General features: G+C 40.4%; 2 protein-coding genes and 3 pseudogenes across 6 annotated transcripts; 2 read left to right on the top strand and 3 right to left on the bottom strand.

Annotated features, from left to right (window-relative positions):
- Nucleotides 1-35035: 35035 nt before the first annotated feature.
- LOC120360764 (protein XNDC1N-like) lies at nt 35036-35574 on the bottom strand (annotated as a pseudogene).
- Nucleotides 35575-52885: 17311 nt separating this feature from the next.
- On the top strand, nt 52886-84715 carry BCL2L14 (BCL2 like 14). Of its 2 annotated transcripts, none has more exons than XM_074403274.1 (6): nt 52886-53022; nt 62435-62874; nt 68318-68479; nt 71782-71852; nt 76399-76665; nt 80635-84715. In XM_074403274.1, the coding sequence occupies exons 2-6, from the start codon at nt 62442-62444 to the stop codon at nt 80671-80673; spliced, it is 972 nt and encodes a 323-aa protein (XP_074259375.1). In that variant the 5' UTR covers nt 52886-53022; nt 62435-62441; the 3' UTR covers nt 80674-84715. The 2 variants fall into 2 exon arrangements, with proteins under 2 accessions (XP_074259375.1, XP_074259376.1); XM_074403275.1 differs by having other exon boundaries at nt 52886-53087.
- Nucleotides 84716-96082: 11367 nt separating this feature from the next.
- LRP6 (LDL receptor related protein 6) lies at nt 96083-253511 on the bottom strand. 4 transcript variants are annotated; one of them, XR_012518596.1, is made up of 24 exons: nt 253144-253511; nt 227776-228169; nt 184659-184856; nt 168241-168437; nt 165177-165308; nt 162257-162653; nt 161045-161216; nt 146899-147115; nt 146126-146415; nt 143679-143905; nt 141180-141364; nt 140227-140553; nt 131882-132084; nt 129943-130154; nt 128136-128326; nt 118857-119066; nt 115717-115842; nt 111537-111773; nt 110809-110919; nt 105963-106193; nt 104252-104388; nt 103502-103599; nt 97349-100219; nt 96083-96193 (listed from the first exon to the last, which is right to left on the bottom strand). XR_012518596.1 is itself a non-coding variant. In XM_003934520.4 (23 exons), the coding sequence occupies exons 1-23, from the start codon at nt 253196-253198 to the stop codon at nt 99925-99927; spliced, it is 4842 nt and encodes a 1613-aa protein (XP_003934569.1). In that variant the 5' UTR covers nt 253199-253511; the 3' UTR covers nt 96083-99924. The 4 variants fall into 4 exon arrangements, 3 of the variants coding, with proteins under 3 accessions (XP_003934569.1, XP_074259374.1, XP_010343401.1); XM_003934520.4 differs by having other exon boundaries at nt 96083-100219; XM_074403273.1 differs by lacking the exon at nt 227776-228169 and having other exon boundaries at nt 96083-100219.
- LOC101028210 (mortality factor 4-like protein 1) lies at nt 177645-184647 on the bottom strand (annotated as a pseudogene).
- Nucleotides 233764-234079, top strand: LOC120360761 (ubiquitin-conjugating enzyme E2 variant 1 pseudogene; annotated as a pseudogene).
- Nucleotides 253512-254740: the final 1229 nt, after the last annotated feature.

Raw genomic sequence — 254740 nt, 5'->3', positions numbered from 1 at the left:
TAAATTAATTAAGAGCTCAGAAAAGGAAAGGCTTGGCTTGGCCCCAAGGAGAGGTAACTGGACACACTGCAGCTGGCCCACAGCTGTGTTCCAAGCCAGCTACTCTGCCCTGCACTTCTGCCCTAAGGTCACCTCCACGCACAGAGCTGCCCCAAGCCCCTCCCTGCAGCCTCCCAGGGACCTGCTAAGTCTGAGCACAGAAGGCTCAGGAGATCTACTTTGTTCCAGCAATCCCATTTCCTTCTCGGTACCGCCTACGATGTTCTGTGCACACCACCACGTGCTCCTAGCTCCCCACCTACCTCTGGAGTCACCGACAGCCCTGCTTTACCTAGGACTGAAGAGATTCATGGGGCGGCAGGGGTGGGGGAGGAAGGACTTTTGTTACTAAAACTGGGAAAGTCCCCGGCAAACTGAAATGAACTGGTCACCCCCGAAACAGATACAATGGTTTACATAGGCATTTGCACGTTCTGTGTCAGAACTGCGGCCAAAAAAAATTTGGTTTTAAAATAAACAAGAAAATAATTTAAATTTAAAAACTTTTAATAAACATAAGATAATTTCAAATAAATAAATAAACCTGGCCAAATGAGAACAGGCCCAGCCAGGGTACTGCGAACCGCAGGCGGCCCTGCGCGGTATGAGTTCCCTGAGGAGACAGGACCGCACACATCACAGATCTCCTCTGCACCTGACACATACCTAGAAGTCATCCTCTCTCAGTTCAGTCATTGTCAGAGGAGAGCCGAAATCAGTCAGAATCAGAAGGGAAAAAAGCATGGGAAAAAGTACATTCCACTCAATCCCTTGCAGGCCCCTGACGCTGAAATTTCTTTTTCCTTCCTCACACCCTTGACTACCAACACCATCAGCTCCCCTGGTGCCCAGGACACAAAGATTCCAGAGATGCACAGCTCTTTACTCTGCCTCGGTCCCACTTTGTTTGATTATAACAAGCCCTGATTTCCTGCCACCTAGGATCTCTCCTCTCGGCTTCCACTTCCGTGACCATCCGTCCGCTGTCTCAGCTCTCAAAGACTGGCCTCTATCCTCTCCAACCTCAATTTCATCTGCTCCCTGGCATGGTAGATGCTCCCCACTCCTTCAAACTATATTTGAGAAGTGTTTATTGAATACCTAGATCAGAAGGATGCCAGAGAGGTCGCACCCAGATTTCATATGGCATCGGACATTTCTCACGGTTGCCTTTCTGAATGACACCATCTGTGATGTCCTCCTCTCTGAGAAAACCTCCCGGACACTGCCAGCAAAGCTGACCACGTCCTCCCTCACTTCCTGGTGCACATCCCCCGTTAGCCCTCATCACACTGCTATGACGACTACTTTCTGTTTGTCTTGTCCACACCAGCTGCGAACCCTAGTGTCTTATTTGCCTTGTTTCCCCAGGTCAATCCTAGACCTTGTCAGGTAGTGGCCATTAAATACGTGTAGAAAACAAGATGGTTGGAGATTAATGGGGGAAATATTGGCTGGATGCTATTGTACTCCACTGGGTCTGTAGCCATTTGAACATATAAATTTCAAAAGCTACTGACTATGGTTGGACCAACCTGGAAGATGACCTCCATTAGAGAACCAAAGGCCTCTGCCCTGGACCCTATCCTAATGTTTTTACAAACTTCCTGGATGAAGATTAAAAAGGTACCCAACACGGATTTGCAGATAAAACCAAAGCTGGGGCTGGGCGCAGTGGCTCACGCCTGTAATCCCAGCACTCTGGGAGGCCAAGGCGGGTGGATCACAAGGTCAAGAAATCGAGACCATCCTGGTCAACATGGTGAAACCCCATCTCTACTAAAAATACAAAAAATTAGCTGGGCTTGGTGGCACGTGCCTGTTAATCCCAGCTACTCAGGAGGCTGAGGCAGGAGAATTGCCTGAACCTAGGAGGCGGAGGTTGCGGTGAACCGAGATCACGCCATTGCACTCCAGCCTGGGTAACAAGAGCAAAATTCCGTCTCAAAAAAAAAAAAAAAAAAAAAAAAAAAAAAAAAGCTGGGAAGTATCACTAATATGTAGAATGCTAGAATTCATGTTCCAAAATGATCTCGACTTATGAGATGGATAGACCAAAACTAAGAAGGTAAAACTACACACTCAATTAGTGTAAACGCTGTGCTTGTAGTAGCACCATCACTAGCACGATGAGGAAGGCCTGGTTCCGTGGGAGTTTGTATGAAAAAATCCTAGCAATTGTTAGTCTTTGAGCTAAAAGAGAAGGTAGAGGACTTTCCAATACAGAGAATCTCCAGCAATTTTCAAACAATAACATTCATCAATTAGAATTTCATGCAGAGGCCCTGTAGGTAAATGAATTTGTGTGTGTGTGTGTGTGTGTGTGTGTGTGTGTGTGTGTGTATGTGTGTGTCTGAGATGGAGTCTTCCTCTGTCACCCACCCAGGCTGGAGTGCAGTGGTGCAATCTCGGCTCACTGTGACCTCCACCTCCCGGGCTCAAGCAATTCTCCTGCCTCAGCCTCCTGAGTAGCTGGGACTACAGGCACACACCCCCAGGCCCAGCTAATTTTTGTACTTTTAGTAGAGACAGGCTTTCTCCGTGTTGGCCAGGCTGGTCTCAAACTGGCTCATCTTGAACTCCTGACCTTGTGATCCATCTGCCTCAGCCTACCAAAATGCTGGGATTACAGGCAGGAGCCACTGCGGCCAGCAAGTTAAAGACATTTTTTTTCAAGTGCTGCTCTGGTTAAAAGTAAGGGAAAAGGACCTAACAACTCAGCCCCCAACCAACCCGCCTCTCCCCGCTGTCTAATGAAGACCGCTGAGGCACCTTCCCAAACTCCTGGGGCTCTTCGGAGTGAACACTGTTTGAAAACACAGACCTGAGTCAATCCCCTTGCTCTACACGGCTACACAGCCAGTTCCAGAATTCCCCGGAACCCTCCCCGGAACCAGTTCCAGAATTCCCTCAGCCGGCTTTACTTTGTGTTGCATTTTATTTTTCTTTATCATTTTTGGCCCTCCCTGGCACTGTGTGCTACATTTCACTCTCTATACACTGCCCGGCTCTCTCACTGGAGCGCTGCTGTCTTTTTTCCACTGGTGTATCCCTGCCGCATGGAATACAGTGGGAGGAAGAGTTAATGGGAAAGAAATGAGTGAACTGGAAAGGAACCCAGCTGTCTTGATACCAGCCCAACTTGCCCTCCCAGTGGTGTGTCTGTCCCCAGCAATAACCAAAGCCAAGATCACATTCGGCTGTGTTAGGAGATCAAATGGGCCCCCACACTCATCCCGGTTCAAGCCTTGTCTGGAATAGTGTGTTAGATGCTAGAGCTACATTAAAGGAAACAAATGTGGCAGAAGTGGCGTACAAATATTATTGAGGGATTACTTTGTGCCAGACATCAGGTATATTGATCTCATCTAGTCATGACAATTACGCTATGAAGTAATTATCCTCCTCCTTTTAAATCTGGGGAAACAGAGGTTCAGCACATTTCAGAAATTTCTCCAAAAGCATACAGTTAAAGACCTAGGAGTCAAACCCCTGGCAAAGCTTGTGCTCTGTCCACCACAAAAAGGTGTCTCTTCAAGGGGCCCCAAAAGAGCAAGAAGAGTATGGAGGGTCTAGAAATCATGACAGACAAGGCCAGATATGGTGACTCATGCCTGTAATCCCAGCATTCTGGGAGGCCAAGGCGGGAGGATCCCTTTGAGCCCAGGAGTTAGAGACCAGCCTAAACAACATAGGAAGACTCTGTCTCTGCAAAAAAAAAAAAAAAAAAATTAATTAACCAGGTATGGTGGCATGTGCCTGTAGTCCCAGCTAGTCAGGAGGCTGAAGTAGGAGGATCACTTGAGCTCAACAGCTGGAGGCTACAGTGAGCCATGATCATGCCACTGTACTCCAGTCTGGGTGACAGAGTAAGATCGTGTCTCAAAAAAAAAAAAAAAAAAAAGAGCGAGAGAGAGAAAGAAATTATGACAAATGAGATGTTCAGCATGGAGAGAATCAGAGGAGGGGAAACGCTGAGACTAGAGGCCACTTGTCAGGTGAGGGGTAGAGGAGATTCCCCGATGGGTGGAAAGCAGCCCATAAAACTCTGAGCTGTGTTTTGGACTTGCTGCTCCTTTGTGTGTGGAGACAATTCCCTGTGCCCACCACATACCCCCACCATCCTCTATCACATCTTTCATGCCGCAGGCTCTCCCGAACTGTTGGCCAGTTTATTTTCCTGTGACGATAGGGACCAAGCGGCGGTGGTGGCAGCGTCGTAATCACCGCCCACACGTTGTACTTGGACTAATTTTCGGAATGGCTTGGTTTCTTTGGTTAAAGAAACAGCCATGGGTGGAGTGTAGTAAACAGGCCCCAGCCACAGAACAGAGCAAGTGGGCACAGGACACAGGAGTCAAAGGCGGCGCTTCATCCAAGGCCCTTCCCGGGCTGTGTAACTGCCCAGATTCGTGTCTCCTGACCCGCTGTAACGCACAAAGGTAGAGCGCGGAACGGGAAGCTCAGAAGAAAAATGGTGCTTTGCCTCCTGAAAGTCTGCTCTGATAAAGACCCTTCCCAAAGGTTGGTGCTTGTCTCAAGCCCACTAGAAATTCTGCCCTGAGTGTGAGCTTTTAGAGACACTCAAGAAACTAGAGTTCAAGCCAGCAGCCATCTCACTCTTAGTTGATCAAAACAGAATCATGATGACTAAGAAATAGTTCTCTTTCCTGTCCAGAATCAATTTCTTCCCATTTTTCTGCGCCAAGAACCCAATCAGGACAAGGGGTCAGAGCAGCACTGAAAAACCATGAGAGAATTCGCAAGGACAGTTGAGGTTGACAGGGACGGGAAAGACCCCTGAAAGTACCCTGTCTAGAATGCAGGAGCCACAAGGGCCTTGCAGAGTCCTCTAGTCTGACTGTAAATACATTCAACTGCTGGCCACCTGCGGTCTCTGCCACAGCCACTCAACAAAGGTAGCGCCGGTGCGTCCTGGACGGGGACCTTGCTCTTTGACTCCTGGGTCCTGGGTCCACTTGCTCTGTTCTGCAGCTGGGGCCTGTTTACTACACCGTATACAATACATAATACAATGGCCATGGCTGTGTTCTAATAAAACTTGTTTTATAGATATCAAAATGTGAGTTTCATAGAATTTTCATACATCATGAAAATGTTACTCTCCTTCTCAATCATTTAAAAAGGTAAAAGGCATTCTCAGTCCTCTGGTCAGACAGAAACAGGCAGCGGGCTTGATTTAGCACATGGGCCATAGCTTGTCAGTCTCGGATCCAGTCCAAGCCCTTCCTGAGACAGAGGAGAAATCTGACTCCTCGGAAAGGCAGCGACTGATGGTTCAGTGTAGGATTCGCATTCACACACAGTATCCAATTTTTGCACTGGGCTCTTTCCCATGCAAAGCGGTATTTCAGCTGCCCCCATTTCCCTTAGGCATGAAGTGCCTCTACTGTGAGGGCAACAGCCTGGTCTAAGCCCTGCTAACTGTAACATCTGGAATGGAACTTTGGAACTTGACAGGCTCTGTCTCTGTCCCATTTCTGCACTCACTCCCAGGATGACCTTGGGCAGAATCTTCATCCCATCAGAAACTGCAGACATGGGAACCAGGCTGGGTCATCTCCGAGAGTGGGTCTTCAGTCACTGTCCTGCCGTCCCCTCTCCTGGGACATTTCAGTACCAGCAGGCCCCTGGCATCTTCTCCAGCAGCCATTTCTCGGAGCAGCCAGTTCCAAGGCCACCAAAGGATAGTGACTTCTGGGCAGGAAAACTAGGGATGGAAGCAAATGAGTTGTCTGTTTTCATGCAGATGAAGTCGTGGGAGGACATATGATTCATGTGTTGAGTGCTTTTTGAATAGCATGTTTCTATCATTTCTGGAAGGCAGCAAGTTAGTTTCCCCCAAGGTGGTGGGAGAGGATGTTGTTTGTGGTTTCCCCTTTTAGAGGGGAGTTTGATTTGTTTTTGTTGTTGCTTTGTTGGTTTTTACATTTTTGTTGTGTTGTGATTTGTGTTCATGAGGAGTTGGAGATGGCGGGTTGGGAGAGAAAGTTCTGGAGGGGTAGGAGGAAGCAGAGTCCATGTACGATGCCTGCCGGGGCTGATCACACAAACAAGGTCAAGGTGGTTCCAAGTCATAGAGTCAGATGCCTGGGGGCCTGCCAAACACCACATGCCTTGGTTAGGAAATTAGCGACAGTTTGACATCTGGGGCTTATGTGATTGGCATCCAAAGATAAGGAAGGGAAAGAGGAGTCCTGGCATGCCCTTCCAAGCAGGCTCAGCGCCCTGGGCCTGTCTTGCCATCACATTAAAGAATGTGGCTGCTCTGCCCTGGAGCAGTTCCCTAGTCACGCCAGGCGATGGGAGCCAGAAACATGGGACACAAGAAGCCTGGGCACTGTCCAGCCTGGAGTATAGCTCAGTGCTGGCTCCCCTGCCAGTCTCTTTATTTATTTATTTATTTATTTATTTATTTATTTATTTTTAAGACAGGGTTTCACCATGTTGGTCAGGCTGGTCTTGAACTCCCAACCTCAGGTGATCCGCCCGCCTTGGCCTCCAAAGTGCTTGGATTACAGGCATGAGCCACCACGCCCGGCCTTCCCCTGCCAGTCTCTACCGGGGTGTTCAACACCCAAACAGGTTGGTGCCTGGAATTAGGGTATTAGGCCACGGGACCTTCTTGGGGAGCTCTAGGGGCCTCTGGGAAGTTGAATAAAAGCTGCTCCAAAGTTCTCTGAATCCTGCACCTCTCCCTTAGCTAGCAGTGTGCTGGTAAAAGGTTAACAACCAAGTATCCGGGGAAAAGGGCCCTGAATTGTAGCATTTGCTAACTCCCATGGTGTAAATACTCTCCTACCTTAGCCAATCAAGTGGCCAGTGTGATGTTAACTGGTTTCAGTTTTCCCAAGTCAGAATGAGCCGGCTCTCTTACACCACAGCCCTGAGCCCTTTGGAACCCAAGGAGAACCCAGAAATCAGGAATCATTTGGTGCCAGGCTTTCCAGGTGCCAGAATGAACCATCAACTCCAGATGAAGCCACAAGCTGTGTGAGTCAGCAGCACCTCACAGTGGAGGGACCCTGGTGGGGGTAGGAGGGAGGAATGGAAATTGGCTAATTAGAGACCCTAAAAAGCCCCCAGAGAATGCAGGTAAGAGAGAAAAAGGGAGTGGGGGTAAGTGCTAGGCGCTCAAGCGTTCAAACCTCTGTGTGGTCCACAAACAAACTGAAAAACTGTTCTATATTTAACCACCTCCCCTTCTTATTTCCTGCATGTGTTCCTGTCTCAGTCCATCTTTTTCCAGGGAAAATCTTACTAAAGGATGTTAGGAAGCAGCTGTCCGTCCCACATCCCTGAGAAGAGGTGCCCTGCCTCTGCAACATACTAAAGACAAGGTGGTGGCTGACAGGGAGGAATCCGTCCCCGTCACACACAGGACCGCTCTGCTGGCCAGGCCCAGGTCACGCCCAGGATGCACTACCCCTCATACTGCTCCCTGGTCCCCTCCCTGCTAAGTCCCATTTAACACACTCCTGCTTGTCTAAAGGAGGAAAACCTCGCCTCCTCCAGCTCTTCTGATGTCCCTATAGTCCACCCAAACTCACTTAGAAGAGTAAGGATTCTTGGATCAACGCAGGCCCCTTCCCTTGGGCAGTTTCAGCTTAGCAGGCATTCTGGGAAGACAGCCAAGCAGTAACTCACTTATGAAAGACTTCATTCTGTGCCTGCTGTCCTCACCCAACAGCTGACACACGCGGAGCCCCCTCGCTGCTGGTGTAGTGGCCCCGGCTGGTCAGAACCTACTCACCTGGCCTGAGATGCTCACAGCGTCCTGCCTCCACTCCCTTCCCTAGAGCCCTGAATTCCATTCTTACCTCTGCCACTAATTGCCTGGAACCCTCATTTAATCTCTTTGTGCTATGGTTTTCTTATCTGGAAGCCTGAAATGGTTGGACTTTAATAATGTTCCATACCAGTTTTACAGAAAAATAAGATTCGTCTAGAACTTTAAAATCATCAAGTATTTTCATTTAAGTATGTGATATAAGTAGTAATCTCAGATAATATTAGGAACTGAGGTTCAGAGAGGCTGGGAAACGCATCCAAGATTACCTGGGTAAGAGGTAGCCCACCCAAACTCGATCTCATTCCTCTGACCACCAACGCTGCACGCAGACGCCTGAGCAAGGTGCTACACCTGGAATCCCACCGCAAAGTCCCACAGCTGCTTCTCAGTTAGCATTCACGTCCCTTTGCTTCACCAGTTTAACCCAGTACATTCCATTCATTCCTAGGCTGAGACTAATGGGAATATGTTCAACATCAAGGAGAAAATGAGAGTTTGTCCTGGGCAAAGTTGATGAGTGAGTGCCCTTTATCTTCCCAGAGCCCACTGACCTTCTGTGCACAATTCTGTGTCCTATACCTTTGCCTTTGCAATCTAACATTCTTCCCCTTTTTCTTTTAGAGGCCGGGTCTCTTGCTCTGTCACCCAAGCTGGAATGCAGTGGCACAATCATGGCTTACAGCAGCCTCAAACTCCTGGGCTCAAGCAATCCTCCTACCTCAGCCTCCCGAGTTGAGGACCACATGAACCACTGCATCTGGCACCTTTCTTGTCTTAATACTGTTCAAATCCCTCCAAAACAGCAACAATAATAGCAACACTTCAATTAAAGAAACATACAGGACTGCCTCCTCACCTCCAGTGATAAAACAAATGCTGACACCTACCCTTCTACAAAAGAAGACAAAGAGACCATTTTCCCGGACATGTGGGTTTCTTTCACTTTTTTTTTTTTTTTTTTTGATGAGGTGACAGGGTCTCATGCTGTCACTCAGGCTGGAATGCAGTGGTACAATCACAGCTCACTGCAGCCTCAACCTTCTAGGCTCAAGCAATCCTCCCTGAGCCTCAGTCCCCTGACTAGCTGGGACTTCAGGGGCACACCACACCATTCATTAGTGGCCTCACCTGGCTAGGTTTTTATTTTTTATAGAGACGCAGTCTCACTATATTGCCCAAGCTGATCTCAAACTCCTGGGTTCAATCCACCCACCTCAGCCTCCCAAAGTGCTGCGATTATAGGCGTGAGTCATGGTACCCAGACTATTTCACATAGTTCTCACCCTTAGTCCTATGCTGCCCTCTCTACCTTGGGGCAGAATTTTTCCATCTGCTCTGAGTGCTGTGTGCTTGTAACCATCCTATCTCTTTATTTATTGTATGTCCTGGATGCCAGCGAGGCCCCCCTCTACACACACAGTCAAGAAGATTAAGGCAAAATGAACAAACAAAAAGAGGAAGAATTTACTGTCCTTTACATAGTACTTTGTCATAAAAATACCCTTCCAAAGCCCTCACTGAATGGCGAGAACAATCCAATGAAGTAGGTTTTGTTATGCCGTTTTTACAGATATTAACACTGAGGCCCAAAGACTCTGTAGATCAAGCACCTAGTAAGTAGAAGAGCCAGAATGGAAATCCATGTTCATCTGACTCCAAAGGCAATGGAATGGCCAGACCCCTCCCTAGGAAATTATCTAATAGGACTCTTCAGGGATATTTGCCTTTTAATAGCAGTGTCTCAAAGACAGGGTCTCACAAACCAGGCAACAGAGCTCTAAGGCATCATACACAACACCTGCTGATGCAATCGTAAGGACCCAGTGGGTTGAAATGTGGTGATCACCAATTAAATAGTCATCTGTACCAATTAAATCGTCATCAAGGCTGGGTGTGGTGGCTCATGTCTGCAATCCCAGCACTTTGGAAGGCGGAGGTGGACAGATCACTTGAGGTCAGGGGTTCAAAACCAGCCTGACCACCATGGTGAAACCCCGTCTCTACTAAAAAAATACAAAAATTAGCTGGGCATAGTGGGGCATGCCTGTAATCCCAGCTACTTGGGAGACTGAGGCAGGAGAATCGATTGAACCCAGGAGGCAGAGGTTGCAGTGAGTCGATCGAGATCACACCATTGCACTCCAGCCTGGGTGACAAGAATGAAACTCCCTGTCTCAAAACAAAAAACAAAAAAACAGTCATCAGTTCTACTGACTATAAAACCAACCATAAATGTAAACAAAGAATTCCTGATCCCATGTGTCTGGACACTAAAAAACATGAGGTCCCCAAACTTAGTGAAGTTCTAGAAGAGAACATGTCAAAGTTTTGATTTTGCTCCAGATGCTATAGGAAACTATAGAGCCAAGAGTTCTGCAAGATTGCCCAGACAATGGGCATATCAACCATGCAGTGCCTTCTATAGTCCCTTGTGGTCTGAGATCTGTGTTGGAGACCCTGGTTTTCATTCATTATGCATGAACCCAAAGTACAGACTTGCAGAGCTTCCTAGAAATGAGTAGTAAGTTCAGACCATCAGAATATTCAAAAATCTGATGTATTTTACAGACTTTAGCAGTAAAAAGGGGTCAGAATACTAGAGCAGCTGTCTGGTAAAATCTGAAACCCTTGTTCATAAAGACATTATGATTCAGTTAATCAGACTTGGCAAGGTATTAACCATCTTAGCAGACCAATAATGGATGGCCACTATGGAGTTTAGACTGGGAAATAGGAAACTGAACTGTTATCAGAGAAGTTTGAGATACTTTCTTATACTTTTTGTATAAGATGAAGGCCTGCAAAAGATGAGGCTCAAAAGATATGGAGACAACCTAATGTCCATCAATGAATGAATGGATAAAGAAAATATAACATATATATATATACAATGGAACATTATTCAGCCCTAAAGGACTGGAGGTGGGATCCTGTCATTTGCAACGTGGATGAACCTGGAGGACATTATGCTAAATGAAAGAGGCCTGACTCAGACAAATCGTGATCTGACAGGAGAAAAATCTAAAATCCTCAAACTCACAGAAGCAGAGTAGAACAGTGGTTTCCAGGGGATAATTGGGAGGGAAAGTGGAGAGATGTTGATCAAAAGGTAAGAAGTTTTAGTTATGGAAGACGAATAAGTTCTAGAGATCTATTGTATAGCATAGTGTCTATAGTTAATGATACTGTATTGTATACTTGAAACTTGCTAAGAGGGAAGATCTTAAATGCTCCCATCACAAAATAAGAGAAAATGGCTACTGTGTGAGGTGACAGAGATGTTAATAGCTTGACCGTGTGATCATTTAATAATGTATACATATGTCAAAACATCAAGTTGTACACCTTAACTATATACAGTTTCTGTCAATTATACCCCCATAGAGTTGGGGGAAATAGAAAAAGATGAGGTTCCATAAATCATCTGAGCGTATCAGGAAGGGAAACATGCAAGTGTTGAGAATAAAAACATAATTACTTGCTGGGCAAGCTGGCTCAAGCCTGTAATCCTAGCACTTTAGGAGGTTGAGGCAGGCAGATCACCTGAGGTCAGGAGTTTGAGACTAGCCTGGCCAACATGGTGAAACCCCGTCTCTACTAAAAATACAAAAATTAGTGGGCGTGGTGGTGGACGCCTGTAATCAGCTACTTGCAAGGCTGAGACAGGGGAATCACTTCAACCCAAGAGGTGGATGTTGCAGTGAGCCGAGATTACACCACTTCACTCCAGCCTGGGCAACAGAGTGAGACAGAGAGAAAAATAATAATGATGAAATAAAATAAATAAAGCCATAATTACCGGGGCCGGGCACAGTGGCTCATGCCTATAATCCTAACACTTTGGAAGACCATGGTGGGCGGATCACGAGGTCAGGAGATTAAGACCATCCTGGCCAACACAGTGAAACCCTGTCGCTACTAAAATATAAAAAAAACAGCTGGGTGTGGTGATGTGGGCCTGCAGTCCCAGCTACTTGGGAGGCTGAGCAGGGGAATTGCTTGAACCCAGGAGGCAGAGATTGCAGTAAGCCAAGATCACACCACTGCACTCCAGCCTGGCAACAGAGCGAGACTCCGTTGCAAAAAAAAAACAAAACAAAACATAATTACCTAGTGCCTGGCCTTTGCTGGAGAAAGGCTCCTTGCACTACCCAAGAGCAGGCCTCAATGTGTCAGGGAATCACAGAGGAGAAGACTGATTTCAGCTGCTGGTAGATAAAAAAGAAACGAGAAAACAGAAGCCACTTTGTGTTGGTCAGTGCTGCAGGGAGGACTTTAGGAGAGATAGCTTCTAATGAGAAGAGGAGCCGGGGCCAGCAAGCCCGGCTCCAGGAGGAAAGTTCTGTGAAGTTCACGAAAAAGGAAGTAGGGGCGGAATCGCTGTTGAAATTGACGGAGTTTCGGAAAGGCTTGGTCACTCGTTGTGAATGGAGGGATCCCAAGCCCTGGAGGAATGGGCAGAAAAAAGAAAGCAAAGAAAAAGAAATGTAAAAAGTTTTCAAAGCCTAATTAAATTCATATAAAGAGGATAAAGAGTAATTCAAAGAAGCAATGTGAAATTGACACTAAAAAGAAGGCAAGAAGTACCACTTAAAGGACCCTAAGGGAAAGAAAAACTGGGGATCCATTTTTGTAAGAAATCTAGGCACTACCGGTTGGAAGCAGTTTATTCACCAGGAACTAGGAAAGGAACTGGCTCTGTGGATTTCCTTACCAGACAATGTTCAGAGTCAGATTTTTGTTTACAGTTTGTTATAGGAACTTTCCAAAGATTTATGGGATCTGGATCTGATGATACATAACCTAAAGAAGCAAACGATTCACTTCCTGGAGATGGGTGTTCCCCAAAAGAAATTCATATAGCCCCCTAAAGAAATTTTCAAAAGGAAAGTCGTGTATAAAAACATGATTCACTTCCTAAACGCCACAGAAAGGTACAGGTGGAGGGAGTAGAGGAAGATTTCCACTGAGTCTTGAGGGGAAAAAAAAAATGAAATGAGAAATCTAAGAAGAGTGCCCAAGAAACCAAATGATGCAGGTTTCGAGAGCACGGAACTGAACCGGGTTTATTCAAACCCACATGCCAGCTGCTGCTACATGGCTACCAAAAAGAAACTGGGCTAGGAGGGTGACCGGGTTTCTATGTACAAGAACGAACAGAGGTTGTAACATGTAACAGGAATGTGGTCTCCATTTTTATTTTATGGAGGTAACAGCCCAAATTCACCTCTGAAAACCTAAACGTTTGGCAGTGGTATAAAGAAGGGAGGAAATTCCTGAAGGAACAAAAAGGGATTAAAAATAAAGGCGAGATCAGGGAGAGGGCGGGCCTCTGATCTTCCCAGGCTGGCAGTGGTGGGCAGGTAAGAAAATGATGTGAGCAGATGCTCAAGGAAAGCGGCCCTGAAATCAAAGGCTTTAAAGAGATAAGCAGAGTCCCTCAAACAAAGCAATCAACAGAAACCAAGATGAAGACATTGGAACTGAAGTGATGAAATTAAAGTACCATACAGAGGTTTCTAGACAGGTATCCAGAGATGGAAATGGGGAAAAGAGAAAGATACAGCAGAAATAAAGTGCATACAAGATTCTAGTGTGTGCTAGAAATGTAGGGGGAAAGAGTGATGGTAAAATTTTTTAAAAAGTGGATTTTAGCAGCATGATTAAAATGGATAATGAAGGGGATATTTATGAAACTGTTGCCAGAAGAAGGAAAGATATAGAAAGGGAAGAAAAGGCAGTAGGTTAATTCCAGTATGACAAGCATAATAAAGAAATGCATGAGTTCTCAGCCAACAGCCCGATCAAGAGACAAGCATTTCTAGCTGTGTGAAGAGCATGCCACGCCTGGGGCTCTCCCTGCCAACACCTGCAGACTTTTGCTCCTCACCTGGAATTCATGGTGCACCTGTTTTCAATGACATATGGGGGAAACGGTCAAAAGATGAATAAGGCCAGGCACAGAGGCTCACGCCTGTAATCCCAACACTTTGGGAGGATAAGGCGGGTGGATCACTTGTGGCCAGAAGTTCGAGACCAGCCTGGCCAAAATAGCAAAACCCTGTCTGCCTCTACTAAAGACACAAAAAATTAGCCAGGTGTGTGGTGCATACCTGTATAATCCCAGCTACTGCAGAGGCTGAGGCATGAGAATCACCTGAACCTGGGAGGCAGACATTGCAGTGAGCCAAAATTATACTACTGCACTCCAGCCTGGGTGATAGAAGTGAGACTGTTTCCAAAAAAAAAAAAAAAGGATAAAATGATACTCATTTATCCCTTGGTTCCATCAATAAACATTTATCAAGAGATGTCTATATGCCAAGCACAGTGCTTGATACCGAGAAAATACAAGAATTAAAAAGCAACATAGATATTTGGACAAAAGTGGAAGCAAAAAGGGGAGGAAGTCTGAAATATAGAATTTTCCAGATAAGGCAGAGCAAAGTTCAAAGCCACGAAAATAAGAGAGAATTGGAGATACCAAGATGGACACAGATGACCGTATATTCTCCTTGAAGGGGAACAGGATAAGAAAGTGGGAAACAGAAAGCAGAAGTAACCCTTACTCGGTTGGATCCAAGGTGATCTTGAGCAAAGTACTTATGTGCTCTGAGCCTCAGTTCCCTCAACTATAAACTAATAACGTCTGTTTAACTTGTGGTTGTCACCACGACAGAGTCACAGGTATTGGTTGTGCCCTCCTGCCATAAACAATGATAAAACTGGGCAAAATATATCAAACAACTGTTTTCAGGTGCAACGCTACAGATGGTGCCGGGATGTGACCCTTGAGAGAAGAAACACAAGAGGTGAAACCCACATTTACTCTGGCCTCCTGCCTGGGGCTTTCCAACCACAGCATGCGGAAGTGGAGCCCAAACTGAGGAAGGAGGAAATAGACGAAGGTTAGGGCCGCTGCAGGGACTGAGTGTGTGGGACAGGGTATGAGAGGGGCAGGAGCTACACAGAGCAGAAATCCAAATATCTGCAGAGTGGACCACCTGAGTCTAGTTGAAAACAAAAGTGCACATGTACAGGGTAATGTTTTCACAAAGCCTAGTAGAGAACAGGGAGCAGGGGCAAGGCAGAGTAGCTCATGCCTGTAATCCCAGCACCTTGGGAGAGGCTGAGGCAGGAGGATTGCTTGGGCTCAGGAGTTCGAGACCAGCCTGGGCAATATAACAAGACCTCATCTCTACAAAAAATTTTAAAAATTAGCTGGGTGTTCTAGCATGTACCTTAGTCCAAGCTACTTGGGAGGCTGTGGCAGGAGCATCACTTGAGCCCAGGAGCTGGAGGCTGAAGTGAGCTAAGATTATGCCGCTGCACTCCTGCCTGGGTAACAGAGAACCTGTTTCTTTAAAAAAAAAAAAAAAAAAAAAAAAAGCTGGGGGTGGGGGTGGTGGGGTATGGGGACCAGGAGCAGTGGTTCACACCTGTAATCCCAGCACTTTGAGAGGCCGAGGCCGGTAGATCACGAGGTCAGGAGATCAAGACCAGCCTGGCCAAGATGGCGAAAACCCGTCTCTACTAAAAATACAAAAATAAGCCAGGCGAGGTGGTGGGGACCTATAATCCCAGCTACTTGAGAGGCTGAGGCAGGAGAATTGCTTAAACCCGGGAGGCAGAGGTTGCAATGAGCTGAGATCATGCCACTGCACTCTAGCCTGGGCAAGAGCAAGACTCTGTCCCCTGCCCTCCCCCCCCAAAAAAAGAGAGAGAGAGGCTAAGTAGTGGGAGCTGTGCACTGAACAAAGATTCCAGAGGTCGCATGGTGCGAACAGACCCTGTTTTCTCAGTGTCCATGGTGGAAAGAGCTTGATGAACACCCTGTGCTTTCAGCAGAAGCCTGGGAAAGGCCACACCTGTGGAGCTGAGCCACCCCAGCACTAGAGAGGGGCTGCACTGACCCCATGAAAACAAAGCTGAATTCCAACATTCAGTAATGGATCCAAGCGGACCCACCAATAAATTAACCACCTGCCAAAAACAAATGAAGTAATGAAACCATAATGTTTGACATGTAATAAAAATTACTCAATGTGTAACAAGGAGGAAACAAAGCAGCCGACAGAATCCCAGAGGTGATACAGGTGGATTAGCAAAAAAAACTTTAAAATGGCTAAATATGTTCAAGAATTTAAAGAAAAAAATGGACACAAGGAATGAAACCAGTTACTCATTGGAAAATAGACATTATGAAAAGAAACAAGATGAAAAACATGGAACTCAAAAGTCTACAATAATTGGCTGGGCGCACTGGCTCATGCCTGTAATGCCAACACTTTGGGATCCCCAGCTGGGCAAATCATTGAGGTTGGGAGTTTGAGACCAGCCTGGCCAACATAGTGAAACTGTCTCTACTAAAAATTAAAAAAAAAAAAAGAACTGGGCATGGTAGTAGAAGCCTGTAATCCCAGCTACTGGGGGAAGCAGACACAGGACAATCATTTGAACCTGGGAGGCAGTGAGCCAAGATTGTGCCACTGCACTCCAGCCTGGGCAGCAGTGTGAGATTCTGTCTAAAAAAAAATATGTGTGTGTGTGTGTGTGTTTTATATATATCCTACTACCTATCCGCTGTTATTTTATATATATATAAATATACATACATATATAAAATAACTGAAATAAGTCACAAGATGGGCTTAACAGAAGATTAGATACTGCAAAAGAAAAGATTAGTAGACTTGAAGACAGAACAATAGAAATTATCCAAATTGATGGACATAGAGTAAAAAAATGACTAGAATAAAAGAATAGAGCTTGAGTTACATATGGAACATTATTAACCAGTGTAACATATACACAGCTATAGTCTCAGCAGGAAAGCAAAGAGGAATTGGGGTAGAAGAAATATTTCAAAGAATAATGGCCTCCTAATGTGACAAATACCAATTCACTGATCCAAGAATCTCAATGTACCTTAAATAAGATAAACACAAAGAAAACCACACTTAAGCACATCATAGCTAAACTGCTGTAAAACAATGATGAAGAAAAGATCTTAAAGGAATTCAGCGGACAAAAAAAAAAATCCCACTGACTACGGTGGGGCAGTAATGAGAATTATCACTGACATCTCATCAGAAATGTTGCAATCCTGAAGATAACAGAATAACATCTTTGAAGTTCTAAAAGAGAAAAACTGCTAACTTACAATTCTACATACAATGGAAATATCCTTCAAAAATGAAGGCAAAATGTACACACATTCAAATAAATAAAAGCCGAGATAACTTATCACCAGCACAACTGCACAATTAAAAATATTAAAGTTCCTCAAGCCAAAGGGAAATGATACCAAATAGAAACAGATCTATAATACACAAAGGAAGTTGCCAGAAATGGTAAATCTATGGGGTTACTATAGAATACTTTTATTTTTTAATTGCTTTAAACAACATTGTCTGCTTAATGCAAAAATAAAGTCTCACTAATTCAAGTCAGACTCTGATCAGCTAAGGAAGTGAAAGAAAGAAAACAGTTGTAGATGAAAAATCAATAGAGGAAATAGAATACTCGCACTTCATTAATTGAGAAAGAGACAAGAGAGTCGGGGAGAGGGAACAAAGAATAGATGGGAAAATCTAGAACAAATAGCAAGATGGTAGAATGAGACCCAACCTAACTCACAGCGCTGTGGTGAATGAAACAAAACCGTGGCAGCGGAGCTGTGGAATAGCTGTCCCCATCGCACATGTGAGGCTCGGGCTGTGTGTTTCTGGATGAAGGGGAGGAAGGTGACAAGGAAGTAGAAAAGCAAACTTGGGGGACATAGAAATTCTAATAGGATAGATTCTAGGTGCTCAAGCCGCCTCTCGCCCTGATTTTTTCAGGGCACAGCTGTGTATTTCTCTCACCCTCAGGGCGTGCAGCCAGGGTTACAGGTACCATGTTCCTGGATTTATGGAGCAGCCACATGAACTGGGCTTGGGCACTAGAGGAGAAGCCGAGCTGGTTTCCATGCTGCTGTTTGAAATGTTAGCAAGGCCAGAGACATGTTTCCAAATCCAACTACTACTGACTGTGAATATCTGGTGGAAAAGGACACCCTTCGCACCAGGGCAGATGATGTCAAGCGGACCCACCAATAAACTAACCACCTGTCAAAACAAATGCAGTGCTCTTTAAACAAAGACAATAAAACCCATAATGTTTGGCATGTAATAAAAAAGTACTCAGCCAGGCGCAGTGGCTCATGCCTGTAATCCCAACACTTTGGGAGGCTAAGGCAGGTGGATCACCTGAGGTCAGGAGTTCAAGACCAGCCTGGCCAACATGGTGAAACCCCATCTCTACTAAAAATAGAAAAAATCGGCTAGGTATGGTGGCATGCACCTGTAATCCCAGCTACTCAGGAGGCTGAGGCAGGAGAATCACTTGAAAACCAGAGGCAAAGGTTGCAGGGAGCTGAGATCGCGCCATTGCACTCTAGCCTGGGCAACAAAAGCGAAGCTCCATCTCAAAAAATTACTCAACATGTAACAAGAAGGAAACAAAAGCAGCCAATAGAAAGAGTCCAAGAGATGATACAGATAGAATTCTACCAGGAAAACTAGAAAAAGGCCGTGTCCACAGAAGGGACAGTGTAAACAGAATGGCAGAAGAGAACAAAACCAGAGGATCTAGAAAGAAGTGCAATCCAACCCTGACATAGGGAGCAGGGACTGTAAGATTACAATCTGACGAGGTTTTTCATAGGCAATGATCAGTTAAAACAGGGTTGGCATGATATGTCTGGACAGACCTGGTTATTTGACCCATGAAGGCTCCACCACACCAGGTCTAAATGTGTCATCCCTAACATTTGTAACTAAATGGCAGAGAGAAATGACCAAGAATGATTCTGTTCAGTTCAGCACTCATTTACCGGGGACTTTCTGACACTAGGCTCTGTGTCAGGTACTGGGGATATAAAAATTACTAAGACCAAGTCTGTGCCTTTAGGGGAAACCCAGTTCTACCGGGGGAAACAGGCATGGCAACACATCAGAAAGTAGTGTGTCTCCAAGCATCTGTCTGTCACTTATCAGATAAGCGAGTTAGGATATGTGCCCTGCCCAAATCTCATGTTGGATTGTAATTGCCCGTGTTGAAGGTGACTGACTCATGGGAGTGAGTTTCTCATAAATGATTTAGCCCCAAAACCTGGATGCTGTCCTCACAAGAGTGAGTTCATCCTCATGAGATCTGGTCATTTCCAAGTGTCTAGCACCTCCCCCTCCCTCGCTCGTGTTTTGCCATGTGATAGGCCTGCTTCCACTTTGCACTCCACCACGACTGGAAGCTTCCTTAGGCCTCCCCAGAAGCAGATGCTGCTATGCTTCCTATAGAACCTGCAGAACTGTGAGCCAATAATACCTCCTTTCTTACAGATTAGTCAGCGTCCGGTATTGCTTTATAGCAGTGCTAGAAAAACCTAGCACAACAGCTATGTGGCTTTGCACAAATCATTTAACATCAGTTTCATCATCCATAAAATGAGGATAATAATAACCACCTAGTAAGACTGCTGTGAACATTCTAGAGATAATTTTTAAAGTGCCTAGCACACCGCCTGCCCTAATTCAGCAGCTTGAGAACAAGACACACATTAGAATCTAGGTGGCAAGAGGAGAGTATTTCTAACTGTTAGTCCCAGCCTACCTCCCACTCATATCCTGATTCCCCTGGAAAGATGTCCCTACCTATTCTAAACCCACTACCCTGGATGAAGAAACGCTATGTGTCATGCATGATATAAAGTGTGGGAGTGAGTTTTGCGTGTGAATGGTGCATAGGTAGAATAAAGTTTGAGAATCACTATATAAGCATTCATCTCAGTTCAACACTCATAAAGCACCTACTGTGTGTCAGGCTCACAAAAAAAAACTAGTTTGGATTATTTCCACATAATGATAGAGGTATATAAAAAATGTTTAGAGAATATAACACAGGAGAAGGCACTCAGTGTGGGGGTCAGGAAGGCCCTCAAGCCATGGCAGTTAGCCAGCCTAGCAAAGGTGAGAAGGTCATCTCGGAGGAACAGAAATGTGTACGTTGGCAATGGCATGTTGTGTGCAGGGAACTAGGATCCAAGCATTAAACGGGGTCAAGGAATTGAATATCTGGGAGAGGTAGACAAGGGCACGTTCATGAAAGACATGCAAAGAAACCCGCTTAATCCTGTGGGTGGTGAGAGCCGCAGATGAACATGATGAAAAGGAGACCCAGGTCTCTCCGTGCTTCAGGTTGATATCTCTGAAAGCAGTTCCCAAGCTAAACTTCATGATGAAAGCACAAGGAGCCGCAGAGAGCTCAGCCTCCAGAGGGATTCATTCCTCGGGGCAGTATGCACGGCTCACTCGACTTCACTTCTCAAGCACCTACCCAAGTCTGACCCCACTGGAGGTTGATTGCACAGGGCTGATAGTAATTAACTTCCTTATCCAGAACTTGTGCAATGGCCGAGCATAGTGGCTTGTGCCTATAATTACAACACTTTGGGAGTCCAAGGCAGGCAGATTGCTTGAGCTCAGGAGTTCAAGACCAGCCTGGGCAACATGGTGAAGGCCCATCTCTACAAAAAACACAAAAATTAGCCAGGCGTGGTGGTGCACACCTGTGGTCCCAGCTACTAAGGAGGCTTGAGTCTAGGAGGTCAGGGCTGTAGTGAGCCATGATTGCACCACTGCACCCCAGCCTGGGCTACAAAGCGAGACCCCGTCTCCAAAAAACAAAAAAAAAACAGAACCTGTGCGTTTTTAACATTATCTCCAACTATGAGATTCATTCAGTCCTGAAGTTTTACTAACCATCAAGTAGGGAGGGAAGACAGGCACACCAACTCAGTGAGGGCTTTACGACAGGGATACATTCTGAGAAATGCATCATTAGGCAGTTTTGCTGTGTGGACATCATGGAGTGCACTCACAGAAATCTAGATAGTATAGCCTACACCCTCCAACACAACAGGCTACAGTGGAAAGCCTATTGCTCCTGGGCTACAAACCTGTACAGCAAGTAACTGTACTGAATATCACAGGCACTTGTAACACGACGGTGAGTAGCTGTGAATCTAAATAAATCTAAACATGAAACAGGTACAGTACAAATACAGTATAAAAGATTAAAAATGGTTCATCCGAATAGGGCACTTACCAAAATGGCTGCTGCAGGACTGGAAGGTGCTCTCGGTGAGTCCATGAGTGAGTGGTGAGTGAATGTCAAGGCCGAGGATACGACTGTCAACTTCATAACCACAGTATACTTAGGCTACACTAAGTTTGTGTTTTTGTTTTTTGTTTTTTTCTGAGACGGAGTTTCGCTCTTGTTGCCCAGGCTGGAGTGCAACGACGCGATCTCGGCTCACTGCAGCCTCCGCCTCCCAGGTTCAAGCAATTCTTCTGCCTCAGCCTCTTAAGTAGCTGGGATTACAGACACGTGCCACCACGCCCGCCCGGCTAATTTTTGTATTTTTAGTAGAGACGGGGTTTCGCCGTGTTGGCCAGGCTGGGTCTTGAACTCCCGACCTCAGGTGATCCGCCCACCTCGGCCTCCCAAAGTGCTGGGATTACGTGAGCCACTGCCCGCAGCCCACTAAGTTTATTTTTAAAATAAAGTAATTGAAGCCGGGCGCGGTGGCTCAAGCCTGTAATCCCAGCACTTTGGGAAGCCGAGGCGGGTGGATCACGAGGTCGAGAGATCGAGACCATCCTGGTCAACATGGTGAAACCCCGTCTCTACTAAAAGCGCAAAAAATTAGCTGGGCATGGTGGCACGTGCCTGTAATCCCAGCTACTCAGGAGGCTGAGGCAGGAGAATTGCCTGAGCCCAGGAGGCGGAGGTTGCGGTGAGCCGAGATCGCGCCATTGCACTCCAGCCTGGGTAACAAGGGCGAAACTCCGTGTCAAAAAAAATAAATAAATAAATAAAGTAATTGAGCTACAACATTACAATGACTGAAGCGTCACTAGATGATAGGAATTTTTCAGCCCCATTATAATCTTACGGGACCACCTTCATACATAGTCGGTTTTCGACTGAAACATCCTTATTCAGCACGTGACAGTAATTACAATGAAGTGAAAGATGAAGGTTATAATTCTAGTGTATCTAAAGTGCTTTAGGAGATAAACTGTTAGGAAAGCCAGAAATGTCTTCACCATGGAAGAAATATTTGACCTGGTTCTTGAAGGATAAATAGGAGTTCAGTCCTCAGAGACAGGTGCAAGTGTTTTTCAGCCTAAGGCAGGGAGGCATGAGAGACAGGTGGAAGGGTTTGAGAATGGGTGGTGAGCGCTTACACTCACTGGGGACTAGCTATAAGAATGCGGTAAGAGGTGGACCTAGTACCATGATTTTTCAACCTGGGCTACTCATCAGAAACACCTAGGGAGCTTTTAAAGCTTCCAGGGCCCAAACCACATTCTGAACCAATTAAATCAGGACGTCTGGGGCTAGGAGCCAGTCATCAGTCATTATTTTTTTTAAGCTCCCAAAGTGATTACAATGTGCTGCCAGGCTTCAGAACTACTAGTCTCTAAAGGAGGGATAAGGATTCCCAGCAGCCCCGGAGGACCGGCCCTGCTGATGACCCTGCAATCCTGGCACGCACACCTGGCACGCCACAGCCTTCAGCTGTTTCCTGCTGCTCCTTCCCCCCACACCGCCCCCAGCATTTTGCTCTGAAAATAGTAGTTCTCAAAGTGTGGTCCCCAGACTGTAGCATCAGCCTCAGGGGGAAATTGTTAAAAATGCAAATTTCCCAGGACCCACTCGCCCAGAAACTCTGGGAGTGGAGCCCAGCAACTGAGGCATGCTAAGGTTTGGAAGCCCCTGCTCTAGAGCACTGATTCTTCCCAAACTGCAGCAAAGCAAGTGCCTGGGTGTGGCTCTGGCTGTGCAGGTGCTACTAGTATCTGCTGGAGTCACTGCTTCATCAACAGAGATCCCATGGGAGCTGGCCTGGTGCCTCCACGTTGGCCAGCATGTTGATGACCACCAGACAGTGGCCTTTAGGCTGGAATCGAAGGTACCAGAGGGCTGATAGCTCAGTTCTTTTTTATGGTACCAAGAAAAGACTTCCAAATTGGAGATTTTATGGTACCAAGAAAAGACTTCCAGATTCCAGACATGGAATCATGTGCATTTTTCCTTTGGAGGACAGGGGTAGGTTTGGGTGCTGGAGGGTGTTACCTGGGGGCAGAGTGAGAAGGAAGAAAGGGCACTGCTGGTTCCCACCTCATCCATTCCCTCCTCCCAGGTCCCAACCTGGCCGGAATTAACGGTCCCTGGGAAGAAAATAAAAAGGAAAGCAACAAAGGAAATGAGTTCCCCATATAGAAAGGGAAATTGCCTTTCCCCTTAAGGTCAGACTAGTCCGAAGTAAAGGACCGGTGCCGCCCTAGTGATCGCCTCTGCTGGAGCCCTAACGCTGGAGCTCCTTTGCCCTCGCAGAATAACCGGGACTTCCCTGCAGCCGGAACCAGCCACGTCGTGATTCCACACTCCGGTGAGAAGCCAGCCAGCTCCACGCTTCCTCAAAGAATCCAAAGAGCACCAAGTGGATTCTCTGCCACACGATTTGCAGAGGGCAAGCTGGCGGGGGGCGGGGGGCGGGGGGCGGGGGGTGGTTCCACCTCCTTCCAACTCAACTATTCTGAGCTGAAGTACTAGACCCGTTTTGTTTTTCTGGTTTTTTTCCTGCTTCAGTAAATCTGGAAAAATCCTGCAGGGCTGAAAAATTGCTGGACTTGACAGCGTGTATGTAGCGCCACCTGGTGACCACAGCCTATCAAAACAGCTTCCTTCCCTCTCATGCCCCGCCCACTTTCCCGTGGGAATGTCAGCCGCTCTGATTTGCCTTGGCTGAAAACCTCCTGTCTTTGCATGGAGAAAAACACAAATCGTATGAACAAGCAACAGAGTTTTCTTTTTCTCTTAAGAAACCAAGCATTTAAAATCTTCTAAAGCACACATTTCCCTAATTGAGAAAGAAAGCTAAAGAAAAATGTCTGGCTGAACTTACAGATCATAACAAATGGTCGGAAATACCTTCTCCCTTACCAAGATTCCTGGGGTCCTAATGTAGAGGAGACTTCCACTGCCCTCGACACTACAACATCCTGGCTAAAAGCCAGTTTCCAAGGTGATATTTAATCTCACCTTGGACATGAAGGACCAAGGGGGAAAGGTGGTCTAGACGCACGGCAACTAATGGAACACGCAGGCTCTGAGGTGTCCGGAGAAATCAGTCCTGGTCCTGGCACTGCTACCCACCTGCTGTGTGACCTTGGAAAGTTACTTAAACTTTGTGGATCTCAGTGCCCCAGACTCGTGAACTTCTTTGCTACTTTTTCCCATAAATTCCACGTTTTTGAAAGATGTTGCCTACCAAAATGGATCTCTAAAATAGGATCTAATAAGCTTTCTGTCTTCAGAAATCAGATGTATAAATGTCAGGCAGACCTTCTGATGATCATAATGCAACCAGAGTTACCACAATGAGTCCACATCACAGAGAAAAATGAAGACACTTGATCCCTTCTTAACCTGGTCTCCCACCTATGAATGATTTTTGTTAGGATTTCAGCATATTGAAACTAACCCACAGACCCTGGTTACAATTTTTGCAGACCCTGAGAGCTGGGGAATCCCAGTTTGGGAACCAACAAACTAGAAAATCTTGAGGGTAACTCTAGCTCTCATGAACTAGCGTTGTCATGGACAACATGTTTTGGAATATGTATACATTGTGAAATGGTTAAATAAAACTAATTACAGGCTGGGTGCAGTGGCTCACCCCTGTGATCCCAGCACTTTGGGAGGTCAAGGCGGGTGGATCACCTGAGGTCAGGAGTTCGAGACCAGCCTGACCAACATGGGGAAACCCCATCTCTACAATAATACAAAATTAGCCAGGCATTGTGGCACATGCCTGTAATCCCAGCTACTCAGGATGCTAAGGCAAGAGAATCACTTGAACCCGGGAAGAGGAGGTTGCAGTGAGCTGAGATCGTGCCATTGCACTCCAGCCTGGGCAACAAAAGCAAAACTCTGTCTCAAAAAAATAAAATAAAATAAAGCTAATTACATATCCACGTGCTCACAAAGTTATCATTTTTGGGGTAACTTAAAATCTACTCTCCACAATTTTTAAAAATATGTTATTAACTATAGTTATAATGTTGTATAATAGATCTCTTGAACATATATTCCTCTTGTCTAAATGAAATTTTATATTCTTGGACCATCTCCCCAACTGCCCCCCAACAAGCCCAAAAGCCCTGGTAACCCCTATTGTGCTCTCTACTTCTATGAGTTCAACTTTTTAAGATTCCACATGTAAGTGAGATCATGCAGTATTTGTCTTTCTGTGCCTGACTTATTTCACGGAGCATGATATCCTTCAGGTTCATCTGTGTCACAAGCAACAGAATGCCCTCCTTTTAAAAAGACTGAATAGTATTCCATGTTGTATTTTTTTAATCCACGTTTTCTTTATCCAACCCCATTTTCTTTATCCATCCATCCACTGATGAACACTTAGTTGGTTTCAAATCTTGGCTATTGTGAATAGTGCTGCAATGAACATGGCAGTACAGATAGCTTTCAACATACCGATTTTATTTCCTTTGGATATATATACCCAGGAGTGGGCTTGCTAGATCATATGGTAGTACTATATTTAATTTTTTGAGGAACCTCCATACTGTTTTCCGCAATGGCTGTGCTAATTTACATCCCCACCAGCAGTGCACCAGGCTTCCCTGTTCTCCACATCCTTGCTAGCATTTGTTATCTTTCATCTTTTCAATAACAGCATTCCAAGAGGTACGAGGTGATATCTCATTGTGGTTTTAATATGCATTTCTCTGATGATCAGTGCAGAAGTTTTAAATACAGAATCACAGTTAGTCCTGACAACCTCTAAAATAGCCATGCAGATGAGGAAATAGGTGCAGAGAAGTTAAAGGAATTGTCTGCACCTTACAGCTGAGACCAGGAGCCGATCTGTGTAATTTCAGAGCACATAATCTTTCAAAGTAATATAACAAAATCACAGCGATTTTTAGGTTCACAGAGAACAGGCAAAAAACAAACAAAAAGAAATTATAGCAATTTCCAGGTATGAACCAGTAATCCAAACTAAACATATTTTGTTGAATGAATATCCTGGATCGACTCTGTTTCTCCAGGTTCCCATCTTCTTAAACATAGCATTTGGGGTTTAGCAGTTATTGATAAACCTTTTGAATATCTAGGCAGTGTTAATTCTTTTTACCATACATTATTTTATTGTTGTAAAGCCAGTTTTCTGACATTTATCTGAAAGCAAACTGTGAAGTACTTCCATTCTACTTCCTGGTGATTTTTAGTGACCTGGTGCCATGATTTGAATGTATGTGCCTTCCAAAATTCATATGCTGAAACTTAAACCCCAAAGGAATGGTATTAGAAGGTGGGGCATTTGGGAGGTGATTAGGTCATGAGGCCGCCACCCTCATGTGAATGGGAATAGTGCCTTCATAAAAGGGCTGGAAGGAACTGGCTAGGCCCATTGCCCTTTCATCTCTTCTGCCACATGAGGGCACAGTGTTTATCCTTTCTGCTCTTCCACCTTTTCTGCCACGTGAGAACACCAGAGAAGATACCATCTCAGGCCGGGCTCGGTGGCTCACGCCTGTGATCCCAGCACTTTGGGATCATGAGGTCAGGAGATCGAGACCATCCTGGTCAACATAGTGAAACCCCATCTCTAATAAAATGCAAAAATTAGCTGGGCGTGGTGGCGTGGCCTGTAGTCCCAGCTACTCTGGAGGCTGAGGCAGGAAAATCACTTGAATGCAGAAGGCAGAGGTTGCAGTGGGCCAAGATGGCACCCCTGCACTCCAGCCTGGCAACAGAGCAAGACTCTGTCTCAAAAAAAAAAAAAAAAAAAAAAAAAAAAAAAAAAAAAAAAAAGAAAAGAAAATACCATCTTTGGGACAGACCTTCACTAGACACCAAATCTGCTGACACTATGACCTGGGACTTCCCAGCCTCCAGTTGATGAAAAGTAAATTTCAATTGCTTATGAATTATCCAGTGTCGGGTGTTTTGCTATAGCAGCAGGAACGATGAAGATACTCAGGGTACTGTGTCATTTCAAGACATGAAAGCTCAGTTCTGTAATATTTTCTTCTCTAATTCCTTTGATGGTTTTCTTCTGCCCATCATCTGTTTTCTCTTTCTGAAACTTCTAATAGTTAAATACTAAACAACTCTGGCTTTTTAACCTTTATTGTCTATAATATGATTCAACTACGATCAAAAGAATATCTGATTAAACAGTAGATCAAACAAATTAGGCATTTTTTTTTTCTCACACAAGTCAAGAAGTCATTGGACCAGTGTTATTTCAGAGGCTCAAGAATGTCAGGGCAAAGATCTCTAGAACTCTCTTGATCTCTTACCCATGACTACAAGATAACTGCTGTAGCTCCATCCATCTCATCCACATTCAAGGTAGAACTACAGAAGAAGCAGAAGGAAGCAGAAAGGGTTGTATTTGTGTCAGGAGAAATATTCTACAAACTTAAACTTATGACTCCTGGACCAGAAATGTATCAAAAGGCAAATCTAATTACAGGAAAATCTAAGAAAGGAAGTTTTGGTATCCCACCATGAACAGTACAAGGAGACAAGAGGAAGGAGGGTTTAAAGAAGGAATGAGACAATCCAGTGTCATATTTTACTTTGCTTTTTTTTTTCTCACACTGTCGCGCAGGCTGGAGTACAATAGTGCAGTCTCAGCTCACTGCAACGTCCGATTCCTGGGTTCAAGCAATTCTCCTGCCTCAGCTTCCCAAGTGACTGGGATTACAGGCACCCACCACCACACCCAGCTAATTTTTTTATATTTTTAGTAAAGACAGATTTCACCATGTTGGTCAGGCTGGTCTTGAACTCCTGACCTCAGGTGATTCACCTGCGTTGGCCTCCCAAAGTGCTGGGATTACAGGTGTGAGCCACTGTACTTGGCCAGTGTTCTACTTTCAAGGTTTTATTTTTCTTCTTTATGTAAGAATTCCTCAATTTTATCTTCTAAACTTTCTGTTGATTTTTTTTTTGTTTCTGCTCTAATTGTTTTAATTTCTAAGAGTGCTTTCTTCTGATACTTTCTTTTTGTTGTGTTGTGTTAATACCTTCCCATCTTATTTCATAACTGTAAGATCTTCTTATCTCTCTAAAGATAGTTGTGACTTTTCTTTAAGTCCATTTTGTTTTTTGCCTCTTCCTCATAATATTTTCTTTTTGTTCAAAATTGGTAGGTCTCCCCACACATAGACATTCTGGCCTCTGTCTTCTATTTGGGTAGCATCCCTCAAAAGTCTGATTATCTGGGCTGTTGATTTATACATAAATATCAGACACCAAGAAGTTTTTCAGAGGATCTGTGTGATTTAATTAGAATTGTCCCCTGGCAGTGTGCAGAGTGATCAGGTGCTGAGCCAGCTCTTTCATGGGGCAGACTCCCACAACCAATGTCATTATATGTGAGTATTTTCTCTAGACTTACTGAGTTTTTCCGCTGATTTTCCACTCTAGTCTTGAAGTTGAAGACCAGGATCCAAGCAGTAATACCAGTGCCGTAGTGGGAGCAGGGAGGATGGTGGGAATCCCCTGAGCCAAAGACTGGTCAGCTTCTCCAGAGAAGGAACTCCGTGTTCTACAGGGATTAGAGAAAGGTCGTACTCTAGTGGTGTGGATTAGAGGTCTAAAGGATCCTTTGACAAACTGTCACGCTCTCTGTCTTCATCTCTATGATCTGGTCCTCCTTTGCTCCTTCCACTGTACTGCTGTCTTCAATGTCAGAAGGTTTCAGGTGTTCTGTTAACAAATCTTTTGTTTCTCATTAATCTTTCCTTACTTAGACGCTTGGGTTTCAGCCTCCTCTGCTAAGTGAGTTACCATTCTTCAAACCACTTTTCATCTTCTCTACTCTTCTCTCCCTCCAATTCTCTCTGTCCTTATGAGTTTATGCCTTTTTAGTCCTTCATTGTAATTTTGGACAGGGAGGAGAGAGTGGGAATGAAGCTCAGATATATGGGTATATTGAATCTGCCAGACTAAACTGGAAGTCTATTTTTATTTAAATATTTTAAAACACATATTTTAAAAATATTTCCAGTGTTACAACATATTTCCTAAAAAAAAAAAAAAAAAAAAAAAAAAAAAAAGCTCATGGAGCTTTTTATTATGAATGTGTCACTGGCCTTCAGTCATAGTCTATCTTAGCAAGGTTATAGGCACATACATACCAGACTGAAAAGATTTCCCAAACACTATTCTGAGAAACCCACATTTGGTCAATAATCCCTATGGAGTCTCCAAAGGAAATAATTTGTTAAAAAGGAAGAAGATGAAACAAATCCAGGTTGCATTTGAGCTCTGTAAGTTAAAGATATAGTTTTTAAAAGTAAACTCAAGTAATCCAATATATCAAGACCTAGAGGTCAGGAAAAAGTGAGTTAGGCTTGTACATCAAAGAAGTAGCTAGGGCCCTACCAAAAATATTTCCAGGTGAAACCAAATTGCAAAATTGTACAAACAATCTTGAGATAATTAAACAAAAGAAAATACATTTTCAGATGCTAAGGACTTCAGAGGGGAAAAGAGCAACCCCAACTATATAGAGAAAATTAAGATACTGGGGCTTATCTCCTAAGAGTGGCTTGTGAAGCACACCTTTTTTGTTGTTGCTGCTGTTGTTTTTGAGACAGAGTCTCTCTCTGTTACCCAGGCTGGAGTGCAGTGGCATGATCTTGGCGCTAACTGCAACCTCCGCCTCTTAGGTTCAAGTAATTCTCATGCCTCAGCCTCCTGAGTAGCTGGAATTACAGGCATATGCAAACCCACCCAGCTAATTTTTGTATTTTTAGTGGAGATGGGATTTCACCATGTTGGCCAGGCTGGTCTCACACTCCTGACCTCAAATGATCCACCCACCTCAGTCTCCCAAAGTCCTGGGATTATAGGCGTGAGCCACTGTGTCTGGCCTGCAGCAAACATTCAATCTAACAAGTCTTCTAGGTATTTGTTCTACAGAAACAGTTGCCCAAGTGCTTAATTGTATACGTTCAATCATATTTATTTTGAAGTATTTTAAATCATAACACAAAATAGGAATATTCTATAAATCTTTCAATAAGGCCTGCCAGACCCAGATATCCAGTAGCCATGGGAATGATAGCTAAGCTGTCAGTGAAAACCAAAGGATTAAAGACATGGGCATCTAAGAGAAGGCCAGGGTTTAACACCAGCAGGGTCGTTGACACAGCAGTGAGCAAAGATTCATTGGTTTGTGCAAGGATCATTTTCAATAGCTGTACTCCAGGGTTGCTGGTGCTCACCATCTCTTCAATTCTCTGCCTGGTATTAAGAAATGAGGCTGACATCCTTAGAATGAATAATTCATTGGTACAGGCCATGAAAGGAGCCTGGACTTCTTCCTCCCCACAGCAATAAACAGGAGCCTCTCCCCTCCCCTCTGGAATGGTATCAGAGGAAGCCTAGAAGAGACTCAAGATTTTCACCATTATCCAAGGATTACGAGGCCACCCCCACCATGATATCAGTGGAGACTACCTGGAGAGACTCAAGAATGCATGCGTCTATGACAAAAGATCTAATATTTATGTCATCAGACTTCCAAAACAAGAAAAGCAAACAGACATAACTGAAAAAGCATTCTAACAGAAATATAGTTGGAAAGTTCCCAAATTTGCCCAAGAGATATAAATGTAGTTTCAAGAGATTGAGCAAACCCCCAAACATAACAAACCCAAAGAAATCCACACAAAGACACATCACAATCAAGTTTCTGAAAACTAAATACAAAGAAAAAACTCTTAAAATCAGTCAAGAAAAACATAGCAGAAACAATTAAAATTGAAATAGATTAGACATTAGAAACCATGTATTCCAAAAGAAAGTGACAAAAATATTTTTCAAGTGCTGAAAGACAATAACTGTCAACTCAGAGTCCTATACTCAGCAAAAATATCCTGTGAGAATTAAGGGAAAATCACATTATTCTCAGATGAAGAAAAACTAAGATAATTTGACATCAGGATAACTGCCCTAAAAGAACACTTAAAGGAAATTATCTAAACAGAAAGGAAATGATACAAGGAGCATGGAACACCATGAAGCAAGGAAGAGAGTACATGGTAAGCAAAAATATTCATAAATACAGTAGGCTTGATTTCTCCTCAAGAGTTTTCCAAATTGCATTTGATGGTGGAAGCAAAACTTATAACACTGTCTGATGTGGTTCCCAATGTATGTAGAAGAAATATTTAAGACAATTATACTATAAACAGGGGAAGATAAAGGGGTGTTAAGGGGGGAAAGGGTTCTATACTTCACTCAAAGGTTTAAAAAAGGATATAAGTTGACTACAATAGGTTATGTATACACAATGGAATACTCAGAGCAACCACTAAAAATGCTTGACAAGAAATACATTCAAAACACTATAGATAGGCCAGGTGGGGTGGCTCACGCCTGTAATTCCAGCATTTTGGGAGGCCGAGGCATGTGGCTCTCTTAAGGTCAGGAGTTTGAGACCAGCCTAGCCAACACTGTGAAACCCTGTCTCTACTAAAAATACAAAAATTAGCCAGGCATGGTGGTAGACGCCCATAATCCCAGCTACTCAGGAGGTTGAGGCACAAGAATCATCTGAAACCAGGAGGCGGAGGTTGTGATGAGTGGAGATGGCACGACTGCACGCCAGCCTGAGCAACAGAGTAAGACTCCATCTCAAAACAAAACACTATAGATAAATCAAAATGAAAGCATGTTCAATTAACCCAGAAAACAGACAAAGTAAACAGAGTAACAGAAAGCAGAACAAACAAAACAAGAAATAAAATGTCAGGCTTAAGTTGTGGCATATCAATAATTACACTAAATGCTAGTAGCCAAAATACATCAATTAAAAGACAGATTGGCAGATTGGATTTAAAAATATGACCCACCTGGCCGGGCGCGGTGGCTCAAGCCTGTAATCCCAGCACTTTGGGAGGCCGAGGCGGGTGGATCACGAGGTCGAGAGATGGAGACCATCCTGGTCAACATGGTGAAACCCCGTCTCTACTAAAAATACAAAAAATTAGCTGGGCATGGTGGCACGTGCCTGTAATCCCAGCTACTCAGGAGGCTGAGGCAGGGGAATTGCCTGAGCCCAGGAGGCGGAGGTTGCGGTGAGCCGAGATCGTGCCATTGCACTCCAGCCTGGGTAACAAGAGCGAAACTCCGTCTCAAAAAAAAAAAAAAAAAAAAAAAAAAATATGACCCACCGGAGTGAGACCTGTTGGCTTGTACGTATAATCCCAGCTACTTGGTAGTCTGGATGGGAGGATTGCTTGAGGCTAGGAGCTCAAGACTAGCCTGGGCAACATAACAAGACCCTCATCTCTAAAAAAACAAATAGCTAGAAATGGTGTCATGCACCTGTAGTCCTAGCTACTTGAGAGGCTGAGGTGGGAGGATCACTTGAGCCCAGGCGTTTGAGGCTGAGGCCACAATGAGCCATGATCACACCACTACACTCTAGCCTGAGTAACAAAGCAAGACCTTGTCTCTAATACACATATATGTATGCAGATTGAAAAAAAAGGATAGAAAAGGATATAGCATGTAAGCATTAATAAAAGGAAAGCAGGCCGGGCGCGGTGGCTCAAGCCTGTAATCCCAGCACTTTGGGAGGCTGAGGCGGGTGGATCACAAGGTCAAGAGATAGAGACCATCCTGGTCAATATGGTGAAACCCCGTCTCTACTAAAAATACAAAAAAAGTAGCTGGGCATGGTGGCGTGTGCCTGTAATCCCAGCTACTCAGGAGGCTGAGGCAGGAGAATTGCCTGAACCCAGGAGGTGGAGGTTGCGGTGAGCTGAGATCGCGCCATTGCACTCCAGCCTGGGTAACAAGAGCGAAACTCCGTCTCAAAAAATAAAAATAAAAAAAAATAAAATAAATAAATAAATAAAATAAAAGGAAAGCAGAGGTTGAGCATGATGGCTCACATCTGTAATCTCAGCACTTTGGAAGGCTGAGGAAGGTGGATCACTTGAGGTCAAGAGTTCGAGACCAGCCTGGCCAACATGGTGAAACCCCTGTCTCTATGAAAAACATAAAAATCAGCTGGATGTGGTTGTCAGTGCCTGTAATCCCAGGTACTCAAGAGGCTGAGGCAGGAGAATTGCTGAAACCCTGGAGGCAGAGGTTGCAGTGAGCAGAGATCGCACCATTTATACTTCAGCCTGGGCAACAGAGCGAGACTCTGTCTTAAAAAAAAAAAAAAAAAAAAAAGCAAAAATGGTTATATTAATATCAAGCTAAAGTGGACTTTAGAGCAAAGAAAATTGCTATAGACAGAGAGGGAGATTCCATAATGATCAAAGGGTCAGTCCAGCAGGAAGTATTAACAATACTGTGTATGTGCCAGACAACAGATTTGCAAAATATGTGATGCAAAAACTGACAGAACTGATAGTAGAAATGGACAAATTCGCAGTTACAGTTGGAGATGCCAACACTCATCACTAAACAATTGATAGAACAAGTAGACCAAAATCAGCAAGACTGTAGAGAAACTCAACAACACCATCAACCAACAGGACCTAACTGACATTTGTAGAACAGCTGACACAATAGCAGAATATACATTCTAATACACAGCAGAATGCACACTGAACATATACCAAGACAGACCATATACATTCTAATGCACATCAGAATACACACTGAACGTATACCAAGACAGACCATATACATTCTAATACACATCAATCAGAATGCACACTGAACACACACCAAGACACACCATATACATTCTAATACACATCAGAATGCACACTGAACACACACCAAGACAGACCATATACATTCTAATGCACATCAGAATGCACACTGAACGTATACCAAGACAGACCATATACATTCTAATACACATCAATCAGAATGCACACTGGACACACACCAAGACAGACCATATACATTCTAATACGCATCAGAAAGTACACTGAATACACACCAAGATAGACCATATACATTCTAATGCACATCAGAATGCACACTGAACGTATAACAAGATAGATCATATGCTGGGCCATAAAACAAACCTCAGAAAGTTCAAAAGAATTTAAATTATACAGTCTGTTCTCTGAACACAATGAAATCAAACTAGAAATCAAAAGCAGAAAGGTAACAGGAAATTATCTGAACACTTGGAAACTAAACACCACACCACTAAGTGATTCATTGGTCAAAGGAAGTGTCAACTGACATAACGAATTACTTTGAAATGAATGAAAATATAACATGAAAACTTGAGTGGCACAGCTAAAGCAGTCCTGAGAGGAAATTTTATAGAACTAAATGCATACACTAGAAAAGAACAAAATGTAATCAATTAGTTTAGCTTCCACGTCCGGAACTTAGAAAAAGAAAAACAAAATGAACCCCAAGCCGAAGGAGGAAGGAAATGATAAAGAGCAGAAACCAGTGAAATTTTAAAGTTTTAAAAAATAGATATAAACAAAATTATTGTAAAACTTAAATGAAAAGCAATAGAGCACTATTCACAAGAGCAGACTTGGAACCAACCCAAATGCCCATCAATGATAGACTGGATAAAGAAAATGTGGCACATATACACCATGGAGTACTATTCAGCCATTAAAAATGATGTGTTCACATCCTTTGCAGGGACACGGATGATGCTGGAAACCATCGTTCTCAGCAAACTAACACAGGAACAGAAAACCAAACACCACATGTTCTCACTCAAGTGGGAGTTGAACAATGAGAACATAGGGACACAGGGAGGGGAACATCACACAATGGGGCCTGTCAGAGGGTGGAGGGCTGGGGAGGGAGGGCATTAGGAGAAATACCTAATGTATATGATGAGTTCATGGGTGCAGCAAACTACCATGGCACACATATACCTATGTAACAAACCTGCATGTTCTGCACATGCGTCCTAGAACTTTAAAGTATTAAAAAAAAAAAAAAAAAAAAAAGCAATAGAGAAAAATCAAGAGAGCTGGTTCTTTTTTTTTTTTTTAAGTTTGGATCCAAGCATAATTTATTTAGGCTAAAGAGCAAATGGTCCAGAAGCTTTGTGTATGCTATATCCAAGGCTCACTCACTTGCATATTCCACCTGGTTCAGCACAGAGCTCACAAGGGCTGAGGGACCCTCCACAGGGTCATCTAAGAGAAGAATTCACCAGTAGAAAGGCCAGGCCAAAGGACTGATGACGTGTGAAGGGTTGGGAGCAGGTCAGGCGAAGTCCATGCCATGACTCTCCGGAGGCTGGAGCCAGGAAGTCAACATCTTTAAACATGCGGACCCCGGAGCGGTTCCTCCCCTGCTTTGAATCAGTTAAAGGCATTAGCATGGTTGCAGGGAGCCGGGTGACAAAAGGTCTGTCCAGGGGCCAGGAAGAATGGCCCACATCAATTTGCAGGAATGCACAGCCAGTTACCCACATCAATGTAGCCAACGAGCACTGCCCTCTCCAGCTGTAGTTCCATTTTCAGTTGCCCACTCTTGGCCTGAGGGCAGCTGAGCCAAGGTCTCCTTGGACTGTCTGGGTTTACCAAGTTCTCTACAGGATATTTGGGATCCTGAGAAGAAAATGATACCACGTGGCTGATCTTCACAGGAGCCATGGTGGGCCCAGCACGGTGTCAAGTACAAGCGAAAATGCTTTCTCCCAAGATTTCTTCTGTCACCACTTTGGCACTGACTATGTGTTAGCTTCCAGAAAAGCAAGAATCCTCACATTACTCCCGGGACCGTGGACCTCAAGGAGCCACCATTGCCTCCGATTGTGGACCACCAATGTATTCTCCCGCCTGAGAGCTGGTTCTTTGAAAAGATTAATCCAATTGCTTGCTAGACAAATCTCTAGCAAGACTAAAAAAAAAGGGAAGGCATAAATTACTAATGCAGGAATGAAATAGGGCATATCACTGCAGATCCTTCAGACATCAAAAAGATAATAAGGAAATACTACAAACGACTCTACACACATATTTTTTTTTTAGTCGGAGTTTCATTCTTGTCGTCCAGGCTGGAGTGCAATGGCACAATATCAGCTCACTGCAATCTCCGCCTCTCGGATTCAAGTGATTCTCCTGCCTCAGCCTCCCGAGTAGCTGGGATTACAGGCACCTGCCACCATGCCCAGCTAGTTTTTGTATTTTTAGTAGAGGCGGGGTTTCTCCATGTTGGTCAGGCTGATCTCAAACTCCTAACCTCAGGTGATCCACCTGCCTCAGCCTCCCAAAGTGCTGGGATTACAGGCATAAGCCACTGTGCCCAGACCATAAATTTGACAAATTCGATGAAATAGAACTCTTTCTCAAACACAAACTACCACAACTTATCCAATATGAAATAGATAAACTGGGGTTTTTGTTTGTTTTTATTTCTTTTTCTTTTTCTTTTTTTTTTTTTTTTTTTTTTTGAGCTAGAGTCTTGCTCTGTTGCCCAGGCTGGAGTGCAGTGGCACAATCTTGACTCACCGCAACCTCCACCTCCCGTGTTCAAGTAATTCTCCTCCTGCCTCAGCCTCCCGAGTAGCTGGGACTGCTAGTGTAGACCACCATGCCCGGCTAATTTTTGTTCTTTCAATAGAGATGGGATTTCACCATGTTGTCCACACTGGTCTTGAACTCCTGGCCTCAAGTGATCTACCTGCCTCAGCCTCCCAAAGTGTTGGGATTACAAGTGTGAGCCACTGTGCCCAGTCCAATATGAAACAGATAATTTGAATAGCCCTGTAACTATTAAGAAAATTTAATTCATAACTTTGAAATTCCCTCCCAAAAAAATCTCCAGACCTAAATCCTTTAACTAGACAAGTCTACCAAATATTTAAAGAATTAACCCCCCACCAGTTCTACATAATCTCTTCCAGAATATAGATGAGGAGGGAATTCTTAGTTCATTTATGCTGCTGTAACAAAATATCTGAGACCACATGATTTATAAACAATATACATTTTTTCTCATGGGCTGCTGTCTCTGCTTCAAGATGGCACCTGGTTGTTGCATCCTCCTGAGAGAATAAATGCTGTGTCCTCACCTGGCAGACGGACAGAAGGGTAAAAAGGGCCAAGCTCATTTCCTCCAGACCTTTCATAACGCACTAATCCATTCATGAGGGCTCTCCCTCATGACTCAGTAACTTCCTAAAAGGTCTTGTCTGTTAACACCACCATAATGGGGATTAAGTTTCAACATGAATTTTAGAAAGAACACAAACATTCAACCCATGGTATCTTCATAATTGATTTTATTTCTACCAAGACCAGATGAAGGCAGAAAACTACAAAATAAAATCAGAAAACTACAGATCAATACTCTCTTGAATGTAGATATGAAAATCCTGAAAAAAATTAGTAAATAAAATTCAGCAATATGTAAAAACCATTCTACATGTTTACCAAGTAGAGTTTATTATAGGGAGGCAAAGCTGATCCAATATTGGAAAATCAATAAATATAATCAACCATATTAACAAGCTACAGAAGAAAAATCACATGATCATATCAACTGACGTGAGAAAAGTATTTGACAAAATTCAACACTCATTCATGATTTCTTTTAAACTCTCAGAAAAACATCAATAGAAGAGAAATTCTTCCTCTTAGTAAAAAGCACCTACAGAAAACCTACAGCAACATTATACTTAATGGTGAAAGTCTAAATATTTTTCCCTTATAATCAAGAATAAGACAAGGGCATTCACACTTACATTCTTATTCAATATAGTACTGGAAATTTTAGCCAGTGGAGTGATACAAAAAGGTGGGGTGGGGAAAATAAAAAGGAAGATATGATTGTCTACAAATAGAAAATGCTGAGAAGCATACAAGAAAAACAAACTGTTAGTACTGAGTTCAGTAGAGTTGCAGGATATAAAATAAGCATACAAAAATTAATCATATTTCTGTATATTGGCAATGGCCATGTGGACATCAAAATTTTAAATATAATATCATTAACAATCACTTAAAAAGAATGCAATACTTAGGTGTCAGTCTAATAAAACATGTCCAGGGATTTTATGCTGATGACTATGCTATGTTATGCTGATGAAAGACATACAAATAAATTTAAATAAAGGGAGAGATATACTGTGTTTGTGACTAGAAGATTCAACATAATAAAGGCGTAAATTCTTCCAAATTGATATGAAGTTTTAAAATAATTCCCATCAAAATCCCAGAAAGTTTTTTAAATAGATATAAACAAGCTTATCCTAAAATTTAAATAAAAACACAAAGGAACTGGAATTCAAAACAATTTTGAAAAAGAAGAAAAAAAGTAGGAGATGACTCAGTCTATCTGATTTCAAGACATATTATGTAGGTCAATAATCAAGACTATATGTTACTGGTTGAGAGACAGACACATAGATCAATGGAACAGAATAAAGCATCCAGAAACAGATCCACATGAATAAGCCCAAATGATTTTTTGACAAGGTGGGAAAGCAACTCAAAAAAGGAGAAATACCTTTTTAACATAAGATGTTGGAGTAATTGCATATCTATTGCCAGAAATAATGAACCTCTACTTAAGCCTCATACCTTAAACAAAAATTAACTCAAAATGTATCATGAGGCTGGGCGTGGTGGCTCATGCCTGTAATCCAAGCACTTTGGAGGCCAAGGCGGGCGGATCACCTGAGGTCGGGAGTTCAAGACCAGCCTGACCAACATGGTGAAACCCCGTCTTTAAAAAAAAAAAAAAAAAGTTTAAAAAAAAATGTATCATGATCGTAAATGTAAAATGTAAAACCATAAAACACTTATGAAAAAAACGTAGGAGAAGATAGTCAAGATCTAGAGTGAGATCAAGTGTTGCGTTTTGGAGAATGCAATATGAAAGAGTTTTTAGACTTGACACCAAAAGCAGTTCATAAAAGGAAAGATGTATAAACTGGACTTCATCAAGATTTTAAATTTTTGTTCTGTAAAAAAACATGTTAAGAGAATGAAAAGACAAGCTACAGAGTGGGAAGAAAATATTTGCAAACCATATATCTGAGAAAGAACTAGTGTCTGGAATATATAAAGAACTCTCAAAACTCAACAAAAAGAAAGCAAACGATCCAATTAGAAAATGGAAAAAAACATGTGAAGAGACATTTTAACACAGAAAATACACAGATGACAAATAAGCACATGAAAATATGTTCAACAGCGTAAGCCACTGGTGAAATGCAAGTTAAACCACTATGCAGGGCAGGGAGTAGTGGCCCACGCCTGTAATCCCAGTACTTTGGGAGGTCGAGGCAGGCAGATTGCCTGAGCTCAGGAGTCCAAGACCAGCCTGGACAACACGGTGAAAGTCTGTCTCTACTAAAATACAAAAAATTAGCCAGGCATAGTGCCGTGCAGCTGTAGTCGCAGCTACTCGGGAGGCTGAGGCAGGAGAATTGAACTCGAGAGGTAGAGATTGCAGTGAGCCCAGAATCGCACCACTGCACTCCAGCCCAAGCAACAGAGCAAAAAAACCACTATGCAGTATTACTACGTATCTATCAGAATGGCTAAGATGAGAAATAGTGACACCAAACTGCAGAGAAACTAGATCACTCATACGATGTTGGTGAGAATGTAATATGGTGGAGTTTGGAAGTTTCTTAGAAAACTAAACATGCAATTGCCATATAACCCAGCAATTTAGTTCCTGGATATTGATCTCAGATAAATGATGACATATTCACTCAAAAGTTTGTGCACACATGTTTATAGCAGCTATTTTCATAAGAGCTCAAAACTGGGAACAATCTAGATGTCCTTCAATAGGTGACTACTTAGACAAAAAGTGGTACATTCCATGCGATATTATCCAACAGGAAAAAGGAACAAACTATTGATAAACACAGCAACCTAGATGAATCTCCAGAGGATTAGGCTGAGTGGGGAAAAGGCCAGTCTCAAAAGGTTGCCTATGTATGATTTCATTTACATAACATTTTTGAAATGACAAACTTCTAGAAATGAAGAATTGATTAGTGGTTGTCAGGAGTTATGCTGCGGATGGGAGCAGGAAGGCAGGGGTTGTGGCCGTAAAATGCCAAGATAAGGAAACTTCATAGTAACGAAAATGTTCTGTATCTTGACAGTATCAATGTCAATATCCTGATTATGACATTGTGCTCTTACATGCTGTTATCATTGGGAAAAAGAAATGGGTGAAGGGTACACAGGATCTCCATTATTTCTTACAACTGCATGTGAACCTACAATTATCTCAAAATTAAAAGTTAATTGTTTAAAGTAAATTCAAGGACTACACATACAAAACCAAATTTCTCTTGCATAAGTTGGCAGGGTTCTGCTGATACAGAACAGATGGCTCTGCTGAACTTAGCTGGCCTCACTCATGTGTGTGCTACTGATCTAGGCTGGGTTCCTCTAGGTCAACTGGAGGATTTAATTCTGTTTCATGTATCTGTCATCTTCAGCAGGCTTCCCTGGGCACGTTCTTATGGCCATAGCTGAGATGCTCAAGAAAACAACCTCTAGCCTGGGTGCAGTGGCTCACGCCTGTAATCTCCACACCTTGGGAGGCCAAGGTAGGTGGATCATTTGAAGTCAGGAGTTTGAGACCAGCCTGGCCAACTTGGCAAAAACCCATCTAGACTAAAAATACAAAAAATTAGCCAGGTGTGGTGGAGCACACCTGTAATCTCAGCACTTTGGGAGGCCGAGGCTCGTGGAACACCTGAACTTCAGGAGTTCAAGACCAGCCTGACCAATACGGTGGAACCCTGTCTCTACTTAAAATACAAAAATTAGTCAGACATGGTGGCATGTGCCTGTAATCCCAGCTAGTTGGGAGGCTGAGACATGAGAATTGCTTGAACCCGGGAGGCAGAGGCTGCAGTGAGCCAAGATTGTGCCACAGCACTCCAACCTGGACAACAAAGCGAGACTCCATCTCAAAAAAAAAAAAAAATCACACCACTACACTCCAGCCTGGGTAACAAAGTGAGACAAGACAAGACAGGACAGGACAGGATGGGGAAAGGAAAAGGGAAGAAGAAAACAAGGTCTAGTGGACAAACCTCTCTCCAGCCTGAATTGGAGTCATGGCTTTTACACACTAATGGCAAAAGCAAGTCACATGACTGATCCCAGAACCAAGGGACAGGGCAGGCCATTCATGCATGGTGGGAGTTTTGTGGCAACGGGCATGGATATGGGGCAGAGGAGGTGAAAAGCAGGGGTCGGTGAGGGACTCCACTGCTATCCCTGACCACCTCCAGTACTAGAAATACCTATTGTGACTTTCCCTTCTTACTGCAGTAACTCACCCACTCCCCCATTCTACCTGCCTCATCCAAGTGAGGGGAAATGAAAGTTAGGAAGAAGAGGAAACAGCATTGAAAATCTGTGCCTCTGTCTGTGTGTGTGTGTGTGTGTGTGTGTGTGTGTGTGTGTGTATGTCTCTGTGGGTGTGTGTCTATGTGTGTGTGTCTGTGTGTGTGTATGTCTCCGTGGGTGTGTCTGTGTGTGTGTGTCTGTATGTCTGTTGTGTGTCTGTGTGTCTGTGTGTGTCTCTCTGTGTGTCTGTGTATGTATCTGTGTGTGTCTCTGTGTGTATCTGTATGTATATCTCTCTGTGTGTCTGTGTATGTGTGTGTCTGTCTCTGTATGTGTGTCTGTATGTGTGTCTGCATGTGTCTCTGTGTGTGTGTATGTGCCTGTGTTTCTGTGTGTGCCTGTTTTTGTGTATCTGTGTGTGTCTGTGTGTGTCTGTGTCTGTGTGTTTGTGTGTCTGTGTATCTGTGTGTGTCTACATGTATGCCTCTGTGTGTATCTCTGTGTGTGTCTGTGTATGTGACTCTGTGTGTGTGTGTCTGTGTGTTGTAGAGACCATTGGAAATCTCCTCTGTGGGAAATGAATCCCCAGCACTGCCATGTAAATATTTTTCCCTCTCATGGGCCACTGTGGCCATTGTTCATTGTTTCAAAGACCCTATAACAGGATCTGAGTTTCCCTTTGCCAAAAGACAGGTCACAGGGAAGGGAACACAGCTGACCCTTGAACAATGTGGTGTTAAGTTTGCCGACCCCCACATACATTGTCAAAATCCACGTATAACTTTTGATTCCCAAAAAAGGAGTCAGGCTGATGTCTGCCCAATATCCTACTGAACTTAACTACCAAGAGCCTACTGTTGACTGGGAAGCCTTGCTGATAACATAGTCAGTTAGCTCATATTTCATGTATGTATTATATACTGTATTCTTAGGATAAAGTAAGCCAAAGAAAAGAAAATCCTGAGGAAGAAAAATATTTACTCTTCGTTAAGTGCAAGTGAAGCATCATGAAGGTTTTCGGCCTTACTGTCTTTGCATGCAGTAGGCTGAAGAGGAAGAGGAGGAGTTGTTCCTGCTGTCTCTGGAAGGCAGGAGAGGCGGGTACACTCAGTGTAGCTTTTATTGGAAAAAATCTGTGTATAAGTGAACCTGTGGGACTCAAACCCATCTTGTTCAAGGGTCAGCTGTCTATAATGTCTACAAATGTCCTACCCTGAGCCAGGCTGCCTCTGCCCCAATCTTTACTCCATCTTCTGCCCCATCTCTGACTCTCTGCTCACCTTTTCAATTTTCTAGACTCCTTGTTCCTTTCCTAGCATCACCCAGACTTTATGCTATGAGAATCCCTGCCCAAAGCCACTGGGAGGAGTCTCTCAGCCTCCATATCTTTATCAGTAAAATATGGATATCCAGAGTACCCACCTCACAGCATCGATGTGAGGATGAAGCGACATGACTGGTCATGAGTTTACACTGCCTGGATGCAGTGAGTCCTCAATAAAATGCAGGGTAGGTTTTTTTCTTTTCTTTTAATATGGGGGTAGAGGGCTGCCCAGTCTCACTACAGACAGTTAAAGGAATCGCAGCATGAGGCACAGTGGCTCATGCCTGTCATCCCAGCACTTTGGGAGGCCAAGGTGGGTGGATCACGAGGTCAAGAGCTCGAGACCAGCCTGGCCAACATGGTAAAACCTTGCCTCTACTAAAAATACAAAAATTAGCCAGGTGTGGTGGTGCACACCTGTAGTCCCAGCTACTGGGGAGGCTGAGGCAAGAGAGTTGCTTGAACCAGGAGGTGGAGGTTGCAGTGAGCTGAGCTCACACCACTGCACTCCAGCCTGGGCGATGAAGTGACACTCCATCTCAAAAAAAAAAAAAAAAAAAGGAGTTCCAGCAATCCAAGGCGGAACTCTGAACATAGTTTCCCATAGAAACACTGTTCTCCACTGCAATCGCATCCCGTCCCGCTATTATTACTCCAAAAGATTCTAAGGTTCCAGTGCTTCCACTTCACCCTACAGGCTAAATGGGCTCCCCTGGACTCGCCTGGCAGAACTAACCACCAAGAAGAGTGTTATTGCAAGAGGAAAATGTGAGTGCTACATAAGTTTCTTATAAACGTGCTTTTGAGATAGAATCCACTCTTAAGTTTGGTATTTCCTAAAATTTAACGTGTGAGGGAAGATGCTTCAGAGACAATCCATTTATCAGGCTGACATATGGCAGATATTCTACTGACCTCCCTGAGCAAGAACCTTAGGAGTGAGGCCAGGTGGCAGAAATGCTCAGGGCCAAGGGTGGGGAGCAAAACTGTGGGGAGCAAAACCAATGCCCTAGCATGCAAAGGATGGACAGGAGTCTTGAAAGAGCCTCAGAAATACAGAAAACCAGGCCAGGCACAGTGGCTCACGCTTGTAATCCCAGCACTTTGAGAGGCTGAGCGGGCAAATCACATGAGGTCAGGAGTTCAAAACCAGCCTGGCCAACATGGTAAAATCCCATTTCTACAAAAATACAAAAATTAGCCAGGTGTGGTGGCATGCACCTGTAATTCCAGCTACTCAGGAGGCTGAGGCAGGAGAATTGCTTGAATGTGGGAGGCGGAGGTTGCAGTGAGCCGAGATCACGCCCCTGCATTCCAACCTGGCGACAGAGTGAGACTCTGTAAAAACAAACAAACAAACAAACAAACAAACAAACAAACAAAACATGGAAAACCGGATCCTAAGAGCAAAATGCCAAAGGGGTCCTATTCATTAGTGAGGAGTCTGCAAAAACAAAAAGGTTTTAGCTGGAAGTTTATAGGAGTAAATCTGAAACCCAAATTGACAAGAATAATGAGACCCATAATTTGAGAAAGAAATACGATAGCCAGAAGAACTATAAAAACTATAGCTTCAGATCTAACAACCTATTTACAGGGGTGTCCAATCTTTTGGCTTCCTTGGGCCACACTGAAAGAAGAATTGTCTTGGGCCACACATAAAACACACAAACACTAATAATAGCTGATGAGCTATTATAATTTTTTTTTATTGCATTTTAGGTTTTGCGGTACATGTGAAGAACATGCAAGATTGTTGCATAGGTACACACATGGCAGTGTGATTTGCTGCCTTCCTTCCCCTCAGCTGTATCTGTCATTTCTCCCCATGCTATCTCTCCCCACCTCCCCACCCCCATCCCTCCCCCATTTCCCCCCAACGGACCCCAGTGTGTAGTGCTCCCCTCCCTGTGTCCATGTGTTCTCATTGTTCAACACCCGCCTATGAGTGAGTGTTTGATTTTCTGTTCTTGTGTCAGTTTGCTGAGAATGATGGTTTCCAGGTTCATCCATGTCCCTACAAAGGACACGAACTCATCGTTTTTGATGGCTGTGTAATATTCCATGGTGTGTATGTACCACATTTTCCCTGTCCAGTCTATCATCGATGGGCATTTGGGTTGGTTCCAGGTCTTTGCTATTGTAAACAGTGCTGCAGTGAACATTCGTGTGCATGTGTCCTTATAGTAGAATGATTTATAATCCTTTGGATATATACCCAGTAATGGGATTGCTGGGTCAAATGGGATTTCTATTTTTAGGTCATTGAGGAATCGCCACACTGTCTTCCACAGTGGTTGAACTAATTTACACTCCCACCAACAGTGTAAAAGTGTTCCTATTTCTCCACATCCTCTCCAGCATCTGTTGTCTCCAGATTTTTTGGTGATTGCCATTCTAACTGGTGTGAGATGGTATCTCAATGTAGTTTTGATTTGCATTTCTCTAATGACCAGTGATGATGAGCATTTTTTCATATGTTTGCTGGCCTCCTGTATGTCTTCTTTTGTAAAGTGTCTGTTCATATCCTTTGCCCACTTTTGAATGGGCTTGTTTGTTTTTTCTTGTAGATCTGTTTTAGTTCTTTGTAAATTCTAGATATCAGCCCCTTGTCAGATGGGTAGACTGCAAAAATTTTTTCCCATTCTGTTAACTCCAGATGGATTAAAGATTTAAACATCAGACCTAACACCATAAAAACCCTAGAAGAAAATCTAGGCAAAACCACTCAGGACATAGGCGTAGGCAAGGACTTCATGACCAAAACGCCAAAAGCATTGGCAACAAAAGCCAAAATAGACAAATGGGACCTAATCAAACTCCACAGCTTCTGCACGGCAAAAGAAACAGTCAGTAGAGTGAATCTGCAACCAACAGAATGATGAGCTATTATTAAAAAGAGGGTGGGTGAGTGGCTCACGCCTATAATCCCAGCACTTTGGAAGGCCAAGGTGGGCGGATCACAAGGTCAGGAGTTCAAGACCAGCCTGGCCAACATAGGAAAACCTCGTCTTTAAATAAATAAATAAATAAATAAGAAAAAAAAAAAGGGCCATGCATAAATCTCATAATGTTCTAAGAAAGTTTACAAATTTGTGTTGGGCCGCATTCAAAGCCATCCTGGGCCTCATGCAGCCTGTGGAAGCTTGCATAAGAGATGGATTTAGTACCTTTGGCGGGGGAAGTGCTTGATAAGGATTAAATGGCACCAGAAAGGGGAGCTAAACTGAAAGGTTTTAGGATTTAACATGAGACACCTCAAATGCTTTTAAATGAAACTCAGGACTTTTCACTGTAGTAAAGTTCAGCGTGAAATTGATCTTATAGGGGCACCAGACAGCAGTGAGCAGGGTGTATAAGAGTGAGGGTGGGGTTATTTTAAGAAATAGAGAAGGTGGGGAAAGCTGCTGGCTTTTTGTGAGTACAGCCTCTTGCAGACTGGACTAGCAAGAGCCGAGAATGAACCTAAGCCAGACTCAGGTCTACTGGGCAGTGCTGGGCCTGTCTCAACCCTGTTGCGCACCAGGCACCCCATGCATCTGCTGTGGTCTGTTGCTACATGTGAACCTGAAACATCACCAAGGTCTCTACTGAGGTTGAAACTCAGTTAATAAACAGGGAATCTGGAGCGTGCATCCTGAATTCTCCCCCGCCCCATTCCTGACAGTGGCCATCCTGCCTCTGCTTGAATACCTTTAACTCACCTCTCATGAGGCGCCCATCTCATTAAATGATTGCCACTGTGAAGAATCCTCCCCACACAGCTGGATCAAATCTGCCCCCTGGTGACTTTCAGCTCCCGGTCCCCATTGCTCTCTGACACTAGGTACTGAATTGAACCCTTCCATGAGAGTCAATTCCATTCCTCCTAAATCTTCTCTCTTCTAAGATAAATAGTCCACATTACACAATCTTAATACCCAATCCAATGAGCATTTCGTGATGGCCTAATATATGCAAAGCACTATGCTTGTGCCAAGTGGGACCCTAAAGCAATTATTATCTCCTTGCTCTTTAGGCAAACAGAGTGAAGACGGAGGCATAGATGATGGACACTAAAACAAAGACCGTAAGTACCGTAATAGCTACGCACAATTTATGATGGTATAGGCATGGGGAAAGAGTAGCCCAGCTCACCTTGGAGGATCTGGAAAGGCACTAAGAGGTGGAGTTGAGTTGGAGTTGGAAAGACTTCAACAGTCACATGTGGGACGGAGGTGGGTGGTGGGTGGAAAGAAAACAGGACAGGGCTGAGGACTTTGTTTTTTTGTTTTTTTTCTTGAGACAGAGTTTCACTCTGTTGCCAGGCACCAGCCTGGAGTGCAGTGGCACAATCTCGGCTCACTGCAACCTCCACCTCCTGGATTCAAGCAATTCTCCTGCCTCAGCCTCCCAAGTAGCTGGGACTACAGGCACATGCCACTATGCCCAGCTAATTTTTGTATTTTAGTAGAGATGGAGTTTCACCATGTTGGCCAGGACGGTCTCGATCTCTTGACCTCATGATCTGCCCGCCTCAGCCTCCCAAAATGATAGGATTACAGGCATGAGCCACCACACCTGGCTCTCTCTTTTTCTTTTTTTGAGTTTTTTTTTTTTTTTTTTTTTTTTCATTAGCAAGTAGCAATAATATATGTTTATGGAGTACAGTTTGATGCTTTGATACAGGTTTACAATGTGGAATGATAAATCAGGCTAATTAGCAAATTCATCATGTCACAAACTTACCATTTGTTTGCACTAAAAACAGTTGAAATCTATTCTTTTAGCAAGTTTGAAATGTACAATGCATTATTACTTATTATAGTTACCATGCTGTGCAACTGATCAGTAAAATTAGTCCTCTTGTCTAATGGAAACTGTGTAGCCTTTGACCAACCTCTCCCCACCCCCAGCCCCTGGTTACCACCACTGTACTCTCTACTTCTGTGAGATCAACTTTCTCAGTGTCCATATAAGAGTGAGATCATGTAGTGTTTGTCTTCCTGTGTCTGCTTTATTTCACTTAACATAATGTCCTCCAGGTTCATCCATGTTGCCCCAAATAACAGGATTTTCCCCCTCTTTAAGGTTGAATAGTATTCTATTGTGTATATATACCAAATTGTCTGTTTTCATTCATCTGTGATGTACACCTAGATTGATTCCATATCTTGGCTATTGTAAATCATGCTGCAATGGGAACACTGGAGAAAGAATATTCATCTTATGGTAAAACTGGAGATTGTTGAGAGAGAATTCTGAGCCTAGTGGGCAAAATTTTTAGAGTAAAGATAGGCATGCTTTCATGGCCATGCTCCAAAGATGCCTAAAAATAACAGTTTCATTTCACTGAGTCCATACCAATTATTAACTCAGCTGTGTAGCAGACACTACAGTTATGCCTATTTTACAGTTGAAGAAACTCAGGTACAAAAGAGTTAAGTAGGCCAGATATGGTGGCTCACCAGGTTATAATCTCATTGCTCTTGGGAAGCAGATTGCATGAGGCCAGGAGTTTTGAGACTAGCCTGGGTAACATAGTGAGGCCCCATCTCTACAAAAAAAAAAAAAAAACAAAAAACAAAAAAAAAAAAAAAGCCAGGCATGGTACTGCATGACTGTAGTCCCAGCTACTCTGGAAGCTGAGGTGGGAGGATCACTTGTACCCAGATATCAAGTAAGCCAGCAAGGGCCGCAGCTATTAAAGGTTGTAGTGGGGTTTGATAGGGTAATTGTGTGGAAGAAGAGGTTTATTTAACTCATTTAACTGGAGCCAGCAAAATATTACAACCGTTTAAAGGAGAGAACTCCAACTACCACACATTTATAGTCAGATAAGAAATATCTAAATACATTTACAAGCAGGCAAAACTGGAAAAACTGGTTAATATCTAGCGGACAATAAACAATGGCATTCCACGGGAGACCATTTCCATTTTAATGTGCAAGGAATTATTTGCACTACTGTCAGTTTTCTCTATGCTAACTTGTTTCTATTATTTTTGTCTTCACTCAGACCACAAGTTAGAGGGTCTTCTTACAGGTACAGAGGAGAAGAAAATTTCTTTTTCCTCTACCCTCCTAGGTTCTTTGGCTTGGGCCCTGCAAATTAAACTGACAAGAGACACATTAACAAAACAAAAGCAAACAGGCTATTATTAACACATGCATACGCACTAGATCGCTCAGTGATGAGTAACTCAAAGGAGTGGTTAGAACTTGGGCTTATAGAGCAGCTTTTTAAAAAACCTGAATTTGTAAAGAAGTGACAAGACAAGCCTGGTGCCGTGGTTATGAACCACTACACCCAGCCATCATAACTTCTAATAAACTTATTTTGTAAACAAAATTTATTAATGGCTACATTGTTCCAGTTAGAAACCTGTTCCCAACAAGTTTCATCATTGAGATCAAAACAAGGATAAACAGCATAGCCCCAAAGTAATCTGGTGTCCACTCTAAAATCTGCTCATCTGGCCTTTCGAGTCTTACTTGGTTACTCATAATGATGGGTAAAACCCCCAAAGTTTTCCTGAGGATGGGCTTTTACCTATATTATTCAAACTCTTTGGGATTTTTCTCTAAGATATTATTTCCAGTGATGATATAAATCAATTACAGAGTCATAGATTAAAGTGAATTGAAAGCATATATAACAATTTAAAAATATCCATACCCAATAATTCCACTCTGAGGAATCATTTTTCAGGAAACAACAGAACATGTGAGCAAAGATGAAAAACTGTATCCTGCGGCATTATTTGTAACAGTAAGCACTTGAAGACAAACAAAACATTTAAAAATAGTTGCCTGGCTGAATTATTTCATTTTTTATTTTTATTTTTCAGAAACAGATTCTCGCTCTGTCACCCAGGCTGGAGTGCAGTGGCACGATCTCAGCACACTGCAACCTCCACCTCCCGGATTCAAGCAATTCTCCTCTGGCTGAATAATTTTAATGCTATCATTCACTGGAACAATGTAGCCATTAATAAATTTTATTTACAAAATAAGTTTATTAGAAGTTATGATGGCTGGGTGTAGTGGTTCATACCTGTAATCCCAGCACTTTGGCGAGGCCAAGACAGATGAATATCTTGAGCTCAGGAGCTAGAGACCAGCCTGGTCAACATAGTGAAACCTGTCTCTATTAAAAATGCAAAAATGAGCCGGGCATGGTGGCATATGCCTGTAATTTCAGCTACTCAGGAGGCTGAGGCAGGAGAATAGCTTGAACCCTAGAGGCAGAGGTTGCGGTGAGCCGAGATCCTGCCACTGCACTCCAGCCTGGGTGACAGAGCAAGACTCGGAAGAAAAAAAAAATCATCTGCTTTTCCTCATACAGAGGGAGAGGGCAGAGAGTTTGTCCTGTGTCTGCTTTTTCTCAAGGAAAAGAGGAACATCCACCAGATTTTTAGCAGCATTTCCCACTGAATGACTGCATTATGGCCATCCTTATTATGTATCTGGTTTTACAAGTTTTTGACAACAGCATGTTTATGTTTAAAATCAGGAGAAAAGTGGTTTTTGTTTTTGCTGTTTAATATCTAACATGTATTGTGACCTCTCTCCCTGGTCAGCTTGTTAGATACGAAGATAACACAGCTGACCTAGAAACAGACAGTTGCTGTCCTTAGCTTCCTTGTGGGGATTGCCCCTTCCCTGTGTTCATAGTTGCCTTGACACAACCTTTCAGGATTTCTTTTTCTTTCTCTTTTTTTTTTGAGAAAGGGTCTGGCTCTGTCACCCAGGCTGAGTGCAGTGATGCGATCACAGCTCATTGCAGCCTCCACCATCTCCCACTCCCCGACCACCAGGCTCAAGCTATCCTCTTACCTCAGTCTCCTGATTAGGTGACACTACAGATGTGCTCCACCATGCCCAGTTAATTTTTTATTTTTATTTTGGTAGTGACGGGGTCTCACTATGTTGCCCACACTGGTCTCAAACTCGAGAACACAATCTGTCCTCCTGCCTTGGTCTCCCAAATTGCTGGGATTGCAGGTATGAGCCACTGTGCCTGACCAAGACCCTTCAGGATTCTAAATGGTTTCTGCCACCAACATTGTTCAGTTATGTAACTCAGAACTCCAGCAGTACATACTATGTGATGCGATTTTATTATTGCTTATATGCATTTGTGAGTTTATGGTTTGCTTTGGCTTTTTGTTTTGAGACAGGGTCTTACTCTGTCGCCCAGGCTAGAGTACGATAGCATGATCCTAGCTTTCTGCAGCCTTGAACTCCTGGGCTGAAGCAATCTTCCTGCCTCAGACTACCAAGTAGCTAGAACTACAGGCATGTGCGACCATGCTATGCTGTCTGGCTGCTCTTGAATACCTGGCCTCCAGTGGTCCTCCCACTTCATCCCCCTGAGTAGCTACGACTACATGTATGAGCCATGCCTGGCTAGTTTAAAAAAAAAAAAAAAAATTTTAAGAGATGAGGTCTCACTATCACAGGGTGAATCCCAAAATTAGGGTTCAGCCTGGGAGCCCAAGTGGGTTCTTGGCTTCCCGTAGGAAGGAATTCAAGAGCGAGCCAACCAAGTAAAATGAAAGCAACTTTATTAAGCGAGGTAAGGAATAAAAGGGTGGCTACTCCATAGGCAGAGCAGTGGCATGGCTGCTTGATTGAATATTTGGGTATTTCTTGAACATCGCTAAACAAAAAGTGCATTATTCATGAGTTTTCCAGGAAAAAGGTGGGGAGTTCCCAAAACTGAGGGTCTTTCCATTTCAGACAATGTAGGGTAACTCCCAGACATTGCCTTAGCATTTGTAAACTGACGTGGGGCTGGTAGGAATGTTTTTTAGCACGCCAGCAATTATCATCAGTGTATCATGAGCAGTCAGGATGACCAGAGGTGGTTTTCATTCCATCTTGGTTTTGAGGGGTTTGGGCTGCTTCTTTACTGCATGTCATTGTATCAGTGGTGTCTTTGTGACCTGTGCCTTGCAAACCAGTCCTGAAGAACTCACGTCTCATTACTATGTTGCCCAGACTGGTCTCAAACTCCTGGCATCAAGTGATCCTCGCTCCTCAGCCTCCCAAAAACTGGGGTTACAGGTTTGAGACACTAAGCCAGGCCTTGTTTATTCTCGAATTGTTTCCAGTGAATACCTCATCATTCTCCCCAAAGAAGATGGCAAGTTTTTATAAAAAGAGAAAAATCATTCTTAGTATTACCCTCTACGTTGACCACACTAGTGCAAAAAAATATTAGTTTGCCAGTGAAAATTCACCTTGAGTTACTAAATATCTAACTTCCCATAATTACTGTCTGTTTGTCTCTTGTGAATCTGTGTGCCTAATATTTAAATGACCCATTCTTCCCCACTTTTACGTAAACAGCTTTAATTCCCCTTTCACTATTCACACTTCCTTCATCGTCACAGTTTGAGCAGCCTCCAGAGTTTATGATCTCAAGCACGGGCATACACATGTATTTTACTTAAGACTCTAAATAGAGCATAAAATCAGATGTAACTGTTTCCTATTTCATACAATAGGGAATCCCATCTCTAAAATTATGACATTTGGCCTCTCAGTGGGTTTTTGTGTTTTTTACTATGGCTGTGGTTAGATTCCTTTTTTAATGCTTTTCCAGTGGTTCTACTTGAATACAATCTTTGAGTCTCATAGAATAGGTGACATGATGTAATATAAAGCAAGAAAGACGACGATTTGGAATTCAGCTCAACTGACAGGAATCCCTAGCAAGGTACTTCACCCCTCTGAGCCTCAGTTTTCTCATCTGTGCAATGGGAATCATAACACCTGCTTCTCAATGTGTTAAGATTAAATATGTGGGCTGGGCATGGTGGCTCACGCCTGTAATCCCAGCACTTGGTTGGTGGGTCAACCAAGGCCAGGAGTTCAAGACCAGCCTGGCCAACATGGCGAAACCCTGTCTCTACTAAAAATACAAAAATTAGCCGGGCATGGTGGTATGTGCCTGTAATCTCAGAAACTCAGAAGGCTGAGGCTGAGACAGGAGAGTCACTTGAACCCAGGAGGCGGAGGTTGCAGTGAGCTAAGATCGTACCACTGTACTTCAGCCTGGGCAACAGAGTGTCAAAAAAAAAAAAAAAAGATTAAATATGTGTATAGTACCTGTACCATGTTAGGTGGTAAGTAAACATTGTTCAACTGACAACAACTGATACAGAGAATAAAGAAGTGAACACCCACCTAGATATCCCAAAGGGCAGGAAGAGTGCCAGGTAATGGATGCAAAATTTCTTTTAGAGTCAAATTACATGGCCAAAGGTCAGCCCCTCCTTCAATTAAAAAGCCAGGGGCAGAGCTTAATAAGGAAGTGATTCTTCTTTAAGCCTCTTTTCAGCCTAAGTCCTAAACCTGAAGAAGCCACAGCCTGGAGCTCTAAACTACACGAGCCTTTCCAAAGGACAAGCCAAGAAGACCTGTTGAAAGTTGCCTCTTGAGCTTGGTGGACAGAGACTCAGGTATAGAAATATCCTTACTGCCACCTGACTTGAAGCAGGAGAAATCACTGACAGCTTCCAGTCAGGTAACACCAGGAGGCACCAGTCTTCATTCTCAGCCTTTGCAGGAGGACACAGCCTGGTCTTGAGCTGTTTGCCAAATGTGGCAGTCTAATTCAGGGAGCTCTTTACTGGGTTTATTACAAAGTTCTTATCATGTAAGTCTCAGGTAACAAACTGACATTGAGAATCTAGTTTATCGGAGTTCCAGGAAAGAGAAAGAAAAGTTATTTAGGTTTCTCTTTCATTTCTCTTTTGCTACAGAGGGTTTGGGACGTTCAGTTAAAAACACATCGCTAGTTGAGGCATGTAACGTTACGCAGTCCTCTCTGCTTGGGTATCTGGCGAGGTATGCAATGACACGAGAGGCTTTCTGTGGCCAGGGACACCACTGCCCAAGCTGGACACCGCAGGGATACAGGGACTGGAGCCAGCATGGGAATTCCTGGTTTGAGATCAGAGTCCTGAGCACCTCATGGGAACTTGGGTACTCATCCGCAGGAGGTCTAGGCCCCCAGAGACCTCCTTGAGTCTAAGGCACAGGTAAATGAAAGACCCTTTTCTCTCCCCTCTAGAAAGTTCCCTCCTCCCTGAGCTCCCTGCCCGCTTCTTTCCACCATCACAGTCTTTGTCCTTCTGTTTGATGAATATGACCTGAGGCTTTGTCTAGCATTCAGCTTCTATTGTGGGAAGTTAAGGCACTTTCTCTCCTTCCTCATTTCATGTTTAGTATTAAAGAACAATCCAGGCAGAAGGCACAAAGACCCTGAGAGGTCTGAAATGATGGGGAGAGGAGAAGGGCAGAAGGGGAGGGTCCAGACAACAGAACCAAGCTGAGCTTAGGATGTGCCGTGGGAGGCTTCATGGGGATGAGTGTCAGCACCCACGAGATCCACTCAGGGCTCAACTGTGTGTCCTGAGCACATGAAGTCAGCTCTTCTGCTGGACGGAGCCGCCAAGGGATTCTCCATACCCCTCACTGCTGGGACAGGCAGAGGCACAGCGAACCAGCCGTCCGGCACAACTAGGGCGCTGGGTGGTGTCCGCCTCTGTGTGTGGAAACACCAGGTGCTTGCTGCGGTTTCCTCTGTGTGCTTATCCGTTAGCTGCCACCACCAGGCAGTGAAATCTAACCTCGACAAGGGAGAACCCTGCAACATTGCGTCTGGTGATACCTGGAATGTAGGTGCTCCTTGGAGTGTAGCCTTCCCAGCCAGCCTCTCAGCACACACGGCCAGGTAGCCAGTGTTCCCAGAGGACACTCTGGGGCCAGACGTGGAGGACCCCGGCCACCTTGGGAAGGAAAAGAGGCCAAGGAAAGAGCCTCAGCAGCCTTGCTTCTGAGAGTGCAGGTTTGTTATAGACAAGGAGCAGGAAGGTAAACGTAGGTGGGTGAGGCAGGGTTGTGTCCTCTGAGGCCCTGAATTAGAATAAACCTCACAGGTCTCACTTGGGAACGGAAATCTCCCCTCCATGTTCTGAACCAGCACTCAGGGGCCCCACCCAGGGCTTCTATCAGCATAAGCATAAAACTTATGGTTTATATTTCCATGAACCCCAAAGTTGGGCTTCTTGGATGAACTAAAATTTCTGTAGGAACAGCTGAGAGCAGAAGGGATCTAACCTGTGATAATATTCAATCGCTGCTGCTTGAAAGAAGACTTAGCTATAAACTGAGCAATCAAGTAATTTATAATGAGGATTAGTAGAAAGAAAAACTCCGCATTTGTGTGGATGGGTTTTTTTCTTTATGTTTTTTTTTAGTTGTTGTTTGTTTGTTTTTGAGTGGAGTTTTGCTCTTTTTTGCCAAGGCTGGAGTGCAATGGCACGATCTAGGCTCACTGCAACCTCCGCCTCCCAGGTTCAAGTAATTCTTCTGCCTTAGCCTCCCAGTAGCTGGGATTACAGGCGTGCGCCACCACGCCCAGCTATTTTTGTATTTTTAGTAGAGACGGGATTTCTCTATGTTGGGCAGGCTGGTCTCGAACTCCCAGCCTCAGGTGATCCACCCTCCTCAGCCTCCCAAAGTGCTGGGATTACAGGCGTGAGCCACCGCACCCAGCTTTTATTTTGTTTTTTTTAAGAGAGTGTCTCCCTCTGCCACCCAGGCTGGAGTGCACTGGTGCGATCATAGCTCACTGCAGCCTCCAACTCCCAGGCTCAAGCGATTCTCATACCTCAGCCTCCCAAGTCACTGGGACTGCAGGTACATGCCACCATGCCTGGCTAATTTTTTCATCTTTTTGTAGAGACGGAGCCAAGGCTGGCCTGGAACTCCTGGGCTCGAGCAATCCTGCCTCCTGGGCCTCCCGAAGTGCTGGAATTATCAGCATGAGCCACTGGCCCGGCATGTGCATTTGTTATATACATTTAAACCCTTTTAACCCTTTTGTCTCTATTTGTTCTCTTTTGCTCTGTGCAATCCAGGCTTTTGCGGCGGCAGCCCCTCATCCCTCCCCTGTAGGGTAAGCCTCCTTCTGCGCTGGCTCCTGAGCACTGTTCTCTCTGCCTCTCTCTCATCCCCTCTCATTCTTAGCTTTGCCTGTTGTCTGGGCCAAGTCACAGCCTTTTTAGCCTGTAAGACAACAAAAATCTTGTATTTTATGAAACGAAAGGACTAAGTGGTCTATCTTGACCTCGGTGGTTTTCCCTGATTTCTGATGCTGCTGAAACAGCATTAGCAAACTTGTTTCTAAAAGAAGTCCTCTCTCCAGCAAAAACACACCCCACACATAAACGCGTGTGAGCGCGCACGCGCACACACAATTTTAAAGCCCTTGCGTTACATTAAAAGAATCTGGCCTTCCTTCCTTCCTTCCCTCCCTCCCTCCTTCCCTCCTTTCTCTCTCTCTCTCTCTCTCTCTCTCTTTCTTTCTGAGTTTCACTCCTATTGCCCAGGCTGGAGTGCAATGGCACCATCTCGGCTTACTGCAACCTCTGCCTCCCAGGTTCACGCGATTCTCCTGCCTCAGCCTCCCAAGTAATTGGGATTACAGGCACGTGCCACCACGCCCGGCTAATTTTGTATTTTATTAGAGATGGGGTTTCTCCATGTTGGTCAGGCTGGTCTCAAACTCCCGACCTCAAGTAATCTGCCCACCTCAGCCTCCCACAGTGCTGGGATTATAGGCGTGAGCCACTGTGCCCAGCCGGGTCTGTCTTGTTTTTAACGTAAATGGGAATTTCTTCAGCAGCACGGTGTTACTGGCTTGAGGAGGGGGCTCAGCCTCCTACCCAAGGACACAGCACCTACAGGACCAGGGTGCCCATCCAACCTACAGCGTCCTGAGCCGCTCAGTGCAAAAGGAAGCTTTGAATCCTCTCCTGAGAACTTCCATGTCTGGCTCTTGCTAGACTCAGCCTTTTCCCCACCCAGTCTGCTGCACCTAATTCTGACCACAGACCCCGCCGGAGCCGCACCCTGCTTGGTGGCCCGCTTTGCCTGCTTGCATGAACCTCAGGTCTCAGTGTGTCTCAGCAACAGCTTCCACTCCTAGCGGTGCCAGAGTTAGCAGGCAAAAATGCAAGACAGCCAGTTACATTTGAATTTCAGATAAAAAAACAAGTACAAGGGGATTTTTTTTTAGCATATAATATTTTCTTTGGTACATATACTAATATTTATTATAAATTAGTCTTGTGATATTTGGGACATATACTATTATTTGCTCGTTAGCTGAACTTCAAATGTGACCGAATGTGTTCTGTGTTCTGAACATGTCCAGCAGCCCTGTAATACATTCGATCAGCCATCAGATATTTGAGCACCCACCATTAGTGAGCCGGGGTAGCTCAGTCGGCAGAGCATCAAGCACTACTCTAGGTGCTGGGGAAGGCAGCCAAAGTCCCCCGCATATCTTACAGTATATCTACTTTGTTTTATAAACATATACACTCGGCCGGGCGCGGTGGCTCAAGCCTGTAATCCCAGCACTTTGGGAGGCCGAGGCGGGTGGATCACAAGGTCAAGAGATCGAGACCATCCTGGTCAACATGGTGAAACCCCATCTCTACTAAAAATACAAAAAAAATCAACTGGGCATGGTGGTGCGTGCCTGTAATCCCAGCTACTCAGGAGGCTGAGGCAGGAGAACTGCCTGAACCCAGGAGGTGGAGGTTGCGGTGAGCCGAGATCGCGCCATTGCACTCCAGCCTGGGTAACAAGAGCGAAACTCCGTCTCAAAAAAAAAAAAAAAAAAAAAAAAAACATATACACTATACATACTTACAGATATGTACTTTTTTTTTTTAACGGAGTTTGGCTCTGTTGCCCAGTCTGGAGTGCAGTGGCATCATCTCGGCTCACTGCAACCTCTGCCTCCTGGGTTCAAATGATTCTCCTGCCTCAGCCTCCTGAATAGCTATGATTACAGGCACATGCCACCACAGCCAGTTAGTGTTTATATTTTTAGTAGAGACAAAGTTTCACCATGTTAGCCAGACTGGTCTCGAACTCCTGACCTCAAGTGATCGGTCCATCTTGGCCCTCCAAAGTGCTGGCATTACAAGTTTGAGCCACTGCACTGAGCCCATGAGATTATCTTTTCTTAATATTTATTTATTTACTTATTTAGAGACAGCGTTTCACGCTTGTTGCCCAGGCTGGAGTGGAATGGTGCGATCTCAGCTCACTGCAACCTCCACCTCCCAGGTTCAAGCGATTCTCTTGCCTCAGCCTCCCAAGTAGCTGGGATTACAGGCACCCACCACCATGTCCGGCTAATTTTTGTATTTCTAGTAGAGATGAGATTTCACCATGTTGGCCAGGCTGGTCTTAAACTCCTGACCTCAGGTGATCTACCCACCTCGGCCTGCCAAAGTACTGGGATTATAGGTGTGAGCTACCACGCCCGGCCTTAAATTTTTATAATGTATTTTTAAATTTTAAAAAATAGGGATGGGATCCTACTTGGTTGCACAGGCTGGTCTTCAAATCCAGGCCTCAAGTGATCCTCTCACCTTGGCCTCCTAAGGTGGTGGGATTACAGGTGTGAGCCATGGTGCCAGCCAAGATGATCAATACTTCCTTACTACCATCTAAAATACACACCATGTTTAGTTCTCTATCATCTCAAATATATCTACATGTTTATACAGTAAAAAGATTGTCCAAGCCCTGGAATAAGACAGGAATGTGAAGAAACAGCAGAGGAGGAGGAAGGATGGCAGTCATGACCCCCACATGCCATATTCCTCAAGCATTTGCCTACATTCAGTTTTGTGAGCAAGGTTTGTGCGGCTTGGAAGTTGTGTAACTTTGTCTGTGTAGTAGGTCTGGTGGGTCTTGCCACTTGCACTTCGCTGCACTGGGAGAGCCATTTCTGTCCCCTCCATCATCACCTGATGTTGTGGCATAGCCCCTGCATCCCTGTCAGGCTCACCTCCATCAGAATGCACCTAGCCAGGGACCCTTGCTTTCTTGGGGCCTGGCCAAGGAGCAATTCCTCAAATAAACAGCTTTGCTGTTAGCCGGTGTGAGCCTCTTCTAAATAAAGGAGAGGAGGCCAGGCACAGTGGCTCATGCCTGTGATGCCAGCACTTTGGGAGGCCGAGGCGGGTGGATCTCCTGAGGTCAGGAGTTCAGGACCAGCCTGGCCAATGTGGTGAGACCCTGTCTCTACTAGAAATACAAAAATTATCCAGGCGTGGTGGCAGGCACCTGTAATCCCAGCTATTTGGAAGGCTGAAGCAGGACAATCGCTTGAACCCGGGAGGTGGAGTTTGCAGTGAGTCAAGATTGCGCCATTGCACTCCAGCCTCGGTGACACAGCAAGACTCAGTCTTAAAAAAAAACAAAGGAGGGGGCTGGGCGCGGTGGCTCAAGCCTGTAATCCCAGCACTTTGGGAGGCCGAGGTGGGTGGATCACGAGGTCAAGAGATCAAGACCATCCTGGTCAACATGGTGAAACCCCGTCTCTACTAAAAATACAAAAAAAAATTAGCTGGGCATGGTTGTGCGTGCCTGTAATCCCAGCTACTCAGGAGGCTGAGACAGGAGAATTGCCTGAACCCAGGAGGCGGAGGTTGCGGTGAGCCGAGATCGCGCCATTGCACTCCAGCCTGGGTAACGAGAGTGAAACTCTGCCTCAAAAAAAAAAAAAAAAAAAAAACAAAGGAGAGGAAACAATGATGGGAACAGGTAGCGTCTGGCAGGCCCGCAGGGTAGATATTTCAGCTCCTACACCTCCTTCCAATAGCAGAACCAGAGGGAACAATTAGAGAATGTCGTCAGTCCGTCTAACAATGTGGACACCGAGGAACAAAAAGATAGAGTGATTTGCCCAAGGATGTTGCAAGCTAGAGGCTGAGCCAGCCTGGCCACCCATCCTTCAGACGCCCAGGCCAGTCTGTCTGTACCGCCTCACACTGCCTCAAACCCTGTCTGCAGTTACTGTCCCATTTCTTTATAACTTGGTCCTGGTATGAGAGGGTACAGTGGAAAGAAAAAGAGGAACATGCCAGCCAATCCCCTTAATATCACTATAGCTTATTTATCTTTTGGCTTATATGCCGAGAGATGGTCTTAAATTAGACCAGGAAGGGAAGGGAGCATGATTAAGAGCTGTATTAAGACAGAGCCTGGGCTGGGTGCAGTGGCTCACACCTGTAATCTCAGCACTTTGGGAGGCCCAGGTGGACAGATCACCTGAGGTCAGGAGTTTCAGACCAGCCTGGCCTACATGGTGAAACCCCATCTCTATAAAAATACAAAAATTAGCCAGGCGTGGTAGCGCGCGCCTGTAATCCCAGCTACTCGGAAGCTGAGGCAGGAGAATTGCTTGAACGAGCGAGGCAGAGGTTGTGGTGAGCTGAGATCGTGCCACTGCACTCCAGCCTGGGTGACAGAGTGAGACTCTATCTCAAAAAAAAAAAAAAAGAAAAAGACAGCCTGAGGCCAGGCATGGTAGTGGCTCCTGGCTATAATCACTTTGGGAGGCCAAGGTGGGTAGATCACTTGAGCCCAGGAGTTTGACACCAGCCTAGGCAACATAGTGAGACCTCACCTCCAAAAAACAAAACAAAAAAATTACCCAGGTGTGGTGGTGTGCTGCTGTGGTCCCAGTTACTCCGGAGGCTGAGGTGGGAGAATCCCTTGTGCCAGGGAGCTGGATACTGTGATGAGCTATGATCTGCACTCTAGCCTGGGCAACAGAGCAAAATTGAGTCTGAAAAAAACAACAAAAAAAGAGCCTGAGGGCCTAGGACAGTAGTTGAACTAAGAAAAAATAAAAATAAAAAATAGCTACCACTTTTGAGCCAGGTTCTGTGTAGGGATTTCTCTTGTGTATCCTACACCCTCACAAAATCTGTGCAATTTGCCTCTAGGAAGCTCATATTTGGAGAGATGGAGTAACCTGCCACAGGTCACAAAACTAGTCATTGGTACGGCCACAGTCTGAATTTAGGACTGTTAGAATGAAAAGCCCAAGCTCATTTTTGATACACGCACTGCCTGTGACATTTAACATGGTAAATCTGGGCTTTCTTGCATCTGAGACAAAAAGGAAAATGTAGTCCTTAACAGATAGCAGAAGAAAACAGATTATTAGCAAAAAGAACTGCTTTCCTAGCAGGAAACCGGAAAAAGGAGTTATTTCATGTAAGCTTAAGCAAAGGAAATGGAACAAAATCAGTTCTTTATCTATCCTGTCATTCGTATAGAAATAAAGACAAAATACTTGCATCCTGTTGTTTTAAAACTCGCCTGTGATCAAATTACTCTCTCCTCAAAACTTTGAACAGCTCTCTATTGTCTCCATCAGCGTGTTTCAAATTCATAAAAAGTAAAATAACAGGATGCTTTTTTCAGATGAAATCTTACATGGCACACCAAATATAGTAAGAAAAAGGAAAGAGAGACAGAGAGGAGAGAGAAGCCTGGACAAGCTAAAGCAGAGGGTAGAGGGAGAAGGAACAGAGGAAGGGAAGGGTCAGGGCTCAGGCATTTGTCTTCCCTAAGTTGGCCTCCCTCTTCCACCACCTCCCCAGCAAGACCTTTAACTCCACAGTCCACAGCTCCTTTTGAAATGTATTGATCAAAGTGAGAAAATGCAAAGCTTCAGCCTGATAGTCAAAGACCACCGTAATCTGGACCCAAGTGCTATTTCACCTGTTTTCCCCACATTATTTTCGAGCCCTGGCTGTTTGCAAACTGCATAGTTATGCTGTCCCAGTTCTGCCACCACTCTTCAAACACATTCTGAATTCACCTATAATCTCCCCTCTGCCCACCCTGTTCTTAGCCCCAATATCACCTGTCTGTTCTTCTAGCTTTCAAAGGCCTTCGCTTGCCTCTCTTTGAAGCCCACCTATCCCTGCTTTCTAATATGGCTATCTGCATCTCTGTTAGACCTCTTACTTAGTGCATTCTCTTTGGGTGGAGCTAGCTATGGCTGTGTCTCTCTTCCCACCCCAGTAAGACTGTGGCTTTTCCTTCTTTACCCTTCAGCACAAACACAGTAGATGTTCGATAAATGTTTGCTAGGCTGGCCACAGTGGCTCACACCTATAACCCTAACACTTTGGGAGGACAAGGCGGGCAGATCACCTGAGGTCAGGAGCTCGAGACCAGCCTGACCAATATGGGAAAACCCCGTCTCTACTAAAAATGCAAAATTAGCCGGGCATGGTGGCACATGCCTGTAATTGTAACCAGGTTTTTTTCTTGGGTGCTGGTGAGGTACGGCTCCCCTGAGAGAATGCTGTGGGTTCTTGGTCTCCAACTTCTTAAAGAATAGGCAATGGGACCACTGCAGGTGCGCTGTACGCTGATAAAAGTAAATATTGGACCGAAGAAGTGTGTTGCAGGAAGGTGATTTTATTTAGGTAAAGAAAAGAGAAAATCAGAAAGTCTTCCACGAAGAGTATGGAAGGGGATTCCAGAGGGGATCCAGGTGTGTGGACACAGACTTTGATCCTGGGAGGAACTCCCGCCTTTTCTCCAAGACCCTGGGCCAATGAAAGGAGTTCCTTAGAACTTCTGCTGGAGTGACTGACTTTTAGTTTTTTCCCATGCCCGAGAAATTCAAACATAAACCATTAAATCTCTCAGATGGAGAGAGATGGAAGGGAGGCCTGGCGCTGGGAAATTCTTGCCCTTAAAATTACACCCCCTTGTGGACCCCGAAAGAGAACACATTCCCTCATAATCCCAGCTACTTTGGAGGCTTAGGCAGGAGAATAGCTTGAACCCGGGAGGTAGAGGTTGCAGTGAGCTGAGATCATGCCATTGCACTCTAGCCTGGGTAACAAAAGCGAAACTCGATCTAAAAAAAAAAAAAAAGTTGATTGAGTTCTTACTCCTGTCTCTTCTACCTTGTAAAGAGTAAATGGCCCTGCACAGATGGGCACAGTGTGGACTTTGTTGTTACAGGCCCAACATGTGTAGCACCAGTGGGTGTGACCTGGAAGAAATCCCCCTAGAAGATGATGACCTAAACACCATAGAATTCAAAATCCTCGCCTACTACGCCAGACACCATGTCTTCAAGAGCACCCCTGCTCTCTCCTCTCCAAAGCTGCTGCGAACAAGAAGTGTGTCCCAGAGGACCCTGGGGAGTCGGTCAGCAAATGAGTCAGGGGCACAGGTGTCATGGCCTTGCAGAAATTCCCAGTCCAGTGAGAAGCCCGTAAACCTTGCCAAGAAGAAGTCTTCTTGGAAAGCACTCTTCGGAGTAGTGGAGAAGGACGATTTGCAGATCCCAACTGCCAAAGTCTCTGCTCAAGGTCTAACGACATTGGAAAACCAGGGTTCGCACAGCCAGCGATGGTCCAGGTCTACTTATCATGAGAGGCTGTGCTCGGAGCATGAAGGTAGGCATCTGGGATTTCGTTCTCTCCCTCATCCTAGTCTTTCCCTTCTTTGTGTGCAGAGTGTTACATCTCATCTTGTAAAGTGGCTTTAGAGAAGGCATGCATTGTGCCTCAGTGTTCCAACTTATTAATATTCAATCATAATTGCCCTGAAGACTGAAAGGAGGATGATAGAAATGAAGCATGCTAGGACTGGTTTTCTTTCTCCACCATCTATAAATAAGTTTGTTGCCCAAATTCCTAGTCCTCTGTGCCACACACCAATATAAAAGAAGGAACCCTAACCAGGGGCTTGGGCTGCCACTCTTCCTAAGTCAACTCATTAGCTTAGGGCCTCTGTGTTGCCATCTGTAGACTGGGTATCCCACCCTCTCTACCTTGTATGGTTGATGGGAAGATCAGAGAGCAAGAGTAAAAGGACTCTTCAAAGGACACACCATCCTACAAAAACCACCGAGGATTTTGACCAAATTTTCCCTCAGTGGGACAAAACTAATTGTATTGAATAAAACATTTTCACCAGGCGCTGAGGCTCACACTTGTAGTCCTAGCACTGTGGGAGGATAAGGTGGGTGGATTGCTTGAGCTCAGAAGTTCAAGACCAGCCTTAGGAACACGGCAAAACCCTGTCTCTACCAAAAATACAAAAAGTTAGCCAGACATGGTAGTGCATGCCTGCGTTCCCAGCTACTCAGAAGGCTGAGGTGGGAGGCTGGCTTGAGCCTGGGAGGTAGAGGTTGCAGTGAGCCAAGATGGTGCCACTGCACTCCAGCCTGGGTGACAGAGTGAGCGCCTGTCATATCTATAACCTCAGCACTGTAGGAAACCAAAGCAGGAGGATCACTTGACGCCAAGAGTTTGAGATCAGCCTGGCATCATAGCGAGACCCTGTCTCCACACAAAAAAACATTAAAATAAAACAATTAGCCAGACATGGTTGTGCATACCTGTTGTCCCAGCTACTGCAGAGGCTGAGGTGGAAGGATCACTTGAGCTCAGGAGATCAAGGCTGCAGTGAGCCGAGATCACGTCACTGCACCCCAGCTCTGGGCAACATAATGAGACTCTGTCTCTGAAAAAAAGAAAAAAAAAGAAGACAGTTGCCCTTCATGCACACACCTTGGCATAAGCATCTTCTTCCCTTCAACAAAGCCCAGTGCCTGAAGCCCAGACTTTAAAAGAAAGGCCCCCTCCTGCTGGGTGTGAGTGGCCTGGGTAACTTGTCAATAATTAGTCAAGAGGTGGCAGTAATGACTCAGTTTTTAAACCTGACAGTCCCAGCTTGCTTGGAGAATCAGCCCACTCATAGACATCTTTAGATCATTCACTATGATCAAGGGAACACCCATTTCCCATTAGAGTTTCAGATGTTTAGAACAGCGGGAGCATGGTCAGGATCATCTGGGGGAGCCTTGTGGCAGACAGGATGAGGAAATGGGAGTCCCGCGAAAAGGGCTCACCAAGGAAACAGCCAGGAAGTAGCGGAGCCTGGACTCACCTGAAGTCCAGGCTGCTCCCTGGACTTGTTTAACTTTTACAGCAAGGCCTCTGCTCTCTGAACTCTGCCCAGCTAAGGCAGGTGATTCTAGAGCAAGAGGGAGCAGCCCCCTATGGTCCTTCCCTCCACACCTGCCTCCCCACCCCTCAGCCACCCCTGCCCAGCCATGGCTTCTTCTGCTAGGGATGGCATCTGGGCTCTGGGGCAAAGAACAGTTTAGAGGCACCCAAACAGGCTTTTCTACTTGGCCTGTACTGCGGACTTTGCCAGCAGACAGAAAGTACGTCTTTAAGACTTTAGTCTTCTGGTGTTTCCTGAGAAAAACTGCATTCAGTATTTCAATAGTTACTGAAGTGTCATTTGACATTTTTTTACTTTCTAAAATTTCAAGAGAAGCTTTTCTTTTTCAGTAGGGAAAGAAAACTTTTATGTGAGATTGAGAATTAAAGATTAAATTCAAAAAAACTTAGATGATGTGTTAATGTGCTGAATAGCTGAATAGTACCTATGGCTGAATACATATGTATCTAAAATATTCTTCAAAAAAATGAAAAATGATTACCTCCTAAGAAGGCTTTGGTGTACACGTACAGCTTATCTTTCCTTCTCACCCTCCTCCTCGCTCTTGCATTGTCAGTTAATGATGTGGTTTTTACTTGCATCGCTTGTGTTGGTTTTACACTGGGCATGATCCAAGGGACCCTCACTTCCTTTTTCTGTTTTGCCACATACAAATCGGGGCTTACAAATTTGGTTTCACCTAGGTTCCTTTAACTGAAGGTCACAATGTAGCCGTATGCAGCCATTGCCAGGCCTCAGATACCAGGCTTGAGTGGGACCTGTGAGATTATGTCCCAAGACCAAAGTCTGTTAGGAGGAGGCCTCAGGATGTAGAAATGGACATTATCACTAGTTTTAAAGACTACCAACCCAGGCTTTCTACTTGTGAATCTTTTGTTTCTCCATAGCTACGATTTGCTCACATGAAATGTTATAGTTAAGGTTAGGTTCAGCCTTAGGTTCAGTGGAACACCCAAACACCCATGGCTTAAATAATAGACATGTTTGCTTTTCTCTCCCTTAAAAGAGGACAGAAGTTTGGCAGTTCGGGCCTGATATGACAGCTCCACAAAGTCATCAAGAATTCCTGGGAATGGCCAGGCGAGGTGGCTCATGCCTGTAATCCCAGAACTTTGGTAATCTGAGGTGGGCGGGCTGCTTGAGCCAAGGAGTTTGAGACCAGCCTGGGCCACATGACAAAACCCTGTCTCTTAAAAAAAACACAAAAATTAGCCAGGCGTGATGGTACGTGCCTGTAGTCTCAGCTACTGGAGAGGCTAAAGGAAGAGAATCACTGGAGTCTGGGAGGTGGAAGTTGCAGTGAGCTGAGATTGCGCCATTGCACTCCAGCCTGAGTGACAGGGGTGAACCAAAAGGACTCCTGGGAATTCTGCCATCCCTCAGCTAGTGGTTTCCACCTCAAAGTCACCTTATATTCTAAAGGTGGCTGCTGGGGCTTCACCCATCAGGTCTACATCTCAGGCAGGAATAAAAAGGAAGCGAAGGAAGGGCAAATGGTGCCTTCTTTCTAGATAATTCAGCTCCCTTTTATTATTTTCTAATCTTTTTTAAAGATGGGGTCTGTGTTACCCAGACATGCTCATACCACATGCTCCTCACCCTGGATGAGCTGCACAAGGCTGGAAAGGTGGCAGAGACCTGCTTTCCTTTCTCATTTCCTGAGGACATGGCCAGGGAAGGTTTCCTTGGCTTTGGGAGCCAGCCTCTTGCCATCTCTTTCTTTGCTAGGGACTATGCATGGCCGGAGTTCCAGAGGAGTCTGGTTGGGCTGCAATAAGGGGATTGCAAAGTGGAAGGTCTGTTTCGCTTGGTTATTAAAATGAGGAGGAAAGACATTGATCCTTTTCTCCTTGATCTTTCTTCTTTCTGTAATTCACTCCTTATTGGTTTTTTTGTTTTGTTTTGTTTTGTTTTCTTTTGTTTTTTTGAGTTGGAGTTTCACTCCTGTTACCCAGGCTGGAGTGCAATGGTGCGAACTCGGCTCACCGCAACCTCCGCCTCCTGGGTTCAGGCAATTCTCCTGCCTCAGCCTCCTGAGTAGCTGGGATTACAGGCACGCGCCACCATGCCCAGCTAACTTTTTTTGTATTTTTTTTAGTAGAGACGGGGTTTCACTATGTTGACCAGGATGGTCTCGATCTCTTGACCTCGTGATCCACCCGCCTCGGCCTCCCAAAGTCCTGGGATTACAGGCTTGAGTCACCGCGCCCGGCCACCCTTATTGGTTTTTTAACCCTGTGGACTAAGCATGAAAAAGATGGCTTCATAAGTCAGATGTCCACCAAAGGATGGCATCATGGACAGCATTATCTTCTGTGGCCTTTCCACGTATGGCTGGAGGGCTGGCGGGAGGACACTGAAGCCCTCAGCTGCAGAGGAATCTGATCGGGAGCCACCTTGGCAGCTCTGTATGATGTCAAAACCTGTTTCTCCTCCCAGGACCCCCACTTGCCTCTCTTACCTACTGTGCTGTACAAAGCCCAGGAGTGCCCTAGGAGTTTGAGCACACCAAACCTCTGGCCAAAATGCCGCTCTGTTACTGTTTTCAAGTCCTGTGAATTACCTAGTGTTATTCTTCAAATGTTCCGTGGTAAAACCAAGCTGCTACATACAGCATCCAAGACAGCTTGTACAAGCTTTTAAAAGTTTAGAATTTAGGTTGGGTGTGGTGGTGGCTCATGCTTATAATCCTAGCACTTTGGGAGGCTGAAGTGGGAGGATTGCTGGAGCTTAGGAGTTCAAGACCAACCTGGGTAACACAGGGAGATCCCATCTCTAGAAAAAGAATTTTAATAAATTAGCCAGGCATGGTGATGCACACCTGTCATCCCAGCTACTCGGGAGGCTGAGGTGGTAGAATCGCTTGAGCCTAAGAGGTCCAAGCTGTGGTGAGCTGTGATCACACCACTGCACTCCAGCCTGGGTGACAGAGTAAGACTCTGTCTGGGGAAAAAAAAACAAAAACAAAAACAAAAAACAAATAAAAGGTTAGAACTTAGTGACAAATCAACAATGAAAATTTTACCACCCAGTGACTCAGACATGCCACCTGCCCACCCCTCTGTCTCTTGTCCCCACTTAGCGACAAAAATGACTGGTCTTTTACAGGCTACAGCATTCAGGGGACCAATGCCATTTTACCTTCGTATCTCGAAGTGCTTTATTCTACAATTCTGTATGCAAATATATGAACGTAACTCTTTTCTCAGGTTGTAAATTCTTGAAGGCCCTGAGTTGTGCTGAACTCATCCTTGTTTACCTATAGGCATTTAACTGAATGCTTTCCAGTAGACATGGAGAGGAGAGAGGACACGGGACTGTACCTGCGAGGGGAGTTAGGTGTTCACTTGATAATGGACTTGATGATGAATCTCAATGGCCTGAGAACAGGGATATTTCTTTCCTCAGTGACCAACCCCCAAATGCTTGTCAAACTATTGAATGTCCTCCTATGCACGTAGGGGCTGGCTCTTAGAGGTATAAAGCATGTCAAGAAAAAGGAATAAAAGTAAAAGCATAATGAGCATTCTCTCAAGTAAAGAGCTAAGCACTCCTTTTTGTGTTTCCTTCCTTGCAAAGGGGAAAGGAGACCCTAATTTTGCAAGACTTCAAAAAGAGTGTGCAAAAGGCCAATTGTTTCAAGGTGACAATCACTCCTGTGTCCTGTGTGCGCCCCTCCCACATCCCCCGCCTCTGCCAGGCAACTTTTAGTCCTTTCGGAAGAACGACCCTCCCCCACCACACATGCTCCCAGGCACTTTTCTTCTATTCGGGCTGGTCCTTTCATTCCAGGCGACTTTGCATACCAATGAGCCAGACGAAGTTCTGGGAAGGGCCTCTCAGCACCTTTTTGTCTTGTTTCAGCTGTGGACCCCAAAGTCATTTCCATTGCCAACCGAGTAGCTGAAATTGTTTATTCGTGGCCACCTCCAGAAGTGACCCAGGCAAGAGGCTTCAAGTCCAAAGACACTTTTGTGCTTGACGGTCTCATCCTACAGTCGCAAAGTGCTTCAAGTTCTAAGGAAGGTAAGCTTTCCTTCCCCGGGTGGCGTGTTTGCCAGGCAGGGGCGCGGGAGCATTCGTGTATTAACCCATCCTGGTGCTCTGCATCTTGACAGTCTCCACTGCCTGGACTGAGGGCTTGATAGCCACATGCTGTGGACACTGAGCTCCACCTTGAGACATCGGCCCAAGGCAAGGGGGCTGCCCCAGTAGGTTGAACCAACATGCCCAGGTCTCTGCCAAGTCAGAAGGAAAGTCTCTTACAGAGGGAGAGGAGGAATCACAAAGCCTGCACTCAGCCTTGTCCATAGCGGGAAATGCAGTGTTAGATCTGATCATGTGACCAGTGCACCAGGTACAGTTGGAGCATCCAGCCACGGATCTTTATCATAACACTGCGTTAGGGCTTTGTGAAAAAGCAGGGGGTTGCCAGGCACCACCTATGGTGCAAGACATGGAGCAGAACTGAGAAGCAGTGACAAGGCTGGGTCAGTTGTCACCCAAACCATAGCAATAGCTGAGACTGCAGATCCCATCAGGCTGGTGGTAACCTGGGGCACTGAAGGGAGAGTGGAGGGGTGCAAGGCCAAACGCCGCGGGAAGAGAAGCTCGGCCCGACATTCCCCCACCACAGTCCTTGCTCCTGGCTCTCTCTGCAAACTCCAGTGGAGGTTGTGATGATGCAGCATCATTGTCTGGAGTAAATACCCGAGGTTCGTGGTCTCACACCAAGGGACTCGAGGGCACAGAAACACAAGAAGTGGGTTTAGGAGCGGAGGTTTAATAGGCAAAACAAAAAGAAAGCAGCTCTCTCTCTCCTGCAACAGAGAGGAGAGCCCGAATGAGACTTCCGCCTGCAACACAGTGCACCGGATTTTATAGACAGGCTTGAGGAGGTGGTGTCTGGTTTACACAGGGCCCAGAGATCAGCTGGACCGGGTGTGATGTTTACACGGCATGGGGAAGCTGGCCACCCACCCTCATCTTATTATGCAAGTGGGCTTTCCACCGGGCCGGCACCATGTCGTCCGCTCCGTATCGCACACATGGTTGGAAAGGAAAAGGGAAGATCGAGCTGCCATGTTGAACATGCCTAGTCCCGGGTGGCCTTTTCCTATAGGCACAGCTGCCAACATTCACCGTGCAAGCTTCTAACTTGTCTGTCTGTGTCTGCAGCTTAATTTTACAGGCTACTCTTTGTTAGAAAATGATTTGGGGGCTGCTTTTCATTAAAAGAAAAAACTTACAGAGAACTTCTTTACCCTTACTATCTGCCTAATTTCTTTTTAACCCCTTTATCAGTGAGGCCAAGATGGCTCCTGAGTTAGCAGCACCCTAAAGAGCAAGGTGAAGCCTCTCCCTCCAAAGGTATTGGTGTCTCCCGATCCCTGATGCAGAGCAGTGGCTGCACTAAAGGGGGCCACAGCTGCCACAGGCCGGGGTGGGAAGCTGGAGGAGAGGGGGAGGCCTCTGAGTCTGCTAAAAAGACAGTGTCAACGCTTTTTTTTTTTTTTTTTTTTGAGGTGGAGTCTCACTCTGTCGCCCAGGCTGGAGTGCAGTGGGGCAATCTCAGCTCACTGCAACCTCCACCTCTCGAGTTCAAGCGATTCTCCTGCCTCAGCCTCTTGAGTAGGTGAGATTACAGGCACATGTGCCACCACGCCTGGCTAATTTTTGTATATTTAGTAGAGATGGGGTTTCACCATGTTGGTCAGGCTGGTCTCTAACTCCTGACCTCGTGATCCACCCACCTCGGCCTCCCAAAGTGCTGGGATTATAGGTGTGAGCCACCATGCCTGACCCAGTGTCGACATTTTACTGCTATTCCACGTGGGCCTGGGAGATGGAATGCCACCCCTAAACCAAGCTAAAGCTAAGGTGACTTCATCTTCTGTGCACAAGAGAAATACAAGCAGCTGTCCCAGGAACTTTCCCTAAGAGAATGTAAACCCAAAATACGTAAGACAGGTCTCAGTCAATTTAGAACTTCTATTTTGGCTGGGCTCCGTGGCTTGCGCCTGTAATCCCAGCACTTTGGGAAGCTGAGGCAGGTGAATCACCTGAGGTCAGGAGTTCGAGACCAGCCTGGCCAGTGTGGTAAAACCCAGTCTCTACTGTAATCCCAGTTACTCAGGAGGCTGAGGCAGGAGAATCGCTTGAGCTCGGGAGGCAGAGTTTCCAGTGAGCGGTGATCACGACATTGCACTCCAGCCTGAGCGACAAGAGTGAAACTCCATCACACACACACACATAAAGAACGTTTATTTTGCTGAGGCCGGACACAGTGGCTCACGCCTGTAATCCAAACACTTCAGGGGGCCAAAGCAGGTGGATCGCTTGAGGCCACAAGTTTAAGACCAGCCTGGCCAATGTAGCAAAACACCATCTGTACTAAAAATGCAAAAGATTACCCGGGCGTGGTGGTGCACACCTGTAGTCCCAGCTACTCGGGTGACTGAGGCAGGAGAATCACTTGAACCCAGGAGGTGGAGGTTTCAGTGAGCCGAGATTGTGCCACTGTACTCTAGCCTGGATGACTGAGCGAGACTCACATACTCCACCTCCCCTGTTCCCCCACCACACGCCACACCCCACACCCCACACCCGACACACCAACTATGGCCATCTTCCTATCCATCTGCCCTTTTAGTCTTGGGCGTGGGGGAATTTATTAATTTTACTTATTTATATCTCACCTTATTATCAAGACCCAGCATACAAAGAATAAATTTTAGTCAGATGAAATCCATCAATTTAAAAGCTATTTTTGTAAAAAGAAAACAAAAACAGGAAAATAAGACCGATTTAGGAATTAGATCAATTTCCAAAATGTAGGCCAGCATGACTATTCTCCCTCCTAAATGTGGGCCACAAATTTGGCTCTGCACTTTCTAGCAACTAACACAAAGAGGGAAGTATGATCAAATATGAGGTTTATGGTGTCCATGAGATAAAAATACCATCTGCTGAGGAAAAATCCAAAAACCACAAGAATATCCCTCCTAAATATCTTCCTAGACAGAATCCTGTGCCGTGGAACCAATGTGTTCAATAACAAGCTTAATGTAACGACAGGGACGAGTTTCACAGAGAGTTGGGGGACTGAGCAAAGGAAGAAGGGGAAAGAAGGAGAGGGAGGGGCTGCAGGAGAAATGCCCAGCATGGCCTGTGTCTGGGCAGAAGCGGTGAGGTAAGATTTACTTGCTAAGAATTAGCATGCTTCTTCCTCCAGCCCTCACCGAGCCACAAGCATTCATTGTCCCTGGAAACATGTAAGATTATTTTTTGCTTCTCTTAAAAGAAATAACTGGAATTTTTCCCAACAGCTGAAAAAGAACACATAATAGCCAGAATTGTTGAGCTACTGAAATATTCCGGAGATGAGCTGGAAATAAAGGTATGGAGCACCTTGAGCTGATGTGATTGATTTCTGTGCCCATGCACTAGTACACGAGAATGGAATTATTCTCCAGGTTGCAGCCTTATTCCCTTTCTAAGTTCTGGTTTCTACTTAGTCCTAAATTTTATTTCCCTTGGAGTCAAAATTCTGCATGCTGGTAGAATCTCAAAAATGAATCACTTTGGAAAACATAAGTAAACCTTCTGGAGCCTCCTTGGAATTTTTGGAAACTAAAAAAGGAGCTTGTTATTGCAAGAAAAGACACCAGCAAATTGAAATTTGCTGGATGGAATTACTAATCTCATTCCCCATGTAACTGATCCTCATTGAAGTTTAGACTCATATTTGCTTTGCTGCCTGGATATCTGTGTCCCACAGTTGCTTCAAAGCTGGAATACTTTCTGGAATCTTTTCTCCCTGTAGTTGCTGGACTGTTGCCTGCTTAAGGGCTGTCTTAGCAATTCAGCCAGGGAGGCATGTTAGCGTTACTAGAATGTATGGATTTCCTGCCAGTTGGAAGTGGAGACCCATCATTCCAATCAGCAATAGGTGAGAGTTGCCTTCAGGTAAAGAGTTGGTGAGCAAGGCTGGCCCGTGATGACTCACGCCTGTAATCCCAGAACTTTGGGAGGCCAAGGTGGGCCGATCACCTGAGGTTGGGAGTTTGAAATCAGCCTAACTAACATGGAGAAACCCCATCTCTACTAAAAATACAAAATGAGCCGGGCATGTTGGTGCACGCCTGTAATCCCAGCTACTCGGAAGACTGAGGCAGGACCATTGCTTGAACCTGGGAGGCAGAGGTTGCGGTGAGCTGAGATGGTGCCATTGCACTCCAGCCTGGGCAATGAAAGTGAAATTCTGTCTCAAAAAAAAAAGAGTTGGTGAGCAAACCTTCAATGGAGTCAGAAGGGCTTCTATGTGCCTCCAGGGTCCATAACCCACAGACAACTGAGTAGTCTCTAGGATCTGTCAATCAGGGTCTGGCTTGCAGACATGCGTTCTTGTTCTGCCAGAATCTGTGGGGAGGGAGTCAGACCCTGGGGCTGGGGATGGGAAGTTCTGTAGGAAGACAAAACAGCTCTAGTCTCTATAGCTTTGTCAGAAGTGTGGCCAGAGGCTGGTGACTCAGAGGGTGAAGCACCTGGGTCAGAGATGAGACAGAACCAGAAACAGTGAGAAAACCAGGGATATTAGGTTAAAGAAAAGAGAAGAGGGTGTGTGAGCTTTGGGGCCACAAGTAGAGTGTGGGGAGGTGTGCAGAGGAAGCAAGAGATAGAACAGGATACATGATTGAAGGGTACCCCTGCGTTTCTCCAGAGCTAGTATCATGGATACAGAAATTATGGGGTAATTGATTTCTCCTTATTGTAAGAATGAACCTCCTGGCACTCCAGACCATCAGAGTCAACGGCCACCTTGTGAGGGAATGATCTTTCTGTTACAGGAAGAACTGCAAGTAGGTGCTAATAACCAGTTAGTAGTTTAGCACAGAACTCCAAGGGGTCCTTTAGACATCCTCAAGGGCTCTTTACAACTCGGAGTTTCTGTGGCTCTCATGGCAACATCCTTCCCAGCTTCCCTAAGAAGTGACTTGTGGTCAGCGGTCAGGGAGGAGGGAAAGGTGGAGTGGGGGTTTCATTTTCACCCCACAAATTACCACTTTCAACAACCTCAATTTGCCTGGTGCTCTCTTGAGTTTGGATGTTTTACATCGTTTATGGCAAAGCCTTGGTTGTTATTTCCTTTACATGCTTCCCCAGTAGGGACCTCTGCTAGGGATACATGGTAGGTGTGACCTCGTGCTGGGTGGGTGCCAGGCTCCCACTGCAGAGTGCTGTGTGTGTGACCACAGGGCATCTGCAAAGCCTCTGGTCCTGAGAGCACATGCAGCCTGAAGGCCCTCCGACACCTCCCGACAAGGCCAAAGAGCCAGGTGTAGCCAAATGGGACGGGCAGGGGAAGGGTGAGGAGGTGTCTTTCTGGCGTTTGATTCTTTTACTGTTCTGGCACAATCCCTATTTGGTTGCCTGCTAGGGTTTTGAGGCTGGCCTCCTCCATTGGGAAACTGACGAAGCAGAGTCCGTTCTCTGTTATGAGGGAGGCTGGCCATGCCTGCTGCAGATTCACAACCCAGACGAGGCCTGGATGGTGGTGGGGGAGGGCTTGGTTCAGGGAAAGGACAGGTCCGCCCGAGTCTTCCAATCACATGACTCATCCCCCAGATATCCCTTTTAGAAGCAATATTTGTTGAAAACTTGCTTGGCTGATCCTTTCTCAAGGACAGAAGTAGAGGATTTTCAAATAAAGATTTCGGCCCTAGTTACTAAAAAATTTCCATTTTCACATGACAACCAGCATATTAACAGACATTGCAGGAATGCTTTAAATGAAGATGATACACAGCTTTTTGAGATGAGCCCTGATTTTTCAAAAGCAGCAGAGGCAGCATTGATTTTGTTTTAAAGGCATGGTAGCTCAAAGAAGGTAAAGCAGAGAGATACCAGGTTCAAGGGGTGGAGGGTAAAATCAGTAGGGTAGAATAATGGGAAAGAAATCAATGAATTAGAGTTGTTCTTTTTTAAGCGAACATATGCACTCCAGGGACTCTTCCCTGACCTCCCTGCTCCCATAGCATCCTGGAAAATGACTCCCACTTCCAGAGCACCTCTTCTACGTCCAGCCCAATAAAGTGTTCAACTACCCTATAGTATAGGGCCAAGCACAGTGGCTCACACTTGTAATCCTAGCTCCTGGGGAGGCTGAGGTGGGAGGATAGCTTGAGGTCAGGAGTTTGAGATCAGCCTGGGCAACATAGTAAGACCTTGTACCTAAAACGAATAATAATAAAAGGTTTTTAGGAAAATGAAAGGCTGGGCACAATAGCTGACGCCTGTAATCCCAGCACTTTGGGAGGCCAAGGCAGGAGAATCACAAGGTCGGGAGATCGAGACCATCCTGGTCACATGGTGCAACCCCATTTCTACTAAAATATAAAAAATTAGCCAGGTGTGGTGGCACACACCTGTAACCCCAGCTACTTGGGAGGCTGAGGCAGGGGAATCACTTGAACCCAGGAGGCGGAAGTTGCAGTGAGCCGAGATTGTGCCACTGCACTCCAGTCTGGCAACAGCAAGAGTCTGTCTCAAAAAAAAAAAAAAGAGAGAGAGAGAGAGAGAGAAAGAAAAGAAAATGAAGGCTGGGGACGGGTGCGGTGGCTCACGCCTGTAATCCCAACACATTAGGAGGCCAAAGCGGGTGGATGACCTGAGGTTAGGAGTTCAAGACCAGCCTGGCCAACATGGTGAAACCCCATCTCTACTAAAAATATAAAAATTAGCCAGGTGTGGTGGTGTGCACCTGTAGTCCCAGCTAGTCGGGAGGCTGAGACAGGAGAATCGCTTGTGCCTGGGAGGTGGAGGTTGCAGTGAGCTGAGCTTGGACCTCTGTATTCCAGCCTGGGTGACAGAGCGAGACTCCATCAAAGAAAGAAAGAAAAAGAAAAAGAAAAAGAAAAGAAAGAAAGAAGGAAGGGAGAAAGAGAGAGGGAGGGAAGGAGGAAAGGAGAGGAGAAAGGAAAAGAAGGGAAGGGAAAGGAAAGGAGGGAGGAAGGGGAAATGAAATGAAGACTGTGTGCAGGGGTCCACGCAAGTAACCCCAACACTTTGGGAAGCTGAGGTGGGTTAATTGCTTGAGCCCAGGAGTGGGCAACATGGCAAAACCTCATCTCTACAAAAAAAATTGAAAAAAAAAAAAATTAGCCGGGCATGGTAGCATGCACCGGTAGTCCCATCTGCTTTGGGAAGCTGGGGCAAGAGAATCACTTGAGCCCAGGAGGCAGAGGTTGCAGTGAGCCAACACCACACCACTGCATTCCAGCCTGGGCAATGGGAGTGAAACCCTGTCTAGAGGACAAGAAGAGAAGAGGAAAAGAAAAGAGAAAAGAGAGAGAGAAAGAAAGAAAGGAAAAAAAAAGAAGGAAAGAAGGAAGGAAGGAAAGAAGGAAAGAGAAAACAATTACCCTGTAGTATCAATACTATCACCATCCTAGGTTAGAGATGACAAACTGAATCTGAGAGGTTAATTTCCCCAAGATTGCAGACTAAGTAAGAGGTGGACCCAGGGTTTGAACCAAGACAGTGATTCCTAAGCTTCAGATCCTGTCTATTACACTACCTCTAGCAAAGCACATCACATTGTTTTGCAGTTCTCACTAGACTGTGAGCCCTTTGGGTGAGGATTTGCATCTCGGTCATCCACACTACCTGCCCATTATAAGTGCTCAGAAAATATTTGTTAAATGTCAAATGAATGAACTGTTCCATTTTATCACATATTTGTGCCGATGAAATGAATTCACCAAGCAGTACATGCCCATTCTGGTTCTGCAGGACACTGCCTCCATCCCCATTCCCTTAGTTAACACCAGCATCCAGGGTTTGCCACGGGTTGGTTTGATGGCCTGATTTGAGCTGAAAAATGGCTTTCTGTCTGCCACATGGAGCCAAGCTACTGTACTGAGTGCTTATTCTCTTATACACAGCTCAAGAAAGACAAGGCTTTGATGAGCCACTTCCAGGATGGGCTGTCCTACCCTGTTTTTAAGACCATCACAGACCGGGTTCTAATGGGTGTGGACACCAGAGGAGAATCAGAGGTCAAAGCTCATGGTTTTAAGGCTGCCCTTGCAATAGACGCCACGGCCAAGCTCACAGCTATTGACAACCATCCAATGAACAAGGTGCTGGGCTTTGGCACCAAGTACCTGAAAGAGAACTTCTCACCATGGATCCAGCAGCATGGTGGATGGGTAAGTGTATCCTATTTTAAAATAAATTTTCTCAGAACTCAGAAGAGATGGGATGGGATTTTTTTTTTTTTTTTTTTAATGAAGGGAACACATCTGTGAAGCAGTTCTCATGAGTTTAGGACACTTGAGTGGCAAGAGATAAATCCCATTGATGGGAACATATTTTTAGTAATTATCTTCATCATCAATAAATATTTACTGAGCTCTTCAAGGGTATGTAGGGTATGTGTATGGACAGAGAGGGACTGGTCAGATGGAACAGGAAATGAGGAGATGCTGAGATAAGAAATGTTTAGATAGATGTAATTTCTGTTTTCACAAATTTTGCAGAAAATGGAAGCCTGGCAGGGAGACGAGGGCAGGCAGACAGTTCCTCACACTTGCAGCGACTTACAGGTCGCAGGGACTAAGCCTCATGCGGAGACTCAGGGTTCATGACATTTTTGTCATTGCTGCTTTGACCCAGCTATTTTGAGGGGAACATTTTGTTACCAAAAAGCATACAGTTAAGCTTTCATCTATTTTCAACTACCTGCTATCAGTCAAAACAGACCTCTGCCTCCTGTGCCTCAAACCCTCTCCTATCCTTCATCCCCATTTCCTCAGATCTCCTTCAAACCACCACGTTCAAATGGCTACATAAGGTCCACCGTGTCAAAATGTGCTACCCCAGGACTTTAACTCTCAACAGGCCTAGGCATTCCTAGGCAGGCAGACCTTCACCCAACATTTTCCTTAGTACTCTTTCCACTAGAATGGTCCAGGAGCTAGCAGGAGCATTGAGTCAGCTCTAGGCATGGCTGGAATGACCCTGGGACCTCCACACTGTCTTGGTCTCTTTGCTCACAGAAGGAAAGTGCAGCTGATCTTGACCAAGGGTCCTCAGTGGCCGCCATGGTCCTCAGTGGCCGCCATGATCCTCAGTGGCCACCATGGTCCTCAGCGCCCGTCATGGTCCTCAGTGGCCACCATGGTCCTCAGTGGCCGCCACAGTCCTCCGTGCCCGCCATGGTCCTCAGTGCCTGCCATGGTCCTCAGTGCCCACCATAGTCTTCAGTGGCTGCCATGGTCCTCAGTGCCCACCATAGTCTTCAGTGGCTGCCATGGTCCTCAGTGCCCACCATAGTCTTCAGGGGCTGCCATGGTCTTCAGTGCTCACCATAGTCTTCAGTGGCTGCCATGGTCTTCATTGGCTGCACATTGAGTTCCTTTCTATTTTCCACTTTTGCACCAGCTATGATAACCCCCAAGGCTGCTTTTAAATATTCTAAACTCAAGCTGCCTTAGCTCATTCTAAAAGGAGGACAGGTTCCTTGACATTATTTTAGTTCTACCTATTCTTCTTTCCAGGATCCCCTGCACCCCAACAACCCTCTTGAGCCCTCATCTGCCCCAAAGCCTCTCCTGACCCTTCCAGCTCAAAGGCTACACAGCTGCACAGCCTCTAATCTCTAACACTTCATGTTTGCACCATAATAATATACAGGAAGTTATCAAATTCCCAACTGACTATGTTTCAAGCATTCATTTTTAAAAAATCATTGTTAGTCTTCTTAATATATTTTCTCAGAAAAATTACAATTATTAATTAGATTCACAGGCCAGCTCTCAAAAAATTGATTTAACCCACTAATATAGCTAAAATATCATAAATATGCTATAAAAAGCAGTGGTTCTGCACCAAAAGCACAAGCAACAAAAGAATAGATACACTGGATTTTGTTATGTGCTTTCAAGACCACCACCAAGAAAGTGAAAAAAAAAAAAAAAACCCCACAGAATGGGGAAAAATACTTGCAAATAATATTTCTAATAAAAGACATATCTAGAATACATAATTACCTATTACAATTGAACAATAAAATGTCAGATAACCCAATTTTCTAATGGGCAATGGATTTGAATAGACATTTCTCCAAAGAATATATACAAATGGCTAAAAGCACATGACAAGTTGTTTGTTTGACATCTCTTCCTTTCAAGAGTCAGAAAATGCAAATCAAAACATCATTGAGCTCTATCCACTCTGGTGGCTAAAATGAAAAAGAAAAGTATTGATGTTGGTGAGGATGTGGAGAAACTAGAAACTTTTACATTGCTGGTTGGATTGTAAAATGGCGCAGTCCCTTTGGAAAACAACTTGAGAGTTCCCCAAAATGTTAAATATAAAGTTACCAATTCCACTCTTGGATATGTCAAATAACGCAATTTTCTAATGGGCAATGGATTTCAAACACCCAAGAAAGTTGAAAACATTTTCGTGTGAAAATTTGTACATGAATGTTCATAGCTTCCATCAGCCAAAAAGTGGAAGCAACCCAAATGTCCATCAACTGATGAGTGATGAATGGATAAAGAAAATGTAAGACAGCCACACAATGGAGTATTACTCAGCTATAAAAATAAAGCAAGTATTGATACATGGATGAACCTTAAAAACATTATCCTAAGCAAAAAATGTCAGGCGAAAAGGCTGTATACTGTAGGATTCCATGTATATGAAGTGTTCATAATAGGCAAATGTATAGATACATAAAGTAGACTGGTTGCCGGGAGCTGAGGTTGAGAGAATGGGAATAACTGCTAATGGATCTGAAGTATATTTTTGGAGTGATGGTAATGTTCTAAAATCAGAGGTGATGTTTGTATACTGTGACTACACTAAGGGAACATACCAGTTCACTGAATTAGTGAATTTTATAGCACAATTATATTTCAATAAATCTTTTACAAAACTGGCAGTTCCAATTCTAGTAATCAAAAAGGGGAAAGAGAAATTAATGCATAGTTTTTTAATTTGGCTGCTGGTACTGGAGGAAAAAAGTTCCAATTAGAGAAAAAATATGAATTATTCAGTAGAAATACTAAAGCGGATTTCCAAGGGCTTTGGAAATTGACAGCATAGTTCTTTAACATCCGTAGTTTCCATTCAAAATGTATTTCTTACCCAAGTTATCATAAACCTTAATCTTAACTCTTGGCCATAGTTAAGTTTAATTTGGAGCATGTAAGTGGAAATTAGGAGAGGGAAGAAAAGAATGTTAGAAGGATGACTAATTTTCCCAAAGTGTAGAACAAAAAAAAAGGGATGTTGATAAAGAATATTTATGAGCTATGGAAATGTGAAGGAGGTGTGGACTGGGACATGTGCTCAGAGTCCCTTAACAGGAAAAAAAGAAGACACTGGGAAATAAGCCTCCTGGGACTTCCACTGGCACCAAGTGTCTCTAGAGCTCTCTGTGCTGTCCTTGTAGTAGTGTGGGAGGAGAGAAATTGATTCCCATGCACAAGCTTTCCAGAATCTCAGGGTTCCTAACTCTCTTAGTATTCCACATTTCATACGAGTACATCTCATCTTCCCAACTAAACTGCAGATCTGTAAGGGTGAGATCATGTATTTTATGATAGCTCCTTTAAGCTGCCATAGCTCCCATTCCTCTACATAACGCCATACATGTTCAGCCAGTACTTGTAGTACGATGAATGAATCGGTCAAATGAATGAATAGCAACTCTACCTACAAGGCATGCCAAACAAGCTACCACGAGATTCAAATTTACTCCTTGGCTCTTCGTTCTCCCTGTGGAGCACCATTCACATAGTTACCCTGCAGTCCTGCCAACCTCACCTATTCTATAGCACTTTGAAAGGAGATGTTTGTAACCTCCATAGTCATTGACCTTTCAGTACCCACTTTTTAAAAAATTTTAAATACAGCCTCGAAACCTTCCCATCTTCAAGAAAAGATCCAGCCTGCTAGCTCTGAGTGTGTAACATAAGACCTTAGCTGATGTTTTCCTTGCAGGCATACCAAGAATGCCAGTCACCTCTCCAAACCCTCCCCCAAACTAACATTATCTCCTGAGCCTTGGGTCATGCCTGGGATACAGCAGAGTGAGCAGGCATATGTTTTCACTTCAACAGTAAATCTAACTTGGAATTTTAAGAATCTATTTTTTCACCCTCTAGGAAAAAATACTTGGGATAGCACATGAAGAAGTAGACTGAAATATCAGATTTGCCATCAGGAATACTCATCATCCTACTGTGGTCCTGTGCACACTGACCTCAGATGGACTACAGGAGAAGATTACAATATACAAGGCAGATGGAGCATTGATTTTTCAAGACCATTATTCCTGTGACTGGAGAGGCCTCAAGAGAACCCTTGTTCATCTCCAGCTCATAGAATGTAGCAGCATGGTCCTTGACATTGATGTTTCTCAGGCCCTACGTTTAGTGCCTGAGGAAATCTATAAAGACAAGTGGTCATGTTGTCTCAAATGTTCAGAACAGATACCGTCACCCTGCCTTTGTTAGCTGCTGCAGGGAAGGTGGGTTACAGATGTCTGCTGACCTCACAAGAGTGAAATGATAAACTGCATGTGCTTATGGCTCAGTTTCTAGTCTACTTATTTTTTCAACTACACTTGGGGTGGCCTCATACCTAGGAAGATGTTGCTACTCATGTTAGTAGACACAGCTTAAAGAAGCTCTTATGCTCACTGCTACATCCATTTGTTTGGAGAGACAAATGTTGTCTATGCCTTTTTGAAAAACTTCCATTTGGTACAAAATTTTCACTCCAGTCCCACTCAACCCTTTTCTCAGGGACCACACCTCTTCTTCCCAAGGTCCCTGGGACTTCATCGTTCTTTGTGGTAGTGTGATGATTGGTAGCAGGTAAAATAAATACATAGAAAGACTACTGTCAAAACAGTGTCTTATGATTAGTAAGTACTATGTCCTCTGACTGAGGATCAAATGAGTTAATTTACTTAGAGTGCTTAGAACAGTTCTCGGTAGTTAGTGTTAAGTCTTATGAACTAGGGATGTGCTGCCCTCAGCTAAGCTGCCAATTTCCTCTCTGTCAAAGCAGTCACTGATTGCATGCCTGAAATGAAGGCTGTTCAGAATAAGGATTTTTAGCAATGTGCTCAATAATAAGTGTTTAAGACACAAAACAATTTTAAAAATATCAAATTATAAGGTCTTATAAATTTCTGGATATCTAGTACCCAGCATATGGCCTGATGTAAAATTGGTGCTTAATAAACCTTTGAAGAACAAATAAGTCAATAAGTCAGACATACTCTCAGGTTCAAGAGAAAACTGGATCTATCTATTATCAAATGCTTTACCAGCCTACCCATCTCAAGAAAATGAGTTATTCTCTTCTGTTTTCTTCTCCCACATGAAAGTCATCAGTGTTAGGGATAGAGAAGTCTCCTTTTATAGATGGAGACACTGAAGACCAACTCTTCCTCCACTCTAATCCCACCATTCCAAACTCTTTGCAGTTCCCCAAAGGTATTCTGCAACCTGGTACTTCTGAGCCTTCATAACAATATCCTCTCTTTTTTCAGTGTTCTTTACTGCTGGCTTCCTTTCCCCCGTTCCCACTAAAATAACTAACTCTAGCACATCTTTCCAAACTTCCTCCCTTTCCTCCAGGACTCATGTACTAACCCTCCTTTGGCCATCATGTGGCTATATTTGGATGCCTTTCCTCATTAAGATGCTCCAAATTACCCTGCAAGAGGCATTATGCTTAATACATTGTACCATAAGATTTGGTTTACCCAGTCTTTCGCAGTGGATTGCAAAGTCTTTTGCAAACAGGTGTTCTGCCTAATTTAATTTTATGTATCTAATGCCTGGGATAGTTTGGGCACACAATTGTAGAACCATATCCTTCTCTGACTTATATAGTTTGTAAATCAGTATGACTGGCGTATGCTCACAAGATATGTGTACTTGTAACAAGCTCTCCAGGTGTTTGCAATATCATCTACAGCTTCCAGTCAAGATGAACTAACTAACTAGATTTAATCTCCTGCTTGAAATGACTAAAAAAAAAAAAAAAAAGACAAACTACGTGAGGCAATGATTTTCATGGCATTATACATCAGGTAATGGAGAACTGGTCCCTGAGAGATGAGAATCTAAGTGATCCCTATGTTTGCTCTAGAGTATTGCATGTAAAGAGTTTCTAGGCCATGCTGGAGAGAGGGGAACTCAGACAGAGTTTACCAGCTCCCTGAATAGAGGGAATAGAGCTAGAGGTCCAGGAAGGTCAGCTGAAGTTTGCAAGTCTGATAAAGGATGAAAGAGGGTGGCACACAAAGCTCCAGAGACCTGCAGGTATTTCCCCTCAGGTATTGAGATGAACACCGATCAAAACATGTACATGAAGAAATTACCCAAGGCATGGGAAAGAACCACTTGAAAATATTAAAGGGAACACTCTCCAAAGCTTACACAAGGGCAGGAATACTGCCTATTTTAGCAATAGGTAGAATATACAAAACAATTTTGCCTCAGAAGTGGCAAAAATTAACCCTAGACTAAGCACTCTTCTGGTTCTGTGCAACCTAAAGATTAAGAGCAAAAGCTCAAAGGATTAAACTGTTACCAAGTAGCTAAGCTGTGTTCTAGAACAAACACAAGAATATCTGTAGAATTATCAAAATATCCAACATCCAACAAGGTAACAGTCACAATGTCTAGCTTCCAATAAAAAATTACAAGGCATACAAAAAAGCAGTAAAATGCAATCCATCATGAGAAGAAAAATCAGGAAAGCCAGAATATTATAGATGATAGAATTATTAGACATTAGAACTATTATAACTGTATTTCACATGTTTAATAAGCTAGAAGAAAGACAACATGCAGAGTACACATAGAATTTATAAGTATGACTCAAACCAAACTTCCAGAGATGAAATCTATAACATCTGAGATGAAAAACACGCTGGATGGGATTAACAGCAGATTAGACATCATAGAAGAACAGATAAGTAAACTTAAAGACATAGCAATAGATCCAAAATAAAACAGAGAAAAATAGGATCGAGGAAAAAAGCAATAGTGAATTGTGGAATAACTTCTGATGGCCTAATAGATGTATAATTGAAGTGAAGATTCCAAATTTGATGAAAACTATAAACCCACAGAACCAAGAAATTCTGCAAATGTCAAGCACCAAAACTAGGGACAGGAAGAAAATCACACCCAGGCACACCATAAATTGCTCAAAACCAGTGATAAAGGAAAAAACAATCTTCAAAGCAAGCAGAGAAAAAGGCATGTGCAGAGAAAGGAAAATTAAAATGACAGCACACTTCTGGGGGAGTAACACAAAAGAAACAATAACCTCTGTAAAGTATCAAGAGACCAAAAAAAAAAAAAAACTATAAATGCATAATTCTATACCCAGTTGAAAGATGATTTTTAAATGTAAGGAAAATAAAGACTTTCTGAGATGCACAAAACTTAAAAGAATTCCTTATCAGCAGACCTAAATGATAATAAATATTAAAGAAATTCCTTAGGTAGAAGCCAAATTATTCCAAATAGAAATCTGTATCTGAAAAAGAGCAATAGAAATGATAAAATGTAAATGTAAAGAATTTTTAATTAAAAGATAATGTACTATTTAAAAGAAAAAATAATAATGTGTTATGGGGTTTATAATGTAGATTAAAATGTGTAATAGTAGTACAGAGAGTGAGAGTCAGAAATGGAAGTGCAAATGTACAGTTCCACACTATATGTGAAGTAGTCTGTGGGCCAGGCACAGTGGCTCACGCCTGTAATCTAGCACTTCCAGAGGCCAAAGCAGATGGATCACCTGAGGTCAGGAGTTTGAGACCAGCCTGACCAACCTGGTGAAACGCCATCTCTACTAAAAATTAAAAAATAAATAAAAAATTAAAAAAGAGACTGTGTTAAATTAAAAATGTATACTATAAACCCAAAATCAACCCCTAAAACATAAACACACACACACAAACTCATACAAAATGTAGCTAATAAGCCAACAAAGGAAGTAAAATGGAATCATGAAAAATAATCCATAGGAAGGCAGAAAAGGAGGAAAAAGGGAGCAAAGGACAGGTGAGACAGAAAACAGCAAGTGGCCTGTTAAACTCAACCATATGAACAATCACAGTAAGTGCAAATGATATCAACCTTCCAATTAAATGATAGAGATTATCAAGTTGGATTAAAAAGTCAGACCAACTTTATCAAGTTGGATTAAAAAGTCAGACCAACATCCTACAGAAAAAAAAACAAAAAACTTTAAATACAAAGATATGAACAGGCTTAGGTAAAGGGATGGACACTTAGGGATACCAAGGTGGGTGGACTGCTTGTGTCCAGGAGCACAAGAACAGCCTGGGCAACTTAACAAAACCTCATCTCTACAAAAAACACAAGAAAATTAAGTTGTGGTGGCGTATGCCTATAGTCTCAGCTTCTTTGGAGGCTTAAGAGGGAGGCTTGCTGGAGCCCAGGAGGTCAAGGCTGCAGTGAATCATGTTCACATCACTGCACTCCAGCCTGGTTGGCTGGGTGACAGAGTGAGATCCTGCCAAAAAAACAAAAGTCAAAGGATGGAAAGCTGTACTGTAACACCAGTCAAAGGAAAATGGAGTGGCTGCATTCATATCAATCCAGGTGGATTCAAAGCAAATAATGCTACCAGGTGATAGAGTTTGGATGTTTGTCCCCTCCAAATCTCATGTTGAAATATGATTCCCAATTTTGGAGATGGGCCTAGTGGGAGGTGTTTTGGTCATAGGGGTGCATCCCTCACGAATGGGAGGGATTCCTGAAGTAATGGGTTCACACAAGATCTGTTTGTTAAAAAGTCTGAGATTTTCCCCGTCTCTCCTGTTCCCTCTCTTATTTGACATGCCTACTCCCTCTTCGCCTTCTGCCATTGAGCGTCAGCTTCCTGAGACCCTCACTAGAAGCAGATGCCAGCTCTATGCTTCTTGTACAGTCTGTAGAACTGTGAGTCAAAATAAACCTCTTTTCTTTATAAGTCATCCAGTCTCAGGTATTCCTTTATAGCAATGCAAAATGGACTAATACATCAGGGATAAAGAATGCCATTTAATAATAATAAAGCAGTCAATTCATCAAAGGACAAAACAATCCTAATGTTATGCTTCTAATAATAGCCTAAAAATACATGAAGCAAAAACTGATAGAACTGCGAGGAGCAATATACAAAAACATTTCACAATTATAGGTGGAGATTTCAACATCTCTCAATGATTGATAAAACAAGTAGACAGAAAATCAGTAAACACAGTATAGATTTGAAAACTCAGAGCATTAAAACCAGCAGCAGCAGGCGGGTGCAGTGGCTCACACCTATAATCTCAACACTTTGGGAGGCTGAGGCAGGTGGATCACCTTGGGTCGGGAATTCGAGACCAGACTGACCAACATGGAGAAACCCTATCTCTACTAAAAATACAAAATTAGCAGGGCATGATGATATGGCTGTAATCCCAGTTACTCAGGAGGCTCAGGCAGGAGAATCACTTGAACCCAGGAGGCAGAGGTTGTGGTGAGCCGACATGGCACCCCTGCACTCCAGCCTGGGCAACAAGAGCAAAACTCCATCTCAAAAAATAAAAACAAAAGCAGAAAAATTCTGCTGTTTTTTTTTTTTTTTTCTGCACATGGGACCTTTAAAACATTGAACTATCTTCTGAACCATAAATCTCAATAAATTTAAAAGGAGTCAAGTCATTTAAGGAATGTTTGTTGACCACACTGGAAATAAATTAGAAATCAGTAACAAAGATATCTGGAAAATCCCTCAAATGCTTGGAAACTAAGTAACAGATGTCTAAATTACCCATGGGACAAATAACAAAGCAATAGGGAAATTAGAAGTATTTTGAACTTAAAAATGAAAGTACAGCATACTAGAATTTGTGAGAGGCACTAAGGTAGCACTTAGTACTTCACTTTAGCAAAGGAAACTTTAAGCACCAAATAGCTGCATTGGAAAACTGTCACTAGCTGATGAATTCAGCTTGTACCTTAAACTAGAAAAGGCAAATCCAGAGTAGGCATGAGAAAGGGAATCAAAGAAATAGAAAACAAGCAATAGTGAAAGAAAGTCAACAAACCCCAAAGCTGGTTTGTCGAGCAGATCAATAAAGCCTCTAGCTTCACTGATCAGGAAAAAGGAGAAAATATGAAGATGTTTTCAGAATTCTGAAAAGTAGAATGTGTCATGAGCAGACTAAGAGTAGAAGATACACCAAAGGAAACGCTCAGCCTGAAGGAAAATTGTAGCAGACAGAAACCCAGATCTCTACAATGGAGTAAGAGCATCATATATAATAAATACGCACATAAATAAAAGTATCATTCTTTACATTTAAAAGACAATGGTTTAAAGCAACATAGTAACAGTATATTATGGCATTTACAAAACTCAGAAGTAAAACTTATGACAATAAAAACACAAATGAGTCCAGGCACCATGGCTCACACCTGTAATCCCAGCATTTTGTGAGGCCGAGGCAGGTGGATCACCTGAGGCCACGAGTTCGAGACCAGCCTAGCCAACATGGTGAAACCCCGTCACTATTAAAAATACAAAAATTAGACAGGCATGGTAGTTTTCATGCCTGTACCACCTACTCCCAGCTACTCGGGAGTCTGAGGCAAGAGAATTGCTTGAACCTGGGAAGCAGAAGTTGCAGTGAGCCAAGATTGCACCACTGCACTCCCACCCTGGTGATAGACTGAGACTCCATCTCTAAACAAATAAATAAATACATAAATGATAGGAAAGGATTCTGGGAAGATGGTGGAGTAGGAAACACTAGAAATCTGTCTCCCACCTAGACAACAATAGCTTAGATGGAATCGATCTGAAATAACTATTTTGGAACTCTGAAGTCTACTAAATGTTTGCAACTTCCAGGCAAAAGCTTCAACAGGGAAACTACAGTTAATTTCATCAACTTCAGCTCTTAGCACAGTAGCAGCTACCAATCCTCCAACTCCAGTCCACGGCAAGCAATGGTGCACTTGTTCCTGGAGAAGTTTGCACACAGCTTGTGGTAGGCAGAGTGGAAAAAAAGAACCGTGTTCTTCAATCAGAGATCTGTGCACTGATTGCTGACTCCTGCTCTAATCAAAGGAGTGCAGGTAAAGAGGTGGCAGCCATTGTGCATCAGTCTGATCCATCACACCTCTCCCCATGACTACAAGCCCCTCCCCTTCCAGCTGATGTGACTTCCAGGAAATTTAAAGGGCCTGTGCCCTCTTTTTCTCCCTTTCATTGTTCTCCTTTTCCCCTTTGGGGAACCAGACAATGAGACTAGGATATTTAAAAGCAACTGTATTTGGGGGAGAAATACGAAATTGACCTTGCATGTCCAAAGAGAGACACAGACTCAGAAAAGACCTCAGAAGACTTAAGTTTATACCTCAGGGTGATCCTTGGTACAGAGACAGTGTACAACAGAAACCAAAACTGGCCGGGCGCAGTGGCTCACGCCTATAATCCCAGCACTTTGGGAGGCTGAGACAGGTGGATCACGAGGTCAGGAGTTCAAGACCAGCCTGGCCAAAATGGTGAAACTCCATCTCTACTAAAAATACAAAAATTAGCCAGGTATGGTGGCACATGCCTGTAATCTCAGCTACTCAGGAGAGTGAGGCAGGAAACTGCTTGAACCCAGGAGGCAGAGGTTGCAGTGAGTTGAGATTGTGTCACTGCACTCTAGCCTGAGCGACAGAGCGAGACTCTGTCTCAAAAATAAATAAATGAAAATAAATATAAACCAAACAAACCCAAATCACAAAATAGCAAACCCTAGGGAAGGGGAATAATCTGATTTCCACAGTTACCATATTATTAGAGTAAAATGTCTCATTTTCAACAACAAAAATTCAAGGCATTCAGGAAAACAGGAATATATGACCCAAGGCATACAGGAAAACAGAGAAGTATGACCCAAAGGAAAAAAAATAAAGCAACAGAAACTGTCTCTGAAAAAGATCTGGTGGCAAATCTACTAGAGAAAGGCTTTCAAACAACTGTTTTAAAAAGATTCTCAAAAAAGAATAAAAGAAACGTGGAGAAAGAAAAAATATGTAAATAATGTATGGATAAAATAGAAATATCAATAAAGAGACAAGCAACCTAAAAAGAAAACAAAGACATTTTGAAAGCTGAAAGTACGATTAATGAAATACAAAATTCACTAAATGGCTGGGCGTGGTGGCTGACACCTGTAATCCCAGCACTTTGGGAGGCTGAGGCGGGCGGACACCTGAGGTCAGGAGTTTGAGACCAGCATGGCCAACATGGCAAAACCCCATCTCTACTAAAAATACAAAAATTAGCCAGGTGTAGTGGCATATGCCTGTAATCCCAGCTACTTGGGAGGCTGAGGCAGGAGAATCGCTTGAACCCAGAAGGCAGAGGTTTCAGTGAGCCGAGATCATGCCACTGCACTCCAGCCTGGGCAACAAGAGCGAAACTCCGTCTCAAAAAAAAAAAAAAAAAAAAAAAAAATCAAAGACAGATTTGAGGAAGCAGAAGAATCAGCAGGGGCACCCAACTACTGGGCAGCCCCTGGTGGGAGGGAGCACGTGAGTGAGTGTGGGGTTTGGCTGGCCCCTCCAAGGGCTGACACAGGTGCAAGCTCCATGCAGGCCTCGCGGCCAGATCAGGTGTACTGCCCCAAGGACAATGCAGCAGCACCCAAGCAGGGGTGCCCGACAGCCCCACCAAAAAAGAGGTTTAATTGACTCACAGTTTGGTATGGCTGGAGAAGCCTCAGGAAGCTTATAATCACGGCGTTAGGTAAAACAAACAAATCCTTCTTCACGTGGCAGTGGGAGAAAAATGAGAGCCAAGCAGTAGGGGAAGCCACTTATAAAACCACCAGATCTCGTGAGAACTTACTCACTATCACGAGAATAGCATGGGGGAAACCACTCCCATGATTCAATTACCTCCCACCAGGCCCCTCCCACGACACTTGGGGATTATGGGAACTACAATTCAAGGTGAGATTTCCCAGCAAATACAACCAAACTATATTAATTATCTTTCAAAAATGAGGGGGAAACTGATTCCTGATAAACAAAAGCTGATTGAGTTTGTTAGACTAGATCTACTCTGCAAGAAATGCTAAACAGTCCTGCAGAGTGAAATTAAAGGACCCTATAAAGTAATTAAAGCCATTTGAAAAAATGAATATCTCAATGAAGGTAAATACATAGGCCACTACCAAAGCTACTATTATTGTTATTTTTTTTTGAGACAGAGTCTTGCTCTGTTACCCAGGCTGGAATACAGTGGCACAATCTCAGCCCACTGCAACCTTTGCCACCTGGAGGGGTCAAGCAATTCTCATGCCTCAGCCTCCCAAGTAGCTGGGGTTACAGGTGTGTGCCACCATGCCCAGCTCATTTTCGTATTTGTAGTAGAGATGGGGTTTCACTATGTTGTCCAGGTTGGTCTCAAACAGGTGATCCGCCTGCCTTGGCCTCTCAAAGTGCTAGGATTACAGGCATGAGCCACTATGCCCAGCCCAAAGCTAGTATTATTTTGACAAGGGTTTGTAACGCTTTTTGTTTTCTATATGATTTAAGAGACTAATACTTTATTTTTTTGAGCTGGAGTCTCACTCTATCACCCAGACTGGAGTGTAGTGGCATGATCTCAGCACATTGCAACCTCTACCTCCAGGGCTCACGCTCTTCTCCTGCCTCAGCCTCCCTAGTAGCTGGGATTACCAGCCCTCACCACCACACCTGGCTACCTTTGGTATTTTTATTAGAGATGGGATCTCACCATGTTGGCCAGGCTGGTCTCGAACTCCTGCCCTCAAAGGATCCACCTGCCTGGGCTTCCTAAAGTGCTGGGATTACAGGCGTGAGTCGCCATGCTCGAGCAAGAGATTAATAATATATTAAAAAAAAAATCTAAAAGCTAGTATTGTTGTAACTTTGTTTTGTTACTCCACATTTTTTTTTTTTTTTTTTTTTTTTGAGACGGAATCTTGCTCTTGTCACTCAGGCTGGAGCACAATGGCACAATCTTGGCTGACTGCAACCTCCGCCTCCTGGGTTCAAGCAATTCTCCTGCTTCAGCCTCCCGAGTAGGTGGGATTACAGGAGCATATCACCACACCCAGCTAATTTTTGTATTTTTAGTAGAGACAGGATTTCACCATGTTGGCCAGGCTGATCTCGAACTCCTGACCTCAGGTGATCTGCCCACCTCAGCCTCCCAAAGTGCTGGGATTACACGCGTGAGCCACCATGTCTGGCCTCCACATTGTTTTCTACATAATTTAAAAGAGTAATGTGTTTAAAATATTTATGTTTTGGGGTACATGGATAAAGGTGTAACTTTGTGACAACCAAATGGGGTGGGGATGGAGCTATAAATAAGCAGAGTTTTTGGCCCGGTGTGGTAGTTCACACCTGTAATCCCAGCACTTTGGGAGGCTGAGGTGGGCAGACTGCCTGAGCCCAGGAGTTCAAGACCAGTATGGACAACATGGTAAAACCTCATCTCTAGAAACTACAAAAAATTAGCTGGATGTGGTGGCATGTGCCTGTAGTCCCAGCTATTCAGGACACTGAGGTGGGAGTGGGAGGATCACCTGAGCCTGGGAGGTGGAGGTTACAGTGAGCTAAAATTGCATCGCTGCACTCCAGCCTGGATGACATAGCAAAACTCTGTCTCCCCCACCCCCATCAACTTTATTTAATATGTTTTATATGGTACAGGAGTCTTCTTATTAAAATGAAAACCCAAAGAAACTGGTGTTAGTGTGTTTTGTAGTAGGTTAGATGAAGAGTAGACAGTTGTGGAGAAATACGATAGGACATAAAGGGTATGATCTTATGATAAATGGGGGAAACTTCGCAAGATCTAAGTTTAGACTCTTCTTTGTGATCCTTTATCTTTAGAGATAAGACTGTTTCTTTCCTCCAGGATTAGAGAGGGCACCTCTCAAGCAAGGGACCTGCTTAAGGAGATCAGAAAACTTATCTCAGGTTTTGTAACCTGCTTCAGGTGAGAATGATGAGAGAATCCTGCTTCTGTGATTTTTCTCAAATTCTTTCAACTTAAAATAGTATTCCAAGGTGTCATATTTTAGGTACTATGTTCTGAGCCCCAAAAGAGAAGACGCAAATTACCAATGTCAGAAACAAAACTGGACAGTAAAAGGATAAGAAAAAATATATATATGTGTGTGTGTGTATATATAAGAATATATATTTTTTGAGACGAAGTCTTGCTCTGTTGCCCAGGCTGGAGTGCACTGGCACAATCTCGGCTCACTGTAACCTCTGCCTCCCAGGTTCAAGCGATCCCCCCAGCTTAGCCTCCAGAGCAGCTGGAATTACAGGCACATGCCGCCACATCCAGCTAATTTTTGTATTTTTAGTAGAGACAGGGTTTCACCATATTGGCCAGGCTGGTCTTGAACTCCTGATCTCGTGATCCACCTGCCTTGGTCTCCCAAAGTGCTGGGATTACAGGCGTGGACCACCACGCCCAGCCAGAAACATATTTTATGTCAGTAAATCAACAACTTGGATGAAATGGACAAATTCTTTGAAAGACAAAAGTAACTAAAACTGACAAGAGAAAATATGAATAACCTAGATTAGAGAAACTGAGGTATTAAAATGTTGCTGTTACACATGTAACTGCAGTTAAAAATCATAGCACTGCATACTCGAGGACCCTAACCCTGTCCTTCCCATGGAATCCCCAAGAAAGTACTTTAATTACTGGACAAAACATGAGATGTTCGAGGCTGTTCAGTTGAGTAATAGTGGGAGAGCTTTGGTAGGATGATCATTAAGCCCAAAGACTTCAAGATATCACTTTTGTTTGCCATGCAGCTTGTGATGGAAGATGGGTGTCGAGCTGTCTCCTTTTTGACAGTTATTTTCTTTGGAAAGAAAAGCAAAGGCCTAGGGGAAAGGAAGCATGGAATAGGATACCATATAGGCGTTTGGGCTCCAGTGGATTCTGCCTTGTAATACAATTCATTGCCTCAAATGCATTATGTATTTCTCTAGAACAGGTAGTGGAATCGACTGAGTCAACTGGCTTGTGAGCAGAGATTGAGCCACTTCCACTCCAGCCTCAGTGACAAAGCAGGACTTCAAAAAAAAAAAAAAAAAAAAGGTCAACTGGCTCATTAGTCAAGGTTCTGAAAACTCTACATTAGAGACTAATGCCGATGAACACTGAGAGATAAACGAGTCCAGACATGCCTTGAAAATTAATTACAACGGAATAAACATTAGAATCTAGACCTCAATGCGTCCTTTTCCCTCTACCAAGAGACAACCCGTTTCTAATCAAAATTTTACAGTGGAGCTTTTCATACTCAAACTTGGCATTTCCTGTCAAGCCTGGTCATTAATCAGTTTATTATTCTTTTTATTCTAGAGGTAGGGGTTTCTCTGTTAACCAGGCTAGTCTCAAACTCCTGACCTCAAAAGATCTTCCTGCCTCAGCTTCCCAAGTAGCCTGAGATTACAGGCTCCAGCTACCACAGCTGGCATTCATTAGATTAAGTGAGTGTGTGGGTGGAAGGAGAGGCGGCACAGTGCCTGGTACACAGTAAATGCAGGCCAGAATGTTAATAAAATTATCCTTCATTTTAGCTTCTGCACTGGTGAAGATTGGTTTTGTATGTTGACTAAATATGAATTTGCAAATGCAAGTCTCAGGCAGATTTTCTGTGGGAGGGAGGGGGGACTGTGCAGATTACATAATTATATAAATGGATGGAACTAGAGATCTGAGGACAGTAATTTGTCATTTGCATTAAATGTATAGAAACAATCCAACCATATACAAGGCAAAGAATTAAAATGAAAATTACTTAATGATTTCCTTAATTGAAAACCTATCTGGGGAAAGGAGAGCCCAAAACAGTTTGCAGTGTTTTCCCCATTCTTGAGACTGCCTTTACATCAGGCAAACCTGTCTTCTGCCTTTTTTTCCTTTCATTTAACTGGGAATAGCACAACTTTCGTAGCTTTTGTTTTCCTTCCAGGAGAAAGAATGGGAGGAGTCAGCAAAGACCAAGGTAAGTTCACTTGAGAGCATTGGCTAAGGAAAGACATTATTTTAAAACTTGATTTCCCTTTAATTGATATTTGAGCTTAAATATTGCAAAATAAAAAAGCAGCTTTCTTCCCTTGCTATCAAATTAGTGAACTTAGTATCAAGCTGAGACCTGTTGTTTCACTGATTTTTACCAGGTCCTACCCTCATAAAAAAAGAATCATCACATCATACTGGGCTCTTCACCAGGAAAGCAATGTGCCATTTTATAAGCTAATTTAAGATCTTGGAAAAGAGGGAAGTGCTCAGAGGCCATACTAGAACTCCTTCCAGTTTACTGAAAACAAAAGCAGTTCCGAAGTACAGGCTATTTCTTACTCTCTGTTCCCAATTACAAATGCTGCCAGCATTGAACTAAGCAATAGCCCTTCGCAAATCTCTCTTGCAGAGACTGATTGACTGAGTTTGAGACAGGATCTCAACTCTGTCACCCAAGGCTGCAGTGTAGTGGCAGAATCACCAGTCTTCCTGCAGCCTCAACCTCACCGGCTTAAGTGATCCTCCCAGCTCAGTCTTCCAAGCAGCTGGGACTATAGGTGTGCTAGCTGAGTATTATTTAAAATGCAAACGATAAAGGTGGATTTTGTTGTGTCTGAAACAGTCTCATATCATAGCAAAGCACAACCAGCTATGGTCTTAATTTCTTGCTGAAAAGAAAGGACAGAGACTTTTATTTTTCCACTGTTTTATTATAAAAATCAACATTTTATTTGTTACAATTCAGCTTATTGTAATAATCAAAAAAGGGGTTTTATACAAGGTATTTTTATACAGTTTATAATTAAAGCACTTATTTTACAAAAGGAGGGAAGTGAGTAAGTGGACAAGGGCTGACCAAATGTTGGCCATTATAATATAAATACATCCTTGCAAAGCACCATCGTACCAAAGTCGATGAACAAGAAACACCAGTTGACTTTAAGACAATGACAAAGATTAAAGCTTAAGGGAAAAAAAATAAAGGATAAACATCTGAAAGCAGCACCAGATCCTTCACTTGCAAATAAGGCTAGTCCAGTTTAATCTTCTTGGTATCCTCTCTACTTTTTAACATTTTTCCTTACTAACCCATATACTTAATTTCATGTAATACCGGATTTAATTAGACTTTAAAACTTTTCCCTTTAATAACCATATTTAGGCATTAGATATATAGTATATCGATATCTGTCTCTATCCCCTATCCTGTTTATATTTGATTAAAAACAAAAGAACCAAAATGGGCAGTTAAGCAAAAGCGTGTTGTCTGTAATTCTGTGGTGTTGGTTTTGGGCAAACCCTAAGTGATGGGAAATCTAACAGTTTGTTAGATCTGTACTCTGCTTCTAAGTATAAGAAACCATTTAGTCTGTAATTCTATCTGTAAAGTCATGAAGATTTTTTTCAGCAATAAACTCAACAATTTAAGAATGCTTTATAAAAAAGAAAAACAGCAAAATTTACCTCAGTTGAAGGAGGGTGAGGGTAGAGTCCGTAACTGATTAATGCAGGACTCCACCTTCCACTCCACTCAGGTACATACAGGCTTAGTTTAATAAGATGTAGATGAAGTCAGCCTTAGAGTGTGAATTCACAATACTTATAATTTAAATTTTTTAAAAGTTATAAATGTATAATTTTATAGTTGAGGTCCAAAGTCTTCTACCGTAAAATGTTGAGAATTTCAAAAGTGAGATTGTGAGACTGTTATAAAATGGTGCCATCCCAAAAGTAAGAAGTGGTACATGTACTGTGAGTACTTTCTAAAATCATCTTCCTCTGGGCTCATTTGAGGTTTGAGATAAGAAGTATCAAATAAAATTAAATTACTTGAGCTTAAGACTTCTGATAATGTTTTAAACCACATTTGGCTATAAGCTTCTTTAGGACTCAGTCCACACAGTGTATAGTCTCATCTGTAGATGCCCAAATACTTGTCCACTAACTGATACTGGTAAACACACTCATATCCATACTCCAGATGAACTATGGTTGCCATATGTAGACTTGAGCACCACACATTTATTAGGAGTGTGACATATTTTAAATGTGGAAAGCCCAAGATTTTTGTTTCTGAATCTTGTTAGATTGTAATGGTAACCAATATCTAATTCCTATGGTATGCAAATCAATTAAGTGGGATAAACCTTCCCCTACAAGAAATAAAACAATTCAAAATAGGACATTTCTAAGAATCTAAACTAGGCAGCAGCAGCCCGTTCACTACATAGAAGCAGGCTTGATTAAACCATGCTTCTTCAGTCTCTATTATGGCTACTGGTATCAAGTGACATAAATAAACACATTTCATTAACACAGTAGGTAAGCCACAGCTATTAACTCTACTGGAAGTATTCTTCATTAATAGGGCTTTATAGCAAAACAAAAAGATGATCCTCCAAAACTGACTGCTACCTAATACAGATGGTGGCTATTTTTATACCTTCAATAATGAATGAGTTTCCTTCATATAAAGTACTGACTTTAGGGTTTTTGGTGTTTTTTTGTTTTTGTTTTTGTTTTTTTCTTTTTGAGACAGAGTTTCCCTCTTCTTGCCCAGGCTGGAGTACAACCTCCGCCTCCCGGGTTCAAGCGATTCTCCTGCCTCAGCCTCCCGAGTAGCTGGGATTATAGGTATGTGCCACCACACCTGGCTAATTTTTTGTATTTTTAGTACAGACAGGGTTTCTCCATGTTGGTCAGGCTAGCCTCGAACTCCCAACCTCAGGTGATCTGACTGACTTGGCCTCCCAAAGTGTTGTGATTACAGGCGTAAGCCTCCACACCTGGCCTGACTTTAGGGTATTTTAAATGATAAAGAAATACAACCCTCAAAATCATCTTAAAATTGTACTGCTCAAAGTCCCTTCCCCTAATTATTGGTCTATAATAGATAAAAATGTACTTTAAAGTCTTCATTCCTAAATATCTATCTCTGTAGATTAGCTGTCCTCAAACTTATTAAACAATCAGAGATTTCTTGGTGGTATATCATAAGGCATTTTTATATTAAAATTAAAGTAACGACATAATCTCCGCTAAACAGACATCTTGTGATATGCTGTAAGAGTGGCAGCAAGTGCCAAAGGCATAATATAATTTTATGTAAGAAAAATTATTAGTGAGAAAATTCTATCCACCAACTCTTATTTTTTTCCTGTGAATGTGCCATTATATGACTTAAGTAACAAAATTCCTTAAATCACTATTCAGAAGACTGGGACTCTGCTGGAGTCAAGTCTAGGCCTTAGTAATAAAAGACCACTTCAGTGCAGAACAGCTTACTGTGGTGCACAGAAAGTATGTTACGTTCAAGTTTATTTCTCGGATAATTTTAAACACATCAGTTAGTGCAAATATTTTACGACACATGTTCAAAATAAATACTTTTGCATATAAGGAATCTAATGAAACATTATTCATTTTCCCCCTTGGACAATGAATTTAATATGCCAAATTTTAAAATCCCTTTTTCTTTTCCCCCCCAACTTGTGGTCTCATGTATTTCCTCTCAACTTTTCCAATACAGCTCTTGTTTAATAATCAATATACGCCGGGCGCGGTGGCTCAAGCCTGTAATCCCAGCACTTTGGGAGGCCGAGGCAGGTGGATCACGAGGTCAAGAGATCGAGACCATCCTGGTCAACATGGTGAAACCCCGTCTCTACTAAAAATACAAAAAAATTAGCTGGGCATGGTGGCACATGCCTGTAATCCCAGCTACTCAGGAGGCTGAGGCAGGAGAATTGTCTGAACCCGGGAGGTGGAGGTTGCAGTGAGCCGAGATTGCGCCATTGCACTCCAGCCTGGGTAACAAGAGCAAAAACTCCGTCTCAAAAAAAATAAAAAAAATAAAAAATCAATATACGGTTTACTTAAGCTTAACTGTCCATTTAACCTAACGGTCAATACATCTTTCCAAATTTGACAATTCTCTCACTAAAAAGTACTCCCAGAAATATTAAGAATTCATCTCATCTACCCCAGAAAGAGAATACTGAGATTAAGCTGAACTGCCTTCAAATAACTTTAAACAAATTGGCACACAAATTAGTATTTTGCAAGAAGAGGCCATTGCCATCGCAGTACAAGCACCTGGACTGAGATAAACAAGGCATATTCTTCTTAGTTTATGATAGTGCAAGTTCCCACATGGGAAGCCCACCAGATAAAAATGCACATTTAAAAATGTAAACATATAGAATTCTCAGATTCTAATCAACACCCAGTTATTGCTAACCTTTCCATCTTCATTTAAGCATCAAGTGCCCCTGTGTATCACAGAATGCAAGTTCAATGTCCTTTTCATCTGAGACTGTGGGCACTTAGTTCCAGCAACAGGAAGTGTTAACGCTCATCTGACTGAAAAGTAGGACACTGATAATATGCAAAATCAAGTGCACCTGATTCTTAGAAACTGTACCTGACAATTAGCATTATTCTAAAATCACAATTTTCTCTTTAAAAACTTTACTTGGGTATTTTTTAATTGCATGAAAAGTTACTTCGCCCTTGCCAAAATTCTGAATCCTTTCTTCCACTGTTTTCTCTTGGGCCCTGAAACACAGAGGCCTTAGCAAAACAGAATTAAAAGAGAAAAAAAATTCAATAATTAACTAACCAACACCTCTTAAGGTAAAAACACATTAGCTTTAAAACATTCCATTTTAGCAGAGAAATGCTAGACATGTATAAAAAGCAGGAAACTAACTTCTAGCAAGATGGCAGAGCAAGCACTAGAATCATTCCACAGGTCAGCCCTGATAGCTGAAGAATTAGCAGCCCCAGTTACCATACATGACAGTAGGTCAGGCAGATCACGAAAGAGGCTGCCATTATTCCTTCCACCCAATTTCTGACAGCTGAGAAGTTAATAGTTGGCCTTCTCATTTAATCCCCATTGTTAAATTTGTTAAATTACCTTAATCCATAATGGGTAAGAGAGAATGCACGTAAAAATATGAAGTGATTACAAGAATAACTTGTGGATAATTTGAAAACAGCCTAACATTCACAGTGGGTAACGGAAAGATGTTGAACCCAAGTCACACATTAGAAGAGGTATGTATGTAGACATCATTCTGAGAAAAACCGGCCTAAAGAACATGAAAACGTCACAAACTGTTAATATAGGGAAAATCCTAATAAGAAAAAATTCTTTTTAAGTAGATTGTCTCTAACCAGAACATAATTAAATGTTTTACTCAGAAAAATATATATAAAAATGATTTCATACTGTGATATATGCTGAAAGTAGTGCAAGGATATATGATTAATTTACAACAAAAACATAATGGTTAAATTTTTAATTCTTAAACATTGTCTATATGTGTTGTAAAAAGACATTTTAATGAGCATTAAAACAATCTTGGAAGAAGAGCAACAGTATCTTGATCAGTATGCAAAAACAGCAGTCAAATTAAAGAGCTAAGCTTACTGGGGAATGGAGCTAGTAGAAATATTAAAATCAAACTTTAATTTAGAAAATTCCATTTAGTCAATGCCTCAGCTTAAAAGCTTAAATAAATCATGGTATCTTGGCAAAATGACCTACCAAGTTGCTGGGGGAGGCAGCAAGGTAAAAATACCAAGAGAAAAAATTCATTTTTGACAGAAGTATGAATTCTAAAGGTAGGGACAGAAGACTTGCACACACACAGCTTCATAGCATCTTATCAGAGGGCTGATCCTCCTACAACAGCAACACCCAGAATGGATTTTTATAAATATCTACTTTCCTCACTAATATTGATGGATTCCTAGAGAAATTCCAAGAAATACTAACCTTGTCCAAGGTTAGTATTAATTCCTTTTTTTTTTCTTTCGTGATTTCTTACTTGTTGGCCCTCAAATGTTAGTTAACTGATGAACGCTATTTGGCTACTACCAAGTATCTATGGTTTGCTGCTCTGAGATGGACTTAATAGTTTTTCTCTCTCTCTCTCTCTTTTTTTTTTTTGGTATCAGCAAAGCCCAGACATTCCTGGTCAGTGATGCCTATATTATTCCTGTTTCCTTTGTACTCAGTTGCTTCACTGGGTTTAAGGCATGCTTTGTGTATTTAGTTTGCAAAAATAAAACTTTTAGTACAAATTTATTTTTTTTATACAAACTTTTATGGCACAAGCAGCAAATCCGCTGTTTTAAGAAAATATATAAATATCCTTTTCTTCTGTACAAATATCTCCAGTATTCCCTACCCCATTTTATAATTTTAACTGTACATGGTCTGCCTCATCCTTCTTTAAAAGCTCCCTCCCCCCCTCCAGATCTCAACCAAATGTATATTTACATTTTTACGTTGGAGGCAGTCAGAGGAGGAGGGCCCCTCCTCAGGAGGAGTCTGTACAGGGAGAGGGTGGCGGTGGGTAGAGGTGATGAGAATAGCTCCTCTCTGTATATGGAGAAGGCGGGCAGCTTTCATAGTTCTCCTCTGCCGACAAGTATTGGCTTCGAGGTGTGGGAGGTGGGGGCACAGGTTCTGAATCATAGTTCAAATCACTGGTATAGCCCTTGGCTGTTGCCACTGAGGTCATTCTCCGGCTAGGACCATAGTCACTGTCACAAACATCTGTGCTGCAGGGTGTGGTAGGGGGTGCAAAGTGCCGGTAACTATATGGCCTGTAGCTGGTACAGGGAGAAAATAAAGAAAAGCAGAGTTGGTTTTACAGAAAAATGATTTTCACTCTCAGAACAGACGTATTAGATGTAAACTTCACCTTGAAAACAATAAGCTACTGCAATTTAAATTTACACAGACCAAGAGCCAATTTTCAGTGGCAGATTGGTGGGGGAAGATACCACGGACTTTCTTATTTGCAAATAAGAAAGTGGCAAGTGAAAATGACCACGATGGGAATGTAGGGGTGAATTCAGTCTAGCCTCTGGATGTGCTCTTATATCTTCAAGTTAAACTGCATCACAGAATAAAAAAAATTACTATTCAAATTTGTTCTGCAGTTTCATAGCCTATGGAGGAATGGGTTTTTACATATTTTACACTACTAAAACATGTCAGCATTTCCTCAACATTCTTTAACTGCTCCAGAATTAACCTGATGAATAACTTAATGACATCTGAAGACTTCATTTCTTTCTTCTGTACAATTTCTATACAATCCAAGCTGGGTTTTGGTAGCCAGCCTAAGGGGCGTAACTACTCCATTACTGTATTCTTGGCAAAGGGAAACTGCTGTGGTTGGGAGAAACAGTTTTCATTCCCTGTGTATAGATAAGTACCTGTCAGAAGAGCAGCTTTCAACATCAAAATGATAAAATTTAAATACCCATTAAGGGCCAGTGATTTTTCTAATGTATACATCAGAGGCCTTAATTTATTTCTTACACTTGTTAATCTTTTTAAGTAATTTACAGTTGTTAGGTTTGTAGCATTGCTAACAAAAGAAAAAGTCATTGGAAAGAGAGGAACACACTAGTGACAATAAGAGCTGACCTAAAGTTCTGGCTTTTCTGGTCATTCCTACTTCTATTTGTAACTTCTTATACCTGTTTATTCTAAATATGGTAAAGCTGATCTTAAATTTATCCCAAAGATTTTTTTCATAAGCTTTCTCATCAAAGTGACTAAAAGAGAAGGGGCAAAAGCAAGTTAAAAACTGATACAACGATTCATAAAATACCTAGTGATATAGAGCACCACAAGGTAATATATCCTAGGATCTCAGGATACAAACCATTTGATATCACTAGGGCTTGCTTCAAAAGAAATGGGTGCCATGATTGTTCACAGACAATTACAGATTGAACTCCTTGTTCTACCCTGCCTCCCCTTATTACTACTACATTTCATTAGTCTTTAAAAAAGGAAGAAAGAAACCAGCCTGGGCAGCATAGCAAGACCCCATCTCTATAAAAAAAAAAATTTAAAATTAGCCAGGCGTGGTGAAACACAGACCCAGCTAGTTGGGTGGCTGAAGCAGGAGGACTGCTGGAGCCCAGGAGGTGGAGACTGCAGTAAGCTATGATTGTGCATCTGCATTCCAGCCTAGGTGACAAAGCAAGACTGTCTCAAAAAAAAAAAAAAAAGAAGAAGAAGAAGAAGAAGAAGAAGAAAGAAGAAGAAGAAAGAAGAAGAAGAAGAAGAAGAAGAAGAAGAAAGAAGAAAGAAGAAAGAAGAAAGAAGAAAGAAGAAAGAAGAAAGAAGAAGAAGAAGAAGAAGAAGAAGAAGAAGAAGAAGAAGAAGAAGAAGAAAAAGAGGAGGAGGAAGAGGAAGAAATAAAAATAAAAAGGCTGCAAGACTGCCAGAGACCAAAAGTTACACGACACACTGAGCGGGTTCTCAAAGACGTTTACTACCAATACTGATTATATGATGTCACAGTTTGTTTTTTGGTCTTAACTTTTTGTCTAATTGGGTGTCAATCCTTGGTGAAATTTCTAAGGTCAACGTTTAAAAGTCCAAATACTTCTATTTTAATGAAAAGAAAAGAAAAAAAAGAAAAACTGAATTAATAAAATTCTTTCATGTCACAGTTTAGACAAAAATATCAACAAATGATGAAAAGTTTGACAGAGGAAACAGAAACTGGGCTTATATAGAAAACAGTTAAACAAAAATAGTTTTTAATGCAATGATGTTTATTGTGATGAGTGCTTTATTCAATCTGAATTAAAGACATTAATTTTTAAAAATAAAATTTTGTATCTTTTCTCATTTCTCAATTTTTAGGGTCCTGCTTTTTCTGTTTTGACTTCCTAGAAGAAACCTGGGGCAGTGAAAGCAACATTACAACAAATCATTCAAACTATCTGTTCACAGCCAAAACTATTTCAAAGTCTTATCTAAACTGAAATGAGAATTCAGAGTGAAATACTGTAAGTAGTTTCTACTTTATTTCTATACATGGGTGAGGTCCTGTAAGGCCAATCTGACCGAAATGCTAGGAAAGATAATAGGAGATTATCTAGAGAAGATAGAAGACAGAAAAGATTATCTAGACTGGACACTTCAGTGTTTAGAAAGAAACTCTCAAGCTACTTATGGTCTGTTGGCCCTTCAAGGAACACAGAAGTGGAAGCTGACACAACAGTACTTGACCGGCTCAACACACTTTATAGACTCATAAATTAGCAAAACGGAATAATTTCCCCCTTTTTGGCTTATAAATACACTTATTTCCATCTTTATTCCAAGCAACTATATGAGAAATCTTTCACTCCAGATTGCAATAACATATGTAAGCAATGGCTGAACTTACATTTCTCTCAACTTTTCTAAAATTCTGTGTTCTTACTATGTTACTGTCTTAAACTCTAAATTCTATGAACCAATCTTATCCCAATATTTCATTCTTAGAATATCTAACTATTTTAAACCAGTCACTTTGGTGGGCAACTCCTCCTTGGAATACTGTCAAAGCCTGCGGCTATATTTTATTATTCTAAAAGCCAGCATTTGTGACTCTCTTTAAAAAAAATGTATTGGCCAGGCATGGTGGCTCATGCCTGTAATTCCAGCACTTTGGGAGGCCAACGAGGGTATCACCTGAGATGAAGAGTTTGAGATCAGCCTGGCCAACATGGTGAAACCCCACCTCTACTAAAAATGCAAAAATTAACTGGGCATGGTAGTACGTGCCTGTAATCCCAGTTACTTGGGAGGATGTGGCAGAGAATTGCTTGAACCTGGGTGGCAGTGGTTGTAATGAGCTGAGATAGTGCCATTACACTCCAGCCTGGGCAACAAGAGCGAAACTCCATCTCAAAAAAATATGTGTATCGCCCTGAAGGGAAAGGATTTGTGGTAGAGGCAATGTCAGTACTACCAAGACAAGATGCCTAGTCTCACTCTAGTGACCATCGTCTACTCACTTGGGGCTACATCAAGTCCACAACTAAAATACTTTCTAATAAATACTGCAACTTATTTTAGAGGAGGATGTGTATTACCTGTATGACCTATGAGTAGAAGGACTGTTTGAAGAATATCCAAATTCCATAGTGTAATGTGATCGTTCTGTAGCTGGGGATGGTGGAGGGTTCAAAATCTAAAAGAAAAAATAATTAAAATATTAAAATAACAACAGTCCACTCCAGATAGAAACTATTAGACTTTCTTTCAACTTTTCTGCCTTCATCTCTATTAGTGTTCCTTTACAATCCACTATTAGCACAATTTGTCTTTTCCAAAGAACTGACCTCAAACAGTACTTTAAGATTGTGGCTTCCCCATTCCCTAAGACTTCATCATGGCTAAAAAGTGCAAAGTGACAAAAAAGAAAATCTGTAACCTACAAATCATTGGTTTATGGTCAGCTCAGCTAGGTTCTGGTTTTTTAAAATTGTAAGTATTTAGAGAAAAATAATTTAGGAGAAATTCCAGGTGTGCTTCCTCTTTTGGGAGGTCATAAAATGAAGGCCCTAATCCCTCAAGAGGTACCATTCAGCAGTTCTACTTTTCCTTGAAATGTGAAATTAATACCCAACGCTTTTAAATATTCTAGTTATTACACAGTAAACTTATAAGAAAAATTTAAAAGCATGGTGGGGGGGGATGAAATTCTTCTTTGAGCCTTTTATGCCTAAATTTTAGATTCAAAAACTACTTTTACATTACCATCACTGATCACCCACATTTAAATGAGTTAAAATATCTAAGATCCTATGTATGTTGCATTCGAAGGAAAACAGACTACTTACTGCGGGGAAGTAAGTGCCTTTGGTGCTTGAAGAACTGCTTGATGATGCTCCTGTAACATGAGCTCTATCATAGGGGGGTCCACTGCTACCCCCCATGATACTGAGGGAGCTTATCATTGATTTACCTCGAGACATTCCTAAAATAAAAGGAGGATAAAAACTGAAGATGAATAAGATGTATAAAAATGTATGAAGCAATTTTATTCAACAGTAGGAATACAAATATCAACAGTCAAGTAGTCTGATTTTAGAATAACGTACACTCTCTTTTCCTAATAATTGAAAACATTTAATGGAGAAAGGAAATCAACATTCTCTAGCTAGCCTAGAACAAGACCAAGAATAGATTCCACCTTCTCCCTTTCCTGGTAGAAGCAGGGCTATTTAAAATAAGGGGTTTTCAGGCCGGGCATGGTGGCTCAAGCCTGTAATCCCAGCACTTTGGGAGGCCGAGGCGAGTGGATCACGAGGTCGAGAGATCGAGACCATCCTGGTCAACATGGTGAAACCCCGTCTCTACTAAAAATACAAAAATTAGCTGGGCATGGTGGCGCGTGCCTGTAATCCCAGCTACTCAGGAGGCTGAGGCGGGAGAATTGCCTGAGCCCAGGAGGCGGAGGTTGCGGTGAGCCGAGATCGCGCCATTGCACTCCAGCCTGGGTAACAAGAGTGAAACTCCGTCTCAAAAAAAAATAAAATAAAATAAAATAAAATAAGGGGTTTTCAACCCCTTGGAGGATTTGAAAGAATTGTAAAGGGCGGAGGTTGTGAAGCAGGGTATATTAAATAACTGACATGCTCAAAAGAAAACAAAAGAAAAAAAAACCACTTTTTAGAGCACAAACAACATACGAAAGAGTATTTCTTCATCTAATGAATATAAATATTGCTACTATCAAAACTACCAATGCTAAAGAAGAAATTCTAATTTTTCTAAGTAGCTTCCCAAATTCTACTAACTGAAAACAGGTATGGCAACAAAGAAACGTTACCATTAACAGTTTAAAAACCAGGTTTATCTACTTAGGAGTTACACCCATAGTAAGTTCCTATTTTTAGAGGGCTTTTGCAAGGCACCTCTTTCTCCATATTCATTAAAAGAAAGGCTTCTTTTAACTAAGAGCACTAGAAAACATTAAATAGAAAGCTACTTCCCTACAGCAATATGGCCTACTTAAGTGTAGAACTTCTGGCTCCTCAGTTATGCCTAAACTAGCCCTAGTTCCCTGTTAGCACATGAATTCAGGAGAAAACATAAGACATATTCCTCCCTTCTATCACCCAGCTATTTACAAATCTTTGTTGGCTGACAGGAATCTTAACATAATTTTTGGCCTCCTTTTATTCCTGGGCTCCACAGTACTAGAGTTCCCTGGTGGTAAACTTAAAGAAACTGTGGTTTGTAACTCTTTCACTAAATGACTGGCTGATTCACCTTCCGTAGCATGCATCTAGAATTGCAGTCAGAAAGGCTTACCACTTGCATATGTATTTGCTTTATATGCTCTGGCAATTTCTACCAAACCATATCTAAGGCCTTCTGTGTAAAGAAAAGGTACTAACAGTAAAAAAGAACATCTGTTCTTAGAATTGTTTAAACTCAGAGTAATCTGGTTTCAAATAGACTCTAGGTAGTATTCTTTCCCATAATGGAAACTTGGCAGTCTTGCAGGACCAAGACTTGATTCTGAATGGATCCGTCCTGACTCACCTGGAAGAGATCCTGACAAAGAACTTGGGTGTGGCACATAACCAAGAGGCACAGAAGCTGGTCCATGAACTACATAGTCATTAGTCATGGTTTCCCCATCTCCTTTCATACGTGGACACAACATCCTCTGGCAGATAAAGTATATGGTTCCAGACACAAAAATGGTGACAATTACTCCAATAACAGAACCGACTGTATTGGTGGCCTGCGGTGCTGGTTCTTCAGTTGGATCTAAAATGAAGAATGCAGTATGGTTATTTTATGAAAAAACAACTGTATATTCAAAATAGTAATCAAAAAAAGGGCTTGCTGATAGGATATAAAGATATAAGCCTAATGAAGATAATTCATAAACACTTTTCTTTTTTATGAATATACACCATGCCCCAAGGACATATGGAATAAATGTCATCATTAGGAATCAAAGTGAACTACCCTTAAGTGAAGGCAGAAATAAAATAGGTTGGAAAGTGTAATTGTAAATGGATAGAAACAAAGATGGTAAATGAAGTACAGATTTAAACACCATTAAGAAGCTTTAAATAAGTACACAAAATCCATTCTACTTCATTCTGTATACTATGAAAATTAACGTTATTTCAAGATTTCAGGAAAAAATTTACAGTCAGAAAGGATAAACCTAGAAAAGTCATCAAATGTTTTACCTGGAATGGTGAAGAAGCCAAAATCAACTCTAAGCACATGTTAGATTTTAGATTTGAATAGTGACATTTAGGCCTAATGAATGGACAATGGAAACTAAAGATGAGCCTTAGTTCTCAAATCTCCTATGCTGCTGCCTTCAGGCTGTATGGCTGCCTGAGACGAAGGAAGGAACGTAACTTCTTTAATACTTGATTACCGGAGGACTCATAAAGAAAGGCCAGATTGCCAGAAAAGGACATTGCCTCAGGGATTCACCTTCACTGGATCCCTTAAAGAAGCAGTGGTCATCAATATCAGAGGTAGAGGGAAATTGTTTAAACTCATAGTAATCTGATTTCAAATAGACTCTAGATAGTATTCTAGTCGAAATTAAAGCATTACTCTTTCTATTCAGAGGAAAAATTCTTCCATTCTGAAGTTAAATTATATCTCACAGTTGTAGATTCTTTAAAAAAAAAACTTTCTCTTGCTTCATCTTACCTCAAATCTTCTATTCATATAGCTAAACTCATCCTCTAACAGATTATATGAAAGAAATGTGTGAAAATGACATCTCTAAGTTACATAATATATAGGGATTATCATTTACAAACTTAGTCCCTGAAATCTGCGGCATAGACTCTCTTTAGTCCTTAAGAGCAACCATCTCATCTTTTCATTCCTTTCTAGTGCCTTAATATTCCTTTGCAATGCCAAGCTTCAAAAAAGAAAAGTTTACATTCACTATTCTCAATTCCAAATCTTTGGGTCACACCGTTAACTCCCTGAAATCAGGCTTCCACCCTCACCACTGCACCGAAACTGTTCTGGCAAAGGTCAAAGTTCTCCTTTTTGCCAAACTCAATATATTCTTCATTTCACTGTCCTCTTTACGTAATACTGCTGGCTCCTGTGTTAAGAAAAAAAGTCTGACCAATATCCTTCCAAGACATCATTCTCTTAATTTTACTATTTCTGATTATTATTCATCTGCTTCCTTTGTTGGCTTCATTCTTTTCTGCCTGCATCTGAAGTGCAGGTGTTTTCCAGATGGATTTCTATCTATCACCTACTATTTTCCTGGGAGATTCCATCTACTGCCACAGCTTTAATTATCATCAATAAACTGAAGAGCACCAAATCTCTCTTCTGCACCACAGATCCTTATAATCAACTTCCTGAAGAGCTTCAATGGGATATTCCATGAGTATCTCTCAGGCAACATATCAGAAACTGAACTCACTGTCACCATCATCAGTCATTTCCCCTAGATTTCAGGCATAAAGAGACCATAAATGAAGTCATCTAGTATAAGATAATAAAAAGTGATGGGGCTTGTGGCAAAGTACATGCCTAACTTAAATTTAACTTAAATTAGACATTGCATCAATCAAACATTACATCTGCAGCCAAGATGTAGTATGGTACTTTAGTTTTCACTTCCTGTTATATATCCAACTTAATGACTCCCGTCACTCAATTAAGTACCTGTGGGCCAACTTAAACTTACCAGCTGTATCTAAGTGGTTACCAAATCCTCTTTATTCTACTTCTGAAATAACTCTGAAATCTCTCCTTGCCACCCCCACTACTCCTCCTCATGATTTAGATCTTTATCATCTTCTGCCTGAACTCTAATAGCTTCCTTTTTAAATTATAGGCTGCAAGTCATTCACAAACGGTGAGAATGATTTAGTGGGTTACAAGCAGCTTTAAAAAAAAACAAAGTGTCAGAATGCATTCTATGTAATATGGGTAAATAAGTGTTGTATGACACTTTTCTTTAATGCATGAGCTCACATCTTTGCATTCCTCTTGATGTGGTCAAAAGAAATTTGAAAGCAACCAATCTAACAGATTTCCCTGCCTAAAAGCTTATCACCTCCAACCCACTGCCTTTATAGCTTCTGTACGGCTTAACCATGCTAGTCTTTCTCTTGAAAATTTCAGTGACTCTCCATTGTTAATACTGTCTAGGCTCTTTAGAAGAAAAACACAGTCCTCCATGATTATCCCTTTACCTGTGTTCTCTCTCACTGACACCCCTCAACAGAGCCTGTATTTTAGCAGTCCCATTACATGAAATTTCCCAAAGGTGCCTATTTCACTCTTTTCTGCTTTTGAATATTCCCTCTGCCAAAAATGCAATTTCTCCACTTATCTGCATAATGAATACTATTCATTGATCTACACTCAATCTTTTTTTTTTTTTTTTTTTTTTTTGAGACAAGTCTTGCCCTTTCACCCAGGCTAGAGTGCAAAGGTGCAATCTGGGCTCACTTCAACCTCCGATTCCCAGGTTCAAACAACTCTCCTGCCTTGGCCTCCTGGGACACTAAGATTACAGGCACCTGCCACCACACCCAGCTAATTTTTGTATTTTTTAGTAGAGACGGGGGTTTCTACTAAAAATACAAGGTCAGGATGGTCTTGAACTCCTAACCTCATGATCCACCCACCTCGGCCTCCCAAAGTGCTGGGATTATAGGCATGAGTCACCGGGCCCAGCACAACACTCAATTTTAAATGCCATTCTTCTAAAATGCCTTCCTTGATCAAGTCCATCTTTGTCTCTAAAAAGCCGACTACTCTCTCATTTCCACTGCTACCTGTGCAGATTTCTATGACAGCACTTATCACACTCTGTCATCAATATATGTACTATGAGCTGCACTATGTGTTTTTTAGGCTAAATATCATTCTCTTCATTTTGAAAATGAAGACCTGTAATTCCAGCACTTGGCAGGCTGAGGTGGGTGGACTGCTTAAGCTCAGGAGTTTGAGACCAGCCTGGGCAACATGGCAAAATACCGTCTCTACTAAAAATACAAAAAATTAGCCAGGTGTGGTGGAGTCTAAGTCTTATTGAGTAGTCCCACTTGAAGTCTGTAAAAATACCAGCTTAAAGTTCTCATTACAGGTTAAAGAATTTTTAAACGAATCCTTTCTAAATTCTATCAAATACATTTGACAGGGTAGACCTGACTTATGCTGAATTCCATTCAGAATTAAGTTGATCAATTTGGGATATATTATATGTTACAGCAGGGATCTCTAAACCCCTGGCCATGGACCGGTACCAGTCCACGGCCTGTTAGGAACTGGGCCACAAAGCAGGAGACAAGCGGCAGACCAGAAAGCATTACTGCCTGAGCTCCATCTTCTGTCAGATCAGTGGTGGCATTCAATTCTCACAGGAGCATGAACCCTATTGTGAACTGCGCATTTGAGAGATCTAGGCTGCATGCTCCTTATGAGAATCTAATGCCTGATGATCTGAGGTGGAACAGTTTCATCCCAAAACCATTATCCATCTCCACTTGGAAAAAACTGTCTTCCACAAAACAGGTCCCTGGTACCAAAATAATTGGGACCACTGTTTTAGGGCACTCAACAAGTTATGAACTTTGAAGAAACTATAGGCTATTCAGCCAAGGGTCCCTAAGTTTAGGGGTATACATTGGCTTGTCTTCAGGCTGCATTTTAAGAAAGCTCTTAAAATCTTTTGACCAATGAGAAACTGATTAAAGTACTTCAAGACAACAATGGAATACAGTTAAACATGTACTAACATTCACTAAGTTCAGACCAATTGATTTCTTTTTTTTTTTTGGAGATGGAGTCTCGCTCTGTCGCCCAAGCTAGAGAGCAATGGTGTGATCTCAGCTCACTGCAACCTCCACCTTCCAGGTTCAAGCCATTCTCCTGCTTCAGCCTCCCAGTAGCTGGGACTACAGGCATGTGCCACCACACCCAGCTAATTTTCGTACTTTTAGCAGAGACAGGGTTTCACCATGTTGGCCAGGCTGGTGTCCCACTCCTGACCTCAAGTGATCCACTGACCTGGACTTCCGAAGTGCTGGGATTACAGGAGTGAGCTAACACGCCCTGCTGATTTCTATGTATCTAAATGATTTGAGAATTTTGTAACTTTGGCCGTAGTAAAATAATATTTATTCTTTTCTAGTGCTATAGTAAAATAATATTCTTTTCTAGTGCTTTACTAAATGTTTCTGTGCATAATAAAATGGCTATGCTTAAAGAATACTGAAAGCAAAACATAAAAAATCCTTTGCACAAATAATTAGCTTAATATTAATACTTATTACTTAGGAAATCTTGATAAGTAAACCTCACACATAAGAAAAAAATTGTTTAAATTCTCTGTTAAGAGTAATTTATAGATCTCAGTCCTACTTACAACAATCCAGTTCATCTGATTTGTCACTACAATCCACATTATGATCACACTTCTTGTGCTTTCCAATGCACTGACCATTGGCACAGCGGAACTGATCAATTAAACAAAGCACTGGGAAAAAAATGTAAATAGTTTTCTTATTTTTAATATCATGTAAAATCAAACTCTGGCAAGAGTCAGAAGGTGCTTTCTGAATACAAATGAAAAACAAATTAGACTTTTAGCTGTAACTTAAATATTATTCTCTGGAGTTCCACTGGTTGAGAAAGAAAAAAAAAAGAGTGGGAAAAAAAATCCAGCAGGAAATTTCCTGTTTTATTCTTTACATTAAATTCCGTGTCATTAAATAATTCTAGAGAACTTGGCTGGTTTGTTTTTACCATGGGAAAGGTTAGTAAGAGAAAGTGAAGAATATATAATATGTTAGATTGTAATTAATAAATCCACTAATTCAGAGCTCATTGGAAACAGGGACTATTTTTAAATCGTGAAGGCCTAATATCTTTTAGTTCAATATCCCAATTTTCAAAGCTTATTAATTTGTATAAATCTTACACATATAAAGTGAATTAAAACAATAATAATGGAACATGGTACTACGATCAGAAGTGATACCGTCATATGTACTTGAAAAACCCCAACTGACACTAGGCCAAGTAACACTGCATTTTAAATAACTGAATGGGAAAAAAGAATTGCATGCTGAGGTACTGAGGAATTCTGTATACCTTCACAGTTCTTCTCATCTGATTTGTCCTGGCAGTTTGCATCTCCGTTGCACCGGAGGGCACCATCAATACACTGCCCACTGGCACACTGGAACTGGGACTCTGAGCACACGGGACAATTGAGTTCGTCACTGTGGTCTTCACATTCAGTAAACCCATCGCATCGCCAAGCCACGGGGATACAGTCAATTTCCCCCGTGAAACAAGTAAACTGCTGAGGAGAACATGTTGGGGGTTCTTCAAATGAACAAGGGGAAGGGGAGTGACAAAAACACAATCATGATCACACAGAAGTATAAACACACACCTGAGTGAAGCTCATTTAATAATTAACATACACAAAATACTTTATAATAAATATGATTTATAAACTATCTCATCTAATCAGAGAAGAAATAAAAGTTTTCACATTACTTCCTTTAGATTCACTGCAAAACTATAAGGCAAAAGTTTTCTCATTTATTGTAATCCAAACACGATAATATTTGCAATCCATTACACTCTCACATATAACCTAGGAATCATCACTATAAATACCAAATATTTTAAAGTTAGCCTAGCACTCATAAGTTTTCTAGCTCTAACATTTTCAAAGGATAGTCCATGAACCCCTTGCGGTTCCTGAGGCCTCTTTCAGGAGACCCACTAGGTAAAAACTATTTTTATAATAACATTAAGATGTCATCGCTTTTTTTGCTTTCTTTGCACTGATGCTACAAAAGGAATACTGAATAAAACTTGGTACCTTAGAAGATGCAGGGAAATGACAACAAACTGAATTAGTAATCACTATGCTGTATACAGCCACACATGCACAGTTTAAACAAACACACAAAAAGGCCAACTTCATTTAAGAATGTCAGTGATGAATCAATAAGAAATATTAACTATATTAAAATCAACCCAAGTGTATGCCTCTTCAATATTCTGATCAATTAAATGGCAGTTATGCATAAAGCTCATGTTGCAAACCTAACCAGGACAGTTTCTAATGGGAAAGCATTTGTTTGGAGTTGTAAATGCAACTCAAATGGAATGTCATTTTAACCTGAAAGAATGACTGACAGGTAAATTATACAGTAGTAATTTACACTTGTCCGTTAGTGAATCGCCTAGAGAACGCATAACTTTATGATATGACCAAGGGTCAGAAAACCCTGTACCTTTACAACAGAGAACATTACAGATTACAGGCGAACATTTTATATGGGGAATTTTAGGGATTATTTTCTAGAAGCCTATTATGTATTCAGCACTATACCATCTACACTGTGTGGAGGATTAAAATATATAAAATATATCCATGTCCTTAAAGAGCTTTCAATTTTGTTGAGGATAGAAAGAAACTAACAAACATAAAACAAAGGACACAAGTTTGAACTGCATGTCATGCAAACTGTGTGATATAGTTTGGATATTTGTCCCCCAAACCTCATGCTGAAATGTAATCCCCAATGTTGGAAGTGAGGCCTGGTAGGAGCTGTTTGGGTCATGGGGGTGCTGTCCTCCTGACAGTAAATGAGTTCTTGGGAGACTTGGTTGTTTAAAAGTGTGTGGCATTCCCTCTGGCCACTCTCTTGTTCCCTCTTTTGTCACGTAACCTGCCTGCTCCCCCAAGTTTCCTGAGGCCAATCCAGACCCTGGGCAATACAGCTGGCAGCAAAAGAGCTAGCAATAAATGGCAGAGCCAATTAAACATTTTCTTTATAAATTATCCAGCCTCAGGTATTTATAGCAATTCAAGAATGGCCTAATACACTGTGGTAACAAGTGCTGCTATGCAGAGAAAGAAAAGAACAGTAACAGCTAGTGAAGGTTTCCTAGACCATGGAAAGACTGGCTACACCTTAGAAAATTAGTAAAATTTAGGATAGGCATCAAAGAGAAAGAAGTCCTTGAATTACCTAAAGTAAAGCCACAGAAGCAAAACAAAACAGGACATGCCATAGTGACCCTCAAATTCCAAACAGCCAAACAAAAATAAAACTAGCCATTTGGGAAGAATACAAAATAAGATGAATAGGTAAGACAGCTCAAATGAAATCACATTTTGAAAATCAGGCAGAAAAATTTAGATTTTCTATTTCACGTATTTCTACTGTAGAATCAATATTAAATTACAAAAAAAAAAAAAAAAAAGGACATGTACACAAATGGTTATTGCAGTTTTATTAAGAGGAGGGAGTCCCTCTATGTTTCCCAGGCTGGCCTTGAACGCTTGGGCTCAAACATTCCTCCCACCTCAGTCTCCTGAGTAACTAGGATTACAGACATGCACCACTGTGCCTGGCTCCAGTTTTATTTTTAACAACAACAGATTTAAAACAATGAAAATATCCCTCAAAGGAGAGTAATAAATTGTAATATTAAATGATAAAATACAATTCAACTATAAAAAGGGAAAACTACAGATATACTCAACTGTATGACTGAATCTCAAAAATATATTAAGCAAGAGAATTCAGACTCAAAAGAGCACATACAACACAATTTCATTTATATAAAGTTTAAGAATAGGCAAAACTAATCTATGGGGATAAAAATCAAAACAGTGGCTACTTCTAGAAAAGAAGTGACTGTTTAGGGGCAGGAGGGTACTTTTCTTAATAGCATTGTTCTAAATCTTGATTTGGGTGTTAGAAACACAGTTGTATACATCTGTCGAAAGTCATTTTAATAAATACATTAAAAATAATTGCTAAATGTGCAAACAAGAAAAAGGCTCCTTAAAAGATATTTTCAAACTGCAAGATGAGATCCTTGACTCAGTTTAACCATGTTATCATTAACATAAAGAGAAATTTTTCTAGGACTTGCCTTAAAGTAACAGTCTAGCACTCTGATAGGGAAACACATGCTATTTTTTTTTATTGTGGTAGAGTAAACATAAAATTTACCAATTCAACCACTTTAAAGTGTATAGCTCAATGACATTAAGTACATTCACATTGTGCAATTCCTATTTTTAAAAATTTCAAGTACCAGCACTTAAGTTTTACTGTACACATGATTTCCCTGACTAGACTGTATGCTATCTCAAAGATCTTCAAATCCCCTACAGCCCAAGCACGGTGCTCATAGCTGCTACTGAATACACACATTACATGTTTTTAAAAAACTTACAGTTCAAAGAATAAAATTTACTTGTAATCCCACCCACTTGATCAACGATTTTTATACACTGAATGCATATCCTCTTTCAATATTTGTTTAAAGAAATGTATATTTTCTGTAGTTGTCATCATTTTGGCAACATATTTTTATATCAACTTCATGACTGTAACATTGATTAGCTGTATAAACTCAGTTATCTTACTCAGTAATTTTCGTATCATTAGAAATTAGTTTAAAAATTTCTGCCACTGTAGACAATAGTACGATGCAGTCTTTTTCCTTCAGTTGAATTTACTTAGTTATCCCCAAAAGGAAGATATCTGAATTAAGAGTATAAATACTACTGTAGTGCCTGATACCATCATACTATGATTTAACAAACCAATGTACCTATTTGTTATACCCGCTGAGTAACTAAACCAATTTTACTACAACAGTATCACTATACTCACTGATAACTTTTTAGAAATCATTTTTTACCAGATAAAGAAATAATGGGAATTCGCTGATGGATTTGAACAAAAGAATATTCTTTCCATCAGACGCATTCCCAATAATGACACATAAACTTAGAGAATCTAGAATTTAGTGGAGGGAGATTATAGGAGGTAGAATTAATTCATTTTGTTATCTTTTGGGAGGGGGGGAAGCTACTTTAGTATTAGGAAACACACTCATTCACAGGCTGAAAAATGTGGTAATATATACGCAGTGAAATACTATTCAGTCAAAAAAGGAAGGGAATCCTGTCATTTGCAACAAAAGATGAACATGGAAGACATCCCGTCAAGTGAAATAAGCTAGGCATAGAAAGACAAATACGGCATGATCTCACTTTTATGTGGAGTGTAAAAAAGTCAAAGAAACAGTAAAATGATGATTATGAGGCTGGACGGGGGCAGAGAATAATAATAGAAAAGCCTAGTATAGTACAAACGAATGGAATACAAGTAACCAATTAAGTTAGTAGACAAAGCAACTACAATGCCTAGTTATAGAAGTCTAAGCTTGAGACATGAAATATGTTTGCATTTAGTGTTGCACAAGAAAATTACAACATATTTACCTCCACATGATAGCTCATCTTGAAGCAGAACCAGGTGCACGGGGCAAGAACACCTTGTAGTACCATCCCCCTTTACAAGACAAATATGTGAACAGCCACCATTATCCTGAGCACAAGGGTGCTGTCCTGCAAAGAGAAGAGGTGAGGATGGGGAGAGGAAGGGAAAAGAGGGGAGAGGAGGGGGAGGGGAGAAGAGAAAGAGGGACAACCCTGTCAAAACTATTTATGAAAATCAAATGTATAATCAGCTTGGACTTTTTAAAAAAACTTTTATCATCATCATTATTGTTATTTTTGAGATAGAGTCTCACTCTGTCATCCAGGCTGAAGTACACTGGCACGATCTTAGCTCACTGCAAACTCTGCCTCCCAGGTTTAAGCAATTCTCCTGCCTCAGCCTCCTGAGTAGCTGGGATTGCAAGCAAGCACCACCACACCCAGCCAATTTTTTGTATTTTTAGTAAAGATGGAATTTCACCATGTTGGCCAGCCTGGTGCAGCTTGGACTTTTATTTCCACACAGTATGATTCTTTACTCAATCTCTATACAACCTACAAGAAATTACTTTTATCTAACCACTATCTTTAAATATTTATATATATAATATTTTAAGCAAGGTAAGGGTAAAGCTCAAGTTAATTTTTGTGAATATGAAAAGCTGTTTGCTGAAACTAAAACTAAAAAACTGCTAAGGAGAATGCTGAAACTTGAATATGAATCTATTTAAAATATAAGAATTCTCCTACGTTAAAGATTTTAACTCAGAAAAATCCGTATTTCTAGAAGACAATTTCAGTCAAAAAGTGTATCTTAATGAGGAATCTATTGAGAATTAGAGTCATTAGAAGAAAAAACTTAAAAGGCACATGTAACTGAACAATTCAGAAACAGATAAAATTATTTGCTTAGTCAATTGCAAAAGGTAACTTTTAATACTATAAATGTCTAACTTCCTCATGCGTGGGCTAAGTTAAATATAACTTAGGCAACTTGTCAAAGTCTGTTTCACAAGTTGTATTTTTAAAGAATCATTGTTTGGAATTTTCTATTTAGCTTGTGTTAAAAGCAACTTGACATTTGTCATCGCAAAATATGAACATCTAATATAAGCCACTATTTATTATTCGACTCTCTTCCACAGTAACATTGGTCCTGCTTCAGTTTGTCTTAATGAGACTGGGGGAGTCAGCTATCTACAAATGAGCATACTGTCCAAAACAGACATCACACATTTTATAGAATATATGGCCTTTGTAGCAGTGTTTCTCAACCTTTAATTCCACTATATTTTTGATAAACAAAAAACCTATTCTCTTTAACATTAGAAATTTTGGTGGCTCACACCTGTAATCTCAGCATTTTGGGAGGCTGAGGCAGGCGGATCACAAGGTCAGGAGTTCAAGACCAGCCTGGTCAATACGGTGAAACGCCATCTCTACTAAAAATAGAAAACTTAGCTGGGCATGGTGGCACACGCCTGTAGTCCCAGCTACTTCGGAGGCTGAGGCAGAAGAATCGCTTGAACCTGGGAGGTGGAGGTTGCAGTGAGCCAAGATCATGCCACTGCACTCGAGCCTGGGTGACAAAGTGAGACTCCATCTCAAAAAAAAAAGAGAAAAATTTCAAAAATGATTTACCAAATATACCATCATATTTAAATATTGAGTTACATTAAAAACTTCTCCCTTAACATTCTAAAAACTCATTGAGATTTTCCGTAATAAAATATTCATATATCAACTGAAAAAGAACTTAGGTATGATGTCATTAACATACTTCCACTAAACGTTCAGCCTGAGTTACAAGTCATACCACAAAACGACAACAATTTTAACTTTCTAATTCTCAAATACTTGTAACTTTACTTCTAATCCATGAACCACAGCAACATAATGGACACTTATCCAAGGGTACTCCTGTTTCCTCATTCTCCTTTCATGCTTAGATTCAACTTAAAAGCACTGAGCTGAGAAGTTACAGAATTTCAGTAATTCTCTTTCTAGTACTCAATTTAACATTGGCATTCCTGGTATCATCATGTAAGACTGACAGTAGTGACTGCTAGGATGGTATTTTTTAAAAAACATTTTGCATATATAAACTCATTTATTCCTCTCTATTATGAGGGCAATTTTGATGACAGATACTAATTAAGAACTAGGCCAAGATGACTAGCCATTTTCAAAAATAAAATAAAATATTTGTGGCTACTTTTCTCTCTCTTTTTTTCCCCCGGGGGCTCATGAAGATGGCTATTTTTCTAAGCTGGGAATCGAAATATTTCTCCAAAAGGAGGGGGGAAAAAAAACAAATGTTTACTGATTAAACAGTCTCCTCTATGTTTACACACTAATTTTTAGTTTGTTTTGCTTAAGAATAATGTTAACCCATTATAACTATATTCATCATCATATAATTTTTATTTTTTTTTTCAAGCTATGGGAGAAGCATAGAGAGGGAAGAAAAGAAATACATGCTTTATATTATCAGTATTCTCAAAGGAAATGAAGGAGAGAAAAACAAGGCATGATAAGCAGTCACTGTCGTACCAGGAAATATTCTTTTTTAATGAGCAATACTATGCCTTTCCCCTATTTCTGGTTTATGAGATTATGTTTAATTTGGAAAAGCTCCTGGGTGAGTCTGACATAAGGTTTTAAAAGCATGAAGACGCTGGGCATGGGGGATCATGCCTGTAATCCCAGCACTTTGGAAGGCTGAGACAAGTGGATCACTTGAGGTCAGGTGTTCGAGAACAGCCTGGCCAACGTGGTGAAACCCTGCCTCTACTAAAAATACAAAAAAAAAAAAAAAAAAAAAAAAAAAGAAAACAAAAATTAGCCGGGCATGGTGGCACACATCTGTAATCCCAGCTACTCTGGAGACTCAGACACTGGGTTCAAGAATCGCTTGAGTCCAGGAGGCAGAGACTGCAGTGAGCCAAGATCGTGCCACTGCACTCCAGCCTGGGCCACAGAGCAGAGCAAGATGCCACCTCAAAAAAAAAGAAAAAAAAAAGCAAAACTACAAGTGCATGAAAATCTTAAAGGAAAAAGAGTTTAAAAATATACAAAAATGTACATATTAATTTCTTACGACACACAAGTCCTCCAATTAGCTTTATCCCATTAACACTTACTATATTCTTGAAGGTTCAGCTCCTTTACTGCATGAATGTCACTAAGCTGGGCAATTCGAGCCTGGACTTTGGTTCTACCCTCTCGACCAGTCATGTCAATTTTTTCAATCATTTGCTGCTGTTTATCAATCCAATAGAGCCAGTTTTCAAACACAGTAAGTCCCACAGGCTGCAAGATATTGGAGTCTTCTAGTACTATCCGGTTAGCACCTTGGAAAAGGAGAAAATTCAACAGAAACTATTTATGTGGGTCATGTTATACTTTTGATAATTATTTCCTACCAGTTAGATTCTAAAAGTATAGAAAAGAAAAAATAAGCTCTCTACCACAAAACTTAAAAATCATGCTAAGGCATTCAGACACTAGAAAATAGGTCATAAACTAGACATTGTTGTGGAACCAAGGGCAAGTAAGTGCCCAATATGCAGTAAATAATCTTGTTAATAGAAATGCAGAAAAGAACTTAGAACGGTAGTTTGAAAAACCCTAAATTATATATACAACAGATAAAAATGGCACTTCTCTGGAGGAGCAGTGGTGGTGAACTCAGAGTTCTGAGTACACCTGAGGCATCTATGAATAACAGCTTTGCTCTCACCCCACTTGGCTTCTCAGAACACAGAAAAAATGACTGACTCATCCCAAGGTAAGAATTATTTCCAATCATCCCAGACACAGAGCCGTCCAGACTCTAAAGAGGCAACTTCTGCTATTGTTAGATAGTGAAAGTTCTTTTATACAGTGGGCTAAAATCTGTGTTCATACCCCCCGCCCTGCATTATTCATACGTTCTCCCTCACTCAAAAAGAAAAAATACTTTTTTTCTGTCTTTTTCATAACAGTCCTTCAAATATTTATAGAAAGTTTTCATGGTTCCTAAGTCGTAAGTTCAGTCAAAGAAAGACATTGGCTGGCATTTTGGAAATACCAAGGAAAGTTCCAGGAAAGAGGAAAGCATAATGCCAACTTTTAATAAATGAAGAAAAGTGGAGAGAGGAGATATTCCAGATGGGAAGGCACTGCCTCAGTCAACATTCAGATCCATTGTAGGCTAAGTACAAGTTTACTTACATTCCCTCTTAAAACTCTACTAACATGGTGGATTTAAAAAATTTTAGGCCGGGTGCAGTAGCAAACACCTGTAATCTCAGCAATTTGGGAGGATGAGGCAGAAAGATCACTTGAGCCTAGGAGTTCGAAATCAGCCTGGGCAACATGCTAAAATGCCATCTCTACAAAAATTACAAAAGTTAGCCAGGCATGATGGTATGCGCCTGTAGTCCCAGCTACTCAAGAGGCTGAGGTGGGAGAATTGCTTGAGCCAGGGAAGTCAAGGCTCTAGTGAGCCAAGATCATGCCACTGCACTCCAGCCTGAGTGACAGAGTCAGACTCTGTCTCAAAAAAAAAAAAAAAAAAAAAAAAAAAAAGATAAAAGAAAGGAAGAAATAAAAAGAACGTAATTTTTAAGGTATAAACCCATAAGGAAAAAGAAGGCAGAAGAACAGAAGAGAGCAGGAAAGTTATATAAATTTTGGAAGCTGGAGAACAGATAGACCAGGGACAATGACACAGGAGCCCAGAGAAAGCTAAATGCAGACATCCAGTGAAGCTAACAATGAAATCGATTAGCTCAGGAACTGGAAGCACCAAGTATTTTAGAATGGAACAGAGGTAAGAGTTATGTGGCCGGGGCTGAATGAAGAATATTAATTGAAAATACGTATAAGAAGTTATACAGCTCCTGGATCTCCTCTTTTTGTCTGGCAGAAAACTAAAGATAATCCTTTTTAAAGAGGTTGAACTACAGTTTAATATACCTGGCAAAGGCAAAGAGATGTTGTGACAGGGATGTCACAGAGGAATTAATTAAAAGCCTACTTTCCAATTGGGGAGACCTTTCCCAACACCCAGAACATCAGGTAGCCCTTTTAGTCTCATGCAGGAGACTAGGTTTCCCTAAAGGAAAAACAAAAACAAAACAACAAACGAAAACAACTTAAAAACCCTGAAGTACCCAAGAGAAAAGAACTTCAGATGATGTTACCTGGGAGACCCATTAGAAAACAGCTAGATCCCTAAAAGAAACCTATTTTCACTAACAGCAGCAACATTCTCAGTATTTTTAATGCCTCATACTAAATACAAACAGACAGCTAAGAAATCACCAAATATTTAAAGAAAACCTCTATCTTTAAATTTGAAGCCCAAGACAAACACAATAAAGAAACTTGGAGAAAAAGACACAAAAGCAAAAGAAAACAAATCGCTACCAATAAAAAACTCTAAAGAATAGGCTGTCTTTAGAGGGGCAGAGCATTCAAAGAACAAAAAAGAGCCCTTGGAAATTAAAAACATGATATCCAAAAATTTAAAAGAAAAATGCAACAAGAAGGTTGGGAGACAGATTTGAGAAGCTCTCCTCAGAAAGTAGAACAAAAACACAAAGAGATGTGTAACAGGTGAGAAAAATACAGCTGCAGTCAAGAAGGTCCACCATAAAAATAAAAACTCCAAAATGAGAAAATCTAAAATAAATTATTTAAGAAATAACAAAAGAAAACATTCCAGAATTCGAGGTACAGATTTCTAGACCAAAAGGACTCACCTAGTGAGAAGTTCAACGAGAAGGGAAAGGGGAAGAGGGCAACAGGAAGCATGAGCATTTTTTTTTTTTTGAGATGGAGTTTCACTCTTTCGCCCAGGCTAGAGTATAGTGGTGTGATCTCAGCTCACTGCAACCTCCACCTTCTGGTTTCAAACAATTCTCCTGCCTCAGCCTCCTGAGTAGCTGGAATTACAGATGCCTGGCTAATTTTTGTATTTTTAGTAGAGACAGGGATTCACCATGTTGGCCAGGCTGGTCTTGAACTCCTGACCTCCGGTGATCCACCTGCCTCGGCCTCCCAAAGGGCTGGGATTACAGGTGTAAGCCACTGCGCCCGGCTGACTAAATCTTAAAACGTTAGCAAATCAAATCCAATAAATAAAAAGAATAATGTATTGTGCTAAATTTTATTTATTCCAGCAAACTGGGAAAAGAAGGTAAATTCCTTAATTTGATGATAATTATCTACAGAAAAACCTTAGCAAAGAATATCTAATCACAAAGTATTGAATGCTTCCCCAAGATCAAGGGTAAAAGGACTAAAAAGGAAGTAGAAGGGCAAGAAGGGGAAGGAGAAGGGGAAAGGAACAGAAAGAAAAGACAGGGGAAGTGGAGCGGGGAGGGGAAAGGAGAAGAAAAAAGGAAAGAAGAGAGGAATCAAAAGCACATGATCAAATTCTACAGCACTGGGGGGAAAGAACATGTTAGCAGCTTCCGGAGGAAAAAGGAAAGGACAGCATACAAAGACTGGAATTACAGTCACATCAAACTTCCCAATGATACAAGATGCTCAAAGACAATGGAGTTCTATTTTCAAAATTCTGAGAGAAAATAGCTACAAAACATGAAAACAAATTAGTCAACCAGGTATGAGGATGAAAAAAACATTCAAACAAGATCGAGAATTTTAACTTTTTGAGCCCCCTTTCAAGAAGCTGTTAAAAATGGTCTCTATTAAGAAAAGAGAGTTAACCAGAAGAAACAGAGTCCAGGAAATAGAGGATTCAGCACCAAGGAGAATGGCTAAGTATACACCCAGGCTAATGGAGAAATGAAGTCAGCCTAGAAATCGAGCAAATCCAGACTGTAGCAAGATGATGAAGAAATCAGATACGCTTTTAATTTCGAAGACAAATAAATGGATTGCTTGATGCATCTGAATTACTGAAACAATTATTTGTATTACACAAGTATTAACTGCAGAGAGGAAAAAAGTTTTAGAAAGAAATATACTTAATAGTAATATGTTCATAGCCATAAATAATAAGTAATTAAGTCTGAACTTAAAAAATCATGGCACTAGTGCAGGTGGGTCCTTTGTATTTGCAAACTTGTACCTTGAATTCTGGAAAGTTTAACTATGCTGGGAGGATGGAAGGAAAATTCGCATGTGTATTTTGGGGACATATGGTTTAAAATAGCAAAATCTTAATCTTCCAAAGGAAGTCAGTGTTTAATGTCTAAAACTGAAAAATCAAGAAATAGCATTTTTAAGCAAGTTTATTTTAAAATAAGTAAAAGTAAATGTGAATGCTTCTAATCAAGGGAACCGAGAGCAGTGAAGAGTAGAGCAGTAGACTTGTTTTTTGTTACGAGTCAGGTAGAACAATTTAATATCCATAATATTTACAGGTATTACTTTAATGAAAATTAAAATCAATTTTAAACAATAAAAAAAGAATGATTTTTAAGATTAGTTGGTGGTAAAGAAAGGATGGTCTGAGGTAGACAACTGGATAAAAAGGGAAGTCAATAATGTCAACTGCAGGACCCCAGCCATGGTAAGGACCTGATCTACTTTGATGCTGGTAAAAAAATAAGTAAGCTACTGGAACCAACAAGGAAAAGACACGCTTATTTATTCAACAAACTAAGCATGCACTGGATGCAATTCACTATAAAAGGTTATGTGGGTGGCTACAAATAGAAAATAGAAAAAAGTGTCAGGATAAAAGCATAATTGTCCATAAATATATAACAACAACAAAAAAATCAACTTGACAGTAACCTTTTTCGGAGAATAGAAAAAGAGGGGCCAGGCACAGTGGCTCAGGCCTGTAATTCCAGCACTTTGAAAGGCTGAGGCAGGTGGATCACCTGAGGTCAGGGGTTCTGAACCAGCCTGACCAAAATGGAGAAACCCTGTCTCTACTAAAAATATAAAAAATTAGCCGGGCATGGTGGCACATGTCTGTAATCTTAGCTACTCATGAGGCTGAGGCAGGAGACTCGCTTTAACTTGGGAGGCAGAGGTTGTGGTAAGCCAAGATCGTGCCATTGTACTCCAGCCTGGGCAGCAAGAGTAAAACTCCATCTCAAAAAAAAAAAGAAAAAAAGAAAAGAGAAAGAAAAAAAGGAAATATTTCTTTTTATGTGGCCAATATAGCCTTGATGGCAAAACACCAAATACATGATAAAAATGGAAAATTATAAGGTATTCCTTCTCATGAGCACAGATTAAAAAAAAAAAAATCTTAAAACATTAGCAAACTAAATCCAGCAATAAATACAAAGAATAATATATCATGCTAGATTTTATTTATCCGAGTATACTGGGGAAAGTAAGTAAATTCCGTAATTTGACAAAGGTTATCTAGAGAAAAATCTTAGCAAAGAACACTCAGTCACAAAGTACTGAATACTTCTCCAAGACCAAGAAAAAAACAAAAATAAGGATTCTATTATCATCCTATTCAACACTGTATTTGGGTGCCCCAGCCAGCATAATAAGGCAAAAAAGAGAAAAGGACTGGAAAGAAACAAACACAACTCTCATTATTTGTAGAAACATGATTCTGTAGCATAAAAAAAATCCTAAAGACAAGTACACTTAGCAAGGTCCTGTGATACAAGCTCAATATTCTAGAAGGAGGAAAAAAGAAACTATTTCCATATTCCAGGCACAATTAGAAAATAAAATATTAAAAGTTTAGAATATTCTTTATCACTAGCATTTAAAAGCACCAAATACCAAGGAATAATAACTCTAATGAAAGACAGGCAAGACCTCTGCTGAAAACTATAAAACATTAAGAGAAATTAAAGATCTAAATAAATGGGGAGATTTACCATGTTCATGGTTTAGAAGATTAATGTTATAAAGATAATAATTCTCTCTAAACTATCAGTTAAATGCAAACCAAATGAACATCTTAGTATGTGTTTTTTTGGAAGGCGAAACTCACAAGACAATTCTACAATGTATATGGAAACTGAAGGAGTTAACAATAGCCACGGTAATCCTGAAAAAACACTAAAGACATAGATGAATCTATTACAGTTATAATAATTAAGACAGTATAATATCATATGAGTAAAGGCAAAGTAACCAAGGAAACATCAGAGTCTAGAAACAAACTCACACAAATACAATCACCTAATTTATGACCAAGGTGATATTACAGAGTAGTAGGGAAAGGACAGTCTTTCCAATAAGCAATGCTGAATCAAACAGTAATATGGAAAAAATATATATTTTAACCCCTGCCTCACACTACACACCAAAATCAATTCCAGATGGATTGCAGATCTCAAGAAGAAAAGTTAAATGAAGAAATTTTAGGGAAAAAAAAAGAAATAAAGTATCTTTGTACCTTTGCAGAAGACAAATATTTCTTTCTCTTTTCTTATTTCTATATATTTATGGAATACAAGTCATGTTTTTACATGGATATATATGATGTATCTATTATGTGTAGAAGTGTGAAGTCTGAGCTTTTAGTGTAAAACCTCAGTGTACGGTATACCCATTAAGTAATTTCTCATCCCTCAACCCTCATAACGATTTCTTAAACAACATAAAAGGTGTTAATTCATAGAAAGAAAATTTAAATAAACTGTACTACATTAATTAAGGCCTTTCTTTTCATCTAAAGATACTACTGGGAGAATAAAAAAGGTAAATCACAAACTGGGAGATACATGCAGTATATATCTTGACAAAGGATTCATATCCAGAAAGTATAAGGAACTCCTATACCTCAATAAACTTTACCAGTTTTTGGGTTATTTTTTGAGACAGGGTCTCAGCTTTATTGGCCAGGCTGGAATGCAGCGGTTGCAATCATGATCATGGCTCACTGCAGCGGTGGGACAAAATTAATCATACTGAATGAAACATTTTTGTGAAGAGCTTTATCAGAGACAACTGCCTGCCAGGCATGGTGGCTCATGCCTATAATCCCAGAGCTTTGGGAGACAGATGCAGGAGGATCACTTGAGCCCCGGAGTTTGAGACTAGCCTGAGTAACACAAGAAGACCCCCATCTCTAAAAAAATAAAATTAGTGGGGCGTGGTGGTGTGTGCCCATAGTCCCAGCTACTAAGGAAGCAGAGGTAGGTGTACTGCTTGAACTGAGGAGTTTGAGGCTACAACAAGCTATGATCGCACCACTGCACTCCAGCCTATGTGACAGGGCAAAATACTGTCTCACAAAAAAAAAAAAAAAAAAAAAAAGTTAAAAATACTGACATAACTAATGCACAAATTAGAGGTGACTTAAGAGACAAAGGAGATCAGACGAGGTAAAGAATATACTACACCAGGTGTATAACTAAACATGCCTAAGTGTGTGCATAACTGTCTGGAATCAGAGAATACATAATGGAAGGGAGGCATTTGAACATGAAGACAACATTCTTTAAAAAATAACAAATGTGAAAAAGATTTAAAACATTATAAATTCAAACATACAAAAATGTACATGATACAGGAATAAGTAGTCTTAGCATTTTAGTATGCTAATGCTCCAAACTTTTCTTGAGATATACTTGTTTCTTATTTCTTGAGAAAAATACTGACATATATGCCTGTTTCTTTCTCTTCCCTTCTCCTGTCTCCCCTCCCTCCCTCTTCTCTCTTTCTTTCTCTTTGTTAAAGAATCTGAGATCAGAGGTTCCCACATTTCTTTTCTTTGTTTTTGAGATGGAGTCTCGTTCCATAACCCAGGCTGGAGTGCAATGGCATGATATTGGCTCACTGCAATCTCTGCCTCCCAGGTTCAAGCGATTCTTCTGCCTCAGCCTCCAGAGTAGCTGGGATTACAGGTGCCGCCTGCCACCACACCGGGCTGATTTTTGTATTTTTAGTAGAGACAATGTTTTGCCATGTTGGCCAGGCTGGTCTCAAACTCCTGACCGCAGGTGATCCACCTGCTTTGGCCTCCCAATGTGCTGGGATTACAGGCATAAGCCACCACGCCTGGCCTTAGTTCCCACATTTCTTAACAGTATGTATCATACACTGTGTATATATTACATGGTTTTAAATTTTAAACAAAACTAGATCTTAGGCCAGGCGCAGTGGCTCAAGCCTGTAATCCCAGCACTTTGGGAGGCCGAGGTGGGTGGATCATGAGGTCAAGAGATCAAGACCATCCTGGTCAACATGGTGAAACCCCATCTCTACTAAAAATACAAAAAATTAGCTGGGCATGGTGGCGCGTGCCTGTAATCCCAGCTACTCAGGAGGCTGAGGCCGGAGAATTGCCTGAACCCAGGAGGCAGAGGTTGCAGTGAGCCGAGATCACGCCATTGCACTCCAGCCTGGGTAACAAGAGCGAAACTCCGTCTCAAAAAAACAAACAAACAAACAAAAAAACTAGATCTTAAACATTTTTATAAAATTTAATTTTTAAAAATCGGTCACATCAGTGCACACTTTATTCTTTTGAATGAATGTAATATTCCATACGATATAATAGAATGTATTTCGCCATGAAGGACTGTCATGAATAATGCTCAGCCAATACCCTTGTACACTTGGGTCAGTATTTCTCTAAGACAGCTATCTACAAAGGAAATCACCAGATCAAAAGGAATGCATATTTTAAATTTTGATTATTACTGGCAAATTGTCCTCTAAAAAGGCTTTATCAATTTCTACTTCCACCAAAGCACATGGAGGCATATCATTTTCTACCATATTGGCCAATGCTAGGCAATAGTCAACATTAACATATTTTTGCCATGTTGACAGACACAAATAGTATAATATTTTAATTTCATTTATCTGATCACTAGTGAGGCCAACAAAGAGTATACGACATCAGAAATCGTAGACAGGGGAAGTAACTATAATTATGGACAGAAGATTGCAGAGAAATGTGAAAGTTAAAGTATATCTTAAGACCAACAAATGATTTAATTTGGTTAAAATACCAGAAAGGTAAAGGCCATGATGAAGTTGTGAAAGGTGAATACCAACTTATGCCAACTTAAGAGTGCAACTAGACTTTTTCCTACAGTTTATAAAACTACCATGAAAATTTTTTTAAAGAAAGCAGTGACATTAAAACCATGTTTCAGAAAATTTAGGAGCCATGTGTAAACTTTTATGGAAAAAAATGGCAGGGACATCAACCAGAGGCGAGGATTTAGCCAGAGATGACAAGAACATAAACTAGAGCAGGAGACTTAGGAAAGGAGAAGAGACGCATTAGAAATACATTATTTACAGAGCCAAGATGAAGAAAACTGGTGGGTAACCACATAACAAAGGAGTAATCATGTTGATGGTTGAAGAAAAAGCTCTTCATCAACCAATCTGATGACTACATATAATGAATAAAACTGCCAGGAAATGTGCCCAAAAATATATTATGCAAGAAAAACACAACAGATGAATCATCTTAAAAACTCTAATCAAAATAAGAAAACATATTTCTTGGGTACCTGAGAGATCACTGCTTTCAATTCGCCGGAGATCTGAATCGGCCCAAAAGAGCTTGCCCAGCCTGCTATCAAGGGCTAAAGCAATTGGTTTACTTAAGCCACTGAAAAACAGGACCTCCCGTTCTGTCCCATCCAAAGCAGCCCGTTCAATTTTAGGAGACCTTTCCTGAAGATTGGTAAAATACATATACCTAGAGGGAAAGGAGGAGAAAATGAGTTACTGGAGTAAGAACACATAAAATGACAATATTCTTTTTTTGTGTGTGTGACGGAGTTTCGCTCTTGTTACCCAGGCTGGAGTGCAATGGCGCGATCTCGGCTCACCGCAACCTCCGCCTCCTGGGTTCAGGCAATTCTCCTGCCTCAGCCTCCTGAGTAGCTGGGATTACAGGCACGAGCCACCATGCCCAGCTAATTTTTTGTATTTTTAGTAGAGACGGGGTTCCACCATGTTGACCAGGATGGTCTCAATCTCTCGACCTCGTGATCCACCCGCCTCGGCCTCCCAAAGTGCTGGGATTACAGGCTTGAGCCACCGCGCCCGGCAAAATGACAATATTCTTATTAAGACAAATTGATGTAGAATATTTTAAAATGTTTTAAAATATGTATTTTTTGGCCATGTATAGTGGCTCATGCCTATAATCTCAGCACTTTGGAAGGCCAAGGCAGGGGGACTGCTTAAGCTTATGAGTTAGAGACCTGCCTGGACAACACGGCAAAACCCCATTCCTACAAAAAAAATACCACAAAAATTAGCCAGGCATGGTGGTGTGTGCCTGTAGTCCCAGCTGTTCAGAAGGCTGAGGTGGGAGGATCACTTGAACCCAGGAGGCAGAGGTTGCAGTGAGCTGAGATTGTTGTTACTGCACTCTAGCCTGGGTGATAGAGCCAGATCTTGTATTGAAAAAAAAAAAAAAATATATATATATATATATATATATATATATATACTTATTTATATATATTTATATATTTACATTTTCAAAAGGTCATGGGATACTTTTACTACTTTTAATAGTAGCAACAAAGGTACACAGAAATTATTAAGAAGCTTTCATAGATTAATAGAATAGTGTTAGACATAGGCATACATATGTTTTCAGAATAACACAATGAATTAAAGATCAGTGACTAGAGACACCTAAACACAAAAGTTTAAATTCTCTAACTAATCTATTTAATAACTAAAAAGAAGTCATATATAAATAAGTTCTTGTATTTAACTTCTAAATTTCATCCTTTTCCTCTAACTCTTTTGAAGTAAGCTATTTTCCTTGCTGAATACCTTATCATTCATTCAGATACAATTGAGCACTGAGTATTAAATGCAAAGCTCTGTATTAAATGAATGAAAACATATTAGTTCCCATCATAAAGAAAACTGATATCTAGTGGTAAATACAAGACTAAAAAATAATTAAATATAAGGTAAATCGGAAATGACTAAGTATACCTTATTCATAGATACAGAGTGCTAAGTATTCAGGAGGTGGGAAAAATCACAGCTGTTTGAGATGAGGTAGATCAAAGAAAACTTCCCGGAGGATATAGCAGTTGAAATGGTCCTGAAGGCATAGTTAAGACTTAGAATTAAACCAATAGTGGCCCAGGAAAGAAAGTCTGGGCAGTGAAATCAAAGACAGTACAAGAAAGTTATTAAGATAATGCAGAGACAAATGGATAGAGAAGACTGAGTTGTTTGCTGGAGCACAGAACACTTAAAGGTAAGTAAGTAATGGCTGAAAAAGAAGGGTGAGGTAGGTCTCAGAAGCCACAGTATCTGAACGCCACTTTAGTAACATACCCTTTCTCTGGGTTTACCACAATGGCTCGAGGTCTGTCCTGCTCGCCTTTTAGCACCACTCCAATTGATCTCCCATCTAATCTTGTCACATTAATGACATTGGCAGCCTCACAAGTCCAGTAGATATAGCGGCTGTAAATATCAATGCTGAGGTCATAAGGTTGTATTTCCAGGTTCTGACTCGGAACAGAGCTCACAACCACAGTAAAGCCCTAGGGAAGAAAAGAAATACACAGAAAATTAAACTCTAGGGCAGCTAACTCTGAGACAATCACTCACATGCTTATACCTACATGGGCACAAAGCTAAGAAGGCTCTCTCAAGTCTTGAGGAGTATGTCTTACTGATACCATTTTTAATGGGTAATGTGCTTCTTTGTTAACACACATTTCCAATGTTTCTTGGGTTATCCCGCTGCTGAAAAGAGCTAAGGTCAGATTAGTTGCTCCAAGAACCCGACAATGCCTTGATTAAGAGATGGGAGTGAGAAGGTAGCAATTCTCTTCTGTAAACTGGAGACAACTGTGGCTAAAACCACACCCCAGAAATACCTCTAAAAAAGCAGTTCACAACTAGAGGCAATATTGCCCCGCCATGGTCATTTGGCAATGTTTGAAGGCATTTTTTACTGTCACGACTCTGGGAATATAACTGGTATCTAGTGGGCAGAGGCTAGGGATGCTGTTAAACATCCTACAGTATTCAGAGCAGCCCCTCACAACAATTATCCAGCCCAAAATGACCACAGTGCTTAATTTGAGAAATGCTGCCCTAGCAATAAAAGCAACTAGTAAAGGTTACAAATCAAATCCATCATCTCTTTTTCTGATCTTCAACTCTACACATGTAATTTTTAAAAAAATAAAGTCAAGGAAAAAGAGAGGCTTCGTCTATTTGTTCAATCCGAATTACAGCTTAACTCAATCAGTATCTCTGAAGTAACATATTCCTTAATGAGGTTATCTAATTTATTTGCCATGTAGTTGGCTGTGTAATAAATTTAATTTCTATCTATTAGTTATCAGCCCATCAGTCCTGGCCTATATGGTAGAAAGTCCATCTAGAATATACAGCTATGACTATACCCTAAATGATCTCTCAGCAGCTGTAGATATATTACCTCCTTGCTCTTTATTGTAAGATGAGACTTATCGAAAAATGGTACTCTAACTTCCCTAAATTTTAATACATTCAAGATACAACTTAGTATCACTGCTGTAAGAACGATAACAAGTAATTATTTATAGTATTATAATCACAGTCTAACAGGGCTTAGCCACAGAACGAAAGCAAAGAAGTATAGATAATGGTACAGAAATCCATAACTGGTATGTAAATGGGTAAGATTTATTAATAATATCCTCATTCCCATTCCACATTCACCAAATAATTATGACTAATACAACCCATTGGATTAATAACATGTTAGATGTTTTTAATCTTACTGAGACTGTGTTATGTTTCATATCCAAACCTTTTAAATAATAGTTAATTAGTAGTGTAACTGTTATTGAATTCCTATTACATAACACATAAGAGCTACGTGCTTTGCATTCTTTCCAGTTAAAAAAAAGTTTGTAAGAATCCTAGTGAGGAATAGAGCTGGTATCAGAACCAAGGCCTATGTCAAGGCTTCTAATACTCCATACAAATAGAAATGTAAAAAAAAAAAAAAGACTTCATAAAGAAATGTAGGGGGCAGTCACAAAGCCATTACCAATATAACAGCTTAAGTAAGCCTAACAATTTTCATCATAATATCATCATCAAACAATTGCTTACTCAAAGAAAATATCATCAGAAGGAAAAAAGCTACTGGATCCAGAATTTCAGTTTCTTACATACATACTTAAACAGAGTCAAAACAAGTGAAACAGGATGCTTGGTGAGTCCAGTTATTAGTCAGGAGAAACGAATTTTGAACCAAGCTCTCAATTACCTGGCTGCCATCTTCTTGTGCCTTTCGGATCATGTTTTGTCGTGAGTCAATCCAATAGAGTTGCTTGTCCAGTGGGTCATAGTCAATGGCCCGGACATTCCGAAGGCTGTGGATGGGAAGGATGATGTCAGGGCTCTGTTGTTCATCAATCACCATGCGGTTGATAGCACTCTTTTGACTGAAGAGCAGGAAAGTGGTAGGAGCTTAAAAGGAAGAAAAGAGAAAATCTGAAATCTAGTTACTCTACATCCTCTATCATCCAATGATTTAATCAGCTTGTTGTATATATTTCACATAAAACAGACATAGATGTTGAAGACCTAAGGCTGAGGACAGAATTCTTTGGCATGCCCTCAAAAACTCTCTTCAGAGTAACACTAATCAGCACTCTCGTTACCAAATCAGTTATGAATTTACCTAATGATACAGCCACCTACCCTATTTTTCTCCATTTTGTTCAAGAGATACCACAGAAAACTTTATTTCCATGAGGCACTTGATAAAAATTTACAAAATTCTCCTGGTCTACCAAGTGAATAACCCTTAACCTATTCTGTCTGGTGGGTGGCAGGAAGCCTGGGCTTGCCTAAGTTAAAGCAGAAACTTACAGACGGATTTTGCACGTGACAGGGCAAGATCCATCTCAAGGGGAAAAAAAAGAAGGCTGATTTTAGTCTCAGCCGTCTCATTTGATCTTAAGTAAGTCACTGAGCCTCTCTAGGCCAAAGTTTACTCAGCAGTAAAATAGAGGGTATAGCCACCTTTTCCCTCTCACTGAATTACTATGAGAATTTTACAACATACATGAAAATACTTTAAAAACTGTAAGGCACTATATAAATGTAAATTTTTAATATATTTTTAATCACTTAAAATTTTTATAAAAACTTAATAGAGATGGTGTCTCGCTATGTTGCCCAGGCTGGTCTCAAACTCCTGGGCTCAAGCAATCCTCCCACCTGGGCCTCCCAAACTGCTGGGATTATAGGCAGAGCCACTATGCCCAGCCATAAATTTAAAATAACTACTGTTTATTACCAGTAGTAGTTGTAATAAACTTAGTAATAACAGGCATTAAACCCTCATAGATTGCAGATACTATTTTCTTTTGTATGTGATGACGGCATAGAAAAGGAGCAGGTAAAACTTACAAAATAATAGAAGCCTTATGATATAGTTTGACTGTGTCCCCACCCAAATCTCAACTTGAATTGTACTCCCACAATTCCCACATGTTGTAGGAGGGACCCAGGCTGGTCTTTCCCATGCTATTCTCATGATAGTGAATCAGTCTCATAAGATCTGATGGGTTTATCAGGAGTTTCCACTTTTGCTTCTTTCTCAATTGTCTCTTGCCACCAGGTGAGAAGTGCCTTTTGCCTCCCACCATGATTTTGAGGCCTCCCCAGCCATGTGGAACTGTAAGTCCAATTAAACCTCTTTTTCTTCCCAGTTTCAGGTATGTTTTTATCAACAGCATGAAAATAAATGAATACACTTTATGTTCATTATTTCTAATCCTCATAAAATCTTTATATTTTCACTAAAAAATATTCTTTGTAGGCCGGGCGCGGTGGCTTACACCTGTAATCCTAGCACTTTGGGAGGCCAAGGTAGGTGGATCACAAACTCAGGAATTCCAGATCAGCCTGGCCAATATGGTGAAATCCCGTCTCTACTAAAAATATAAAAATTAGCCAAGCATGGTGGTGAGCAGCTGTAAGCCCAGCTACTTGGGAGGCTGAGGCAGGAAAATCACTTGAACCTGGGAGGTGGAGATTGCAGTGAGCTGAGATTGCATCACTGCACTACAGCCTGGGCAAGAGCAAGACTCCGTCTCAAAAACAAAACAAAACAAAATATATTCTGTGTTGATGCCCTAAATTCATGAAATGGGAAAATGCAACAAAGACAGCACATTTTCCTTTCTCAGGGACTAGTCCTCTTATTACTATGCAGTCATTTTTAATACAGGAAAATATCTAGAAAAGAATGACTTTTGAGAGACTACCAACAACTTCAAAGTCTAATGCCATTTTTTAAATCTTCATTGAAATATTTTTATACATTTCATAATTATACTCTATTTTCTTGGTGCTCAGTCATCACCTAAATCCAGGAGAATTCTGTCCTTCTGAGGAATATTAAACATATATAGCCAAGTCAGGACTCCTTGCTTTATTTCCTCCTATTCCCCATTCTCCACAGCTTCATTATTTGTGGTCTCTCAGCTTATTTTACATTTAAACTCAAATGAATACTGGCTTAAATACCAAAGGAACTCAGTAGTCACAAAGAAACTTGATATTTACAAAACTGCAATTCTGATTTATTTAAGTTCTTCATTAGTTAAAAAGCCACACTCACCTTGGAAGATTTAGAAAGTTATCCCAATGATTCTACTAGAAAATTTCCATTATCTGGAGTCTATTCTATTTATACATTGATTTAACAACTTTTAGCAATTTTTATAGAGTCCATGCTTCAAGTAGTAAGAACACATCAGAGAATAGCTAAAAAGTTTCCCACTACTGTTTTTATTTTAAAAGAATAATATTTTGGCAGTACTACTTTCTTAGTAAATCAAGAAAAAAAAAAATTTTAAGATTCTAAATTGGCTGGAAGCAGTGGCTCATGCCTGTAATACTAGTCCTTTGGGAGGCTGAGGCAGTAGGATCACTTGAAGCTGGGAGTTCAAGACCAGCCTGAACAACATAGCAAGAATCCCTTGTGTTTAAAAGACAGAAAAAAGACCCCAGAGTTTTAGTTCCCAAATTTTCTTGCCTGGGAAGCAATTAATCAAATATATATGTGGCTCCTAGTATATTTTGCTGGGTATTCTTTTCCAAGTAAAATTTTAACCTTCAATAAGATTCCACAATTGGGTGTAGATCTTGTTCTAGAAATGTGGATTAAGATAAAGGCCACATGTGGCTCCAAATAAATGCTTGTTTCAAAAAGTCTACTCAAATATATTAAAAATTATAAATTAACTGTTTATTTCTAAGAGCCAGCTAATATTTTGACTTACTTTCAGGTCAGTATGTGCTTAAAATGACAGAGAATAAGCCATTTTAAAAGCCTAAATCCACCCTATCAAATTTATGTAAACTCTAACCACCTCTCCCACATTTCCCTCAGAATGGTGCTTTAATAAACGACCTCATCTGGTTGTCTCAATCCCACATTCCCAAAATGAAGACAGCAAAGAACCTGGAGGATTAAATGTATGTATGAGGGAGCTTTTCAATTCTCTTCTGAAGGCGTATGTGTTCACCTGTAGTAAGAGTAGACTAAACTATAAGGCCAAGCCCATCATGTACGGCTGTGCCATTTGTGCAGTGTGCCAGGGGCATCGAGTAGGAACTGAAATCCAGTCCACACTTCCTTAGCCATGCCATGTACCTATAGGGCTAAATCCGCCCAGAGGAAACATCTTTTTCCAGTTTGCACAAAGGTGCCACAGAGGCCACTTCAGTACTCAACAAAGGATTACACAATTTGGCTTCCCATTTCCTCTCTGATCTAATCTCTTCACTTCATTCCAGCAACATTAGCTTCCTAGGTGTTCCTCTACCATGTCGGACATCTTCCGTTAAGACCTTTGGCATTTACTACTCCCTTTTGCTTGAGAGGTCTTTTCCCAGACATCCACATAGCTCATTTCCTCACTTCCTTCAGTTCTTGACATGTCGCTTTTTCAGTAAGAACTTCCCTAATCACCCTACTTAACACTGCAGTCCCTGCCACTATCACCCTTTCTTGCTCTTTAGCTTTCTTCATTATACTTATTGCCACCTAATCCCTGATATAATTTACTCAGTTTGTTATCTGTCCCATTGAATTTCACCCACTGCTGTATTTTCCAATGAAGTAATGTCCAGCATGTAATAGGTGTTCAATACTCATTACACTAATGTATAAAGAAACAAGCAACAGAGCCTAGTGCAGTGGCATGGGCTCCTAGTTCCAGCAACTAGGGAGACTGACATAGGACTGCTTGAGCCCAGGAGTTCAAGTCCAACCTGGGCAACACAGTAAAACCTGACCTCTTAAAAAGAGGGGAAAAAAAGCCAGAGAGAAGCAATGAGTGACATATACTTGTAGCTATGACTTTTAAAGTAAGAGAATAAAATTATTTGAGACAAGGGAAGGAAAAGAAATAAAAACTTATTTAGGACTTCCAATATGTTACATATCATACTAAATGTTATTTAATCCACAAAATTATTATCTCTACCTGATAGGTGAATGCACTAAGGATCAGAAAGGTTAGGCTGGTGCGGTGGCTCATGCCTGTAATCCCAGCACTTTGAGAGGCCGACGCAGGTAGATCACCTGAGGTCAGGAGTTTAAGACCAGCCTGACCAACATGGTGAAATCCCCTCTCCACTACAAATACAAAAGAATTAGCCAGGCACCCTGGTGCGTGCTTGTAATCCCAACTACTTAGGAGGTTGAGACAGGAGAATTGCCTGAACCTGGGAGATAGAGGTTGCAGTGAGCCAAGATCGTACCACTTTACTTCAGCCTGGGTGACCGAGTGAGACTCTCAAAAAAAAAAAAAAAAAAAAAAAAAAAGAAAAGAAAGAAAGAAAAAAAAAAGAAGGAAAGAAAAAGAAAAAAGAAAGATTAAATAATTTTTCCAAGGTCACAAAGCTGTTGGGTAAAACAGCATAGGGTTTTCCCAGATCTTGCCTTGCTTCTTCATTCATTTATTTAACAATAATTTCTTGAGTGTCTACCACATACTAAGTGTTATTCTAACGCATGTTAAGATACATCAACGAAGAAAACAGAAAAAAATTGTTGCTTCATGGAGTTTATATTCCAATAGACAAACAATAAGCAATAAATATAGTAAAGATGGGAGTTATCTAAATAATAGAGTGTATAAATTACATAACATATAAAAGGGTGAAAGTGCTAAGGGAAAAAGAAAAAGTACACATAAGGGGCACTGGCAATGCTGGATAGGATGGCAGCATAATTTTAATTTTAAATAGCACAGACCAGGTGTCACAATGATGGAAACAATTAAGCAAAGACTTAGAGGTGAGGGCTATCCGTGTAAATATATGCAAGAACACTCCAAGCTGAGGAAACAAGGAGTGTAACAAGCATGAGGTGGGGGTACCTAGCCTATCTAAAACCAGCAATCAGGTTATTGTGGCTGTCATGAAGAAAGCAAGGAAGACAAGAGTAAAATCTGAGGTTAGAGAAGAAAACTGAGTGGTGGGGCCTAAGAGTGAAGAGGGGTTATGAAATGTGGTGTGTAGGTCATTAGGACCCAGCAGGCCATTGTAAGAACTGGGTTTTTATTCTATGTGAAATAGGGAGCCATTGTAAGGTTTTTAAGCACAGAAACATGATCTGATTTACCTTTCATAACAGGACAAGGAGTAAATTACACAATGTTAGAAAAATTTTAAGGGCAAATGTTTTGTGTTAAACTCTTATAATATGCCTTGGAATCAAATACATCTTTATAAATATAAGTACTCATTATAAAAAAATAAGAAGCCTCTTGAAACACTGCTGATGTATCTCAGAAATGCAGCTAGCAGACAAGATATCAGGGACACTCAGCAGTAATTTCTCTAACCAACAAGCACGGGTGTAAGCAGCTAAGAGGTAAGAGGAAAAACAGGAGAAAATAGAGGCATGGAAGTAATCTCAAACAGTCGTTCTGTATTCTTTTACCTCCTTCCTCCATTATTACCTCATTTTCTCCTTCCATCCAAAGCCAACCTTCTCAAAAGAGATGTGACATATATAAATATGTCACTGTCCTTTCCTTTTTTCCATTCACGTTTTAATCTACGGCATTCTGCATCTCACCATTACTTCCCTGAAATTAGTCTCTTCAGGATTGCTAATAACCACCTTACCCAAAAAATCCAATGCATACTATTTTAGACCTCCCCTGACTCAACTTCACAGCATTCAACAGAGTTCATTTTTGAAACAACCTTATCTCTGTCTTCCATGCCTCTATTTTCTCCTGCTTTTCCTCTTACCTCTCTGGTTGCTACTGTTCAGTGTTCTTTGTGAACATCCCCTCCTCAACCAGAGCCGCACAGTCTACCAACTGCCTTCTTTTCTCTCCATCATGGGGAGTTATGGCCTGATGAGGGTTATGGCCCACAAGTCAAATCTGGCCTGCTGCCTGCTTCTGTAATAAAGTTTTACTAGAATTGAGCCACTTCAATTTTCAAAATGTACTGCCTAAGGCTGCTCTCACATTACCACGGTGAAAGCTGTGCAGACAGAGTTCAGCAGGTGTGACAGCCTAAACACCCACAAAGCCTAAGAAAGTTGCTGGCTCTTGCACTACACCTTCTCTTTAGGTAACCTCATTCATTTTAAATATATCCTGGCAATTCCAAACTTAGTATCTCCAACCACATGTCTCTTCTCTGATTATAGTCCATCACCTATGACACATAATACAGGTCACCCTTGCTTCCTTCCTTTCTTTCCCACATGGAACTCATTAATAACTTCTGCTTGTTCCAGCTTCAAAATATATCTTGAATCCATCAACTTCTCTTCATCAACAAACATGCTGCTGCCACCATTATTGTCCAGGTCTACCTGCATTATCACACTCGTCTAACTGACTTCCCTGATACTGGTTTTTATCCCCAGAAATTCAAATCATGTATCAACTTTAATCTTCACAACAACCCTACACAGCAGTTACTATTATTATTCCAATTTTACCAATGAGAAACAATTAAGCCTTAAAGAATTTATTGTGTAAAGCAAAAAGCTAACGTTTGGCAGAGATTCCAAAGTATAACCTCTTAATCACTCCACTATATGCTTGTGTTTTTTCTCTTTCACAACTGAAATTGGTATCAGAATAGACCAAATTTTTCCTATGGGATTTCTGACACATTCTCTCAAGCACAAAAGAAAGTCATGTAGATAGTTAATTATTTTGAATATCCTTAGCAGTTTGCTACTTCCACCATATCGACCTATACCCTACCTCTCCCATAATCTACTCTTCTCTGATTTGATCAACTTTTTTTTTTTTTTGAAACAGAGTTTCACTCTTGTTACCCAGGCTGGAGTGCAATGGCGCGATCTCGGCTCACCGCAACCTCCACCTCCTGGGTTCAGGCAATTCTCCTGCCTCAGCCTCCTGAGTAGCTGGGATTACAGGCACGTGCCACCATGCCCAGCTAATTTTTTTGTATTTTTAGTAGAGATGGGGTTTCACCATGTTGACCAGGATGGTCTCGATCTCTTGACCTTGTGATCCACCCACCTCGGCCTCCCAAAGTGCTGTGATTACAGGCTTGAGCCACGGCGCCCGGCCTATTTCTTAATCATATCTACCAATTTATTCTTGTCTATCCACCAATAAATGGGCCTTCAAATATATATTTAAGTTATAAGCCAGGTTTCCCCTAGCTGACAATGTTTTGTTACATACTAGTGTGTGTGTGTACTTGCCAGTATTTAAAAATCAGGAGATGAGGGAGTTACACACAAAAAAATCTAGATTCAAGACTGAATGAAAAGATCTGGTAACAGCTTCAATTAAATTGCAACTGTCTACTATGTTCATAGCATGTTCTCTTTAGTTTCCTAGCAACTATTACTTTATACTGGGTCACATGCTCTCATATGCATTTTCTGTATGGCCTGTTAAACATTTAAATTTTTTATGATTGTCCTACTCTATGCACTTCAAAGGACAGGTAAGTTGTGTTTTAGGATTCTCTGTTTTACTGTTGGTACTGCTCTTCCCTTCCTTTATAATAAATAAATATGATGCTTGACACTATGCAAACTTTACACTTAACATTTAAGATCCAAGGGTAAAAGACTTAATTTTTCCTTTCTTTAATGAAAGAGTCTTTCTATGTCACCCAGGCTGGAGTGCAGTGATGTGATCATGGCTCACTGCAGCCTCAATCTCCTGGGACCAAGTGATGCTCTCACCTCACCCTCCTGAGCAGGTGAGACTGCAGGTGTGCACCACCACCTTGGCTAATTTACTTTTTGTAGAGACAAGGTCTTGCTATATTGCCTTGGCTGGTCTTGAACTCCTGAGCTTACGCAACCCTCCCACCTTAACTTCCCAAAGTTTCAGGATTATGTACATAAGACAATGCACCAGCCTAAGACTTAATTTTTCTATAACATCAAATTGCTACCATCAAACAAGTAGTAAGTAACAAAAACTTGCATTCCCCTACCATTTAACTAAACAAATAACCCCTTCTGGATTTCCAAAATGTTTTACTTTAGAAAGAACATACACTAAAGTACTTTGGAAAGGTTGCTTTCTCTAATTCTAGCTTGCTTTGGAGGGAAATGCAGCTTACCACTACAAGTCTTGTTGTCAGCATTAAGAGAGTAGTGGGCAGGGCATCCACAAACAAAACCCCCAACTGGCACAGCCAAGCAGAGGTGGGAGCAGTGCCCATTGCTGGAAGCACATTCATTCCACCCTGACTGTCGAGAGGAGTGAAAGACGAGAATGTCCATCACATAATCCAAATGGCCCTGAATGACGGTGCGGTTTTGGCCACTGGTTTTGTTGGCACGCTCAATGCTGCGTCGGCTCCAGTCTGTCCAGTAGATATAATCTTGGTACTGAGTTAAGCCAAAAGGATGAGGCAAGTCATCTGCTATAACTTCACGGTTGAGTCCTGTTTTTGGAAAGGCAGTAGACAGGGAGAAGCAGTGTGATGAAACATGTGAGAATACAAGTGTCTTGTTGGAAAAAAAAAAAAAAATCTAACATAAAACATATTTGTAAGCAATTTAAAATAGAATAATGTATTTAAAAGCAATTCTAAAAACAGACCAGTTCTCTGAAATCAATCCATGTGCAGTCTTACCCCATACTTCAAACTTATATTCCTGCTATGAATCACTAGGTTTCCTAAAACTCTTGCAAGTGGTCTACTTTAAATGTGATTTTATTTTCTCTATGTAAGGGTCTATAGTCCATTTTTCCTTCTTGAACTATAGGGAAAAAGATGAAAATACACATATTTTACTGGTACAAAAAGTCCTTTCAGGGGTACCTAGGGAGTTATAAATTTCATTACAAGCCCGATAATAATGAAACTTTCACATAATAAAGAGATGAATCCAAGTACCTGGATCACTATTAATAATAAAAAACAGAACACAATTCCAAAACAGAAGAATAATGGACACATTCATATGAAGTTGTATTCAAAGTATCTAAACAATGATAAACAGCAGCCAAAAATTTTTACATGGAAAGAATATACTGTCTGTCTAAGTAAAAAGCAGTAAAGCTTACCAAGCATATTTGAAGATTCTATTAAGTTGGTGTCCAGATCTGTCCAATAAAGCCTCCTTTTAGCATAATCAATAGTCAGGCCATTTGCCCGCCCCACATTTGGAACTAAGGTAGTACGTTCACTTCCATCCATTGCAGCTCTGTCTATCTTAGGTTTTCCACCCCATTCGGTCCAATACATAAATCTAAATTCAAAATAATAGATATTTAACATTTCATTTTTTTTTTTAATTATCTGGGAGAAAGGTCATATTCATGCATAGTAACTAAATAAATTTAAAGAAAACATGGCAAATCAAGGAAATGGGTAAAACAAAATCATGGCTACAATGCTTTCAATTATTTTGGAACCCTAAACTAAGTATTTTTTTCCATATCCCAAAAAGGAAGTGAGTCAGCTTTCTTTAGTCTTTCCAATAAATTTGTTCCATCCAAACTTAGGAACTGGAAATAAACCAACAGTTTATTGCAGCACTGGCATTTATAAAACTAATATTCAAAAAAAACAGCAAAGGTTTAAATTAAAGCTCCCTCTGGTCTCAGACTCTTGTTCACTTCTGAGTAAAATAGTTTTATGTCTTTCTGAATATTAAATAATTTGAGTTTTCAATATGCTGAACTTACTTTTTGACTTGTATAATCAACTCTTCCTCAAAATAAGCTGCAGAAGTACATAAAAGGTAAGTATAAATACTAAGCCTTTAACTGAAATTAAAAGCAAAGCTCGAAAATGTATTTGGTCATACAGTCCAAGGGAGCATACTATATGGTAAGAACAACAAATCATCGCCTGATGTGTCCACTACTACTATAATCTCTGAAATTTTAGATTAATTATTTTGCTTTTATTTTCCTTTTTTGAGTTTTGCACTTTAATCTTAAAGCAATCCTACAGTACAGGCTTTTTTATAGATGAAGAGGCCAAAACAGTACAGGCTTTTTTTTACAGATGAAGAGGCCAAAACACTGCAAGAAATGTGAACGATTTATCTAATGTCTTCAAGCCAGTTACATTACAGAGCTAGAACTAGAAGCTAATCCTTGGCGAAACGCCCTTTCAAGTATGAGGTGCTAGTTTTTGAGACTCTTGAATACTGGAACTAAAAAAGCACTTCACGTGCCAGCTCTCATGAAATACCTGAGGATAGACATTCACTCATCAGCCTGTCAGCTGATGGCTGACTTGGTAACAATGTATGAACATGCTTTTCTGAAAACTGAAGGTATCCTGGCTTTCTATCCATTTCCACTTGTCAGCTGACAGGCATGTGCATACCACAAGAGCTAAAGAGAAACTACCGTGAGAAAATTTCATACTTGCCAACACCAACCAATACTAGAGTCTTTAGTCCTAACTATTAGATTTATCTGTCTGGCAGCAAATGTTAAGAGCAAAAATCACCACAATTTATGTCAGTGCAGAAAAGCTGTCTTTGATAACGGCCTTCTAACTAGATGAATTACTAGCCAATAATGGAATCAATGTGATTTCAGGGAAACTATTTTAAATTACAAATACAGAAAACGTATTTATACGTATACACTGTTGACTTTTTTTTTTTTTTAAGGTGGAGTCTTGCTTGTCGCCCAGGCTGGGGGGCAGTGGCACGATCTTGGTTCACTGCAACCTCTGCGTCCTGGGTTCAAGCAATTCTCCTGCCTCAGCCTCCCAAGCAGCTGGGACTACAGGCACATGCCACCACACCTGGTTAATTTTTTTGTATTTTTTTGTAGACAACGGGGTTTCATCATGTTGGGCAGGCTGGTCTCAAACTCCTGACCTTGTGATCCACCTGCTTCGGCCTCCCAAAGTGCTGGTATGAGCCACCATGCCCGGCCTGTTGACTTCTTTTAAAAGTGGAATGTTTCCTCAAATATCAGATTTCTTAACTGCTGGCTTTAAAAAATTTGCTGACTCTTTTAAGAATGAACACCCGCCCTTGAAAAACGTCATGTTGTAAACAGTTTAGTCTATCTTGTAATGCCAAAGCTACTGCCAGTTTATAATATGATCAAACTAAACTATCCATTTTGAATTAATAAACACTCCAAAATAAAGCTTTTTAAATGTAGTTTTTTCTTAGCTCATAATATTTGTTTCAGCGGGTTTACTTTAATAGGTTTAGAATCTAGCATGACTGGGTTTACTTTAATAGGTTTAGAATCTAGCATGACTTGCACTTCTGTGCAAGCAACTATAGATGGATAATACCTGTTGGTATACGTACCTAACATATCAATATATTCATCAGTAACATATGATTATTAATCCATTCCCCTTTCTTCATCTCAAGTTAATTATGACAAAAGTAAAATTAGCTAGTAATTATTTATTCAAATCAGCAAAATCTCGATTAATGATTTTTTTAAAAGTTCAGCTATCATTTAGTTGTCAGATTCCTAGTAAGTATTAAGACACTAAGATATCATCTATAACTATGCCACGTTCCCCAAAATGTATGTTGTAGTTGCAAAGAATGCACACATAAAGCTGTTTACCCTTCAGCAGGGTCCAATGCTAGAGCTCTGGGACTATCTAGGTCTTTCCACACCAAAACTTGTCGGTGCTGCCCATCCAACTTTGACACCTCAATTCGATTTGTTCCTGTGTCTGCCCAGTACAAGTTCTTCCCAAGCCAGTCTACTGCCATGCCTTCTGGATAATCCAAGCCGAATTCTACCACATGTTCCAGAGCACTGCCATTCATAAAGGCTCTGCTGATGGTCTGCAAAACACAACGAAAAACTAAGTCATACGGCGTAAGTTTAAACTCTATCCAGAAATAAGGTTTGGTTTGGTTTTTGTCAGGGGCAAGAGGATCCAGAAGGGCCAAGAGGCATAGTATTTCCTAATAAAATTCACGTAACTTGAAAGTACTGAAAAATCTGATGTCAATCTCTATGAAATGCAACTTCAAGTTTTATTGCCAATTCAGGGGAAATTTTTTAAATGCTAAAGAATCAAAAATTTGGTTCTAACAGCAGAATCACTTTTTAAATTTATCAGTAATCAAGTGGAAAGCTGTGACCACAATGCTATAGATCCTACCTAGTAGTCAATTTTCTAAAGGTGCTTAAGATATGCCAATCCATAATCCCTATCATATAAAATGAATGTAACCATTATCATACTACCATTATAGCTCTGAATCCCATAAAATTTTTAAAAATAATATTTCAAACTAATCATAGATACGTCTTATAAAGTACTATCCTAAGTACTTTGTGTCCATAGACTTTCTCATTTAATACAATAGCCCTGCAAGTATGGCATTATCCCTATTTTCTTTCTTCTTTTTTTTTTAGATGGAGTCTCACTCTGTCACACAGGCGAGACTGCAGTGTCATATCTTGGTTCACTGTAACTTCCACCTTCCAGGTTCAAGTGATCCTTGTGCCTCAGTCTCCTGAGTAGCTGGGATTACAGGCACACACCACCACACCCAGCTAAGTTTTGTATTTTTAGTAGAGACAGGATTTCGTCATGTTGGCGAGGCTGGTCTCTAACTCCTAACCTCAGGTGATCCTCCTGCCTCAGGCTACCAAAGTGCTGGGATTACAGGCATGAGCCACCACACCTGGCCACCTTCCTATTTTCAAGATGAGGAAATTTAGAAGATCAACTGATGCAAACCAAGACTGATTTCATTTATTCACTTAATAAATTTAACTGAACAGCATTAGAATCCAACTCTGACTCCAATACCCCACATTTTTGCATATTACAAAAAAGTTTACACAAGTTATCTGAAACAAGCCCTAAACAATCTGGAGGAAGAAAAGATTATTCTTCAGATTTATAGGTCTAGAGCTTCCTCTCTCTGACCATCCTGGTATTCTTTTCAGTAACTATTCTAGGAAGAAGAAAATAAAGAATAACTCATTATAGGCCTTTTCCGCCTCAGTCAGGCGCTAAAACTTTGTTTAAAATAAATCAAGACTTTTTGGGGCCGGGCGCGGTGGCTCACGCCTGTAATCCCAGCACTTTGGGAGGCCGAGGAGGGTGGATCACGAGGTCAAGAGATCGAGACCATCCTGGTCAACAAGGTGAAACCCCGTCTCTACTAAAAAAAATACAAAAAAAATTAGTTGGGCTTGGTGGCGCATGCCTGTAATCCCGGCTACTCGGGAGGCTGAGGCAGGAGAATTGCCTGAACCCAGGAGGCGGAGGTTGCGGTGAGCCGAGATCGCGCCATTGCACTCCAGCCTGGGTAACAAGAGCGAAACTCCGTCTCAAAAAAAAAAAAAAAAAAAAAAGACTTTTTGGTTAAAGTAAATCAATAGCTATTTTATGTGAATAACACATTTTCTTACTCAGCTACTTGCAGAAAATGTCATTCATCATTTTCAAATGGAAGAAAGTAGAGGAAGACTATGGCTTGCAGTTTAACAAACTCTGGCAAGGTATCTTGTTTTAAAAAGCATCTAATAAAATACTGAATGGGCCTTTCCCTTCACTTAAAAACTTATGGGTTTTGGCCTGGGCATGGTGGCTTATACCTGTAATCCCAGCACTTTAGGAGGCCAAGGTAGGTGGATTACAAGGTCAAGAGTTAGAGACAAGCCTGGCCAGTATGGTGAAACTCTGTCTCTACTAAAAATACAAAAATTAGCTGAGCGTGGTGGCACACGCCTGCTAGTCCCAGCTACTCAGGAAGGTGAGGCAGGAGAATCACTTGAACCTGGGAGGTAGAGGTTGCAGTGTGCCGATATCATGCTGCTGCTGCACTCCAGCCTGGGCAACAGAGCAAGACTCCGTCTCAAAAAAAAATAAACAAACAAACAAACAAACAAACAAAACACACACATCAAACAAAACCTTAAAGGTTTTTGGTGAACTCCGCCTGTCAAGCAATGAGGGAAGTAGGTCATGGCATGAAGATTCAGAAATTCTAGAAGTTCTCCCTTTTAGTCCCTAGATTTAGTATTACAATTCTTTTGCTAACCTTGAGTGATATATCAGTCCAGTAAATTCGGTTGTCTGTCACATCAAAATCCAAAGCAGAAGCTTCCTTGACACCAGTGAGTGGAATAGCCACATTATTATTGTTTGTTTCCAAAGAAATTCGTCTGATATCTGCTCTCCGTGAAAACAAAAGGAAAGCCTCTGGGACAATGCAGGTCTTCATGTCACTGATGAGTTCAAAACCAATAGGGCAAGCACAGCGAAGGCCCTGAGGTCTATAGAGGCAGAGATGACTACATCCCCCATTTTCCTCTGCGCAGGGGTTGGAACCTAAAAGATTAATTATAAAAGGGCGTAGAGGGACACACACATTGACACATTCAACATATTTTCACTTTTAAATTACTGAGTGTATAGTTCACAAATGCCTGTGATTATGTCTGCTCCCAATCTCGAGTTTCAATTCTAATGTCACAAACAAGCCATATACAGATTAACAGGGAGTAAAAGCATGGTGAAATATTTTCCTTTTATATCCATAGTAAGCTTTAAAATAAGGTACATTATTCATACAATCAGACCGAATTCTTTTGATGAAGGTATGCATGTGCCTGTGCATGTGGATTGAGCCCTTCAATTCAAACTGGGTAACTAGCGTAGTAAATCAACATTTAGGTCCCTTCTCAGTTTAAAAGAAAAAAAAGGAGGGGGGTTTCTAAATTGCCACAAAACATCAATAATTTACACTGCTGACTATCTCCATCTTTTTCCATTCCTGGTTTCCATTACTAAGAATGCTTTGGAGTTACTTACCAATCACGCGATGAACATTTGTGGCCTTTAGGCCCATGAGGTCAGGCAGCTGATCTATGATAACTTCCCTCTCTGCACTTCGTTTATGTACTCTTTCAATGCTACGCCTCTGCCAGTCAGTCCAGTAAACGTAGTCACCCAACAAAGTAAATCCAAATATGTGAGGAATTTTGTCTTCCACTAATACTCGTCTCCCGGTGCCATCAGTATTTATAACCTTCAGGTTTAAATTCAAAAGAGAAGAGGATGAAGTATGTATTTATTCTTCAAAAAATGACAAATCCAACTACCTGTTGTATAAAAATCCAAGAGTTATCTTGGTATTCCTATTACAATGCTTTCTCAAAATTACAACATGATTTCATAAAAATGATTTCAAATATTCCATATGAGCCTCTATTTGACCACTTCCTACCCACCTCCTCAAATTTCATATTTCTCTTCCTTCCAAAAATTCTGGCGCCTTTAGATTATGCAACTCTTCTATTAAATGACTGTGGCAAAATTAAAAATACAGTATCATCACCTAGAGTTTGTACATTTTCAAACTATAATAGTACCTTCACATACGTTATTTTATCATGTATTTTGTTTTATAACATATTTTATTTTATCCTGAGAGTTTGGCCTATGGAAACTGAGATTTATGTAAGGACATACAGCTTATAAACAGAGTTGATGTCTTTTTCAGGACTCTTTTCACTTAGCATGCTTTTTATTTTGCTGTTGTCAGCAACAGCAAAAAACAGATAAAAGGGATCTTAATAAATCTCTCACTCCAGAGATTACAATCACAAAAGTATGTGGATTATATGACACCCTCTCTGCATCTAATGAGGATGTACCTTCTCTTTCCAACTACCTAATACTGGTAATTGGACATTATTAAATTCACTCTGGCATTCATATTGCATTCACAGTGCAGTCACCATGCACTATTCAGTGTTGACTTACTTGGAATACCTTTAGTGGCATAATATAACTAATATTTGCATATAAGATTATATCTGATACCTTTTGGGGATGGATAGGAGCAGATACTGTTCACAGGTACATGTTTTTAGTATGAAATAACATTTCTAAAGGTTAATCTGCCTAGCACACAGGCCACTTTAAGTGGCAGAAATGGTCTCAGGTGGGGATTTGAACACTGGGACTTTGGAAGGCTTGCTCCATATTTCAGAACAGAAGAAGGTCTTCTCAGTTTCTATTGCAGCATTTCCAACTGCATCTCCAGGAACATGTACTGCTACCTATTTTAAAATGACATATACTTAACAGTGAACCCACGTTCTCCTAAAGCAGGGAGTTCAATCATCCTATCCAACACAGAGTGATTACACAACACTAAAATATTACTTTCTTACAAGTTTGTGGTATGTTAAAATATGCCTGATTTGGTTTTATTCTTAGTTTTAGTTCTATCCTCTTTTGCATTATCTTACATTTAATAAATTACACTAATTTTGCTGATCCCTACATTCAAATGTTGGCCTTCCTATTAAAATTTGCTGATGTAAAAGTATAAACTAGATGCCCAAAATTAAACTTTTAAAGAATAACACTTATATTTCTACTTCAAAACTATTACAGAATCAACTAAGAAAATCTTTTCTCTTTCAGCTATATCACTCTACAACATTTTTGTTTATTTTGATAAATAAATAGCTTAAAGAAAAGATGGATTAAGGATAAATTAGAAAATGGGGCTGGGTATGGTGGCTCATGCCTATAATCCCAGCATTTTTGGAAGGCCAAGGTAGGAGGATTACTTGAGCCCAGGAGTTCAGGACCAGACTGCACAAAACGGCAAGGTCCTGTCTCTACAGAAAACACAAAAAAATTAGGCAGGGTTGGATGAGCCTGTAGTCCTAGCTAGTCGGGAGGCTAAGGCAGGTAAATTGCTTGAGTCTGGAAGTTTAAGGCTGCAGTGAGCTATATGATCAAGTCACTGCACTCCAGCCTAGGTAACGTCGGCACAGGCAAACAATTTTTAAAAAGAAAGAAAAAGAAGAATGAAATCGAAAATCACTGTGAGAAAAGTAAATGCCACAATTCCAAGACCTTTTTAGCTCACATAATTCTGCATCTTCTATTTAGCAGTTTCCCTTCATTCTTCTGTTCTCTTAATCTCTCATGATCATTAAATATACTGTGGCACAAATAGATCTGTATTTCAAATATAAGGTTTATCACTCAGGGGGTACCCTTAAGTAAGTTCTCGCAAATAAAATAGGGACAGAGCCACTGCCACCACTGAATTAATTAAGGATCAAATAAAATAATGCTAAATATACAGCACAGTATTAGATATATAATCGGTGCACTATCTGGTAAATACTGGTTCCTGCCTTTTAAAATCATTTTATTAAAATGCTTTAGGTCCTAAATGTACACAGCTAAATGATCATATTTAATTATTTAATGTAGTACTTCAAAATAAAAATACATAAATAAAAAAGAATACATGGAAATAAAAGACCAAACTACTACTCACTATTAAACTGAAGATAAAATCCAAGAGACATTTATATATCCTGAAATTATGAGAAACTACACAGCTACAGCCTCCTGTTTCTTACTCCCATTTTCATTGTTTACTTTTGCTAGTTAGATATAAAGTAACTAAAACAGTCAACAAAAAAGGGCAAATATTTGACAGTTTCATTAGGAGTACACTTTTGCTGCCCTACCAGACCCCTAATCTACTTCCCCACAAATCAAACATTAGTAAAGACAACTAGTAAATGCAAACCACCATGACAGACATGATGAACACTGAGAGGTTTAGAACAGGGCCTCTTTCAGCTAAGGTCTTATCATCTAATTGGGGAAGTAAATGATATTTACATTAAAATCACACACATATATCCTCTCTGGTCTGAAAGTAATCAGGAAAAATTTGAGGAAATAGGAGTTGAAATTAATCTTGAAGAATTAGAATACTGACAAAGAGAAAGAGAAAACGATTTTCCAGAATAAAAGAAATGATGCACATAACGTGTTTGACTTTGAAAGAAATGCCTTGATTGACGCAGAAGGAACACAAGGGGGACTCAAAGGATACAGCATCAAGCAGGTACCACCCTATGGCAGGTATTAAATTCCAAGATAAGGAGAATTACAGAAAACAAGAAGCTTCTGAAAGCACTTTAAGAAGAGTGACACGATAAACATGTATTTCAGCAACATTTCATTTACCTCTGTCACTCTGTTTAGGTTGTGTTAAACATAAATATTTTAAATGTAGAATTATGAAATAAATAAATATAGAATTATGGTTAGCAAAATATTTTCAATTTCTTTGAGATGGCAAGAGAGGCATGAAATTCCTTATCTGGAAGTCAGCATCAGTTGTATTCCTGAATTCAGACTGTAGTTTGTTTTTGTTTTTGTTTTCCAAGAAAGGTTAACACAATGCACATAGTATACCACCTCTACTTGAGTCCAGGGCAGCACTTTATTGCCAAACATGTTAATACTTCTGCCATAAAAGATGGCCAGGCACGCTGCCTCGCATATGTAATCTCAGCACTTTGGGAAGCTGAGGTGGGCAGATTACCTGAGGTTAGGAGTTAGAGACCAGCCTGACAAACATGGTGAAATCCCATCTTTACTGCAAAGACAAAAATTAGCCAGGCATAGTGGCTAATGCCTGTAATCCCAACAGCTACTCGGGAAGCTGAAGCAAGAGAATCGCTTGAACCCGGGAGGCAGTGGTTGCAGTGAGCCAAGATCATGCTACTGCACTCCAGCCTGGGTAAGAAGAGCAAAACTCTGTCTCAGGAAATAAATAAATTAATTAAAAAAATAAAAGTATGCTTGCAGTGTGGGATAATGACTACAAACAGTCACACACTGGTTCAGGTCAGGATTTCCACCCAATGAATTAACAAAAGCAGCATTTGGTTTTCAGAGCTCTTTGGATTTCAGGATTACAGATAAAGGATTACAGACCAGAAATGCTTTGCTCATCTTCTCTTCAGTCCCTTGACAAAACTGGAGTTTGGATCAGTGTTAACACTGCTCTAGATACAAACAAGGGTCTCAGGAAGAAGTGAGCAAAGGAAACACTGAGAAGAAAAAGGTCTTCAAAAACATTTGCTGAAACGACAACAAATGAAGACTGCATTGAAAGTATAAGAAGGTCAATAAAGGTATTAACAATGAAGGTATTAAGAATAGCATAGTGCCTGGCGCGGTGGCTCAAGCCTGTAATCCCAGCACTTTGGGAGGCTGAGGCGGGTGGATCACAAGGTCGAGAGATCAAGACCATCCTGGTCAACATGGTGAAACCCCGTCTCTACTAAAAAAAAAATACAAAAAATTAGCTGGGTATGGTGGTGTGTGCCTGTAATCCCAGCTACTCAGGAGGCTGAGGCAGGAGAATTGCCTGAACCCAGGAGGCGGAGGTGGCGGTGAGCCGAGATCGCGCCATTGCACTCCAGCCTGGGTAACAAGAGCGAAACTCTGTCTCAAAAAAACAAAGAATAGCATAGTGGGCCAGGCACCGTGGCTTACACCTGTAATCCCAGCACTTTGGGAGGCCAAGGTGTGGAGATCACCTGAGGTTAGGAGTTCAAGACCAGCCTGGCCAACATGGTAAAACACCGTCTCCACTAAAACTACAAAAATTAGCCGGGAGTGGTGGCACGTACTTGTAGTCCCAGCTACTCGGGAGGCTGAGGCAGGAGAATCGCTTGAACCCTGGAAGGCAGAGGTTGCAGTGAGCCGAGACAGCACCACTGTATGACAACAGGATGAGACTCCATCTCATTAAACAAACAAACAAACAACAGCAACAAAAAAGAATGGTACAGTGGCGAGGAACTCCAAATAGTTCCTGAGAAGCCACAACTAATGATTTGGTTACCTGTACCCAATTGGGCACTAGTCCCTTCTAACCATTTCTTGTTCTCTCACTCTAAAAGCAAAAACTAAAAGGCCTTTTTTATTTTTTTTTTGGATAATGAAGTAAACACAAAAGCAAGATCTATCAATTCATGTCTATTTCAAATTAGGCAATGTAATTAAGATTTATTAAAGATTTTTTTTTTAAACCTCATTTTGTAAGCACACAGTTTCCTTTAACTCCCAGTCTCCTTTTTCTCATCTGTGGAAGTTTTTACAATAGATTTGGATCTAAAACAGTGCTGTCCAGGAGAAAAATAACACAAGCCACAAATGTATGCCATATGTGTCCATTTAAAATTTTCTAGTAGTCATACTAAGAAATACAAAAAACGCCAGGTGTGGTGGTTCACACCCAGCTAGTCAGGAAGTTGAAGTAGGAGTATCACTTGAACCCGGGAGGTGGAGGTTGCAGCAACCTGACACTGCACCACTGCACTCCAGCCTGGGTAAAGGAGTGAGACTCCATCTCAAAACAGTACAGAACAGTAGACAGAATTTTAATATACTCTATTTAATCTAATACATCCAAAATTCTTTTATCTCAACATGGAATCAATATTAACAATTTTATTAATGGCATCTATGGGTTTTTTTTTGTTGTTGTTGTTTTTTGAGACAGAGTTTAGCTCTTGTTATCCAGGCTGGAGTGCAATGGCACAATCTTGGCTCACTGCAACCTCCGCCTCCTGGGTTCAGGCAATTCTCCTGCCTCAGCCTCCTGAGTAGCTGGGATTACAGGCACGCGCCACCATGCCCAGCTAATTTTTTGTATTTTTAGTAGAGATGGGGTTTCACAATGTTGACCAGGATGGTCTCGATCTCTTGGCCTTGAGATCCACCCACCTCGGCCTCCCAACGTGCTAGGATTACAGGCTTGAGCCACCGCGCCTGGCCCTGTTTTTTTTTTGTTTTTTGTTTTTTTAAAATACAGTAGGTCTTCTTAGTATGCGTTTTACAATTTAAGCACATCCCAGTTCAACCTAGGCACATTTTAAGTTCTGCAGAGCCACACGTAGCTACATACTGCACTGTGCTGGATTAGAGTCTTCAGAGTGGTGACTATATACAGCCTATAATAAAATTAATTGACTCTGTTTTTAGTTTAGATCACTGTCCCCTACCTGTCACTTTCATGCTTACTGCAGATTCATCAGGCTCAGTAAAGCTTCAAACAAATGTCTTTCATTTGGTATTCCCTTCCTCCTAACTATATACTACTTAATTCTAATATGAAGTTAAAATTACTTCATACACACATTAAAAAAAACAGTCTGTGATGAAAAAAAATACAAACTACTTTTTTCTTCTTGTTACATTTGCAAGTATACATATAAGACACTAGCTGAGAGGTTAAGAGGAGCGACAAAGACCTGATTCTTTCATTTCTTTTAGGCTGTTTCAAAAAGGAAGCATTAAGACCATAGGTATATTATTAGAGAACCCACTTCTGCCATCTCCTTAGCCTTCCCACTTAAGATGGGCTGCATTCTACATCAAACATGTACTAACAATGGTTAAAACTGGGTAGTTCAAGGTCGTCTTTACTCTGCTTTCCATACTCTGACATTTTCCATAGTTCTTAAAAAATGAAGCGAAAAAGCTAAGGAGCAAGTCTAAGGACACATGAATAATGATGATGATGACAACTGCTATTATTAATAAATGCTATTAACATTTTTGTTGTTAATATGATATAGAAAGGAATTATAAGGATACTCTGAAGAGATTTAAGGGATAACCAGCTTAAACAAAATCTGACAGTGAGACTTTGCATCTAAACACAGATAATGCATTTTCCTTTGCACAAAGTCCAATGACTACTTTCTGAAATGTTTCCTTCAATTACTTTTGTAGAGGAGGCGACGCCATTAGAAAACAGGCTTTGCCGCTAAATATTTCTCATGTACCAGCCAAACAATTTTCTTCTATTGGGCACAAATACCATAGTGAAACAAGAATATGTTGCTCTGTCTTAAGAAATCACTATGCCATTTCTCATATTCCTGTAAAAGTTTTGGACAGGTTACTAAGTCTATAAATACAGCTTTAAGCACCTTATGTTTAAAATAACACAAATCCTGACAAAAGCTTGTTTGTATATTCTGAACCCAGGACAAATGAATCATTTAGGCAATTCCAAAAGATTACACTTATGTTTTAAAAACTGCACCAATGTTAATTAAATCTGGCAACTCTTAAAGGTGTGCCTCACTGTATTACCTCAGAGTGGGTTTAATTAGTTAAACCGAAATTAGGCTTCTGTCACTTCTAAAATCTAACTCCAAATCTGAACCAGAGTCTCCAGTGGTTTCAGCTGCTTTGACCACACTGTGGGATTGGTTTAACACTCTGAGGCATTCTGAAATATTCTAAACCACAGTGAGAATATAGGCTACAACAGGAAATAGATGTGGGTTAACCATAACATTATCTGCACAAAGAAGAGGTAATGGCAAATCTTCTACAGACATTACATCCAGTTTTTGAGTCATTTCATCAGCTCATTAAATGTCAAGACAGAATTACCCATGCAATCCTGGAATGCAGCCAGTCTACTACCAAAATTGCTGCTATGCAACTTCGCTTGATAAGACAAGTTCAAGGAATAGATGACAGGAGGACAACCAAGCATCCACCATAAAATGTGCTAAAATGGAAATGCTATAAAGTTCTAGAAGAGAAATTCAAATTTTGCGCAAAATGAACCACTCCTCTTCTAAAGTTCCAGCCAATATCCAAAACAAATAGTTAATTAAAAGCTTATACATGAGAGGCAGATATGACTAAGGGTTGGGAAGTATATTTTTTCTTTGATAACTTCATAGAGGATAAAATATAATTTCACAAAAATGGCATTTAAAACATAGAATATTTATCCATGAAAATAACATTTCAACCATGTCAAACCTCACTGAGGTGACAAGTACAGAGAAATGCTTTGGACTCAGTAGGTGAAGTAAAAGGACACCATACACCTGTTTGAGAGAGCAGAAGGGGCAGTTATAGTGCTATATTCAAAGCCTTTCAACCTATTTCAAGATACATGATGTCTGAGTACATATAAGTGATTTTTAAATATGAAAAGAAAAAGTATCGTAGCTACTCTGGGTAGTTTTATATTTTTTGGCAAGGAGTCATGCACTGAATATTAAACATTTGCAATTGCTATGCTCTTTTTCTGTCAGACCTAAGAATTACTACTGTGACCAAAGCTTTCTAAAATCTGAATTACTACAGGAAATGAAAAAAATTGAGAATGGATTTCCAGATGAAGGCATCATGATGACGAATGTCAACATCTTGGTCAATACTCAACTGCTTCATAAGACACTTCTGAAAGCTTCATTATCCTGAGGCCCCAAAAACCAAATAGGGAAAAGCTTAACATGTTAACAAAGGAAAACTGCCCTCTTTGCTCTCATTCTTTTTAAGCACAGCTAAAATTAACCTTTTTTTTTTTTTTTTTTTGAGACATGGTCTTGCTCTGTTGCCCAAGGTAGAGTTCAGTGGCATGAACTCAGCTCACTGTAAACTCTGCCTCCCAGACTCAAGTGATACTTCCACCTCAGCCTCCAGAGTAGCTGGGACTACAGTTGTAAACCACCATGCCTGGCTAATTTTTGCACTTTTTGTAGAGATGGGGTTTCGCCATGCTGCCCAGGCTGGTCTCAAACTTCTGGGCTCAAGTGATCTTCCCATTTCAGCCTCCCAAGTAGCTGGGACTCCAGAAGTACACTACCAGAAGCAGCTAATTTTTATTTTCTGTAGAGACAGGGGTCTTACTATATTTATCCAGGCTGGTTTCAAACTCCTAGACTCAAGGGATCCTCCCAACTCAACCTCCCAAAAGTGCCGAGATTACAAGTGTGGGCCACTGTGCCCAGTTATCAACTGGCAATTTTCAAATAGGAGTTCACAAATTTATTGTTACGCAATGCACCCCAAACAGACACAAAATAACCTAACAGGACAGCACCATGTTTACAACTCAATGAACTTAAGTCCAAAATCCAGATGCTCTGTTGAGCTGAGGAATCTAATGATGGAGTTTATCAATATCATTCTTCTGTGATCATATGTTACAAAGATTTGAAAAGAAACATATATCTACACACACACAATACATATTGTGCAGTAAAGTAGCAGATATGGGCAAAGATTCAGGTATTTGAATTAATTATTTTGAATACTTCTCAAACCGAAAGTATAATCAATTTTTTTTTTAAAGCAGAGTCTCACTTTGTTGTCCATGCTGGACACAGTGGCCCAATCTCAGCTTACTGCAACCTCTGCCTTCTGGGTAAGTGATTCTCATGCCTCAGCCTCCTGAATAGCTGTATTACAGGCATGTGCCACCATGTCCAGCTAATTTTTGTATTTTTACCAGAGATAGGGTTCCACCATATTGGCCAGTTTGGTCTCAAATTCCTGGCCTCAAGTGATCTGCCTGCCTCAGCCTCCCAAAGTGCTGGATTACAGGTGTAAGCCACCGTGCCCAGCTCAAACTGAAGGTATAATCGATTTTTTAAAAACACAACGTATAATTAAAAGATTCAAAAGGAAGTACTTGCTGATACTTGTCATATTATCAGAAGAGCCTTATCTCAACAATATATATTATTATAATTTCTTAAGGAGGAATTAATCTTACAAACCAACAGTAAAAAAAAAGTATCAACAGGTTTCTATGTTTTTTTAACAGTACACAGACTAAGATGCCAGACAAAGAAATTCCTTTAAAAAAGAAGTTTGAATACTTGGGAAACAAATTTCCTTATTAGAGTTTTGATGAAATAAAGGAAGTTATCATAGGAAAATGTAGCCCTGCAATTTCAGGCTTAGAATATGAAACAAGGCCGGGCGCGGTTGCTCAAGCCTGCAATCCCAGCACTTTGGGAGGCCGAGGCGGGTGGATCACAAGGTCAAGAGATCAAGACCATCCTGGTCAACATGGTGAAACCCCATCTCTACTAAAAAAAATACAAAAAATTAGCTGGGCATGGTGGCGCGTGCCTGTAATCCCAGCTACGCAGGAGGCTGAGGCAGGAGAATTGCCTGAACCCAGGAGGCGGAGGTTGCGGTGAGCCGAGATCGTGCCATTGCACTCCAGCCTGGGTAACAAGAGCGAAACTTCGTCTCGAAAAAAAAAAAAAAGAATATGAAACAGAGCATTCACCAAATGCCAAGTTTTCAGCACACATCATACAAAACAATATCTTCTTTATTCAAAATTTTTTGGTACTAAAGTTTCTAATCTGTTTCTGTTTCCCAACGAAGTTGTGCCAGGTAAAATTAGATTTGTACAAAACTAGTTATGAACATTGTATCCTCCTAAAGTAGGGAAGTTTACTCTAAGACTTAAAGCAAACACACATGCTCTTAGAGTAAACAAGGAAAATCTCTTTTTACCTAAACTATCAGGTGTTGCTGCACTGTCAGCAAAAACTCAGAAATGAAAGTGGGGAAGAGAAACCAAAATAAAAAGTATATAATGAAAAAATAAGTCAGGCATGGTGGCTCACACCTATAATCCCAACATTCTGGGAGGCCGAGGTGGGTGAATCATTTGAAGTCAGGAGTTCTAGACAAGCCTGGCCAACATGGTAAAACCCCATCTCTAAACTAAAACTAAAAAACTAAAACTACAAAAATTAGCCAGGCATGGTGAGCACACCTGTAATCCCAGCTACTAGGGAGGCTGAGGCTGGAGAATCATTTGACCCTGGGAGGTAGAGGTTGTGGTGAGCCAAGATCACGCCACCTCACTCCAGCCTGGGTGACAGAGTGAGACCCTGTCTCAAAAAAAAAAAAAAAAAGAAGAAGAAGAAAAGAAAAAGGAAAAAAAAAACTGTGAGAAAAATTTGTTTTCATTGCCAATCAGTTAAATGCATATATAACAAGAAAAGCAACCTCAAGAAAATATAAGCTAACAGTACGTTCTTAATTTTATACCATTGCAAAAAAAATGCTTTAAATCTATAAATTATCAATGATATATCTTTGCTGTTAGTAAGAAGTACTACAGGCCCTCAGTGCAACAAATGTTTTCAGCAGTAAAACCTGACTTAAAAAAAGAAGGAATGCTGTTAAGACACAATGTTGTTCTGCCTACTGCAGGGTCATATAAAATAGAAATAAAGCCTTTTGATCGTTTATCTATCAAAAACATGAAAATCCTTCTTTCTGCCAAGCATTAATAATTATTATGGGAAGGCCCCAGAACAATATAGTAAAAACCGGGGAGTGGCAGAAGCATAGTGCAGACAAGTAAACTAGGTTTGTCCACAAAAGGTGATGACATCATTTCAGCATAATGAAGAAGAGACATAAACAAGTACTAGCAAGCACCTTTTAAATAACACCTACAGATAAGTGGCCACTATCACCTGGCAAGTAGGGAAAACAGACATACCCTCACATATATGTTATTCTATTGAAGCAGGAGCCAAATACCACAACCATCTTTTAAAAAATGTGACATCATTAGCAATGCCCTATGCTCAGTCCCTCCTTCCAGAGCTTATTATAAATTTTAGGTTAAATCTAGTCATTCTTTCTACAACTCTGTACAATTAGAAAAAAAAAAAAAAAAAAAAAAAAAATCACATCTAATACCCAGAATTCCCCATTCCTTCTCCCTGGTTTCCTTAATGTAGCCAGCATCTGGTACATCACCACTTAGAAAAGAGGAAGTAAGAAGCTGGTCTAAAGAATTTCCACCAGCTCCCAAGGAAAAACAGCTTTCATTCTTGGGCATGACAAAAGCTAGGAAGTTTTCTAAGGAAAACGGGCCTAGAAGGGAAAATGTCACCCAGACTAGAGTTGGACCAGTGTCTGGGATCAGCTGCTGCTAACAAAAGGCTAGCAAATACACTTCTTGAAAAAAGAGGGATTTAAAAAATTGTGTTATCTTTCTAAAAGTTCTCAAGTTTAGCATTACCAAGTTAGGGAGATGAAAAGCTGGTGGTAGCAGTTGCTCCTATAATCACTAACGGTCTCAGGATGGGAAAACCCAACAGTTTTTCTACCCCAGTTATGCAAGGCTAATTTAGATGAAGAGCTGCACTCTTTCTTTAGTTGCCAAGTATCAGATTTTACATCAACCTAAGAAGGGAATAAATAACTACCTGCTCTATTTCCTAGATGTGCTTATGTAAATAAAATGACAAAAGCATTCATGTCCTAATACTGAAACCTCATCAGAATCTCCAAGGGAAATTAAAAAGGGAGGTCTTCATGTGTACAGAAGTAAATTTACCCCAAATATCAATCTGTAAAAAGGGGACAAAGAATAAACAGCAGTTGCATTCCAGCAGACCTAGAAGGAGAAAGATGGATCTAAAAATCAGATTTATGGCTGACAGAGCCTTTGCTGATTAAAAGAACGAATGAACGAAAACATTAAAAACAGGTTTAAGGATATTAGTACCATACAGGGAAGAAGGGGTGAAAGAGCCAATGACACCACTGTGTGTGTGTGTGTGTGTGTGTGTGTGTGTGTACTCACGCACGCGTGCATAGCTCAAGAAAATGCAACAAAGAGGTTAGAAGGAATTCTAACTTCAAGATCTACTGCACTCACTGCAAACTAATAAATCCTATTTAGTCAATGTTATATATTGTTTTATATATAATATATAAAAGGGTATTAATTTTTATTCTTAAAGATGGTCACTCAGAACCTCCATAAATTCTAATGTCTTTATCTGAATCCCTTCTGTAACTATTTGTGATTTTGAATAAATTTCCATATCTAAAGTATTTTACCTGAAGTGGGAAAAATAAGACTTGAAGTATTCTCAGTAAGAAACAAATGATTTCATTTTCAGACTAATCAGTCAGTTAGAGCAGGCTAAGATGGCCAAAACCAAACATGGAATTTTTAAAACCCTATGTGATAATAAATCAAGTGCATTCCCTTATGTAAACTGTCTTGCTACAGATATTCTTCTAAAACATATGGGTCTTAAGCTGTTTTCCTAAGTGTATTCATACCTATATACTCCTATATGGTTCATAATTCACAGATGTGAACTAGATAGGATGAGGTAGGCAATCCATACGCAAGCAGACCAAAATGAAGCTATAAGCCTGTCTGAAATGTGAACTCATAACCTTTGTCTCATTAGCACTGCACTCCAACTGTTAAACGATTCAAACATCTACTTGGATTTGAAAAGAGTGGGAGGCAGTGAAATACTAACAGGGAGAAAATTTATGGAGTCTATGCAAAATTTTCTATTAATGAAAACCAGCTGCAACAACAACAGACGCTGTTTTCAGTATTTGAGGCTGGTGGAATACTAATGGGTTTCTTCTATTCCAAGTTTCCATTTTGGAAGCAAGGCTTTTTAAATCATTATTCCACTCAGAGTCCTGGGCACTCTACAGAATTACCTTTCTAAAACAACTGTTCTAGAGTCTAAATTTTCTGTCCATTAGACGTATACAATGTCTCTCTGAAAAGCCATTTAAAGCCATCCTTATATGAGAAGTTTCCCCCAAAGGAAAATTGAGATCCTAACTCTGTTTTATCTATGTTATCCATAAGATCTGTAGCAAAGTCTAATTCAAAGTTGTTAATTTTAAAATTAACACCAATATCAGGGATATATGCCACTAACAAAACATTGTGATAAAATATTCATCACTGATTATTTTTACCATAATCTACTTGATTGCCACAAACTTAATTTCCACAGTTTGGTACATACTTTTTCCCAAGCTTTGGTTAATTAGTCTTATTCCCACACAGCCCATAAATCAATTTTACAATTGTTTGCATGTAACCATCATATTTAATATATTCTACCATCTGCCCCAACACCAATAACTGCAATAAGATATATATACATATGGGCTTTGTTTTCCTAACTTAGGACAGCCAATTCTTCCAGTATAGATCTTACATAATTTTGGTTTGCAGAAATTTCCCCTAGGAAATTCAGGCAGTGGCTTTACCCAAAATGAGGAAAATCATTTACATAAGCTTTTAAGACTAGAAACTGATCAACAACCGTTTCTCATACATACATCTCTCTCTATCCTAGGATTATGTGGGAGAGAATATATTATGCCCAGAATCATGAAGGTTGAGTAAAATTTCTGTAAAAGGTACCTTTGGCACCCCAGAAAACTGTTAAGAAGTAAGCATATCTGTACTCAAATTACTATACTATTGACTCAAAACCCATTAAAAAGTGGCTTCAAAATGAAAAAGCAAAAAACAAACCTCAATTTTGTCTGTTTTGGCATCTCCCCAGTATATTTTGCCTTCATCATAATCCAATGCTAAACCATTTGGCCAACCAAGAGAAGTGTTAACCAATACTACACGGTCAGAACCATCCAGAGCTGCTCGTTCAATTTTCGGAATTTCTCCCCAGTCAGTCCAATACATGTACCTATAGAAGTATACAAAAAATTAGCTAAAAATAGATAATAAAATATAACTTTCAGATATTCTAAAGGTGAGATCCACTCCTCCTATTACACTGGTATCATCAGTTAATGCCATAGACAGGAAAAAAAAACATATGAAGAGTATGTTTAAGACATTTATCACAGCAGTATATAAGATTGCAGGAAATTTTCAAATCAAACAGCGTGTTCTAGAGCCAATCCTGAAAATGCCTCCCAATAATGAGATGCCAGTTTTACTTCTTTTTTTTTTTTTTTTTTTTAAACATTTTGTGCCCTTTTCCACGAACTTTCTCTCTTCCTTCACGGCTTGTCACCTCTGGCACAAAAGGCTTATCCCAGCAATATGGGTCAGATGGCAAACTGAATTATAAAAATAACAATTTCTTCCTGCAGTGCTAAGTGATTCTTATAGCTCCTGGATGTTTAAGTGGCTCTAAGACATTGATATATACTGAAGTGTAATTTATCACTATGCTCGTCCTCAGAATATTGCAGTAACAATAAAATTGTTGAGTATGTAAGAAGTTGTACTTCACTAGACTATATAGTCAGGGTGGCATGGCAAAATGAAACAAACAAACAAACAACAACAACAACAACAAACTAGGAGTAAAGTGCATGGCCTGACAAAGTTTTGGAATTCAAGTCATTCACGTATTTAGGGAAACATAAAGTAAGCTATATTCTTACTATAAAATACTTAAAATGGAATTGAAACTTCCAGGGGAAGGGAAAGAGTTCTGAAAACAATTTCTTTCCACATTTTTCATGGTAATGATGTAATCTGAGCAAAATCTGCAGACAACACCCAAAGTCAGCAAACACGGACTTAATTTAGAAAGAAAAAATACCTAAAACATCCAAGGCAAAACACTAGCAATTTTTTTTAACTTGAGATTATATTCCAATCACCTGTTTATTAGAAACCAATATATATATCATGTTATTTTAGTTAATGTTTTTAGGAACCTGTGTAAAACTGAAATATCACACAGAATTTACTAACAGTAGAGCTTCTTACCCAACCATGGGATCTAACACAATAGCCCGGGGTTCTTCCAAGTCCTCTGAAATCAAGATCTTCCTCATGGTCCCATTGAGCCTTGTCACTTCTATTCGATCAGTGCCAGTGTCTGTCCAATAAAGATTTCGTGCAATCCAGTCCACGGCAACACCATCAGGATGGGCAATCTGAGCAGTGACCACAAACTGACTGCCAGATCCATCTAAGAAAGAACGGCGTATGGCCCTCACTTCATCATCAGTCCAGTAGATGTAGCCTTCCACAGGATCGTAATCTATGGCAATGGCATGACGGATGTCTTCTAACTGCAGAACAATGTCTGTAAAATCTGGTGTATCCAAAGAAATGCGTCTCAAGTCTGTCCTTCGAGCTAAAAGCAGTAATTCAGTGGCACCTAGAACAACAAAGCGAAATGGAAAACAGTTTGAAACCCAGAGGTAAAATTTATCCACTGTAAAGAATCAACTGAAAAATAAATATAAAACATATATTAATTATATAAATTAACATATAAGGACATGAGCTCTCTTTAGAGTGGAAATGGAAGGTAATGCAGTGAAACAGGGAGAGTCTACTCTGAGGGCAAGCTGTTTAACAACTAAGTCTTCAAATCAAGTTGTGTCACACTCTACGGTTTCACTGATGCTACAGCTTCTGGAATTAATCCAGCTATTTAAAAGTACAATGAATAATGACTATGTAATGACTAAGTAGCTGAGTATTAAAGGAGAAAGAGATGTAGGATACAGAGTCTTTGTTCAAGAAGAAATTTTTTTAAAAAAAGAAATCTAGGACAAGGATCTTTGTGGTTGATAGGAATGTTCTAAAATTGGATTATGGTGATAACTGCATAAGTCTATAAATTTACTTTAAAAAAAAATCACTGAATTTTACACTTAAAAAAATGGATGGATTTTTATAATGGTATGTAAGTTACATCTCAATAAAGCTGTCTTAACAAAGAGAAATACAAGGCAATACCTCACAGAACTTAGGACAAAGCAAGCTATGGAGAAGTAAACAGCAGCAATAGAGGGAAGAAACCAGATAAACATAACACAGTGGTTAACAGTAAGGGTTGTAGATCCAATATAATCTGATTCAAGTAGCTACACAAACTTTGGGAAAATATCTAGTCTCTCCAGGCTTAGTTTTCTCATCTATACCTCTTAAGGTTGCTGTAAGGATTAAAAGAGATAAATATATAACTCAGGAAGGTACTGAACATGTAAGTACTCAAGAAGCATTAACAATACTTACTAATAGTGTTAAAAAAATAAAGCACTGAATTTTAAATTAGGTTTATTTATGAAATGTTTTAAGCCCAAGCCCCATATATTAAACCATGTAACTGAAAATGAGGGTATTGAGCTCAATCATTTTTTCATTTTAAATGTTCAAATAAACCACCAGCAAAAAATTATCTAACTATAAGAAGCTAATAAAAGACAGTAAGCAAACTGACAGCTGAAAGAGCAAGAAAAGATTCCCAGCTAAACGAATGAGTCCAAAACAAAATACTGGCATACAAGATTCAAGCGTCAATCTAGAATTACAAGTTAAAAAACTGAGAAAAGGAGTGAAGCCTCTCAATATCAGCTTTTTCACTCTAGAGCTAATTATAAATGAATTCCAACTTGAAGAAAATACAGCCCAAATGAGATAGCAGGAACCAAGCAGGAATAACTTTGCACAATTCACTGCCCTAGCTAACAACCAAAAGGTGCCAGCCCAGAACTTCACAAAGAGGTCACAGAGCTGTTAATTTGAGCAAGGTGATCAAAACAGAACAGTTAAACTTAAGGCTATTACATGCCAAATGCACATATGAAATTCAAAACTGGTTAAACATGTGCACTTGCACTGCTGTGAGGGAGGAGAAAGACCATTATTGCTAAAATAAATCCTCTGTTTTAAAGTCAGGCTACATTTTTAAAGAAAAAAGCAACATTACAAAAACCTTTTGTTTTAAATTGAAACCAAATTTGTTGTCTGCCATGGAAACCACTTAACAGGAGTCAGCCAGCTTCACCTTTTACTATGAGGATAATTTATCAATGCCAAGTCATAACAAATATCCTGTACACAGACTCAATTCCATCTCTCTGACTCCCTGGCCCCCTTGCCAGGGACTCTTAACACACTCCAAAGTACAGGTTTCTGCTTTTCAGGTTAGATAAAGAAGCCATGGCTAAATATAACAATTTTGTTACCAGGTCTTGCTGGTTGCTAGAGAAGAAGATGGTGATCCATAGGGGTGAGAATGAATAACATTCTCATTAAGAAGAAAAACAGAAGAATTGGTGTTCTTCCAAACCAGAAGTCCCTTGAAATGTGCTAAATCAGTATACTTTCTCCAACATGCCCTCTATAGGGAATTAAGAGTAAGGCAAAGTGTGTTTCTTAAGTATAAAAAGAAGTTGTTTAAAACAGTACAATATGTATTTTTTTTCCTTCTTCTGAAAGCACCTCTGTTGCTAAAAAGCAATTTTAAATATCCTTAAATCATTTGTTATAAAATGTATCTCATATTCTTTGTAACAAAAAGTTTAATAAACGTATTTCCTTTCACAGATTTCTTTATTTACAAATGCTACCTGTTAAAAATATATTCTTTATGAGAAGTAATACTCATTTCCATAGTTATCAACTGTGGTATCGATGACTATGAGATTTGATAGAAAAGACAGCGCACATAATTTTTTTCAAAAATGTTACTTACAATGCTAAAATAATGTATAAAATAACATTCAAATGATGTCATAGAACAAAACACTCCTATAACCATGTGTGAAGACTGTGAGATTAAGTGACTGGTCTCCCAAAGCACTATAACCTAGGGAGCCAATTATAGAAAAAACAAATCATGAGGAATTCCAATAGTTATAAAACTTCATTTTAGATAATATCTTCTTACCATCTTTGCAAGTTTTTCCATTCTCCAGGAGTTTGACCCCAGTGGGGCAAGCACACTGATAAAAAGGCTTGACTGGAGACATCAAACACAAATGGGAACAACCACCATTGTCAATTGCACATGGATTTGTAGCTGTCAAATATAAATCACACTGATTAATACCAATGATTACTAAGTACACAAAGGTTAACAACCACAACATGAACCACTGTGATAAGCCAAAATTATTACCAAATGTCATGCAGGTGCTTAACTACCAAACCATCTGCAAGGAAAGGAAATAATCAGTATAAATTCACCAAGTATTTTGTATCCAAAGAAGAATATAAAAGAAGTAAAGCAGGAGATCCCTGCCCTAAAAGAGATTATAATTTAGTCTGTTAAACAAAATTAACAACAACAAAAAAAAGAAAAACTAAAACAAACACAAATCAAAAAACTAAGTGCTATTTTACACATTATAGACAACAAGTATAGAGTCAAATGGGAAAAAAAAACCCTGAGGTTTAAAGAATTGAAGAAGAACTTTGTGGAGGATATAGCACAAGAGCCTTTAAGGATAGGAAGGATAGGTAAGAGAACATTTCAAGTGTGGTAAAGCTATCTGAATAAAACCTTGGGGGCTATAAACGAGTTAAGATAATAAGATCAACAGTATAACTGGAGGTTAAGGTTTCTATTGACTAATAGAAACTAAAGCTGAACAAGTACAAAGAATGGGAACAGACTGAGGTGAAGGACACTGAAAGCCAAGAAAAGTAATTACGTTAACAAGCCATGCTTTGGGAAGATTAACACAGAAGGGATAAGCAGAAAAGTGGGGAAATGAAAAGCAGAGAAAACTAATTAGCAAACTTTAGAAATTATGAAAAGGGACATGTTCAAACAATATTCATAGAAAAAAAATCAACATAAGATGGAGACCAATGGAACATGAAAGGTAAAAGCAATCAATATGAAAGATAACTGTAAATTCTCAAATTAGTAAAATATAAAGGACCAACAGTGCCATTTAAAAAGAAAAACAGGAGGCCAGGCATGGTGGCTTGTAACTATAATCCCAGCACTTTGGGAGGGTGAGGTGGATGGATAACTTGAGTCCAGGAGCTTGAGACCAGCCTGAGCAAGATGGCGAGATCCTGCTTCCATAAAAAGTACTAAAATTAGGCCAGGTGCAGTGGCTCCTGCCTATAATCGCAGCACTTTGGGAGGCCAAGGCAGGCAGATCACCTGAGGTCAGGATATTGACACTAGCCTGACCAACATCGAGAAACCTTGTCTCTATTAAAAATACAAAAAATTAGACAGGCGTGGTGGCACATGCCTGTAATCCCAGCTACTCAGGAAGCTGAGGTAGGAGAATTACCAGCCTGGGCAACAAGAATGGAAGTCCATCTTAAAAAAAAAAACACCAAAAAAAAAAACACTAAAATTAGCCAGGTATGGTGGTGGCAACATATACCTATAGTCCCAGCTACTTGGGAGGCTGAGGTGGGAAGATCATTTGAGCCTGGAAGTTTGAGGCTGCAGTTAGCCGTGATCACATCAACACACAACAGAGCAAGACTCCATCTCAAAAAAACAAACAAACAAAAAACCAGGAAAATTCTCTTTTGAGGGCTATGAAGAATAAAAAAATTCATATGAGTGACTGAACGTTTTCTTTTATACAGAACAGTAACGCACACATTTAAAAACATTTTTATGGGCTCATGGTCATCAGTTTCCAACATAACACTTTCAATATTTGATTATCTCCACCTAAATGAAAAGAGCTAATATAAAGCAACACATGGTACAAACACTCTTGATTTTTGGCTATGGAATAAAATCTGAAATACACTCAGACACATGCCAGACATTTATTTACACACAAGTGCCAAATCCTTAACATTCTCATATTCCTTTTAACCCTAATTCCTTCCTCTCTTACAAGTTGTCAGCAGTCACGGTCCAAGTCATCGCAAAGGCTTACCAAAAATAGAACCAAAACTAAGGAAAATAAGATGGGAGGGCTACACAGAAAAGTTTAAGTAGGTGTTTTATTTAGCAAGCTGAGGTACTTACATTCAAATAAATTCTAGATTAACAGCGTTTTCATTTAAAAAGAAGAGGGTTTTCTTTTCCCTGAGACAGAATTTCGTTCTTGTTGCCCAGGCTGGAGCACAATGGCACGATCTCGGCTCACTGCAACCTCTGCCTCCTGGGTTCAAACAATTCTCCAGCCTCAGCCTCTCAAGTAGCTGGGATTACAAGCATGTGCCACCACACCCAGCTAATATTTTTGATATTTTAGTAGAGACGAAGTTACACCACGTTGGGCAGGCTGGTCTCAAACTCCTGACCTCAAGTGATCCACCAGCCTCAGCCTCCCAAAGTGCTGAGATTACAGGTATGATCCACTGTGCCTGGCCCAAGAGTGTTTTTTAAACACAGTCACATGAACACACTCAGCCACGTATTGAAAGAAATAACAGGAATAAGAAATTCATTTGTGTATAAGCCTAGCATATAAGCTATCTCAATTTTTAAATTATCTCTCTCTTCTCCACCTCTGTAACTGCTGACCCAAAAAAAGTGCTGAGGGGGTCTGCAGTGACAGGCTACGAATGGCCTAGGCTATTATCTAATCTGAATTATATTGTTACATTTTTCCTTTTATTATTGAGATAGTCTCACTCCATTGCCAAGGTTGGAGTGCAGTGGCACAATGTCGAGTCACCGCAATCTCCACTTCCTGGGTTCAAGTGATTCTCCTGCCTTAGCCTCCCAAGTAGCTGGGACTACAGGTACACACTACCACACCCTGCTATTTTTTTTTAGTAAAGTCAGGGTTTCGCCATGTTGGCCAGGCTTGCCTCAAACTCCTGACCTCATGTGATCCACCTGCTTTGGCCTCCCAAAGTGCTGGGAGGCCAAAGCAGGTGGCCTTTTTAACTCTTTTTTTTGTTCCCACCAACTACCTTTGGATATGCCCTCCCTCCTCCTGATCCTCACTAAAGCCAGACATTAGAGTGCTACAAAGCTGTTCCAAATCGCAATTTAAAAATCAAGGATCACTTACCATTTGGTTGCCTCTGTTGGCTGAAGACATGTATATCCATGGGAGAGAAGATGTTAGAATGGATTTCATGCAGACCCTCACCAGTATACTTGTTGCAAGCCAAAATGGAGTGTGTGTTCCAGTCAGTCCAGTACAATGTGTCCTCAAATAACGTCAAGGCAAAAGGATGTGGAAGGGAACCTTTAACCACTGCCTGCCTATTAATGCAAAGAAAAATTCAAACTTATTTCTAAGTTTTCTTCTTCTATCGTAACGTCACCTCTCTCATTAAAATGATCTTAGTCCACATTAACACATACAAATCTTGAGTAACACGTACCTTTAGGTCAAATATACCTATAAAAAATAATCCACATGATGAATTCATATATGTTTTTTAAGGTGTCCAAAAACTCCAAACAAGTACTTCGAAATGGCCCCTAACTTGGCAGCAGGCTCAAGTTCAGTACAAGATACCCGGCAGAGAGACAGCACTGCTTTTTCATTGTCTGCACTGCTGTCAAATCCCACTGTTCAACTACCATCTCTGGACTCAAAGCTTCCATCCTTTCACTTAATTCATGTCATCAGACCAAAAAGGGTAAGTAATGAGAAAAATCACAGGGGTTACAATTGGCACTGAAATAGACTTATATCAGCAACAGGTTGTTTTCCTTCTTGATATGGAAGAACAAAGAATCTGAGCCCGTTTTGTCCATCACTTCTTATGGTTTTGATAACTGAGAATGAAACATAAACATGAGGCCAAAATGGCATACAGGTAGCACTCTCCCTGCAAACCCCCATCTAGCTCCAGCAAATAATCATCTTAGCTGGCTTTTCACTATATTCAGGCAGCCAAAAAGAAGTCCTGCCACTGGCAGAATATGTTCAGGAGATAAAGCAGAACCAACATCTTCACAAGCAATACATACTGTTTAAAAGCAAAAGTAGACAGTCTGGTTAGTACTTAAGGCACAGAACTTTGTAGAGTATCAGAGAGAGTTATGGAATAAGCAAATGCTCTGGAATAATGAACAAATCATGATTTGAGTCAAATTTAATATTCAAGAAAATATATGCTTTGATCTTTTCATAAATCCAAGTTTTCCAATAGCCCACCCAGGAGGCAGAGATGGGCAGAGGAGGAGGAAGGGAAAAAAAAAAAAAAAAAAAAACAAAGGGAAAGAGGAAAGGAAAACAGAAGCTACTGAAGAGAAATTAAAAGTATCATATGTCTTAAGGAAGACGATTCAATTTTCAGGTCCTTGAGGTTAACTGATGATTTCTATTATCTAACAGACTGCCAGTATATTAAATCAAAAGCAATTAAGATCATTTTTATGTGCAAGCAGAATTAGCATCTGTGATTGCCCATGGAACGGTCTTAGTCTAAAGCATTATAAATTCAGGCAAGATACCTGCACTACCAACCCATATCACTAGTTTTCTCATTTTCCTTAATCCTCTCTTCCCTAAGTAAAAAGACTACTATTCTCTCTCATTTCCCAAAGAGAACTGCCATAATGCCTACTCCTGAAGTTTTCTTCCACTTTTTAAATGGACAGTTTTAAGTTTACTAAAGAGACTATATTCTTTACAGGGTGACAGCACAGTTCACATCCAATTTTAAACAGACCTGCATATTTCACACTAAAGTCTTCTAAAATTCTTGGTAAGACACAGATAGAGAACTGAGGAGGCTGCCAAAAAAGACAAGTAACACAAATGAAAAATAAAGAGTAGTTAAAACTAAGTTACTTGGCACTTCAACTATCTTAAAAAACTGCTTTGAAAAACTCGAGGGGAAAAAAGCCTTAAAACAGTTCTTAGTATATCATTAAATGAAAAGTTAAAATTCACTCTACTGAACTAAATAGGAAAATAAACATGCAGAAAAGGCAAAATTTCCAAAAGCGATACTCATTTTATATACTAATTGAATGCATAAAATTAGAAATCAGAGATGAGCTTAAATCCCCACTTGACACTTACTACTGAAACCATTTCTCCAAGTTTTATTTCTTCATCTGTTAACGAAAGGTAATAATTTATTCTCACTGAGTCACTGTGAAGATTAAATAACATATGCAAAAGCCATTTGGCACAATGCTTGGTACTTAACACTTTCATTAATGATTCCTCAATTTTAAGACAGGTATTTTCAATATTTCAACATTTCTGATATAAGGGTAACATTTTACAATGTGAACATTTCATATGGTAGTTTTTAAAATCAGTAAGTTCTTAAAAATCAATGGCTTATTAAGATCAGTAAATACTATACTAACTTTTTTTTTTTGAGACCAAGTTTTGCTCTTGTCTCCCTGGCTGGAGTGCAGCGGCACAATTCTGGCTCACTGTAACTTCTGCCTCCTGGCTCAAGCGATTCTCCTGTCTCAGCCTTCCAAGTAGCTGGGATTACAGGCGGGCACCACCACACCCGGCTTATTTTGTATTTTCAGTAGAGATGGTGTTTCACCATGCTGGCCAGGCTAGTCTCAAACTCCTAACCTCAGTTGACCTGCCTGCCTTGGCCTTCCAGTGCTGGGATTTCAGGTGTGAGCCACCGCACCTGGCCCTAACATTAAATTTAAATGTCCCTTTATTTTCATAGCCTTTCTTAATTTCCTCCCACCACAAGCCAAGTTTCTATATGTTCTCGTAACAGTTAGTAAACTGTTTTATAACTGTTTACCTATCCAACGACTCTATAACAGATAGCCTTTTTGAGAGTAGAACTCTAGCTTATTTATATACCAAGGATCTCACACAATGGTATGTGCACAAATTAGATACACTTCCTAAACACTCTGTGGATGCTTGATAAAATGTTTTTAAGAAAATACGTAATTAACAGAGCTCAACAAAAGGCAGAACTAAGAACACTATCATGCAAGGGTGATATAATGATTTGTCCAACCAAGGAGTCGTTTCATGACTTGTTCTTGAAAGTAGAGATAACCATACATGGTCTTCTGCTTTCTTCTCTCTAGCTGAGATTACCAAGTAAGCCTACCTCCTGATCCCTTTCTGGAAACACAAGTTACTTCAAGGAGGAGTCGATCATGGCTGCTAAGAACCAAAATGGCAGGTAAGATCCAAGCCCAGTTCCTCAATAGTAGGTCACAACAATAACAGAAACTAAAAAGTGAAGCTCCACACTGGAGACCACAGGAAAGAAACCAAGACTCCCTGCAACCTCACTGATGTTTTCACATAGTGCCTGCAATCTCTGAACCTCATCTCCTGCTTGTCTATCATATTCTGCAACTTACTGATAAAGCTCACCCCTGCCAATACCTCCTAAGTACCTCTTGCTAGCTCTTTTAGATTCTTTAAACTTTGAAAGGTGGTTCTTTTGAACTCTGCACCAACTGGACTTATCCTTATAAAACACCTGCATGCCCTCATTCACTTTTTGTTTCTGGACCTCCTTCCAGATAGTCATCTTCTGCCCCTCTCTCAGAACCGCCCACTTGTGTGAGTAATAAATCTTTCTTTAATCATATCACATGACTGCTGTCACAAGTTCTGACATCTGAACTTAACCTTGGAAGGAAGCTTCCCTTCACCACAGTGAATTTGTAATAGTATCTAAAAAGACAACGTCAGCAGTGATGGCAGGGCTTTTGAAAAATTTCCACAAATCCTCCACATAAATACAGAAAACACCTTCGTAATGAACCCCAAACCCCATAGACGAAATTTACAACAAAGCTAGGTAAAACCCAGGATACAAAATGGTACAGAGAACTTCCAACAGTCATTAAGGTATGACTGATTTTGGCACCTCTGCAGGATATGAGAAAGAAACGATAGGACATCTGCAGGACAGAACATACAAAACAGATAACACTGGGAAGCTCAGTAAACAGCAACCAGCTATGGGCTCTGGCCACTTCAAAGAATACAATGAATTCATGGTCAGGCACTGAAAGATCTAGCACTATGTTTTAACCTACTGTGAACTCTCAAAATTGACCTTCCTGGGCTCCCTTCCAGACAAAGCCCCATAATGAAGAGCAATCACTGCAAGCAGACTGAAAAGTGTGCATGACTGGTATAGGAGAAACAATGGAAAAATAAGGTACAGAAAAAAGCAGAAGGAAAGTGGGAGAGCAAGGAAATTCCAGAAAGCTAGCTGCCATAGTTTTTAAAGGCAGCACACAGACATAAGAGTTCTGTAAAACTTATGATGAACTCTGCCTTCTTCTGTATGTTCAAGCAAAACAGTTTCACCTGAAAATAAGAAAACAAAGTACTAAGGTCAAATCCCATTCAAGTTATATCAAAAATAAGAAAAGGATAAAGTGAAGAATAACATCCCTACAGACAATGAAAGTATACCCGGGCCAGTCACGGTGGCTCATGCCTATAATCCCAGTACTTTGGGAGGCCGAGGAGAGCAGAACACGAGGTCAGAAATTCGAGACCAACCTGGCCAACATGGTAAAACCCTGTCTCTACAAAAGATACAAAAATTAGCCGGGTGTGGTGGCATCGCCTGTAATCCCAGCTACTCGGAGGCTGAGGCAGGAGAATCACTTGAACCAGGGAGGCAGAGATTGCAGTAAGCCAAGATCATGCCATTGCACTCCAGCCCAGTCGACAAGGAGAGACTCTGTCTTAATTTTTTTTAAAAAGTATGCCAGAAAGATATGGAACTAGAACAAATTAAATTGGTAACATTTCAAAACAGCCAAAGTCTTTAAAATAAGATACTAGTCATAAATGAAGAACACAAATTAGAATCAGACACCTCAGAAGTGAGGTGATAGAACTTGATGAAAGAATGAGAAATAAAAAAAATACATCACTTCAGAAATGAAGTCTAAGAAATAATATAAGAATGAATAAACATAATACATAAAGAAAAAGAAATGGTGAAAACGAATATTACAGAATAAAAAAAGATTTTTTAAAAATAAAATATTTGAAGGACAAAGGACAAGGGAGAGAACGGAACTACACTGGAACAAGGAAATAACTCCAAATAGTAATTTGAACCCTCAGGGAAAAATGAATACCAGAAACAATAAATGCGTAGGTTAATACAAAAGACTTTATAAATAATATTTTCTTTTTCCTTTATAACAGATGTAAGATTGTATAAAGCAATACTTAAAACCCTGTATTAGACATAATAGAAATGTAATATAAACGACAATAACAGCACAAAGGATAAAAGAGAGAATAGAGATATACTTAAGGTTTATGTACTTTACATAATTAATATTGCCACAAAGTAGATTTTGACAAAATGCATGTTGCAATTCCTAAAATAATTACCTTTAAAACCCCAAAAATATAGTTTAAAATTATCCAAGGAATCAAAATGACACACCAGAAAATATTTATTAATCCAAAAGGACAAAGGAACGAAGATGACATAAGAAAATTTTAAAACAGAAAAAAAAGTCAGATATAAGCCTAACCATATCATTAATTATATTCAGTGAGAATAAACCCACCAATCAAAAGGCAAAGGCTGTTAGATTGAATAAAACAAAGATTATATTAAATGCTGTCTATAAAAAAACGTACTTTACATTTAAAGATACAAATAGATTGAAATGAAAAGGTTACAGTAAACAGCAACCATAAGAAAGCTGGAATAGCTCTAGCAGACAAAATAGATTTTAAGTATAAAAAGGTTATTAGAGATACAGAGGTAGCTTTTATGAGAAGAGTCATCACGAAGACACAATTAGAATATTGATACCTAAAAACAGAGCCCCAGAAAAAATGAAGCAAAACCTGACAGAAATGAAGGGAAAAACAGACAGTTCAACAATATAGTTAGCTGGAGAGCTCAACACCCTATTCTCACTAAAGAACTAGATAGAAAATTATCAAGGATATAGAAAATTTGAACATTATTAACCAACTTAACCTACCACCTATAGAGCATTCCATCTAACAAGAGAATACACAGTCTTTTCATGTACATGTGGAACTTTCTCCAGGACACCACGTGCTAGGAGACAGAATTAATCTTAAAAGATTAATTTTGTATGTATGAATACATACAAAACATACTACTATCCGACCACAATGAAATTTCATCAAGAAATCAAAAGAAGAAAATTTGAGAAGTCAAATTATTTTCTAAATTTTTGAAATTCTTTTTCAGTTTCTTCTAAATAGGCACTGGGTCAAGGAAGAAATCACAAGAAAAGTTTTTAAATATTTTGAGCTAAAAGAAAATGAAAATACAAAATACGGAAATGTATAGAATGCTAATGCCTATATTAAAGAGAGATCACAAATCAATTATTTAAGATTTAACCTTAAGAAATGGCAAGAAGAGCAAACTAAATCCAAAGCAAGCATAAAGAAGAAAATAAAAACCTTAGGGTAAAAAAGAAAAAACAAAGGGCAATGAAACATAAAAGAGAAAAACAATAAAGGGGAAAAAAACAATAAAACCAAAAGCTGGTTGTTCTTTGAAAAGATCCATAAAACTGACAACCCTTTAGTGCTAGACTGACCAACAAAAAAAAGATACACATTGTGAAACCTATGAATAAAATGATTAATGAAAGAGAAACACTGCTTTACAGAAATTAAATAAAAGGATTATTAGGCGATGCCATTAACAACTTTATGACAACAAATTAGACAAATTTATGAAACAAAAATATTTCTGGGAAAAAAACCCAAACTACTAAAACTGACTCAAGAAGCCGGGCGCGGTGGCTCAAGCCTGTAATCCCAGCACTTTGGGAGGCCGAGACGGGTGGATCACGAGGTCAAGAGATCGAGACCATCCTGGTCAACATGGTGAAACCCCGTCTCTACTAAAAATACTAAAAATTAGCTGGGCATGGTGGCGTGTGCCTGTAATCCCAGCTACTCAGGAGGCTGAGGCAGGAGAATTGCCTGAACTCAGGAGGCGGAGGTTGCGGTGAGCCGAGATCGCGCCATTGCACTCCAGCCTGGGCAACAAGAGCGAAACTCCGTCTCAAAAAAAAAAAAAAAAAAAAAACCTGACTCAAGAACAAACAGAAAATCTGAAGAGCTCTACAACAAATAAATAAATTGAATGTGTAATTTAGTATCTTCCCAAAAAGAAATCCCCATGCCCAGATGGCTTCGGTGGTAATTCTACCCAATATTTGTAGGAAAAATTGTATCAATCGTTCACACACTCTTCCAGAAAATAAAGGAAAAAGAAATAACTCCCAACTCTTTCTATGAGGCTGACATTATGCTAATCTCAAAACCAAATAAATACAAGAAAAACAAATGATGGATCCATATCCTTCACTATTACAGACATAAAAATCCTCAAAAGAATATTAGTGAACCAAATCTAACATTTCAAAAGAGGTATAAACCACGAACAAGTAGAACTTATCCCAGAAATGCAAGATTGGTTTAACAACTAAAAACAAATTAGGGAAATTCATCATGTTCATAAAATAAAGAATAAAACTGCATAATCACTTCCATAGATGCTGAAGAAGCACTGGACAAAATCCAGTAATTATTCAAGGTAAAACCTGTCCATGAACTAGGTATAGAAAGGAACTTCCTCAACCTGATAAAATCCCTTTATTAAAAAAAAACCTACAGGTAATATCATGCTCAAGACTATAATCTTATTATAATAAAATAAAACTAATTCAGAGAAAAGAAATGTATAGCTTAACGAGTTACTATAAGGCAAACACTCTTGTAACCATGAATTCACCCAGATGACTTCAAAAGACCCTTATAAACCTTGTCTTAATCCCTCCTTCTCCACAGAAGTAATAATTATTCTGACTTTGTATTAGTCACTTTCTTGCCTTTACAGTTTTACTGCTTTTTGTAAGTATGCATCCATAGAAAAATAGTTTAGTCTTAAGCATCATTTTCATTTGCTATTTCTTTTAAAGTCTCTCTTTTTAAAAAAATTTAACTGGTACATAAATAATTACACATTATTTGTGGGGTACACAGTGATGCTGCAATACATATAAGGTATAGTGATCGGATCAGGGTAATCAGCATATCCATAATCTCAAACATTTAATATTTCTTTGAAATACACAATGTTTTATCTGTTAATTACAGTCATCCTACAGTGGTACAGAACACTCAAACTTTTTCTAACTGTAATTTGGTATTTTTTAGCAAATCTCTTGTTATCTCCTCCTTCCCCCTATTATTTCCAGCCTCTAGTATCCCCTACTCTTTACTTTTGTAAGATCAACATTTAGCTTCCACACGAGTGAGAACATGCATGGTTTAATCTTCTGTTCCTGGGCTTATTTCACTTAACATAATATGCTCCACGTCTCCATATTACTGGGAATGACAGGATTTCATTCTTTTTATGACTGAATAGTATTCCATTGTGTATACATACCCACATTTTCTTTATCCATTCATGTGTTGTTGGACACCTAGATTGATTCCACAACTTGGCTATTGTGAACAGTGCTGCAATAAACATAGGAGTGCCGATGTCTTGACGTACTGATTTCCTTTCTTTTAGATAAATGCCCAGTAGTGGGACTGCTGGATCATATGGTAGTTCTATTTGTAGTTTTTTGAGGAACTTTCATCTATTCTCCATAGTGGCTCTACTAGTTTATACTCCCACCAAAAGTGTATAAGAGTTTCCTTTCCTGTGTGTTCTTGACAGTATTATTTTTTGTCTTTTTGGTAATAGTCATATCCTAACTGGGGTGAGATGATAGTTCACTGTGAATTTAATTTGCATTTCCTGGATGATTTGTGATGTTGAGCGTTTTTTCATATGTTTGTGGCCACTTATTTATATGCTTTCTTTCGACAATGTCTATTCAGATCATTTCCCCATTTTTAATCGAATCTTTTTTTTTTTTTTTCTGTTAAGCTGTTTGATTTCCTTGTATATTCTGGATATTAATCCCCTGTCAGATAAGTAATTTGCAAATATTTTCTCTCATTCTGTAGGTTGTCTTTACACTGTTGTTTCCTTTGCTTTTTAGTTTGATATAATGCATCTGTTTGTTTGTTTTGGCTTTTGTTGTCTGCATTTTTGAGGTCTTATTCATAAAATCATTTCTCAGACGAATGTCCTGAAGCATTTCCCCTATGGTTTCCTCTAGTAGTTTTATAGTTTCAAGTCTTAAATTTAGGTCTTTGGTCCATTCTGAGTTGATTTTTGTATTTAGTTACATTCTTCCACATGTGGAAATCCAGTTTCCCCAACATCATTTATTGAAAAAACTATCCTTTCCCCAATCTATGTTCCTGGCACTTTTGTCAAAAATCAATTGGCTATAGATACATGGATTAATTTCTGGGTTTTCTATTCTGTTCCATTCGTCTGTGTTTCTGTTTTTATGCCAGTACCATGCTGTTTTGATTACTACAACTTTGCGGTATATTCTGAAGTCTGTTGTCAGCATGACGCCTCCAGCTTTGTTCTTTTTGTTCAGGATTACTTTGGCTATTTAGGGTCTTTTATGGTCCCATACAAAGTTTAGGATTTTTTTTTTTCCTATTTCTGTGCAGAATGTCATTGGTATTTTGATAGGGAATCCACTCAATCTGTAGGTTGCTTTGGGTAGTATGACTATTTTACAGTAATAATTATTCCAACCCATGAGCATGAAATGTTTTTTCATTTGTACATATCTTCTTCCACTTCTTTCATCAGTGTTTTGTAGTTTTCTCTGAAGAGGTCTTTCACCTCCTTCGTTAAATTTATTCCTTGTTATTTTATTAATTTTTTGTAGCTGTTTTAAATGAGACTGGCTTCTTAACTTCTTTTTCAGCTAGTTTGTTGTTTGTGTATAGAAATGCTATTTTTTGCGCTGATTTTGTATCCTGCAACTTCACCAAATTTGTTCATCAGTTTTAAGTTTTTTGGTTTTTTTGGTAGAGCTTTCAAGTCTCTTTTCCTGCCTGTCTTTTCCTTATGATCTCTCTGTTGCAGTACCTAAGATATTTCATTTATATGTCCAGATCTGCTGATGTATTCTCATGGTGGAGTTCAATGTTTCTCTGCCCTCTGTATTTCCTACAAATGGCCAGCTGATAGACTTGACCAGACTCATGTTGAATTGATCTCTTTGACAAAATAGTAGGTGGTAGTGTGTTCTTACATCAGAAGGAAAATGACGTCTGTTCTTTTTCTTCTTGTGATGTTAGTAGCCATTGATGCTCACCGCCTAGATCCACTCATTCACCAAAGTTATAAATTGGTGGTATTGTAATTCTGTTATTTCTTTTTCATTTAATTGAAATAGCTCTTCTATATCAACTATTTTGTTAACCAGGGTACATTCAGATAGGAAAAGCAGGATAAATTGCTTCTTTCTTGTATTTATCAACATTCAAAGTAATAAATTGGTTCCCATCCTGTTCTAATCTAAGAGGAACCAATTCCTTTTTAAAATATCATTAGGAACTCAAGAATTTAAACACATTTCACAGGTTTCTACCAATCTCTGGCCAGTGGGAATTCTGCAGTTATTTCTCCAGTCTCTCTGAAATGATCCTAAAGAGTCTTTAACAGCCTCCTTACTATCTGGTATGACAATGTTCCAGCTCATCATGTACATTTCTTGCCCGAAACCTAGAATCAGTGATTTTGCCAGAAAGGCTTAGCTTCTTTTAAGGTGGAATGGTTTTCCCAACAATCTGGGTGCTACAGAAGTTCACTGCACACAGTACTATAAATGTTCAATTGGTACCCAAGGGAGCATTTCTGATCTAGTCCTCTTCAGTGCTCACAGTCAGGAAACAAACACACACAGTTGGGTACATACATTTTTGAAAGATAAAATACCTAATAAGCACACATTAGTAAGTAACTTTCAATTAAAATATGAAATTATCAGTTTTACTTAACCTCTACATTATTACATCTATATTTTCTTTCTTGCAAACTAAGAATCTACTATATGCAGGAGCAATATAACATGTCCTAATACTCACTTACTTGATACAACAATATAAAGTCTCAGAATAACAATATTAATTATAACCACACCAAGGTAGTTACTGTAAGAATTAAATTTCTAGCTAGGCATGGTAGCTCATACCTGTAATCCCAACACTTTGGCAGACCGAGGCAGGTGGGTCATTTGAGTCCAAGAGTTCAAGACCAGCTGGGCAACATGGTGAAACCCCGTCCCTACTAAAAATATAAAAAATTAGTCGGGTGTGGTGGTGTGCACCTCTAGTCCCAGCTACTTGGGAGGCTGAAGAGGTAGGATAGCTTGAGCCCAAGAGGCAAAGAGGCAGAGGTTGCAGTGAACAGATTCTGCCACCTCCTCAGAATTCAAGCAATTCTCCTGCCCCAGCCTTCCAAGTGGCTGGGATTACCGGCACCTACCACCATGCCTAGCTAATTATTGTATTTTTAGTAGAGACGTGGTTTCACCATGTTGGCCAGGTTGGTCTCAAACTTCTAACTTCAGGTGTTCTGCCCACGTCAGCCTCCCAAAGTGCTGGGATTATAGGTGTGAGACATTGTGCCCAATCACAAATCATCTTTTAAGAAACTTTTCCCATAGTTGTTCACAGCTGTTATACTCCCTTGCTTTTCTTTTTAGTCTTATCTGCATGTTGTTTCTTCTTTGCTTATCTTCAATATTTGTCATTTTCTCTCAATTCTTTGTCTTTCTGTATTTCTTACTGGTCTTCAAATATTTTCCTCCTTTCAACCTCTATTAAAAGGCCTTTTGGTTTATTTAACTTTGTGTCCCTCCTAGTTTTCTTTTCTGAAGTGCTTTTTTTTTTCCTTTTAATTCTTTCTTGAGATCTATCATTACAGTTTTTTGTTTGTTTGTTTGTTTGTTTGTTTGTTTTGAGAGGGAGTTTTGCTCTTGTCGCCTAGGCTGTAGTGCAATGGTGCATCTTGGCTCACTGCAACCTCCACCTCCCAGATTCAAGTGATTCTACTGCCTCAGCATCCTGAGTAGCTGGGATTACAGGTGCGCAACACCACACCCAGAAATTTTTTTTATTTTTAGTAGAGATGGGGTTTCATCATGTTGGCCAGCCTAGTCTTGAACTCCTGACCTCAGGTGATCTGCCTGCCTCAGCCTCCCAAAGTCATGGGATTACAGGCATGAGTCATTTCTAAATTTTTCTAATCTTATATTGTTCTTTCACATGTGATACTGTTTCTTTCAATGACTTCGACTCATTTATTCATTTGAAATTTCAAGAAAAAATTTATTAGAGATCTGAAAAACAATTCCTAAAAGACTGACTTTTCCAGAAAACTAGCTACACAATGTATTGCATCTGTCATGTCAAAATGTGCACTAGACACAAATATAAAAACCATGCAACAAGCCACCATTCTTCAACAAATCGAACAAAGATAAAATACCTAAGGAACAACATGGATGACTTGCAAAGAACAGGTTATTCAAGCACTATTAAAAAAAAGGAGCACAAATGGATGAGTGTGTTCAGTTATACATTGAACTGAACCTTTGACAACAGGAATCACAGCATTTTGTCATATAGCATGAACACATATTATAAAAGTACATAGGGGTCAAAGGAATAGAACCAGCGGCATTCAAAAGCAGCTCTGTCAACTAGGCAATAAAATACCCTACAGCATGTGCCTCTGTTTTCCACTGTTGAATACACTGGCAGCAATTTTGAAATGAAAAAAAAAAAAAGGTAAGACAAGAAAAAAGGAGCTATTACTCCTTTTATTTTCTGTTTAAAATCAAACAGAAAAGAAACATTATTTTTCATACAGTAACATCTTCGAAGTACATCATTTGTACAAGAGAAAGACTAAGAACAAATATGTGTTTACAGAGATCCAAACGTGAGTGAGTGAGAGCGCCATTCACACAGCTTTCTGATGGTACTCAGGAGGAGCCATTCATAATCACTCGGCACTAAAAAAGGCTGCAGAGTTTTTTGCCAGGTACTTTAGGAAACTGAAGGTATACAGTGACAAAACAAGGCTTGGCCAGGGGTGGTGGCTCATGCCTGTAATCCCAGCACTTTGGAAGGCCATGGTGGGTGCAACATGAGGTCAGGAGTTCAGCCTAACCAACATGGTGAAACCCCGACTCTACTAAAAACACAAAAATCAGCCGGGTGTGGTAGCATGTGCCTGCAATCCCAGCTACTCAGGAGGCTGAGGCAGGAGAATCGCTTGAACCTGGGAGGCAGAGGTTGCGGTGAGCCAAGATTGCACCACTGTACTCCAGCATTGGTGACAGAGTGAGACTCCATCTCAAAAAACAAAAACAAAAACAAAAAAAGGCTATTCTCATCCAGAGGTGTATAGGCCAACATTCCTCCAATTCATACACCAGTAGATGTGGCACTCCATACACCTGGGACATGGTTGCATCAGGGTGATCTGCAAGAATTTCGGCATACTGTGGTCCATCAAATTTGTAAAGTAGCTGGGTGCCCAACATTATGCTGAAGTATTCTTCTATCCCTGCCACAATTTCATTAACAGCATACTCGTTAACTGTGTTTCCAGGAATTTTCTTGTAATTTGCATAATCGTGGAAAATAGAATCCACATTCTTCTTGGCAGAAAGATAAAAGAGCTCTTTTCATCTGGTAATTTTCAGCTCTTCTGGAATCTTTACTTTAGCTTCAACTCCGTTCATGAATGTGTCCTCATTTTCAAGAGTAGGATCTACTCAGGCCTTTTTCTTCCACGAAGACTCTCACTGTTACTGCCACCATCTCCATTTCCAGGTATTTTCTGTTTGTTGTTTTTTGCTTTCACTTCAACAATTTTTCTGTTGCAGACCAGATGTCTTCTTTCTTGGGGCAGCCCTCTCATCTTCCCCTCTGCATACAACTCCTGATTGGTTTTTTGAAGTTCTCGCTGTTTCTGCAAATTGGCGTCCATATATTTGAGTACTCTGCTCTCTAGATCCCATGAATCCCAATTTTTATTCCAACCACTGTAATATATAAAGTATTTCACTTGTTTGTCCTTTATGGCAACCTTTACACATTTTGCTTCATAAAGAAGAGGCTCATGAAAGCACAGCACTTGTTCACCCTCTCGGAATTTAGTCTTTGGGTCCTGCTTCCACGTCATTCCTAAGTGATTTGCAGCCTCCTCCTTCTCCAGTTCATTTTATAATAGAGGACTGATCTGTTCTGTGGTCATGTTTTTCTGGGGTGCTTTTGTTTATATGGACATTATTTTGCTCCTCCTCCTTCTTTCCTTTATAATAACTTTAAATGGGATTTCACCTTGACACTTTTCTGTTTCTCTTGTCTATGTAAAATTAGTGTTCCTGAACTTTTAAAATAGAGTTCAAGGTAGTTTTTCTAATGTCACAGAATTCATGCCTCCTGTTGTTTTCACATAATGTTCAAAAACCTGGTAAGCTTGCTTTCTGATATCTACTAGCCATTGACCTTCCCATCCTTATCTGAACCTTCTTTCCTTCCCCTCCTGTTCTCTATTCTACTGCTCCTATCCTGCTCCACTTTGATTATTCTGACCCATTCAATCTTGTTTTAATCAGTGTGGTGCTTTGTCCTGAATGAGCGTTCTGGCAGGTTCATTTCAGTAGTTCCGATTTGAGAGTTCATTGGGGCTAGACTGCTCTAGCGTCTTCTGTCTTTACCATAGTCACACTGCACTTGCCTAATATTGGAGTGGGCAACCCTCCCACCCTTCCATTTCAGCTGCTGTTCTTAAAATAACCCACCACCTTGTCCAGCACATAGTTGTGGCTATTTTGGCGTTCCTCTGCATTCAAATCTTAGGAGACGCCCTATTAAGTCTCTCTGCTTACTCTCGCATAGACGGTGATAACATAGGTCTTGTGGCTGTTGGTGGTTTGCCCTTACTGAGTTGTACTTTCAAATGCCTAAGGCTATAGTCAATTTTATCCATGTTTTTGGATTTGCTACCTAGTTTTAGTTAAAAACAAATATGAAAACAAAAACGAGAAAACTATGACATGGCCACATCCATCTTCCTAGAGTCCCCTCACAGGCAGATTTGAGGTCAAAAACAACACTTGTTTTTATATTCAGCATATACTTATATTTTGACACTTAAATTTATTTTAAGCCATATTGTTGTATGTCATTTCACTATTTTTTGAAAGAAGGCAAAAAATATTCCATGATTACAAAAAAGTTTACTGAACTCTTTAAACTTTTCCTGGTTTTCAATACTTCTAAATGCTCCTTATTTCTGGTTCAGAGAATTGACAAATGTTTACACTTTGAAAAAATCTTTCAGTGACCCAAAACTCTAATCTAGTGGGGTCTCAGATTGAGACCAAAAACCAAAATTGTCATAAAATACAAGAATGCAAATATAAAATGTCTTTAAAAATCTGAACATAATCTGAGAAGAAATTCCATGTTTATGTATTATAGACTTTGTCTTCCTTGAACACTGAAATGTATGGTACTTGCAGTACGTTTTCTCCTTGTCCAGGGATGAGCAAACTGTGGCCCACAGACTGACTGTGCTTTACAAATAAACTTTTAGACCCTAGTGCCTGTAATTTTAGCACTTTGGGAGGCCGAGGCCATTGAATCACTTGGAGCTCAGGAGATCAAGACCTGCCTGGGCAACAAGGTAAGAGCCCCATCTTTACAAAAAAAAATATAAAAATTAGCCAGGCATGATGGCATGCACCTATAGTCCCAAGCTACTTGGGAGGATGAGGCAGGAAGATCGCCTGAGCCCAGGAGACAGGTTGCAGTGAACTGAGATCACACTACTGTATTCCAGCCTGGGTGACAGAGTGAGACTCTGTCTAAAATAAAATAAATACATAATAAATAAAGTTTTGCTGGAACACAGCCATGCCTATTCCCTTATGCAATACTATAGCTGCTTTGAAACGACACTAGCAGAAGTAGTTGAACCAGAGATCATAAGCCTAAAATATTTACTATCTCAGCCTTTACAGAAAATGTTGGCCAAACCCTGTCCTAATTCAGAGATTTATCAAACAAATTCCATTAGCAGGACTTGGGGGCATTACTGGTAATTTTGAGTGAAACAACTCTTTGCTGTACTGATGGCCAGCACACTGCAGGATGGCAACCTTGGACGTCCCCTCACCGCCGGAACTAAAATACTAGTAGCGCTCCCAGTCCTTGGGTTAGACAAAATTCTCCACACGTTTCCAAACAGGAGTAAAGATGCTATCCCTGGTAGAGAACCACTGAAGAACTAAGTTAGCTCAGAGTAAGAAAAGAGGAAACACAGTCTGTAAATTCTAAATGCCATTAAGATGGATGATAAACACAGTCTGTAAATTCTAAATGCCATTAAGATGGATGATAAATGTAATTACTTTTAAAGCACTTTTAAAGAGCTAACTAAAAGACTATTCTTCCCCTTTGGGACTTAGTAAAAAATAAACATATTTCTTAATAAAATTAGGTTTTGTACTTTTACTATTATCAAGGCTTCATGGAGTTTTCTTAAAAAATTTTTAAAAAATCTTATAAAGCAATCTTACCGATTTGTTCCATCCAGATTTGATTTGTGAATGAAATTAAGTTTTGCATCTGCCCAATAAAGCTTTCGTTCTTCATAATCCACAGTCAGTCCATTTGGCCAGTAAATTTCACTGTTTACTATAATGAAGCGACTTGAACCATCCATTCCAGCACGTTCTATCTTTGGCACTTCTCCCCAGTCTGTCCAGTACATGAACCTAAACATCATAAAAATAATTAAAGCCATGACAGAGCAGATAACAATCAAATACTCTGTAATTATTACTATTAAAGAAAGCTCATTTCAGGGACACCAAAACTAAAACCCTTAGAAATTGTATTTTGAAATTTTAGTATCTACCATTTGTAACTACCCTGGTAATATCTGATTCAGACAAGTGTCATCAAGGATACAAAACTACTGAATCGAAATGTATTGGTAAAAAGGATACTTACACCATTTCAATGTATCTCCCCACAGATTACTTTTTTTTTTTTAAATTTTATTACATTTTAGGTTTTGGGGTACATGTGAAGAACATGCAAGATTGTTGCATAGGTACACACATGGCAGTGTGATTTGCTGCCTTCCTCCCCTTCACCTACATCTGGCATTTCTCCCCATGCTCTCTCTCCCCAACTCCCCACCCCCCGCTATCCCTCCCCTATTTCCCCCCAACAGACCCCAGTGTGTGATGCTCCCCTCCCTGTGTCCATGTGTTCTCATTGTTCAACGCTCGCCTATGAGTGAGAACATGTGGTGTTTGATTTTCTGCTCTTGTGTCAGTTTGCCGAGGATGATGGCTTCCAGGTTCATCCATGTCCCTACAAAGGACACAAACTCATCATTTTTAATGGCTGCATAATATTCCATGGTGTATATGTGCCACATTTTCCCTGTCCAGTCTATCATCGATGGGCATTTGGGTTGATTCCAGGTCTTTGCTATTGTAAACAGTGCCACAATGAACATCTGTGTGCATGTGTCCTTATAGTAGAACAATTTATATTCCTTTAAATATATACCCAGTAATGGGATTGCTGGGTCAAATGGAATTTCTATTTCTAAATCCTTGAGGAATCGTCACACTGTCTTCCACAATGGTTGAACTAATTTACACTCCCACCAACAGTGTAAAAGTGTTCCTATTTTTCCACATCCTCTCCAGCATTTGCTGTCTCCAGATTTTTTAATGATCGCCATTCTAACTGGCATGAGATGGTATCTCAATGTAGTTTTTGATTTGCATGTCTCTGATGACCAGTGATGATGAGCATTTTTTCATATGTTTGTTGGCCTCATGCATGTCTTCTTTTGTAAAGTATCCCACAGATTACTTATAAACAACAAAGAAGAACGTGGTAACTTTAGAAAACAAAGCCAGTGGATACCACCTTAACTGAGTCATCTAAATTAATATCACCAATAGGGGAACAAACTCGCATTATATACCTCTTCATAAGATATACCTTTATAGAACATAGTGTCTTTTATATGATCTTACTTTTGCTTCTATTTTACAAGTTTGAAGATTTTTCAAAATCAAAAATGAAAAGTCTAATAGTCTCGTTACAGAAAAAGAAATTTTTCCTTGTTGTAAAGAAAAACTTTGTTGGGCTGGGCGCGGTGGTTCAGGCCTGTAATCCCAGCACTTTGGGGGGCCAAGACACCTATAATCTCAGCATTTTGGGAGGCCGAGGCAGGCAGATTACCTGAGGTCAGGAGTTCAAGACCAGCCTGACCAACATGACAAAACCCCATCTCTACTAAAAATAAAAAATAAAAAATAATTAGTTGGGTGTGGTGGTGGGCACCTGTATCCCAGCTACTCAAGAGGATGAAGCAGGAGAATCCTTTGAACCTGGGACGCAGTGGTTGGAGTAAGCCAAGATGGTATCACTGCACTCTAGCCTGGGCAACAAGAGCAAAACTCCATCCCAAAAAAGAAAAAGTCTTAATGTATTATACTTCACTTAAGAGCATATTTTCAAAAGCTAATGATGGGCCAGGAGCAATGGCTCACATCTGTAATCCTAGCACTTTGGAAGGCCAAGGCTGGTGGATCACTTCATGTCAGGAGTTCAAGACCAGCCTGGCCAACATAGTGAAACCCCGTATCTACTAAAAATACAAAAATTAGCCAGGCATGGTGTGGCAGGAGCCTGTAATCCCAGCTACTCAGGAGCCTGAGGCAGGAGAATTGCTTGAATCCAGGAGATGAAGGTTACAGTGAGCTGAGATTGTATCACTGCACTCCATCCAGCCTGGGCAACAGAGCACGACTGCCTCAAAAAAAAGGGGGTGGGTAATGAGATCAGGCACTCAATAATTATGTGTTGAACCCAACTGAAATTCAGATATAACTTTTACTCAAGTAATTGGTGAAACAGTAATACTGAAATGAATCTACTTATGCATATTGATATCGCCACTATTTCATTAGAACTGCTTACTCAAAGAAATGATGAGAGGAGAGTATCATGTAGGGGAATAAATAATTCTTCTAGATACAAGGTGCTGTGCTAATAGCTTTACATACATTATCTTACTTAAGCCTTGAGCAACCTTATAAAATATCATTTGTTCATTACCACATTTTGATGAGAAAACTGAAATGTAAGCACATCACTCAAAGTCACACTGCTAACAAATGAAGAACAGAAAGTCAAACCTACATCTCTTAAATTCTAAAGTCAATGCTTATGTCATAGGTCAGAGTCTTGATTTTTCTTAAGGAATAGAAAGCAAAATGCTCCCTAAATTGGGGACAATGGTTGGATCCAGAATGAGGGATATGGACTAGATTAATAGGATAAAACTGTAGCCATAAGCTGTGTAACAATGTGGTCAACAATAAACCATATAAAAAATGGTGGTCTTATAAAACTACCATACTGTATTGTGACTACACATTTTCTATGTTTAGATACACGAATTCCATTGTGTTACAATTGCCACCACATTCAGTATAGCAGCATGCTGTACAGGTTCACAGACTAGGAGCAATAACCTATCTGACATAGTCTAGGTGTATAGTAGGCTGTACCATCTAGGTTTGTGTAACACTCTATGTTCACACAATGATGAAATCACTCAGCATTTTTCATGATGTGTCCCTATTGTTAAGCGACAAACGACTGTATCTAGAAAGGCAGACCAGACCATATTTTCATTTTTATTCTGAGAACAACATAAAGGCACTTCAAGACTTTCAAAATTGGAGGTGATGAGCAGGTATGGTGACTCATGCCTGTAATCCTAGCACATTGGGAGGCTGAGGCAGGACTGCCTTAGTCCAGGAGTTCAAGAACAGCCTGGGCAACACAGCAAGATACTGTATCTATTTTTTAAAATAAAAAATAATAATAATAAAATAAAATTGGAAGTGAAATGACTGACTTTGTATTTTCAGGAGGGAGGAAAACATGGCTGCAGTGAGGGAAAAAACTAGAGGAAAACTTAAAAGAATCCTAAGAGTCCAGGTCTTCCAATTAGGTTCTGTGAGTTCAGCAAATTCTTTCCTGTAAAAGCAATGAAAAAAGGACAAGACTGTCAAAACTAACCACCAAAGCCTCCAAAAACTGATCAAAGGACATATAACAAAGTGAGAAGCATTTATTGAAGAAAAGTCTACTGAATATCAATAAGAACTATGGTATTTCAGCTAGGGGCTATTCCTATTTCCATCAATACTGCCAGGTTTATGGCATAAATGTTCTACTGTAGGCAAACATGGCAGCCCATAAGGAGTGGTAGCTATCTTTTCCTGCAAGAGGTGACTGACCTTATTTGGAACAAAGCATAGAACAATCTACATCCAGGAACGTTGTTGAATACAAGAGTGTTTTCAGTGGCAGCCATCAGGAAGATCATTATCTAAGTGACATTGATGGGAGCAAGCAACCAAATGGCAAACTAGCCAGAAATCTTAACAGGAAGATCCTAGGAAAGAGACTGCCAAGAAGAGCCTTAAGTGGATATTCATCCTCTGTAGTCAGGAAGGCTGTGTGCCTGTGCAAGGCTACATCATAAAGAACATTTGCAAGCTAGTCTCTGGCTGAATATGGGTCAAATTTGAAACTGCCTAAAATTTTAAGACATTCTCCAAACCATAAACAGATGCACAGAAAAATGGAGGAACACTAATTTGCTGGTATTTAGAACAACCTTTAAGCAGCCATTAGCTGACCACTATGATAGCAGTGACACAGAGGCAATTCCTCAAAAGCCAGGCATAATAAATATTTTAAAAGGAAAACAGACAACAGAAGTAATCCAGGAAAGTCATTAAACAAACACACACAACAACGGCAACAAGCCCAGGGAAGGGTCAGAATCCAGAATCCATATTCACTATAATATATCCATACAATGGAACACTATTCAGCAATATAGAAGAACTACTTATCAATGGCAAGGATGACTTTTTAAAATTATGTTGAACAAAAGAAGCCACACATAAAAGAGTACCTACTACATGATCCCATTATATGAAGCTGTAGATGTAAAATTAAAAAAAACTAATCTATAGTAATAAAAATCAGATTCGCAGTTACTGGGGAAGAGTAAGGGATTGACTGTAAAGGGGCTAAAGCAACCTTCTGGAGTGGAGTGACGTTTGTCTTAGGAATGTTTATCAAAACCCATTAAACAGTCAACAAAAAAATGTGAATTTTTTGCATGTAAATTCGAACTCACTAAAGTTCCTTAAAACATGAATAAGAAACAAAGACTATTTTAAAATGTCAATTCAAAGGTAACTTTTCTTGGAAACCTTTCCCAGCTTATTCAGGCAAAGTTATTCCCTCCTATGAGCTCTTGGCATGTTTTGTTATACTACAGTACTTATCAGAGTTTGTAGATAAATTACAAAGAACTCAAATGTAAAGACTAGGTGTTACTACCACATCACAATTACTGACACACTGCACGTACTTTTTTTAAATCAAGATGAATAGAGACCTTGTGTTTTCCATTTTCAATTTCTCCTCTCTCTCACCCCCAACTCAATGCACACTGAAATGGGTAAAGGAAGACACAGGAAATGCTCCAAGAAGAGAAAGTACAAAAAGTTAATAACCTAAGCATAGGGAGAGCCGAAAACAGTAAATTGTTTTGTGTGCATGTCTACTATAACATATGAACTAGATTTCTCCTCAGGATATCTTTAATACACAAATGAAATGAGATTTCCATCTTGATGGAGTAATACAGTTAAAAAGTCCGCAGCACAGTTCATTAGCCACCTCCCATCTTCTATTAATACATAAAATAAAAACTACCAGTATCTTCAAGCAAACAAGTGTAAGAGAAATAAGAAGTTACTGTCACTGCGGTATCTCTAACCTATACTCTGCACTGTGTGTGCAACGTGCATATACTAAAGAGTATGTGACACAAGGTTGGAAATGTTGCCACCAATGGCTGGGCTGACCAGAAGCAATCTGCACACAATCAAGATGGAAATCATAATAAGAGCTATTGTCTTTTTTGTACAATATAATTTAGGTAGGTTTCCTAACTGTCACTAAACTAAGTGTCTAGTTTATGGTGAAATAAAATGTTACAAATGAGTGAGTCAGCCTAACAAGATTTTAGAAATGAATAAAAGTATTTGCATATCACTATGTATCAAAGCTAATGGATAATCCCTTCATTGTTCAACCCTAAAAAAAAATCAAGTCATGTTATTTCAACAATAAGACTCAGATTCCAACTACAGTAAGTAAAACTAAGGCATTTGTCAGATGAGAACTTGATGAAAAGTTAGCATTTTTAAATAAAGATTACAGCTGTACCTTCATTTTTGCAAATATTTAAAATACAAAGGAATAAATTTCATCTATAAATACTAAACGGTTTCATTATGTGATTAACTTTTAAGTTAAAAAGCTCATTACAAATGTAACTGAGAAAGCAATTAGGATACAGGAAATTTAAAAAAGAAGTATTTTTTAAGTTACCAAAATATTGTTCAATTTTCTTAAGGTTTTGAGCACCTATTAGGAGCTAAGCACCATGCTTGATATAGGGAATATGGAAATAAGCAAGGCCAAACTATTGCCCTTATGAAATCTGCAATGTAGACAAGGAGTGGCAAGTATATTGAGAAAAGTATAAACAGGAGGCTCTGAGAGTATAGAGAAGTGACACCCAATCAAGTCAATGGATGTTAAGAGTCATCAATAAAACATACCAGAGAAAGTAAATATTTTACTTAGGCAGTTGCCAAAATAGGAAATAGTGTTCCAGGAAGAGGACATGGCATATGAAGTCATGATATATTCAATAAACAGCAAGAAGATCAACAGAGCTGCAGCATATTGTGATGTACATAGGCAATAAAAGAAATACCACATTTATTATTTCGCTATACTAAGAAACTCGGACTCCAGTGAAAATAACATTGAGGCAGTGGCTAGAAGAAGAAACTAGAAAAAAGTAGACAGAAAACTGAGATATTCCAAGTAAGAACTAATGAAGGCAACAAAAGTTGAGGGCTGGATCAACATGAAGAATGAGAAAGGATGGACAAGGATGGCTCCCAAGATTTGCAAATGTGAAGGGGGGCCAACTGGTGTCATTCAACATAATAAGGAATTAAGACAGACATGGTTTGGGAGGGCAAGATGATGGGGTCAAATATGGATGAAATGAAGCATCCTCACCTCATTGTTTTTCCTTCTGTATTTAGACCACCAGTTGACAGAACAACAGAAAAATCAGTGTAAAAATAAACAAAAGTTGTTTACAAAAGGTAAATAAAGTAAAAAGAATATTAACAAAGAAGTTGGTCTATAGCAACAGGGCAAAATAAATTACAGTTAGGAGTTGCACATGAAACCAAGTTAATCCAGAAGTGCTGAGCCATGCTAATTCTAAAAACATTCATGTGAAGATGTAACTAACTCTGAAAGGACTTAAAAAAGCCACAGGTACTCAAAAATATTTTGTTGCCATGAAATTTATTTTGGGGGAAACTTTGAAAATCACATAAATCATTAAACAAATTGAAAATGCAGCTAGTGAAAATAGTTGTGATTTTAACGTGAGAAAGAAAAGTGCCGTGTAAAATTCACACCCTTCCTGTTCCTCAACTTGATTCCTGACGGCCCGTTCCTGTCTTACTCTGATTAGTAGATTAGGCTTTAAGTGAAGAGGAGGTTGAAAAATTTATGGATTTCTGCTTCCTACAGAAGTAAAAAGAAAAAAAGAATTGTGAAGAAATTGCATATACTTCTGCATTTCCCCTCTACTTAATCATATGTTGGCATATTTTAAAAATAAGTAGAAATTAATAAAAGAGGATAGTGAAAGCATTCATGTTAGCAGGTTGGTTTTTGTAGCTGTTTTTACAGAGAATGCACAGTAACCAGATAAAAGAGTCTGGGCCAGGCATGGTAGCTCACGCCTGTAATCCCAGCACTTTGGGAAGCCGAGGTGGGCAGATCATGAGGTCAGGAGTTCGAGACCAGCCTGGCCAACATGGTGAAACCCCCATATCCGCTAAAAATACAAAAATTAGCTGGGCGTGGTGGCAGGCGTCTGTAATTCCAGCTACTCAGGAGGCTGAGGCAGGAGAATCGCTTGAACCTGGAAGGCTGAGGTTGCAGTGAGCCAAGGTCATGCTACTGTGCTTCAGTCTGGGCAACAGAACAAGACTTTGTCTCAAAAAAAAAAAAAAAAAAGTGTCTGGAATGGAATTAGATAGACAGTTTGGGAGGGCAAGATGATGAGTTCAAATATGGGTGAAATGCAGCATCCTAACCTCACTGTTTCTGTATACAGAGCAAGGAGGCTATGTTATCCCATGTTTTTATTTGTCCCTCAATAAGGGTAATAATTCTACTTAATTACTTGCTTGTGATAATATGCATTGTTATGAAATTCTGCACGTATAAACTGATTGCCCTGGAGAAAATAAGAATCTCATGAACAACCTTAAGCACCCAGTCTAGTCGATTAATTTTAAAAAGCTAGTGGGCATAATGCAAAGAATATATTTAATTCAGAAATAACAATGGTAAACCACTACTAGAAGATCATAACCTGAAAGCAAGTAACAAACTACATCAATTCCCAACTATCAGCAAAGAAAATGCTAACTCTAGTAATTTTTCAAAATTGCTGTTACACGTCATTCCTCTTTCCAAAGAATCAAAGGTGATGCATTTTGAGCACCTCCTAAGTTTAATAAAAATGAAACATTAACTGTCGGAAATGCCTCCCTTCAAGCACATTCTCCTCTGTGCTCCCACATGTTATGCTGATACTATGCTCCAGGTATAAACTACATCTCTGTACATTCCAAATACAGTATTAGGACTGTTTATCCATATGTTTTCCACCATTCTAGATGGGTCCTTGAGAACAAGGACTTCATTTTATTTTTTGCTGTATCCCCCATCCTAAAACAACCTAGCATAATGCCAAGTACACAGTCAGCACTGAAACACTTAATAATTGACTACACTCACCTGCTCATGAGCATCTTTTATCTGTCTTATTACCAAGGCCATATCCTTGAAAAATACAGGTAGAATTTCATTTTAATAATTACATTATCCTACTATGCTTCAGTTACATGCTGCTTGCTATTCCTTGAATGTGCAAAGGCATGAAGAGAGCCTGGCACATAGTATTTCTACTGACTAAAAGGTATTACCCACTTCCACACCTTGTCCCTTTAGCCAGCAACTGCTCAGCTAACATGCACCACCCTAAAACAGCACCTCCCCCATCGAAGTAAAAGTGAATACTCTCTCCTTAGTGCCCCCACCATACAGATTTCTATAGCAATACTTATAAAGCTTTACTGGTTTATTCATAATACTTCTATATAATCAGTCTCTTTATATATTTTGCAACTAGCTTGTCTCAGAAGGTATACTAGAATACTCCATCACTCAAATCTGGAAGCTATATATGCTTCAATGACTTTTTCATTAAATGGTCTCATAAAGAGAATTTTACTTTTTTCAAGGTAAATTTATTTCAGTCATGCTTTATGAGAACTTCAATTACCCTTCTAATAAATATATCAAAATTAGTTTCTGAGAAGAATCTTGTCCTTGACCTTAAGGATTCTTTCAACTTACTTAGCCAGCTCACCTCACTTGCTTTAACTGATTGCACTTTGCAATCAGATACTGCAGGGACAAATGCCAAAGAAATGTGTCACTGTAGGTATTATAAAAATGTTGCTGAATATATTTTTCATTATATCATATAGCAGCTTCTTTAGAGGACTAACAGAAAGAAACTGGTTTCATCATCCAGAGTGAAGATGATTTTTTTCAGCGAACAGCTTTTATCTGAAGGACATTAATTCATGCTTGTTAAGTTTCTTCTCTAAAGAATTTGGCTTAAAATCAGATTTGTGTAGAAGTATATGGAAATTAATGACATATGTTTTGGTATACAAATTTTCACTCCCGGTCTCATCTTACATTTTACACTCTTATTTTCACATCTCATTTTTTTTAAAATTTATTTTATAAAATTAATTCATTTATTTAATGTTGCATCACTTCATTATTTATATCTTCCTAAAATATCTTAAATCCTTTTAGAGACAAAGTAGAAAAAATGTTTACTATTTTTTTCAGTTTACCTATTGGGATTAAGCATTTTTCTTATTAATTTGTATGCATTTTTTAATAACATCAAGGCTGTTAACTCTATGTCTATTATTGATATAACTATTACAAAAATTTTCCTTTGTCTTATTTTTGCTTAAATCAAAATTTGGTTGAATCAATATTTTTCTTTGTAATTTCTTCCATTGCTTTAGTGCTTAAAAAGCCCTTCTTTCTCCAAAATTTAAACATTCACATTTTCATTTGATGTTTAAGTTTTCACTTAAAAACTTTTATCCATGTAAAATGTATCTGAAGTATGGTATGGGATACTGATATAAACTGATTTTTTTCTTTCCTAGCAGTAAATTCTTCTAATATTAAGTCCCTTCCCTCATGATTTGTAACCACTCCTTTAATTACATTATAAATTGTAACACAGATTCTCCTAGACTGTCTATTGGTTTAATACCTATTTTTTACACCAGTGATGTCTTATAGATTTAATATTAGATCTATTAACGCCAATCTTGGATAATCATGTGACCGACCATGAGTTTAAATTTTCATCTGCAAAATGAATACTTCACTAGTTGATGTAAGGATTAAAGTAAGATACTTTCTATAAAATAAAAGTTTTCTTTCCTTCTGGCTTTGACTCTTCTGCTATGATCTGTTTGCAGGACAATTCTTCACATTTATCATCTTCTCTTAGGCTTTTACCATTACCTACCCCCATGGGGTCTTTTAGTAATCTAAACTCCCTGCTAATACCTATTTTATAACAGTAACCAACCAAAAGGCCAAGTAGCACCCCATTTTTAAAATACATTTTCAAATATGTCACAAGTAAAAGAATATTTATTGGATGCAGGTATATTACAAGAGAAAATTTAAGACAAAATAGCATTTACTCAATAAGAAAAAGGAAATTTTCCTTTTTTCTTTAACAAAACATCTCAGTTAATATTTGCAAGCACAAATACTTCCTTTATGTTAAACCTAACACCTCTTATACTGTAAAGACAAGCTCCCTTTTCATAACAGGTAAGTAAGTACAATGTGCCATTCAAAGGCCCAGTCAGCTTACTAAAAAGCCATTCTTCAGATATCCTATAAATCAACTATGTTATATAGTAAGAATCTGAAGTCTTTAATCATAATAAACACATTCCTGCAAAATAAATACATAAGCTTAATTCTCAAAAGGCAAAAGCTTAAAATTCATAATCTGATTTGTAAAATATGCTAAGACTAATCTTTTGGTTGTATTTATTTGAAATTTCTAACTTATGAGAGAACTTTCTCTTTCCTTGAAATATCAGAGCCTATTTCTGTAAGCAAACATAGAAAACATAGTTTTCCTAGTTGGGTGAATATGGAATGAGTTTTCTCCATGTGAAATCAGGCCAATAGAGTTCCTTAATTTTTTGGATAAACACAGAAGTTGACCCTTCTGGTCTTAAAGCTTGAGCCTTACATTTGTTTTATGAGTTTCTTCCCCAGAAAATGATCTTCAGGCCTCTCAAAGTATCAAAGAACTGAAACTCACCAGGTCACCACATCCAGACAATACGATGCCAGACAACCCCTTCATCATGACTGCCTCCTTGGCCTGCCCTAGTTCTGTTTCTTTTACGTTTCTTCCCTGCTATATGAACCCTTCGTTTTAGTCACTCAGGGAGATGGATGTGAGACTGAGCTCTGATCTTCATGGCTACAGCACCCAGTTCAAGGCTTCTTACTTGGCAAGCCTTCTTCCTTCTTCCTTGGCCAAGGTGACTCACATCTGTAATCCCAACACTTTGGGAGGCCGAGGTGGGTAGATCACCTGGGGTCAGGACTTCGAGACCAGCCTGGCCAACATGGTGAAACCCCCATCTCTACTAAAAATAGAAAAATCAGCCAGCCAGGTGTGGTGGTGAGCAGCTGTAATCCCAGCTACTTGGGAGGCTGAGGCAGGAGAACCACTTGAACCCGGAAGGCAGAGGTTGCAGTGAGCCAAGATAGTGCCACTGCACTCCAGCCTGGGCAACAAGAGTAAAACTCCATCTCAAAAAAAAAAAAAAAAAATCTACTTGTATGACAGACTAATACATCTGCCTAATTCCTTCATCTTTTTCAAAATCTTCGAACCAGTTATGGTCTTCTACACCTCTCCTTTGGTTTATTTGCTGAAAAAGACTTTTACTTCACTTTCTTCTGTCTTAACTAAATCCACCCCCCACAGACACAAGCAGGGAGAAGAAGGGAAGATCTGGAGACCCCTCTATCTGTTATAAGCCAAAACCTACTAAATTTCTGAATGTCCTGGATCTTCCAAGCACATTTGAAAGTGACTTTATTACCCACAATGGCCATAATGCAACAGTGTTTTATAATGATTTAAATTTGAAGTTTTAAAAAATGATAGTAATATAGCCATTTGTAACTTCTATTCAGCTGAAAAATATGAAGGCCTGAAAACAATGTAAATAGTATTTGAGAAGAAAAGACAAATTCAAGAGCTACTTAGAAAGAATCAATCAATAATTGGTAACTGATTGAATGTGGAGTGAGGAGGTAGGGGGCTAGAATGACTCAGGATTTTTAGTTTCTGCAACCAAGTTAGGTAGAATGACAGTTGCTCACAAATTCTGATACTTTGTTACAGGGTTTTCTTGGATGTGTTCTTCTCTCTATACTTAAAAAAAATTTTTTTAATCACCTACAGATCATTTTCTCAAGCCTCAATAAACTAATGGATAATCCAAACAGCCTCTTTCCAGACTACCCATCCCTACCCTTAAGGCCATTTTCCATAATGCTCTGAAATTAATGATTATATTACCACTACATCCCCCCCTATACACCTCCCCGCTTCTCACCCCCTCCCCGCTTCTCACCCCCTCCCCCTCGCCAATCTGGAGTTACGTAATTTCCTTACTTTTCAGCGTGAATCCCAAACTTCTTAGCATGACATATAAGAGCCTTTTTAATTTGTTTCTCTGCTTTTGGTTCTTCATTTTTCACTGCTCTAGTTATCCCACCTATTGCTACCAGACTACCTTTCCTAAAATACAATAGCCTTTAAACACAAATCCTTTATGACAGGGGTCCCCAACCCCCCAGCCAGGGACCACTATCAGTCTGTGGCCTGTTAGGAACCGGGTCACATAGCAAGAGGTGAGCAACAGGCTAGAGAGCAAAACTCCATATGTATTTATAGCCGCTCCCTATCATTCACATTACCGCCTGAGCTCTGCCTCCTGTCAGATCAGTGGAGGCATTAGACTCTCACAGGATCACAGACCCTATTGAGAACTGTGAATTGAGAGGAATAAAGGTTTCGCTCTCCTTAGGAGAATCTACTTGTAACGATCTGTCACTGTTTCCCATCACCCCTAGATGGGACCATCTAGTTGCAGGAAAAAAAAACTCAGGGCTCCCACTGATTCTACATTATGGTGAACTGTATAATTACTTCATTATACATCACAATGTAATAATAGAAATAAGGTGCACAATAAAGGTAATGTACTTAAGCCATCCCGAAACCATCCCTCTACCTGGTCTGTGGAAAAAAATTGTCTTCCATGAACCAATCTCTGATGCCAAAAAGGTCAAGTACCACTGCTTTATGAGACACTCTTAGCTTTAAAAGTTATAGGAGCCAGATTACCCTATTGCTAAACTTACTACAAAGCCACATTAATCAAGACAGTGTGATACTGGTACAAGGATAGACATAGATAAATGAAAAAGAAATTAAACTCTAAAAATAAACCCTTATATTTATGGTCGATTGACTTTCAATGAGGGTGTGAAGACAGTTGAGTGCGGAAAACCAGTCTGTTCAACAAACGGCACTGGGATAACTGGATATCTGCATGCAAAAGAATGAAGCTGGACCTCTACACCACATATAGAAATTAACTCAAAAGGGATAAAGACTTAATTGCAAAAGCTAAGTCCATAAAACTCTCAGAAGAAAATATGAGTAAATCTTCATGATCCAGAACTAAAAGAACGGTTTCACAGATAACAACGCTAAAACCATAAGCAACAAAAGAAAAAACAGATCAGACTTCATCCCAAAACTACATTATGTATATGCTTCAAATGATACCACAAAGAAAGTGAAAAGGCAACCCACAGAACAGGAAACTAATATTTGCATATCATGTATCTGACAAGGGTCTGGTTTCCAGAATATATGAAGAACTCTTAGAATTTGGTAATAAAAGACTGGCCAGGAACAGCGGTTCATACCTGTAGTCCGAGTGACTGGGGGGGAGGCCAAGATGGGAGGATCACTTGAGTCCAGGAGTTCAACCAGCCTGGCAACACAGCGAGACCCACATCTTTATCAAAAAAATTTAAAAATTTTCCAGGTGTGGTGTCACCCACGTATGGTTCCAGCTACTCAGGAGGCTAAAGTGTAAGTAAAGACAGAGTAAAAAAAGGAAATCCCTGAATTATCACGGATCTGCTATTTTCTAGCTTCAGGTAAGTGACTTAAAATAGATGGGCTTTGATTTTGTAATCTGGGAAAGCTGCAGCCAGATTTTGATATATTTGAAGTATTACCTTAAAAAAAAATTTTTTTTTAATGTAGTTTCATTCTTATTGCCCAGGCTGGAGTGAATTGGTACAATCTTGGCTTACCGCCACAACCTCTGCCTCCCGGGTTCAAGTGAGTCTCCTGCCTCAGCCTCCCAAGTAGCTGGGATTACAGGTATGCACCACCATGCCTGGCTAATTTTTGTATTTTTAGTAGAGACAGGGTTTCTCCATGTTGGTCAGGCTGGTTTTGAACTCCCGACCACAGGTGATCTGCCCACCTCGGCCACCCAAAGTGCTGGGAATACAGGTGTAAGCCACTGAGCCTTGCAGTTTAATAAAATAAATGAGGCCAGGGATTACGGTGGCTCACGCCTGTAATCCCAACCCTCTGGGAGGCCAAGGTGGGCGGCAGAGGTCAGGAGTTCAAGACCAGCCTGACCAACATGATGAAATCTCATCTTTACTAAAAATACAAAAATTAGCCGGGCATGGTGGCACACACCTGTAATTCCAGCTACTCAGGAGGCTGATGCAGGAGAATCGCTTGAACCAGGGAGGCAGAGGTTGCCGTGAGTCAAGATCACGCCACTGCACTCCAACCCGGGTGACAGAGTAAGACTCCAACTCGAAAAAAAAGAATACAATAAAATAAGGAACAACAGATTACTCATAAGGTACACTTCAGTTACAAATTTTATACTCTTAACTGTCCACCCCTTTTATACCTACCATTACACCTCATTCATTTTTCAACATTAGAAAGGGAAAAAAATACAAACAAGACTCAAATTATAGCAAAGATATCCACAAATCCCGTAATCATTCCCTTACGTTCACGAAATGTTCTTTCATGGATATATGGCACTGGAGAGAGCTACCCAGCTTTATAGAACGCACTTTCCTATGTTTGGAGAATTCGTCACTTTAAGAGGCAGAACCTAAAACTAAAGAAATTGAAAAACCAGTTATTTGCTTTCCAAATCTCTCGAAATTGGGACAAGGGTGTAAGTCCTAAGCTTTGCCAGTCAGACACCCAACTCTAAAAAATGAGGTTGGGTGCGGTAGCTCATGCCTGTAATCCCAGCACTTTGGGAGGCCAAGGCAGGCAGATCATGAGGTCAGGAGTTCAAGACCAGCCTAACCAACGTGGTGAAACTCTGTGTCTACTAAAAACACAAAAATTAGTTGGGCATGGTGGTAAGTGCCTGTAATCCCAGCAACATAGGAGGTTGAGGCAGGAGAATCGCTTGAACCCAGGAGGCAGAGATGGCAGTGAGCCAAGATGGTGCCACTGCACTCCAACCTGGGCAACAAAGTGAGACTCCATCTCAAAAAAAAAAAAGAAAAGAAAAATTGAAGCAACAAAAGGAGGAGGATGTAGAGGTCAAAGAGGAAGCAGCAACAGAAGCAAGCCCCATAAGGAATTCATTCTGGTGAGGTTGAAGGCAATAGGAACAACTAACTGACTCCAGTTTGAATTAATTCTTCCAGCTGGGTATGGTGGCTCATGCCAGTAATCCCAGCACTTTGGGAGGCAGAGGTGTGTGGATCACCTGAGGTCAAAGTTCCAGAACAGCCTGGCCAACATGGTGAAACCCTATCTCTACTAAAAATACAAAACTTAGCCAGGCATGGTGGCACATGCTTATAATCCCAGCTACCAGGGAGGCTGAGGCAAGAGGATCACTAGAATCCAGAAGGCAGTGGTTTCAGTGATCCAAGATTGTGCCACTGCACTCCAGCCTGGGCAAAAGAGGGAGAGCCTGTCTCAAAAAAAAAAAAAAAAAAAAAAAAAAAAAAAAAAAAAAATTCTTCCTTTATCCAGTTTTAAAAGGGAACACTGACAACGGTTTTAGGAGTATCTGTCATCTGATGTCAGAGGAAGTACAAACAGTGTGAATATGCCACCTAACAGTGGTGCCTTCACTGGACCAGCTCTGCAGTATGGTATGCAGCACTGTTCCTGCACAAGCCTTGTTCTTCAATCCTTTAGGAAATTTTATGAGTAGCCCAATATCCTCTTTAATCACAAAGCCTTTTACGATTAGAGAGATTTCTATTATTTAAGACTATGAACACTAACACATATTCTTTTATCTTTTTTTGTTTTGAGACAGGGTCTCACTCCATCACCCAGGTTGGAGTACAGTGATACAATCTCAGCTCACTGCAACCTCCACCTCCTGGGCTCAAGCAATCCTCCCATCACAGCCTCCTGGGTAAATGGGAGCACAGGAGTGCGCCTCCACACTCAGTTAATTTCTTCTATTTTTAGTAGACATGGGGTTTCACCATGTTGCCCAGGCTGGTCTCAAACTCCTGAGCTAAAGTGGTCTGTCCATCTCAGTCTCCCAAAGTGCTGGGATTACAGGCATGAGCTACCTCACCCAGTCTAACACATATTCTTCACTCACAATGGCATCCCAAAGTATCACTTTAAAGTTTAGATAAAGTAATTTCAACCCTTGTTCTGACAATCCCTACCTCCTACAAGTGGCATGTTTGCAAAGTCTCACGGTTCTTCTCACAATCTACCATGACTCCTCTCTCTCCTTAAGGATCAGCGTCAATATTCATGACACTGGTTAGCAGAAAACTGTCAGCTAAATCACATCCTGACCCTGCTTTCTGTACACACATTTAAAACATCCTGATGAGGCCGGGCGCGGTGGCTCAAGCCTGTAATCCCAGCACTTTCGGAGGCCGAGGCGGGTGGATCACGAGGTTGAGAGATCGAGACCATCCTGGTCAACACGGTGAAACCCCGTCTCTACTAAAGGTGCAAAAAATTAGCTGGGCATAGTGGCGTGTGCCTGTAATCCCAGCTACTCAGGAGGCTGAGGCAGGAGAATTGCCTGAACCCAGGAGGCGGAGGTTGCCATGAGCCGAGATCGCGCCATTGCACTCCAGCCTGGGTAACAAGAGCGAAACTCCGTCTCAAAAAAAAAAAAAAAAAAAACATCCTGATGAAAACTGATATAAAAGGAACAAGTTATTACAGATGCAAAAGCCAATTTAACATTAAACTTTGGCACTTACATCACTATAAACAATGAGGTGTAAAAGAAAACCCAATTGAACAGTTTGCTTTACCCATGCCTTCATAACTTCAAAATCCAATGAACTTGAATACATAATGATCACAAGATAACCAGTTCTTGAATATTAACAAACTAGAATGTTGCTTTAGCAGGTTTCTTAGACTGTGCACCTCCCCCTCTTCCCTCCACACACGCGCGCACACACACACACACAAATAACAGCATCAACAGCAGCATGAACTGCCTACAGCAAAAAATTTCAACCCTGACAGCACTTGAGAATGACTTGAGAAACTTATTTAAAATATCCATAATGTGGGTTCTTTCATCAGAGATTCTGATTAAATAGGCCTGGGCTCAAATATATGTTCTCAAGCACCTGTTTATCCATAGCATTCTATTCTTGTACAGGTGGTGTTACTGTATGTGACTCATTAACCACTGACCCTAAATATTAGCTCATCATTAAGCCCATATAGTGAAGCAAAGCCACAAATGAATTCCTTCTCAGATGATGGCTTTCCACATTTCCTTCAAAAGCTCTACAAATTGAGAAGGGGGATTTGAAAAGTTCACAAGTACTGCTTAAATTTTACTAAGCAGTAAATTTTACTAAGTAAAAATACACACATCTGTGAGAATATAAGTAGATTTTCAAATTTCCTCTATAATCTTTCAAGCTTTTGACACCCAATTTTATATATTTATAGCGATAACCCGCTACATACATATAAGGAAAGATTCCATTATTGTGAGGGAAATATTCCAAGACCCCCCAGTAGAGGCCTGAAATTGCAGAGAGTATCAAACCCTATATATACTATGTTTTTTCCTATATATACATACTTATGACAAAGTAATTCATAAATTAGGCACCGTAAGAGATGAACAATAAACTAGAACTGTAACCATATACTGTAATAAAAGTTATGTAAATGTGCTCCCTCCCTCAAAATATCTCAGTGTATTGTTACCCTTCTGACAATGATGATGTGAGATGATAAAATGCCTAGGTAATGAAATGAAGTGAGGTAAATGACGTAGCATTAGGCTACCAATGACCTGACAATGCGTCAGAAGGATTATCGGCTTCAGGTGGTCCTGGATCACGGCGCCATGACTGTCAGTGGTTGGATGTCAAGACTAGGTTAATGGGTGGGTGGTATATATAGTGAGGATACACTGGACAAAGGGATGATTCATGTCCCAGGCAGTAGCAAGATTCCATCATGCTACTCAGAACAGTACAGAATTTAAAATGTATGAACTGTTCATTTCTGAAATTTTCCATTTAATATTTTCAGACCTCAGTTGACTGCTATAACTGAAACTGCAGAAAGTGAAACCACAGATAAGAGGAGGATACTACAGAGTACTTCTAAATGCTTCCAAGTGTTTAAAACACACTTGAAAATAAAAGGCTTTACTGGTTACCTTCTTGTTCAAATCCACATAAATCAGAGAAGAAAAATCTACATGAAATCTTACTCAGACACCCACAATAGGTCAACAAGTCTCAAAGCCATCCCCTCCCTTTTTGGCAGGGCAAGGAATAGGAGAACATTAAGATTCTTTGACAAAATTAGGGACCCGGTTTTGGCCTGAGACTCCAAGAGTCAAAGTGAAATACCGCAAAGAAGAACTCCAGCCTCCTAGTAAGAGTAATAATTTTAGAGCTACTTGGATACTGTCTCAGGCCAAGAAACAAGAATAAGTTACCTCCAATTTTACCTTTGAGTTAAACAGGTCAAAAAGTAACTATAGAGCCGGGCACGGTGGCTCAAGCCTGTAATCCCAGCACTTTGGGAGGCCGAGGCGGGTGGATCACGAGGTCGAGAGATCGAGACCATCCTGGTCAACATGGTGAAACCCTGTCTCTACTAAAAATACAAAAAATTAGCTGGGCATGGTGGCACATGCCTGTAATCCCAGCTACTCAGGAGGCTGAGGCAGGAGAATTGCCTGAACCCGGGAGGCGGAGGTTGCGGTGAGCCGAGATCGCGCCATAGCACTCCAGCCTGGGTAACAAGAGCGAAACTCCGTCTCAAAAAAAAAAAAAAAAAAAAAAAAGTAACTATAAGATAACCACAAGGGTAAGAAAAAGGAATAGAAAGTTATTTAAAACTTAAAAAAGAAAAAAGGTTGGCCGGGCGCGGTGGCTCAAGCCTGTAATCCCAGCACTTTGGGAGGTCGAGGTGGGTGGATCATGAGGTCAAGAGATCGAGACCATCCCGGTCAACATGGTGAAACCCCGTCTCTACTAAAAATACAAAAAATTAGCTGGGCATGGTGGCGCGTGCCTGTAATCCCAGCTACTCTGGAGGCTAAGGCAGGAGAATTGCCTGAAACCAGGAGGCGGAGGTTGCAGTGAGCCGAGATCGCGCCATTGCACTCCAGCCTGGGTAACAAGAGCAAAACTCCATCTGGAAAAAAAAAAAAGAAAAGGAACAAAGACAGCATCAAAAACATATTTTGAAGTGAACATTTTATTCTCCAGCTAGAAAAAGAGCAAGCATAGTAAAAGGATTATTATTTTAAATAGGCTTGTTCGACAAATATTTAGTTTGCAAATTAATTTATAAAACTAGATGAGAAACTAATTTGTCAGTAAGTTCTATATAGAATGCTACTTAAAAAGCAGAACAGCCTAGTACGGTGGCTCACGCCTGTAATTGCTTGAACCCACAAGGCAGAGGTTGCAGTGAGTGCAGAACCCAGATGTCCCCACTGTACTCCAGCCTGGGCGACAGAGCAAGACTTCGTCTCAAAAAAAAAGAACACATTTGAATAGGCATCCATGCATCTCTCAAAGATGGAAAGAAGTGGAAGAGAAAAAAGACAAAATGATCTGAAATCTACAGAACAGACTTTTCCTGAAGTTGAAACAGCTTAGAAAAGGAAAATGAGACTAGGCCAGAGATTCCTAATTCAAAAAAATCTGTCAAATTAAAAATAAACTATAAGTGTTTTAAAAACTCATAGGGAGAAAGGACTATTTAGAATATCACTCTACTGTATATCCCAGGTAGTCTATGCTAACCTAACAATGTGAAATTTAGGAGTGGGGAACCAAACTCAGTATCTGCTCATACTTTGGGAGGGTGGAGACTAAGGTGAGCTATGCAGGCCGTCAGCCATGTCTACATGACCAAGTCCCACACCATGCATACTGTCACAAACTATTACCGGAGAAAAAGCAAGGAGCAGAAAGCACAGAGCAGAGCAGGCACTCAAATTTTTTGGTGGAGGTGGGAGGGAAGAAAATTTGCAGAAACAATTGCTTATATATAAAATGTCCCACCTCTCCCCCAAAAAATCCAAACAGTTACTAGATCCAGTAAGTGAGTTGAGCAAGATCATAGGATGTAAGATTGGTACAAAAATAAGTTTTATTTATATACAGTAGCAATAAACAATTGGAAAATAAAATTTTAAAAAGTACCATTTACAATGGAATTATGAAACATGAAATACTTAGGTATAAATGTAAAAAAAAAAAAAAAAAAAAAAGGCAGAATCTGTATGCTTAAAACACTGATGAAAAAAATCAAAGACCTAAATAAAGAGATATGCTGTTTTCATGGATAGAAGATTCAACATTTTTAATTCTCCCAAACATCAGGATTTATAATGTTAATAAAAATTGCATCAGAACTGAATCTAAAAATTGACAAGTTAATCCTAACAGTTATTTGAAAAATCAAAGACACTAGAGCTGTCGAAGCAACTTTGAAATTTAAAAACAGACGTGGAGAACTCATACTATCTGTTTTCAAGACTACCTTGTGGCCGGGCACGGTGGCTCAAGCTTGTAATCCCAGCACTTTGGGAGGCCGAGGCGGGTGGATCACGAGGTCGAGAGATCGAGACCATCCCGGTCAACATGGTGAAACCCCATCTCTACTAAAAATACAAAACATTAGCTGGGCATGGTGGCACGTGCCTGTAATCCCAGCTACTCAGGAGGCTGAGGCAGGAGAATTGCCTGAACCCAGGAGGCGGAGGTTGCGGTGAGCCGAGATCGCGCCATTGCACTCCAGCCTGGGTAACAAGAGCGAAACTCCGTCTCAAAAAAAAAAAAAAGACTATCTTTACTACAGTAATCAGGATAGTGCATTACTGACAGAAGGCCAGACATAAAGATCAACTGAAGAGAACATAAAGTCCATAAATAGACCCATGTACATATTAGTTAACTGGTCATTGACCAAGACGAAAAAATTATTTAATGGAGGGCAGTCTTTTCAATAAAGACTGTTGGAACTGGACAACCACATGACAAAAAGTGAACTTCAATTATACCTCATATTTTAAAAAAATATATAGACCATAGAACTAAATGTAAAACTTCTAAAACTTCTGTTAGAAAGCATAGGAGAAAATCTTTGTGATGCTGGGTTAGATTTGACTCAAAGGTTTCTTAGATTGGACTCTCCAAGTCAAAAGCACAATCTGCCACCACCCCACCAAAAAAATCTACTGATAACCAAAATGTAAAATGTCTGTTCTTTGAAAGATGCTAATAGAATAACAAGATGAGTCACAGACTATGAGAAAAGATGCATGAAACACATATATAATAAAGGACTACATAAACAACCAATAAAAATTTGTCAGAAGAATTGACAGATATTTCACCAAAGATTATATACTGGTATCATTAAACAAATATAAAGATGTTTAACATCATTAACCATTAGAAAAATACAAATTAAAGCCACAATGAGATATTGCTATATAACTGTAAAAGTGGTTTAAAGAAAATTGACAGCAAATACTGGTGAGGATATAATGCAATCAGAACACTCATACATTGCCTAATGGTATAGCCACTTTGGAAAAGTTTCGTCATTTCTTATAAAGTTAAACATAGTTACCATAGAACTGAGTGATCTCACTACTGGGTATGTACCCAAAAGAAATGAAAACTTGTTATCATCTTATGTCAAAAAAACCCTGTACACAAACGTTTACAGTGGCTTTAGTCAAAATTATCAAAAACTGAACACAAGTCCAATATCCTTGAACTGATTAATGGATAAACAAACTGTAACGGACCCATACAATGGAATACCACTCCACCTCAACAACAAAACTGGTGAATCATACAACTTGCATAAATCACAAATTCATTACGCTGAGTCAAAGAAGCCAATCTCAAAGGCTATATACTGTATGATTCCCTTTATATGACATTCAGAAAAAGGTAACAAAAAATGAATCTTAATTACCAGGGGCTAGGAGTGGGGTAAGAAAGTAAGTATAAAAGAGCACAAGGAGCCCGGGCGCGGTGGTTTAAGCCTGTAATCCCAGCACTTTGGGAGGCCGAGGCGGATGGATCATGAGGTCAAGAGATCGAGACCATCCTGGTCAACATGGTGAAACCCCGTCTCTACTAAAAATACATAAATTAGCTGGGCATGGTGGCGTGTGCCTGTAATCCCAGCTACTCAGGAGGCTGAGGCAGGAGAATTGCCTGAACCCAGGAGGCGGAGGTTGCGGTGAGCCGAGATCGCGCCATTGCACTCCAGCCTGGGTAACAAGAGCGAAACTCCTCCTCAAAAAAAAAAAAAAGGGCACAAGGAAGTTTGGGGGGATGTTGAAACAGTGCTGCATTTCAATTGTGGTGCTGGTGTTGACAAAGATTCTCTCTTTGACCAAACTCTAACTAGGCATCTCTGAACCCTTTCTCACTAGGTCTCAATCTCAACCTACAAAGGCTTGAACAAAACACTAACATAGTTTCTAACAGCTTAAGAGCAGAGTGAGAACACATTCCTATAACTTTTATTACAATATATTATCACAGTTGTCCTAGTTTATCTCTGTGCCTAATTTATAAATTAAACTTTATCATAGATGTGCATGTATAGGGAAAAAACACAGTATACAAAGGGTTCAGTACTATTTGTGGTTTCAGGCATCTATTGGGGGTCTGAAAATGTCTCCACCAAGGGTAAGGGGGTACTACTGTATCTACTATCTGGGCCTTTGTAGAAATCATTTGCCTATCCCTACTCTAAAGCCTTGCTACTCGAAATGTGATCCATGAACCAATCAAGCTCTATCCCAGAACTACTGAATCAGAATCTGCACTGTAATAAGAGAATAAAACCAAATATTATCTTCCCTTATATTAGTCTTTGTAACATCAGAAAATATACAGTAAATGTACAATAATAAAAGTTACATACACAATCCTAAAAACACTAAGGAATATTTCTAGGATAAGTATATAAAGCATTTAGCAAATCATTCCTAGATCAATTCAGAAAAACCACCAACTAAATCTCAATCATATTTTGCTCTGAAGCCAAAATTATAGATAACACAGTCCAACACCAAAATAAAATATTTTAAATCATCCTCCCAGACTATGTAGTAACCACCACACAGGCCATTAGTTGAGAATAATAACAATTATAAAGATGCTCCAAGGATTTTAAGAAATATCTCCCTAATTATTTCATTCAAGCTCTTCATTTCATCAGGGGAAAAAAAAGAGGACCTAAGACCCGAATTTTCCCAAACCATTTAAATGCATGTGATGGTCACTTAGCTGAGCCTCCCAGAATGACTGGAAAATGAACATCCTACAAGGCTTGCCACAAACCCAGTGTTTAACAGAAAATTAAGTACAAGTATTAGCTAAACTGAAACCCTGTTGCTGTGTTTCCTCTTGGGAATGATGGCTAAGATAGAACTATACCACATATATTTAAACAATAATTTAAATAAAATTACAAATACTGTAAAATACAACCACTATTCTATGATGAAGGAATCTGCACTTGTTTATTATCAATACAGTCTTTCATATTGAGGGTCACTGAACAACATGACTGGTAATATACAGTATGGGCCTAAGACCCTCCCCCAGTCTGTGAAATCTGACAAATTTTCTACAATTTTTTTAAATCAAATGCTAAAAATATTAATCATAATATAACTTTTCTACTATTCCTAACTTAATTTTTGATGTGTATAAATTCCAAGACTGAGATTATTTTTCATTGTTTTAAAGTTAATGAACTAACTTTAAGTGTATATGATCTGTATATGTTAGGCTAAACATGAGCTAAACGCTGATGTCTCCAATTCTAATCCATTACCACATGGGTCATTCTACCCTTCTTCGCCTTGCTTGTAACTTTCCATTCCAACAGTGAGAAATCTGACTTCCACAATCTACCATCCATTTTACTTAACTGTTCAGTATACATTACTAGAGGTATCAGAATTACAGCATCAGAATTGTTAACAATACCTTTATATGAAGCAATATTATCAACTAATGTACACTGCAAGTAGAGAACACGTGCAGTACTCTCTGCTTTTAGTATTACAGAACTACACATTTCCAAAGTTAATTAGATCAACAGTTTTCCCCCATCACCCACTTCAATGAGGTTGTTTTATACATTTCTAATACCATTAGATTATTCTGTCTCAATCTGCATTTCATCATGGAATCCCCCAGTCTCCTAAAAGATGGTCTTTTAAAATTTGTATTCATTAAGGTCCACACTTTCTGCTATAAACTGCTATGGGTTTTCACAACTGTGTAGTATGCTTTTTTATGATGTTTCTCATCTTCTACATATATTACAAACACTTTTACCCTTATTCTTCAAACAAACATGTATTTCCACAGTCATCTTTAATTCTACTAAACAGAGTGCAGAGTCTACATGCTTGCAGGCTTATCTGCATACACATACCATCTTTTACTTTTTCACAATCTCTAGGAGATTCATTTCAGAAAACTCCACTTGCAGATTACTAACAGTTGTCTGCTCATTATGCTTCAAAAGAAAAATGTTAGAGTTATTTATATAAAAAACAGATTTCATATCCTTATTTTACAACCAAGTTCTGTATCACTTATGTGTCTATCAAAAATAAATTAATGAAAGCTTGAAAACAGTTATGAATTCAATATACTGCTTTCACATCCACTTCAATCTTCCTATATATAAGCTGATATGATATGGATTCACTTACCCAGCTGTCTCACTAGAAGGATTTCTAACAAAATCAGTCTAGTCCACTGAACAGTATCAGCTTACTGTAGGTAAATTGTTTTTCATAATAAGTAACAGTTATCAGCAGCTCAATACCAACACACAGGGAACTAGACTAAGACCAAGGATATAAATAAGGTAAGAGCATATAGGTTTCTATTTGCTGGATACCTGCCTGAATCCAAAAACCTCTGAATGGTCAGGCGCAGTAGCTGACGCCTGTAATCCCAGCACTTTCGGAGGCCAAGGCGGGTGGATCACCTGAGTTCAGAAGTTCAAGACCAGCCTGACCAGCAAGGAGAAATCCTGTCTCTACTAAAAATACAAAATTAGCCAGGCATGGTGGCACAGCATGCCAGTAATCCCAGCTACTCAGGAGGCTGAGGCAGGAGAATCACTTGAACCCAGGAGGCAGAGGTTGCAGTGAGCCCAGATCACATCCTTGTACTCCAGCCCGGGCAATAAGAGCAAAAGTTTGTCTCAAAAAATCAAAAACCTCTGAATATGCCTAGAATTTATCTAGTACTATTAAGATTCCAGACTATACTATGTAAGATCCTTTTAGTTCCTATTATATTATTCTTTACCCATGCTTTATGAATTTGTTAACATTTTCAAGGAAAAACCATCCAGTTTCCAGTCTAGCACGTAAGAAGCTTGGAAATTGACCAGGAGGGGTGACTCACGCCTGTAATCCCAGCACTTTGAGAGGCTGATACGGGCAGATCACCTGAGGTCAGGATTTGAGACCAGCCTGGCCAAGATAGCAAAAACTTCTAAAAATACAAAAATTAGCTGGGCATGGTGGCAGGCACCTGTAATCCCACCTACTCGGGAGGTTGAGGCAGGCCAATCTCTTGAACCTGGTGGGTGGAGGCTGCAGTGAGCCAAGGTCACACCACTGCACTCCAGCCTGGGCAACAAAGCAAGACTCCATCTCAAAAAAAAAAAAAAAAAAAAAAAGGCAGCTTGGAAATCGTTACTATCCTAACAGTGAGTGAAAAGCTGAACGACACCAACCAAAATCAACAACTCTTCTTAGGTCCGTCAGAGAAGTAAGGTCACAGGGCAAACCACTGCCCTCACTATTGGATAGACAGACATGGTGATACAAAGGATCGTAATTTACCATACGGGAAATTTATGGACAAAAATCTCTCCACAGGAGCCAGTACCAGAGTAGGAAAACCTAAATTGCAACTGATGACTTGCTAGAGGCTTAGTATGGGCAAATCTGAAAGTTAAAAACTCTAAGGACACTTTTGCTAGTTTCACCTCCAGGAACACTATCAGGTTCTCACAGTAAAGATCTGATGAGCTGGTTGTGGTGGCTCACACCTGTAATCCCAGCACTTTGGGAGGCTGAGGCAGGTAAATCACCTGAGGTCAGGAATTTGAGACCAGCCTGACTAACATGGTAAAATCCCGTCTCTACTAAAAATACAAAAATGAGCTGGGCATGGTGGCAGATGCCTGTAATCCCAGCTGCTCAGGAGGCTGAAGCAGGAGAATCACTTGAACCCAGGAGTCAGAGGTTGCAGTGAGCCAAGATCGCACCACTGCACTCCAGCCTGAGCAACAAGGGCAAAACTCAGCCTCAAAAAAAAAAAAAAAAAAAAAAAAAACTCACGTTAAGACTTGAAAATCTCTCTCTCAATTCAGCCATTTAAATTAAACTGTGAGGTAAACTCCTTGACTACTTCATTTTAGACTCTTTTTAAAAAATAAATAATTGGTGTCCACATATTAAGGAGGTTTGTTTTATTTTTTATTTTTTATTTTTTTTTTTTGAGATGGAGTTTCGCTCTTGTTACCCAGGTTGGAGTGCAATGGCACGATCTCGGCTCACCGCAACCTCCACCTTCTGGGTTCAGGCAATTCTCCTGCCTCAGCCTCCTGAGTAGCTGGGATTACAGGCACATGCCACCATGCCCAGCTAATTTTTTTTGTATTTTAGTAGAGACGGGGTTTCACCATGTTGACCAGGATGGTCTCGATCTCTTGACCTCGTGATCCACCCACCTCGGCCTCCCAAAGTGCTGGGATTACAGGCTTGAGCCACCGCACCCCACCATTGGTTTTATTTTTGTATTTAATCTATCTTGGAAACCTACAGATACATAAAAGCACTTAACAATAAAGTTGCTTAATTCAACTAGTTGTGTAATACATTCTACAAAGGCTTTTATCAGCAACATATTCTAAAGCCAATTTTAGTGTGCTTTGGGAAACAAAGCTTGTGATAAATATCTCCCTTGGCTTTTCAAAAGCTAGGCTATAGGCTTATACAGAAGAAATCTCACTTCAGCAATAATCTTTACTAACTCTGGTTATGTAATCTATTTGGCCTCTAATTTATTTTGGCCTCAATGGGCTTTGTTTTGGCTTTGAATTAAGATAGAATGAACATATGTACTTGATACTGAATAATTAAATAAATATATGTGGTTACAGCTCCACTTTGCAATAGTATACCCATCTGCTATTCATCAGAAAGTCATGAAAACCAGGACCAGGCTGTTATATGCTGCTCATTAGTGTCCACACAAATGTAATTTTATTGCTGTGACTGGTCTGATATTCATTTGTAATGTTTTCTGGAAAATAATTTTTAAATGGAGGGAAAGGTAGAAGATGGGCTTCATTTTAACTGGGAGGGAAGTAAACATATATTAAGTTTTCAAGATGTCAAAATTTCTTACGCCAGGAAAATAAAAATATCTCAAACTGATAATCAGGCTAGACATGCAAACCATTTTATACAAATATACTTTATACATTTTTACTATAATCCAAAGCATTTAATTTCTTTGATTAGGTAAGAATAAAACAAAAAATCTTTCAAAATATCCACAAGCCCCTAATGGTATGTATACTCAATGTGAATCCAGTTTTCCATAATGAACATGTTCAGAAATGTTTAGTTTCAATAAATCTAAAGGGATAAAATTTCACCCTTTACAAGATGTAATTACATAAAAGGTGACCAATTAAGACATTTAGACTTGAGCCATAAAAACTAAGTGACCCAGATCTATACTAGGTCATAAATCATGTCATGATCCTTGAAGTTACTTGTATAATCCTACCCATAATTAAAATAAGTCATTAACATACATATTAGTAAGTATGAATAATTCTCAACTATCATGCACATGGTACATATAAGAATAGGCAATACTTTAAAACACAGAAGTTAGAATATCTATTCTGGTAATTTGGTAAAAAGATAACCAGAAAATACTTCTTTTACAAAACATCTAGAACTACTGGTTAATCTTTTTATTTCATTTGTACATATACACAAAATAAAATATACAAAGACCCTTTTAAATGTCGAACTTAATATTTCAAGAAAGCAGGAGAAATCTTGAGACCAAAAATGAACGAGAAAGTAAAAAGGAGAACATGGCTGTGCGCGGTGGCTCACACCTGTAATCCCAGCAATTTGGGAGGCCAAGGCTGGTCGAACACAAGTTCAGGAGGTCGAGACAAGCCTGGCCAATATTGTGAAACCCCATCTCTACTAAAAACACAAAAATTAGCCAGGCATGGTGGCGGGCACCTATAATCCCAGCTACTCAGAAGGCTGATAAAAGAGAATTGCTTGAACCGAGGAGGCAGAGGTTGCAATAAGCCAAGATCGCACCATTGCACTCCAGCCTGAGTGAGGACAACGCCAGATTTTCTGATCTCAGAAACTGAGGAACTTCTGCTCCAATGGCAAATCAGGGAAGATCCTGGCACACAAGAAACAATGTTAGAAGTAAGATTCCTGGCCGGGCACGGTGGCTCAAGCCTGTAATCCCAGCACTTTAGGAGGCCGAGGCGGGTGGATCACGAGGTAGACAGATCGAGACCATCCTGGTCAACATGGTGAAACCCCGTCTCTACTAAAAATACAAAAAATTAGCTGGGCATGGTGGCGCGTGTCTGTAATCGGAGCTACTCAGGAAGCTGAGGCAGGAGAATTGCCTGAACCCAGGAGGCGGACGTTGCGGTGAGCCGAGATCCCGCCCAGCCGAGATCGCGCCATTGCACTCCAGCCTGGGCAACGAGAGCAAAAACTCCGTCTCAAAAAAAAAAAGAAGTAAGATTCCTGAACAAAGCATGAACTCTCAAACAACAATGGAGTACAAAGATCTGCCCACTGGCAAAAGAAGGCAAGGAAGCTTTTTTGTTTTGCCTTAGTCCCTGAAAAGGTAGGAAAGATCACCAGAGACTTCATAATCATAAGACTGCCCATAGGTTTAGAGTTTGATTTATTCTATCCACATAGTACAGAAACTTCTAACTCCAAAAATTAAATATAAAAAATAACTTCTGGCTGGGCGCGGTGGCTCAAGCCTGTAATCCCAGCACTTTGGGAGGCCGAGGCGGGTGGATCACGAGGTCAACAGATCGAGACCATCCTGGTCAACGTGGTGAAACCCCGTCTCTACTAAAAATACAAAAAATTAGCTGGGCATGGTGGTGCGTGCCTGTAATCCCAGCTACTCAGGAGGCTGAGGCAGGAGAATTGCCTGAACCCAGGAGGCGGAGGTTGCGGTGAGCCGAGATCGAGCCATTGCACTCCAGCCTGGGTAACAAGAGTGACACTCCGTCTCAAAAAAAAAAAAGAAGACTTCTGCTTGAATAAGGCAATGATATCATTTGATAACTTATTTACCAAAACTCAAACTAAACGGGGAACGGTGTAGACTACACAGTCTATAGCCCCAGAAGTTTTGAGATCAGACTAGGAAACAGTGTTTTTGTTTTGTTTTTTATTTTGTGTGCTTAAAAAAAAAAAAAAAAAACCTGAGGCTGAGCAGCACAGTGGCTCATGCCTGTAATCCCAATACTTTGGGAGGCTGAAGTGGGCAGATCACATGAGCTCAGGAATTCGAGTCCAGGAATTCGAAACCCCACCTCCACAAAAGATATAAAAATTAGCCAGACATGGTGGCACACACTTGTAGTCCTAGCTACTTGGGAGACTGGGATGGGAGGATTTCTTGAGTCCAGGAGGCAAGGGTTGCAGTGAACTGAGACTGCACCACTGACAGAATGAGACTATGCCTCAAAAAAAAAAAAAACAAAAAAAAAAAACTCAAACTTCACACTTGAGATATGTGTAATTTACTGTATATAAATTATACTTTTAAAAAGTTAAGTGGTCACTTGAAACACCTCCAGGGAACTTGGCAAAGGCAACCCAAAATCTCTCTGGAGGAATATGCCCCCAATGAAGTCACTCAGAATTCTCAAGGACAGCCCCTCTAAAGATCAGCTCACAATCCAAAACTATAAAACACTTGAGGAAACATTTAACCTTAAGCAAGAATCCAGCAGGTGTTTAAAAAAAAAAAAAAAAAAAAAAAAAAAAAAAAAAAAAAAACAGAAGATTTCTAAGAACTTCAGAAAATTGAACAATGTGATAGAGATTACAAATATATAAATGATTAAAACACACAAAAGATGAAATAAAATACCTGACACAAGAAAAGACATCATCAAACAGTAACAGGCATCCCTAATAAGAAAATACAAGAAACAATCCTCAGTACATGCTAAAATAATCAATAGATGAGTGGTTATTAAGGGCCTAGGTTATTTGGCAAAGTACAAAAAGATCATCATCCCACAAATTACTTGAAGGACACAAGAGGAAAGAGATCAACTTACAAATAAAGATATTAACTTTCAGGCACTAGAGTCAAAGACCAAACATTAGAATAAAAGATGCACCTAACATCTCAGCTGCTCAGAAAACTTGACTATCTGAACCTACTGAATAATCTTAGCATCACTACATTACAGGACAACTTCTGATGTGATGAATACAAAGTACTCAGTACTACCTATAAGGCATTCATGCCAAAACGTTAAATCTGTCTCTAATCAAGTCTTCAAACCTAATTTCATTTTCCAAGAAATACAGGAGGATAAAAATAAATCAAATACCACAATAATTTGTTAGAAAATAAAAAATCCGGGACATTCTATAGGACAGCTGACCCAGTCTTTTCAATTAAGTCAACAGGGTAGAGATAAAAAGAGAAAGGGGGAAGACCAGCTGAACTGCTCTAGAAAAACCACATGCAACTTGTAAACCTTGTAAAACTTGTTTGGATCCTGATTTCAAATAAACCAACTATAAAGCAACATTTCTGAGACTACTATAGGTATCTGAATATGAAGAGACTAATTTATAACGTTAAAGAATTGTTCATTGTGAAGTGTGTGAAAGGCAATGGCATTATGATTCTAGAAAAAAAGTATTTTTTAGAGATGCAAAATAAAGTATTTATGAGATGTCAATGTGTGAATCTGCTTTAAAATATCTCAGCTTAAAAAAAAAAAAAAAAAAAGGCCTAAAGCCTACATATAAAGAGTGGTTGAATAAACTATGGTACGTTCACACAATGGAATACTATGCACTGGCAAAAAAAGAATGAAGATCTCTATTAAATGATATGGAATGACATTCAAAATGTTGTTGAATTTTGGCCAGGTGCAGTGGCTCATGCCTGTAATCCAGCACTTTGGGAGGCCGGGGCAGGTGGATCACGAGGTCAGCAGTTCAAGAGCAGCTTGGCCAATATGATGAAACCCTGTCTCTACTAAAAATACAAAACTTAGCCAGGCATGGGGGCACATGCCTGTAGTCCCAACTACAGGGAGTTGGGAGGCTGAGGCAGAAGAATCACTTGACCCCAGAAGGCGGAGGTTACAGTGAGCCGAGATCCCGCCACTACACTTCTTCCTTGGCAACAGAGTGAGAGTCTGTCTCAAAAAAAAAAAAAAGTTCAGTTTAAAAAGAACGTGCAAAGGAGCATGTACAGTATGTTACTCTTCCACATAAGAAAAGAAGATAGTAAGAATATACACATTCACATTCTGAGAGAATGGAGGTATAGTAAGAGAAAAAAGGGCCAGGCGAGGTGGCTCACAACTGTAATCCCAGTACTTTGGGAGGCCGAGGTGAGTGGATCACGAGGTCTGGAGATCAAGACCACCATGGCCAACATGGTGAAACCCCGTCTCTACTAAAAATACAAAAAGTTAGCTGGGCGTGGTGGTCAGCGCCTGTAGTCCCAGCTACTTGGGATGCTGAGGAGGGAGAATCACTTGAACCTGGGAGGTGGAGGTTGCAGTGAGCCAAGAGAGTGCCACTGCACTCCATCCTTGTATGTAACAGAATTCACAAGAAAAAGCAGAAATTATTAGGACTAAGATACCTATAAAGAGGGGTGGGGGATGGGACTAGGATAGACGGGATGGGGAAGAACACTTTTTTGAGAATAAATTTTTGTATTATTTTTAATTCAGGAACATGTCAATTGCTGCACGTAACACCAAAGTAAATTAGTTTCTCACATGGTGGTGTAGGATAGTGATTTTAAAACTCCCTTAATGTGTATACTAAGATTGAGCCAATAAGAAAATATATCATGAACAATGAGAGCCAAGTTTCTCACCATCACAGAATAGAAGTAAATATAGTCCAGGTAAGAAAAGGGAGAAGGCTACAATGCTAATTTTGTGATAGCAGATTGTAATTGTACAAATTTTGTTATTTTGTTTTTTTATATAGACCCATAAAGAAAAGACAGAACTAGGTGTATGTGTGTATACATATATCATATGTTTCCAAACTCTGTCCACTGAGAGGTGCTAAATGCAATAAAAGAAAATCCAGCCAGGAACGTGCCTCACACCTATAATCCTATTATTCTGAGAGGCCGAAGCAGGCCAGTCACCAGAGGTTGAGAGTTTGAGATCAGCCTGACCAACGTGGAGAAACCCCATCTCTACTAAAAATACAGTATTAGCCAGGCATGGTGGCGCATGCCTGTAATTCCAGCTACTCAGGAGGCTGAGGCAGGAGAATCCCTGGGAGACAGAGGTTGTGATGAGCTGAGATTGCACCATTGCACTCCAGCCTTAGCAACAAGAGTGAAACTCTGCCTCAAAACAAAAAGAAAAGAAAATCTAGTAGCAAAGAGTGAAACTCCATCTCAAAACAAAAAGAAAAGAAAATCCAGTAGCAAAGAGCACATCTTTCACATCTTCATTTCTAAATACCATTCTCTAATAAAAGGAGCCAGAACTCCTTGGACAAACAGTTGATCCAAGGAGTGGAACAGAAAAAGGACACAAGGTGCCTGGACTATCTTGAGCTGCCAGAAAGTAAGAAAGTGCTTAAAAAACAATGAGGGCCTCTAAAAATGACTTAGGAACCAATCTGAAGGAGCTCCCTGTGGTGAAATCTGCAACAATTTGAGCAAGAAAATAATGACAGTATTGGATTATAACCTACAGGATAAAATAAATGACCATGAATCCATACTAACTGTATCAGAAAAACACTTTTCCTTCTCTCAAAGTCAACATAACAGAACGCTTCTGACACCAGATTTGAGGCAGGGTGATTCCCCATGCTAAGCAATCCAACACCACCAGCTGGGTGCCCTACAAAAGCCAGTTCAATTCTGACACTATCTATATGAAGACATCAGGTCCCAGTAACGGGCTTGGTCCTAAAAGACTGTCCCCGACTCCCAACATCTGCAAGCACCTGTGCTTCTGTCTGGCCCCACAATCCCCTCCTCAGGTTCAATCATTTGCTAAAGTAGCTCAAGAACTCAAGGAAATGCTTTATTTATATTCATCAGTTTATTATAAAGAATATTACAAAGGATACAGATGAACAACCAGATGGAAAAGATATATAGGGAGAGATCTAGAAGGGTCACGAGTACAGGAGAGTCCATCCTAGTGAAATATGAGAATGGATGTGTTCACCAACCCAGAAGCTCTCCAAAGCCCCACAGTTCAGGGAATTTTACAGAGACTTCTTATATAGGCATGGCTGATTATTAGCTCTATCTCCAGCCCCTCTCCCCTTCTCAAAGGACGTGAAGTGGAGCTGAAAGTTCCAAGCTTCTAATCATGGCTTGGTCTTTCTGGTGACCAGCCCCCATCCAGAAGCCTACCACGAGTTGCCTCATTAGAACAAAAGATGCTCCTATCACCCAGGAAATTCCAAGGGATTAGGAGTACCATGTCAGGCACTGGAGTCAAAGACCAAATATTAGAACAAAAGATGGACCTAGCACCCCTACTGCTTAGGAAATTACAAGGGTTTTAGGAGTTCTGTGCCAAGAACCAAAGACCAAATATATTTTCACAGTATCACATTAATATAAATAACTGAATAAATAAGTGAGAGAGAGAGAGAACAGCTCTTTGTTAAGGTATAAGTCTAACTAGTAATGTGCACAAAAGGAATACTGGAACTAGAAAAATCACTATTTGGCAAACAGCAAACACCACACTAATAATTACTGCAGGCAAAAAACATCACGGAATGCTAAAATTTGTGGATAAAAGTATGATGAGAAGCAGGATAATTGCACAACCTCAAATATTTATTGCAAGGGGAAAAACAGTAACTACAGTGAAAAAAAACCAGCAGACAAAACCATAACCAAGTGATCAAGTAACATCACCCAGGATCCATATAACGTGCCTGCTGATAGGATGCCCTGAGAAGGGCATAGTATCACTTCTGTGGTATTCTTGTCAAAAATGTATAACTTTAATCAAACCATGAGAAACATCAAATAGATCCAAACTGAGGAACATTCTACAAGTGACTGGCCAACAATCTTCAAAAATGTCCAGGTTATGAACAACACAGAAAGACTACAGAAACATCTCGGATTAGAAAAGGCCAAGGAGCTAACTAAATGCAAAATGGGATCCTGGACCATAGAAAGGACTAATGGGGAAAACAGAGAAATTCAAACATGGTCTACAGATTAGTTAACAGTATTCTATCAACATTAATTCCTGGTTAGATAACTGTTCTATGGTTACATAAAATATCAGTATTTAGGGAAGCTGGGTGAAAGTTATACCAAAATTGTGTACAATTTTTGCAACTTTTTTCCAAGTCTAAAATTACTGATATACTGTTTTCTCTACTTTTATGTAGCTGAAATTTCTTCATAAGTTTTTTAAATGAGGGGCACAAGGAACTTCTAAAAAAAATAAAATATAGTCACTAATATTAAAACCTCAAATAACATACTAAACTGCAAAATTAGGCACAGCTGAAGAAAGAATTTTGTTATCCAGATGGCAGGTACAAAAAAAAAAACCCAGAAAGTGACTCAGAGAAATAATGACACAGAAGATAAGCAAAATTAAGAGGAAAGGAACAGGAAATTAGAAAGGAGCACATATGAAACAAGAGTTCCAAAGGAGACTAAAGAGAATGGAGGAAAATTAAGAAGATGGGTAAGAATTCTCTCGAATTAACAACAAAAATGCTTAGATTCTAGAAATATGAATCCTAAGCAAGATAAATAAATATGTATCTAAATCTAGACGTAGAGTAGACAAACCTGCAAAATATCAAAAATCAAGAGAAGCTTTTAAAAACCAGAACCAGAAAAACATTTAAAAGATAAAAGATAAATTACAAAGCAACACAGACTCAATCGTACCAACAATTAAAGTCATACACCCTCAGAGGTCTCAGTGAAAATAACTCATCACACAGAATTCTATACTCAACTAATGATTTCAAGTATGAGGGCAAAATAAATACATTTTTAGACAAAGACCAAGAGTTAATATTAACAAGTCCTCATTGAAAGAAACATTGAAGGGCGTACTTCAAACAAAAGGAAGCTGAATTCAAACAGATTAACTGGGATGCAAACAGCAAGGCAAAATAAGAAATTGGTAGTGAATAAACCTAAAAACAAAACTTATTTTAAAAGGCCTTTAAACAAAGCTACCATGTTGAATTTTTAAAGTAATTCAACTTGCAGAAAAACAAAACAAAACAACAACAACAACAACAACAACAAAACACGGTTTCATAAGATACCTTCCACAAAGAAGAAAAAAGCACCAAACATAGAATTCAAAAATCTCAACTAGGAATATAGCTCCCTCTCATTTTATTTTGAGGTCAAAGACCTTGGTTTCTTCAACCAAAGAAGTGAAGGAAGGCATTTAGCTGGAAGATCCTTAAGATTCCTTTCCAGTTCTAGGATTCAAAGGATAGAAAACAGACCTTCCCAATTTAACAGAACATCTTTCAAAACTATAAGTTGTTTACAGTTCAGAGCAAGATCATTCATACAGAGGACCGGTACTTTAAAGCAAGGTCCAGTCTGAAGCTTTAGATTTTAAATAATTGGCTATCTGCTTCTATACAAAAGCCAATTAGAAACGGGTATGACCTCAGAAAAAGAACAAAAAAAATAATGCACTGTTAAACCATTCCATTTTTAAAGAGCTAATGGAGGAAGGAAAGGCGTGGTCCGAGTGGTAGGAAAACCAAAACAGTATAAAAACCAGTAAGTCTAAGAGAAAATTTCTAAAAGGAATACAGTATTAGTATCAATTGTTAAAAAAAAAATTAAAAACAATCACATTTTATTCCTAGTTCACAAATTAGCTGACAAACCCCTCCTTCTCCAAAATCACAAAGATTCATTGTAATTTCTGAAGAGTGATCAACCCTGGAAGAAAAATCCCCAAATGCAGGCAGCCTATACTCATAAAGGTACCCTATTCTTCCCCCACCATTCCCCTGCCCCCACGATTTCCAGCCACTCAGAGGAAGGTATCCTATTCTTAATCATCACCAAGGTTCAATCTTCTGCTAAGGATGAATGAAAGGCTCAATGCTACATGCAAAGAAAGCTTTCATTAAAAAGCAAAGCTATTAAAATAATGTGTTACGTAAAGGCATTCAGTTATACTACAAATACTCCCCTTCAAAATTCCTTCAATAAACGTGGGCTTGGAGATATGGAGCATAGATAATATAATTGAAACTTATTGAGACATGGTGATGGGTATCACCTGATAAGAAAAAACTACCCTACATTAACGTTTGAGAATACAGGAACGAACACACACACACACACACACACACACACACACACACACACACACACGAGTTTGTTGTTTTGTAATTTCCAAGGCCTTGATTCATATGCCATTCAAGCTAAACCTATAATCCAGAGCTCCTGACCAGATTAGTGGTTTTTCTAACACATCACTCTTAATTTTTAGATAGTGATCTCAAAAAACCCCACCTCCAAATTTACTTGAATCTATATAATCTGCCTAAAAGTAACACTACATTTCCCACTCTCCATACAAAAAGAATCCTTTTATGGCTGGGCACATCTGTAATCCCAACACTTTGGGAGGCCAAAGCTGTGGATCACCTGAGGTCAGGATTTCAAGACCAGCCTGGCCAACATAGTGAAGCCCAGTTTCTACAAAAAATACAAAAAATTAGCCAGCCATGGTGGCAGGTGCCTGTAATCCCAGCTACTTGCGAGGCTGAGGCAGAAGAATTGCTTGAACCAGGGAAGCGGAGGTTGCAGTAAGCCAAGGCTGCGCCACTGCACTACAGCCTGGGCAACAAGAGTGAACTCCATCTCGGAAAAAAAAAATAATCCTTTTACATCTCAAAGCATTTTTCCATTTACATAAAGTAGAACTGGAAAAAATGTTTCAACTGTGGAATAGCTCTAAAACAGGGGACTGAGAGGGATGGCATATGCAAGGCAATAAAAACAAAATTTTAAGAATGTGTTCTACGAAAACACAATTCTAAGTGTAACATATTTAAATCACTGACTCAAATGTGCAGTTGTAAAATAAAAAATTTTAAATAGAGTTCTGTAAAATAAAAAATTTTAAATAGTTATTCAGAGTTCTTTCTTTAAATATCTCACTTTTTTTCTTTTTTCAAATGGGGTCTTACTCTGTCACCCAGGCTGGAATGCAGTGGCTCAGTCTCAGCTCACAGCAAATTCCACCTCCTGGGCTCAAGTGATCCTCCCATCTCAGCCTCCGGAGTAGCTCAGGACCACAGATGTGCTACCATGCCTGTCTAATTTTTTGTAATTTTTTTGTAGAGACGGGGTATCATCATGTTGCCCAAACTGATCTCAAACTCCTGAACTCAAGTGATCCACCCACCTTGGCCTCCTAAAGGGTTGGGATTACAGGCATGAGCCACCCCACCAAGCTAACATCTCGGTTTTTGTTTGTTTGTTTTGAGATGAAGACTTGCTCAGTCATCCAGGCTAGAGTGTAGTGGCGCAATCTCGGCTCACTGCAACTTCCACCTCCCAGGCTCAAGCCTGTCTCCCAAGTAACTGGGATTACAGGCGCCCACCACCACACCCAGCTAATTTTTTTTTTTTTTTTCTAGTAGAAACGAGGTTTCACCATGTTAACCAGGATGGTCTCAATCTCCTGACCTCATGATCCACCCGCCTCAGCCTCCCAAAGTGCTGGGATTACAGGCGTGAGCCACCAGGCCTGGCCTATATTTCAGTTTTTAAACTTAAAATAATGTCAAAACTAAAAGAAACCCATGATTTTAGAGATGAGAAAACTGAGATCCAAGACAATGAAGTAACTTGCTGGTAAACAACAGAGCTAGGTATAACATAAAAGAAGCTCCAGTTAATGTATTTTTTTTATAAAATATGATCTTGATAACTTTGTTGAAAAAAACTAAGGACTAAAAATCTTAATTATGTTTTAAATAAACATTTGTAATCAAAGCCATACTCATTTGGAATTCATAGGAAACCATGCTAAAATTTGTATTTGCTTAGAAAATGCTCTCTTCTAAAAAGAAAAGATAGTAAGACTGTAAGAGAAAATATTATTTTCCTTTAACTTTAAAACTTAAAAGTTGGGCCGGGGCAGTGGCTCACACCTGTAGTCCCAGCACTTTGGGAGGCCGAGGCTGGAGGATAACAAGGTCGAGAACGAGACCACCCTGGCCAACATGGTGAAACTCTGTCTCTACTAAAACTACAAAAATTAGCCGGGCGTGGTGGTGGGTGCTCGTAGTCCTATTTACACTCCAGAGGCTGAGGCAGAAGAATCGTTTGAACCCAGGAGGCGGGGGTTGCAGTGAGCCAAGACCACGCCACTGTACTCCAGCCTGGGTCACAGAGTGAGACTCCAACTCAAAAATAAATAAATAAAAATACGTGTTTTTAAAATATAAATACCATTCAAAGCTGTTTAGTATAAATTCACTTCAAATTGAATCACTAAAGTTTAACTTTTTAAAAAATATCTAAAATTATTTGGAATATGAAAAGATCCTAAGTGAACAGAAAAAACACCCTTAAACCTGAGGCAGCTCCTCAATATCCCCAAGATTAGTACAGTTGCTTAGCATGGTAACTGTGGAATCAGATGTAGGGGCTCCAGCATAAGAAGCAGCCACATAGGAATCACCTCTACTCACTATAACATAAGACTACTGTTTACTGCAACCATAGTTGCTCATTTCTGTAACAATTTCATACACATATCTTTCCATTTCTTAGTCTGAATTGGACACTGCTACTCACTATTATAAGAAAAAAAATATCAGGCTAATATAATAGAGGCCAAATTTAGAGAGAGGAATAAAAATCTTCCTTCAGTCTAGGCTAAATGGACTGATTACACAAAGAAGTCCATACATCCAAAAGCACACAGATGTCTGCACTAGTTCCCAGGGCTCAAACAATACCAGTCATTCAATAGCTTTCCTTTTACGTAAGTTGCTGTGAGAAAGCTCAGTCAGCTCTTGTGAACCTCATAATCCAGGATCCTGGAACTCGGAAAAGTCTACATGTTTCCTCAGCACTGTTTTCATGTACTTTGTCTGGAACTCAAACTTCCTATTTCCCCCCAAAAATAAATCTGGAAATCATCTCTTCTGTTTGACAAATGATGTACTCTACCTATAATTACTTTTCAACTAAAACCACAATCCACGGTAAAAATCTAAGATCATTAACTCTGAAAGATTATCTGATGAATGTATTTTTCAGTGTTGGAGTTTAAAATATAATTTTAAATATACTCGATCATATGTACATATATCAAATATATATATACCATTTGACCGGATTCTATTTGTTTCCATTGCGGTGTTTTACAATAGCCATGACACCAAATCACGTCTCAAAAATTAAAAGAAATTTTGAGAGAAGGACTGTTAAGGGTGGGGGAGGGGGTTGAATTTACTCATTCACTCTCTCCTGCCCTCCCCTCCTCCTGCCTCCCACATTAACCACACACATCAAAAACAATAAAATACATTTCACTGGGTGTTTGACCAAGCCTTTAGCCTACAGAAAAAAAGTTATTCTTCACTGAACCACCTTCAGAAGCTAAATAACACTACTTTCTACCTTCAAGGTACAGTACTGCTGATTCTTCCAATAATCTTTTTTATCAGCTACGTCTGGTAAATTCTCACATTCAATATTGAGAAGTAATAAGGATAAATTAAAGCCACAGAAACTCTAAAGTATATTTTAATCAAATGGCAAAATTACTTCAGAAGATACTTATCAGACCTGCTACCCAGAAGTAAAGCTCATTAGATTCGGAGGACAAAATGAGAATGATTAATTTACTCACAAAACTGTTAGATCCTGAAGAGTCAAGAGGAACTATATATACACATTCAGTTCCCTTTAATAATGTATTATCATATAATCATTAATCTCTTATAGAAATGATCAAGACGTGATTCCAAAATTTGGTAATGAAGCTCATAAGAGCTCTTGTGGCCCTTTTAACATTCTTCCTCTTCACATACATGTGACATAATGCAAATAAACATGCTTTGAAGAAGAAAAAGTTGTCTCTCCAAAGTTTTCTGTTCTTAAACAGTAAATCCTTAAAGATAAACCAAACCCCCTCTCTCTCCAACCAGAGTACAAAATGCAGAACTCTAAACATAATAACCATTTAATAGATATTTAAGTTTCAATCATCACCCTTTTAAGACTGAACTTGTCTAGAAGACAAAGAGGGGAAAAAACTTTTATCTTTTCACCGAAGTATTCTTCCCTAATGACCACTAAAAGCACCAAAATCCTATGTGTTCTACAAAGCAGTAACCTCAGAAACGTTTCAACACTCCCTGAGCCTTACAAACTCTGTTAGCAAAACGCAAACTCTATTTCTCAAACATATCTAAAAAGTTCTCAGCAACCAAATTCTTTGATCACTACAGTTACATCTGAGACCTCCTCCTCAGGACACCCAATCCTTTTTCCTACCATCAGAGCCACTACAATATCTCCTGGTGCTTTAAGAGCACCACCTTGCTTCAACAAACACCTTTTAATTCCACTCTAAAATATACATATTTGTATTTCCAAACATTTCCCTCTAAAATTTCACTATACTACTGCCCACGTTATTCTTTACAGTCAAATCAGTCTTCTCATTTTTCTACAACATGGCATCCGTGTAACCTCTGTTAACCAAATCAGGCCAAGATAAAGAAGCACATATAAACCTTTCTTCCATTTTTCCCAAGTTCTCATTTATTACATAAAAAGAATTCACTCCTTTCTATAAATGAGTTTTAAAGCATTGTAATACAATTGAAAGAAGACAATAATTATCCACAAGATATTTATCTTTCAATTTCAACCAAGTATTAGTAAGTTATTTCAGGTTCATGTTCAGATAGTTATCTATACATAGCCATGACAGACTGACCATGACAGTTTATTCAATAAAGAAATATAACAGGTGGCTCACGCCTATAATCCCAGAACTTTGAGGGGCCAAGGTGGGTGGATCACAAGGTCAGGAGTTCAAGACCGGCCTAGCCAAGACGGTAAAACCCCGTATCTACTAAAAATACAAAAATTAGCTGAGCACAGTGGTGGGCACCTGTAATCCCAGCTACTAGGGAGGCTGAGGCAGGAGAATCTCTTGAACCTGGAAGGCGGAAATTGCAGTGAGCCAAGATCGTGCCACTGCACTCTAGCCCGGGCAACAGAGCAAGACTCCATCTCAAAAAAAAAAAAAAAAAAATCACAAAATGGTATATACTAATAGTAGAAATGAGGCATAATGGGATACAGTTCACACTTTGTAATGAGATTTACTCAGAGCCTTAAATTTTCTTTCTCATTAGAAAATAAACCTTAATTGCAAATACATGTTTAGCTAACTAGAAATGCGTTATTTAATAACTTTTATTTTTCATTCAATACTGACATACTAAATAACACTTCAGAGTGTAACATAAAAAAACTAGTATCACAATATCATTGTATATATAAGTTATAAGATCTAGATTAGTCTATCTCGTCTTTAGCTATCAAATACTACTCTTGTTTTTATTTCTTCTTCTCTCCCTTCAAATTATCTTCTGATATCACCAAAAATAAATACTGAAGAAAACCCAAGAAATATAAGTATGACTATTCCATAAGTGCAATTAGAAACCCAAAACAATTTATAGAAACGCTAAGAACACAACACCCTGGGCACAGTGACTCACTCTGTAATCCCAGCACTTTGGGAGGGCAAGGCAGGAGGATTGATTGTTTGAGCCCAGGAGTTCAAGACCAGCCTGGGCAACATGGTGAAATTCCATCTCTACAAAAAAAAGTTTCTGAGACAAAGTCTCATTCTGTTACCCAGGCTGAATTGCAATGGTGCAATCTCAGCCACTGCAACCTCTGCCTCCCAGGTTCAAGTGATTTTTGTGCCTCAGCCACCCAAGCAGCTGGGATTACAGGGATGCGCCACCATGCCCGGCTAACAAAAAAACTGTTTTAGTCGGGCATGGTGGTACACACCTGAAGTCCCAGCTACTTGAGAGGCTGAAATGGGAGGATCGCTTCAGCCTGGGAGCTTGACAGCGCAGTGAGTTATGATTGCATCACTGCACTCCAGCCTGGGTGACAGAACAAGACCCTGTCAAAAAATAACAACAACACAACGTAACTTTCCACATTCAAGTCTACTCAACAAAGCCCAAAGAATCTAAAATTCCCATTTTCTCATAGGGATCAGGGTAGTTTATGCCAGCGGAGAAAAACCAAAAAGAAGGTACGATGATCTTTGTACACTGTACAAAAACTTACCCACTTGTAGGATCTAAGGCAATAGCTCTGGGTTGATCCAACTCTTGCCAAAATAAAACTTTTCGTAAAGATCCATCTAAATTAGAAACTTCAATCCGATTAGTTTCGGAATCTGTCCAGTACAATTTTTCTCCAAGCCAATCACATGCCAGCCCATCAGGGGACAATATTCCAGAAACAACAACACGCTGTACACTCTCAGTTTTGTTAAATTCTGTTTGTTTAATGGCTTCTTCGCTGACATCACTCCAGTATATCAAGCCATGACCAAACACAAAGTCCACCGCAGCTGCATCCTCCAAGCCTCCAACTACAATCGTAGCATTCTCTTTGCCATTTGTAGCATCAACCAATCGCAAGTCCCGTCTGTTTGCATAAAGCAACAAAGGGGCCGCTAGAACAAAAAAAGAAAAATATGTAAGTGAAAAGGAAGAAAAGGTATTTGTTCTTACAAACTGGGTTTCAAATCAGTATTAGTGAGCAAAGACTGTCAACAATTTTAAAAGGGTAAATAAATCAGTAGGAAACCATCTAAAATTCTTTCACACACAAAATATTATTTTTGCAGCATTTAAAAAATAAAACATAGCAAAAGGGGGAAACATATCCACTAGGATAGTCTTTTCTTGTTAAAATAACTCAAATAAAATTTTAAAGCCTGGTTATGCCAAGAATTGGAAAGGATGTGGAGCCAGTAGAACACTCATACTCTAATAGGGTGAATGTAAAAATGGTACAGCCACTTGGGAAAACAATTCAGCAGTTTCCTAAAAGGTTAAACATACAACCTGCTGTACAATCCAAGGCCTATTCCACATCTAGGTACTTACTCAAGAGAAACAAAAACATGTCAATACAAGGACTTGTATGCAAATGCTCATAGCAATTTATTTGTAACAACCCAAACTGGAATCCACCCAAATGTCATCAACAGACTAATGGATAAAAAACTGTGATACTGCCATACAAAGAAAGTAATGAACTCTTTGTACATGAAAAATGGGTAAATCTCGCCGGGCGCGGTGGCTCAAGCCTGTAATCCCAGCACTTTGGGAGGCCGAGGCGGGTGGATCACGAGGTCGAAAGATCGAGACCATCCTGGTCAATATGGTGAAACCCCGTCTCTACTAAAAATACAAAACAAAAACTAGCTGGGCGTGGTGGTGCATGCCTGTAATCCCAGCTACTTAGGAGGCTGAGGCAGGAGAATTGCCTGAGCCCAGGAGGCGGAGGTTGCGGTGAGCCGAGATCGCGCCATTGCACTCCAGCCTGGGTAACAAGAGCGAAACTCCATCTCAAAAAAAAAAAAAAAAAAAAGAAAAATGGGTAAATCTCAAAATAATTCAAAGAGAAAGAAGCCAGCCCAAAACAAAGGTATGTAATTGCATGGCTCCCATCTATATAAACTTTTACAAAAGGCAAACTAGCCTATTATGACACAAAGCAGATCAACGGTTGTCTCAAGATATGGAGACAGGGTGTAAAAGAATGAGGATTAAAAAGGGGCATGAGCAAACTTTTGAGGGTAATGAGCTATATTATCAATATATAATGATGGTTCCAGAGGTGTATACAGGTCAAAACTTATTAAATTTTACACCTGACATTAGCAAAATTTACTGTGCATCAATTATGCCTTAATAAAACTGTTACAGTCTGGCAGAAATAGTTATTAGTAAAACTACTTTATTCTGTTCTATGTTACTATTAAAATTACCTTTGAAAAGACCCGAGGCCAGGTGCAGTGGCTCAGGCCTGTAATCCCAGCACTTTGGGAGGCCACAGCAGGCACATCACTAGGTCAGGAGTTCGAGACCTCACTGGCCAATATGGTGAAACCCCATCTCTACTAAAAATACAAAAATTAGCTGGGTGTGGTGGCACAAGCCTGTAGTCCCAGGTACCCGGGAAGCTGAGGCAGGAGAATCACTTGAACCCGGGAGCAGAGGTTGCAATGAGCCAAGATTGAGCCACTGCACTCTGGCCTGGGTCACAGAACAAGACTCCATCTCAAAAAAGAAAAAATGAAAAGACCCAAAACTAAATATAAAGCCAATCTTACAGAAATAATGTTTAACTTTGATAAAGTTGAGGCTGTTGGGAGTAGGGTAGTATAAATTCCATGTTTTTTGTTTTTATTAAGTATCTATTCCAAGCTTCTGACATTTACTTTCCTAGTATCAAGCAGCAATTAAAAATCTAGAGTACCACTGTCCCATAGAACTTTCTGTAATGATGGAGATAGTTCTGTGCATAACACAGTACCACTAGTCACATGCAGCTAAGGAGCGCTTAAAATGTGGCTAATGTGACTAATAAATTTTTAATTTTATTTAATCTTTTTTTTTTTTAGATGGAGTTTCACTCTTGTTGCCCAGGCTGGAGTGCAATGGCGCAATCTCGGCTCAGTGCAGCCTCTGCCTCCTGGCTTCAAGTGATTCTCCTGCCTCAGCCTCCTGAGTAGCTAGGATTACAGGTGGCTACCACCACATATGACTTATTTTTTGTATTTTTACTAGAGGTGGGGTTTTGTCATGTTGGCCAGCCTGGTCTAGAACTCCTGGCCTCAGGTGATCCGCCCACCTCAGCCTCCCAAAGTGCTGGGATTACAGGCATGAGCCACCCCACCCCCAATTTTATATAATCTTAATTCATTCCCACTTAAATAGACAAGTGTGGCTACTGGTAGTATTGGATAGCACACATCTAGAGGCTGGAATGCGAACATAAATCAGGCAGCAAAAGTAAGACCAAGCCAGGCATGGTGGCTCATGCCTGTAATGCCAACACTTTGGGAGGCTGAGCAGGAGGACTGTTTGAGCCAGGAGACCAGCCTAGGCAACACATGGAGACCTCATCACTACAAAAAAATTAATTTAAAAAAATTAGCCAGGCATAATGATGCACGCCTGTAGCCCCAGGTACTCAGGAGACTAAAATGGGAGGATCACTTGAGCCCAGGAGTTTAAGGCTACAGTGAGCTATGATTACACCACTGCGCCCAGCCTGGGTGACGCAGGGAGACCCTGTCGTTAAAAAAAAAAAAAAAAAAAGTGAGTTATGATGCAATAATCTACATGATCTTCTTTCATAATTACTTACTAAAAGTCTAAAACTGTGTCATCTGAAGCCAAACCCAAGTACCATTTAGAAGTAACTAGTCCCCGTTTTTTAAGAAATTACTCCAATGTCAAAAAAGTATAAGAAAAAAGTGATGTTTACACTATAGACTGTGAAACAGAGTTACAAATGTATACTATTTTCATCTATAGGTACCACATAAACTTCCCTAAGCTTAAATCCAACCTTCTTGGTCAAAAAAAAAAAAAAAAAATTGGCAGACAGCTTTTTTCTTTTGAGATTGAATTTTGCTTTTTTTTTTTTTTTGAGATGGAGTTTTGCTCTGTCGCCAGGCTGGAGCACGGTGGCGCAGCCTCAGTTCACTGCAACCTCCGCCTTCCAGGTTCAAGTGATTCTTCCACCTCAGCCACCTGAGTAAGCTGGGACTACAGGCGCATGCCAAACACCCGGCTAATTTTTGTATTTTTAGTAGAGACGGAGTTTCACCATGTTGGCCAGGATGGGAATTTTGCTTATTTCCCAGACTGGAGTGCAGTGGCATGATCTCGGCTCACAGCGACCTTCACCTCCCGGGTTCAATCCTGCCTCAGCCTCCGGAGTAGCTGGGATTACAGGCGCCTGCTGCCATGCCAGGCTCATTTTTTGTACTTTAGTAGACAGAGGTTTCACCATGCTGCCCAGGCTGGTCACAAACTCCTGAGCTCAGGTCATCTACCTGCCTCGGCCTCTCAAAGTGCTGGGATTACAGGAATGAGCCACTGTACCCAGCTGGCAGACAGCTTTTTTAAAAGGTGACTAACCAGTCTTTGTACATTCTGTGTATCTGCTGCAGCTATTAGCAAATTCATAAATTTCCCTAACAGAGTCATTTTTAATTCATTTCAGACCTTCACACATCACATTGATTTATCAGTCCGCATAGAGCCCACTATACTGAGTTTCTCATACGTACTATGGGCCAAATGTAAACATCATTAAAAAAAGGTCCCTACTAGTGAAGGATACAATGCTAAGTGCTGCATAAGGCTAAGGAATGCCCACAAAACACTTAAAATTTAAAATCCAAGAGTGATAATAATCTAATTAATTTATTGGGCACCTTCTTTATGGCACTATCCTTGGAAAACTGTATCAAAGCTATATGACATTAGGTGGCAGCCAAATGCTTTTCATGGCATTCAAGTTAAACTTTAACACGTCTACATGTACTATTTTTGGTCTACAAAATCCAAAGATGCTTTCTAGTCATTTGAGGCCTCAAAAGCGTTCTGAGTCTCCTCTCCCTCCCAAAAACCAGTAAAGGAGGAAAATTAATCTTTAAGTAAGCAATACTAGTTACAACTGAGGATTTGTAAAGGACTGTACATAAATCTGTTGTACATAAACCATACTATTGAAAGGAAATCCCAGGGTTCATCCTGTCCAACCAACCCTTGGGATGCTTGAATATTTTCTATTATTATATTGTCACCAGATCTGTTCAGCAATATATTAAATGGGATATCCCGTAGGTATAATTTGATTTGTAACATTGTTTTTATCTACCAAAGAGATACACTGGATCCACACACTTGCTCCCTGGAACATATCAGTATCTTCCATTTCAGAGAGCTTACTTTCTGACTGCCTAGTACTCAAATAACCCAAATAATCACCATCACTTCTCTTTAGGGGAAAACTCACAGTGCTCAGGAATCTTTGTTATCCCCTTTATTAAACTCCTGGAAAATTTTCTATAGCAGCCTTTCTAAACTTTTTCTACTTTTAAAGACCAATTTCCAGCCGGGCATGGTGGCTCACACTTGTAATCCCAGCACTTTGGGAGGCTGACGCGGGCAGATCACCTGATGTTGGGAGTTCAAGACCAGCCTAACCAACATGGAGAAACCCTGTCTCTACTAAAATTACAAAATTAGCTGGGCAAGGTGGTGCATGCCTGTAATCCCAGCTAGTAGGGAGACTGGGGCAGGAGAATCTCTTGAACCCAGGAGGCAGAGGCTGCTGTGAGCCAAGATCAGGCCATTGCACTCCAGTGTGAGCCACAAGAGGGAAAACTCCATCTCAAAAACAAAAACAAAACAAAAAGACTAATTTCCATGCCCTGAACCCTTCATTCTCAGACCATCTCAAAACAATCTCAGTGAAGCAGGAAATAAAGTGAATGTTACACATCCCCAACATCTTAATTTATACCTCTCAAAACTTTCTCTCCACTCATATTCTCTTATCTTGTCCTCAGTCTTAAATGACAAGATGACTTTTCTCAGGCTAAAGCAGTACTTTTGGTTCAGATTCCTTACCTCCTCTCTACAGCTTAGCTCTATCAATTGTTCTGTATTTCTTGTTATTTTCAATGGTTTCTGCCAGGTTCCTTGCTATCAAAAACTTTTGTTTTAATAACCCTAACCTTGCTATCAACAGAATAATTATATTTCTACTAACTGCAAAATCTTGTAACACTGGTATATATATTTCATACTACCATTCATTAGCTATTGCTCTTTCATCTTCCTACCCATCACTCAACTGCAAGTGCTTTCCCTAAATCTTTATAACCAAACCAATGGCCTTTTCTCAGTCCTTATTCTTGACATCCCTAGAGTATTCAACGTTGTTGACTATATCCCTACCTATAATAGAATGTTCTCCTCAAACAATACTACCTATTATTCTTGTTTGTCTTGTTTCAAACCTTGCACTTCCTATATATAGGTATCCCCAGACTCTCTGTTGTTCCTAAATGAGAGTATAGAACATTTAAGTTCACAAGCAACAGTGAAGTAAGGTGGCAGCCACTACGGGCTGGGAGAGAAAAAGTCCCTAGCAATTTCCCACTGCTGGAAGAACTCGAAGAAGGACAGAAAGAAGTAGGAGATGGTACAGTTAGCTGAGGTCTAGACAATGATGAAGACATGACACTTACAAGATGGACAGGGATGATAACTGGGCCTCCAAGAACAATTTATGAAAACTGAACATACAGCCTTAAAATAGAATGTGGACTTAAATACCCAGAAGCGTCCCCTCTTGTAAGATTTATAACAAAAATTAATATGACTGGAGTTAATAGTTCTAATGGAGTAGTGGACCCAAGAGCCGTCCAGTGCTAGCAAAATGGCAGAATTCATAGCATAAAAGTTGTCCTGCAAGAGTTTCAGCGCCTAATAGTGTCTAAAGAAAATATGAAACTCAGCTGCCTGAAGGGCAGTGTTACAGCAATTAGTCAAAAGAAAAACCACAGGCCCTTTCCCTTTTCCCCCCAATTCAATTTAAGCAGTCTTCATGTTCCACAGCAGTTAATTTTCTTTTTTTTTTTTTTTTTTTTTGAGACGGAGTTTCGCTCTTGTTACCCAGGCTGGAGTGCAATGGTGCGATCTCGGCTCACCGCAACCTCCGCCTCCTGGGTTCAGGCAATTCTTCTGCCTCAGCCTCCTGAGTAGCTGGGACTACAGGCACGCGCCACCATGCCCAGCTAATTTTTTGTATTTTTAGTAGAGACGGGGTTTCATCATGTTGACCAGGATGGTCTCGATCTCTTTACCTCGTGATCCACCCACCTCGGCCTCCCAAAGTGCTGGGATTACAGGCGTGAGCCACCGTGCCCGGCAGCAGTTAATTTTCTACATACATTTTGTAGACTTCAAGTACTGGAAAGGAGGCTCCTGGTCAAAGGATATTTATCTTAAGATACTGTAAATGATACAAATTTTTTGTCCATCTGAAATATATAAGTTGTGCTATAATCTTACTGACTACAGGCTTTGCCATTATGGAAGTAATTCAGTTTGGTGTCTTCAAAAATAGCAAAATTTAACTAAAGACAATTTAAAACTTCAATGTCCTCTTGAGAAACTTGACATCTTCCCAAGCTGGCTCACCTAAGCCTCTCCTCCCATCATTCCCCACTCTTCCTTTTTTACCAACTTAAACCTTCCCTTCAGCTCCCTTAAATCCTTTGATCTGTTCCCCTTCAATACGTGCTACCTCCTCAACCATCTATCCACCCCATCACACCTTTCCCTTCCTCAACTCCCTACAGTCACTCAAGCTTTAGTCTCCCCATTCTCCATTGGGGACTCACGAGATGGAAAGAGGCCGGATATCTTAGGCACCCAGACAAACTTTGGAGAGACCCAGTAAGTAGGACACTCAGTCTCTCTTTAGTCCCTCAAATTTTAGTCCACAATCTCCATAAGGTTACACATCAAAGCAAAGGAAATCTTAAAGGTCTCCTTCACAAATATTGTTGAGAAACTTCAAGCCTCATGTTGATTGGGCAGATAACCTCAATTTACCCCATTTCCTAAAAATCACAATCTGATAAAAATGTAAAGGGGAGGGAGGACAAAAGCTAGCTCTTTTCCATAAACTACCAATGAGTTCAAACTTTCAAAGTGAGGTATGAGATATTTATGTCTGTCTACATATGTATATATGTGTGTATAATATTTTACCACCTACAGCCGGGCGCGGTGGCTCAAGCCTGTAATCCCAGCTCTTTGGGAGGCCGAGGCGGGTGGATCACGAGGTCAAGAGATGGAGACCATCCTGGTCAACATAGTGAAACCCTGTCTCTACTAAAAATACAAAAAATTAGCTGGGCTTGGTGGCGCGTGCCTATAATCCCAGCTACTCAGGAGGCTGAGGCAGGAGAATTGCCTGAACCCAGGAGGCGGAGGTTGCGGTGAGCCGAGATCGCGCCATTGCACTCCAGCCTGGGTAACAAGAGCGAAACTCTGTCTCAAAAAAAAAAAAAAAAAAAAATTTTACCACCTACAAATGGTATTACCAATCAGATTATAAAACCCCTTAAAGGAGCTCTGTTATAATTGCTTTGAAGATAAACAAGTACTTACATAAATTAAATATTCCTAGGATTTCCAGAAATTAAGAAAATTAAACTCCTTATACTTTCAAATGTATTTTATAGAAACTAACCCAAATATTTTTAGAATCTATGTTAATGTAATTTTAGGTAAATCTCTGGGAAATGACGCTAGCTGAATATTGTCAGTTTAATAAAAACAGTTATGTCTTCTGAGTTATTGGCAGTATTAAACAAGCATATGTTCTTGCTGAACTTTTACAGGTTTACTGATCGAATATACAAGCATTACATCTGCGTTTGCATTCAGATGAAGTGAATAATTAAATTTTATTTCAACAGTAGTTATGTTTTGTAATAAGCCAACTTGAAAAGTTTCTAAAATATTTGGTAACTTAGTCTAAAACCTTAGACTAAGTCAATTCATGGATATCCATTACATACATAGATCATCTCTAACACCGAAGCGTAATTTCAAGTTTATAGAGTTTTTTGCCTCTTATTTTTACAGTAGTGAGACGCTATATCTAAGAGTCTATTAATAAACAGACCAGGTGCAGTGGCTCACACCTGCAATCCAGCACCTTGGGAGGCCAAGGTGGGCATATCACTTGAGACCAGAAGTTTAAGACCAGCCTAGGCAACATGGTGAAACGCCATCTCTACTAAAAACACAAAAATTAGTTGAGCATGGTGGTATGTCCCTGTAGTACCAGCTACTCGGCAGTGTGAGGCAGAAGGATGGCTTGAGACCAGGAAGTCGAGGCTGTAGTGAGCTGTGATAATGCAACTGCACTCCAGCCTGGGCACTGATGAAAAGGACTTTTTTTTTTTTTTTTTTTTTTTTTCCTGAGACAGACTCTTGCTCTGTCACCCAGGCTGGAGTGCAATGGTGCAATGTCTACTCACTGCAACCTCTGCCTTCCCAGATTCAAGCAATTCTCCTGCCTCAGCCTCCTGAGCAGCTAGGACTACAGGCGTGCACCACCACGCCCACCTAATTTTTGTATTTTTAGTAGAGACAGAGTTTCACCACGTTGGCCAGGATAGTCTCAATCTCCTCACCTCGTGATCTGCCTGCCTCAGCCTCCCAAAGTGATGGAATTACAGACAGGAGCCACTGCACCCAGCTGAAGAGGAAATCTTATCTGTCATGGTCAAAACTAGCTAAGACTTTCTTTTTTTTTTAGACAGTCTTGCTCAGTCACCCAGGCTGGAGTGCAGTGATGCAAGCTCAGCTCACTGCAACCTCTGCCTCCTGGGTTCAAGTGATTCTCCTGCCTCAGCCTCCCAAATAGCTGGGACTACAGATACCCACCACCACGCCAGACTAATTTTTGTATTTTTACTAGACGCAAGGCTTCACCATGTTGGCCAGGCTGGTCTCGAACTCCTAACCTCAAATGATCCACCCACCTCACTCTCCCAACGTGATGGGATAACAGGCGTGAACCACTGCACCTGGCCTGATTTATTTTCTTCTTCTTTTTTGGAGACAGAGTTTCGCTCTGTCACCCAGTCTGTTGTGCAGTGGCATGATCTCAGCTTAATACAACCTCCGCCTCCCATGTTCAAGTGATTCTCCTGCCTCAGCCTCCTGAGTAGCTGGTTTTACAGGCTCCCATCACCATGCCCACCTAAGTTTTTTTGTATTTTTAGTAGAGACAGTGTTTTGCCACGTTGGCCAGGCTGGTGGTCTCAAACTGCTGACCTCAAGTGATTCACCCTCTTCAGCCTCCCAAAGTGCAGAGATTACAGGCATGAGCCACTGTGCCTAGCCAAAGCCAGCTAAGATTTGATGGGTTTATTTGTAAGATTTTTTTAAGGGCTTATCAAACATAGCTATGTATAGCTAGATTTTCATTTTCTCTGTTAAAATGACCGTTTTTCTTTGGTTATTAGTCTGCTTTTAATAAACAGGTTATTGGCCAGGCATGGTGGCTCATGCCTGTAATCCCAGCACTTTGGGAGTCCAAGGTGGGCAGATCATGAGGTCAAGAGATCAAGATCATCCTGGCCAACAAGGTGAAACCCTGTCTCTACTAAAAATACAAAAAAATTGGCCAGGCATGGTGGCAGGCACCTGTAATCCCAGCTGTTCAGGAGGCTGAGGCAGGAGACTTGCTTAAACGTGAGAGGCAGAGGTTGCAGTGAGCTAAGATCACACCACTGCACTCCAACCTGGGCAACAGAGCAAGACACTGTCTCAAAAAAATAAAAATAAAGAGGCGATTAAAGGTCTTCCTTTGCCTTCTGAATAATCTCCCTAGAAGGCAAAGACTGTGTCTTTCCAGAATTTCCTGTGCTTGATGCTGACTTTATCATGTCCTTAATTACTTAAAACTGTATTCATACTCTTGAAAGGGGTAAGGTTCTTTACCATCACATTACTTCCTATGCATACTTTTTTCCATTTTTTTTTTAAGAGGTTGTCAGGCAAGAGTGCAGTGGCACAATCATGGCTCATTGCAGTTGCACGATCATAGCTCATTGCAGCCTCAAACTCCTGGGCTCAAACAATCCTCCTGCCTCAGCTTCCTGAGTAGCTAGGACTAAAGGCATGTAATCTTACTCCCAGCTAATTTTTTAATTTTTGTAGAAACAGGATCCCATCATGTTGCCCAGACTGGTCTCAAACTCCTGGCCTCAAGCGATCCTCCCATCTTGGCCTCTCAAAGCACTGCGATTATAGGCATGGGCCACTGCACTGAACTAAAATCTTTTTTTTTTTTTTTGTCACTTTTAGTTAAATATGTAGCCAAGCATTTTTTTCCATAGTGGTCCATGACCCCATTTAATCAAATGTTCAAACCTCCTAAATGATGCCTTTTGCACCACCGTCTTTTAGATTTCCTAGAAAAATCACAATTTCCTTTACCTTGTAAGAGATGTTAAAAATAATAGCTTATTTGATCAAATGTTATGGGTCATATGGAAAACACTGTCAAAGCAAAAGAAGTTTACCCTCCCTAAGTTAAATTTGTATAGGTAAAATATTATTAATATGAATATTCTGAAGTTCTATGAAGGTATAAAGCTCCTAGAAATTCATCAATGTCCTCACTGTCTATGTCTATTATAATCAGAGTTCTGGTGCTGCTTTGCCTGGTATTAGACAACAGTATAATGTCGTAAGTCACAATTTCAGGGATTTTTTTTCCCTTAACGTTAACTTGGTCATAATTTGACTTATTTAATTTGAATACAAGCCAGGCGCAATGGCTCACGTCTGTAATCCCAGCACTTTGGGAGGCTGAGGTCAGGAGATTGAGACCATCCTGGCCAACATGGTGAAACCTGTCTCTACTAAAAATGCAAAAATTAGCTGGGTGTTGTGGCAGAAGCCTGGAATCCCAGCTATTTGGGAGGCAGGAGAATCGCTTGAACCCGGGAGGCAGAGGTTGCAGTGAGCCAAGTTTGTGCCACTGCACACCAGCCTGGCGACAGAGCAAGACTCCATCTCAAAAAATAAATAAATAAATAATTGAATATAGTATACCATTAGTCTAGGTAGACTAATGGTTCTCAGTTAAGAATTCACATCACTTACTTATAGAATGATATTATATAGAAGTTAAGGACCTACTCCAGATTGCTAAGCCTTTTTCCTTGATAATCTTGATACATTCTTGATATACTCTATATATGCCTAATATATTCATGGGACATTATGTGTTAGGATTATATGTCTTTAGATTATTTCCTCTGCAATGAATATATTCATCTATATTCATAAATGGCATGTACTAGCCACTCTTCTTTAAAATAAGGTTAATTGGCTGGACGCAGCGGCGCACACCTGTAACCCCAGCACTTTGGGAGGCCAAGGCGGATGGATGACCTGAGGTGAGGAGTTTGAGGCCAGCCTGGCCAACATGGCAAAACCCTGTCTCTACTGAAAATACAAAAATTAGCCGGGCATGGCATGTGCCTGTAATCCCAGCTACCCGAGAGGCTGAGGCAAGAGAATCACTGGAACCCAGGAGGCAGAGGTTGCAGTGAGCCAAGTGCGCCACTAAACTCCAGTCTAGGTGACACAGCGAGCCTCTGTCTCAAAAAAAATAAGAAGAAAATAAAATAAGGTTAATTATTATGCTTATAGATATGCTTTTATCTAACACTTTTTTGGATTGATTTTATTTTGGCTTGCATGCCACAAAAATCAACCTTCCTTGTCAATTTCATTATTTTTTTAACAAATTTTCATAAGATCTTTCACTTTTAAGATTATCAGTAATAGGTTAATCATCACCATTTCAAGTCTTTTGTCATCTACAGATAGTTTTCTGCTTTACTCTGATGCATCCCTGAAAGCACTTGCAAATCAGCTACAGGCCAGAGCGCACTTGTCTTCAATAAAAAGGACTATGGGCCAGGCATGGTAGCTCGCGCCTGTAATCCCAATACTTTGACAAGCTGAGGTGGGCATATCACTCGAGCCCAGGAGTTTGAGACCAGCATGGGCAACTTGGCGAAACCCCTTCTCTACAAAGAAAATACAAAATTAGTCAGGCGTGGTAGCGCGCACCTGCGGTCGCAGCTACTAAGGAGGCTCAGATGGAAGAATGGCTTGAGCCCAGAAGGTCAAGACTGCAGTGAGCCAAGACTGTGCCACTGCACTGCAGCCTGGCAACAGAGTGAGATTCTGTCTCAAATAATAATAATGAAAAGAGAGAAAGAGAAAGAAAGAGAAAGAGAGAGAGAGAAAGAAAGAAAGAAAAGAAAAAAGAAAAATGACTATGCCAGGTAACCTGAACACAGGCTTCTGATGCCATCGCTCAAATAACTCTGAGACCACACCAGTGGACTGAGTCAGGATTTCCAAACAACTAGTAGAGAAACAGATGGGTTCATGAGACTGCTAACACAGATCCAGCAAAACAAGAATTAATTACATAGGACTAAATAAACTGATGAAGGATGATTATGGGTTTCATTTAAAATATTGCTGATGCTTTAGCGTCCTATTTTCTGAATATAAATACCCCTTTCTCATTTTTCTGAAGCTATCTATAACTTGCAACAATGTAAGCAGACTATGCTTTTGTAAACCAAAATAAACACTTATTTTTTTCTCCCCCACTTACTCCTCCAGAATTCAAAAACTCTTGAGTATTTTTATTTTCATGGCAATACAGTTATTTGCAAAGGTTCAATGAGTTGGCCTCCTAGCTGGAAACATTACTTAAGCAACCTAGGCTTTGACTGGAATGCCAGATTTATGTTCATTTAATCAGATGTGACCAGACATTTTTAAGTTACACAGTTGACTTTATAATAAACGAATGCTTTCAGTCCTCTTAGGAAAACTGGCCTGGTAACTGGCTTACAGCGTTCCTACCCTGGCAATTCAATTACGCAAGTTCACCTCCTGGGAGGCTCAAAAGTCCTAGAATCTTTTGGGAACTTCAAGACCAGAATTCACCCAAATTTATAGGTATTGCAAGTGAAACCTGATGCTCAGTTCTTGACTTACCTTTATAGTCTTAAGAGACAATTTAAGGTCCAATCAGATTCCTCAAAAAAAACTTCCAACAAGGCAATATTAAAAGACTTATTACATGATAAAGTATTGCCATTGCTATGCCTATGTAAATATAAATGATCAGGCCAATGAGATCAACTTCTCAATGACTCTTATTCCATTGTTAACAGTAACTGATTTTGTTTTAACGAACAGGAGGACTGACCAGTGCTCATCACAACTGCCCATTACTTACTCATTGACTTGGCTTGAATAAACTTTAGTCAGGATTCTCTTCTCCCCACAAATCCCTAAACTTTGGCTTGCCCTAAGCTTATGAAAGTAGATGCAAAACTTCTTCCATCATTCTGACCATCAGCTGACTGCAGGAAAAAAAAAAATGCTTTCCAGTTAAATAGTCCTGATCATGCAATCTGCTCTCCCCTACCTATTTGGCCCCACTCCCACAAAGTTCCCAGAAGCCCTGCTTATTAACAAAAGAAAAGCCTTTTTTGGTTTGATTTTGAAATGTGTTCCAGATCCTGTGGTAAGCACGTCCTTCTATTGCAAAAATTCTTTCAAATAAAGTCTCTCCTTATCTAAGTCTAGCTTTGTTTTTGCTTTTTGGGTTTGGTCACTTTTTTTGTTTGTTTGTTTGTTTGTTTTTGTTTTTGTTTTTGAAAATACTCACTGCCATAAATAACACAAAGAGCTTGAGAAACAAAAGCATAGGTTAATAATACCAAATAACCCTGTTTCCCTGTATTTATGTACTGACAAATTGTTTTTGCTTTTTTTGTTTGTTTGTTTTTGAGACAGATTCTTTTTTCTTTTTTTTTTTTTTTTTTGGAGACGGAGTTTTCGCTCTTGTTACCCAGGCTGGAGTGCAATGGCGCAATCTCGGCTCACCGCAACCTCTGCCTCCTGGGTTCAGGCAATTCTCCTGCCTCAGCCTCCTGAGTAGCTGGGATTACAGGCACGCACCACCATGCCCAGCTAATTTTTTGTATTTTTAGTAGAGACGGGGTTTCACCATGTTGACCAGGATGGTCTAGATCTCTCGACCTCGTGATCCGCCCGCCTCGGCCTCCCAAAGTGCTGGGATTACAAGCTTGAGCCACCGAGCCCACCCTGTTTGTTTGTTTTTGAGACAGAGTCTCACTGTCACCCAGGCTGGAGTGCAGTGGTGCATCTTATCTCACTGCAACCTCCACCTTCCAGGTTCAAGCAATTCTCCCTCCTCAGCCTCTCAAGTAGCTAGGATTACAGGCGCCACCATGCCTGGCTAGTTTTTTGTATTTCTTTTGTAGAGATGGGGTTTCAATGTATTGTCCAGGCTAGTCTCAAACTCCTAAGCTCAAGCGATCCTCTGCCTTGGCCTTCCAAAGCGTTGGGATTACCGGCATGACCCACTGCACCTTGGCCTCAGCTTTGTTATTTACAGTATAGTATGATGATAAACCAATTATTTGCAAATGTCAAAATTTACATTAATATGTATTTCCCTCTATCAAAGTCATACAGTATCACTTTCAAAACTACAATAAGGCTCAGGTAAAATTAGGTATAGAAGTTCTGCATGTAAAATTACTGTCCAGAGTACAATCTGGCCTTAAATTAGTGATTCATCTTTCTGATTTATATAACAAAGAAGCTGGCCCAGGTAATTTCTAATACCCTTTCTATTTTCTTACTCTAGATATGAATACAGTAAAAAGGTTTAACTGCGACAGGACTACTGACAGGGCTATTCAGAAACATGAGATACTGGTGAAATAGTTAATGCTTCTCCAGCAGAAAAACAGGAACTTAAGGTATTCTTTAGGCCCAGTGCGGTGGCTCATACCTGTCATCCCAGCACTTTGGAAGGCCGAAGCTGCTGGATCATTTGAGCCTAGGAATTCAAGGCCAGCCTGGGCAACATGGTGAAACCCCGTCTCTACAAAAATACAAAAACTGAGGTGGGAGGATCACCTGAGCCTGAGAAGGTCCAGGCTGCAGTGAGCAATGATCATGCCACTACACTCCAGCCTGGGTGACAGAGACCCTGATCAAAAAAAAAAAAACAAAAAAAAAAAACAGCAAACAAACATAGGCCGGAGTAGTGCCTCATGCCCATAATCCAAGGCGGGCAGATCACTTGAGTTCAGGAGTTCAAGACGAACATGACCAACATGGCCTAAACCCTGTCTCTACTAAAAATACAAAAATTAGCCAGCATGGTAGCACACACCTGTAGTCCAAGCTACTCAGAAGGCTGAGGCACGAGAATCATTTGAACCCAGGAGGTGGAGGTTGCAGTGAGCAGAGACTGTGCCACTGCACTCCTGCATGGGTGATGAAGTAAGACTATTTCAAAAAAAAAAAAAAAACAGGTATTTTTAAATATATATTTCAGTAGCTTCAAAAGCTGAGATTTCAGAAATAATTTCTCAAGGTAAAGACTCCAATAATCAAACCCACACTCATTTAAAATGATTTAATATATCCATACAATGGAATATTATTCAGCCATTAAAAGGAATGAGTACTGACACATGCAACAACATGAACAAACCTTGAAACTGTGCTAAAGTGAAAGATGCTAGACACGAAAGGCCACATATTTTACTCCATTTATATGAAATACCCAGAGTATATACTCAGGCAAATCCATAGAGACAGAAAGCAAATTCATGGTTTCCAGAGGATGAGGGAAGGGAGAAATAAGAAGTGTATGGGTTTTGAGGGAACCGGGGGGAAGGGCGGGTAATAATCGTTCTGGAATGAGATAGTGGTGATGTTGTACAACCCTCTGCGTATATCAAAAGCCACTGAATTAGACACTGTAAAATGGAGATTTTTTTACTGTATGTGAATTATATCTCCAAAAAACTTTGTTTAAAAAAGCATTTGATAGAAGGGGCTTAATGAAAAAAAAAGAAAAGAAAGAAAAAAGTACTTGACACTAGGCACAGTGGTTCATGCCTGTAATCCCAGCACTGCGGGAAACCAAGGTGGGAGGATCACTTGAGCCCAGGAATTCAAGACCAGTCTGAGCAACATAGTGAGACCCTCTCTACAAAAAAAAAATTAAAAATGAGCCAGGTGTGGTAGCATGTGCCTATAGTCCCAGCTACTCAGGAAACAGAGACAGAAGTATTGCCTGAGCCCAGAAGGTCAAAGCTGCAGTGAGCTGTGATAGCATCACACCACACTCCAGCCTAGGTAACACAGTAATACCCTGTCTCAAAAAAAAAAAAAAAAAAAAAAACAACTAATTATATTAATTATTAATACAACAGCTATATCGTAAAAACCAGAAAACATTACATAATCCACACTTTGAATTCAATCTCAGATATGAACATGCTGGTTTTTTTAGTTATCTACTTAACACATCTAATCCATGCTGAGAAATCTTTCTTTCTTTCTTTCTTTCTTTCCTTCTTTAGAAAAGGTCTTGCTCTGTCACCCAGGATGGAGTGCAGTGGCACGATCATGGCTCACTGAAGCCTTGAATTCCTGGGCTCAAGTGATCCTCCTGCCTCAGCCTCTGAAGCAGCTGGAACTACAGGCATGGGCCACTGTGACCAGCTAATTTTTAATTTTTTTTTTACAGAGATGAGGTCTTGTTATGTTGCCCAGGCTAGACTTGAACTCCTGACCTCAAGTGATCCTCTCCCCTTGGCCTCCCAAATTGATGGGATTACAGATGTGAGCCATCATGACCCAACCTAAGAAATTTTTGTATAGTTACAAATTTATAATATAACTATATCTAATGAATGACTGAGACAAAACACAAAATGACGTTCCAAATAAATGCCATAAAAATTCACATCTTTTTGTATTACTTTAAATGTAAAATTTACACTGCTCAATATGTGTAAACCTCTGGTATGTGGTGGCATATAAAAGCAAAAAACATCTATTATTGAGAAGCTTTTCATCAAAGAGCTATTTCTGCATTAGCATAAATCTAGGTTTACATTTAGACAAAGACATTTGTCTTTATTTGTATTATAAAGACGAGATAATGTGCAGCTAAGAATTCATGGTAACAAAGTTCACTTGTCACCTCTCAGACTTGCAAAATATAGTATCTTTAAACTGGATGTATGAACATATAGTACTTAAATATACCTACCAATAAAGCTAGTCAATAATGAGGAAGACTCCTATCCCTGTAATCCTTTACTTGTAGTTTGGGTCTAGTAGTGATAAAACAACGACTAAAACCATTAGAGAAAATAGGTTCCTGGTCACACATATATAATTTGATAAAGGTAGGTTTTCAATATCTGGGTGACTATTTTCTGGGGGCGGGGGGTGAAATGACGGCCATGTGCAGCAGCTCATGCCTATAATCTCAGCATTTTGGGAGGCCAAAGCAGGTGGATCACCTGAGGTCAGGAGTTCAAGACCAGCCTGGCCAAGATGGTGAAATCTCATCTCTACTAAAAATACAAAAATTAGCGGCGCATGGTAGCAGGTGCCTGTAATCCCAGCTACCAGAGAGGCTGAGGCAGGAGAATTGCTTGAACAAAGGAAGCAGAGGTTGCAGTGAGCCGAGATCACGCCATTACACTCCAGCCTGGGTGACAAAGCAAGATTCCATCTCAAAAAAAAAGACTACTGCTGGTCATGTTATTTTTATTGAGAATCTCATCAATAACTTTAGGCCTGCTGTTAATTAATAACTTAATTAATGTAGTTTTTTTTTTACCTAAAAATATAATTTCATTTTGCATCTCCAGTCTCCTCCTGAAATTGGTTCCAAAATATTTAAGCACTTATACATGGACCTTTCAAGCAAATCACAGAAACTAAAACAAGTTATGTTACCACTAAAAGGATCACAGCATCGAGGTATCAAAAATTTTCACCAAAGAATCCAAGCACATTTTAATATTTTCTAGCCTCACACCTGAACAGCTTGAACCCTTTGTGAGAATACTCACTGCCATAAATAACACAAAGAGCTTGAGAAACAAAAGCATAGGTTAATAATACCAAATAACCCTGTTTCCCTGTATTTATGTACTGACAAATTGTTTTTGCTTTTTTTGTTTGTTTGTTTTTGAGACAGATACTTTTTTCTTTTTTTTTTTTTTTTTTTTTTTGGAGACGGAGTTTTTGCTCTTGTTACCCAGGCTGGAGTGCAATGGCGCAATCTCGGCTCACTGCAACCTCCGCCTCCTGGGTTCAAGCAATTCTCCTGCCTCAGCCTCCTGAGTAGCTGGGATTACAGGCACACACCACCATGCCCAGCTAATTTTTTGTATTTTTAGTAGAGACAGGGTTTCACCTTGTTGACGAGGATGGTCTCAATCTCTCGACCTCGTGATCCACCCGCCTCGGCCTCCCAAAGTGCTGGGATTACAGGCTTGAGCCACCGCGCCCGGCTAAGACAGATTCTTGCTCTGTCGCCAGACAGGAGTGCAGTGGCGTAACCTCGACTCCCTGCAACCTCCGCCTCCCGGGTTCAAGCAATTCCCCTGCTTCAGTCTCCCGAGTAGCTGGGACCACAGGCGCGTACCACCACACATGGCTAATTTTTTATATTTTAAAAAGCAGAGACAGGGTTCCACCATGTTGGCCAGGATGCGCTCAATCTCCTGACCGCGTGATCTGCCCACCCTGGCTTCCCAAAGTGCTGGGATTACAGGCGTGAGCCACCGAGCCCAGCTGAAAAATTGTGTTTTAAGATAAACAATTTTAAGACCAAACAGCCTGGTTTTAGGTTGCCTGGTTGTATATTTGACTGAATGTCAAAGTTATTCATATCAAATAGTGTTTTATTCATTTAAGTGAGGCTTACTTTACAGAAGATAAACACCCTTATACAAAGTAAAAACCTGTAAAGCAGAAACTCAGTATAGATAGCATCAACCCACCTTGCAGAAAGAAATCTACCAACTGAATTATTGTAAACGAATAATGCAATTTTGCAATTAGATGTTTTGATGAACTTATTTTGCCCATACTTAACCCTTTAATAATAAGTATCACAATCATTTAAACTATTCTCAAGCTTATTTATAATCATCATCACCTAAAATAGAGTTAAGGTTGCAATCCTTTAGAAAATAAATATAGTAAGTAATTGCCATTCTGTTTTATACCAAATAAAACTGAAACTGTCACAAGTAAAAGTCTTTCATGGAGCTTTTATTTCAATTGCGGAAGAATCAAAAAAATTCCAAAACCACTGTCCTAAAACTATCAACTGCCAAAAACAGCGCCCAGGACATAGCAGACACTTGAAATGTTTTACCAATCTTTCCAGGGCATTGTTTCTTTTAATTTGGCCATCTTAATAATAGCCACCATTTATTCAATGTCTACTATTGACTGTGCACTCTACTACCCCCTCACAAACATTTCATGAGTTCTCACAGAGAAGTCTTTTAAGTTATATCCCCACCTAACAGGAGAGGAAATTAAGGCTAAGTAACTTGTTCAAAGGAACACAGATTGGCAGATGAGTTTAACTTGGCCTGTGTAACAACAAGCCATGCCTTTCTGCTATAATACCTTCTATATAATCTTCTCTAAGTATAAACTTTCAACAGAATTTCTATGATGAAAACGATCTTTCTCAGAGTAGTAACCCATGGCCTAAATAGCACTAAAACATTGCTTTTCCAATATGTTCAAAATATTTAAACAAAAAATATAAGTTCTCATAAAATATTTTCCATTAATATATCCCTTCCCAGAATCTCCTTTGATATTTAAAACAGCCCTTTCTGACAGCCAAAGCACATATAAGGACACAGTAGTTCAGTCCAGCAAATGGAAAAACCTCCAATTAAAGAAAAGACAAAAAATCTCTTAAAAATTGAACCAAAGGAAATCACTATTAGCCCTTCTGATAACAACGAGCTAAAACCTTAAAATTTAATAACCAGACAAATTATTATCTAGCCAAATGGGCAAACCTGAAGCTACGTAAGTAAATAGGGATGAAAATATCAAGCTATATGAAATTGTCATCAAATATCAATGTAATACTTGGCAAGTTTGGAAAATAAAAGATTAAAGTTAAAACCTGTCTCTTGCCGGGCGCGGTGGCTCAAGCCTGTAATCCCAGCACTTTGGGAGGCCGAGGCGGGTGGATCACGAGGTCAAGAGATCGAGACCATCCTGGTCAACAAGGTGAAACCCCGTCTCTACTAAAAATACATAAATTAGCTGGGCATGGTTGTGCGTGCCTGTAATCCCAGCTACTCAGGAGGCTGAGGCAGGAGAACTGCCTGAACCCAGGAGGCGGAGTTTGCGGTGAGCCGAGATTGCGCCATTGCACTCCAGCCTGGGTAACAAGAGCGAAACTCCGTCTCAAAAAAAAAAAAAAAAAAAAAAAAACCTGTCTCTTTAGCTCAGGACTTTCCAGAACCCTTAATGTGATAATATGAATTCTAATCTCCAAATAAAATGTGCAAACATTACTCAAGGTTACACAGCTAGCTAATGGCAAATTTAGAACCATAACTTAATTCTTCTGATTCCCACTCCAAAATTTGTTCTACTTCCCCAAGACTTTATAATATCTGATCTTAAAGGAAGAAACTTTGCAAGCATCACTTCTACAGAAATACAAGATGGGAAACATTAGTGGTTTGTTCCAACTGAAATATTTACCACCAATATTTACTACCACCCCGCTAAAACAAAAAAAAAAAGTAGCAAATAATTTTTATATAACAAGCCTCTTCAAAAAAAGCTAAGAAGGCCAGGAGCAGTAGTCACGCCTGTAATCCCAACACTTTGGGAGGCCAATGTGGGTGGACCACCTGAGGTTAGGAGTTTGAGACCAGCCTGACCAACATAGTGAAATCCCTTCTCTACTAAAAATATAAAAATTAGCCGGTGTGGTTGTGTGGTCCCAGCTCCTCAGAAGGCTGAGGCAGGAGAATCACTTGAACCCAGGAGGCAGAGGTTGCAGTGAGCTGAGATCGTGCCATTGCACTCCAGCCTGGGCGACAGGGCAAGACACTGTCTCAAAAAAAAAAAAAAAAAAAAAAAGGGGGGCCAGGCGCTGTGGCTCACGCCTATAATCCCAGCACTTTGGGAGCCCGAGGCAGGTGGAACACGAGGTCAAGAGATCAAGACCATCCTGGTCAACATGGTGAAACCCCGTCTCTACCAAAAATACAAAAAATTAGCTGGGCGTGGTGGCGCATGCCTGTAATCCCAGCTACTCAGGAGGCTGAGGCAGGAGAATTGCCTGAACCCAGGAGGCAGAGGTTGCGGTGAGCCGAGATCGCGCCATTGCACTCCAGCCTGGGTAACAAGAGCAAAAACTCCGTCTCAAAAAAGAAAAAAAAAAGAAAAAAAAAATTAGTCCAGCATGGTGGCGGGCATCTGTAGTCCCAGCTACTCAGGAGGCTGAGACAGGAGAACTGCTTGAACCCTGGAGGCAGAGATTGCAGTGAGCCAAGATCACACCGCTGCACTTCAGCCTTAGTGGCAGACCAAGACTCTGTCTCTTAAAAAAAAAAAAAAAAAAAAAAAAAAAGCTAAGAAACAGTATTTCACAGATTATACACACCAATGGTATTCCAAAACCTGTATTCTTACCAAAAATACTCCCTGTAGAAGGCCAGATATTATTTTTTCTAATCAGTACCTGACAGAACTAAGAGAATGGTAAGGATGGCAACCTAAACTGTGAGGTTCATCAGATTACGGACCATGTTTGTTTTACTCACCACCAGTACCAGAAGCGGATATACAGATGATATTCCATACATACTGTATTTGTTAAAAGAATGAATAACTCCCTGCCCTATCTTTAATTAACTTATCTTTATTAAGTTCTAGTATCTCTGAATCTTGAGTTTCCCCACTTACAAATGAAGTGGTGAGACTCAAATGATCAAGATCCCTTTCATTTTTAAGAATGTGTGAATCTGCACCTGTAATCCCAGAACTTTGGGAGGCAGAGGTAGGAGGATCGCTTGAGCCCAGGAGTTCAAGACCATCCTGGGCAACATAGTGAGACCCTGGCTCTATAAAAATTTAAAAATTAGCCAGATGTTACGGCACACAACTGTGGTCCCAGCTACTTGGGAGGCTGAAGTGGGAGGATCATCTGAGCCCAGGAGGTCCAGGCTGCAGTGAGCAATGATCATGCCATTGCACTCCAGCCTAGGCAACACAGCAAGACCCTACCAAAATAAAAACGAGTTTATGAATCTGGCCAAGCATGGTGGCTCACATCTGTAATCCCAGCACTCTGAGAGGATCACTTGAGGCCAGGAGTTGGAGACCAGCCTGGCCAAATATTAAGACACCCTCACATCAGCCCCATATCTACAAAAACTTTTGGGCATAATGGCAGGTGCCTATAGTTAAGAGCTTTGGGAGGATGAAGCAGGAGGATCACTTAAGCAGGAGACTTTTGAGACTGCAATGAGCTGTGACCATGCCACTGCACCCCAGCCTGAGTGAAGCAAAACGTTGTCTCTTTAAAAAAGTGTGACTGTTATACAAATTAAATCTCAAATCCTGAAAGCATTTGAAGATATGTCCCTGAACAAGCAAAAATTATGACAAAAGTAACATTAGCAAGATACTATATATATATCATTTAAAATACCCAGTAACCTTGTAAACTAGTCAAGTATCATTATCGACATTTTACCAGTAAAGAAATTGAGATCTAGAGAAATGGACTAGACCAGAACCACAAAGTTATGAAGTTGTGACACCTGAGCTTTAAATCCAAGATTTTAGTGTTGAAATTCCCAAATCTTTCCTTTATATTTTGTCATGTGATGACAGATAAGGAGGAAGCACTAACAGTATTCCCTGGCTTTCAGCTATTGATTCAGCAGGGCTATGGGACAGACGGTCTCCCCCAAACTCTCAGATACCCCACATCACACCAACCCAATGTTAAAGATCCAATTATTTGTGGGGAAAAAAATGATCTAAATGCAACAAATCAATCAGATTTTTCTCTTTAGAGCCCAAGGTTGACTAAACATCATTACTATAACAGAGGATGACATTCTCAAAGAATGAATTCTAAATTATAAACAAAAATCTTCTACATCAAAAGACATTTTACTTCAAATTATATGTAGTCACAGCTAAGTACAGTACTGTTACATATTAATAGACCACCTTACACCATTATTTTGCCACATTTAAAATGGGAGCTCCACTTCTGAAAACTCTGCTAAAGGAAATAAGACAATTTCAACGATTACCTCTTCCAGGTCTCGTTACATGCCATATTTCAAAACATATCACTACAAGTGCAACCTATTTAAAATTCCAATAATGAACAAACCCAGTTCTGGTCTCAAAGCTGGTGTTAAAACAAACAAACAGCATTTACATCACACACTTCTTCTCCAAGAAATACAACGAGGCAACCAGAAACATCCCAAGTTATAAGTTTCCCCACGACTCTAACCAATCAGCTGGTTCTCATATTTGTCAACCCTATTAACCTTGTGTCTTAGAATATATACATATTCTTATGTCAAATATAGTTGTTTCTAACAGCTATACCAAAACCCCTTTCAATAGAGTATAACATAATAAAATAAGTATATACTTATTAAACCTCTCCAGTATGTAACACTCCATTGAATATTCTGCCACAAAAATCTAATGAGCACTACCTTTTCTGGGGTTTACACGTGGGGAAAGTTTGTAACATGCTTAGAGTATCAAGTATAATATTAACACGCAAACACAATGCTGCACTACTACAGTTACTGAAAAACATATTTCTCCTCCTCAAAAAAAAGAAGTCAATCATTCTCATCCAAAATACGTGTACACGGTACACACAAAAATATACACCTGTCATATTAGTTACTATCGCGTTCTGTAAACTTAGTCTATTTTGGAGGACTTCAGAAAAGTTTAGTTTGTTAATACCTAAAAATCTCCAGACCAGCGGTCCCACGCCTGAAAACAACTTACCATGAACGCCAGTGAGAATTTTAACAAACCAAAACTACAAGCCACTGCATGAAGCAGTACTTAAATTCCTCTGCTGGTAAATGCTCCGCAGCATCACAGCCATCTCAAGTTCAACACCAAGTAGTTTGAGAAGAGCTGCCGACAGGCCAGTCAAAAATCTTTTGCGAACTGTCACAAAACAAAAGTCACAGAGCATGTGCCAGCTTTGCAGCCAATTCAAAACATCCTAGTATCATCGAATTCAGGCGATTCCCAGAGCAAATTATCTAGAATAACCTATGCAATTTATCAAAATGCCAAGCAGTCCCCAGGAGTGTAGAGCAAATGATCACTTTGGTCCCAGGACCGGCTCCTCTTCACACGAGGATGAATTTCCTACTTAGTGCCAACTGTACACTTGCATACTCCGAAAATAGGGGCAAGCCGTGAATACCAGAGGTTACAAAGGCAGTGTTTCTATTTTATTATGGGCTGAAGCTCAGGAGGTTCCCAACGCTGAAACGCTCGACCTATAACCCAAAAGTCACTTTCCAACTGCGCTCTCACCCAGGATCATTATATCCCAAACGGAAGCCAATTATTACCTGTAACAAGGCCTGGAAAAAAACAGAGGACTTTTAAAAGTTCACCTAAGAAACACCGAAACGGGGTGAGGGGTGGTGGATGGGGGTAGGACTTCGAGGGAGAAGGCCAACCCTTAAAGCATCTCGGGCTCCAACGTTTTAAAAGCCAAAATACGTACAAAGACCCCAGGCAGAGAGAGGTACACAGACACTCAGTCATCCCGACAGAATGGGGTGCCAGGGGTTCCGTAAGACCAGCCTTCGGGATCGAGGCTCCGATGTGTCCCGGGAAGGTCTGGGAAGCCAGGCCAGGTCGCGTTGTGGCCGGGCGGTGCGCGCAGCCCCCGCTCCCGGGCCCCTTCCTCTCCCCCTCCCCACGACCAGGCCTCTCCCGGCTCCTCTCCCCTTCTCCCTCCCTCTGTCCCTCCCCTCCCCCCCAAGACACACACAACAAGGCCACCTCCCCCCGAACCCCACCAACTTTCCAGTGCCCCCACACTCCCCACCTCTCAGGAGCACACAGAAGCTGCAGGCCAGGAGGCTCCTCAGGACGGCCCCCATCTTCCCTTCTCGCGTTCTCTTCTCTCACCGGCGAGGGGCGGCAAGAAGACGGGGAGGCGAGGAGCCGGGGCGGCCGCCGCAGCGGCAGGGCTGCACGCTCATGCTTCCCAGCTTCCCAGCGAGAGAAGAAAGAAAGGGGCACGTCAAGGCTCCGCGCGCGCCGCCGCCGCCGCCCTCTCTACCGCGTCGCTCGGCCCCAGGCTCGCGCGACGCCAGCGTCTGCTTCCATCCCGCCGCCTCCTCCCCCGGCGCCCCGCTTCCCCCGCGCAGCTCCTCATTCAGCCTCGGACTCGCGCAGCGGCGCAGGGATACGGCCGGCGCCGCCTCCTGGGATCGGAGCGAAGACGTGTCCCTGCGCACGGCGAGCCCCCTCCCCCGGCGCTGCCCCCTGCACGGCTGGGGAAAGGAGTCGGCAACCGCACGCACGGCCTCCGCGTAAGACCCCGGGAGAGGTGCTGAGCTAGCAGAGGCGAGCTGGCGAGGGAAGGCCTCCTCCCGGCGGCGCATTCCATCGGGATTCTTTCCCGGACCGACCGCTTCGGCCCTCCCCGCGGAGGGCGTGAGGCGGTCCCGAACAACGTTGGAGCCGGCGTGGTCGGGACTACTTTCTGCGGCTCGGCCGGGCAGCCGTCTGTCCCGGTCTTTGTGCGGCCGCCGCTGGCAGGGCCGGGTTGGGCTCCGGGTCCGCGTCCCCAGCCGCCTGGGACGGCCCAGCCGCGGTGCACGCGAGGGGAGGCACGGCGGATCCCGCTGCGGCGAGATCAGCTCCGTCTTCGGGGTTGGAAACCGGTTTCAGCATCGTTTTTTTGGGGGGGGTGGAGGAGTTCTTAAACGCTGGTTACACTGGCTTTCAACGTGGATCTGGTGAAGGATGTCAAAACGCCTATTCAAAACTGAGATTGTTATTTCTCTCCTGCCTTCCCAGAAGTACAAACTGCCCCCAGAATTAAGCCCGACCAACCCTAAAGATTGCTAAACTGACAAAATTTCAAGATACATGCGTCAAAACCTAAGACAGAAAAAAGGGACAATTGGACAGAACTATTTAAGATTTCATAAGTTGCATATAATAACGAACGTTTGGCATGCTTTGATGATCAATTATTAGCTTGAGAAGGAAAGGATTCCCCAGAATCTCAGACTGTACACAGCCTCTGCCGCTCCCAATGCACTGGGCATTCAGGAGTAATGGCCCAGACGCCTCCTGAAATCACCTGCCAGGCGTCAGTCTGGGCAGAGGCACTCCAAGAGTTAACCCTAATGGAGCCATCAGATGCATCCTGCCCAGCTGACACACGCCCTTACCTGGAGGCAGATGGGCAAGAAAGTGGAGCTGCTACCGCAGTGTTATTGAAATACCCTAGCTTGACTTGACTATAATAAATACATTTTAAACAACCCTGCTAACTCCATTTTGCCCACCCTGAGCTATGTTGCCCACCCTGAGCTATGTAGGGCATTCTGTTCTGAAAGCCTGTGGTCTGAGACGCCTGGCATCTTTGTAACCAATTTTCTGAGAAACGGGGCCCACTGACCTATACA

The sequence above is a fragment of the Saimiri boliviensis genome, chromosome 7 (genome assembly GCF_048565385.1).
Source record: "Saimiri boliviensis isolate mSaiBol1 chromosome 7, mSaiBol1.pri, whole genome shotgun sequence".
Lineage (NCBI taxonomy): Eukaryota > Metazoa > Chordata > Mammalia > Primates > Cebidae > Saimiri > Saimiri boliviensis.
This window is presented reverse-complemented; position numbering and strand designations above follow the sequence as displayed.

Coding starts and splice junctions, on each gene's coding strand:
- BCL2L14 (XM_074403274.1), top strand. CDS start 62,442: ATGTGTAGCACCAGTGGGTGTGACCTGGAAGAAATCCCCCTAGAAGAT. Junction 62,875..68,317: donor GCTGTGCTCGGAGCATGAAG/GTAGGCATCTGG, acceptor GTCTTGTTTCAG/CTGTGGACCCCAAAGTCATT. Junction 76,666..80,634: donor TCCAGCAGCATGGTGGATGG/GTAAGTGTATCC, acceptor TTCACCCTCTAG/GAAAAAATACTTGGGATAGC.
- LRP6 (XM_003934520.4), bottom strand. CDS start 253,198: ATGGGGGCCGTCCTGAGGAGCCTCCTGGCCTGCAGCTTCTGTGTGCTC. Junction 119,067..128,135: donor TGAAAGCAGTGATCTCTCAG/GTACCCAAGAAA, acceptor TCCTTTTCCAAG/GTGCTAACCGGATAGTACTA. Junction 100,220..103,501: donor TCTACTCATAGGTCATACAG/GTAATACACATC, acceptor TCCCTGTACCAG/CTACAGGCCATATAGTTACC.